The sequence below is a fragment of the Ahaetulla prasina genome, chromosome 11 (assembly GCF_028640845.1).
Source record: "Ahaetulla prasina isolate Xishuangbanna chromosome 11, ASM2864084v1, whole genome shotgun sequence".
Taxonomy (NCBI): domain Eukaryota; kingdom Metazoa; phylum Chordata; class Lepidosauria; order Squamata; family Colubridae; genus Ahaetulla; species Ahaetulla prasina.
The window spans coordinates 12,630,888-12,915,909 of NC_080549.1; the positions used below are offsets into that span (position 1 = coordinate 12,630,888).

The 285,022-nt window shown below is 45.4% G+C and overlaps 8 protein-coding genes and 1 long non-coding RNA gene across 20 annotated transcripts; 3 read left to right on the forward strand and 6 right to left on the reverse strand.

Annotated features, from left to right (window-relative positions):
• Positions 1-38,848: 38,848 nt before the first annotated feature.
• TNMD (tenomodulin) lies at positions 38,849-64,898 on the forward strand. The gene is made up of 7 exons (XM_058196847.1): positions 38,849-39,285; positions 40,268-40,396; positions 49,723-49,863; positions 52,609-52,710; positions 57,974-58,127; positions 60,394-60,563; positions 62,617-64,898. Exons 1-7 carry the CDS (start codon positions 39,238-39,240, stop codon positions 62,824-62,826), a joined length of 954 nt encoding a protein of 317 aa, XP_058052830.1. The 5' UTR covers positions 38,849-39,237; the 3' UTR covers positions 62,827-64,898.
• Positions 64,884-90,508, reverse strand: TSPAN6 (tetraspanin 6). Its single transcript, XM_058196845.1, has 8 exons — positions 90,199-90,508; positions 83,856-84,044; positions 81,183-81,257; positions 79,226-79,324; positions 77,239-77,394; positions 75,243-75,326; positions 72,255-72,357; positions 64,884-69,617 (listed from the first exon to the last, which is right to left on the reverse strand). Exons 1-7 carry the CDS (start codon positions 90,283-90,285, stop codon positions 72,289-72,291), a joined length of 759 nt encoding a protein of 252 aa, XP_058052828.1. The 5' UTR covers positions 90,286-90,508; the 3' UTR covers positions 64,884-69,617; positions 72,255-72,288.
• Positions 90,509-94,851: 4,343 nt separating this feature from the next.
• Positions 94,852-125,991, forward strand: SRPX2 (sushi repeat containing protein X-linked 2). 7 transcript variants are annotated; one of them, XM_058154553.1, is made up of 11 exons: positions 94,852-95,123; positions 97,334-97,474; positions 107,370-107,453; positions 110,390-110,581; positions 112,748-112,924; positions 116,416-116,542; positions 116,633-116,754; positions 119,418-119,597; positions 121,397-121,530; positions 121,694-121,815; positions 123,206-125,986. In XM_058154553.1, the coding sequence occupies exons 2-11, from the start codon at positions 97,405-97,407 to the stop codon at positions 123,384-123,386; spliced, it is 1,389 nt and encodes a 462-aa protein (XP_058010536.1). In that variant the 5' UTR covers positions 94,852-95,123; positions 97,334-97,404; the 3' UTR covers positions 123,387-125,986. The 7 variants fall into 7 exon arrangements, with proteins under 7 accessions (XP_058010536.1, XP_058010539.1, XP_058010540.1 ...); XM_058154556.1 differs by lacking the exon at positions 110,390-110,581 and having other exon boundaries at positions 123,206-125,987; XM_058197223.1 differs by lacking the exons at positions 94,852-95,123; positions 97,334-97,474 and adding an exon at positions 104,729-106,352 and having other exon boundaries at positions 110,390-110,503; positions 123,206-125,990.
• A 464-nt stretch (positions 125,992-126,455) lies between these two features.
• Positions 126,456-166,770, reverse strand: SYTL4 (synaptotagmin like 4). Of its 5 annotated transcripts, none has more exons than XM_058197113.1 (17): positions 165,439-165,484; positions 154,233-154,398; positions 153,631-153,846; positions 152,743-152,852; positions 150,243-150,357; positions 148,264-148,377; positions 146,009-146,114; positions 144,885-144,975; positions 144,268-144,371; positions 143,329-143,415; positions 141,255-141,433; positions 139,408-139,510; positions 137,639-137,800; positions 133,976-134,084; positions 132,032-132,131; positions 130,794-131,002; positions 126,458-128,200 (listed from the first exon to the last, which is right to left on the reverse strand). In XM_058197113.1, the coding sequence occupies exons 1-17, from the start codon at positions 165,467-165,469 to the stop codon at positions 128,058-128,060; spliced, it is 2,145 nt and encodes a 714-aa protein (XP_058053096.1). In that variant the 5' UTR covers positions 165,470-165,484; the 3' UTR covers positions 126,458-128,057. The 5 variants fall into 5 exon arrangements, with proteins under 5 accessions (XP_058053100.1, XP_058053096.1, XP_058053097.1 ...); XM_058197114.1 differs by lacking the exon at positions 165,439-165,484 and adding an exon at positions 163,603-163,699; XM_058197116.1 differs by lacking the exon at positions 165,439-165,484 and adding an exon at positions 159,126-159,269.
• A 3,245-nt stretch (positions 166,771-170,015) lies between these two features.
• TRMT12 (tRNA methyltransferase 12 homolog) lies at positions 170,016-181,082 on the reverse strand. Its single transcript, XM_058197118.1, has 7 exons — positions 180,920-181,082; positions 179,581-179,749; positions 177,715-177,913; positions 175,831-175,981; positions 174,027-174,136; positions 173,561-173,718; positions 170,016-172,887 (listed from the first exon to the last, which is right to left on the reverse strand). Exons 1-7 carry the CDS (start codon positions 180,991-180,993, stop codon positions 172,420-172,422), a joined length of 1,329 nt encoding a protein of 442 aa, XP_058053101.1. The 5' UTR covers positions 180,994-181,082; the 3' UTR covers positions 170,016-172,419.
• Positions 181,083-181,139: 57 nt separating this feature from the next.
• CSTF2 (cleavage stimulation factor subunit 2) lies at positions 181,140-208,611 on the forward strand. Of its 2 annotated transcripts, XM_058197078.1 has the most exons (16): positions 181,140-181,270; positions 182,744-182,822; positions 184,726-184,895; positions 185,026-185,162; positions 187,233-187,352; positions 187,671-187,850; positions 189,900-190,023; positions 192,176-192,220; positions 195,754-195,813; positions 198,070-198,211; positions 199,190-199,344; positions 201,070-201,090; positions 201,610-202,277; positions 204,399-204,527; positions 205,659-205,795; positions 208,398-208,611. In XM_058197078.1, the coding sequence occupies exons 1-15, from the start codon at positions 181,213-181,215 to the stop codon at positions 205,779-205,781; spliced, it is 2,211 nt and encodes a 736-aa protein (XP_058053061.1). In that variant the 5' UTR covers positions 181,140-181,212; the 3' UTR covers positions 205,782-205,795; positions 208,398-208,611. The 2 variants fall into 2 exon arrangements, with proteins under 2 accessions (XP_058053061.1, XP_058053060.1); XM_058197077.1 differs by lacking the exons at positions 195,754-195,813; positions 198,070-198,211; positions 199,190-199,344; positions 201,070-201,090 and having other exon boundaries at positions 208,398-208,607.
• Positions 208,612-209,171: 560 nt separating this feature from the next.
• Positions 209,172-235,406, reverse strand: NOX1 (NADPH oxidase 1). Its single transcript, XM_058196993.1, has 13 exons — positions 235,284-235,406; positions 229,150-229,245; positions 227,814-227,924; positions 226,296-226,380; positions 224,136-224,278; positions 223,016-223,197; positions 221,275-221,413; positions 220,594-220,686; positions 219,553-219,788; positions 218,484-218,646; positions 215,171-215,317; positions 213,068-213,192; positions 209,172-210,808 (listed from the first exon to the last, which is right to left on the reverse strand). The coding sequence occupies exons 1-13, from the start codon at positions 235,326-235,328 to the stop codon at positions 210,682-210,684; spliced, it is 1,692 nt and encodes a 563-aa protein (XP_058052976.1). The 5' UTR covers positions 235,329-235,406; the 3' UTR covers positions 209,172-210,681.
• Positions 235,407-246,725: 11,319 nt separating this feature from the next.
• On the reverse strand, positions 246,726-267,802 carry XKRX (XK related X-linked). Its single transcript, XM_058197167.1, has 3 exons — positions 267,416-267,802; positions 252,968-253,227; positions 246,726-248,944 (listed from the first exon to the last, which is right to left on the reverse strand). The coding sequence occupies exons 1-3, from the start codon at positions 267,793-267,795 to the stop codon at positions 248,199-248,201; spliced, it is 1,386 nt and encodes a 461-aa protein (XP_058053150.1). The 5' UTR covers positions 267,796-267,802; the 3' UTR covers positions 246,726-248,198.
• Positions 267,803-268,439: 637 nt separating this feature from the next.
• LOC131205103 (uncharacterized) lies at positions 268,440-275,677 on the reverse strand. The gene is made up of 3 exons (XR_009156715.1): positions 275,540-275,677; positions 275,294-275,451; positions 268,440-268,671 (listed from the first exon to the last, which is right to left on the reverse strand). It is a non-coding gene; the product is annotated as an uncharacterized LOC131205103 (long non-coding RNA).
• Between the last annotated feature and the right edge of the window lie 9,345 nt (positions 275,678-285,022).

A 285,022-nucleotide genomic window follows, 5' to 3' on the forward strand; every position in this document is an offset into this window, starting at 1 on the left:
TTCAAAGTGGAGACTCCTGATCCTGATCAGTCCCTTCTGGGTTTTTGTTTTTTTTTAATCCTTTCTTTCTATGATAGCTATGTTGCTCTTTGACTCAGCTTAGTTCAGGCGGCAGCTCAGAAGACTCCTGAAGATTAATTGTAGTTGGAGAAATTTATCTTTCTTGCTTCTTGCTCACCAAGGAGCTATCACAAGCTAGCATCGAAACTCATCAATATGTGTACAAAACTCATCCAACTTCTCCAGGATTGGCATCCACACCACCCCAGCAGCAATTGGACTGGAATCTGCTCCAAGCCCAAGATTAATTGTCTGCAAGGATTGGTTTTGGCTTCCCAGCAAACATACAAACCACATTGCTGAAAGATGCCAGGCCAACAACTTCCTCTGAGGGTTCAGGATAGCCTTGGTTTCCTGGCCAGGTACGACTTCCAAGCCTGGTTGCTCATCCTGCCACAACAGGTGTAGGCCTGGAGGAAGAAAATACTTGGCTGTTTGATCTGGTTCTTGGGATGGAGGCAATGGCAATCTGGCTGGGGGAGGGGGGGCTGCCTGTTCCTCGAGGGCTTTGAGAAGTAATCATTCTATAAGATGGGCTACAAATTTTGGTTATCCAATAGAATGAGAGAAAGGATGGAAACTGTAAACTAACAATGTCAACGAGGAGTAATCATTCTAGTCGGTGGGATTCAGCCGGTTCGCACCACTTCGGGAGAACCGGTTGTTAACTTTCTGTGCAGTTTGACAAACTGGTTGTTGGAAGAAATCATTAGGGCAGAGAACCGGTTGTTAAATGACTTGAATCCCACCACTGATTCTAGTATATCAAAATTAAAAGATCCAAGGGGAGAATTCACAAACTACGTCGTACCTCAAGAAAGAACAGTGGAAGCACAAAGAAGAGGGAGTCAAGCTATTCTCCAAAGCCCCTGAAGGCAGGACAAGAAGCAATGGGTGGAAACTAATCAAGGAGAGAAGCAACTTAGAAATTTCCTGACAGTGAGAACAATTAATCAGTGGAACAACTTGCCTCCAGAAGTTGTGAATGCTCTAATACTGGATGTTTTTAAGAAGATATTGGATAACCATTTGTCTGAAGTGGTGTAGGGGTTTCCTGCCTAAGCAGGGGGTTGGACTAGAAAACCTCCAAGGTCCTTTCCAATTCTGTTACTCTATTCTATTCTATTCTATTCTATTCTATTCTATTCTATTCTATTCTATTCTACTATACTCTACTCTACTCTTTCTGCAAAACTGCAGTCTGGAGAAGAGAGCACCAATTGCAATTAGAAATTTTATTCTTGGACTTTCTGGTCAAGTGATGCTGTTCAGGGCTGGTGCAAGAAATTAAAACGGATGCCCTCCAGATATGTTAAACTACAATTCCTCCAAATGCCAACAAGCTTAACCCATGCCTATATCAACTTTTCTTTCCCAGCAGTTGACTTCCTAATGCAAAAAATAACATTCTCTTAGGATTCCCCCCCTCCCGCCTCCTAATAGTGTGAATGAAACTCCATTAGCTTCCTTCCTAGTGTAGATGAAGGCAAGGTTAATGTTTTCTTTTGAACATTCTCCAGCAAATGACTTATCTGAGTGAGAGGTAATTCAGGCAAATTCATCTTTATGAACCTTACTAATAGACAGGAAATGCCATATATTCAGCTACAGACTGGCACAAAGCATTAAGATCTGAGTCTTCCTTTTGGATGCTGCTCTGAACAGCTGGACTCGCACATCAGCCAAGCAATGGCTTGCTAAAGAAACTACAGTTCATTGAGTTTGCACAAGACATTAAGCCATAAATGATGGACTGCGATTTATTGTAGCTGGGCCAAAAACAATAGGATATGCCTAAACCAAATAAATCAGATGTTGGCTTAGTGCAAAGCGTGAACTCAGCTGTCATTCAGACATAGTAGTCTGTTTAAGAGCTCAAAAACTTTGATATATGAATTTTTAAGGCCCATTGTTTTTAACCATGTCTTCTTCATAAAGGTAGAACAGGGATCTGCAACCTTAATGGGGAGAAACAGACTCAAGCTCAATCCCTCCAAGACGGAGTGGCTGTGGATGCCGGCACCCCGGTACAGTCAGCTGCATCCACAGCTGACTGTTGGGGGCGAGTTAGTGGTCCCAAAGGAGGTGGTTCGCAACTTGGGCGTCCTCCTGGATGGACGGCTGTCCTTTGATGAACATCTGGCGGCCGTCTCCAGGAGGGCCTTTTACCAAGTCCGCTTGGTCCGCCAGTTGCGTCCCTTCCTTGACCGGGATGCCTTATGCACAGTCACTCACGCTCTGGTTACGTCTCGGTTGGATTACTGCAATGCTCTCTACATGGGGCTGCCCTTGAGGTGCACCCGGAGGCTGCAGTTAGTCCAGAATGTGGCTGCGCGAGTAGTAATGGGAGCCGCTCGTGGCTCCCACGTAACACCACTGCTCCGTAGTCTGCACTGGCTTCCTGTGGTCTTTCGGGTGCGCTTCAAGATTTTGGTTACCACCTTTAAAGCGCTCCATGGCTTAGGACCCAGGTACTTACGAGACCGCCTGCTGTTACCCTATGCCTCCCACTGACCCGTACGCTCTCATAGAGAGGGTCTCCTCAGGGTGCCGTCCGCCAAACGTGTCGGCTGGCGGCCCCCAGGGGTAGGGCCTTCTCTGTGGGAGCATCGACGCCCTGGAATGAACTCCCCCCTGGCCTACGTCAAGTGCCTGATCTTCGGACCTTCCGTCGTGAGCTAAAAACATACTTATTTATTCAAGCGGGACTGGCATAATAGTTTGATTTTAAATTGGGGTTTTATTAATATTCTTAAATATTTTAAATTTAATTTTAATTATTTGCCGTTTTTGTAATTTTGCTATGTTTTAATTTGTTTTAATTGTACATATTTTGTATTTTATCTCCGGCTGTACACCGCCCTGAGTCCTTCGGGAGAAGGGCGGTATAAAAATTCAATTAATAATAATAATAATAATAATAATAATAATAATAATAATAATAATAATAATAATAATAATAATAATAATAATAATAATAATAATAATAATAATAATAAACACTCAAAGAGCCATTTGGACCCGATTCCCACAGAAAAGAAAACACCAGGAGCCACAAAAATCCTTTTCGTGCCTGACTTTTTCTTGAGCGGCCACAAAACTAGCATATGTAGATGAATTAAACGTCCTGTTTTCTTCTGAGACTTTTCTTTTCGTGGATTTATCCATGGTTGGCCTACCAGAGGTTGAAAAGCTCAATAAATTGCGTGCCAGCAGGTGTCACACATTGGCAGTTGTGATGCATATTTTGAGTGACAGGGAGCCGCAGCAGAGGGGCGAAAGCGGCTCCAGAGCTGCAGGTTGCTGACCCTTGAACTAGACAGTCTTGTATTCACATCTGAAAAGGCGCCGTTTCCATTTTTAGCGCTTAAGATTTTAGGCTAGAGAACTTGGAAAAAGTTCCAAGTCTACCTCAGCCATGAAAACTCACTAAATAAACTCTGGATCGGTCACTCTCTCTAGAAGACTACAGAGATGATACGGATGGAAATATTCAGTAGCCATTAGTAAAAAAAAAAAACCAGGAGATTTTAGCCCAAGAAAACAGGAAAGGGTGAGAAAGAAACGCAAGGCTGACTTGTCATGATTCTCTTTGGTAAAAAAAGGAGGGAAGATGAAAAGATTTCAAGATTCTGCTATTGCCGCCTTCATCGCTAAAGTAGACTTCTGGTGGTTTTTGCAATTTCTAGCTCCTGACCTGGCCTGCCTGAAAGGCTTAACACTCTTTCGTGCCAGCCCACCATGCAGGGGCGGTGTCAATGCCTTGAGATCGTGTCAGAAAGACAGGACTGAAATTCAACAACTAAAATAAGTCAATCATGCCTGTCAAGGCAATCAGGGAATAATCCCAGAAGAGAACACATCTGAGGGATCTGATCTCCCCTAAGCTACTTAGAGGGCATTGAGTAGGTTGAGGGTGGGATTGCTTAAGCGTAAAACCAATATCCTCAAGTGGGAAGTTGCTGGCAGATAACAACACGCTGTGCGAATGTGATGAGACATCAACTCCAGCCCGTTTGTTGCTCTGTCGATTACTACCAGTAGGACACACCAAAAAGGGATTTGTTTCTGGCCAACAATAAAAGCCAAAAAGGTGCCCCCCTCCCCATTTTTTGGCAATTTCAGGTTTGATCTGGACATGAAATAACCAAATACATCACTCCCACTTTAGAACCTCAACTCCATTTTCGTAAGCTCAGCTGAGAGCCCTGTGAATGTTTGATAGCTGGCACAATTCTAGCCCATGAGTTCCAGGAAGGCTATAATTTTACGTACTTTGCATTTCACACACATAAAGGTAAAGGTTTCCTACACATATGTATGCTAGTTGTTCCCGATTCTAAGGGGCGGTGCTCATCTCCATTTCAAAGCCGAAGAGCCAGCGCTGTCCGAAGACGTCTCCGTGGTCATGTGGCTGGCATGACTCAATGCCAAAGGAGCACGGAACGCCGTTCCCTTCCCACCAAAGATGGTCCCTATTTTCCTACTTGCATTTTTTACATGCTTTCAAACTGCTAGGTTGGCAGAAGCTGGGACAAGTAATGGGAGCTCATTCCGTCACGCAGCACTAGGGATTCGAACTGCCAAACTGCTGATCTTCTGATCGACAAGCTCAGTGTCTTAGCCACTGAGCTACCACGTCCCTTTTCACACACATATGCCTATCCAAAACATCTTGGAAAGTGTGTGAATAGAGGAAATGAGACTTGTTCCAGGCCACCTGTGCAGACTGAGCTTTAGCTTCTGTTAAAAGAGAGCTTGCGAGTCTCTTTCCTTTCCCTTATTTTTTGACGTGCCCTTTCTCTTCCACGATTTTTCCCCAGACAAGAGAAAGGAGGATGAGAGTCAGACTTTGATCTCCAGGAACTCAAGCTGAGATGGCTGCCCAGCTTTCACTAAATAAGCTTCCATTTGGCATCGATATGCATCTCGCAACACTCACAAATGCTAGAGGGGTTTTCGTCTTTGTTGAGGGCTTCATTTTTCTCCCCCAACCCAAGCAGGCTATTTGAACTCGCTTTGGGCTCATCTAGTCCGAAAGAAAGAAAGAGAGAGAGAGAGAGAGAAAGGAAAGAGAAAGAAGGAAGGGAGGGAGGGAGGAAGGAAGGAAGGAAGGAAGGAAGAAAAGAAAGAAAGAAAGAAAGAAAGAGGAAAGAGGAAGGAAGGAAGGAAGGAAGGAAGGAAGGAAGAAAAGAAAGAAAGAAAGAAAGAAAGAAAGAAAGAAAGAAAGAAAGAAAGAAAGAAAGAAAGAAAGAAAGAAAGAAAGAAAAAGAGAAAAAGCCATCAGTCTGCCTCCTTGTCTTCGCTGCCTTCAGAGCTGTTTGTTCTGACCTAGGCTTCCCAAGAGCATGAAGCAGACTCCTTGTCCCGACAAAAACTCCTTTTTATTAAGTTACTGTGAATTCCTCTCATTCACATCCAGCAAAGTCTGTCAAGGGAGAATTTACAGTCACAGACCTTCTCTGGCTTGGAGAGCGGCCAGGCTGATATCTTCAAAACTTGGCAAGGAGTCTCTGAAAGTCAAGAACTCCCTCCCTCCCTCCCTCCTTCCCTTCCCTTCCCTTCCCTATCCAAATATCCATCCATCTATCCATCCATTACCAGTTCAAGATTGACTCAGCCTTCCATCCTTCCAAGGTCAGTAAAATGAAGACTCAGATTGTTGAGGGCCAGATCTGACTCTGTAAATTGCTTAGAGAGGGCTGGAGAGCACTGCGAAGTGGTCTATAAGTCTAAGTGCTATTTTCCTTCCTTCCTTCTACAAGAATCAAAAAATATAGCCTATTGATCTATTAGAGTCAATAAGTCCTACGAATGATAGCAGGCTCCAGAAGAAAGAGATATGAATGAAGGTTTTCAGCTAGAATGGTTTCAAAATATACCAGAACTATTTGTAATCCTGCTGAGCCACTGCTAACTGTGAAAGGTGCTTTTGCAAAGAATGCGCTTGTATGGATACCTTTAAAACAGGAAGAATGAAACTGTTGGAAATGAGGAACGGAAAGTAATGTACACAGGTGTTTATGGAAAGTGACAGTTAGTGAAGTGGTGAAGCGTGTTGGTTAGAAGAAGAGAATCAAGGATATGGTTAGAGATCAGCTCGGAGCCCTTTGATTTATAGCAGTCCATGTAGGATCTGCTGTATATCATTTTACCCCATTGCAATGGCTTGTTCATACAAGTGTATTAATGCTATTACATCTTTTATATCTATTCATTTCTTATGTTCCAAATCATTAGAAACAATAAACCTCTGATCTTAAAGTAAGAAATATTGCTTGCGTTGTTGTCTTTGTTCTCTATTGGAATTTTCTTATGACACTTCTTTCTTCCTTCCTCCCTCCCTCCTTCCCTTCCCTATCCATCCATCTATCCAGCCATCCCAGCTCAAGGTTGACTCAGCCTTGCATCCTTCCAAGGTCAGTAAAATGAGGATCCAGATGGTTGCGGGCAATATGCTGACTCTGTAAAACTGCTTAGAGAGGGCTGTAAAGCACTGTGAAGCGGTCTAAGTGCTACAGCTACTTTCCTTCCTTCCTTCCTTCCTTCCTTCCTTCCTTCCTTCCTTCCTTCCTTCCTTCCTTCCTTCCTCTCTCCCTCTCTCCTTCCCTCCCTCCCTTCCCTTCCCTTCCCTATCCATCCATCTATCTATCCATCATCCATCCCAGCTCAAGGTTGACTCAGCCTTCCATCCTTCCAAGGTGGGTAAAACTGAGGACCCAGATTGTTGTGGGGCAATAGGGCTGACTTTGTAAACCGCTTACAGATGGCTGTAAAGCACTGTGAAGCGGTATATAAGTCTAAGTGCTATTGCTATTACTATTGCCCTTCCTTCCTTCCTTCTTCCCTCCCTCCCTCCCTCCCTCCCATTCCCCTTCTCTTCCCTATCCATCCATCCATCATCCATCCCAGCTCAAGATTGACTCAGCCTTCCGTCCTTCCGAGGTGGGTAAAATGAGGACCCAGATTGCTGGGGGCAAGAGGCTGACTCTGTAAACCGCTTAGAGAGGGCTGTAAAGCACTGTGAAGCGGTATATAAGTCTAAGTGCTATTGCTATTACTATTGCCCTTCCTCTCTCCCTCCCTCCCACTCTCCTTCCCTTCCCTATCCCTCTATCCATCATCCATCCCAGCTCAAGGATGACTCAGCCTTCCATCCTTCCGAGGTGGGTAAAATTGAGGAGCCAGATTGTTTGGGGGGCAATATGCTGAATCTGTAAACTGCTTAGAGAAGGTTGTAAAGCACTGTGAAGCGGTATATAAGTCTGAGTGCTATGGCTACAAGCCCCCACGACCAAAACAAGACAATAACTATGTTTAGCGTTTCAAATTGGGGGCTTCCCTGCCTTTCTCCTTTTCTCAAGGAGCACATGGGCTTTCAACTCAAAAAACTCCTTGGCTGACATAATAAAACCTGACCTATTATATGTTGAGTTAGTGATTTTCTGGTAGAAGTTAACAAGTCTACAAGAGGAGAGGAGAGCAACGAAAGTCATTTAAAGGAGAATTTCTTGGGTTTGCTATTTTTCCCCTCCCCTCTGGCTTTTACTTCTGCAGAATTGTCAGCACTGCTTCCTAGAACATTTATAGGTTTGACATTTGAATCCCACCTTCAGTAACTTTGTCATAGTTCCCAGTACTAAATAATTCAGAAATAAGATCTTTGTTTATGAGGAGGGCGAGAAAAAAAAAAAACAGGGAAGTACCATCTCTCAAATATTCCTGTCAGCCTGGGGGCCTAAACCTACAGTAGTGGCCAAAGTTGTGGAAACCTATTAGGAAAAGCGTATTTTCTAAAACTAGCTAAGAACACCACTGTTTTTCTGGAGCAGTACCATAAAATTATATATCAATGGAAATGTCAGTTTTGGAAGGCAATTTTCTTTTTGCTTCTTAACTGCCACATATTTTAGCTGGGGAAGTTGGGGGGGGTTGTTGTTGGAGCGGTAGAAAGTTAGTCATAACAACATTCCATATTCAAGGACTTTTGCCTGTGTCTGATGGAGACTGCCTGAAGATTGTATCCAATTGAATGTGAAGAGTTGATTGGACAATATGATGAACTTGTGGGTGTGGGGCAGGGCTGTGAACTGTCAACTGGATGTGGAAAACCTGGAAGCTTTCAGTTTCGGGTTTTCCCAGCTGTGCCAACAAGTCATCTCTAAAAAATTGGAACTTTGAGGAACCTCAAGCCTCAAAGCTTTATTTCGTTGGGGGGTGTTCCTTGGGACCCTCAAAGGAAAGATAATTTAATCAAGAATGCAATGCAATAACTTTTATGAAGGATTTGCTATTAGAATAGCAGTTAAAGTATGAAGAAGAAAACTGAAACCCATGGAAAAAATGAGATATACAAAAATTATCACCATGTCAGTTAATACTTCGTTGGGTAACCTTTAGCATGAATTACGGCCTTACAACGTCTTCCCATGGAGTGAACCAAATCTTTGAGTTCTGCAACTGTTATTATAATGTGAAACCAAGATTGAATGGTGGCTTCTATTAACTGGGTTTTATTGCTGGGCCGCTTCTGACTAACAAGTTTCTTTAGTTGGCTCCATAGATTTTCAATTGGGTTAAGGCAGGGGTGAAATCCAATTTTTTTTTACTACCGGTTCTGTGAGTGGGGTGTGGCTTGGTGGGTGTGGCAGGGGAAGGATACTGCAAAATCTCCATTCCCTTCCCACTCCTAGGGGAACGAGATTCAAAATCTCCATTCCCACCCCACTCTGGGGCCAGCCAGAGGTGGTATTTGCCAGTTCTCTGAACTACTCAAAATTTCTGCTACCGGTTCTCTGAACTGCTCAAAATTTCTGCTACCGGTTCTCTGAACTGCTCAAAATTTCTGCTACCGGTTCTCTGAACTGCTCAAACTTTCCACTACCGGTTCTCCAGAACCTGTCAGAATCTGCTGGATTTCACCCCTGGCTTAAGGTCTGGGCTTTTCCCAGGCCATCCCAGCAGTGGAATATGATTATCTTGAAACTCTCCAAAAAAAGTGGTGTTATTAGCCATTAAACCTCAAAAATACACTTTCCCCAAAAAGTTTCCACAATTTTTGCCACTACTGCATACCAAAGGCTTAAAGTTTTTGTTTATGTCCCTGTTCCTGTCGTGAAGGGAAGTTTCCCCAATAGCTCCATCAGTTCAGCCCTACTGAGAGACTTCCCATATCCCATCATCCTGATCGAGCCACAGCCCTGATTAATGGACAACCTCATGAATCAAGCTGCCCAGGGCCCATAGCTATGCATGGAGTGTGTCCCTCAAGGAACCAGCTAGATATGGAGTTCGGGACTTGGTACAACCTGGCTCTGTAAGAAAATTTGTAAGAAAAATCTGTAAGAAAAATGCAGAAAATGTTCTTTCTGCGCCAACTGAGAAAGCTCAAACTGCCCAAGGAGCTACTGATCCAGTTTCACAGAGGAATTATTGAGTCTATCCCTTGCACCTCTATAACTGTCTGGTTTAGTTCTGCAACCCAACAAGAAAGACACAGACTTCAGAGGATAATTAGAACTGCAGAAAAAATAATTGCTACCAACCTGCCTTCCATTGAGGACCTGTATACTGCACGAATCAAGAAGAGGGCTGTGAAAATATTTACAGACCCCTCACATCCTGGACATAAACTGTTTCAACTCCTACCCTCAAAACGACGCTATAGAGCACTGCACACCAGAACAACTAGACACAAGAACAGTTTTTTCCCGAAGGCCATCACTCTGCTAAACAAATAATTCCCTCAACAATGTCAAACTATTTACTAAATCTACTATTAATCTTCGCATCGTTTTCATCACCAATCTCTTTCCACTTATGACTGTATGACTGTAACTTTTTGTTGCTATCACTAAGGTTAAATTGCAACCTATGACCATCATTTGTGTTGTAAATGTTGTACCTTTGATGAAGGTATTTTTTTTCTTTTTTTCTTTCTTTTTCTTTTCTTTTATGTATACTAAGAGCATATGCACCAAAACAAATTCCTTGCGTGTCCAATCACACTTGGCCAATAAATTCTATTCAAAGTATTAAGAAAAGGCTGCGCTTTTCTGCACCGCTAATATTTCTCATATTGGAACTGTCCGTGGTGCTGACTTAACCTAACATGACAGGAGCCGCAATTCCAGCAAGGTGTGTTATAGCTGAAATGAAGGACATGTCCCCCATCTCTTTGGGTTTCAAGGTCTGTCAGCTCTAGGCTGCATTGTCAATGGCAATGGATTGTGAAAAGTAGAGTTCAAATCTTTCGGAGAACACAGGTTGTCTACTCCACAAGGTAGTCTTGCTGCATTGTTTAAACATCAGCTCCTGCCATCATCCATTATTCACACTGGGATTAGCAATTTCATGCCCGTGGGTGTGGGGTTGTGTTTTTTTTTAGATACCACTTGAGCTCTGTGCTTCACCTGATATATATATATGTAGGTCTTTGGTTATTCGGGTTTTCTCCCGCGTAAAATTGGAAGTGTCTTGGCGACATTTCAACGAAATCCCATTCATCATCATCAGGCTAGGTGCTTACAGCTTCCTATTTGTAGGAGAAATGTATGGTCGCTGCTGTTTCTTCCTTTTAACGCGGGAGAAAACCCGAATAACCAAAGACCTACATACAAACACCCGCGAAAACCTCAGAAAACAAATATATATATAGAGCACCAAAAAAAAACCATCCAATCAGAGCACAGCCAAGCTCCCACCCAATCAGTTCAAACCCCCACTAGCAGTTAAAAAGGAAGAAACAGCTGCAGTCACACCTTGCTCCCAGAGAGAGAGAGAGAAACAGACAGAGAGAAAGAGACAGAGACAGAGAGAGAAAGAGAGAGTCAGAGACAGAGACAGAGACAGAGAAAGAGAAAGAGAGAAAAGAATAACCAAAGATCTACATACAAACACCGAAAACCTCAGAAAACAAATATATATATATATATATATATATATATATATATATATATATATATATATATATACATAGAGAGAGAGAGAAACAGAGAGAGAGAGAAAGAGAGAAAGAAAGAGAGAGAGAGAAACAGACAGAGAGAGAGAAAGAGACAGAGAGAAAGAGAAAGAGACAGAGACAGAGACAGAGACAGAGACAGAGAAAGAAAGAGAGAGTCAGAGACAGAGAGAGAAAGAGAAAGAGAGAGAGAGAGAGAGAGAGAAAGAGAGAGAGAGAGAGACCTATTTTTCAAAGCACCTAAAGACAGGGCAAGAAGCAATGGAGAGAAATGAATCAAAGAGGGAGCAAACCTAGAATTAAGGAGAAATTTTCTGACAGTGAGAACAATTAACCAATGGAATGGCTTGCCTCTAGAAGTTATGGGCACTCACTCCATCACTGGAAATTTTTAAAAAGAGTTTGGACCTTTGTCTGGAATGGTATGGGATTTTCTGCCTGAGCAGGAAGTTGGACTAGATCAGGGGTCACCAACCTTTCGGACCTCAAGGACCACTAAATTTATAATTTTAAATCCTGTGGACCACTAACATGATCTGTGTAATGACCAGCTGGGTGGGCATGGCTAGGTGGTCATGTGACTGGGTGGGCATGGCCAACTCGAAGTCACTCACGTGGAGGGGCGCCTCACCAGCCTCTACTTGCCCCTCTCCTCCCAGCCACTCCTCACATCCCCAGGCTCCTTAGGGCCCCAACAGGAAGCAGTTGTTGGAGCTAAGCAGCCACCATGAGAAAGAGTTGGCAAAACAGCTCAGTTCAAATTGGATCTGACCCAGAAGAAGGCTCAGCAGAAGCACCTCACTCAGGACTATGAGCATAGTCTTTCCAAACAGAGGGAAGACCTCCGGGAGTGCAAGGCCAGGTAGCAGCGCCTGGAGGCTCAGCAGGCTGAGATGGTCAGCCAGTTCCAGGCCATGATGCAGTCCCACTGGAACAAGGCCCTCCAGCTCTTGGCCACCAGCAGCGCTTCCCTCCAGCCTTCACCCAAAACCCTGCACCAGGAGGCTGAAGCAGACCCCAAGTCATAATTTCCGCCCCCCTCCAACCCACAGAAAAAGAGCCCAAAGAGGAAGACTCTGCAAAAACACAACCGTTCACTGCACGTATCCAGCCCAGTAGTTTGAGGACCACTGATTCAGTGCAATATAAAAAAAATGCCAATAATTTTTCTGCGGACCACCAAAATTTTCTCGCAGACCACCAGTGGTCCACGGACCAGCAGTTGGTGACCACTGCTCTGGATAAAGATAAAACAGGGGAAAGTGACATGCTGCAAAGCAAAGCTTCAATCCTTAGCATCCCCTTTCTTTTCGAGACTTCCTAAGGGCCCCAGAGGCATTCTTAGAAAAAAAATAAAAATTTGGTAGGCATTGCAGTGCAGTGCATTGTTTTGAAGGGTCCTCATTAGACCAGGGGGGAAAAAGCAACGAGCGATGCTGGATGCTGGGAAAAGGCTCTACAAGGAGAAACCTCATTCCTTCCCCTTTTCAATAGGCTTCCTCGCCATGTAACCAGGGAGCCCTAGAGCAGGGGTCTCCAACCTTGGTTCCTTTAAGACTTGTGGACTTCAACTCCCAGAGTTCCTCAGCCAGCTGAGGGACTCTGGGAGTTGAAGTCCACAAATCTTAAAGGAACCAAGGTTGGAGACCCCTGCCCTAAAGAGAATATTTTTTATTTATTTTATTTATTTATTTATTTATTTTGTCAGACACAACGGTATATATAAGTATAAGCATGAAATAACCATACAAATTGGATACAATCAAGGGGAACATTAGGACTGGTGCTCTTATGCACGCCCCTTACAGACCTCTTAGGAATGGGATGAGGTCAATAGTAGACAGTTTTTGGTTAAAGCTTTGGGGATTTGGGGAAGAGACCACAGAGTCAGGTAGTGCGTTCCAGGCATTAACAACTCTGTTACTGAAGTCATATTTTCTACAATCAAGATTGGAGCGGTTCACTTTAAGTTTAAATCTATTGTGTGCTCGTGTATTGCTACGATTGAAGCTGAAGTAGTCTTCGACAGGAAGGACATTGGAGCAGATGATTTTATGAGTTATACTCAGGTCATGCCGAAGGCGGCAGAGTTCTAAATTTTCTAAACCCAGGATTTCAAGTCTGGTGACATGAGGTATTTTGTTGTGATCGGAGGAGTGGAGAACTCTCCTTGTAAAATATTTCTGGACACGCTCAATTATATTAATGTCCGAAATGAGATGTGGGTTCCAGACAGGTGAGCTGTATTTGAGAATTGGTCTAACAAATGTTTTGTATGCTCTGGTTAGTAGTGTAATCTTTCTGGAGAAGAAGCTATGCAAGATTAAGTTTACAACTCTTAAAGCCTTTTCTTTACCCATTAAGCAGGGAGATATGAGCAAGGCTTAAATAAGGAAAACACTCTTCTCTTTTTTTCTGTTCATAAAAGAAAACACCAAGGTATTTCCAGCACCACCACCGGTAGTCGATTTTCAAAGGCTCTGTCCATCTGAGGCAAGTTACGAGATTACAGCCCTCGAGTTACAAAGAAAATGCCCGTTTGGAAGAGCATTTTTTACTTTATTAAGAAAATAGACAAGAGTGCTGAACAGAGAAACACAGATGAGAAAACAAGGCTTTGGATTTTGAAAAGCAAAGGAAAACAAAGAACCGTAGGTAAAGTGCCCGCAAAAATGAGGCGGAACATTGGGGGAAAATAGTCCAGAAAGGTATCAGACAAAGGAAGGAGAAAGGGAGGGAAAGAGGAAGGGAGGGAGAGAAGGAGAGAGGGTGGGAGAGAGAGAGAGAGAGAGGGAGGGAGGGAGGGAGGGAGGAGGAGGGAGGAAGGAAGGAAGGAAAGAAGGGAAGGAAAGAAAGAAAGAAAGAAAGAAAGAAAGAAAGAAAGAAAGAAAGAAAGAAAGAAAGAAAGAAAGAAAGAAGGAAGGAAGGAAGGAAGGAAAAGAAAAGAGAAAGGGGAAGGGAGCATTTGGCTTACTCCCTTTACCCTTCTTCCTCCTTTCTTTCTTTCTACCTTTTTTCCTTTCTTTCTCTTTCTGTCTTTCTTTTTCTTTCCTTTCTTCCTTCCTTTCTCTTTCTTTCTGTCTTTCTTTCCTTTCTTTCTTTCCTTCTTTCTTTCTCTTTTTTTCTTTCTTTCTTTTGCTTTCTTTTTCCTCCTAGAAGAAGCCTACACCTGATTGATTCTTCATTGAATCCTACAAACCCTCTAGCCCGGAATAGGCCGTTTTCTCTTTTTTGTTCCTGGGGGAACCCTCAGTCTAACCTGTAGCAAGCTCTTCTTTCCTGCTGGTTCATTCCAAGATGAGAGGGGAGCTGCATTTAATCAGAAACTCTTTTGAGTTTTTCTTGCTAGATGTTATGGATTTTTTTTTTTTTGCTATCAGGTTATGAATGCTTAAATGTGCCTTCTGATGTAGCAGGGACCTCTAGAAACCTTCTTGGTTTGAGCTGGCCAGTCCCGCAATCTAAGAAGCCAGAAGGCAGAAAGCAATCTCGTATAGTAACAGAGGTAGAAGGGACCTTGGAGGTCATCTAGTCCAACCCCCTGCTCATGCAGGAGACCTGTGCTAGGGATTCGAACCGCCGAACCAGGGGTGAAATGCTACCGGATTGGACCAGATCGGGTGAACAGGCAGCGGAGATTGGGGCTGGTTCGCCGAACCGGGAGCAATGGCTGGCTGGCCACACCCCCAAACTGGTCCACAGCCCACAGGCCTGCCTTCCACGCTGCCTTCCCAGTGGTCCCTCACACCTGCTTGCCTTCCCCTCTGCCTCGGGTCCCACTGCCTGCATCCAGCCCATGACGGGGGATGTGCTGCTTCCAGGCCGGGCTGCCCGCCCGTCCTCCTGAAGCACTTTCTTCCTTCTCCCACAGCAGCCGCTGCTCAGACTAGATGTGTGTGTTTGTGTGTGTGTGTGTGTGTGTGAGAGAGAGAGAGAGAGAGAGGAGAGACAAGAAGAAAGAAAGAAAGAAAAAGAAAGAAAGAAAGAAAGAAAGAGAAAGTGACATGAATGACGTCATGTTGGCCATGCCCATCCAGTCACATGATCACCAAGCCACACCCACAAAACCGGTGGCAAAAAAGTTTAGATTTCCCCTGCGCCGAACTGCCGACCTTTCTGATCGACAAGCTCAGAGTCTTAGCCACTTAGCCACTGAGCCAGCAGATGGGCATTGTGGGATAGCCCACAGCCACCCTGCAGAAAGTTTTACAAGTGCCCCTACAAGATGCCTTCAGATTCTCATGGTCCTGAGACCAAGATAGGTTGCCAATCCCTACTGAATACCTGCCACCTGACTCACACTGTAAGATAGGCTTAACTCTGTTATGCAGATCAACTCGTCTTTCTAATGTTGACTCAGCCTTCCATCCCTCCGAGGTGGGTAAAATGAGGGCCCAGATTGTTGGCGGCCTTATGCTGACTCTGTAAACTGCTTAGAGAGGGCTGTAAAACACTGTAAAGCGGTATGTAAGTCTAAGTGCTATTGCAGGCTAACTCTGCCCATGGTCATGAGTTCGATCGTGACGGGCTCAAGGTTGACTCAGCCTCCCATCCTTCTAAAGTCAGTCAAATGAGAACCCAGATTGTGGGGAGCAATATGCTGACTCTGTAAACTGCTTAGAGAGGGCTGTAAAGCACTGTAAAGCGGTATATAAGTCTAAGTGCTATTGCTACCTTCCCGGCTTGCCTGCCTTCCTTCCTTCCTCCCTTCCTTCCTTCCTTCCCAGTGATTAGAATGCTGTATTACAGGGTAATTCTGCCCACCGCCAGCAGTTCAATCCTGACCAGCTAATGATTGACTCAGCCTTCCATCCTTCCGAGGCCAGTAAAATGAGGACCCAGATTGTTGGGGGCCAAGATGCTGACTCTGTAAACTGCTTAGAGAGGGCTGTAAAGCACTGTAAAGCGGTATATAAGTCTAAGTGCTATTGCTATCTTCCCGGCTTGCCTTCCTTCCTTCCTTCCTTCCTTCCTTCCTTCCTTCCTTCCTTCCTTCCTTCCTTCCCAGTGATTAGAATGCTGTATTACAGGGTAATTCTGCCCACCGCCAGCAGTTCAATCCTGACCAGCTAATGGTTGACTCAGCCTTCCATCCTTTCGAGGCCAGTAAAATGAGGACCCAGATTGTTGGGGGCCAAGATGCTGACTCTGTAAACCACTTGGAGAGGGCTGTAAAGCATTGTGAAGTGGTATATAAGTCTAACTGTCATTGCTACTAGGAGCCCTGGTGGCACACTGGTTAGAATGCAGTATTGCACGCAAACTCTGCCCACTGCCAGCAGTTCAATCCTGACTTGCTCAAGGTTGACTCAGCCTTCTCTCCTTCCAAGGTTGGTAAAATGAGGAACCAGATATGCTGACTCTGTAAACCGCTTAGAGAGCGCTTTAAAGCACTGTGAAGCGATATATAACGAAAGGAAACAATAGGACAGGAACGGTAGGCACGCTTATGCTCTTATGCACGCCCCTTACAGACCTCTTAGAAATGGGTTGAGGTCAATAGTAGATAGTCTTTGGTTAAAGCTTTGGGGATTTTGGGAAGAGACTACAGAGTCAGGTAATGCATTCCAGGCATTAATAACTCTGTTACTGAAGTCATATTTTTTGCAATCAAGATTGGAGCGGTTAACATTAAGCTTAAATCTATTGTGTGCTCATGTATTGTTGCAATTGAAGCTGAAGTAGTCTTCGACAGGAAAGACATTGCAATAGATGATTTTATGAGTTAAACTCAGATCTTGTCCAAGGTGGCGTAGTTCTAAATTTTCTAAGCCCAGGATTTCAAGTCTGGTGGCATAAGGTATTTTGTTGTATTCAGAGGAGTGGAGAACTCTTCTTGTAAAATATTCCTGGACACGTTCAATTGTATTGATGTCAGAAATGCGGTATGGGTTCCAGACAGGCGAGCTGTATTCAAGAATTGGTCTAGCAAATGTTTTATATGCTCTGCTTAGTAGTGTAGTGTTTTTGGAGAAGAAGCTACACAAGATTAGGTTTACAACTCTTAAAGCCTTTTTTGCGATGTAGTTGCAGTGGGCTTTTGCACTTAGATATAAGTGCTATTGCTAATGAACTATTCACGCCCCACATGCCGCCGGTTCCTAACCAGTGGTGGGATTCAGCCAGTTCGCACCACTTCGGGAGAACCGGTTGTTAACTTTCTGAGCAGTTTGGTGAACTGGTAGTTGGAAGAAATCATTAGGGCAGAGAACTGGTGGTTAAATTATTTGAACCCCACCACTGTTCCTAATGGATGCTGAAGATCTGTTTGCAGGTCAATTAACCTTCCCTGTTTCTGATGTGTTTGGCGCACAGAACATTTTCACCGAGATCACCCTCTAGAATTAATCTTTTGCCTTAAAAGTAAAGGCAACCCCTTCAGCCTTTGAAAAGCGTAGGAAATGAAAGCATACTCCTGGCCATTTGAAAAAGATCTTCTTAGACAGCAGCGACCCAGGAAGAAACCCAACACCTGAATTCCTGAAAAATGTTCAAAGCTCTCTGCAGCGGAGTTTCACTTTCAAAGATAACATGGGAAATCTTACAGCAAAGACAGGGGCCTCCCATACAAAGAATTTGGCTGGGTTTTTAAACCGAATGCAGGAGCCACCAAACTAAACAGCCCACACGCCGGTGATCAGCACCTTGAGATAATCCCACAATATTTGGTCAATAAAATGGAGCATGATTTCAGGGGGATGATTTCTGGCTTGCCTCCCCACCCCACCCCCATCCCAAAAAAGCTTGGGAGGCTTCCTATCTCTTCCCTATCCATTTTCTGCACCTCCATAATTGTCTGGTTTGGCTCTGCAACCCAACAAGACAAACACAGACTGATAACGGATAATTAGAACGGCAGAAAAAACAATGACTACCAACCTGCCTTCCATGGAGGACCTGTATACTGCACGAGTCAAAAAGTGGGCTGTGAAAATATCTACAGATCCCTCACATCCTGGACATAAACTGTTTCAACTCCTACCCTCAAAACGATGCTATAGAGCACTGAACACCAGAACTACTAGACACAAGAACAGTTTTTTTCCCGAATGCCGTTACTCTACTCAACAAATAATTCCCTCAACACTGTCAAACAATTCACTAAGGCTGCACTGCTATTAATCTTCTCATCGTTCCCATCACCCATCTCCTCCCACTTATGACTGCATGACTGTAACTTTGTTGTTTGTATCCTTACGATTTATATTGATATTGTTTCCTGATTGCTTATTTGTACCTTATGACTATCATTAAGTGTTGTACCTTAGAATTCTTTATGAACATATCTTTTCTTTTATTTACACTGAGAGCGTATGCACCAAGACAAATTCCTTGTGTGTCCAATTACACTTAGCCAATAACAAATTGTATTTCTATTTCTATTTCTATTCTATTCCATTCCATTCCATTCCGCTGTACACCTATTCTATTTTATTCTATTCTATTCTATTCTATTCTATTCTATTCTATTCTATTCTATTCTGTTCTAAAAGCTTGGAGATCCTTCAGCTACATTCTCATCCAGCTACAAATGGTGGTCCCAAGAGCCTTCCCACCCACCCCCATCCCAAAAAAGCTTGGGAGGCTTCCTATCTCTTCCCTATCCATTTTCTGCACCTCCATAATTGTCTGGTTTGGCTCTGCAACCCAACAAGACAAACACAGACTGATAACGGATAATTAGAACGGCAGAAAAAACAATGACTACCAACCTGCCTTCCATGGAGGACCTGTATACTGCACGAGTCAAAAAGTGGGCTGTGAAAATATCTACAGATCCCTCACATCCTGGACGTAAACTGTTTCAACTCCTACCCTCAAAACGATGCTATAGAGCACTGAACACCAGAACAACTAGACACAAGAACAGTTTTTTTCCCGAATGCCGTTACTCTACTCAACAAATAATTCCCTCAACACTGTCAAACAATTCACTAAGGCTGCACTGCTATTAATCTTCTCATCGTTCCCATCACCCATCTCCTCCCACTTATGACTGCATGACTGTAACTTTGTTGTTTGTATCCTTACGATTTATATTGATATTGTTTCCTGATTGCTTATTTGTACCTTATGACTATCATTAAGTGTTGTACCTTATGATTCTTGATGAACATATCTTTTCTTTTATTTACACTGAGAGCGTATGCACCAAGACAAATTCCTTGTGTGTCCAATTACACTTAGCCAATAACAAATTGTATTTCTATTTCTATTTCTATTCTATTCCATTCCATTCCATTCCACTGTACACTTATTCTATTCTATTCTATTCTATTCTATTCTATTCTATTCTATTCTATTCTATTCTATTCTATTCTACTCTAAAAGCTTGGAGATCCTTCAGCTACATTCTCATCCAGCTACAAATGGTGGTCCCAAGAGCTTTCCCACACCCCACAATTTCTCTGTTTCCAAGTCTTCCTTAGGAAAATGTTTTCACCAGAAAGACAAAGGTATGAAGAATCAACTCCTTCTCTTCCAATCTCAGCACGGAAGCTTTGGTCCCTCTTGAAGGGAAACCGTGAGGATTCCTACAATAAAGATTCTGAACATACAACATGCAAAGCAAATATTGCACATTTCACCTGCATGTTTAGTCAGCAATGCATACTGTTCCAGCCAGCTGAGTGATTGAGAGAATAACTCTAAAAGGAAACATATTGCTCATCGATTTAAGAAAGGAAATATCGGGGAAGGCTCTTGCACAAGACATATTTAACCTCTCACCGCATGTTATTGCCTGCCACTGGTGTGAACGCATCCCATCTGTGTATCTCTGAAAAAATGGAATCAGTTTTGTTCATCCTTTCTGCTCTAAAGGTGTTCCCATTACTGTGACAATTGGGGGAGCGGGAGGAGGAGGAGACAGGAGAAAGGAAGAGAAGGAGCAGAGAGGAGAAAGGAGGAAGAGGAGGTGAAGGAGAGGAGAGGGGGGAGCAAGAGCAAGAGAGAGAGGGAGAGGAGAGGGGGAGGAGGAAAAGGAGAGAAGAGAGGGGAGAGGGGGAGGGGGAGGGGAGAAAGGAGGAGGAGGAGGGGAGAAAGGAGGAGGAGGAGGAAGAAGAGGAGAAAGGAGAAAGGAGAAAGGAGAAAGGAGAAAGGAGGAGGAGAGGAGAGGAGAAAGCAGGAGGAGGAGGAAGAAGAGGAGAAAGGAGAGAGGACGAGGAGGAGAGAGGAAAGGGGGGAGTGGGAGAAGAGGAGAGAGGAGAGGGGGCAGCGAGAGGGAGAGGGAGAGGAGAGGAAAAACAGGTCCTTCAATATAGTACAGTAGTAACATCAGAAGAGACCCGCCATAAATGTAATTTTAATTAAATGTGAGCCTTAATTTAACAGCTCCTGTCCTAGGCATAGAAGTTAGCTGGGTGATTTGGGGCCAGCCATTCTCTCTTAGCCCTAAGAAGGCAGTAGAGGTGAACCACTTCTGAAAATGTTGCCCAGCCAACTGCAGGAATTTCTCCAGGCCATTGCCATTAGCCAAGGTTGACTCAACACATCCTAACAAACTGAAGTACCATTAACAGAGGTCTCACCTGTGGACTTAACCCACTTCTCCTTTGGTTGTGCTAAGAACCACAACTCCGTGGGAACGTTGCAGAAACTCTGAGGGCTATCTATCTCAGTAGCCCCAGATTACACATTCCAAAACTGTCATTCATCAACAGCTGGCTGTCGTGCTTTCTAATGGCAGAAAGCGAAGAGGAACTAAAGAGCCTCTTGATGCGGGTGAAGGAGGAGAGGGCAAAAGTTGGCTTGAAACTCAACATTAAGAAAACTAAGATCATGGCATCCAGCCCTCTCAATGCCTGGCAAATAGATAGGGAAGAAAATGGAGGTAGTGACAGATTTTATTTTCCTGGGCTCCAAGATCACTACAGATGGGAACTGCAGCCAAGAAATTAAAAGATACTTGCTCCTGGGGAGCAAATCTAGACAGCGTACTAAAAAGCAGAAACATCACCCTGCCAACAAAAGGGTGTATAGTCAAGGCTATGGTTTTCCCACTTGCAATGGATGGCTGTGAAAGTTGGGCCATATGGAAGGCTGAGCGCCAAAGAATGGAGGCCTTTGAACTCTGGTGCTGGAGAAGACTCCTGCGCGTCCCTTGGACTGCAAGACGATCCAACTGGTCAGTCCTAGAGGAGATCAACCCTGACTGCTTTTTAGAAGGCCAGATCCTGAAGATGAAACTGAAATACTTTGGCCACCTAATGAGAAGGAAGGACTCACTGGAGAAGAGCCTAATGCTGGGAAAGATTGGGGGCAAAAGAAGAAAGGGATGACAGAGAACGAGGTGGATGAATGGAGTCACTGAAGCAGTCGGTGTGAGCTTAAATGGACTCCGGGAGATGGTAGAGAACAGGAAGGCCTGGAGGAATGTTGTCTATGGAGCTGCAATGGGTCGGAAATGACTTCACAACTAACAACAACGATAGATAGATAGATAGATAGATAGATAGATAGATAGATAGATAGATAGATAGATAGATAGATAGATAGATAGATAGATAGATAGATAGATAGATAGATAGATAGATAGATTCAAGAGACTCCTGCGAGTGCCTTGAACTGCAAGGCGATCCAACCGGTCAGTCCTAGAGGAGATCAACCCTGACTGCTCTTTAGAAGGCCAGATCCTGAAGAAGAAACTCAAATACTTTGGCCACCTAATGAGAAGGAAAGACTCACTGGAGAAGAGCCGAATGCTGGGAAAGATTGAGGGCAAAAGAAGAAGGGGACAACAGAGTGGCTAAATGGAGTCACTGAAGCAGTAGGTGTGAGCTTCAATGGACTCCAGAGGATGGTAGATGACAGAAAGGCCTGGAAGAACATTGTCCATGTGGTTGCAATGGGTCGGACAAGACTTCGCAACTAACAATGACATTTTGCTTTCAAACGGGAGGCACAACGTCGGCCAAGACACATGTAGTATCGCTGGGGAAAGAGAGGGGGGAGGGAAATGCCTCTCCATACCCCCATCTCTTTCCTACCTATTATATTTCTTTAATCACATTGTTTGCAAACTGCCAATATATATAATATATAAAAATACACAGTGTGTGTTTTTGCCGGGTCAAATCCTTGACAATCTCCTCTTAAAAGCTATTTCCTATTCTGCTATTTATTAGAAAACACAGATGAGGAGCAATATTAGAGCGATTCAATAGATTTCTTCCGCCTGCTTGCAAGCAGCCCTTGTGAATTCCCCCCTTCCCTCTCCAACCCCACCCCCCTCCCAGCTTTTAAAGAGCCTCTTAACAGTTATTTTGGAAGCCCTGAATGAATTACAAAGCCTCGACATGCAGTAAACAGCCTGCCTGAATTTTGTTTTTTTTCCAAAATTGTTCCTTGATCCATCGGGCCTAATTACCCAGTTTATTGTACTCCATCTGTCTTTAAAGTTAATCCCTGGAAATCCAGCCTAACTACCTTCATTTAGAGGAATCCAACTTAATCTCATCATGACCCTGTTATGGATATTCATTTACAGCCCAAACCTCCGGTAGGCTTACTCAGAAGTAACTTCCCCGGTCTGATGCATGTTTACTTTGAGCAAATCCGCTTTTCAAAAATGGTTAGGAAGCAGCCGCTTTGTTGGCTGGAACTAATCCTGCGTTCTAGGAAGTGTGACTAGAATTGCAATCTCGGGCGACATGCTTATCCAGGTTAAGAATCGGTTGTAGTTCCGGGGTCTTACTTCCAAGGAAAAGTAATATGCTTGTCCTTTGAGAATTGTTATCAACGTTTATTCGTTTATCTGTGTTTTAATTTTTCACCTTTCTCACAGATCGCAAGATGGTACCTCCTCCTCCTCCTCCTCCTCCTCCTCCTCCTTCTTCTACTTCTTCTTCTTCTTCTTCTTCTACTTCTTTTTCTACTTCTACTTCTACTCCTCCTCCTCCTCCTCCTCCTTCTTCTACTTCTTCTTCTTCTTCTACTTCTACTTCTACTTCTCCTTCTCCTCCTTCTTCTTCTTCTTCTACTTCTTCTTCTACTTCTACTTTTTTTTTTTTTTTGTTTACATTTATACCCCGCCCTTCTCCGAAGACTCAGGGCGGCTTACAATGTATAGGGCAATAGTCTCATTCTATTTGTATATATTTACAAAGTCAACTTATTGCCCCCCCAACAATCTGGGTCCTCATTTTACCTACCTTATAAAGGATGGAAGGCTGAGTCAACCTTGGGCCGGGCTCGAACCTGCAGTAATTGCAGGCTTTGTGTTCTTAATAACAGGCCTTACCAGGCAGAGCTAAACCGGCCCTTCTACTTCTACTTCTCCTCCTCCACCTCCTCCTCCACCGCCTCCTCCTCCTCCTCCTCCTTCTTCTTCTACTTCTTCTTCTTCTTCTACTTCTTCTTCTACTACTTCTTCTTCTTCTACTTCTTCTCCTCCTCCTCCTCCTCCTTCTTCTACTTCTTCTTCTTCTTCTTCTACTTCTTCTTCTACTTCTACTTCTACTTCTACTTCTCCTCCTCCTCCTCCTCTTCTTCTTCTTCTCCTCCTCCTCCTTCTCCTCCTCCTCCTCTTCTCCTTCTCCTTCTCCTTCTCCTCTCCTTCTCCTTCTCCTCTTCTTCTTCTTCTACTTTTTTTTTTTTTTGTTTACATTTATACCCGCTTCTCCAAGACTCAGGGCGGCTTACAATGTATAGGGCAATAGTCTCATTCTATTTGTATATATTTACAAAGTCAACTTATTGCCCCCCCAACAATCTGGGTCCTCATTTTACCTACCTTATAAAGGATGGAAGGCTGAGTCAACCTTGGGCCGGGCTCGAACCTGCAGTAATTGCAGGCTTTGTGTTCTTAATAACAGGCCTTACCAGGCAGAGCTAAACCGGCCCTTCTACTTCTACTTCTCCTCCTCCACCTCCTCCTCCACCTCCTCCTCCTCCTCCTCCTCCTTCTTCTTCTACTTCTTCTTCTTCTTCTACTTCTTCTTCTTCTACTACTTCTTCTTCTACTTCTACTTCTACTTCTCCTCCTCCTCCTCCTTCTTCTTCTACTTCTTCTTCTTCTTCTTCTTCTTCTACTTCTACTTCTACTTCTCCTCCTCCTCCTCTTCTTCTTCTTCTTCTCCTCCTCCTTCTCCTCCTCCTCCTCTTCTCCTTCTCCTTCTCCTTCTCCTTCTCTCCTTCTCCTCCTTCTCCTTCTCTTCTTCTTCTTCTTCTTCTTCTTCTTCTTCCACATCCGTCATGGGACATCCACAATCACATTGGCGATCCTATTTTTATCAACAGCTACACAAAAAAAGTGCTGTTGAGTTTTGTCCCTAACCAGTCCCTTAGATTTTGAAGCCACAATGTTCTTCTTCTGCCTGGATCTCATTTGCCTTCAATCTTTGCTTGGAGGATTGGGTGAAATATGCCGTATTTTTCCGGGTGTCGCATCACATGTCCGAAATACGCTGACTTTTGCTTTTTTACGGCTTTGATTATTTCCCTTGGCTTTCCCAGGTGGCTTGTCACCTCCTCATTTCTGATTTTGTCAACCCAACTTATAGACGTAACATAACAGTCGCCTGTAAATCCCCATTTCAAATGCTTCTGGTCTCTCCAAGTGGCTTTCTGTCAGAGACCAACTCTCCATTCTGTAGAGCTCCATATCTATTGTTGACCTCACTCAATTTCCTTGCAACTTGTCTTCTGAACACCCTAAACTATTAGTTCTTCCAAATATCACCCAAGTCATTTCTCTTCCTGAGCAAAGCAACCACCACCCTAGAGTTGGGAGGCTAATCTACCCTTCCACTTTATTCTCTTTTAAACACATGTACATCCTAATCAATGGAGGCAAAAGATAACAGAGATTGTGTTCCTAGAGAAGCTTGGTTTTCATAGGGCCTCTCTAGCATTTTGTCAATACTGTATTTGGGAATCAAGAAGAGATAACACTTGTCCCGTGTGGGCTAACTTTAATTCCTTCCAAGATAGTTGTTGGAGCTAATTAACTGAGTTAGGAAAATTTCATAATACCAGCGGTGAAATCCAGCAGGTTCTGACAGGTTCTAGAGAACTGGTAGCAGAAATTTTGAGTAGTTCAGCGAACCAGCAAATACCACCTCTGGCTGGCCCCAGAGTGGGGTGGGAATGGAGATTTTGTAATATCCTTCCCCCTGGAGTGGGATGGGAATGCGGATTTTGCAATAGCCTTCCCCTGGAGTAGGGAGGGAATGGGGATTTTGCAGTATCCTTCCCCTGTCACGCCCACCAAGCCACGCCCACAGAACTGGTAGTAAAAAAATTGAATATCACCACTGCATGATACCCTAACTTCTCCTCCCATAATTAACTTAGCTAATCATGTGATGTTGACGCAGCCATCAAAGGGCTCAACCTCAACCAGAAAGAGATATTCCTTTTTTTCCCCCTCTCCAAATCATCAAAAATCCATTTCCTGCTTCTCCAGAGACTGTTTTTATGAAGGGGGAAATGGAAATAAAACTCAGCGTTTACTGTTCTGATCTTCCTTTCTTTCACAACCATATAATCAACTGAAACGCGTTGTTTTTTTATATACACTCTCTAATTTTTTTTATTAAAAGTTTAAAATAGAACATAAAAACTAATGCAAGCTAACGACAAAAATTTTAAAAAGAAAATAAGAAACAAAGTCAGAAGTGCAGAAAGTAAAGATAAAAAGAAATAGAAAGAACCTTTTTATATTCTTTGCAGCATTTATGAGTATGATTACAAAATTATCTCTCACTCTACCATTACGAAAAAGAAAAGCTCACTTTTTTCTATTATCCCTTTTTCTTCTAATCATCAAAACCACAAGTCATAAGTGCAATTTTTCTGTTTCATGCAAAAAAAAGAAAAAAATCTAGCTGTCCATCCATTAATCCTGAAAGACTCTGGTTTCAATCATATATTAGGTTTTAAAATCTTCTGAATTAGTGTTATTATTTGTATGCCAACTGAACAATTAACATGCATATCCTTCTGCTTTCAGATCTTCTCTTGATTTCTCCCTTTGAAAAAAATTGCAGTACATCACAAATACGTTAACCGTTTATGTTTAAGTTACGATAAAATACTTCTTGTGTACAAACTAGATTTGGATTTATTCTACAAATGGCCAGACTAACAAAATGATTTTCGGAAATCTACCTTCACTTTAGCTTTGTCATTTGTCATATAACGATCCATGCCATCCAAATTTTACATCATAATCAGTAGTGGGTTTCAAAAAAATTTACTACCAGTTCTTTGAGTGTGGCTTGCTGGGCGTGGCGTGGCTTGCTGGGCGTGGCTTGCTGGGCGTGGCATGGCAAGGATACTGTAAAATCTCCATTCCCACTCCACTCCAGCGGAAAGATACTGTAAAATCCCTATTTCCTCCCGATCAGCTGAGACTTGGGAGGCAGAGAATAGATGGAGGCGGGGCCAGTCAGAATTTTTACTACCGGTTCGCCGAACTACTCAAAATCTCCACTACCGGTTCTCCAGAACTGGTTAGAACCTGCTGAAACCCACCTCTGCATCATATCCTTCCAACTTCCAATAGCCAGAGTTGGTATCAACCAGTTCGGATCGGTTCAACTGAACTGGTAGCGGAAATCGCAGGTTGCCCCTCCTCGGCTCTATGCCACCTTATTTTTTCAGGCTGGGTGCATGCGCATTGTCGTGTCCCACTCCCACTCCGACAACTGGGTCTAGGAAGTCCGTATCAAGTGTGGCCATGAAGCCTCTGCAGCTTTGCCAAATTCCTTCCAGGTTTCTCAGGGCAGGCAGGAGTCCAAGTTGTGACTTCAGCAAACTAGATGAGACTTTGCTTGACTCAAAGTTGGAATGCCAAAAGCAGGTCCTTTATATAGGCTGTGGGGTGTGGCTCCATGACTCAGCATTTATCCAGGCCTGCCCCTCCCTTCCTTCTGCTCCCTCTCAGATCTCCGGAAGCGAGGATCTTCCCACTTTGAATTGTCTTCAGCTGGATCTGCTGTCTGGGAAAGGGAGGGGTCAGAAGGAGTAGGCCCGAGTAATTCCCATCCGTGGCTGACTTCCTCTGATGGCTGAGCCAAAGGAACACACGCCGTATGAGTGAGGTTTGTTTGTTCATTTCTGACATCCTGTCTGGGCATGGGGCCAGGGCCGGGGGCTGGAGGCATGACAGGCCGGTCATCTTCATTATCAGACTCCGAGTCTGATAGCAGACCCGGGAGGAGACGGGAGGGACCCAGCTGAGGAGAGGAGGGAGGACGAGGCACAACACGCGGAAGGCGTGCATGCCAGCAAAGCGCATGCATGGAAGATAGGCGCATGCGCAAATCGGGTGTGCGCGTGCAAAAAGTAACAAAGGCCAGTAGCTTTCTGTTTCTTAACCACTTGCTCTTGTTCACCCAAGCTGAACAGGTAGCAAAGTGCCTTTTCCAATCTGGTAGAATCAATCCTTCTCTTTTCTTTGCACTTTGTAATATCTTACAGATAACTCGAGGGGTTTTCTCCCACCGAACAAATTTAGAAATCTATCCCTCCGTCATTATTTTGAAGTTCCACCAGCCCAGCCCATCCTTCATCCCTGCAAAAGTGGTTTTTATTCTATTACGGTGAGGTTACAATCACTGCCGTTTCTTTTATTTTAAGTAAAAGAATGAAAGTAATATATCTATCTATATCTTGCACTCGTTCGGGTAAAATGCAACGGCTGTTCTAGGCATGGCACTAAAAGGCTCCAAGACCGTCCTGCCGATGGCCATCAACAGCCAGAATCACTTTTCGTAATTACGCTTCCATTCTCTTGTAAAGTGAACACATCATTAATACAGCCAGATAAATCATCTCTCCCTCCAAAAGAAAAATGGAAAGGAAACAGTTTTAACTCGTAAACCCTTCTCAAAGTGCAGTTTGCAATCCCTAAAAGCTTTGTTTCATAAAAAATCATGAAATGGCCAGAAGGACATAGCCAGAAGACGATGGAAATCAATCTCTTGGGTCTCCGTGCCTTCATTCTCACATTCGGGAGCAGGATAGAGTTACATAAAATAGAATAGAATAACAGAGTTGGAAGGGACCTTGGAGGTCTTCTAGTCCAACCCTCTGCTTAGGCAGGAAACCCTACACCACTTCAGACAAATAGTTATCCAACATCTTCTTAAAAACTTCCAGTGTTGGAGCATTCACAACTTCTGGAGGCAAGTTGTCCCACTGATTAATTGTTCTAAGTGTCAGAAAATTTCTCCTTAGTTCTAAGTTGCTTCTCTCCTTGATTAGTTTCCACCCATTGCTTCTTATCCTGCCCTCAGGTGCTTTGGAGAACAGCTTGGCTCCCTCTTCCTTGTGGCAGACCCTGAGATATTGGAAGACTGCTATCATGTCACCTCTAGTCCTTCTTTTCATTAAACTAGACATACCCAGTTCCTGCAACCATTCTTTATATATTTTAGCCTCCAGTCCCCTAGTCATCTTTGTTGCTCTTCTCTGCACTCTTTCTAGAGTCTCTACATCTTTTTTACATCGTGGTGACTAAAACAGAATGCAGTATTCCAAGTGTGGCTTTACTAAAGGCATTATAAAATGGTATTTTTATTTATTTATTTATTTTTTGAATTTATATCCCACCCTTCTCCGAAGACTCAGGTCGGCTTACATTGTGTAAGGCAATGTATTAACACTTCACATAATCTCTCCAACAGATACTGCTAGTCCTCACTTAAAGTGGCCACAGTTGGAACTAACAATTCAGTTGCTAACTCAGACTAGTTTGACTCCCTCTTCTTTGTGGCAGCCCCTGAGATATTGGAAGACTGCTATAAATGGAATACGGTCTTCTTGTTTGTGGCTTAGCTTTGTGGGATCCAGGCATTTTTGTGGTTTATTCACTGAACCATGGTCAAGCAATAGCAATGTCACCCCTAGTCTTTCTTTTCATTAAACTAAACATACCCAATTCCAGCAACTTTTCTTTATTAAAAGAATAGGATGAGAAGTTATATGACACAGAAAATAAGCCTATGGAAAAAATAAGGCCCAATGGTTTCGCCCCAGCACCCAGCGAAAGTCCACGCCTGTTTGCGTACAAGGCTCGCACACACGAACTGCCCTCCTTTGCACACCCAGCAATCACATCTAATCTCCTTAGCTCTGCACTGACCTATTGTTGATGCCAACTAGTCGTAATCGGTCCCTGCGGACTATTTATCTGCTAGTGCTGATCGCGCAGAAAGCAGCTTTTCCACGCCATTACAACAGGGCTCTAACGATCTCAGCCAGTTTCGAGACCGGGGGTGGGGGGAATATCTCCCACCCTTATTTCAGCAGAAGTCTGAAGAAGAGGCTGCCTATCCGTCTGCTTTCTGATACATGGCAAGAAGTGGGAGGAGGACTCCAGATTGGACCATATCAGTGGTGAAATCTGAACCGGTTTGCTACCGGTTCACTGGCCGCGCGCGCACGCCACACACCAAGCATGCAACGCGCACTCATGCTGTGCACACCAAACTCACGCTGTGCACGCGCAGGCACAATATGCACCAAAAGGACACTTGGGAAGGTAAGCAGAACAGCGAGGGGGGGGGAACAGCTGTGCCGCGCGATTTAGCTTCGCTAGAAAGCAGGATTTCCTGCTTTCTAGCAAAGCTAAACCCCCCACGGCACAGCTGATCATCCGAAATATCAGTTCGGAGGAACCGGTAGCTTTTTTTAACTACCAGTTTGCTTGAACCAGTAGCTTTTTAAACTGCCGGTTCAACCGAACTGGTAGCTAACGATCAGTTCGCCCAAACTGGTAGCTTTTTTTTTTTTACTACCAGTTTGCCCGAACCACTAGCTTTTTTTTTTTACAACTGGTTCGCTCGAACCAGACTGAACCAGTAGCATTTCACCCCTAGACCACATCCTGTATCCATCGTGCACGATCCTCAGATTACAATTGTTCGTTTAGCGACCGTTCAAAGTTACAATGGCACTGGGGAAGGGAAAGGGACTTATGACCAGTTTTCCCACTTATGACCATTGCAGCATTCCCCATGGTCAAATGATCAAAATTCTAGCGCCTGGAAACTGGCATGTAATTATGACAATTGTACTAACCCGGGATCATGAAATCACTAGTTGGTAACCTTTCCAGCCAAGTCAAGCTCCAACAAGCCAAGTCAGATTTGCTTAATAGCTCCAATTCATTTAAATTGCAGTGTTTCGTTTAACAAGTGGGGCAAAGAAGGTCGTAACGTGGGGCACCACTCACTTCCATTTAGCAATGGAAAATTTGGGGTTTCATTAAGTTGAGGGCTACCTGCATGTGCAGTTCCATCCAAATTCAATGCATTGGGTCAGCTTTATAGAACTGGAATAGCAATAGCAATAGACTTAGACTTATAGACCACTTCACAGTGGTTTATAGCCCTCTCTAAGAAGTTTAGAGAATCAGTGTATTGCCCACAACAATCTGGGTCCTCATTTTACCCACCTCGGAAGAATGGAAGGCTGAGTCAACCTTGAGTCGATCAGTACAGATGGAGAGGAAGGAAGGAAGGATTAGCAATCACACATAGACTTATATACCACTTCACAGTGCTTTTACAGCCCTCTCTAATCAGTTTATAGAGTCAGCCTACTGCCCCCAACAATCTGGGTCCTCATTTTAATGACTTTGGAAGGTTGGAAGGCTGAGTCAACCTTGAGCCTGGTGAGATTTGAACTGTCAAATTTCAGGCAGCTGGCAGTCAGCAGAAGTATCCTGAAGTCCTGCATTCTACCCACTATGCCACTGAGGCTCTGAGATGCTAGTTATGGTTGGTCTAAGAGCAAGGAGCCCTACTAGTTCTAATCCACCCTCAGTCATGCAAATTCACTGAGTGATTTTGGACGAGCTGTTTTCTCTTAGCTCAATCTACCCCACAGGGCTGTTGTGGGCAAAAATAGGTTTTGTTCTTTGCTCCGATATTCCTCCTTTAAGGAAGTGTTCTCATTCTCTAAGAGCTCGTCTTTTGGGAGGTGTGAAAAACATTCATAACTCACTCTGTAACTTTGAACAGTCACTAAGTGAACTTAGGGACTACCTGAAAAGGTAAAGATTTCCCCTGTCCAGTCATGTCCAGTCATGTCTGACTCTAGGGCCCAATGCTTGTCTCTATTTCCTACGTAGTCAAAGTAACCAGCATTGTCCAAAAAACATTTCCATGGTCATGTGACCAGCCTGACTATATGCCAGAAACCACACAGAATTCTGTTACCTTCCCACCGAAATGGTACCAATTTATCTACTCACACTTCCATCCTTTCCAACTGCTAGATGGGCGGGAACTGGAGCAAGTAACAGGAGCTTACCCCATTGCACAGCGCCCGGGTCTCAAACCTGGACTTTCAGTTTTCCAGCTGACAAACTCAACACCTTTAATCGCTGAGCCATCGCGCTGCCCCCATTAAATGTAGAACAATAATTAGGCCTACTACTACTGTGCTGTTGTTTTTTTATTAAAATGACAAACAAGGATTCAGTAGAGGGGAAAGGGAATAACACCTGCTCTTATTTATTTTTTTTCCTATTGCTGACTCTTTGCAGAGGTGAACCACACAGGAAAATATATGCCTTCATTTTGTTTTATGGCCACATTAAAGGATAACACCTCCTGGGAAAAGGCTGTCAGCTACTCAGAAAGGAGAGCACAACCATCCTGGAAAACGGGGAGTTTTAATTCCATTTTTTGCAGCTTAAGCAAAAGTTACCCTTTGCCGACAAGCAGCCAAGAGAAAATGCACGGTTGACAAGTCATCGTAAAGTCTGGATTTGACTTCTCGCAGCCTTGGGGAGATTTTTCTCTTAAGCGGTCAAAGCGCTCTTCAGAAATGGGTGGCCCGGGACACACACACAAACGTACACCCCGAGATCCTCCTCAGTCTCTGAGGATTCCCAATTTAAGGGGGCTTTTTAGTATAGATTAGGGACGCGGTGGCTCAGTGGCTAAGAGGCTGAACTTGTCAATCGAAAGGTCAGCAGTTGAGCGGTTCGAAACCCTAGTGCCGTGTAATGGGGTGAGCTCCCGTTACTTGCCCCAGCTTCTGTCTACCTAGCAGTTTGAAAGCACGTAAAAAAATGCAAGTAGGAAAATAGGGGCCACCTTTAGTGGGAAAGTAACAGCGTTCCGTGCACCTTTGGCGTTTAGTCATGCCGGCCACATGACCACGGAGACATCTTTGGACAGCGCTGGCTCTTCGGCTTTGAAACGGAGATGAGCACTGCCCCCTAGCATCAGGAACAACTAGCACATATGTAGGAGGAGAACTTTTACCTTTATAGTATAAATTTCGCAACCTTAGCTAACATCAACAAATGCTCTGCTTTGTTCCAACCAACACAACCTGACTGGCATGTACCATTCGAAAAAAGAAAAGAAAAGAAACCACGTATCTGAGAATGTTTAATGCAAGAAGCAGCATCTTAACCAAAATCGCCTTCAAAAATGAGCAGAGGTTCTTCTCTAGGCAAGAAAACAAAGTCCAAGGAGTGACCCATGAAACTCCATCTTGAAAACTAGAAGGTCGCTTCGGCCATTGTTCCTATAATGCACAGGGAGGGGGAAACAATGCTGGCTTAGGATTCTGGGAGTTGAAGTCCTCACAGATCATAAAGGGACCACCGTTCCCCACCTGTGTGGTATAGCAGAAATGGGGAAGGATGGCCCCCTTCATGACCTGTGGACTTCAAATCCCAGAATTCCTAAGCCGGTCTGGCTGACTCAGCATCTTTAACCGCTAAATTAATCCACTGGTCATTATATAAAAAATATGACTTACCTGTATCCAAAAATTCATGGGAATATAAAGTGGAAAAAGTTATAGAAAATGAGATGGTGAAGATTTTGTGGGACTTTCAAATACAGTCGGATCGTCACTTGGAACACAACACGCCAAATATCACAGTTGTCGAAAACCAAAACGTACAATTTGTTGGCATCGCGGTACCAGGAGCCGCCAGAGTCGAAGAAAAAGAACAGGAAAAAAATCATGAAATATCGCGACCTGGCCATCGAAACTACACGACTATGGATGAAACATGTAACAGAGATACCCATTGTCATCGGGGCACTTGGTACCATGTCCAAGAATTTTATAAGATACATCAAGAAATTGGAGCTTCCTGCAATAACACCAGCGGAACTGCAAAAAACTGGGCTACTCGGAATATCGTACATCTTAAGAAGGTACTTGGTTGATACCTAGGATCCTGGCAGCAACCCGTATGAACCATTAGCACCAGTCAATCGTATTTGTGATGCGTTTTTGAATGTTCAATTGACTGAGTTTCATGTTTAATGAATGCACAACATATGTACAATGAGATTGGTTGAGCACCCCTCCGCAACACAAAACAACTCACAGTGAAGACAGAAAATCCCTAACCCAATAAATCATATTAACAAACACCCAGTCCTATTACACCAGTGTTAACATGTTACACGTTGTGCCAGCCTTGCAAGTCCATCGCACTACATAGTTACGATGTTATTTCGCATTCAGAAGTCTAATATCCAACCTTTATGTCTTTAACCTTCTAGATATTCATAGTATTCTCCCAATTTTGCCTAGGTTTTAAATTTGAAGTTGCAGAGGTTAGCAATGATATCTGTGTTTCTAATCGTCCGCAAATAGTTCTTGCAAACTGTTGTTCTTTTTTTTTAAACCCGACTATGGCTTGTGCAAAGCAATTAAACTCACTGTTGTTGTTTTTTTCATCTGTAGCCCAAGGCTACGTTGGCAGGAGATTTTCAGAAGTCCCACATATCTGGAGAACGCCGCGTTAAGACGGGCTTTCTGAAGCCCTCTTAGAAATCCCACACGGCATAATCCTCTCGCTTCTATTGAAGATTATGGGCTGCCAACCAGCAGATTAGCAAATCTTATCCTGAAACCCTCTCAAGAATTACGGGGAAATTGTATACCGGTTCACCTCTGCCGAAGTTGGAAAGGTTATCTAGAAATTTCTTACTTGCTGTTCCACCACTGAACACAAGAGGGCGCCATCAACACATCAATAAGCTTGATTCTGTGCACAGAAAAAATAACAAGTTGGATGAATGATCTAACCACTAGGCAGGTTGTCAGTCACTATTACTCATAAGCCTTTTTCTAGTCTACTCTGAAGATAATAAAAAAAATCATTCCATAAAACAAACACTTATGGTTATGATCTCTTCGGTTCTGCAACCCAACAAGAAAAACACAGACTTCAGAGGATAATTAGAACTGCAGAAAAAATAATTGCTACCAACCTGCCTTCCATTGAGGACCTGTATACTGCACGAATCAAGAAGAGGGCCGTGAAAATATTTGCAGACCCCTCGCATCCTGGACATAAACTGTTTCAACTCCTACCCTCAAAACGACGCTATAGAGCACTGCACACCAGAACAACTAGACACAAGAACAGTTTTTTCCCGAAGGCCATCACTCTGCTAAACAAATAATTCCATCAACACTGTCAGACTATTTACTGAATCTGCACTATTAATCTTCTCATCGTTCCCATCACCCATCTCCTTCCACTTATGACTGTATGACTATAACTTGTTGCTGGCAATCCTTATGATTTATATTGATATATTGATCATCAATTGTGTTGTAAATGTTGTACCTTGATGAACGTATCTTTTCTTTTATGTACACTGAGAGCATATGCACCAAGACAAATTCCTTGTGTGTCCAATCACACTTGGCCAATTAAAAAAAAAAAAATTCTATTCAAAGCTTGCACGGGTAGTCCTCGATTTAGGACCACAACTGGGCCCCAAAGTTTCGGTTGCTAAATTCGACCCTTGCGAATTTTGCTCCATTTTACCGCCTTTCTTGCCACCGTTGTTAAGTGAATCGTTGCAGCTGTTGAACTAGTACAGATCATTCCCCGACTTACAACGGTTCACTTAGTGACCGTTCAAAATATACAACGGCACAGAAAAAAGTAAGTTGCGGCCTTTTTTCACACACTTACGACGGTGTGGCGGGTATCCCCATGGTCATTGATCCAAATTCAGATGCTCAGCAACTGATTCTTATATATGACGAATGCAGAGGCCCGAAGTCACGTGATCTCCTTTTGCGACCTTTTGACGAGCAAAGTCAATGGGGAAGCCGGATTCATTTAACAACGGTGTTACTCACGTAACCACTGCAGTGATTCACTTAACAACTGTGGAGAAAAAAGGTCATAAAATGAGGTAAAATTCATTGAACAACTGATATTTGGTGTCAGGGGTGAAATCTACTTATCTTCCCTACCGGTTTGGAAGTGTGCGCGCCAACCCTCTGCGCATGCACAAGCCCTTCTGCACATGCGCAGAGGGTAAAAAACAGGTTACTTCCTGGTTAAAAGCGGGGGGTGGGCGGAGCCTCAAGCCTCCATCGCTACCGGTTCTCCGAACCAGCGGCCGTCATCGCTACCGGCTCAGCTGAACCGGTCCAAACCAAGAGCATTTCGCCCATTAAGAAAGACTGGGCCATCCTATCTACAAGACAAAAGACCTTCAGCTCCAGATTAAGACATGGCCCTCCAAATAGGATTATCTAGTAGCAGAGCTCACTACATTACAAAATCACCAAATGAAAAGGAAGAGGAATGCTTGCAAACAGCAGACTGCTGTAGAAAATTATCACCCATCCCTCGTAGAAGAATGAAATATTTTGAGAAATATTAAAAAGGCAGAATATTATATTTCCCTGGATAAGAAATGGAGAAACGTGCGGGTTTTTTAAGAGGGAGAAAGCAGCCCCCACCTTTCTTTATAGCCCTCAGCAGATGTCAGCACTTAAGAGATAAAAGAGATAGACAGCTCTATTCATAGGTAAAGCAAATACCGTAGGCAGAAATCCATTCAAGGCAGGATATTTTTGAAATTCCCTGCAGCAAAACCTGAACAACCAGCCACAATAGAAATTGCCCAACGCCCCTTTGTTGCATCACACTCAGAAACTTCATCCAAACTTAGTTCAGACAAACACCTAGGATTTGTACTTTGCCTATAGAGCCAGCTATGTCCTCTACATGACCCCATAGGAGTCTGACAAAAACCAATAGAATATGTGTTCTTGCACAGGAACAGGAAGCTCAAGTTCAAAGCCCAAGAGAAGGTATAAAAAAAAACCAGTCTCACCTCCACGTGCTCAGCTGCACCAGGGAACCATGTGCTTGGTGGTCCTGTTCACCATTAAACCCTCTTTCCAAATCAGCCTCCATGTTTGCGGCGTCTTTCTCCCTGCTTGGAACTGAACCAGACGGATATTTCGTCCCACATGACGAAGGAGATGAGTGGAACCTCCTGAGGAGAACGTCTGTGGAGATCAGGCATCCAAATCACAGTTTTGTCTGAAAGGTGCTTTTTCAAAAGACAACTGTTTTTCCTTAAAAAGGTAAAGGTTCTCCTTGCACATACGAGCTAGTCGTTCCCGACTCTAGGGGGCGGTGCTCATCTCCGTTTCAAAGCCGAAGAACCAGTGCTGTCCGAGGACGTCTCCATAGTCATGTGGCCGGCATGACTCAACACCAAAGGCGCACGGAACGCTGTTACCTTCCAACCAAAGGTGGTCCCTATTTTTTCTACTTATATTTTTACGTGCTTTCGAAACTGCTAGGTTGGCAGAAGCTGGGACAAGTAACGGGAGCTCACCCCGTTACATGGCAGCACTAGGGATTCGAACCGCTGAGCTGCCGACCTTTCGATCGACAGGCTCAACGTCCTAGGCCCTGAGCCACCGCATCCCCGTTTTTCCTTAAGGAAGACATTTTGCTTCCAATTTTCAAGACCCTACTGAAAGCAGGCCTGCATGGAGAAGGTCTCTTGTAAATTCTCAACCATCCAATTCAGGATTATTCCAAAGCTGGGGGGGGGGGTTTCCCCCAAAAGGCAAAAGTGGACTTTCTCGGGGAGAGGGGGGTGTTTCCTTGAAAACATTTCGCTTCTCACCCAAGAAGCTTCTTCGGTTCTTCTTCAGCTTGTCGAAAAAGTTTCTTGGATAAGAAGCGAAATGTTTTCAAAGAAAAAAAAATCCGAGAAAGTCCAGTTGTTGCCTTTTGCGGGGGGAAAACAACAGCTTTGGGTCAGCACGGTGAACAACAAACAGGAAGAAATCAAAGAGAAAGAGGATACAGAATATTATAAGGTCTGGTGTAGATGGTATGAATGGTTGGAAAATAGGAAAGATACAGGGTAAAATGTAGACGAAATAAAGAATGATAGATAAATAAAAGTAGAATAGGATAGAATTAAAATATGTATAAATAGTAAGAAAGTAAGTAAGGACCGCTTTGAATTGCTGATAAGAAACAGTGATATGTTTATAAATGTTGTATGTTTTGTCTTTTGTTTTAATGTGTTCAAAATAAAAAAAACTTTTTAAAATAATTTTTTAAAAAAGGAAGCAGTAGATGAAGCTAGGCAAAATCACATCAGATACGGAGGTGGGTTTCAGCAGGTTCTGACCAGTTCTGGAGAACCGGTAGCAGAAATTTTGAGTAGTTTGGAGAACCAGTAGTAAAAATTCTGACTGGCCTTGCCCCCATCTATTCTCTGCCTCCTGAGTCCCAGTTGATCAGGAGGAAATGGGGATTTTGCAGTAACCTTCCCCTGGAGTGGGGAGGGAATGGAAATTTTACAGTATCCTTCCCTCGCCAAGCCAAGCCATGCCCACCAAACCATGCCACACCCATCAACCCATGCCATGCCATGCCACGGCCACCAAGCCACACCCACAGAACCGGTAGTAAAAAAAATTGAAACCCACCACTGATCCGATACCTGCACAATTAGCACAGGGGCCCCACAAGGCTGTGTGCTCTCTCCACTACTCTACTCTCTATACACCAATGACTGCATCTCAAAAGATCCCTCTGTTAAAATACTGAAGTTTGCAGATGATACAAGAGTAATCAGTCTCATTCAAGACAACGATGAATCTGCATACAAACGGGAGGTTGAAGAACTAGCCTTGTGGTGCGACTGGAAAAATCTTGAACTAAATACACTCACAACCGTAGAAATGGTGGTGGATTTTAGGAGAAACCCTCCCATACTACCACCCCTTACAATACTAGACAACACAGTATCAACAGTAGAGTCCCTCAAGTTTCTAGGTTCTATCATATCTCAAAACTTAAAATGGACACCTAACATCATCATCAAAAAAGCACAACAAAGAATGTTCTTTCTGCGCAAACTCAAAAAGCTCAAACTGCCCAAGGAGCTGCTGATCCAGTTCTACAGAGGAATTATTGAATCTGTCATCTGCACCTCCATAACTGTCTAGTTTGGCTCTGCAACCCAGCAAGAAAGACACAGACCAGAGGATAATTAGAACTGCAGAAAAAACCATGGATACCAACCTGCCTTCCGTTGAGGACCTGCACAAGTCAAAAAGAGGGCTGTGAAAACATCTACAGACCCCTCGCATCCTGGACATAAACTGTTTCAACTCCTACCCTCAAAACGACGCTATAGAGCACTGCACACCAGAACAACTAGACACAAGAACAGTTTTTCTCCGAATGCCATCACTCTGCTTAACAACTAATTCCCACAACACTCTCAAATAATTTACTAAGACTGTATTATTATTATTCTCTTCCTTACTAGTATCTCTTTCTTCCCACTAATTACTGTAACCATGTTGCTTGTATCTTTCAATTTATATTGTTTTTACTTGCTTCCTAGTACAGTTTGATAGCTTATTAGTAACCTTGGCTATCACAAAGTGTTGTATCTTTTTATACTCAGTGAATGTATTTTATTCTCTTTATGCACAGTGAGAGCATATGCACCGAAGACAAATTCCTTCTGTGTCCAATCACACTTGGCCAATAAAAGAATTCTGTTCTATTCCATTCCATTCGCCATCAAGAATCCAGCCAGACTAGAACGACGCTTAACAAAATAGCAGCTCGGAAGGGGGTGGAAAACCCAGAAGGAATTAGCATTGGAAATAAAAATGGCAGGCCTCTTTCCAGGAGGTCGGGCTTGCAAGGAGGATGAGTTTGGAGGAAAAACAGAACACCCTTGTCTCCTTCTGAAATGTATCCTCTCCTCTCACGTTTGAGGACTTGGCTGTGGCCACAGCCACACATTTAGCCCCGCCGGCTGGTGGGAGAGACCAAAAAAATAAAAGAAGCCCCCTCACCCACCCTCTGCTGAAGGAGGATTCGAAGGCATCCTAACTCCACCCTGGTCCCAGCGTCTCATCCATCCCACTTTCTGTGACAAAAAAGAAAAGAGTTGACACTCAAAAGGGGAAGCAGCATGGAGAAACAGCTCCCGGAGGGGTCCCAGGAATTCTGCAAGCATGAAGTAAGTCCGTTACTTGACTCTTCTTCTTTGGGGTGTGTGTGTGTGTGTGTGTGTGTGTGTGTGTGTGTGTGTGTGTGTGTGTGTGTGTGTGTGTGTGTGTGTGTGTGTGTGTCTTCAAAGTGTGATTGTTTGGTCTTTCTGCAAGCAGGTGGCCCATAAACTAAGGAGGCAATTGCTGGCAGTGAGAACAGTTCATCAGTGGGCCAGCTTGACTCCAGAGGCTGTGGGTGTCCCATCACTGGAGGTTTTCAAGGAGAGAAGGGACCTTGGAGGTCTTCTAGTCCAACCCCCTGCTCAGGCAGGAAACCCTATAGCAGCATTTCAAATAAATGGTTGTCCAATTTCTTCTTAAAAACTTCCAGTGTTGGAGCATTCACAACTTCTGGAGGCAAGTCGTTCCACTGGTTAATTGTTCTAACTATCAGGAAATTTCTCCTTAGTTCTAAGTTGCTTCTCTCCTTGATTAGTTTCCACCCATTGCTTCTTGTCCTGCCCTCAGTTGCTTTGGAGAATAGTTTGACTCCCTCTTCTTTAGGGCAGCCCCTGAGATATTGGAACACTGCTATCATGTCTCCCCTGGTCCTTCTTTTTATTAAACTAGTCATACCCAATTCCGTTCTTTATATATTTTAACTTTCAGTCCCCTAATTGTCTTTGTTGCTCTTCTCTGCACTCTTTCTACAGTCTCTACATCTTTTTTTTACATCATGGCGACCAAAACTGGATGCAATATTCCAAGTGTGGCCTTACCAAGGCATTATAAAGTGGTATTAACACTTCACGTGTTCTTGATTCTATCCTTCTGTTTAATGCAGCCTAGGACTGGACAGCCATTTGCCGGCAGTGGTAACGGGTCTCCTGCATGAGTAGGTGGGGTGGACTAGAAGACCTCAGAAGTCCCTCCCAGCCCTATGATTCTAAAATGCTATTGTGTGACCTGTCCAAAACTGGTCTTTCCTGAAGATCTTTCTGCTCCTTTCAGCCTCACACTGCCAAGAAGAAATTCTACAAGAGAGTCCAACTTTGGGCTGTGCTAACTTTCATTCTGCTCCTCTCCCTCACCTTGACCATCCTGGGTGTCTCCTATTTTTGGAAACCTGCTCCCCGAAAGGTAAGTTCTATTCTCAGGATTTATATGGAGGAGATATTTTAAAGGGAAGGAGGGGGAAAAGTGGATATTTCTATCCCACACTTGAAAAAGACAATGAGAAACTTGTCAAAGTGTTATGCTGTGCTGCCGTTTCTTTCGGCAGTGGGATCTTAGCTGTGGAAAAGGCAGTGATTTCTCTTCCTAGCACACTTAATTGTGAGAAGTTCCTTTCCATTTTGTTCCAATTAACTCCTGGAGAGTTAAAGAAGTCGCTTGCTTTGGGAAAGTGATTCATCTTTCGCCAATTTAAATTGGACTTTCATGAGTTTCTAGCTGAAAAGGCTGAGAACTTTGCCATATTTGATTCAGTAATTTTATGGAATAGTTATACCACCCCCCAAATATATATATATACATACATACATACATATATACATATATATATATGTAGGTCTTTGGTTATTCAGGTTTTCTCCCGCGTAAAATTGCTCCTAGAAGCACGAAGCTGTAAACACCAGCCTGAAGATGACGAATGAGACTTTGTCGAAACGTCACCAAGACACTTCCAATTTTACGCAGGAGAAAACCCGAATAACCAAAGACCTACATACAAATACCCGCGAAAACCTATATATGTACATATATAGGTTTTCGTGGGTATATATATTTATTTATATATGTATACATATATACATAAATATATATGTATATATCGACTTTGTTTCTCACCTCAACCCAGCATTGAGTGAAGAGATCCCTTCAGATGAAAATGTGATTAAGAAAATATTAGAATGTGCAGGAATGAATAGATTAACACTTGCAATTAAAAGAAAGGAAGAATCTGATTACTATAATATATGGGATTTATTTTATCAATGATTAGAGAATAAATATGAAAGCAACGTATAATAAAGTTAAATAAGTTAAGTAGAGAAATGTTACAGTAATAGACATCTTACCATGTTTCCCCGAAAATAAGACCCTGTCTTATATTTTTTTAAACCCTGAAATAAGCGTGTTTTTTTTTTTTACATTTATATCCCGCCCTTCTCCGAAGACTCAGGGCAGCTTACAGTGTATAAGGCAATAGTCTCATTCTATTTGTATATTTACAAAGTCAACTTATTGCCCCCCCCCAACAATCTGGGTCCTCATTTTACCTACCTTATAAAGGATGGAAGGCTGAGTCAACCTCGGGCCGGGCTTGAACCTGCAGTAATTGCAGGCTGCTGTGTTCTAATAACAGGCTTCTAACAGCCTGAGCTATTATGGCTTGGCCTTATCGCCATGCGCTCAAAAGCCCGATAGGAGTTATTATCAGGGGATGTCTTATTTGGGGGAAAACAGGGTATTAAGTATTAGTATTAAAATAAGAGTAGATATAAATAATGAATATGGTGATATGCTTTAACTGTTATGACACAAAAAATTTGTACCCACACGACACACTGTTTAATGAATGAAGAAATGTTTGTATTAAAAGAAAATAAAACTTTATACAAAAACAACAACAACCCAGCATTGTTGGGGATATGTTGGTTAAGGAGCTGGGTTTGCTTAGAAAGGCATGAGTTCTAATCCACCCTCAGCCCCAGAAACTTTCTGGGTGAACGGGAGTCAGTTACTCTCTGAGAAAATAGTTTTTTGCCTGGAAAACTGAACAATGAAATACTATCCGCCAAACTCTAAATGTAGAAACCATCGCAAATTTAGGCTAGAGTTCCAAATCTGTAGATCAAAATCATTAACTAGGAGTGCTTTCCAGATCGACCTGTATTCTGCCTCAGATTTCATTTTTAAATACAAGGTTCTTTTTTTGACATCAAATCTACTGCTATCCCATAACTTAATTAGCCATTTTTCCACAGAAGGTCTTTCCAACGTACACCCAAAATCTTATACAATCCTGCAGATTATTTCTGAAGTGATAAAAACAAAAAAGGCACAGACGGTTTAATAGATTTGGGAGAGAAAGTTCTTTGGGGACCCATTCTCAAGTCAGTTCTGCTACTTTCTGCAAAGGCAGCCCATCAGCCAAAAGCTGGCAGGCGGGCTATGCAGTCCTGCTTTCCCTGCCCAAGTCTAGCATCTGTTTCCAATAAGCTGCCTGCCGTTCAGGAGGCAGGACTGCAAAAACCATTTGCATTCCAGACGCCTGCAACCTCAGGGATACTACTGGAGAGGAGAGGCTGTGTTGGTAACTCAATGTACCCATGTGGGTGCCAGCTAATTAAAAAAGGGAAAAGAAAAGAAAAAAAAAAGATATTAGGATATAGAAAAAATTACATGTGTATAATCAATGGCCCGAGAGGGACGTAGTGACTCAGTGGCTAAGACGCTAGGCTTGTCGATCCAAAGCTCTTCAGTTCAGCGGTTCGAATCCCTAGCGCCGCATAACGGGGTGAGCTCCCGTTACTTGTCCCAGTTCGAAAGCACCTTAAAAAAATGCAAGTAGAAAAATAGGGACCACCTTTGGTGGGAAGGTAACAGCGTTCCGTGCGCCTTTGGCATTTAGTCATGCTGGCCACATGACCACGGAGATGTCTTCGGACAGCACTGGCTCTTTGGCTTTGAAACGGAGATGAGCACCGCCCCCTAGAGTCAGGAATGACTAGCACATATGTGTGAGGGGAAACTTTACCTTTTACCTTTAATCAATGGCCCGTTCCTCTTTTAGTCTGTAATCAGTACATTATCAATTATGAGCCACAGTGGCGCAGTGGTTAGAATGCAGTACTGCAGGCTACTTCTGCTGACTGACTGCCGGCTGCCTGAAGTTCGACAGTTTGAATCTCACCAGGCTCAAGGTTGGACTCAGCCTTCCATCCTTCCGAGGTCGATAAAATGAGGACCCAGATTGTTGGGGGCAATAAGCTGACTCTGTAAACAGCTTAGAGAGGGCTGAAAAGTATATACAGTATCAGTCTTCGGTATACAGTGGTACTTCGGTACTGGTCTTTAATTCGTTCCAGGAGGTGCGATGAGTACTAAAAATGATGAGTACCAAACAAACCCCCGTGACTTACTGCACAATGCTTTGTTTCACCAGGAAGGACTTCCTGTCTGCTCCCTATTTTACGATTATGATCATGATTTATCACTTGTTGCTTGTATGTACCCTGAGAGTTTATGCACCAGAGACAAATTCCTTGTGTGTCCAATCATGCTTGGCCAATAAAGAATTCTATTCTATTCTATTCTATTCTATTCTATTCTATTCTATTCTATTCTATTCTATTCTATTCTCTACTTTACTCTCTATTCTCTCTTCTTTCTTCTCTTCAATATTTTGTTCTCTATTCTACTCTCTATTTTCTCTTCTCTTCTCTTCTCTTCTCTTTTCTTCTCTTCTCTTCTCTATTCTATTCCATTCCATTCCATTCCTTCCTATGTCAGCAACCTTCCCAGCACAGCTTAGTTCCTGTCCATTCTCTGTGGCCTTCCTACCAGTGGTGGGATTCAAGTAATTTAACAACCGGTTCTCTGCCCTAATGATTTCTTCCAATAACCAGTTCACCAAACTGCTCAGAAAGTAACAACCGGTTCTCCCGAAGTGGTGCAAACTAGCTGAATCCCACCACTGCTTCCTACCATAGCATGTCAACTACAAACAATGAGTACCAGAGCAACATTTTCAAATCAAAATGCATTGAGTACCAAATCTGACGAGTTTTGAAGCAGCTGAGTACCAAGGTACCACTATACTGGGTTTATTGTCCTGCCTGGACCATCGTCCATTTCTCCAGATCTAGAAGGTTAACATATAAATCTCAAATAACTCTTGTAACTGCATGTACAAACTCCATGTTTTCTTCTTCCCAGAATCATTCATTCATACTCTACACAACATACCTCGTTCCAATTTCCCCCGTGTTGTCTTCTTTCACAAAAAAAGTTCAACATTCCATGCTGTTACCTTATGCCTCCCACCGACCCGTACGCTCACACAGAGAGGGTCTTCTCAGGGTGCCGTCCGCCAAGCAATGTCAGTTGGCGGCCCCCAGGGGAAGGGCCTTCTCTGTTGGAGCTCCTACCCTCTGGAACGAACTTCCCCCTGGTTTGCATCAATTACCAGACCTTCGGACCTTTCGCCGTGAATTGAAAACATACTTGTTTATTCAAGCGGGACTGGCTTAATTTTTAATATTCTAAATTTTTAAATTTTTTAAATTTTAATAATTTTAACTGGTGTATTTTATTTATGGGTCAAATTTGACGGTTTTAATTTTCGGCCATTTATAGAATATGTTATTTTAACTATGGTTTTAATTTGTATATTGTTCTGTTTTAATCTGGCTGTACACAGCCCTGAGTCCTTCAAATCAAAGATGGGAGATTCTTGGCTCTCCAGATATTGTCGAACACTAACTCCAATAACCAGCCAGCTGTCCAGGATAATGGGAGTTGTGGTGCAACATCTAGCAGGCCAGCTCCTGTCCCCTGCTTTAAATTATCCTAGTGGAGCACAGAGTCAGCATCAGGAAACTACTGTTTGCCCAGACATCTGTAACACCTTCCAAGAAAAACAAATTGCATGAAAGTCTGGTTTCAAATGTCATTTTAGCAAACAACAAAGAAAGGACAGCCGAGCAATTTGAAAAGGGAAAAAAAAAATCACTTTCATCCTTGTCCCAAAAAGTAAATACGGAGAGAAGGAGAGGAACTTCAATACTTTCATTCTGGAGAATGGTGGACTTAGCCCAAAATGCTGAAGCTAAGTGCAGGAGGAAGATATCCACCATTAATCCAGTTTATCTACCTTTCCTTCAGGCTTTTTCCATTTATTTTAATTGCCCTGTGACATCTGTAAGATGATAAGCATCAGTGGATCTGCACATGGAAGTACGGATTTCCATCGCTCCAAAATATAGACTTGGCTCACAAGTCGCAACAAAATGCTCTTGTCAGGGTTCCAAGCAGGGGTGAAATCTAAAAATTTTCCCTACCAGTTCTGTGGGCATGGCTTTATTGGTGGGCGTGGCTTGGTGGTCAGGTGACTGCATGGGCGTGGCCAATAATAATAAATAATAAAAATAATAAAGTATACAAAACTTGGGAGTGCACCGGTCTACCTTCTTTAAAAATAGAGGCACCGGTCTACTAATTGCCTTTTTTTGGGAGCGCATCGGTCTACCTTCTTTAAAAATAGAGGCACCGGTCTACTAGCCGCTTACAGCACTGATCGGCTGTAGTGCGGCCCTTTGAAGCGCCGCGGCAGTCATTTAAGGCCATTTGCAGCTATATCACCACCAAGAGCTTCAGGGACAGAGAAGAGGAACAGCGAGGCATGGGGGGGCAGGGATTTTTGCTACCGATTCTTTGAACTACCCGCCCCCATCGCTACCGGATCACACGATCCAGGCCGAATCGGGAGCATTTCACCCCTGGCTCCAAGTAATACACCCATAGCGAACAGAACTCTAAGGCAGGTAGGATCCTCAAAGAACAGTTTTATTGGACGTATCATATTGACACAGGCAGGTAAAAACCAACTCTGAATGTCCCTGCAGTTTTCACCTAATTAAAAGTTTTTCCCTTTCCCCAAAGAATCAGTCACATGGTCCAATCAAGGTATTGTCTGGTTGCCTGGTAACTTCACTCTTCCTCTCTCTGACCACCTGTGGAAATGACCTTGGTTCCCAGGAGAAAGTGTTTTGTTTTGGCTACAAAACCCCAGCTATCTCTATTTCCACCACTCTCCCATCCTTCAGCCTCAAAATGGCTTTGGTCAGGTCAGCTTCAGAGTTGACAGTGCCCCCCCCCTTAATTGAAAAGAAAATCCCGAAAGGAAAAGAAATCGTAGAGAGGTTAACTCAAGTTTCACTCTAACCTCCCCTTGGAGGCCCCTTAGGTTTCTGGGGGATGGGTACTTGTCATGGTACTGTTTAACCAACCAATCTGCCTTCACATCCCAGCTCTTGACTCAGGTAGCCTCGGAGGGTGGGTATACCCCTTCCATTGCACTAGGTACTGCAATCGGCCCCTATCAGAGGTGGGTTTCAGCAGGTACTGACCAGTTCTGGAGAACCAGTAGCGGAAATTTTGAGTAGTTCGGAGAACCGGCAAATACCACCTCTGACTGGCTCCGCTCCCATCTGGATGGAAACTAATCAAGAGAGAAGCAACCTGGAATCAAGGAGAAACTTCCTGAGAACCATTAACCCATGGAACAGCTCGCCACCAGAAGTTGTGGGTGCTTCATCACTGGAGGTTTTAAAGAAAAGACTGGACAGCCATCCGTCTGAAATGGTATAGATATCTCCTGCTTGAGCAATGGGTTGGGCTAGAAGACCTCCAAACTCTCTTCTGATTGATTGGAAGAGTCTACAGCAGACGTGTGTCCAACCTTTGTCATGCCAAGAACAGCATGTGTCCTCTGAATGACATGTTACGGTCTTCAGACATTCAAGCAGAGTCAGGAATAATATTGCACCCATGATAATAAATCTGTTTTCATTTTAATTTCCAATTAATTAGCATTGAATTGAGCTAATTAAATCTCATTAATATGACAACTCCCTCTGCCTTTCATCATCTTCCCTTTCTGATGCCTTAAACATTGCAATTTGGGAGGGGAGATATTTTTAGCGGTCCCTGGGGACTGGAGCCGTGTGATGAGGTCATAAAGAAAGTCCCTGCTCCTCAGGATAACAGCAAAACAACGCCGTGAATATTTCAACTTTATTGCCTCAGAACCAAATAGGGTTTGTACAAAACTGTTCTTCTCGCAGCTTATATATCAGAGCTTGGCCACAATTCTGCGTTAGCAGGACCCAAATTTATTTTTTTTTTCAAAAGAAGAAGAATGAAATCAAGTCAGCCATAAACATAACCAGTGGTGCAATTCAGCCAGTTCTCTCCGGATCGCACAAACCAGTAGCAATGACGGCAGGAGGCTCCGCCCACCCAACCTGACATAAAGCGCCACCTACTGCACACACGCAGAAGGCCATGCGCATGAGAGCGCGCTCACACTTGCAAACTGGTAGGCAAGGTCTTGGGTCGGTCTGAGGGCGGTCTTGGTGATATTGTTTGGGATGAGTTTGACCCTGTGGCTCCCGAGGACATGGACAGGTTGCTGGGTAGATTGAATGCCACCACGTGTTTACTGGACCCGTGCCCCTCCTGGCTGGTGCTGGCCACTCAGGAGGTGACACGAGGCTGGCTCCAGGGGATTACGAGCGCTTCTTTGGTGGAGGGAGTCTTTCCGGCCGCCTTGAAAGAGGCGGTGGTGAGGCCCCTCCTCAAGAAGCCTTCCCTGGACCCGGCTGTTTTAGGTAATTATCGTCCGGTCTCCAACCTTCGCGGCGAAGGTTGTAGAAATATGGTGGCATATCAGTTTCCCCTGCACCTGGAGGAAACTGTCTATCTAGACCCGTTCCAGTCCGGCTTCCGGCCCGGTTACAGCACTGAGACGGCTTTGGTCGCGTTGGTGGATGATCTCTGGAGGGCCAGGGATAGGGGTTGTTCCTCTGCCCTGGTCCTATTAGAGCTCTCAGCGACTTTCGATACCATCGACCATGGTATCCTGCTGCGCCGATTGGAGAGATTGGGAGTGGGAGGCACCGTTTATCGGTGGTTCTCCTCCTATCTCTCCGACCGGACGCAGACGGTGTTGGCGGGGGCAGAGGTCGGCCCGCGGGCGCCTCACTTGTGGGGTGCCGCGGGGTCGATTCTCTCGCCTTCTGTTCAACATCTACATGAAGCCGCTGGGTGAGATCATCAGTGGCTTGGTGTGAGGTACCAGCTGTACGCTGATGACACCCAGCTGTACTTTTCACACGGGCCACCCCAATGAAGCTATCGAAGTGCTGTCCCGGTGTCTGGAAGCCGTACGGGTCTGGATGGGGAGAAACAGGCTCAAGCTCAATCCCTCCAAGACGGAGTGGCTGTGGATGCCGGCATCCCGGTACAGTCAGCTGAGTCCACGGCTGACTGTTGGGAGCGAGTCATTGGCCCCGATGGAGGGGGGGCGCAACTTGGGCGTTCTCCTGGATGGACGGCTGTCTTTTGGAGGCCACCTGGCCGTCTCCAGGAGAGTTTCCCCCCAGGTTCCCCGGGTGCGCCAGCTGCCCCCCTTTCTAGACCGGGATGCCTTATGCACAGCCACTCACGCCCTTGTGACGTCTCGTCTGGATTACTGCAATGCTCTCTACATGGGGCTCCCCTTGAGGGGCATCCGGAGGCTTCAGTTAGTCCAGAATGCAGCTGCGCGGGTGATAGAGGGAGCCCCTCGTGGCTCCCACGTGACACCTATCCTGCGCAGGCTGCACTGGCTACCTGTGGCCTTCCGGGTGCGCTTCAAGGTGTTGGTGAACGTCTTCAAAGCGCTCCATGGCATAGGGCCGGGCTATCTACGGGACCGCCTGCTGCTACGAATACCTCTCACCGACCCGTGCGCTCTCACAGAGAGGGACTCCTCAGGGTGCCGTCGGTAGCGACAGTGTCGTCTGGCGGCGCCCAGGAAGGGCCTTCTCTGTGGGGGCTCCCGCCCTCTGGAACGAACTCCCCCCAGGACTCCGTCAACTTCCGGACCTCCGAACCTTTCGTCGCGAGCTTAAAACTCACCTATTCATCTGCGCTGGACTGGGTTAGTTTTTAAACTTATGGGTTTTTAATGGGTTTTATTCTAAATTTTAATCATGGCCAATTTAATAAGTTTTTTAATTATATTTTAATCGTATTTATATTGTATTATTTTGTATTTTTTATCAGGCTGTGAACCGCCCTGAGTCCTTCGGGAGAAGGGCGGTATAAAAATTTAAATAAATAAATAAATAATAAATAAATAAGGTAAGTGAATCTCACCACTGAATATAAAGGTAAAGGTAAAGGTTCCCTTCGTACATACGTGCTAGTCATTCCCGACTCTAGGGGGTGGTGCTTATCTCCGTTTCAAAGCCGAAGAGCCAGCGCTGTCCAAAGACGTCTCCGTGGTCATGTGGCCTGGCATGACTAAACACCAAAGGCGCACGGAACGCTGTTACCTCCCCACCAAAGGTGGTCCCTATTTTTTCTACTTGCATTTTTTACGTGCTTTCGAAATGCTAAGTTGGCAGAAGCTGGGACAAGTAACGGGAACTCACCCCGTTAGGCGGCACGAGGGATTCAAACCACACGGAACACTGTTCCCTTCCCACCAAAGGTTGTCCCTATTTTTCTACTTGCATTTTTTACGTGCTTTCGAACGGCCGAAGAGGTTGTAGAAAAAATGCTTTTAAAAGTAAAAAAAAAAGTTTGCCATGCCGACCCAGTCACATTACCCCCCCCTCACCAAGCCACGCCCACAGAACCAGTAGTAACAAATTTTACATTTCACCCCTGCTCTTCCCCAATCTGTTTTTCAGATTTATGAACTGGAGCACATGTTTGTCAGCAACATGGAAAAACAGAAAATATTACTGAAGATTGATCCCCTCACCTGGACAGAGACCTTTCAAAGCGGGAAGGGTCGTGAGGAAGTCCTTGAAATACACGATTTTAAGAACGTATGTATATCCCTTTCCAGGACAGAGTCAGATTAGCCTGGTTCACATCTTGGCTACGGTTCTGCCTGAATAATCTCCCCTTGTTTAAAGGCGAAAATGCGAGGTGTCGATTTCCTGCACAGAATAAAGCAAATTGGCCGGTTTTGTGCTGTGCGCTAAGCCAATAAACTATATTACGGCTTACTTCCGTCGGCGGAACCAGCAGGACCGAGGCAAACCTGGAATTTCTTGATTCATAGCGGAGTCTCTTAGCTAACCAGCAATGCCAGTTTGTTTGTTTTTTTTAAAAAAGGAAGTCAGCAGGGAGGGGAAAATATTCATTATAACACAAGGCATTCAAGCAAAGCTGAATATCTGAATACTGTAAAAGCTGAATATCTGAATACTGTGCTGAACACTGCAGCACAGTTCTGGGCTGCATAAACAGAGGGATAGAATCAAGATCACGTGAAGTGTTAGTGCCACTTTATAATGCCTTGGTAAGGCCACACTTGGAATATTGCATCCAGTCTTGGTCGCCACGATGTAAAAAAGATGTTGAGACTCTAGAAAGAGTGCAGAGAAGAGCAACAAAGATGATTAGGGGACTGGAGGCTAAAACATATGAAGAACGGTTGCAGGAACTGGGTATGTCTAGTTTAATAAAAAGAAGGACTAGGGGAGACATGATAGCAGTGTTCCAATATCTCAGGGGCTGCCACAAAGAAGAGGGAGTCGGGCTGTTCTCCAAAGCACCTGAGGGTAGAACAAGAAGCAATGGGTGGAAACTGATCAAAGAAAGAAGCAACTTAGAACTAAGGAGAAATTTCCTGACAGTTAGAACAATTAATAAGTGGAACGACTTGCCTGCAGAAGTTGTGAATGCTCCAACACTGGAAATTTTTAAGAAAATGTTGGATAACCATCTGACTGAGATGGTGTAGGGTTTCCTGCCTGGGCAGGGGGTTGGACTAGAAGGCCTCCAAGGTCCCTTCCAACTCTGATGTTATGTTATGTTATGTTATGTTATGTTATGTTACTTGCATTTTTTACGTGCTTTCGAAATGCTAAGTTGGGACAAGTAATGGGAACTCACCCCGTTAGGCAGCACTAGGGATTCAAACCACACGGAATACTGTTCCCTTCCCACCAAAGGTTGTCCCTATTTTTCTACTTGCATTTTTTATGTGCTTTCGAACGGCCGAAGAGGTTGTAGAAAAAATGCTTTTAAAAGTAAAAAAAAAAGTTTGCCATGCCGACCCAGTCACATTACCCCCCCTCACCAAGCCACGCCCACAGAACCAGTAGTAACAAATTTTACATTTCACCCCTGCTCTTCCCCAATCTGTTTTTCAGATTTATGAACTGGAGCACATGTTTGTCAGCAACATGGAAAAACAGAAAATATTACTGAAGATTGATCCCCTCACCTGGACAGAGACCTTTCAAAGCGGGAAGGGTCGTGAGGAAGTCCTTGAAATACACGATTTTAAGAACGTATGTATATCCCTTTCCAGGACAGAGTCAGATTAGCCTGGTTCACATCTTGGCTACGGTTCTGCCTGAATAATCTCCCCTTGTTTAAAGGCGAAAATGCGAGGTGTCGATTTCCTGCACAGAATAAAGCAAATTGGCCAGTTTTGTGCTGTGCGCTAAGCCAATAAACTACATTACGGCTTACTTCAGTCGGCGGAACCAGCAGGACCGAGACAAACCTGGAATTTCTTGATTCATAGCGGAGTCTCTTAGCTAACCAGCAATGCCAGTTTGTTTGTTTTTTAAAAAAAAGGAAGTCAGCAGGGAGGGGAAAATATTCATTATAACACAAGGCATTCAAGCAAAGCTGAATATCTGAATACTGTAAAAGCTGAATATCTGAATACTGTGCTGAACACTGCAGCACAGTTCTGGGCTGCATAAACAGAGGGTTAGAATCAAGATCACGTGAAGTGTTAGTGCCACTTTATAATGCCTTGGTAAGGCCACACTTGGAATATTGCATCCAGTCTTGGTCGCCACGATGTAAAAAAGATGTTGAGACTCTAGAAAGAGTGCAGAGAAGAGCAACAAAGATTATTAGGAGGAGGCTAAAACATATGAAGAACGGTTGCAGGAACTGGGTATGTCTAGTTTAATAAAAAGAAGGACTAGGGGAGAAATGATAGCAGTGTTCCAATATCTCAGGGGCTGCCACAAAGAAGAGGGAGTCGGGCTGTTCTCCAAAGCACCTGAGGGTAGAACAAGAAGCAATGGGTGGAAACTGATCAAAGAAAGAAGCAACTTAGAACTAAGGAGAAACTTCCTGACAGTTAGAACAATTAATAAGTGGAACGACTTGCCTGCAGAAGTTGTGAATGCTCCAACACTGGAAATTTTTAAGAAAATGTTGGATAACCATCTGACTGAGATGGTGTAGGGTTTCCTGCCTGAGCAGGGGGTTGGACTAGAAGGCCTCCAAGGTCCCTTCCAACTCTGTTGTTATATTATATTATATATTTTATATTATATATTAAAGCCCCCACGGTGAACCTTCTGAATCCGAGGTGTATTTTTATTTATTTTAAGTTCAGACAGCAAATCAGAGGCATAGAGAAATATTTATAGACTGCCGGAAAGGTTTACTCCGCTGTGCTCCACCTTTGCTGCAACCCGAAAATGGATATATATCCTGAATTAGAATAACTGTAGGCTTGCAGAGATATATACCTCTGTTGCGTCCGTTTCCTCTGCCACCTTTACCTGGTTGTATTTTTGCTTTTCTCGCAGGGAATAACTGGTCTCTTTTTCATGGGGGACCCCAAATGCTTTCTCCAAAATCAGATTAAAGGGATACCAGAAGCATCGCAGATGGAGACCGAGGCGCCAGAGGTATGCAGAAGGAAAGAATGCGCTGAATTAAATAAAGACGCTCTGGCCAGCGAGCAGATTTATAGCAGCTTGGAAAAGACAGAGGAGAGTAATCCCCCTCGGTTTTTAAAATCACTCACAGGGCCAGAGAGAGGCTGAGTAATCCACATATGCTAAAGCTAAACGGAGTCTTCCTTACAATAAGGAAGACGGGATCAACCATAAGGCCAAACGCAACCCAGCTGAGATGGGGGTAGCTAGGAAAGAATAAGTGAAATATCATTCATTGGTTTTCAATGTGTGTGTGTGTGTGTGTGTGTGTGTGTGTGTGTGTGTGTGTGTGTGTGTATTTCATTGTGTGTGTGTGTGTGTGTGTGTGTGTGTGTGTGTGTGTGTGTGTGTGTGTGTGTGTGTGTGTGTGTGTGTGTGTGTGTGTGTGTGTGTGTGTGTGTGTGTGTGTGTGTGTGTGTGTGTGTGTGTGTGTGTGTGTGTGTGTGTGTGTGTGTGTGTGCGTGTGTGTGTGTGTGAAGAGAAGAGCAACAAAGATGATTAGGGGACTGGAGGCTAAAACATATGAAGAACGGTTGCAGGAACTGGGTATGTCTAGTTTAATAAAAAGAAGGACTAGGGGAGACATGATAGCAGTCTTCCAATATCTCAGGGGCTGCCACAAAGAAGAGGGAGTCGGGCTGTTCTCCAAAGCACCTGAGGGTAGAACAAGAAGCAATGGGTGGAAACTGGCCAAAGAAAGAAGCAACTTAGAACTAAGGAGAAACTTCCTGACAGTTAGAACAATTAATAAGTGGAACGACTTGCCTGCAGAAGTTGTGAATAGAATAGAATAGAATAGAATAGAATAGAATAGAATAGAATAGAATAGAATAGAATAGAATAGAATAGAATTTTTATTGGCCAAGTGTGATTGGACACACAAGGAATTTGTCTTGGTGCATATGCTCTCAGTGTACATAAAAGAAAAGATACGTTCATCAAGGTACAACATTTACAACACAATTGATGGTCAATATATCAATATAAATCATAAGGATTGCCAGCAACAAGTTATAGTCATACAGTCATAAGTGGAAAGAGATTGGCGATGGGAACTATGAAACGATTAATAGTAGTGCAGATTCAGTAAATAGTCTGACAGTGTTGAGGGAATTATTTGTTTAGCAGAGTGATGGCCTTCGGGGGGAAAAAATGCTCCAACACTGGAAATTTTTAAGAAAATGTTGGATAACCATCTGACTGAGATGGTGTAGGGTTTCCTGCCTGGGCAGGGGGTTGGACTAGAAGGCCTCCAAGGTCCCTTCCAACTCTGTTGTTATATTATATTATATATTTTATATTATATATTAAAGCCCCCACGGTGAACCTTCTGAATCCGAGGTGTATTTTTATTTATTTTAAGTTCATACAGCAAATCAGAGGCATAGAGAAATATTTATAGACTGCCGGAAAGGTTTACTCCGCTGTGCTCCACCTTTGCTGCAACCCGAAAATGGATATATATCCTGAATTAGAATAACTGTAGGCTTGCAGAGATATATACCTCTGTTGCGTCCGTTTCCTCTGCCACCTTTACCTGGTTGTATTTTTGCTTTTCTCGCAGGGAATAACTGGTCTCTTTTTCATGGGGGACCCCAAATGCTTTCTCCAAAATCAGATTAAAGGGATACCAGAAGCATCGCAGATGGAGACCGAGGCGCCAGAGGTATGCAGAAGGAAAGAATGCGCTGAATTAAATAAAGACGCTCTGGCCAGCGAGCAGATTTATAGCAGCTTGGAAAAGACAGAGAGGAGAGTAATCCCCCTCGGTTTTTAAAATCACTCACAGGGCCAGAGAGAGGCTGAGTAATCCACATATGCTAAAGCTAAACGGAGTCTTCCTTACAACAAGGAAGATGGGATCAACCATAAGGCCAAACGCAACCCAGCTGAGATGGGGGTAGCTAGGAAAGAATAAGTGAAATATCATTCATCGGTTTTCAGTGTGTGTGTGTGTATGTGTGTGTGTGTGTGTGTGTGTGTGTGTGTGTCAGTGGTGAAATGTAAAATTTGTTACTACCGGTTCTGTGGGCGTGGCTTGGTGGGGGGGGGGGTAATGTGACTGGGTGGGCGTGGCCAACTTTTTTTTTTACTTTTAAAAGCATTTTTTCTACAACCGCTTTGGTCGAGGAGGTTGTAGAAAAAAATGCTTTTAAAAAGCTCCTCTGACGATCCCAGCTGAGTTGCCTGATCGTCACAGGCTTTTCTTTTCTTTTAAAAGAATTTTTTTTTTTTTTGCCTTTAAAAGGAAAAAAAAAAGCCTTTGACGATCGGGCAACTCAGCTGGGATCGTCAGAGGAGCTTTTTAAAATCATTTTTTTACAATCTCCTCGGTGGAAGAGGTTGTAGAAAAAATGCTTTTAAAAGGCTCTGGCGATCCCAGCTGAGCCGCGCAATCATCAGAGGCTTTCTTTTTTATTTTTAAAAGCATTTTTTCGGCCGAAGGAAGAAGCTTCTTGGATGTGAAGCGAAAGGTCTTCAAAGAAAAAACAGGAAGTACAGTTGCCTCTTAAAAAAAAACACCTTTGGGACAACCAGGACCAGGATGACTGAGAATCTCCTCAGACATCTGTGTTATCTGCATTGGATTCATTTAATTTCTGCAGTGAATTAACTTAAATGAAATTTATTTACTGGCCTGGCTTCAGGTTTTAGAGCGTGAATCCTTACGTGGCTTTCAAAAGGCAGATATTAAGCTGATCCAGATCAAGAACACAAGAATTATACAGCGTTATACAGTAGAGAAAAGAAAAGAGAACTTCCCCAGCCTTATGAAGCCAATATGAATTGTTTTGAAAAAATGGAAATGCTTCCACCCAGGTTACTCATCACCTGGGCTGAGTTACTGTTTAGGAAACTCGCCTTTGGTCCCTTGATACCATGTTTTCCCCAAAATAAGACCTCCCTGGATAATAAGCCCAATCAGGCTTTTGAGTGCATGCGCTAAAACAAGCCCTCCCCGAAAATACACCCTCCCTGAAAATATTTAACCGCACGCGCAGCCGATCCCCGCCACTTCCTCTGGTTAGGACTAGAGAGACAGAGCTGGAAATTAGGTCAGACGGCAAGAGGAGCCCCGTCTTGCTCCATGCGCCCCAAAATAATAAGACCAAGCCAAGCGCTTAGTTCAGGGTTCAAGAAATACAAGATAGGGTCTTATTTTCAGGGAAACACAGTAGGTTCATATCTATTTATTTATTTTTATTTTATTTATTTTTATTTGTCATAAAAATATATATAAGCATCACACAAAAGATTATATAGTATATAAATATATATATGAGGAAATATAAGGAGGTATAAGCATATATATATATATATTTATATATTTGTTTTCTGAGGTTTTCGCGGGTGTTTGTATGTAGATCTTTGGTTATTCGGGTTTTCTCCCGCGTAAAATTGCTCACAGAAGCACGAAGCTGAAGCCTGAAGATGACGAATGAGACTTCGTCGAAACGTCGCCAAGACACTTCCAATTTTACGCGGGAGAAAACCCGAATAACCAAAGATCCATATATATATATATATAAATAAAGAAAAAAGAAAAAAGAAAAACAATAGGACAGGAACGGAAGGCACGTTTGTGCTCTTATGCACGCCCCTTATGGTCCTCTTAGGAATGGGGTGAGGTCAATAGTAGAAAGTTTTTGGTTAAAGCTTTTGGGATTATGGGAAGAGACTATTCTCCCTTCCGTTCCTTTCCGAGCCTCCCTCAAGTCTGGTTCTTAGCATGGACAATATTGTTAGTCTGGGAGTTTTAATTTCTTCCCAGGACAAATGCTCTGAGACACACAAGATCCCTCAAAGATAACTCGGCTTCCCAAGGCTGGGAATTCTTTCCCGTTATTTTTTTTTTCATTCCAAAAGTAAACTCAGTCCTAGCTGTAATAGGTAGTGTCACACTGCAAATAAAACACGGAACTTTTCGGAAAGGGCAAACGCGCTAAAACATTTTTTCCTACAGTTTCTACTACCTACTAATAAGTACCCACGCTAGTTAAATGCAAACCTCTCTATACTTTCAAAAGTGTGCAAATATTTTCAGGATCTCGCTTTTTTTTTTTTTTTTAAAAAAGAGAGAGATCAATCCCCATTCCGAGTTCAAAGCGCCGCATTGTGCGAGCGAAACAGCCCTTTCCAAATGCGAAAGGGGTTGCTTCAATCATTTCAGAAGCGTTTTTTGAGGTGGAAAATGCTCTCTTTCCAATCTCAAAAAAAAAAAAAACCCGCTTCCACGGTGATCCAAACAGCCTATTTCACACTTAAACCAGTGTGTCGAATCTGCAAGGCCTTCAGTTCAAACTGTGTTTTTTTTTTCATATTTCTCGCGTTACATGGCAGACTAGCAAATTGAGGGGTCCGGGGGAGGGGGGGAAAGAATATTTTGGTAATCCCGCAAGACTCTGGCTGGCTCTGAGACACTCCATTCTCATGGCAGGAATTGCTGGGCCTTCTTGCCTGCCTGTTCTTGTTTCATTTTATTTTTCTGTTTTGGCGGCTAATGGATCAAGAAAACACGACTTCGTCTTTTGTGAGTGTGACATACTTCCATTTTTAGTGTTGTGGCCTGCCAGCGGCCAGCAGAGCTGGTAGCAGATTCGGACAGTGAGGAGGTTGAGGAGGAACATGGGTGAGTCCTGGAGTCTGGGGAAGGCTGGGGGAGACCGTATGACGGTTATCAGCTGCCTTTGGAGTCAGATATCAGTGAGGCGGACAAACAGCTGGAGCCTGTTCCCAGTGTGTGCATGTGCAGAGTCGCCAGATGAAGGGAACAGCTGAGGAACAAGGGTCAACTCAGGAGTAAAGCCACAGATGGACGATGAATGGCCCCTCCCATGGGTAATAAAAGAGGAACAAAAGGAGAGTGGAGTTTGCAGGAGACAATTCGTTCACTTAATTGGTTCACGACTCTCAGAGACTCCTTGCCACGTTTTGAAGGTATCGGCCTGGCCGCTCTCCAAGCCAGAGAAGGTCTGTGACTGTAAATTCTCCCTTGAAAGACTTTGCTGGATGTGAATGAGAAGAATTGACAGTAACTTAATAAAAAGGGGTTTTTGTTGGGACAAGGAGTCTGTTTCGTGGTTTGGGGAAGCCTAGGTCAGAACATTTAGTCCAGGAAAAAAGAATGGTAGCCCAGAAAATATATATAATAATAACCTGGAGAGGAAAGATCTGGATTGAAGTGCTGCACCAGCATAATACATAGGGCGTGAGAATATGTCCTCTCTTGCAGGCAGAGGAAATAGCAGTCACCTATTTTGAGCAATCGGTGCTCTGGGTTCCGGGAGAGAAACCCATTGAAAATAAAGATTTTCTGAAGGATTCCAAGATATTTGACCTCTGCAAAAACGTCACTGCGTATTGGGTCCATCCAACTCTGCTAAGAGGTAAGGTGGTCTTCTAGAAGAGAGAGGAGGGAGGAGAGACAGGAGGAGGAGGAAGACTATGGGGGTCCTTGGTGCTCTCTGAGCTTGCTTGTTTTCTTACAGATGTTTCATTACCCAACTAGGTAAAATAGAAACTAGAATAACAGACTTGGAAGGGAACTCAGAGGTCTTCTAGTCCAACTCCCTGCATAGGCAGGAAACCGTGCACCACTTCAAACAAATGGTTTTCCAATCTCCTCTTAAAAATGTCCAGTGTTGGAGCATTCACAACTTCTGGAGGCAAGTTGTTCCACTGATTAATTGTTCTATCAGGAAATTTCTACCTAGTTCTAGATTGCTTCTCTCCTTGTTCTTGTCCTGCCCTCAGGTGCTTTGGAGAATAGCTTGACTCCCTCTTCTTTGGGGCAGCCCCTGAGATATTGGAAGACTGCTATCATGTCACCCCTAGTCCTTCTTTTCATTAAACTAGACATACCCAATTCCAGTAACAGTGGCAGGTTTCAAAAAAAATCTTACTACCGGTTCTATGAGTGTGGCTTGGTGGGCGTGGCTTGGTGGGCGTGGCAGGGGAAGGATACTATAAAATCTCCATTCCCTCCCCATTCCAGGGGAAGGTTGCTGCAAAATCCCCATTTCCTCCAGATCAGCTGGGACTTGGGAGGCAGAGAATAGATGGGTGTCGGGCCAGTCAGAATTTTTACTACCGGTTCTCCGAACTACTCAAAATTTCCGCTACCGTTTCTCCAGTAAAAAACCCACCTCTTTCCAGCAATCTTATTTATATGTTTTAGCCTCCAGTTCCCTCGTCATCTTTGTTGCTCTTCTCTGCACTCTTTCTAGAGTCTCCAAATCTTTTTTACATCGTGGCACCTTTATAGTACTGATATTACCTAGTTTGGGCAATGAAACATCTGCAAGAAAACAACCAAATTCAGAAAGCGCCAAGGACCCCTCATTATTTTAATCCGATTTCCTAGGTTTGCCTAACACACTGTATCGTAAAGTGCTACCATGAATGAATTCATAACATATTACTTGCTGGGTAAATGGTGAGGTTCAAACACCACCTAATAGCCTGGAATGACCAAGTGTAAGGTAACTTACTGAAAGATTTGAAATTGACAAGGGCAGAGACAGACAGACATATCCAGCCAGCCTTGATGGTTCTCTGATGACTTCCGTAAATTGCTTGGAAAGTTTTTAAGCAGCAAAGCTGCCAGAAATATTTTAAATGCAGCGAGGCTTAGCATCATTAAGCCAACAATGCTTTCAATCATATTCTGAAGTGGCATTTGGAATCACTGAAGGGCTGGAGGAGCTTAGTCAAGCCAAAAATTAAATGCAGAACAGCAGAGGTGTTCTGGCTTAAGAAACTGACCAGCCTGCAAGCAGCAGCAGGTTGATTATTCTAGTCTAGTCTCCAAAGCACCTGAAGGCTTGGAAGGAATGAGTAGAAACTAATCGAGGAGAGAAGCAACCTAGAACTAAGATGAAAATTCCTGACAGTTAGAAAAATTAATCAATGTGACAACTTGCCTACAGAAGTTGTGAATGCTCCAACGAATGGAATGGAATGGAATGGAATAGAATAGAATAGAATGGAATGGAATGGGAATGGAATGGAATGGAATGAAATGGAATGGAATGGAATGGAATGGAATGGAATGGAATGGAATGGAATGGAATGGAATGGGAATAGAATAGAATTCGTTATTGGCCAAGTGTGATTGGACACACAAGGAATTTGTCTTTGGTTCATATGCTCTCAGTGTACATAAAAGAAAAGATACATTCGTCAAGAATCATAAGGTACAACACTTAATGATAGTCAAGCTGGTGCTCCCGAGGTAAGTCCTGACAGCCCTTCCCCCTCACTTTCCAAGTCACTTTCTGGCAGGAGGCCCGGCTCGGGGGGCACAGACACAACAGTCCAGTACAATCCATCTAAAGCAGGGGTAGGTTGCTACCAGTTCACGCGAACTGATAGCAGCGGCGGGAAGCTCTGCCCACCCATCCAGACATCATCAAAAATGCTCTGCTCATGTGCAAAAGGGCTGCACACTCGCAAAGCGAGCACGTGCACCCGCATGCTCCCACTAGTGAACCAGTAGCGCTGGGATTTGAATCCCACTACTGATCTAAAGGGCTTTGCATCCAGACAGACTGATATATTTCAGGGTTTCCTGCTTGGGCAGGGGGTTGAACTAGAAGACCTCCAAGGTCCTGTTCTAATTCTTTTATTCTGACTATGAACCTCCCTCCCCAGATTCCAACATTCTAGACTTTGAAAAAGGAAATGAGGATCCGATTCCCATGGATGAGCGAAACCAAGCGGATGTTCAGCAGGGACTCCGGTCCTTGAGCAAGGAAGAAAGCCAAGGCCCCAAACGCCATGCTCGGCAGCTGACCGAAGAAGACTTACCAGTGAACGACTACGTAAGTCTTCGGAATTGAAAAACCAGGCTGTTGTCACAAGGCAATTCTTGGGCCCAGCCTCCAAGCCAAGTGGAATTTTCAGCAATCTTTTCCGCAGAGGCCGGGAAGTCCTGTTCCTTCAATTAAGCAGCCCCCCGACAGCCCTCGGAAAATATGCTCAAAATTTCTTGCTTCGAAGCGTTGTGAATTCTGAAAGAATGCAGAGGACGGGAGAGGCCAGAGTAGTCAAAAGACGAGTGCTATGAATTTGCACCAGAAAGTGAGAGTCGGGGAAGGAATTTACGAAAGGAGGAGTAAGAGAATAGTTGCAATGGAGACGGGGTTATGTTGCATCCTGCCCTTGCCAGAAACTATTGACATAGAGGGGGAAAAGATGCAGGAAAGAGATGCAGCATTGTGGTGATGTACAGGGATGCAGTGACTCCGTGACTAAAACGCTGAGCTTGTCAATCGAAAGGTCGGCAGTTCAGCGGTTCGAATCCCTAGTGCCGTGTAATGGGGTGAGCTCCTGTTACTTGTCACAGCTTCTGCCAACCGAGCAGTTCGAAAGCACATAAAAAATGCAAGTAGAAAAATAGGGACCACTTTTGGTGGGAAAGTAACAGTGCTCTGTGCGCCTTTGGCGTTGAATCATGGCAGCCACATGACCATGGAGACGTCTTCAGACAACACTAGCTCTTCAGCTTTGAAACAGAGGTGAGCACCGCCCCATAGAGTCAGGAATGACTAGCACACATGTGCGAGGGGAACCTTTACCTTTACCTTTACAAGAGACACTACTCTGATAAGGAATACAGGAAGCTGCCCTAAAGATCCAATTATCTGTCCAGCAAGCTTAGTTTTTGTTGTTTTGACTAGCTTGTCTCTCTAGCAATAGCAATACCAATAGCACTTAGAATTATATCCGTTTCAGTGTTTTACAGCCCCCTCTAAGCAGTTTTACAGAGTCGGCATATTGCCCCAAACAATCTGGGTCCTCACTTTACCCACCTGGGAAGGATGGAAGGCTGAGTCAAACTTGAGCCTGGTGAGATTTGAACTGCCAAACTGCAGGTAGCCGGCAGTCAGCAGAAGTAGCCTGCACTCTAACCACTGCGCCTGCCTAGAGAACAGGATGCAGTCCCAATAACTGGGTTTACAACACAGCGATGAAATAATTGTGAAGTCCGCTTGGCTTCACCAATGAGCAACCAGTGAACGTAAGTCACCAAAGCAAGAATCAAAAAAGGAGCATCGTGTGAACTTTACCGCGATACCCTGATTAACAGTGTGTTTCTTTAGCCACAGTGCATTTGTTGACTGGCTTAGCCCCTTGTATAACTTCAACTGAAGACTCTCTTCACACTTGGTGGGAATCCATCAGCGTGTCGTGCAAGTCACAGGTTTCCAAGCTTGGTGACCCATATTGGCTACGGAATTCTGGGAGTTGAAGTCCACAAGCCTTAAAAGTTGCCAAGGTTGGAGAATCCCGTCCTTTGGGATGTGCCGATGGATTCCCACCAAGTGCAAATCCATCGCTGGCAGAGGAATTCTGGGAGCTGAAGTCCACAAGTCTTAAAAGTTGCCTGTCAGGCCTGGAAGCCATCTTTCTTGTTGCATCTTCCAACCTGCCACATTTATTACTGTGGGAAACTGGGAGGGGGGGATTGAATGGAGCAGGGGTTATATATAGTCATAATAACGTTCCTTTCTCAGAGTCAAGGACATCTTGCCCTGCGCCTGGAGGGGTGTGACTAGGAGGCATCTCCAGTTGGCACGATGTTTGGATTGGACCATGTGATGGACATGTGGGTGTTGGGCAGGGGCTTGAACTTTCCTTTGGGTGGGGAAAACCTGGAAGATTTCAGATTCGGGTTTTCCCAGATGTGCCAATACAACATCCCCTAATAAAATGTAACTTTGGGGAAACTCAAGGCAAGGTTGGAGAACCCTGCCATAGGAAATAATTGGGGTCCCGCTTCCAACTTTTCCTTAGGCAAGTCAACTTCTAACTTGCGATGAGACAATCGTTTCTAGCTCACTCATTGTTCCTCCTCTCCTCTGCCTTCCCTAGACCGAGCACGGCCTTGAGTTCCATTCCCTTTGGGACGAGAGGGGATACTGCTGCGCCCGCTGCCGTCGAGCCCACCGCTACTGTCGCAGAGTGTGTGAGCCGCTGCTAGGGTACTACCCGTACCCCTACTGCTATCAGGGAGGGCGGGTGATCTGCCGTACCATCATGCCCTGCAATTGGTGGATAGCGCGGATGTTAGGGCGGGTGTGAACATGCTCCGTCCAAAAGTAATAAAAAAAAATTATAAGCTTAGCGCAGCACCGGGATTCCGACCGTCTCCCTGTAAGACTTTTCTAGGCGTGTCCTTCTCTTAAAGGCCATTAGCACGATGTATGTGCACATTCCTGCTAGAGCACAGGTGCAATTATCTCCTGATCGTTGTCTCTGCCCCTTTCACCCCCCCACCCTCCCCAAACTGTATCCTTTATCGCAAGCCATTTCTTCGGATCCTGTTTTTTTTTCTTTCCTATGCTTTTGCACCCCCTCAGATATATATTATTCGGCGTAAAGTTTTCTGCAACATATTCAAGTGAACGGCTGTTGTTGTTTTTTCAAGCAGCAAAAAACAAAAAAATTATACGATGTAAAGGGGAGGTTTTGGAAAGCAAGCACATTAGCCCAATTGCAGTTTGGTTTGCAAACTGCAAATCCAGATTGGGGTTCCCTGTTAAAAAGGGAAATGAAAGGCCACTCGGGGGTCTGCGGATATTGCTGGAACATGACATTGCATTCCAAGTTGAAAGCAAGAAATCTCTTTACACCAGCATTCTCCTAAAAATCCGCCAGAGGGCATTTTTTACCTGGAAATAAACAGCATTAGCTCAATGTCAGAAAAGGCTAGGAGTACATTCGGCCGGCCATCTGTGCTTTTGCAGCCTCAACGGGAAATCCTTATTTTCTCAAACCCCCCCCCAAAAAAACGTGTAAACCCCCATCCCCGATATTTGCAAATTAATTTCAGCAACTTAGGGTGTATGTCCAAAAATATATTCAGGTAGTCCTCGTTTAGCGCCCTTAATTGGGACTGTCACTTCAGTCGGTAAGCAAAGGATGGCTAAGTAAAACTGTGCTTAAGAGCTTCCTTCAGCAATAAGGTTTCCACTTTCTGGCAAAAAATTGCCCCACAGGAAACATTTAACCACCACAGGATTTGCTTTGTGACCGTGGGGGTTCTCTTCACTGCTGCAAAAAAAGATAATAGAATCAGGTATAATTCATCTGGTGAGTTTCTTTATAATCATCATGACTTACGAACCAAAATTGCGGGTTCAGTTACGGTTGTAAGTTGAGGACTACCTATACAGTAGTGGCCAAAATTGTGGAAATCTTTTGGGAAAAAGTGAAGTTTTTAGGTTTGATGGCTAATAACACCACTTTTTGGGGGGAGTTTCAAGATACTCATATTTCACTGCTGGAATGGCCTGGGAATAGCCCAGACCTTAACCCAATTGAAAATCTATGGAGCCGACTAAAGAAATTGGTTAATCAGAAGCAGTAAAACCCAGTTAACAGAAGCCATCTTTCAATCTTGGTTTCATATGATAACAGTTGCAGAACTAAAAGACTTGGTTCACTCCATGGGAAGACGTTGTAAGGCTGAAATTCATGCTAAAAGTTATCCAACTAAGTATTAACTGACATGGGGATAAGTTTTGTATATCTTGTTTTTTCTATGGTGATAATTTTTGTATATCTCATTTTTTCTGTTTCACTTTTCTTCTTTATACTGTAGCTGCTATTCTAATAGCAAATCCTTCATAAAAGTTATTGCATTGCATTCTTCATTAAATTATGTTTCCATTGATATATAATTTTAGGGTACCATTCTCTCCCAAAAAGTGGTGTTATTAGTTAGTTTTAGAAAATTGTGGAAGGTTTCCACAATTTTGGCCACTACTGTATCTTAATTTGCAGGAAGATTAGATATAAGCATGTATATATTTCCAACATTAGCAAAAGAAACAATTCATCCCCAGACACATATCACACGTTAACGACCAGAGAAATCAAAATATTTGCTGAATTGCAAGATTGAGGGCAAAAGAAGAATGGGACCGACAGAGAACGAGGTGGCTCGATGGAGTCACTGAAGCAGTAGCCATGAGTTTAAATGGACTCCAGAGGATGGTAGAGGACAGGAAGGCCTGGAGGAATGTTGTCCATGGGGTCGCAATGGGTCGGACACGACTTCGTAACTAACAACAACAATTGTTCACAAGAAATCAAGACGACCAAGTGATGTATTTAAAGAGCTTTCAGAATAAAAAAAGTGTATAAAGGTTTATTATGGGTCAGGGAAGATTCTTCTATTGAATACAGAAAAAGAAACATATTCAAAGCATCACATAATACTGATGATGAAACCATACTCAAACAGATGCAGAGTGACAGCTAAGATCAAGGACTCTCTTACTCATCGAGTCTTAAAAATACACACACAGAGACACAAAGATCACAACAACTCAACTTCAAAGGCGTCGCTGAAATCGGAATTTGTTTTCAGAGTAGGAATTGTTCCCCAGACAAGGAGCGTGGGTCAAAGGAAACCTCCTTTCCCAAAAAAAATCCAGGGGTTTTCAGAATGCAAGGAACTAGCACCAAATAGCATTCAGGCAGAAGTGGGCAGAGGAAATTGGAAAGGAGGCCAAGAGGAGATTTTTTTTTTTCCAGACCACAATTTAAGATTCAAGCCAGGTGTTGTCTATTGATGTACCCTATTTATGTACAGAGATACATGAAACTTATGTGCAGCGGTACACTTTGGAACTAGACTGTTCCAAAACTTGTCCAATTGGGTACTTGATGCATTTTGACACAAAAACGTGTCTTGGTACTCGTGGGTTGGTTCTTGACCCGCCGCGATAAGAAGAGGGGGACAGCCACAGAGGGAGGGCAGGAAGTCAGCCAGGCTGGGAAGGTTCCTGACATAAGAAAAGGGGGAACAGCAGCCGAGAGCAGACAGGAAGTCCTTCCCGGCAAAAACAAAGCATCACTTAGTAAGTCACATGGTTTGTTTGGTAATCGCTTTTAGTACCCATGTTCATTCTTCCGGAACTAATTAATGAGTAGCGAGATAACACCGCACAATCGTCAGGAGTGTCTTTCAGAAGATAACACCGATAGCCCTCGACTTACGACCGCAATGGAGCCAAACGTTCTTGTTAAGCAAGACTTTCTATTATTGAGTTTTGACCCGTTTTACGACCTTTCTTGCCACAGTCGCTAAATGAATCACTGCCGCGGTTAAGTTAGGAACAGAGTTGTTGAATAAACCTGACTTAAACCTGCTTGACATGAACGTTTGCAAAAGGGGCTCATCGTAACCCCCGGGGACACTGCCATCGCCCTAAATAGGAGTCCATTTGAATTTTGATCATGTGACCATGGAACGGTCACTGAGTGTGAAAAACGGTCGTAAGCCGCTTTTTCAGTGCCGTTGTAACGTCAAACGGTTACTAAACAAAAGGTTATAAGTCAAGGACTCCCAGTACACATCACACCCAAGTCATAATATGTTTGTTTCGTTGAAGGTTTCGCATGATGGATGTACCCAATTGTAATGCTTTAGTGGTTAGGGACAAATCAAGACCATGATCGCGTGACAAACCATGGTCCAAAACTCCTGGGTAAATATCACATACATACACGGTTAACTGTCTGATAAAAGAGGTTTTGGAGGGCTCATCGCCTAGGTTGGGGTTCACATATCGCATTAAATAACAAGACAGCTGGGCTTGAGTTTTGCATAGTGTGCAAATTCCACTCCTTGTACAACTACCTCATTTCCCCCAAAATAAGACCCTGTCTCAGTGGTGAAATGTATTTTTTTTTTACTACCAGTTCTGTGGTTCTGTGGCTTGGTGGGGGGGGGGTGTAATGTGACTGGTTGGGCGTGGCCAACTTTTTTTATTTTTCCTTTTCAAAGCATTTTTTCTACAACCTCTTTGGCCGAAGAGATTGTAGAAAAAATGCTTTTAAAAGGCTCCTCTGATGATCCCAGCTGAGTTGCCTGATCGTCAGAGGCTTTTCTTTTCTTTTAAAAGCATTTTTTTTTTGCCTTTAAAAGAAAAAAAAAAGCCTCTGACGATCAGGCAACTCAGCTACGACGGCCGGAGGCTTTTAAACACATTATTTTACAACCTCTTCGGCCTAAGAGGTTGTAAAAAAAAATGCTTTTAAAGGGTTATGACGATCCCAGCTGTTCCGCACAATCATCAGAGGCTTTTTTTTTTTACTTTTAAAAGCATTTTTTCCGCCGAAGAAAAAATGCTTTTAAAAGTTTAAAAAAAAAACCTCTGATGGTCGCGCGGCTCAGCTGGGCATGGATTTTTGCTACTGGTTCTCCGAACCACCCGCCATCGCTACCGGATCAGGTGATCCAGTCTGAACCGGGAGCATTTCACCCCTGCCCTGCCTTATATTTTTTCCCACCAAAAAAATAAATAAATAAAAAAATACCAGGTCTTATTTTCGGGTGGGGGCATGTTTGTCATCCACTGACTCATCTCACTTGCATGCAATGCTCCCCGGCCTAACTTTTTGCTGTCAGAGGCATTCAGGAAAGCCTTGCCAGCTGCGGAAGAAATAGGCCAGCGAGACTGGTGTCCGGGTGTGCAAGGCCTGGCTGCAACTCTCCGAAGGTAAGTAGTAGGGCAGTTCCACCACTCCCCCATCCTCACCTTAGCTTAATTTTTACCCATGCACCCTGGAGTGGGTGGGTTCTTAATTAGGGCTTATTTTGGGGGTAGGGCATATATTGGGCACACGTGTAAAAATCAGGCTAAGACTTAACTTTCAAGGTAGGTCATATTTTCAGGGAAACAGGGTATATGGTTTATAGCTCAGCACGTAGTGTGAACCAGCCATTTACTTCCTATAGTAAATTTGTCTTGGCGTGGTATGGGAAGCCGATACAGCGAAGGGCTTAGTGTCCTATCTATTGCAGAAACTGATTCCCCCACTGAAACCTCAAAAGTAGGGAGATCAATTTACTGCTATTGCAAATCAGCATTTTATTTTGTTGTTGTTGTTTTGCATTTATATCCCGCCCTTCTCCGAAGACTCAGGGTGGCTTACACTATGTTAAGCAATAGTCTTCATCCATTTGTATATTATATACAAAGTCAACTTATTGCCCCCAACAATCTGGGTCCTCATTTTACCTACCTTATAAAGGATGGAAGGCTGAGTCAACGTTGGGCCTGGTGGGACTTGAACTTGCAATAATTGCAAGCAGCTGCGTTAATAACAGACTGTCTTTTTAATTAATCTATCCCGTTTGGTTAGAGGGGGTTGGGGCTACAATTCCATCCCACTGCATAGGAAACTAGCTTATACAAACACATAATTATCAGTCCGTCTGGATCCATGATGGCGAACCTATGGCACACAGAGCCTTCTCTGAAGGCACGCGAGCCGTCGCCCTAGCTCAGATCCACCATGCACGCATGCGCACCTCCCGCCGGCCAGCTGATTTTCGGGTCTCTGCCGCACATGTGCGGTGGCGGGAGGAGGTCAGGCATGAATGTGTGGGTGGGGGGAGCATGCAGGTGGGTGGGTCATACACGCATTGCATTATGAGTTAAAAGTTTTGGGTCTACTAGGCCCAAAACGGGGCGTGGGGGGGTACAGCATGCCCTCCCTGCCTATTTTTGCTCCCAGGAAACCCAAAAACCCAAAAGGGGATGTGGGGAGTTGCCTGCACATGTGTGGGAGGAGGAGGAGCGCAGGGGCGTCAGGCATGGGGAGGAGGGCACGGGGGGGGGGGTGTCACTCACGCATTGCATTATGGGTGCGGGCGTGCTCTTTCGGCATGCAACAACAAAAAGGTAAGCCATCACTTGTCTAGATTAACGTTACCAAAAGCTCTCAACAAACCATTTCTCACCACATTTGGAGATCCTGTGAATTGGACCAGTAGGCCTTCTACAACCCAAAACATCTGTTCCGCCAACAAGCCACAATCTCACTGGGGGGGGGGCTTACAGGTCCTTATTATTTTATCTTGTCCCTACCCATTACAGGCAAGGGTCCAGAAAGAAAGGAAGTTTATCTCTTTAGCAAAAGATAGGGTCCACTTTGGAGATGACTCCAAGGGAAGACGATTCAATAGAAGTGTCCTCTCAGAACGTTGTTGGCTTCTCATCAGAATTTGGGATTAAACCACAGAAGATACATTTGAGAACCTCGGAGGCCAATTCTAAAGGTCAGAAGGCAACTCCAGATCAAAATTCAGTACAAGCTACCAAAATCTTCATCGCCCTTTGTTCAAAGGTGGACAACTGGTTCTAGATGAGCTCCTCCAGCAAGGAAGTCTTGGGACGCTTCAAAAATTGGAACAGTTTTGGGTTTGGGTTTTTTTCCCCAAACTTGGCAGTGTGAAGATGCGCCGACATCACCTTCCAGAATTCTGGGAGTAAAAATCCACACATCTTCAAGTTGCCAAGTTTGCAAAAATCCCAAGCTGGAGCCTCCAGGCATGGATCCAACAGAAACAAAACACAACATTTTGAGTTCCAAGCTAAGAAGTTGTGGAGATCTGGATTGAAATCACTCGTATTTTTTTGAAGGTACTTTGGTTTTGGGTGGGGTTTGATAGTCCAGAATGAAAAGCATTATTCAAGAGGGGGGGAAAAAGGACATTTAACTAAAAGAGGCAACTGTCGGTTAAGTTAGACTACAAAAGTAAGAATAGGCTACTATAAATTTAAATAATACGTCCACTTAAATACGTAGATTAATGACACTGCAACTAATAGTATTATGAAAAGCTTCCCTTTTTTAAAAAAAAAATCTATTTTAAAACTACTGGCCCTCAGTAGTTTTAAATCACGAAGGTAAAGCTTCCTTGCCTTGTCCTTGGTACTTTCAAACATAATTCAGATAAAATCCGAAAGGCAGCTGTCAAATCAAACTGGTTTTCAAAAACTCAAGTCTGTCAGGGAAGTGGCTCCTAAAAAAAAAAAAAAATCTTCTGGTTTTTTTGTTTGTTTAAATAAACCCTGCAAATAAAGAACAGAAAAGAAGAGATTAAGAGACAGTTGTTTTTAAATGCCAAGAAATTACACATTAAGCCATAACGGGGGGGGCTTGCTACAAACACAATGATCACAACTGGTAAAAATTGTTTACACCTTATTGTTATTGTTGTGTGTCACGATTAGTGTGACGGGCACATCCGGCTAATGACCATCCCTATTATAATTTCCCAAATCTGCAATAACCATTTTTGGGAGAAAAAGCAGGACACAAAAGCGCATCTAACCATTGATTTGTGTAAAAATCGATGGTTAGCAGTCATCAGCTTCCCAGCAAATGGAAAAATCGCAAGACTACAAGTGATTTCAGAGGATATATGATACTAGACACCATATTTCTGAGCTGGGGTGGCACAGTGGTTAGAGTGCAGTACTGCAGGCTACTTCTGCTGACTGCCGGCTGCCAGGAGTTTGGCAGATCGAATCTCACCAGATTCAAAGTTGACTCAGCCTTCCAGCCTTCCCAGGTGGGTAAAATGAGGACCCAGATTGTTGGGGGCAAGAGGCTGACTCTGCAAACCGCTTAGAGAGGGCTGTAAAGCACTGTGAAGCGGTATATACATCTAAGTGCTATTGCTATCAGGAGCTCTGATGGCACAGTGGTTAGAATGCAGTATTGCAGGATAATTCTGCCCACCGCCAGCAGTTCGATCCTGATTGGCTCAAGGTTCCATCCTTCCGAGGTCGGTAAAATGAGGACCCAGATTGTTGGGGGCATTAGGATGACTCCGTAAACCGCTTAGAGAGGGCTGTAAAGCACTGTGAAGCGGTATATAAGTCTAAGTGCGATTGCTATTGCCCTCCCTCCCTCCCTTCCCTCCCAGTGGTTAGAATGCAGCATTGCAGGATAATTCTGCCCACTGCCAGTTCGATCCTGATCGGCTCAAGGTTGACTCAACCTTCCATCCTTCCGAGGTTGGTAAAATAAGGACCCAGATTGTTGGGGGCAATAGGCTAACTCCGTAAACCGCTTAGAGAGGGATGTAAAAGCACTATGAAGCGGTATACAAGTCTAAGTGCGATTGCCATTGCTAGAAGCTATTGAAACTCTGAACAGGGTGCGCAGGTGACAATCTGATAGTACAGGGTCTTAAAGACATACCCAAGAAATAATGGCATACGGGTTGCAGCTCCTTAAGATTTCTTTTATGTATAAGGAAAATCTTTCTAAGATCTCTGCAACAGTAGACTGGCCCACCAATGGAACTTGTAGGCTCTCCATCTTTCAAGGTTATTGAGAAGCTAGAAAGCCACTTCTCATAAATGTTTCCATTGGATTCACTGTATGCTACAAAGGTTGATGATCTCTGTGGTCCCCCTCCAATTCCGCAATTGTCCAATCCAATTATTCCATACGGTATGTATATAATTGATACCGTATTCAATCCTCCAGGGCACAGAGCCCATCAGCTCAAGCCTATGTTCACCCACCAAGATAAACTAACCACGTGGCTTGATGCAGGGCCCTTGCTGTCTCTGAGCTTGGTTGTTTTCTTGCAGATTACCAAACTAGGTGACATTATCAGTACTAGAAGGGAGTAAGGTTTGTGGGGAAGAGCAGGAGGAGCAGGAGCAGGTCTGTAGGGTCCTTTGTGCTCTCTGAGTTTGGTTTTCTTGTAGATGTTTCATTACTAAACTAGGTAAGATTATCAGTGCTCGAAAAGAGTAAGGTTTGGGAGGGGGAGGGGGAGCGGGAGGAGGAGGGGGAGAGGGAGGGGGAGGGGGAAGAGGAGGAAGAGGAGGAGGAGGAGGAGGAAGAGGAGGAGGAAAAGGACTGTAGGGTCCTTTGTGCTCTCTGAGTTTGGATGTTTTCTTGCAGATGTTTCATTACCTTATTAGGTAACATCATCAGTGCTAGAAGGGAGAGAAAGAGGGAGGAAGAGGAAGAGGAGGAGGAGGGAAGAGGAGGAGGAGGAGGAGGAGGAGGAGGAGGAGGAGGAGGAGGAGGAGGAGGAGGAGGAGGAGGAGGAGGAGGAAAAGGACTGTAGGGTCCTTTGTGCTCTCTGAGCTTGGTTGTTTTCTTGCAGACGTTTCATTACCAAGCTAGGTAACATTATCAGTACTAGAAGGGAGTAAGGTTTGATGGGAGGGAGGAGGAGGAGGGGGAGGAGGAGGGTTAGGAAGAGGACTGTAGGATCCTTTGTGCTCTCTGAGCTTGCTTCGTTTTCTTGCAGACTTCATCAGTGCTAATAAGGAGAAGGGTTTACTCTCACTGCATATATTAGCGGTTTGCCCCATCAAGTGGTCTGATGCGGTAGAGGGGCTTCTGACTTCAAAGGACAAACTGCCCTCCAAATCAGGGGTCTCCAACCTTGGCAACTTTAAGACTTGCGGACAAAGCAAAGCAAAGCTGGCTGAGGAACTCTGGGAGTTGAAGTCCACAAGTTTTAAAAGTTGCCAAGGTTGGAGACCCCCTGCTCCAAATCAAACTTGTAACCGGGAAGGTTTCGGAAACCGACAAGTGCTCTTTGCTTGCCAAAAACGATTCCATTCATTTAACCGGATTTGGGGCATTCCTTTGACTTCGAAACGGGAAGCCTCCTTCCAACCTGGGGCCATGCAAGACATGCAAGGGTTCTTTTATGGCGAAAATATTTCTACCTTGGAGTGTTGGGCGATCTCCCGTCTTCTAGTGTTACACCATCTCGTACTGGTTACTGGTAATGGACCGGGAGAGGCAGCAGGCCAAGAAAATGCCAATCAACTAAAAGAGAAAAGGAAAAGACAGCATTAACTGGATGGCATCGAAGCTAAATATCAGTACAGATAATCCTTGACTTCGTTTTAGTGGCCGTTCAAAGTTACAACAGCACTGGAACGAGTGACGGGTGTGTCGTGTCCCACTCCTCTGCTGACGGCCGGGTCAGGGAAATCTGAATCAGGCGTGCCTCTGCAGCTCTGCCAAAGTCCTAGCAAAGTCCTCAGGGCAGGCAGGAGACCAGAAAGTGACTTCAGCAAGATATGTTTAGACTCTGCCTGACTCAGAGACTGCCAGAAAGCAGATCCTTTATATAGGCCATGGGGTGTGGCTCCATGACTCAGCACTTATCCAGGCCTGCCCCTCCCTTCTTTCTGTTGCCTCCGCCTATCAAGTCTTCTGACGCGAGGGTCACTCCAGTCGGCAGCTGTTGGTAATAGACCTTCCTCAGGCTCACATGCTGTGGAGGAGGGGGAGGGGTCTAGTTGCTCCGTTTGCCTGGGCATGGAGCCAGAGCTGGGGGCTGGAGATACTCGCTCCTCTTCAGCCTGTCTGGGCATGGAGCCAGGGCTGGGGGCTGGAGGCGCTTCTTCTTCCTCAGCCTGTCTGGGCATGGAGCAAGGGCTGGGGCCGGGAGGCATGCTAGGACATTCTTCAGCATTCGGAAGCAGATAAGCAGACCCCGGCTATGGTGATGAGATCGGACGAGACACAACAGGGTGGATGTTTTTCATACTGATGGCCGTTGCAGCATCCCCAGGTCACGGGATCAAAATTCAGACGCTTGCCAACTGACTCGTATTTATGACGGTTGCAGAGTCCCGGGGTCAGGAGATCCCCTTTTTCTGACAAAGCAAAGTCAACGGGGAAGGTAGATTCACTGAACAACCTGTGTGACTAACTTAACAGCTGCAAGTCATTCACTTAACAACAGTGGCAAGAAAGGTCGTAAAATGGAGCAAAGGTCACTTAATGAATGTCCTGTTTAACAACAGAAATTACAGGCTCAAGGATTTCTGTACTTTCGTATCTTCTCGGGCGGTTCTTGTCATTTCAATGACATCAATAACACACTTACGCCAAAATATTGTCAAGTTACACGCATGGTCATGGATCACTGCACTTTCGCCGTGAATTGAAAACTTATTTGTTTATCCAAGTGGAACTGGCTTGATTTTTTTTTTTTTATTGAAAGAGTTTTAAAAAACAAAAACATTTTCCCCCTTTTCCCCCCTCCCTCCCAAAAAAAAAACCCCTTCCCCCCTCCCTCCCCCCCGGCTTCCCGGGTCAATCACAAGGTATTGTTATACATAAACCAAACATAGAATAAAATTTTCCCTTCCAATCGAAATAACCACATCCAAAGCTTTTCATCTCCCAAACCCCTCCCCATTACATAAAATAACTTTCTAATTATTGATTTTTAAATTTCCAAATTTTGAATTTTTAATAATTTTATATGGGGTATTTTAGTTTGGGTCAATTTGACGGTTTTAATTCGGCCATTATTGAATATGTATTTTAACTGATATTTTAATTTTGTATATTTAATTGTTTTAATCTTGGCTGTACACCGCCCTGAGTCCTTCGGGAGAAGGGCGGTATAAAAATTTAAATAATAAATAAATAAATAAATAAATAAACTGCACTGACCATTACATTAATTATACCAATTCCTCTTGAATGGACTTCTAGCCCCAACCGCGCCCCTTATTCCCCCTTTGCTCCATAACCAACAAAGGTTTTACTGCAAAATTGGTCCCAACAACTTCTAGATATCCTCTGTGAAACCAAATGTACATTAAGGTAAGTATCGCTTACCTGCAAAAAATCATTTGGAGGCTGGAAGGTTGTTGTGGCTCCAGCCCTCGAACCTGGCCCCATGCCCGAAAGTGACTCTGAGAGTGAGGGGGAAGGGCCGGTAAGGCTTACCTCAGGAGCCAGAACCAGGCCAGGACTGATAGGAGCCGTGTATCCACTGGCTGTAGGCCAGCTCGTTACTCCAAAGTGAGGACGGAGACAGAACAAAGGTATCAAATATAAGGGGTTCCTGGCAGGGGTGGGATTCAGACGGTTTGGACCGATTCGGGCAAACCGGATGCTAATTTTACATCCGGTTCGCCAAACCGGTAGTTGCTGGCCCCGTCCCGCCCCTCCCAGGAGTCTCCACCTGGCCCATTTTGGATGCCAGGTAAGTGCAGCACCTGTGCGGAGGGTCTGGGAGAGCGAAAAACGGGCCTCCCGGAAGATCGGAAGTCCGGAAATGGGCCAATTTTCAGCCTCTGGAGGACCTCCAGAGCCTGGGGGAGGCCATTTTCACTCTCCCATAGGCTTGAGGAAAGTCTCCAGAGTCTGGGGAGGGCAAAAAATGAGCCGCCTAGAATCTGAGAAGTCGGGAAATGGGCCTGTTTCTGGCCTCCGGAGGGCCTCCAGAGTCTAGGGAGGGCAAAAAAGGAGCCTCCTAGAAGTTTCAGAAGTCGGGAAACGGACCTGTTTCTGGTCTCCGGAGGGCCTCCAGAGTCTGGGGGAGGCTGTTTTCGCCCTCCTGGAAGATCGAAGAAAGCCTCCGGAACTTAGGGAAGGTGAAAATGCCCCCCTCCCCGCCGTGGTGCAGGAGGCCGAGTAGGCCACACCCACCATGGCCACGCCCACTCAGCAACCAGGCAGAGAAACGGTTGCTAAAATTTTTGAATCCCACCCCTGGTTCCTGGCCAGAAGCCAGATGTTGGCACTGCTCAAGAAGAAGAAACAAAACCTTAACTGAGCAGGTTGGCCAAAGGTCTCCATGCGACTTTGCTAGCATGGTAATCAAAGATCAAACGGAGACAAAAAAAAAACAGGCATTAGGACAGACGAAGGTCCACCTGCATGGGTTCTCAAGGAAGACTCACCTGGAAACAAGCAGTGCCGAAGGAGATGCCAGCCACAATGCCCATCTCAGAGTCCATGGTTTGTATCACCAGGCTAAAACAACCCTGCAGAGGGAAAACAAGAGCCACCAAAGGAGAGGCCTTATTCACAAGGAACCAAAAACACACCCAGCCCATTTCAACCTTGACTTGACTTTCACCTTAATCAAAGACCGTATGCCGAGTTCTTTTAATCAGATGTAAGACTTGCAAAGATCCTCCAGGTTGTGTCAATATTTGTGCAGCGCTCCTCTGTGCTGTCGCTTTTAGTGCAGTGGACTTTGGAAGGATTAGCAACCAAGACCTGCTCCCTTTTCAGCTCAACAGGAAGGAGGGAGAATAAAGGCCAGGACCTTCCCACAATCACAGCTGATTGTCGGAAATACCGATTTGGAGGAACCCTGTAGCTTTATTTTTAACTACCGGTTCACCCGAACCGGTAGTTTTTATCACTACCGGTTCGTCCGAACCAGTGTGAACCAGTAGCATTTCACCACTGATCATGGCTTCAAAATCTAAGAGACTGGTTTGGACAAAACTCAGCAGCACTTTTTCATGCGGCTGTTGATAAAAATAGAATCGTCAACATGATCGCCAATGACGGATAAGGCACAAGAAGAAGGACACTCAAAGTCAATGTGACTTGATGCAAACTAATTTCACAGGCACAGAAGCAATGAAACTGGTGAGGATGAAATTCAGGGAAGTTCCAGCTTCATGCCTTCTAGTCAAGACCATCATGCTCTGCCTTTAACAGTTTTGAAACCTCCCTAAAGACACATCCTGCCTCTCCGCCTCTTGGAAAAACGGATCTTCTGCTGTCACCCAAAAGCGCTTTTTCAAGAGGCAACTGGATTTTCTGTTTTTTCTTTGAAGCATTTCGCTTCTCATCCAAGAAGCTTCTTCACCTCCGACAATTTCCCACTATCCGGTCAGAGCTGAAGAAGCTTCTTGGATGAGAAGTGAAACGTCTTCAAAGAAAAACCAGAAAGTCCAGTTGCCTCTTGAAAAAGCACCTATGAGACAACCATGACTTGGATGACTGAGAATCTCCATAGACCTTCTTTCGGCCCAATGTGACCCTTGGACCAACAGACAATGTCTTACGACAAGGCACCAGGTAGGAGCCATCCATCACGGCTTATCAATAAACTTTGTCAAAACAAGCCATGTCTTCAAGCAAGGGTGGGCACCTTCATTGCAGCCCAGGAAAGAAGGTCAAAGTGGTAACATCACAGTATCAATGGAAAAGACAAGTTCTCCACCTTTTATCTTTCATTGAAAACTTGTTTAACTTTGTGTGTGTCTTCATCTAGTTATTTTCATTTTAATATCATCTCAGTTAGTTTTTTTTTTTTAAAAAAAGCAGCTTGCCAGGAAACCAAAATTTGGAAGAACTGGCCCGTGTTCCAGATTTCCAGATTCTAGAGCGGGTGTCGGCAACCCGCAACTCCTGAGCCGCAATGCAGTTCTTTCACCCCTCTGCCACGGCGCACTGTTGCGGAAAGGGATGAAAGAGCTGTCGCCCTGTCTCGGCGGTGGTGATGGGCAGAAGCAAAGCGTCCCTGTACTTGCCTTTGCACGGCAACAGGATTCCGCTTTTGTCGTGGTACATTTGCTGTTGCCGTCGGCAAAGAGGGCTGGGAGAGAATGGCAGGGGCGGAGCTTGCGGGGTGGGGGCCATCCCTCAAGCCTGGCCTTCCTCCTCCCTCATCAGCGGGGCCAAGAGAAAGAAGGGGGCGACGTGAAGTCCTCCCCTCCCCCCCCCCCCCGGCCAAGCACCAAACACAAAAGTAGGCGTGGCTGGGGGGGCGGTGTCATGTGATTGTGTGGGAGTGAGTAACGTCGAGTTGGCCACGCCCACCCAGGTTTTGTGGCTCCCGGTGTTTTCTTTTCTGTGGGAAACGGGTCCGAATGGCTCTTTTGAGTGTTTTAAGGTTGCAGAGAAACCCAGAAAGGTCAGCAGGCCTGTACTTACATGTTCATAAACTTTGCCTCCTGCTCTGGTGACGTTCTTCAAGTCATCGTCTGTACAGTTCTCCAACGGTTTGCAGCAACTGATGGGGATGCCTTTTTCTTTGAAGTAGTCGCTCGTTTTCCAGTCGGTGAAATTCTCTACACCACAGCAGTGCAACTGTGGGAAACCAAAGGGAGCACGAGATGACCATGGCAAGGCATTGCAAACGACACCACCCGAAAACAGGAAGCTCCAGTATCCAATAGACTATTGCAGGTCTTCCAAGAAGGGCTCTAACTTGGAAAGGTGTTTTTTTTTCCCCCTTACACTCTGGCTTGGAAGTGTTCCACGTTAACCTCACCCTTTGGGAATATTATTTGAAAACAATATAAGAGTGGAAACTAATCAAGGAGAGAAGCAACTTAGAACTAAGGAGAAATTTCCTGACAGTGAGAACAATTAATCAGGGGAACAACTTGCCTCTAGGAGTTGTAAATACTCCAACACTGGAAGTTTTTAAGTTTTTAAGAAGATATTAGATAATCATTTGTCTGAAGTGGTGTAGAGTTTCCTGCCTAGGCAGGGGGTTGGACTAGAAGACCTCCAAGGTCCCTTCCAACTCTGTTATTCCATTCCATTCCATCCCTATTCCTATTTCATTCTATTCTGAATAGCCCATTTCAGGGTCTGAAGTTAAACCATGGAATAACTTGCATGCCCTCAACATTCAATAATACAGTCCTCGACTTACGACCACAATTGAGCCCAGAATTTATGTTGCTAAGTTGAGATATTTGAGTTTTGCCCCATTTTACAACTTTTCTCGCCACAGGCTTTATGTGAATGCGAATGTGAATGTGAGTGCGCTCTCACAGGGAGGGACTCCTCAGGGTACCATCAGCCAAGCAATGTCGACTGGCGGCCCCCAGGGGGAGGGCCTTCTCTGTGGGGGCTCCCACCCTCTGGAACGAACCAGGACTTCGTCAATTTCCTGACCTTCGGACCTTCCGCCGCGAGCTGAAGACATATTTATTTATCCGCGCAGGACTGGCATAGAATTTTAGACATTTTTATTCGGTTTTAATCTTATTTAGTGGGTTTTATTGTTTTAGATATATTTTAATCTGGGTCATATTTAATAAGTTTTTTAATTACTGTTTTACCTTGTATTTATTCATTGTTGTTTTATCTGGCTGTGAACCGCCCTGAGTCCTTCGGGAGAAGGGCGGTATAAAAATCTAATTAAATAAATAAATTAAATAAATAAATAAATAAATGTGCGCACATACGGGGGGGGGGGCACGGCAGGGGCGCAGATGTGCATTGCATTATGGGTTATAAGTGAAAGCCTACTATTTATTTATTTATTTATTTATTTATTTATTTATTCATATTTTTATACCGCCCTATCTCCCTAGGGACTCAGGGCGGTGTACAGCCATCTAAAAACAACATAAATATACACAGTAAAACATAATCTAAAAAACTTATTAAATAGGCCGAATATTTAAAATAGACATAAATAATAAAACCCCAAGTTAAAACCAAATCTAAAATTTAAACAATTAAAATTTAAGAATCTAGTCCAGTCCTGCGCAAATAAATAGATGTGTCTTAAGCTCGCGGCGGAAGGTCCAAAGGTCAGGAAGTTGACGAAGTCCTGGGGGAAGCTCGTACTAAGCCCAAAACGGGATGCGGGGGGAACTCACGGATGCGCAGAGGGGCAAGACGCATGGGAGGGGAGGTCGCACGCATATTGCATTATGGGTACAGGCGCTTTCAGCACGCAACAAAAAATTTAGCCATCACTGCCATAGATAAAGGTCAGATTTCACCAGAGTTCATAATTTTGCATCTCCTACTTTTCAAGATTTATTTAGGGAGTTCGCCTGGACCCCACCTCAAGTTTTTTTCAGGGACAGAACAAGCAATAAGTTTATACATTCTAACAAACCGAAAGTATGTAAGTTCTAACAAACACAAAGAAAAACGCAAAGTTTCCACTCACTGTTTTCTGGATGTCATCGATTGCTTTGCTAGGGTCGTCTCTGGTCCCATTGTAACGCTTCACAGCGTTTTCATAGTTTTTCTTAAAACTATCCTTTATCTTTAAGGAAAGGGAGAAAGTTTCCATCAGGTAGAGGTGAGGCTGCCACCTGATCAAAAGACACCTTCAGCCATTTGAATGAGTTCAAAGCAGGGGTGAAATATAAAATTTTCAGAAAAAACTGTTCTGTGGGCGTGGCTTAATTGGTGGGCGTGGCTTGGTGGTCAGGTGACTGCATGGGGGTGGCCAATAATAATAAATAATAAAAATAATAACGTATACAAAACTTGGGAGCGTACCGGTCTACCTTCTTTAAAAATAGAGGCACCGGTCTACCAACTGCCTTTTTTTGGGAGGCACCGGTCTACCTTCTTTAAAAATAGAGGCACCGGTCTACTAGCCGCCTACAACGCTGATCAGCTGTAGTGCAGCCCTTTGAAGCACTGCGGCAGTCATTTAAGGCCGTTTGCAGCTATACCACCATTGAGAGCTTCAGGGACAGAGAAAAGGAACAGCAAGGCGTGGGGTGGGGGGCAGGGATTTTTGCTACCGGTTCTTTGAACTACCCGCCCCCATCACTACTGGATCACGCAATCCGGTCCGAACCGGGAGCATTTCACCCCTGGTTCAAAGTAACGGGAGATGCAAGGATTGAAAAGCCCTGATAACATATCAGAAGGGTAGCAGGGATGGGCTTCAAACACTTTAGCAAGGGGTTCTCTGCCCGGTTTCTGGGTAGGCCTAGTTGGCCTCCTGCACCATAGTGGGGATGAGGGGCATTTTTGCCCTCCCCGGGCTTTAGAGGCTTTCATCTAGCCTCCAGGAGGGCAAAAACAGCCTCCCCAGGCTCTGGAGGCCCTCTGGAAGCCAGAAATGGGCCTGATTCCCGTCTTCCCGAACTACGATAGCCCCGTTTTTTGCCCCACCCCCACCCCAAGCCTCCACACACTTGCATCCAAAATGGGCCACGTGTGGACTCGTGGCAGGGGCGGGGCAAGGGGGCAGGGGGATGGGGCAGGGCCAGCCAGGAGTGGGATTTGGGGAGTTCACCCGAACCCCTAGCAGCGAACCCCTGAATGGTAGATTCTTAGAAAAGACTTTGCAGAAACAGAAAAATACCCCTTTCAAGACACGGTTCAAATTCAAGCTGGTAATTTTCTGTCGGTTTCAACCTTCTGGTGTTAAATTGTGTATTTTTTTTTTAAAAAAAACTGAGAATCTGCACATATTTTTATACGGCAAAAATGCCAAAGCAGATGTTTCAAAATGCATTTTGGCACATTAAGCCGTCGATGATGTTAAAAAAACAAAAGAATTTAGAATTGGGAGGATTACCGTTACAATCCGTGTTTTGGTATGGACGCCAACAACTTCTGCACCCAACACCATCCTAAATTGGCTGTGCAGAAACGTCAGCCATAAGTCAGACAGGCTCGTTTGGAAAAACATTCCGAAGTTTTATAGAATTTGAGAGACCTTTTGAACAACTTAAGGGCAATTTTGCACATGCTCCTATCCTCAAAGACATTTACGATGAAATTATACACCACCTCATTCCAGGTAGACTCTAGATCAGAAGTCTTCAAACTTGGCAGCTTTAAGACTTGTGGATTTCAACTCAGCTATGCTGGCTGGAGAATTCTGGGAGTTGAAGTCTACAAGTCTTAAAGCTGCCAAGTTTGAGGACCTCTGATCTAGATACATGAATAGAATTTCTTAAATTTAAAAAATGGAGATCAAATTTGAATGAAATGACCTTCACTGGAAAGATATATTTTTTTCCAGGAATCTTTGCCGTTTGGCAAGCTCCAGTTTTCAAGGAAAACAAAAGAGGATCCTACTGCAAACTTCCTGAGGAAAAAAAATAACAGGAAATTCCATTTTTACCCCACTAAAACAACGAAGACACAGCACGCACCTCATGCCTGAAGACAAAACCCAGAATGGCAGCCACCAGCACCACAAGGAAGATGAGAGTTAAAAACATGGCATACTGTGGACAGGAAAAAAAAAGAATGAGGAACATCAAAACGACCCTCAATGTTGTTGTACAAGAATAAACAATTTAATCAATCAATCAGAATCCAGCTGAAAGGGAACCTGGAGGTCTTCGAGTCCAGCCCCCTGCTCAAGCAGGAGACCCTATAGCATTTCAGTCCAGTCTTTTCTTAAAAACTTCCAGTGATGAAGCAACCACAATTTCTGGAGGCCAGCTGTTCCACTGGCTAATTGTCCTCACTGTTAGGAAGTTTCTCCTTAATTCCAGGTTGCTCCTCTCCTTGATTAGTTTCCATCCATTGTTTCTTGTCTTGCTTTCAGATGCCTTAGAACAGGGGTCTCCAACCATGTCAACTTTAAGACTTGTGGACTTCAACTCCCAGAATTGAAAGCTGGCTGAGGTACTCTGGGAGTTGAAGTCTAAGACTTGTGGTCTTAAAGTTGACAAGGTTGGAGACCCCTGCCTTAGAAAATAAGTTGACCCCCTTCTTCTTTGTGGCAGCCCCTCAAATACTGGAATACTGCTATCATCTCCCCCACTAGTCCTCCTTTTCTCTAGACTAGTCAAACCCAAATCCTGCAACCGTTCTTCATACGATTTAGTCTCCAGGTCTTTGATCATCTTAGTTGCTCTTCTTTGCGCTTTTTCTATAAGTCCTTGACTTACGACCACAACGGGAACCCAGAACTTCTGTTACTAAGCAACACGGTCATTGAGTCACTCCCGATTTTACAACTTGTGTTGCTGCAGTGGTTAAGCCACAGTCACACAACCATTAAGTGATTGTTAAGCAAGTCACACTTCCGATAAGCCAGCGGTTCTCAACCTGTGGGTCGGGACCCCGTTAGGGGACGAATGACGATTTGCCAGGGGTCGCCTAAGACCATCAGAAATATGGGAAGTATACTTGCGAGTCGAAGAATCGCGCTCCAATGGTTGACTCCACAAGCCAGCTGCAGGCTCTTCAAATCGCCAGCCGAATTCGGCTTCAGGCGCGATGAATTAAAAAAGAGAGAAATCTTTGCTCTGATGTCTCCCTCTCAAGCCAGCTGCAATCACTCCCAATCGCTAGCCTAATCTGGCTTCAGGCGCGATAAACTTAATAGGGGAGGAGTCTCCGCTTTAATGCCTCCGTCCTCAAGGCAATCGCAAGCAGTTCAGATCGCTAGCCAATACAGCTTCAGGCGCGATAAATTCAAAAAAACAGTTTGCCGCTTTTTTTCCCCTTCTGCGGCTGCTGAGGTACGTTGAGATCCCTCAGGGGTCGCCACATCGTGGGGAATTGTATTAAAGGGGTCGCAGCACTATAAAGGTTGAGAACCACTGCGATAAGTGAATCCAGGTTCCCCCCCATTGTCTTTGCTTGACAGAAGCTGGCTGGGAAAGTTTCAAATGGCGATCACATGAGCTCAGGACAGTACAACTGTCACAAATACGTGCTAGTTGCCAAGCGGCCAAATTTTGATCAAGTGATTTGCAGGGACACTGCGATGGCCATTAGTGAGAGCCCTAGTTCACTAGTCGCTTTTTTTCAGTACTGTCAAAACTTCGGTTGTTAAAGGACGGTCGTCAGTCAAGGACTACCTGCACCCCAGCTATAACAAGAGGCTGTGCAGAAGGGGGGGGGACACCAGCCAAATCATAAAACATGGTCTAGTTGGGTTAAAATTCTGCCCGGTATTTAGATAAATATAGAATATAAATTTTCCATTGAAACTCAAAAGAACAGCAATAGCACTTAGACTTATATACCGCTTCACAGTGCTTTCCAGCCCTCTCTAAGCTGTTTACAGAGTCAGCCTCTTGCCCCCAACAACCTGGGTCCTCGTTTTACCGACCTCGGAAGGATGGAAGGCTGAGTCAACCTTTAGCCGCTGGGAATTGAACTGCTAGCATTGGGCAGAGTTAGCCTGCAATACTGCATTCTAATTAAAGGGAGGGAGGGAGGGAGGGAGGGAGGGAGGGAGGGAGGGAGGGAGGAAAGAAGGAAGGAAGGAAGGAAAGGCACTTAAGATTTATATACCGCTTCATTGTGCTTTACGGTGCACTGTTTACAGTGTTAGTATATTGCCTCCAACAATCTGGATCCTCATTTTAGGATCGACCTCAGAAGGATGGAAGGCTGAGTCAACTTTTAGCCGCTGGGAATTGAACTGCTAGCATTGGGCAGAGTTAGCCTGCAATACTGCATTCTAATCAAAGGGAGGGAGGGAGGGAGGGAGGGAGGGAGGGAGGGAGGGAGGGAGGGAGGAAGGAAGGAAGGAAGGAAGGGCACTTAAGATTTATATACCGCTTCATTGTGCTTTACGGTGCACTGTTTACAGTGTTAGCATATTGCCTCCAACAATCTGGATCCTCATTTTAGGATCGACCTCAGAAGGATGGAAGGCTGAGTCAACTTTGAAGCTGGTAAGATTCAAACTGCCGACAGCCGGCAGTCAGCAGAAGTAGCCTGCAGTACCACACTCTAACCACTGCGCCACCACGCCAACACTAACATGCTCGCATCTTACTTTTTACCTGGGCTGCAATTGCAAATCCCAACCAGTTACTTGCAGTTCAACCCAAAAAAAAAACATGGGAAACAATTACCAGTTTCAGCATCCACGTGCTTCCGCGACAGGTGGCAAAACAGCCAAAGGTGCCCAGCAGAGCGACCACCAACCCTGCCCCGATCAGGACGTAAGGAACATTGCTGGCTTTCTCATTCAGCAGGAAGAAGTAGACTTCCAGGCTCACCTTGCCCCAAATGCCAACGCCAAGGAGGACGATGCCAGTGAACTGGAAAGGTAGAGGAAAGAAATACGTGAGTCAAAAGGGCAGCATTTCAGGAGATCTTCCCCTGCAAATAAGCAAGGTGCTCGCCTTAACCAGAATTTCTCTGTGATTCTGCACTACCCTTGCATTGATGCAGATCATCTCTGCTTCGACCCAAGTTCAAAGCTGTCAACTACTGTCTGGTTTAGCTCTGCAACCTAACAAGACAGACACAGACTTCAGAGGATCATTAGAACTGAGGAAAAAACAATGGCTACCAACCTGCCTTCCGTTGAGGACCTGTATACTGCACGAGTCAAAAAGAGGGCTGTGAAAACATCTACAGAGCCCTCACATCCTGGACATAAATTGTTTCAACTTCTACCTTCAAAACGACGCTATAGAGCACTACACACCAGAACAACTAGACACAAGAACAGTTTTTCCCCTGAATGCCATCACTCGGCAGTTTGAATTGTCGGTGGATTTTTGTATCTTTGCTTTCATGGCATTAGTTTGTAGCGAGTATTAAACCTTCCGTTTCTTTCTTGATGGTTCCCATATTAAACCATACCCCCTGTAAAGTTGTCATCACTACTATTACTACTACTATTACTATTATTATTATTATTACTTTTCATCATCATCTTCTTAATCCCAGGAGTATATATATATTCATTCAGAATCACTGCTTGGGCCCCTCAGCATGCATGTAGAGACTTTTGAGGGAGGGAAGATACATCCTTCTTCACAGGGGAGGCAACCTGTAGCCTTGGATCAGATTTTACAGAGCCCACAAATAAATTGCTAGAACGGGCCCGTCTTATCTGCTTCCCAACGCTGAGGAATGTCCTAGCATGCCTCCCGGCCCAGCCCTGGCTCCATGCCCAGACAGGCCGAGGAAGAAGAAGTGCCTCCAGCCCCCAGCCCTGGCTCCATGCCCAGGCAAACGGAGCAACTAGACCCCTCCCCCTCCCCCACAGCATGTGAGCCTGAGGAAGGTCAATTTCCAACAGCTGCAGACTGGAGTGACCCTCGCTTCAGGAGAATTGATAGGCGGCGTCAACAGAAGGAAGGGAGGGGCAGGCCTGGATAATTGCTGAGTCATGGAGCCACACCCCATGACCTATATAAAGGATCTGCTTTCTGGCATTCTCTGAGTCAGGCAAAGTCTACCTTATCTTGCTGAAGTCACTTTCTGGTCTCCTGCCTGCCTTGAGAACTTTGCTAGGACTTTGGCAGAGCTGCAGAGGCACGCCTGATTCGGATTTTCGTGACCCGGCCGTCAGCGGAGGAGTGGGACACGATACCAGTTTAATATTTTTATTGAGTTCTAAAGTATTGTAAAATACAAAATACAAAAGTAAATAGAAAAGGAGGGGGGAGAGAAGTGAGGAAAGATAAGACAAAGAAAGAAAGAAAAAGAAGCACTGACTTTCTACTCTCTGTGGCAGTAAAATAAGGCATTAACATCGGATCACAACTTTTTGCTTTTTTCATAATAATATGAACAAGCCATTTCTATAAAGATCTATCAGTCTGATCTGTAAAACCCAGAATCAAACTTTCGTTCTTTTCCACCTCAAGCACGAAGTTCAGGAGCGGTTTCCATGTGGAAACAAAAGTACTTGTGTTCTTTTCTTGAATCAAAGTGGTCAGTTTTGCCATTTCAGCCAACTCCATCAAGGAAAACAAGATATTTTTCCGACAGGGCTGAGAAAGATGGGATAAAAAAATGGCATGTGTCCCTGCTTAAGATTCGTGGCTGGGTACCATTTATTTACCGTAATATTTGTTTATATCCTGTCTATCACTTTATAAATAACTCAAGGGCCTCTGTGGCTCAGACTGGTAAGACAGTCTGTTATTAACAGCAGCAGCTTGCAATTACTGCAGGTTCAAGCCCCACCAGGCCCAAGGTTGACTCAGCCTTCCATCCTTTATAAGGTAGGTAAAATGAGGACCCAGATTGTTGGGGGCAATAAGTTGACTTTGTATATAATATACAAATGGATGAAGACTATTGCTTGACATAGTGTAAGCCGCCCTGAGTCTTCGGAGAAGGGCAGGATATAAATGCAAATAATAAGGTGTCAAACCCCTTCCTCTGCCTATTTCCCCCACAACGACAATCTTGTGAGGTGAATTGGGCTGACAAAGAGGGGACTGGTCGAAGGTCACACATGGCTAAGACGGAACTACAACTCACTGTCTCCTGGTGATTGGCCTTAAGTCACTTAGCCAGCTTTAACGTATAAGGCAGGACTACAACTCACAGTCTTCTGGCATTTGTTCCAAAGTCACCCAATCAGCTTCCAAGGCTAACGTGGGACTAGAACTCACTGTCTCCTGGGGATTGGCCCTAAGTCATTTAGTTGGCTTTTTGTGTTTAAATTGGAACTGGAACTCTCAAATCTCCGGGTTTCTCGCCTAATGCCTTAACCACTAAACCAAACTAACTCTGAAAATCCATGATGGTTTTTCCTCCCAAAATTATGGACCCCATCATCTTGCTAAGGATTCAGAAAGAGGCAGGGGTGAAATCCAGCAGGTTCTGGAGAACAGGTAGCAGAAATTTTGAGCAGTTTGGAGAACCGGTAGAGGAAATTTTGAGTAGTTCGGAGAACCGGCAAATACCACCTCTGGTTGATCCCAAATTGGGGTGGGAATGGAGATATTGCACTATCCTTCTCCCAGGAGTGGGGAGGGAATGGGGATTTTGCAGTATCCTTCCCCTAGAGTGGGGTGGGAATGGAGATTTTGCAGTATCCTTCCCATGCCATGCCCACCAAGCCACACCACACCAAACCCACCAAGCCACCCTCACAGAACCGGTAGTAAAAAAAAAATTGGATTTCATCACTGGAAAGAGGTTGTACGTTTTTTTAAAAACTCTCTTAACTTTTTAAAAGTTTTTGGCCAACAACGCTCCCCATCCTATAGGAAGCGTGCAATTGAATTGCATAGTAGAGGATTCGATTAAACTAAGGATTTAACCACTCGATGAAGTTTTGTTTTGTCTTTCACTTCCCACTACTACACAGTGTTTTGTATCTTAGGATTTGTCTCATTGTACAACTAGCTTCCTCCAAGTCCTTCAAAAGCGAGCCCTTGTAGGAGATGGGGGCCCGGGCAGAAATTTTGGAAATTAGGCAGTGGAAGAGGGCAGAGGTGGGAGAAATACCTAGATTGAATAGTCAAGAAGCAGTTACAAATAGAGACAAAGATCCCAGAGAAGAATGTGGGAGGCAAATTTAAAAAAGCATAGCAACTAAAGTATCGAAGCGGACAAGAGAGGATGGATAGATGATTTATTTTTTTGTCGCTGTTCTGATTTGTTTTTGCTTTTCTCTCTCTCTCTCTCTCTCTTTTCTTTGCTTTTTTTTTAAGGCAGGTGGCATGACTAGAAGTTAGGTAGGATAGAAAGAAAATGTTTTTCAGTAAAAGGTGATATGATCAAAAGTTAGAATAAGGAATAGAAATAAGAGAAGGGGGAATGTTAGTGTAGACACTGTTATATAATAAAAGTAACAATAAGAGAAAACAAGGAATAATTGAATAATGACAGATTGCAACCTATTATAATTGTGTATCATTATTAGAAATACATAATAGAATAGAATTTTTTATTGGCCAAGTGTGATTGGACACACAAGGAATTTGTCTTCGGTGCATATGCTCTCAGTGTACATAAAAGAAAAGATCATCAAGAATCCTAAGGTACAACACTTAATGACAGTCATAGGATACAAATAAGCAACCAGGAACCAATCAATATCAATATAAATCGTAAGGATACAAGCAACAAAGTTACAGCCATACAGTCATAAGTGGAAGGAGATGGGTGATGGGAACGATGAGAAGATTAATAGTAGTGCAGATTTAGTAAATAGTTTGACAGTGTTGGGGAATTATTTGTTTAGCAGAGTGATGGCATTTGGGGAAAAACTGTTCTTGTGACTAGTTGTTCTGGTGTGCAGTACTCTATAGCATCGTTTTGAGGGTAGGAGTTGAAACAGTTTATGTCCAGGATGCAAGGGATCTGTAAATATTTTCACAGCCCTCTTTTTGACTCGTGCAGTATACAGGTCCTCAATGGAAGGCAGGTTGGTAGCCATTGTTTTTTCTGCAGTTCTAATTATCCTCTGAAGTCTGCGTCTGTCTTGTTGGGTTGCAGAATGCAATAACCATGACTAATTTTACTAGTTTTATTTGTGTTAGAATGTATGACACTCAAGTGCCACACTGTTCACACATTGATGGGATATGTTTGTAAAAAAAAAATTTTTTTAATTTTTTAAAAAAATTTTTAAAAAGCGAGCCCTTGGGGATTTCCCCCCTCCCCCCAATCCCGCTTCCCCGCCTGCCCCCATTTCCACTTCCCACGTACACAGATCTCCTTCCATTTCTCTTCTGTGAAAAGTGATAAAAACGAAAGCGCCTTGCGTTCAAAAGACCGACTCTACTACTCCCTGGAGGAAAAAAAAAACACACTCACCTGAATCCAAAGCCTGGAGCAGCAATGTTGAAAGGAAAGGACATGGTTACTGACTGCATTCCACACATTGCTATTCAGCCAAAAAAAAACCAACACCAACACCACCAGCAAAGCAAACTGGCAACTTTTGTGTGTGTGTTTTTAAATGAGAAAAGTAGAAAGACGCAAGACCTTGGGCCTGGCCTCTATCAGAGAGGCTGACTATTCCTAAGTATAGGCTCAGAGCTGAGCTTTTTCCTTGAAGGATGGGGTTCCACCTTCAAATAAGCGATGATGCTATTATTTGTTTAACTAAGCGTATGGAGGACTTTTGAGGGTTGGTGAAAACTTTCTGAATTATTATTTCATTGTGTTGAAATGTGGGGATGTTCTGCTGTTTTTTGGGGGTGTCTGTTTCATCAGGCTGTGTGTCACATCCACCAGAAATATCTTTATTGTTGATCTGAGGAAGAGGTGGGAAAAGAAACAGGCTAGGCATTTCTTTGAGAAGTGAGACAGCGTGAATTTCCCTTCTCTTCCCTGAATGTCTTTAGAGGCCCATTTAAAAGAGGGAGGAGATGTTTCTTCCTGCGGTGTGTAAGTCTCTCTCCTTGGGTGCAGTTTACAAAACTTTCTGCAACTTCCAAGGTTCCAACAACTCTGGATCAAGCTGGAGGGCGGAGGGAAAAAATAAAAGGCTGAACTTGGAACCCTGATTACTCCCAGATTATCTCATCCCTTGACAGAGAACTTTAAAAACACCACCTTCACCTGAGATCAACAACCTTTCCTCTATTTTTATTATTCTTTTCTGGTTAGAACAAATTCTCCAACTCCAAAGTTCGCAGGATAAAGGAAGGTCTGAAACTACAATTTCTCTTTGAGTGTTTCACACCCTCCTCGTTTTAAGCCATGACTTCCCACAACAAGCATTGGGTTCCCTTCACACAACCTCAAGCCCCTTTCGCCACAAGCTTGCAAGCGTGGCAAAGGAAAATGCAAAGCAGAGGGCAAGGGGAAGGAAGGACAAGCCTTCGTCCAAGCAATATTATTAGATGCAGAGTTCAGCTTGCAAACGCATGCAAGGAAAAAAACTGGTTCGCTGCATGATACTCCCATCATGAAGGGGCGTGCGTATAAGAGCACCAGCGTTTCACTGTATTCATTTTATGTATTCAATTCGTGCTTTTACTTACATGTATTATCTAATATGTACGACCAATAAATAAATAAATAAATAAATACAATAAAAATCACATGCAATGCCTAAGCAAATAAGCTAAACGTTGGCTGAGGGATTCTGGGAACTGAAGTCCCTGCATCTCCAAATTTCCAAGTTTGAGAAACTGCTGGGGTTAGAAAAACTACTGTGCATCCTCCTTTTTTTCTTTTCTTTTTTTTTTACTTTTGCACAAGGTGCTAAGCCAATGGCCAGGTTGCCTCCAGGCAATGGGTGGGGGGAGACCAAAAAGCCCCATCATGGGCTGTTGCTACCTACACATGATGGGGCATGTAGTCCTTCTCCCCCCCTCCCCTCTTCTCTTTGCAAAAGGCGCCCCCTCCCTTTGCAAAAGGGATTGGGGGAGGGAAGGAGAGAAAGGGAAAAGCCCCTCCCCCACTTCCATCTACTAGGGGGAGGGGGAGGGAGGGACCCCCTCCTCCGCCCGCCCCCATTGTTCCTTAGAGCCCCCCCTTCCTCACCCAGAAGATGAAGGTGTAGATGAGGAGGACGCTCTTCAGGCAGGTGATGACCGGCTTGGTTTGCAGCCTACGCGAAGGAGATGCCATTGCCCGAGTCCCGGGAGCCCGTCGCTCCGCTGCTCCGCCGCTCGTCCAAACCAAGCCAGACGACCGACTGTTCCAGTCAGGACGGAACGAGCCGAGCCTTCCCGGAAAACGCCGAAGCAGAGAGGCGTCTTCTCCCAGCCAATCGCAAATCCCGGCGGATCTGCCGAGCCTGTCCGGAATTTGCCGAAAGAGGGACCCTCGCGTAAGTTGTTAGCCGACGCCGATCCAACAATCCAATCCCCCACCTCCCACAAGGGCTTTGCCGGAAGATTCCGAACCCAATCGGAACCACCCGAGGCTTTCCGGGATATCCCGAAAAGGAAGCAAGGAGCCTCCTTCGGCTTTTTCCGACGTCTCGCTGGGTTGTTGTTGTTTTTTCTCCCCTCAACGTGGTTTAGGTCAGGGGTCTCCAACCTTGGTCCCTTTAAGACTTGTGGACTTCAACTCCCAGAGTCCCTCAGCCAGCAAAGCTGGCTGAGGAACTCTGGGAGTTGAAGTCCACAAGTCTTAAAGGGACCAAGGTTGGAGACCCCTGGTTTAAGTTTAGCAGCTGCACCGCAGGGGCTAATTTTGCAAAGAAAAGCTTTGTTTGCACCGTCAGATGGCGCCAGTCCACCAGCAGCCAGGGATTGGGAAAAGTTTTCGGGTTTTTTTTAAAAGATCAAAGTGGGCTCAGGGGACCCCCGAGGGAAACAAAATTTCCCACCCACCCCCCATTGGGTTTTTGCATCAATAGCTGCAAGAATTCTGGAGAGATTCTCAGTCATCCAGTTCATGGTTGTGCCAAAGGTGCTTTTATTTTCTTTTTCAGGAGGCAACCGGGAGAAAAAAAAGCAACTGGAAAAAAAAAAACCAACTGGAAAAAACAAAGCAACTGGGGGGGAAAAAACTGGGGAAAAAATCAGAACACCAAATACAAGCTGGGCGGATACGATTTTATTTATTTTATTTTATTTATTTTATTTTGTCACAACAATATATGTAGGTATCATACAAAAAGATTATATAGTAAATAAACACATATATGAGTAAATATAAGGAGGTATAAGCATATATATAGGAAGAAGAAAAGAAAAACAATAGGACAGGAACGGTAGGCACGTTTGTGCGCTTATGCACGCCCCTTATGGTCCTCTTAGGAATGGGGTGAGGTCAATAGTAGAAAGTTTTTGGTTAAAGCTTTTGGGATTATGAGAAGAGACCACAGCGTCAGGTAAAGTATTCCAAGCACCGATGATTCTGTTTACAGAAGTCATATTTTCTGCGATCTAGATTAAAGCGGTTAACATTAAGTTTAAATCCTTTGGTTGCCCTTGTATTATTGCAATTAAAGCTGAAGTAGTCTTTGACAGGAAGGACATTACAATAGATGATTCTATGAGTTAAGCTTAGGTAGACAACCCTCACTCTGTCAAGGACCTTGGAGTCCTCATCTCAAAGGATCTACATGCCAGAGCTCACTGTAACAGCATTGCCAAAAAGGCATTAGGGGTTGTTTAGATGCGTAGCTTCTTCTATTGTACTGCAAACTAGGGCATGCAAAACTTTTGCTAGATCAATTCTCGAATGCAGCTCGTCTCCCTGGAATCCACACTGTATATCGGACATTAATACAATTGAGTAAGACCAGAAATATTTCACAAGAAGAGTCCTCCACTCCTCTGCTCGCAACAGAATACCTTATGCCACCAGGCTTGAAATCATGGGATTAGACAATTTAAAACTATGTCGCCTTCGGTCCGATCTAAGCATAAGCACACAAAATTATCTACTACAACATCCGACCTGTCAATGACTACCTCAGCTTCAACCGCAATAATACATGAGCACACAATCGATACAAACGTAAGGTAAACCCGCTCCAAACTTGATTGCAGGAAATACAACTTCAGCAACAAGAGTGGTCAATGCCTGGAATGCACTACTTGACTCTGTGGTTTCATCCCCAAACCCCCAAAACTTTAACCTTAGACCAGGGATGTCCAAACATGGCCCCTTGAAGAGTGATGGACTTCAACTCCCAAAATTCCCCAGCCAGCAACTTGCTCATATTTATTTGTTATTTTTATTTATTTATTTATTTTGTTATATATATATAAATATAAGCATGAAATAACCACACAAATTGAATACAACCAAAGGGAACATTAGGACAGGAACGTTGGTGCTCTTATGCACACCCCTTACAGACCTCTTAGGAATGGGGTGAGGTCAATAGTAGATAGTCTTTGGGATTTTGGGAAGAGACCACAGAGTCTGGTAGTGCATTCCAGGCATTAACAACTCTGTTACTGAAGTCATATTTTCTACAATCAAGATTGGAGGGTTCACTTTAAGTTTAAATCTATTGTGTGCTCATGTATTGTTGTGGTTGAAGCTCATGATTTATAGCTCATGCTGGCTGGGGAATTCTGAGAGTTGAAGTCCACCACTCTTCAAGGGGCCAAGTTTGGACAACCCTGCCTTAGACTGTCTACTGTCGACCTCACCCCATTCCTAAGAGGTCTGTAAGGGGTGTGCATAAGCGCACCAACGTGCCTACCGTCCCTGTCCTACTGCCCCCATTTATTCGTATCCATTTCGTGTATTCATAATCATGTTTATACTTATATCTGTTATCTCATACATATTTGACAAATAAATAAATAAAATAAACTGGACATTTGGGGGGGGGGATTTCCCTGTTGAAGACGTTTCGCTTCTCATCCCAGAAGCTTCTTCAGCTCTGACTTCCGTTCCCCACTCTCCCGAAGAAGCTTCTGGGATGAGAAGCAAAACAACTTCAAAAGAAAAGAAAAAACAAACAAACAAGAAAGCACCTTTGGGACAGCTACAAAAATCCATCTTGGATGAAAGGTGGAATCCAGCATCTGCTGAATCAGGGCTGTTGAACATCTGCCTGCTCCGCAAAATCCAGTTCTTCCTTTAAAATGTTAAAAAGCCTCCTGGGTTGACCTGATTCCCCAGCATTTTTTGCAATTATTCATCTCCTGGCCCGTCTTGTTTATTTTATTCTTGACTAGATCATCTTACAGTAGTCTGGGCTACTTGCTTGTTTATTGTTTTTAGCTGGTTTTCCGGTTGTTGTTTTTTCTTGTGGTTTTGGACGAGGTCCAGAATAAGTTAGGCAGCCAATACTTTTAAATAAACAAGCGAGCGAGCAAATAAATAAAGATTTCCGCCCGGGCTTCCTCCCTTCCCTCTGCCTTCTTAGAGTTGGAGGCAATGGCTTCATTGCAGAATAACAGAGTTGGAAGGGACCTTAAGAGGTCTTCTAATCCAATCCACTGCCCAAACCATTCTGGAGAAATGGTTGTCCAGTTCCTTCTTTAAAAAGACTGGGTGAAACCAGGCTTAATAGTAGTAACTGTGAGAGGGATCTTGGAGTCTTAGTGGACAACCAATTAAATATGAGCCAACAGTGTGAGGCGGCAGCCAAAAAAGCCAATGCAATCATAAATTGCATTAACAGAGGGATACAGAGAAGATCAAGGGAGGTACTAAGACCACTCTATAAAGCCTTAGTAAGACCACACCTTGAATCCTGTATCCAGTTTTGGTCACCACACTATAAAAAAGATGTTGAGACTCCAGAAAGAGTGCAGAGAAGAGCAACCAGGATGATTAGGGGACTGGAGGCTGGAACATATGAAGAACAGTTGCAGGAACTGGGCATGGCTAGTCTAGAAGGCGAGATCCTGAAGATGAAACTGAAATACTTTGGCCACCTAATGAGAAGGAAGGACTCACTGGAGAAGAGCCTCATGCTGGGAAAGATTGAGGGCAAAAGAAGAAGGGGACAACAGACAATGAGGTGGCTGGATGGAGTCACTGAAGCAGTCGGCATGAGCTTAAATGGACTCCAGAGGATGGTAGAGGATAGGAAGGCCTGGAGGAACGTTGTCCATGGGGTCATGATGGGTTGGACACGACTTCGCAACTAACAACAACAACAGTCTAGTGAAGAGAAGGACCAGGGGAGACAGGATAGCAGTCTTCCAATATTTGAAGGGCTGCCACAGAGAGGAGGGGGTTAAGCTATTTTCCAAAGCCCCTGATGGCCAGACAAGGAATAATGGATGGAAACTGAAGAAGGAAAGATTCAACCTGGAAATAAGGAAGAACTTTCTGACAGTGAGAACAACCAACCAATGGAACAGAAGTTGCCTTTGGAAGTTGTGGGAGCTTCATCACTGGAGGCTTTCAAGAAGAGACTGGACTGCCATCTGTCAGAAATGGTGTAAGGTCTCCTGCGGGGGGGGGGGGTTGGACTAGATGACCTATAAGGTCCCTTTCAACTCTGTTAATCTGTGAAAAAGCCTCCAATGTTGGAGCACCCGTACAATCTGAAAGCTAAGAGTTTCTCTCAAACCGGGCTGAGCTCTCAAGCCTTCCCACGCCGTTCCCCTTGGAGAAACCAGGCTGGCACCGAAGCGAGAATTGCACTTAAAAGTTCAGAGAAGAAACATGCCCGCCTGGCTGGTCGCTTTGATCTCGCAACCTTCCCTTGGCACGTCAAGACATCTTCCAGGCTGCGCATCTGGAAAGATTCCCGACCGGCCCTTGCCTGCTGGAGCTGTTTGAGCTGAGTGAGCCTCTTAGGAAAGTGTGTCTTTCAGCCGCCACTTCTCTCTTTTTTTTTTTCCTCCTCCTAAAAGCAGACTCTGGCCAGCCTCAGCTGCCCCCACATCTGGGCAGCATTAGCCCAACCCCCTGACCTGTCAAAGAACAGCCTGCTCCTTTTGCAGTGAGTTTGCAGCGAGTTAAGACGGATTTCCTGGATGGCGTGAGAGAAAGGAACAGTGGAAGATCGCTGCACATCCAGCAGCAGGAGACCGGTAAGTGGGGGGGGGGGACTCACAAAAATAAACTTTTCCCTCCCCTGTACAAAGTTCTGAAGTTCTTAAACTTTTGTTTAAGAAACCCGTCAGTCATTCAGATATTATTTTCCAGAAGGGGTGGTGTGGTTAAAAATCAGAAGGCAGCATTTAAGCTATTGGGATATTGTGGATGGAAGCTTAACTAAAAAAGGGAAACCCAACCTAAAATTAAAAGAGAAATTTCCTGTCGGTGAGAACAATTAACCAGTGGACTGTTTGCCTCCGTAAGTTGTGGGTGCTTCATCGCTGGAGGTTTTTAAGAAGCGATTGGGCAACCATTTGTCTGAAATGGTATAGGTTCTCCTGCTTGAGCAGGGGGCTGGACTAGAAGACCTCCAAGGTCCCTTCCAACTCTGTTATTCTATATTCTGTAAGGCTCCCTGATCTGGTGATGCTGGTTAGAGAATTATGTGATATTTTTTAGTGCGAGTTTGATGGGTGTTAACCCATTTAGACATGTGGATGTGTAATAATGCTGAATGGGTTTATCATTTTGGATTAGATAATGCTGGCGTCTTTGTTTCTCCTTTTCCCCATCTTGGATTCTCTAAATGTCCGGTACAATCCATCTAAAGGGCTTTGTGTCCAGACAGAGTGATTTATTTATGTAATGGAACAAAAGGGTGTTCTTTCCAAGAGAGTTTCGCAATGCAGCTTAAAAAATATGAGCTTTGCGGTGGACAGTAAAATAGTCTGTTACTCACAGTAAGGCAATAAGAAGGAGCAACTTTTTAAAAAAACACACCAATGGAAGCAGAAAGTCAGTTATGTCTACTGAAGCGGATCAAATGCTTTGTCGGAAAACAAGTATGTTTAGAATTGTGTTCCCTGCCCTGGTCCTCACCAACTAACCCTTTCGCCGTGAGCTGAAAATGCACTTATTTATTCAAGCAGGACTGGCCTAAAATTTTATTGGCTTAAAATTTTATTGGGTTATTTATATTTTAATATTTTAATTCGTTTTAAATCTGGCCACTTTATAATATGTTTGTTTTAATCTCTTTTAATATTGATACTGTGATTTTTTACTTGGCTGTACACCGCCCTGAGTCCTTCGGGAGAAGGGCGGTATAAAAATTGAATAAAATAAATAAATAAATAAATAAATAACCCAGAATTTAGGCAAAGTTGGATCTACCTAACTTAAAAAGTGGATTTAATATTCCTATGGAGCAGCATTCCCTCTTTGGATAATAAAGTGAATCGTGACCTATTGTATTTAGCTTTTTTTTTCTCTTTTGAGCTTCTGCCAATTAATTTTTCTTGCAGCCTCTTTGTAGCCTTAGCCTAAGGTGGGGAAACATCATACCTTCTTGACACGCAGGTATTTTATTTAATGCAATTGCTTGCGTGCTGCCTCCTTAAGCATGGAGTAAGCATGTGCTTTAACTTGCAGTAGTGGTTTCCCCTTTGGGTGGATCGCTCTTAGGTCCTCAGTGGGTTTCCTACTTTCTCTGGAGGAGATCAGCTTGGTGCTAGGTGTAATCTTCCACTTATCCGGAGTCTCTCCCTCAAAACTTGTTGGGATTTGTTTTCAATACCCACCTGAAATTCAAAACTTGAAAAGGTAAAATACTAAAAACTTCGGGAAAGATTCTGGTTTTGCAAGGACTGGAGGCTAAAACATATAAAGAACGGTTGCTGGAATTTGGGTATGTCTAGTTTAATGAAAAGAAGGACAAGGGGTAATATGATAGCAGTGTTCCAGTATCTCAGGGGCTGCCCCAAAGAAGAGGGAGTCAAACTATTCTCCAAAGCACCTGAAGGCAGGACAAGAAGCAGTGGGTGGAAACTACTCAAGGAGAGAAGCAACTTAGAACTAAGGAGAAATTTCCTGACAGTTAGAATATATAATCAGTGGAACAACTTGCCTCCAGAAGCTGTGAATGCTCCAACACTGGAAGTTTTTAAGAAGATGTTGGATACCCATTTTTCTGAAGTGGTGTAAGGTTTCCTGCCTAAGCAGGGGGTTGGACTAGAAGACCTCCAAGGTCCCTTCCAACTCTCTCATTCTATATTCTAGCACGTCTCCTTCCCTTCTTCCGCAAGAAACATAGCCTCTGCTACATGAGTAAATGTGCAGACCAAATTTACATCTTTTACACAGCCATTCTCCTTGCCTCTCTCTTGTACTAACCTCAAGCCTTTTTTCCCCCCCTTGGTTTTAGATTGAATTACCAACCCACAAAGGCATGCTGGTATTTCTCTGCTGGCTGCAACCTTCCTCTTAAATGCAGAAATGTTTCAAGAGGCATCGCTCGTCTTCCTGCTTCTCTGGCCCACCTTGGTGGTCTCTACCTGGCATGAAGGTGAGTACTGACAAAGCACAGCTGCGGAGGGAGATGGTTGACTACAGCAGTCCAATGCAGTGGTGAAATTCAATTTTTTTTATTACTGGTTCTGTGGGTGTGGCTTGATGGGCGTGGTGTGGCTTGGTGGGTGTGGCAGGGAAAGGATACTGCAAAATCTCCATTCCCACTCCACTCTGGGGCCAGCCAGAGGTGGTATTTGCCGGTTCTCTGAACTACTCAAAATTTCCGCTACCGGTTCTCCGAACTGCTCAAAATTTCAACTATCGGTTTGCCAGAAACTGTCAGAACCTGCAGGATTTCACCCCTGGTCCAATGTCTAATCCACAATAACACCTTCAGATCAGTTCTGGTGCTGTTTCTGTTATATGGAGAGGCACCATCTTTAAGGCTGAGAAACTGTCTAACAGCGAGGACAATTAACCAGCGGAACGGCTTGCCTTCAGAAATCGTGGGTGCTCCATCACTGAACGTTTTCAAGAAGAGACTGGATAGCCATTTGTCTGGGTCTCCTGCTTGAGCAGGGGGTTGGACTAGAAGACCTCCAAGGTCCTTTCCAGCTCTGTTGTTCTGTCCTCTATAGCTGATCTTAGGATCAAATCACACATATACTCCCAGAGTTCCTCAGCCAGCAAAGCTACTAAGGTTGGAAACCCCTGGTCTACTGAATGGACAGTTATTTTAACATGATCATTGAATCAGTTAAGGGATAAGTAGACGCGGTGGCTCAAGGGCTAGGACGTTGAGCTTGTCGATCGAAAGGTCGGCAGCTCAGCGGTTCGAATCCCTAGTGCTACCGTGTAATGGGGTGAGCTCCCATTACTTGTCCCAGCTTCTGCCAACCTAGCAGTTTCGAAAGCACGTAAAAATGCAAGTAGAAAAAATAGGGACCACCTTGGTGGGAAAGTAAAAGCATTCCATGTGCCTTTGGCGTTGAGTCATGCCAGCCACATGACCAAGGAGACGTCTTCGGACAGCGCTGGCTCTTCGGCTTTGAAATGGAGATGAGCACCGCGCCCTAGAGTCGACAATGACTAGCACGTATGTGCGAGGGGAACCTTTACCTTTTAGATCATTGTAGCAGGAAGCCAAAATGTACCTGAACCTATTTTGCAAAATCCTTTCAACTCTGTTATTTTGTTAAGGCTGCAGATCCAGAGATCAAGGGTAAAGAAAGTAGATCACGAGTGACCCTTAATCTCAGTTCTGCAACTTCACCCCCCCACCCCACCCCCAAGTCTCTTGAAATAATGTCACTGATAATGGAACAGCAGTGCAATTTTTGTTGTTGTTGTTTGGGGCCTGGTGAAAACTTACTGCGACGTCATTTTAACAAAGCATAGTGAAAACAAATCCCAGCTTAGCAGGATGTGCCAATCCAGGCATATATAAATAAAGTGACCATATGGTAGTTTCTCCCTGCTGGATAATAGGGTGGATCAAGATTAATGGAAATGAATCAGTTGTCTGACTTTATAATGGGGCAGGGAGTATCTATATAAAAGCCAAATACCACTCACTCATCATGAAATCTCCAGAAGGGTAAAGCCTATAAACTTGAAATTTGGCACGTATGTTCCTCTTGGCTTCTAGGTGCTCGCTAAAAAAGGATTTTTCAAAATGAACATTAGATCATTATCATTTCATATACAGTGTTACATTCACACACTCTGATGCTAAGGAGTTAAACGTTCTACTCCCCCTCCCCACCTGAAATGAACTCTGTCCCAAATGCCAGCTGCCTTATATTAACACGCTCTGATGCTAAGGCATTAGACGTTCTACTCCCCCTCCCCACCTGAAATGAACTCTGTCCCAAATGCCACTTGCCTTATATTAACACGCTCTGATGCTAAGGCATTAGACGTTCTACTCCCACTCCCCACCTGAAAGGAACTCTGTCCCAACTGCCAGTTGCCTTACATTAACACGCTCTGATGCTAAGGCGTTAGACGTTCTATGCTCCTTCCCCACCTGAAAGGAACTCTGTCCCAACTGACAGTTGCCTTATATTAACACGCTCTGATACTACTACCCCTTTGCTAAACCAGGCATGGGCGTGGCCAGCGCATGACTCATCCGGCCTGGGAGCTGGGACATTCTACTCCCCCTCCCCCTCTGTTCCAATTGCTAGTTGCCTTATATTAACATGCCCCTGATGCTACGGAGTTATATCTTCTACATTAAGTTTCAAGCTTTAAGTGTCAATTTATCACACCCGATCACATTGTTTCGTAGTGAAACACGGGCATCCAGCTAGTATTGCTCTATGACCCACCTCTGCCTGGCCTGCAAAGGCCACACACTACCTAGAGAATACCTTGGATGCAGTGGTGGGTTGCTCCCGATTTTATCCGGTTCTATAGAAGCAGTAGTAAAACCGGCGGGAAGCTCCGCCCACCCACCCCAACGTCATCAAGGGGATTCTGTGCGTGCGAACCGGTAGTAAAGGAAAGTAGAACCCACCCTTGCTTGGATGGATTTCTGCCTCAAAAGTGGCAATCAAAAAAACTCGAGAAGTTAAGCAATGGAAGGATAGTTTTGAATAGGCATCATTTATTCTTTAGCCCCCAAACGGAACCTGGAATTCTACTCTGACAGGCTAAGAGAGACAGGCACACATAAGCCTACAGGACTGGGGGTATCTCTTGAAATGAGTAAATATAGTTCTTCCCACACCACGGCTTTTCTGTGGTCGCAGGAACAGATGCTATATTTTTGTAAAAGTTTCCATGTCTCGCTTCAGGCCAATGAGAGGGTTTTTGGCAAATGGTCAGTCTACAGCAGTTAGACACCACCAATTCAAGGCGTGGGAGGAAATCACTCATTTTTCCCCCTTCCTTAGCAAATTTTGCCCATGTGCCTTATTAAAAACCCATACATCACCACAGCTAACAAGCAAATATTTTCGGGAGTACCTTTCTTCCCTCATCGGTGGATTACAAGGTTTTGGAAACATTGCTGCCGATTTGCTTGGCTCCATGTGCATGAGAATTAAAAGATTGTGCCTCTTCTTTTAAGCCCCAGTTTTCTAGACTAAGAAGGGGTTTGCTGGGTCAACGCAGCTCCATCGTCCTCCGGTAGCCAAGCTGTGCTCTTCTGATTAACAGAGAGATGATTAAATGATGCTTAATCAATTCACCGAATAATCAGATTAAAGCTTCTGCCACTGTTGTAGAATTCAGCGGAAACTCGGCCAGGTCGGTGGGATAGCAAAAGCTTTTCATTGTCCCAATTGTCCAGAAATACTAAAATAGAACTTCTGAGTCACTATCCCAGTGAGTCACTTTTTCAAGAGGCAACTGGACTTTCTGATTTTTCTTCGAAGTCGTTTCGCTTCTCATCCAAGAAGCTTCTTCAGTTCTTCTTGGATGAGAAGCGAAACGTCTTTGAAGGAAAACAAAAGAAGTCCAGTTGCCTCTTGGAAACGCACCTTTGAAGCCAGTGGTGAAATTCAATTTTTTTTACTACTGGTTCTGAGGGCGTGGCTTGGTGGGCGTAGTGTGGGCGTGGCAGGGGAAGGATACTGCAAAATCTCCATTCCCACCCCACTCCAGGAGAAGGATACTGCAAAATCCCCATTCCTGGTGGAAGAATATTGCAAAATCTCCATTCCTACCCCACTCTGGGGACAGCCAGAGGTGGTATTTCCCGTTTCTCCAAACTACTCAAAATTTCCGCTACTGGTTCTCCAGAACCTGTCAGAATCTGCTAGATTTCACCCCTGTTTGGAACAACCATGACGTGGATGACGGAGAATCTTCATTAGACCTTCTGAGTCACTATTTTCACCAAAGAGCACACTTATTGCAAAAATGCCACCTGATCATTGCCAATACGCCTTTCAATCTAGTCTCAGATCTAGCTGTGTATTTGTCCCTTTCATTGACTAATTTTTTTTGGGGGGGGGAATGTTCTGTGTTTCTCAGTGACTCAGTCTATCCATGAGAACATAAGGGATGGTATCGCTGCACCATTAGCGGTAAATAAAATCTATATGGTGAGAGCAGAATTTGCCAGCACTATCTCTCTGTCTCCCTATCCTTTCCCTGTCATTTGGGGGGGGGTGACTTTTGTGTCCTCTTCTTACCTTAAGTTGTGTTACAAACAGCTTGTTGTAGCCCCCCGGCAGCCAGTGGAGCTGGCAGCAGAGTCGGAGAGTAAGGAGGTTGGGGAGGAACTTGGGCCAGTCCTGGGGCTGGGTAAAGCTCAGACAAGGCTCTGTGTCAAAGGAATAGAGGGCATTAGACAGAAGCAAGGTAGAAGAACAGGTGGAGCCTGTCCCCAGGGTGCACATGCGCAGAGCTACCAGAAGACAAGAACAACTTAGAAAGCAGGGTCGACTTGGGAGTAAAGCCACACCTTGGAGGTGATTGGTCCCTCCCATAGGAAATAAAAGAGGAGCAAACGAGAAGGGGGCTTTGGCAGGAAGCAATTCGTTCTTTCCCTGACTCTGAGAGACTCTGTGCCTAGTTTTGCCTTGTACTGCGGTTAGAAACAAATTATGTGGCAGCTTGCCAAACGAGATAAGGTGTGTTGAGAAATATTCCTTTGAAAAACAGTTTGGACAAGCCTTGCTGACTGTGAATGAACATAATTCACAGTTGTGTAAATAAAAGAGGTTTAGCCGGGGATCAATTCCTGCCTCCTGCTTGTTAAGGGAGCCTAGGTCAGAACACAGCTGATGGTCTACTGGAGTAGCAGGCTTACTCTGCTCATTCCAAGACTTTTGATGCTGTCCAACTCAGCCCCACACATAGCTTCCAAGACTAAGCTGGAGCCAGAGAGGAAAGACCAATTTCTGCATTCCACAGAGGAGACATTAAATTCTACAAACACCACAACTGTGTTTGTCAAGAAGGCTGACTCAACCCTTTCCATGCTGGTAAAGCAGGCATTAGACATTCCCTTGAGGCCAGTGGCCTGGAAATTTGGATACTCGAGGAATTTTAAGTGGGGAAACGAACTAGCCGTGCACTTTCTAAGATTTTTTTATTATTATTATTTGAATTTATATCCCACCCTTCTCCGAAGACTCAGGGCGGCTTACATTGTGTTAAGCAATAGTCTTCATCCATTTGTATATTATATACAAAGTCAACTTATTGCCCCCAACAATCTGGGTCCTCATTTTACCTACCTTATAAAGGATGGAAGGCTGAGACAACCTTGGGCCTGGTGGGGCTTGAACTTGCAGTAATTGCAAGCAGCTGTGTTAATAACAGACTGCTTTAGTCTGTTGAGCCACCAGAGGCCTTGGTGATCTTTGATCTGCGCAGTAGTGTCTAGAGTAGAACTTTCTCTTCGTCTCTCTCTGGTTCATCTGCTCCTCTCTCCCAGCCGTGAAGAACATCTTAGCCCAGAACAAGCTAGAAAAACAAAACGGTCCATTCCAGTCAGATTCCCCACAAACAATAAAATAATAATAAACCGGTTTCAGTAGCATGCTTTGTAGCCCTTGTGGAATGGCGCTGGGATGTTCACCCTAGGGTTTGTGGCATCCAGCCTACACTGAGCCTCAGCGTCCTTCTACTTAGGGCAGTGGTTCTCAACCTTTATAATGCTGTGACCCCTTTAATACAATTCCCCACGATGTGGCGACCCCAACCGTAAAATTGTTTTCATTTTGAATTTATCGCGCCTGAAGCCGTATTGGCTAGCGATCTGAACTGCTTGCGATTGCCTTGAGGACGGAGGCATTAAAGCGGAGACTCCTCCCCTATTAAGTTTATCGCGCCTGAAGCCAGATTAGGCTAGCGATTGGGAGTGATTGCAGCTGGCTTGAGAGGGAGACATCAGAGCAAAGATTTCTCTCTTTTTTAATTCATCGCGCCTGAAGCCGAATTTGGCTAGCAATTTGAAGAGCCTGCAGATAGCTTGTGGAGTCAACCATTGGAGCGCGATTCTTCGACTCGCAAGTATACTTCCCATATTTCCGATGGTTTTAGGCGACCTCTGGCAAATCATCATTCGACCCCCAACGGGGTCGCAACCCACAGGTTGAGAACCGCTGCCCTAGGGTTTGCGGCATCCAGCCTACACTGAGCCTCAGCATCCTTCCACTTAGGAGCACAATGAGACTCACAAAGCAAGCCAAAAACATCTGGCATTTGGCTTAACAAGATGCACGCAGTTTCAGGGTTAAAGCAAAAATAAAACGTGCCTCATTTCAATCGCGTGTAGCTAAAATTAGATGAACAGACACAGGAGCATTTGCAAGAGGGGAATCGTCATGACTCAGAAAATAGAACCGGCCATGGAGGAGACGAACTGTATCATGCGGAATGGGAAGTAACCAGGGGTGATATTCACTTACTTTCCCTACCGGTTTGCAAATGTGAGTGTGCACGTACAAGCAGGCACCAGGTCTCAAAAAAGGTGCCTAAATAGGATGGCATAGAGCCGGGGTGGGTGGGAAAACCCTCTCCTGCAGAAAAGACTCTGAGGCAAACATCTTTCAAAGTTCTTTTACTAGCATAGGTAAACTGGCACAGCTGGATGAACTCCGAATCTGGGGATCTGGGTTTTCCCTCAGTAAGACAAACTCCAAAATCCCCACCCCCTCACTCCCCTGCTGATCACATGCTCCAATTACCAACCATGCTGTTCTGTCTCCTTCCCCACTTTGGAGCAACAAGCTGGCCTTCAGCCAGTGGATTCACAGCTCTTATCAGTCCTGGCAGAGAAATCGCAGCTGCCTGCCAAAGTTCAAGACTCACGTAGCAAGACTTTCAGCTCTTTTTGAAACAGTTCAGCTAAACTTTTGCTTCCCGTGGAGTGAGAGCAGTCCCAAAGCTCCTTATATATCCTGTGGGGTGGGGCTCCTGCCCCACCCTTCCTTTTGATGATGCCGCCTCTCTAATCTTCTGAAGCGCGGGTCAAGCCAAGCTTGATTATTATTATCAGCTGGGTCTGAAGGCGTAGCCTGGGGAAGGGAGGAATCAGGGGATGACGGCCTCATTACGTCCTCTGACTTGCCTGGTTCTGGCTCCTGGAGCCGAGCCAAAGCAATCGGTGCTCCCGAGGTAAGCCTTACCGGCCTTTCCCCCTCACTTCCTGAGTCACTTTCGGGCATGGGGCCAGGTTCGGGGGCTGGAGTCACAACACGTGCCATCTCGAGACATTACTCCAACCACTCCTTCTCCAGATGCAGCCTTGGCCTGACCTTGACCGGCAGAAAGAATGTTATTATGTCTAATGGACCCTTGTACCAACCCCCCGCCCACCTTCTCCTACTTTCCCACACAGGAGAAAGTGGCAGCGTGTGGAAGCCTTCGGCCTAGTATGGCTTCCAAAGCTGACAGGCATCCTCCCTCTACAGAAGAAAACACATCCTGGAAAACAAAACAGACAAAATGCAAAACATGGGGTTAATGCCCAATCCACCGGCTGAATACCATCTCTGGAAGTAACCCAAAGGAAACGTGACCTCATTGGGTTTAAATGCCATCCACCAGGGCTTCCTCATTCACTCAGGATCCAAATCGGTTGTCTGCGATTTGCCACGGGAATTATTTTACTCCCTTGCGTTTCTGCTGACTCAATCATTCCCCTGTAGAACTGTATCAGCAGCTCTTTGGGCAGTTTGAGCTTCCTTCGTTGGCACAGAAAGAACATTCTCTGTTGTGCTTTTCTGATGACGTTTTTGATGTTAGGTGTCCCTTTTAGGTCTTGAGATATGATAGAACCTAGAAACCCTTATCCATAAACAAAAAGCTCTCCTCCTGTGGCTGGTTTTGCAGAACATTGCTAACCCCTTACGTGGTTTGTGGCTTTGCGCAGCGTGTGAATCCAGCCAATGGGATCAATCAACCATGGTTAACCAAACCACACCTTGGCACAGCGAGCAGTTCCAGGCATTGGAAGAAATCCACCTGGAGAGTCACGAGCCCACAATGTGAGCTCCATGAATAGATTTAAGTTCTGCCTCCGCTAACTGTTTCCAAAGTCACTCCTGTGGCTTCATAGATAAGAAGGCGCTTAATCTACAGTGGTTGCTGGGGGGGAAATGATATTTCTGCAGGACTTCTTTTCTGAGAAGATCTGCTCTAGCAATAGCTTCATGTTGAAACTAGCAATACATATAAATAGTTATCTTCACTCTCCGACATGAAGTTTATTCAATTGCCCTGAGCAGCGGAAAGCTTAATTTTACAAGGGTCACCTTCATTAGAGCACAAAATGATGAAACTCTAATCCTTTAGTAAAACCTTAGTAAAAGACTTTTGGTTTTGTATCAGTGGTGAAATCCGAACAGGAAGCCTTCATCTTGCTTGCAAATAATCATATTAAGGATTCTAACTAACAGCAAGAATGAGTTCTTACGCTGAAAGAGCACCTGTCATTTCAGATCCATCATGGCAGTGCTTGTTAGTGGGCCTCCACTCACCTGTTGCCCACCACGTCCCTCACCTTGTTGCCTCACTGCCGCATCACCAGCCCTCCCATTAAAGTGAATGGGAGGATCGATGTTCTGTCCTCCTTCGCCTCCATCCGAGTGATGGCTTAATTAGCTGGCACTATCAGCTCTGGTAGCAGAATAGCGAACATCTGCCAAGTTCTCTGATATCTCCCTCAACGCTGGTGAGTCACTTCAGCTCTCAGTTAATCAGTTGATTTGCCAGCTACGAAGAGACGCAGCAGTGCTCACTGCCTTTATATCCTGTGGGGTGTGGCTTCATGACTCAGCACTTCCTACGCCTGCCCCACCCCTGCTTCTGTTGTTCATTCCTGCCTATGAAACCAAGCCTGATTGCCACGCCTGGGTCTGCAGGCGTGGCCTGGGGAGGAAGAGTCAGGGGACGGAGGCCTCGTTATCTCTTCCACCTGGCCTGCTTCTGGCTCCTGGAGCTCAGCCAGGGGAGCCGGTGCTCCCGAGGTAAGTCCTGATGGCCGTTTCCCCTCACTTTCCAAGTCACTTTCTGGGAGGAGGCCCAGCTCATGGGGTGCAAACACAACAGTTGGTGAATCAACAGCGGGTCAGAGGAGGAGCCGCTGCGGGACAGAGATGCCAGTTGCTCCTTAAAAATTACGATTTAAATCGAGTTGTTTTAAATCAAGCCTTTTTATGGGTGAATCGTGAATTAAATTGGCTTGATTTAAATCAAACCCACCCTGCATTCTGGTGACACCAATCCAGGGGTGAAATGCTCCCGGTTCGGACCAGACTGGCCAATCCGGTAGCAATGGCGGCGGGTGGTTCGGAGAACTGGTAGCAAAAATCGCTGGCCCTCCCATGCCCAGCTGAGTCACGCAATCGTCAGAGCCTTTTTTTTTTTTTTTACTTTTAAAAGCATTTTTTAAAAGGCAAAAAAGCTAAAGCCTACTAGGCAAAAAATGGGGGTGGGTGTAAGCAAAAAATGGGGGGGGCGGTTTGTTGGAGAGAGAGGGAGGGAGGAAAAAGGAGAGGAAGGAAGGATTATAAACCTGGCACTAGATGCAGCTTCAGAGGATAATCCAGGGTTGGAAAGGACCTGGAGGTCACCTAGTACAGGAGTCTCCAACCTTGGTCCCTTTAAGACTTGTGGACTTCAACTCCCAGAGTCCTCAGCCAGCAAACCTGGCTGAGGAACTCTGGGAGTTGAAGTCCACACGTCTTAAAGGGACCAAGGTTGGAGATCTCTGATCTAGTCCAACCCTGCTCCAACAGGACATTGTTAGTGAGTTTCTGTCTTTTGATCCCCCAGTCACAAAGCCACACCCACCCAGTCACATGACCCCCACCAAACCACACCCACCAAGCCACGCCCATAGAACCGGTAGGAAAGAAATTTAGATTTCACCACTGCGCCGATCCCCAGCAGCACTTTAATCCTACATGGCTATCAGACATGGACAATTTTGAGGAAGATCTTGTGCTAGGTTTTATGCTTTCCCTTTCGTTTCTCCCCCCCAGGGTCTAGATATTCCGTGGAAGAAAGTCAAACTGACGACGTGTACCATACAGAAGCTTCCAGTGTCCCTGCTCCAGATTATCAAGGTACCCAACTGCCATTCTGAACTTTGTTGTTCCGACACCCCAGCAGTGTCAGATCTGGTCCTTCCACCTTGTTGGAGTGGACATTCATTTCTCAAGGTGGGTGTTGTGGCTTCCGCCCCCGAACCTGGCCCCATGCCCGAAAGTGCCTTGGAGCCGGGCCTGCTGCCAGAAAGTGATTTGAACAGTGAGGGAGAAGGGCCGTCAGGACTTACCTCAGAAGCACCGGCCTCCCTGGATCAGCTCCAGGAGCCGGAAGCAGGTCAAGTGAAAGAGATAATGAGGCCTCCTTCTCCTGACTCTTTCCCCCGCCCCAGGCCACGCCTGCAGACCCAGCTGACAGCAATCAGGCTTTGCTGAATCCTAGGTTTCGTAGGCAGGAGAGAAGGGAACAACAGAAGCAGGGGAGGGGCAGGACTAGGAAGTGCTGAGTCATGGAGCCACATCCCACAGGATATAAAAGGCAGCAAGAGCTGGTGTGTCTCTTTTTATCAGGCAAATCCATGGATTGACTAGAGCTGAAAGTTGTGACTCGCCAGCGTCTTGGCTGCTATCGAGGGCTCTTGGCAGACGCTGATTCTTTTGCTGCCAGAGCTGATAAGAGCCGGCTAATTAAGCCACCATTCGGACGGAGGCAAGGAGGACACAACAGTGGGGGTCATCAGGAGATAATTGCAAGAATTAAATTGCAGGTAGACTTGGCCATTTCAAGTTCTTTGCAACATTGCTCTAGGTCAGGGGTGTCAAACTCAAGGCCCATGGGCTGGATCCAGCCCATGGCGTGCTTAGATCTGGCCCGCGGGGCCGCTCTGGAAACAGTGAAGCACCAGCCCGTGGTGCCTCTGCAGCGAAAACAGGCTCCCAATCTCCGTTTTTTGGCTGGGACGGCCACCTGCAACCCTCTGCCAGCGAAACAGAGCTCGGGAGGGCTGCATGCTCCATTTTCGCTGGCAGAGGGTTGCAGGAGGCCATCCCAGCCTAAAACGGGGATCGGCAACCCATTTCGCTGGCAGAGTACTCGGGCCACCATAGTTTACAATCCTCAAGTTTACAATGTTGGGGTGACTTTCTCCTATATTGATGATATATATCCATGATGGCGAACCTATGGCATGTGTGCCAGAGGTGGCACACTGCACCGTCTCTGCGGGCACACAAGCCATTGCCCTAGTTCAGTTCCACTGTGCACGCACACGCACCTCCCGCTGGCCAGCTAGTCTTTGGGGGGGGAGTGCGCATATGCAGGGAGGGGGGGCCACATGCAGGGGCCACGTGTTCATGCATGGAGGCAGGGCGCATGCACAGGGGCACTGCGCGCATTGCATTTTGGGGGTTTGGGTGCTTTGGGCACTTGGTCCGGAAAAGGTTAGCCATCACTGATATAAGTTCTCACTTGGAATTTCCTTCTTGGAAGACCAGGATAGGACTGCTCCTTAGAACCCCCATAAGTAGACTTTTTTTTTTAATTTATTTATTTACATTTATATCCCGCCCTTCTCCGAAGACTCAGGGCGGCTTACAGTGTGTAAGGCAATAGTCTCATTCTATTTGTATATTTACAAAGTCAACTTATTGCCCCCCCAACAATCTGGGTCTTCATTTTACCTACCTTATAAAGGATGGAAGGTTGAGTCAACCTCGGGCCGGGCTTGAACCTGCAGTAATTGCAGGCTGCTGTGTTCTAATAACAGGCTTCTAACAGCCTGAGCTATTACGGCCCAGACTTCCTTCCTTCCCCTAGTTTAACCCTCCCTGGCCGACCATGGGATCCTGCGGGGACCATCAGTAGCTACAGTTTGTGGCTGTAAAACTCCAGCAGAAAAGTAGAACTGATCTTCAGAGGAGAATTAATAATCCAGACAAAAGTTGTTTACCGTGGTTCCCAAATTCAAAATGAAATGTCCAATTAGGGACAGATGGTTGGGGAAATGTTAAAACTATGGTCATTCTTTAGATCTTTGTCTTCGGACCAGGGACATTTTTAGAGAAGACTGAGAGAAATCTGTTAAGCAGGCAGGGAGCACCTTTTACTTATCACTACGTTACAACATGTCTCCACATATTGTGGTCAGGCATTTGCTCCTTGATTAGCTATAGTCTAGATTCGTAAAGGTAAAGGTTCCCCTCGCACATACGTGCTAGTCGTTCCTGACTCTAGGGGGCAGTGCTCATCTCCATTTCAAAGCAGAAGAGCCAGCATTGTCTGACGATGTCTCCGTGGTCATGTGCCCAGCATGACTAAACGCCAAAGGTGCACGGCACACTATTACCTTCCCACCAAAAGTGGTCCCTATTTTTCTACTTGCATTTTTTACCTACTTTCGAACTGCTAGGTTGGCAGAAGCTGGGACAAGGACCTGGAGCTCAGCCCGTTACGAGGCACTAGGGATTTGACCCGCTGAACTGCTGACCTTTCGATCGACAAGCTCAGCGTCTTAGCCACTGAGCCACTGCATCCCTTTTCATGATTCATAGACTGGGTCAAATCCATCATCTCCTCTTGCAGGAGTTTCTGGTCAGAATAGACAATAAACTGAATGGAGGACTGAGATAGTGCAAGGAAATAATGCTCATGACAATCCTTCCTCTCTTTTTCTAGGGTTATGATAGAACCATTATCTATTACTTGTATGTACAACACATCCTGCCTTTTCCAATTTTCGTTCCATCCATAAATTGCAATGAAACAAAGCTACACCATACAAATAATGAACCAGATGACAATGTGTTATAATATTAATTGGCAACATAGGACACAATGGACCTACACCGAGTAGGAAAGCATGATTTGGCCATCACTGTAAAGAAAACCTTGTTTTTCAGCTCCATCTTTTTGTCAAAGCTGGAGCAGAGTCACTGACAGTTCTACAGAAGCAAGTCATGCCTGAGATCATAAGAGATCTTCTATACGGTCCTTTCTTTCTCCCCTCTCCCCTTAGTTCCTCGGTGGTGTCATCCGCTAATCATTTACAATGGGGAGGCTACCTGCTATTCACCCCGTGGAGGAAATTACCGCAGCAGCCTGGGGACACGCTGTGCGCTCTCCTGCAACCGTGGGTATCGCCTGGTTGGCCCGAGGTCTGTGCAATGCTTATTGAACCGCCACTGGTCTGGGATTATCTATTGTAGACGTGAGTATTAGCTCAGGTTCCCCTCTGAAGTCAGTCCCCACCAACACCAAGATAATCCATTATCAGTTGGGTGGGTGCCATCAAGCCACCAAGAGACCAAGTTAAGCAGACAAGAGTTTGGCTTATGGATTATAATAAGACATAATTTGATGGAACTAGAAGACGTCCAAGATTCCTTCCAGCTCCTATCCTGTCCTGTCCTGTTTTGTTCTAATTAATTTTTTATTCTATATTCTATTCTGTTCTGTTGTTCTGTTCTGCTCTGTTGTTCTGTTCTGTTCTATTCTGTTCTATTCTCTTTTCTGTTCTGTTCTGTTGTTCTGTTCTATTCTATATCTATTCTGTTCTGTTGTTCTGTTCTGTTCTGTTGTTCTGTTCTATTCTATATTCTATTCTGTTCTGTTGTTCTGTTCTGTTCTGTTGTTCTGTTCTATTCTATTCTATTCTATTCTATTTTCTGTTCTGTTCTGTTGTTCTGTTCTATTCTATATTCTATTCTGTTCTGTTGTTCTGTTCTGTTCTGTTGTTCTGTTCTATTCTATCCTATGTTCTATTCTGCTCTGTTGTTCTGTTCTGTTCTGTTCTGTTCTATTCTATTTTCTGTTCTGTTTTCTATACTGTTCTGTTTTCTATTCTGTTATATTGTATTCTGTTATGCAGTGTTGTGTTGCGTTGCATTGCGTTGCGTTGCGTTGCGTTGCATTGCATTGCATTCCATTCCATTCCATTCCATTCTAGGGGAAATAGCCCAAATTCACACACTACCGATATCACTATGGATATCTAAAACCAAACCATAGCTTAGCACAATGTCTGAACAAGATCAACAGTTTCTTTAGAAAAATACTTGAACTAGTCCTTTTTCTAAATTTTCTGGGAATATGCTGGCCTAAATTTTCATTATCCCATTGACTCTTGGTCTTTTTGGAAAACTGGAATAGAACCAAAATCATGCCACCAGACTCTTAAAAGGATGGGATTTAAGCCCTATGCAACTGGATGAAAACCGCAGTCAGTAAATTTTGACTTTAACTTGGAGGAAATGTATCTAGTAATGGTCTCCCAACTATTTAGCTTTGGCTGCAAAGCAGAGGTGGGTATTCAGCAGGTTCTGACCAGTTCTGGAGAACCAGTAGCAGAAATTTTGAGTAGTTCAGAGAACTGGCAAATGCCACCTCTGACTGGTCCCGCCCCCATCTATTCTCTGCCTCCCGAGTCCCAGTTGATTGAGAGGAAATAGAGATTTGACAGTATCCTTCCCCTGCCCCGCTTGGTTGGTTTGCTTGGCCTAAAACTGTTTGTATGAAGAGGTTCATCATTAGGTTATTCCCATGAATGGTGGAGAACACGAGGGGTGCTATTCAGCAGATTCTGGAGAACCAGTCGTGGAAATTTTGAGTAGCTCGGAGAACCAGCAAATACCACCCCAGAGTGCCCCCAGAGTGGGGTGGGAATGGAGATTTTGCAAAATCCTTCTCCCAGGAGCTGAAAGGGAATGGGGATTTTGTAGTATCCTTCCCCTGGAGTGGGGTGGGAATGGAGATTTTGCAGTATCCTTCCCCTGCCACGCCTACCAAGCCACATCCACAGAACCAGTAGTAAAAAAAAATTGAATCCCACCACTGGTGCAAAGTATCCTGAAAAGGAGGGAACAGAAGATCAAGGCGATTAGCAACCCTGAAGCCTCCAAGGTGACTTCATCCAGGCTCACTTCAGGGTTGACAATAACGCTGACAGCGGTATTGCCACAAGAATGCTGGACTGCGATTAGGAGCAGCTTCAAGTTCATTGTAGGAGCTGACCAGTTTGAACCTGAAGGCAGAGTCAAATGCATCATCAGTCTGGAATCTCTATGTCGCCGTAAGAGACCTAAAGCCAGCCCTCCTTGAAGTTCGTTGACTTTTATCTGGCGCCTATTCACCTTGACTGCCTTGATCCTTGTGTATATTTGCACGAAATACACTTGTAGTATGTTTGAATTCTGTCCTGCTCCCTGATTTCTTTGCATCCGACATTCGTGCTGGCCCAGTTGTTCAGTCTTAATACAGTCTGCTTCACAGCCATTGGAGAGGAGAATACAAATTCCTTATAAAGCGGAAGATAAATCAGTAAGTAATGTTTAGATTCTCTCTCTCTCTCTCTCTCTCTCTCTCTCTGTTTGTGCAGAGATTCGATGTCACACATTGCCAGCACTTCAGCATGGGTCGTACCAGTGCTCCAATGGGGTGAAGGTTGATTCTCACTGTCACTACAGCTGCCAACTCGGGTATCATCTAGAAGGTGACCGCAGCCGTGTGTGCATGGAAGAAGGGCGCTGGAGCGGTAGCGTGCCAATTTGTGTAGGTAAATTCTCACCCTTCCACGGCTGTCCACCTTCCAGTCTGAGTCCAAAAGGAGAACTCCCACCCATGGTGTTCTGTCCCCCCTCGCCTCAGTCTGAGCGATGACTTAATTAGCCGGCACTATCAGCTCTGGCAGCAAACTAGCGAGCATCTGCCAAGTGCCTCTGTTATCTCTCTTGATGAGTCTACCAGGAACAAACAGTACTTCAGCTCTAGTTTAAGCAGTTAATTTGCTTGCTACGAAGAAGTATAGCAGCCCTTGCTGCTTTTATATCCTTTGGGGTGTGGCTCCATGACTCAGCACTTCCTAGGCCTGCCCCACCCCTGCTTCTCTTGTTCCCGCCTCTCCTGCCTCTGAAACCTAGGGTCCAGCCAGGCCTGATTGCCATCAGCTGGGTCTGGAGACATGGCCTGGGGGAGGAAAGAGTCAGGGGACAGAGGCCTTGTTATCTCTTCCACCTGGCCTGCCTCTGGCTCCTGGAGCTGAGCCAGGGAAGCCGGTGCTCCCGAGGTAAGTCCTGATAGCCGTTCCCCCTCACTTTCCAAGTCACTTTCTGGCAGGGGGCCCAGCTGGGGGGACCCAGACACAACACATGGCTTATAGATGTGATGGGCTGCTGCCAGTTGGAACAACCGGTTTGCCTGGAACCAAAAATGTGAGTGCGCACGGCATCAAAAAATCGGTGATTATATAGGACGTGATAGCACCAGAGAGGATGGGTGGGGCCAACCGCTGGTCAGAACTACCAGTTCACATGAACCGACCCGAACCAGCAGCAGTCCACCACTGAATTTGAAACTGTTGCTCCAAACTGGAGCCGAGCCTCTTTATATTTGTCCAAAGCCACCCATGTCTCCGAGATACTTTTCCAAAAGCCAGCTGGATTTTCTTCTTGTTGTTGTTTTTTCTTGAAAACATTTCGCTTCTCATCGCTTCTCATCCAGAGAGCTCCTTGGATGAGAAGCGAAATATTTTCAAGGAAAAAGCCACAAAAGTCCAGTTGTCAAGCACGGGAAAATCAGAAGTCCAGGCGGTTCAAACGAATATAAAGATGTATTGCAAGCTTATGCTCTCTATGAGAATCTGAACTACTAACGGTCAAAACAAACTGACGGTAGATAAGAGTCAATGGAATTCATGGTGGGATGGACTTAGATTTCCTGTGGCCACCAAGGGACTAGAGACGGATGACATATTTGACCCTATCTTGGGTTCAGGTTGATCATCTTGTACACCTTTTATATGTTTTTTGGAAAAGCACCTTTGGGACAACCATGACCTGGATGATTGAAAATCTCCATAGACACCTAAGCTATCTAGTACAGGAGTCTCCAACCTTGGTCCCTTTAAGACTTGTAGACTTTAACTCCCAGAGTCCCTCAGCCAGCAAAGCTGGCTGAGGAACTCTGGGAATTGAAGTCCACAAGTCTTAAAGGGACCAAGGTTGGAGACCCCTGATCTAGTATAAAAAAACCCAAAATTGTTGTGTCTTGTCCGATCTCACCACAGCCGGGGCCTTCTTATCTTCTGACCCTCGCGTCAGAAGACTTGATAGACGGAGGCAACAGAAGGAAGGGAGGGGCAGGCCTGGATAAGTGCTGAGTCATAGAGCCACATCCCATTGCCTATATAAAGGACCTGCTTTCTGGCATTCTGTGAGTCAAGCAAAGTCTAAACATATCTTGCTGAAGTCACTTTCTGGTCTCCTGCCTGCCTTGAGAACTTTGCTAGGACTTTGGCAGAGCTGCAGAGGCACGCCTGATTTGGATTTCCCTGACCCGGCCATCAGCGGAGGAGTGGGACACGACAAAAACGATGACTGACGGAGCATGACTATTTGGAGGGATGCTGAATATCTACCATGCCATCTCTCCAAATCCAGTAAAAAAGCTTTGAGTTGACCATGGTCATCCTTAAATCCACCAATCTCACAACAGAAAACACTGTATGAGGCAACTGGCGGATCTGCTCACTGAACCAACAGGCACAACATTCACATTGTCCTTCCTAGCAATATTTGTTCTTGTTTTCCTTTTTTTAAAAAACAACGTATCTTAAGTGTTTGTCATTGGGGAGAGCTGCAAAATCATCAAGGCACCATTCCTGTGTTCAGCGTACAGGTAATCCTCATTTAATAACCACAACTGGGACCAATGGTGTGGTCGCTGAGCAAAACATCCCAGGATAGATTGATAGATGTGATAGATTAATTGTGAAGAATCTTAACTGCCATTACGGGACCGCCTTCTGCTACTGAATACCTCCCACCGTCCCGTACGCTTACACAGAGAGGGGCTTCTCAGGGTGATTTTTAAATTTTATAATTTTATATTTTTAGAGAGTTTAATTTTAATAGGATATTGTTTTATATCTCAGCCCATATATAATAAGTTTTTTAATTGTTGTTTTAATTGTATATTGTTCTATTTTTATTATGGCTGTGAACCGCCCTGAGTCCTTCGGGAGAAGGGCGGTATAAAAATCTAATAAATAAATAAATAATAAATAAATAAAAAATGATGCAGGGGTGAAATGCTCCTGGTTCGGCCCGGTTCGGCCGATCCGGTAGTAATGGCAGTGGGTGGTTTGGAGAACTGGTAGCAAAAATCCCTTCCCCCCCATGCCCAGCTGAACCACGCAATCATCAGAGCCTTTTTTTTTACTTTTAAAAAGCATTTTTTAACAACTGAAGAGGGTTGTTAAAGGGTTAAAACAAGGCTCTGATGATCCCAGCTGAGGTGCCTGATGGACAGAGGCTTTTTTACTTTCAAAAGCATTTTTTTAAAAGGTAAAAAAGCTGAAGCCTGCTAGGCAAAAAATGGGGGATGTAAGCAAAAAATGGGGGGTGGCGGGTTTATGAGAGAGAGAGAGAGAGAGAGAGAGAGAGAGAGAGAGAGAGAGAGAGAGAGAAAGAAAGAAAGAAAGAAAGAAAGAAAGAAAGAAAGAAAAAGAAAGAGAGGAAGGAGAGAGAGAGAGAGAGAGAGAGAGAGAAAGAAAGAAAGAAAGAAAGAAAGAAAGAAAGAAAGAAAGAAAGAAAGAAAGAAAGAAAGAAAGAAAGAAGAAAAAGGATAGGAAGGAAGGACTACAAACCTGGCACTAGACACCGCTTCAGAGGATAATCCAGGGCTGGAAGGCACCTGGAGGTCATCTAGTCCAACCCTGCTCCAGCAGGACATTGTTAGTTTCTTTCTTTTGATCCCCCAATCACACAGCCACGCCCACCCAGTCACATGACCCGCTCCCCACCAAGCCACGCCCACCATGCCACGGCCACAGAACCGGTAGGAAAGAAAATTTAGATTTTACCACTGGATTGATGCCACGTCCCATTCAGTCACTGCGGGTCATTGAGAGGTGACCTCAGCTTGCCATTTAACTGCCAAACAGGCAGTCATTAAACGAGGTGTCTTTGTGTTGAAACAGCAGGGAAATAATTAGCAATCCTTTTGCCGCTCCTTTCCGTGAAATCCGTCTCCCATCTTCCCAAACAGACATAGAACCTCCTCAAATCCGGTGTCCGGATTCTCGAGAGCGAATCGCAGAGCCTGGCAAACTAACCGCCACTGTCTACTGGGATCCGCCCCGCGCAAAGGATTCTGCCGACGGCATCATCAAAAAGTGAGCTCAACGGGGACGTTGACGGGTTCAAGGAAGTCCACTCTGGTGATCTCCTATGCTAAAATGTCTCTCTTGTCGTTGGGAGTCCAGACTGAAACGCCGGGGCCCAGAACCAGGATCCGAGTTTTCAGAAGGAGAACATCTTATACGCTATGCTGTCTATGACAGGGCGCACAATCGGGCCACCTGCAAATTTTTGCTGAGGGTTCGAGGTAAGGAACTGTTCTGTCCCCCCTCGCCCCCTCTATCAGCTCTGGCAGCAAACTAGCGAGCGTCTGCCAAGTGTCTCTGTTATCTCCCTTGATGCTGATGAGTCACCCAGGAACAAACAGTACTTCAGCTCTAAGTTAAGCAATTGATTTGCCTGCTATGAAGAGGCACAGCAGCTCTTGCTGCTCTTATATCCTGTGGGGTGTGGCTCCATGACTCAGCACTTCCTAGGCCTATCCCACCCATTTCTGTTGTTCCCGCCTCTCCTGCCTACGAAACCTAGGGTCCAGCCAGGCCTGATTGCCATCAGCTGGGTCTGGAGGCATGGGGGGGGGGAGAGTCAGGGGACAGAGGCCTTGTTATCTCTTCCACCTGGCCTGCCTCTAGCTCCTGGAGCTGAGCCAGGGAAGCCGGTGCTCCCGAGGTAAATCCTGATGGCCGTTCCCCCTCAGTTTCCAAATCACTTTCTGGCAGGAGGCCCAGCTCGGGGGGGTGCACACACAACAGGAACAAGACAGCAATGGTTGCCCAAACCACCCTAAAAGAAGTATCCTGTGAGATTTGATAGGGCTTCCCCTTTTTCCTTCAGGTTGCTCTCATTACTTAACATCCTTGTGGTCAAAATTGTGTTTTTGTGAGGTCCCATAGTTGGATTCCGACACTGTGTTAAGCCATAGCATGGTAGAATGGCCTACTAGCATGGAATAGTGAAGTTACTGGACTAGGTAAAAGGTAACGGTTTCCCTCGCACGTATGTCCTAGTTGTTCCCAACTCTAGGGGGCAGTGCTCATCTCTGTTTCAAAGCCAAAAAGCCAGCACTGTCCAAAGACGTCTCTGTGGTCATGTGGCCAGCATGACTAAACGCCAAAGGCGCATGGAACACTGTTATCTTCGCACCAAAGGTGGTCCCTATTTTTCTACTTGCATTTTTTACATGCTTTTGAACTGCTAGGTTGTCAGAAGCTGGGACAAGGAACGGGAGCTCACTCTGTTACGCTGCACTAGGGATTCGAACTGCTGAACTGCCGACCTTTCAGTCGACAAGCTTAGCATCTTAAGTCACTGAGCATCCCTTTTCATGGTTCATAGTCTCCACATATTGTGGTCAGGCATTTGCTCCTTAATTAGCTATAGCCATGATTCATAAAGATAAAGGTAAAGGTTCCCCTGGCACATATGAGTTAGTTGTTCCCAACTCTAGTGGGTGGTGCTCATCTCCGTTTCAAAGCCGAAGAGCCAGCGCTGTCCGAAGACGTCTCCCTGGTCATGTGGCCGGCATGATTCAACACCAAAAACGCACGGAACGCTGTTCGTTTCCCATCAGAGGTGGTCCCTATTTTTCTGCTTGCATTTTTTACGTGCTTTCGAATTGCTAGGTTGGCAGAAGCTGGGACAAGGAACGGGAGCTCACCCTGTTATGCAGCACTAGGGATTCAAACCGCTGAATTGACAAGCTCAGCATCCTAGCCACCGAGCCACCGTGTCCCTACTACTGGACTAGGAGATCCAGCTAAAAGGTCTACCTCAACCGTGGAAGTTTAGTGGTGACCTTAAGCTCATCAAGAACTTAGCCAGTATCTCACAGGATTGTCATTATTGGGAGGCGGGGATGTAGGAATGGAAAAGAACGTTCTACCATTTTGAGCTTCTCCAGAAAAGAACGGGTGTCTGTCTACAGAATGAATACATTAATAAAATTGTTGGTTTGGGTTTTGGCCAATAGGGGAACCCAAGCTAACATTTGTCACTTGCTTCGCTCACAGTTTCCAAAAGTTACATATTTCAAGAAACAGGAGATGACTAGAGGGAGTTGCTTTTAACTATCTGGAAAGGCATTTCTATCTTCTCCAAGGCAGGGGTGAAATGCTCCCAGTTCAGACCGGATTTCCCGATCCGGTAGCGATGGCGGTGGGTAGTTCAGAGAACTGGTAGCAAAAATCTCTCCCCTACCCCATGCCCAGCTGAGCTGCGCGATCATCAGAGGTGGTTTTTTTTACTTTTAAAAGCATTTTTTCTTCGGCCAAAAAAATGCTTTTAAAAGTAAAAAAAAAAGCCTCTGAGGATCGTGTGGCTCAGCTGGGATCGTCAGAGGCTTTTAAATGCATTTTTTCTACAACCTCTTCGGCTGAAGAGGTTGTTAAAAAAATGCTTTTAAAAGGCTCCTCTGACGATCCCAGCTGAGTTGCCTGATCATCAGAGGCTTTTTTTTCCTTTTAAAGGCAAAAAAAGTGCTTTTAAAAGAAAAGAAAAGCCTCTGACGATCAGGCAACTCAGCTGGGGTCGTCAGAGGCTTTTAAAAGCATTTTTTCTACAACCTCTTCGGCCAAAGAGGTTGTTTAAAAATGTTTTTAAAAGGCTCTGACGATCCCAGCTGAGTTGCCTGATCTTCAGAGGCTTTTCTTTTAAAGGCAAAAAAAGTGCTTTTAAAAGAAAAGAAAAGCCTCTGACGATCAGGCAACTCAGCTGGGATCGTCAGAGGAGCCTTTTAAAAGCATTTTTTCTACAACCTCTTCGGTCAAAAATGCTTTTAAAAGAAAAAAAAAGTTGGCCACGCCCACCCAGTCACATTACCCCTCCCACCAAGCCACACCCACAGAACCGCTAGTAACAAATTTTACATTTCACCACTGCTCCAAGAGTTTCTTCTGACTTTCCTTTCTCCAGTGAGTCGCTGTCCTATCTTGAAGGCGCCCGAACATGGTTATCTCAGCTGCACTTCGGCAGGGAACAATTATGGTGCCGTCTGCGAATACCAGTGCGACGGAGGCTACGAGCTAGAGGGTGCCCGTTCACGGGTCTGCCAGTCCAGCCGCCAATGGACTGGTTCTCAGCCCAGGTGTACCCGTAAGTGAATCTGGGATTTGAGACGGGGGAGGGGGACCATGCCGAAGGACACAAAGGGCTCTTGGTGATTCATTTTTAAGACCACCTCCCCCCATATCCAGCTCAAATGCCACTTTCCTCTTTTAGTCTGATGCAGAAGTCCTGATAATCAGAAAAGCAATCAAGCCGAGCTGAAATCGGTGGCGCCAAAAGGGTCGAATTTCACCCATCTTGCCAATTCGTGCTTTTTTTTTTTTTTTGAAAAATTTAAAAATGGTTTGCTGCAGGGGTGAAATGCTCCCAGTTCGGACCGGATCGTCCGATCCAGTAGCAATGGCGGCGGGTGGTTCGGAGAAGTGGTAGCAAAAATCCCTGCCTTCCCCCCACCCACCCACCGCCCATGCCCACTCAATGCCCAGTCGCCCGCTTCCGCGCTTGCCGCTTCTTTTAAAAAATGTTTTTAAAAGGTAAAGAAAAGAGGCTCCGATGATCACAGCTGAGCTGCCTGATCGTCAGAGCCTTTTTTTTAACTTTTAAAAGCATTTTTTACAACCTATTCAACCGAATAGATTGTAAAAAAAATGCTTTTAAAAGTTAAAAAAAAATGATTGCACGCCACAGCTGATCTCCTCCCCCCCAGTAAGCTGTTCTACTTACCCCATGCCTCCTCTTGGCATGCACTGCACACGCGTGAACCTTGCATTTGGTGCGTGGTGCGCATTGCACATGCACACGCATGGTGCGCATGCACAGCCAGCGAATCGGTAGTAAACCGGTTCAGATTTTGCCACTGATTTCTTGGACAAGTCAACACTAAACAACACTAGCAAAGAACTGTGAGCTTTTGGTTTGCTTTCCTACAAAAGTTGTTGTTGTGCCTTGCCCGCCCGCCCTCCTCTCCTCAGCCGGGCCCCTCCCATCTCCTGCTATCTGAGCCAGAGTCTGATAATGAAGAAGAATGGCCTGGCATGCCTCCATCCCCCAGCCCTGGCACCATGCCCAGACAGAATGAGCAAACAAACCTCCCTCCTACAGCGTGTGAGCACGAAGCCAGCTATGTGCTAGAAGTGCCGGCAGCAGAGCAGGAGGACGGAAAGACACAGTGGACGGATCCCCGCTTCCGGAGAATGGAGAGGCGACGTCAGCAAAAGGAAGGGAGGGGCAGGCTTGGATAAGTGCTGAGTCATGGAGCCACACCCCATGGCCTATATAAAGGATCTGCTTTTTGGCATTCCTTGAGTCAAGCAAAGTCTCATCTGGTTGCTGAAGTCACACCTTGGATTCCTGCCTGCCCTGAGAACTCTGACAGGAATTTGGCAAAGCTGCAGAGGCTTCGTGGCCACACTTGATACAGACTTCCCAGACCCGGCCGTCAGAGGAGGTGTGGGACACGACAGCTGTCCTTTCTACACAGCAGAGTTACGTTGTAAAACATGCTTGGATGCCCGGATTAGAGCCATTCAGATAACTGAAATGGAACAGTGGAAGGGAAAATGAAAGGAACCAAGGAATTCCAAAGGTGCTTTCTTTCAAGAACCAACTGGACTTCATGGTTTTTCTTTGGAGACATTTCACTTCTCATCCAAGAAGCTTCTTCAGCTCTTTTTCTTTGAAGACGTTTTGCTTCTCATCCAAGAAGCTTCTTCAGCTCCAGAAGAAGCTTCTTAGATGGGAAGCAAAATGTGTTCAAAAGAAAAAAACCAGGAAAGTCCAGTTGCCTCTTAAAAAAAAAAGCACCTTTAGGACAAACATGACATGGATGACTGGGAATCTCCACGAACCAAAGAATCAATCTTTGCTTTGTCCTCTTTTCCCCAAAGCCATGCAAATCAACGTGGAGGTCAACTCTGTCACAGGCCTTTTGGATCAGTTTTATGAAAAGCGCCGGTTGCTGGTCGTCTCGGCTCCCGACTCCTCAGACCGCTACTATAAGATGCAGAATGCCATGTTGCAAGTAAGATTGACTGGGGGTGGGGAGTTGGACTACAAGACTTCCAAGGTCCCTTCCAGCCCTATTATTCTATGATCTCCACCACCCCAACAACCCACCCCGGTCCCTGCTGTCCTCCACAGCTATAAGATCCTTTGTAACTGTATTGTTTGTTTCTCCATTGCAGCAAGCAACTTGTGGGTTGGACATGCGTCACATGTCTGTGATTGAACTGGTGGGTTTACCGCCTCGTGATGTGGGGCGTATCCGCGAGCTCCAACTCTCCCAAAAGATAGTGGAAGAACTGAGGTGAGTGGAAACCCGAACTACGATAAACTACGTCCTGTGTACCCACAGGAACCAATTAGAAATCTCATGCGCCATCCTTCAAGTTATTGTCGTGTCCCACTCCTCCGCTGATGGCCGGGTCAGGGAAATCCGAATCAGGCGTGCCTCGGCAGCGCTGCCAAAGTCCTAGCAAAGTCTTCAGGGCAGGCAGGAGACCAGAAAGTGACTTCAGCAAGATATGTTTAGACTTTGCCTGACTCAGAGAATGCCAGAAAGCAGATCCTTTATATAGGCCATGGGGTGTGGCTCCATGACTCAGCACTTATCCAGGCCTGCCCCTCCCTTCCTTCTGTTGCCTCTGTCTATCAAGTCTTCTGACGCGAGGGTCACTCCAGTCTGCAGCTGTTGGCAATTGACCTCCTTCAGGCTCACATGCTGTGGAGGAGGGAGAGGGGTCTAATTGCTCCGTTTGCCTGGGCATGGAGCCAGAGCTGGGGGCTGGAGGTACTTCTTCCTCCTCAGCCTGTCTGGGCATGGAGCCAGGGCTGGGGCCGGGAGGCATACTAGGACATTCCTCCGTGTTCGGAAGCAGATAAGAAGATCCCGGCTGCGGTGAGATCGGACGAGACACAACAGTTATCAGGAACGGCGACCATAATCAAAGAACTTTTATAGTATGAACAGGAGCGAGTAGCTGTAGCTACAAGGTTAAACTGTAAGTTCTTGGTGGTCTCCGAGCTTGGTGGTTTTCTTGCAGATGTTTCATTGCCCAGCTAGGTAACATCTTCACATGTTCTTCAGATGTTCCCTAGTTGATTAATGAAATGTCTGCAGGAAAACCACCAAGCTCAGAGACCATGAAGGACTCCAATGCATATGGTGTAATCGACTTTCGGAATTCCCGGATATCGTGAGAAAAGTTGAAGTGAGAAGACCAGAACCGCACCTGGCTCTCCAAACGGGCACCGTCCTACTTTTGCTCTTGTCCTGCTCATTGCTTTAGACCAGGGGTCTCCAACCTTGTCAACGTTAAGCCTGGGAAGACTTCAACTCCCAGAATTCCCCAGCCAGCAAAGCTGGGAGTTGAAGTCCTCCAGGCTTAAAGCTGCCAAGGTTGGAGAAACCTGCTTTAGAGCAGTATTTCTCATCGTGGCAACTTGTAAGAGATGTGGATTTCAAGTCCCGGAATGCCCCAGCCAGCAATGTCTATGACGTCCACCTATTCTGTGCTGTCCGCACATCTTAAAAGTTGCCAAGAAATAATAAAAAAAAAAATAGGCTGACGCTGTAAACCACTCAGAGAAGGCTGTAAAGCGGTATATAAGTCTAAGTGTTATGGATATCTTCTCTAAAAGAGAAGCAAAAGAGCCGATGCCTAATCAATTTTTTTTTTGAAACCTTATTTCTGCAGGCAGCTGCTGCACCTCAGTCATTCTCGCTTCAACGTAGTGTTGATTGACAAAGACGGCGTAGACCGTGACCGCTACATCCAGCCGGTGACGCCCGATGAGCTGTTCGCCTTCGTGGATATGTACCTGCTGAGCCCCCAGGAACAGTTACAGCAAGCACAAAACAGGGACATGTGCGAGTGAGGAGGAACTGCCTGGTTGCCGTCGGCCACCGGCGTCAACCCAAGGGTCTCGTTTCACATTAGCCGAGGTGGTTAGTAGGGGTGAAACCCGAAAAGCAACAGTTGGATTTCAGTCAAGGTGGCGGCAGAAGAAGTTTGTTTTGCCGATCCTGTAAGCAGGAAAGCCGAGCGTTCTCATGGCCTGGTTAATATCTATCAATCTTGGAGGCACTATTCCAAAGGAGATGCTTCCACAAATGTACATTTTTTCCCCCATAAAGAGCACTTAAGACTCTTTTTGCCTGGATCAGAAATCTCTTCCCCTTATAAAGCAGGAAATTGATGGGCGGAAGTTGATGGGTTTGGTCTCCAGTTCCCATCAATCTCAACCCAGCATGACTAAGGATTTCCAGACTTGTGGTTTCACATCTAGAGCACTTCAGCGCAAGACCAGCTCTAGCAAAGATATCGTTGAGATGACTGGTGAAGAACAAGATCTTCTGAATTGTCCTTTCTGTTCTCTTCTTAGCTCGGCTCTTCTTTGGGGACATGCTCAAAAGATAGGGCTCACCAAAAATTACGTTAAGCTTAATTACAAACTCCCAGACTACCATGTTTTCACCTACCATCCTGGTCAAATAAAAGCCAACATTCCTGAGTTTTGGGTTCTCCAATCAGAGATGAACCAAGACTAAAATCCCAGGGCTTCCAGCTTCTTTCCGTCCTTCCAAGGTGGGTAAAATGAGGACCCAAATTGTTGGGGGCAATTTGCTGACTCTGTAAACCGCTTAGAAAGGGCTGTAAAGCACTGTGAAGCGGTATATAAGTGCTCTTGCTATTAAGAGCCCTGGTGGTGCAGTAGTTAAAATGCAGTATTGCAGGCAAACTGCCCTTGGTCTGGCATTTGATCCTAATGTGGCTCAAGATTAACTCAGCCTTCCATCCTTCCGAAGTGGGTAAAATGAGGACCCAGAGTGTTTGGGGGCAATATGCTGACAATGTAAACCATTTAAAGAGGGATGTAAAGCACTGTGAAGCGGTACATAAGTCTAAGGGCTATTGCTATTCTTAAAATAGTCAAGCACATTATTTTTAAAAAAGGTTTTGCAACTTGGATATGAGGTCAGAGAAAGAGACCTTCAAAGAGAAGAAGTGGAAAGCAGAGAAGCAAATCTATAGAAAAGGTAAAGGTTCCCCTCCCACATATGTGCTAGTCGTTCCTGACTCTAGGGGGCAGTGCTCATCTCTGTTTCAAAGCCGAAGAGCCGGCATGACTCAACGCCAAAGGCGCACGGAACGCTGTTACCTTACCACCAAAGGTGGTCCCTATTTTTTCTACTTGCATTTTTTACGTGCTTTCGAAACTGCTAGGTTGGCAGAAGCTGGGACAAGTAACGGGAGCTCACCCCATTACACGGCACTAGGGATTCAAACCGCTGAACTGCCGACCTTCCGATCGACAAGCTCAGTGCCTTAGCCACTGAGCCACCGCGTGCCAACTATATACAGGTGCCTATTTTGCTATGAGAACATCAAGGCTACAGACAGAAGAAACCCAATGCAAAAGGGAGGCTCCTTGTACCTTTCCAGCATGCTTCTTCCTAGCGGCACCAACAGCATAGCATGGACTCCCCAGAGATCAGACAGACCTCCTCCCCCTCCCCTGGTAATTTTTAGGAAGTTATGAAAAACGAGAGCTTTCGTAAAAGCACATTTCAATAACTTCACCTGTGCCTCTTCTTATTTATTTCTCATCGCTTGGGGGATTTGGCTTGTATGCAGGGGATTTCAAATTTTTTTATTACCGGTTCTGTGGGTGTGGCTTGGTGGGTGTGGCTTGGAGGACGTGGCAGGGGAAGGACACTGTAAAATCTCCATTCCCACCCCACTCCAGGGAAAGGATACTGTAAAATCTCCATTCCCTCCCCAATCCAGGGGAAAGTTACTGCAAAATCCCCATTTCCTGCCGATCAGCTGGGACTTGGGAGGCAGAGAATAGATGGGGGTGGGGCCAGTCAGAATTTTTACTACCGGTTCTGTCGGTGTGGCATGGCTTGGTGGGCGTGGCTTGGTGGGCATGGCAGGGGAAGGATACTGTAAACTCTCCATTCCCTCCCCACTCCAGGGGAAGGTTACTGCAAAATCCCCATTTCCTCCTGATCAACTGGGACTCAGGAGGCAGAGAATAGATGGCGGTTGGGGCCAGTCAGAATTTTTACTACCGGTTCTCCAAACTGCTCAAAATTTCCACTACCGGTTCTCCAGAACTGGTCAGAACCTGCTGAAACCCACCTCTGCTTGTAGGCTGTTTTAATTGGGTTGTCTTTATTACGACGGTGCAACTGCTGTGCATCGCAAGACGGAAGCAGGTTAAAAATCAAATAAAAGCCCATTCATTTGTAAGAATGCTAGCTTTTAAGCGGGCTGGGAGCCCCAGTGGTGCAGTGGCTCACGTGCAATATGGCAGCCAAACTTTGCCAACAGCCTGGAGTTCGATCCTGACCAACTCAAGGTTGACTCAGCCTTCCGTCCTTCCGAGGTTGGTAAAATGAGGACCCAGATTGTTTGGGACCAATATGCCGACTCTATAAACTGCTTAGAGAGGGCTGTAAAGCACTGTGAAGCGTATGTAAGTCCAAGTGCTATTGCTATTTAATTGAATTTAAGCACAAAAGGAACAACTGGGGCCCTTCTGCTCTTTTAGGTGACTCTGCCTCCTGAAGTCTTCAACATCTGCCACGCCGGCTGGGTTTGAAGATGTTGGAAGCGCTAACATGTGGCAACCAGAGGATGCCCCCCCTGGCATCCTTTAATCCTTGATTAAAAACAGTCTAGGTCAGAAGGCCACTTCAAAGAAAAAAAATATATTAAGAAGGGTGTGTATGTGTGTGTGTATGTATGTGTGTGTGTGTGTATTCCTACAAGCTTCCTTAAGGGAAATTAACCCTGAACTGGAACAGGGGTCTCCAACCTTGGCAGCTTTAAGACTTGTGGACTTCAACTCCCAGAATTCCTCAGCCAGCTTTGCTGGGAGTTGAAGTCCACAAGTCTTAAAGTTGCCAAGGTTGGAGACCCCTGCTTTGGAAGGACAGATCCTGAAGCTGAAGCCCAAATCCTTTGACCATCAAATGAGAAGAGAGGACTCCTTGGAAGGGACTCTGATCTTGGGAAAGATGGAAGGTAAAAGGAGAAGGGGACGACAGAGGAGATGGTTAGATATGGCAACTGATGCAATGGGCATGAATTTGGGCAAACTCTGGAAGACAGGAGGACGTGTATGTGTGTGCGTGTGTGAGAGAGAGAGAACAGTGGTGAAATCCTCCGCGGATCACTACCAGTTTGCTGCCTGTGCATGTGCAGTGCGCACCAAACACGTGCTCTGCGCGGAAAAAGACCACTAGGTAAGTAGAACAGCGAGTGGGTGGAACCGCTATGCCACGCGATTTAGCTTCGCTAGAAAGCAGGATTTCCTTCTTTCTAGCGAATATAAATCACGCGGCACAGCGGATTGTGGGAAATACCAGTTTGGATGAACCAGTATCTTTTTTTAAACTACCAGTTTGCACAAACTGTTAGCTTTTTTTTTTTTTTACTACGGGTTCAGCTAAACTGGTACTTTTTATCACTACCGGTTCACCCAAAGCAGAGCAAACTGATAGCATTTCACCAGAGAGAGAGAGAGAGAGAGAAAGAGAGCGGGAGAAGGAGAGATGTCGTGGGCTATGGGGTTGGAAAGAGTTGGGTATGGCTTAGCAACAGAATTCAAAAACAACAGCAGTAGCAGATAGTTGAAGGCTGATACTGAAGATCCAATAATTTCAAAGAGAAGAGCACAACCTTCCCTGGGGCTGCTTCCTAAAACCAGGATTAATTACCATTGGGATATATTTTTTCTCTATTCTTTTTTTACCCCTGTCTCCTTTTAAAACCATCTGTTTAATGCATTCTTTTCTTGTCTGGTATCCTCCTCCACCATTCCCCTTCCACCGATAATCCCAGATTTGGGCAACGTGCAAGAAAAACAGACCTCTTGCCATGTCTTCTTCTCCATATTCATGTAATTCTAGTCATCCTTCTACCTCCTTCTTTCCTCCACTTCGAGCACCGTAAGCTTTCCTCGTAAGTGGAAAAATACGTGGAATGAATGTGATTAGCTCCTTTCTGCTCTGCTTTCCAACTTATAGTAGATTTTGAAGTGCAACTTTCAGGTCCCTACGGTATCCGAGGTTTCAAGGCCGGCTGAATTCCTGCAGCTTCTGCAGGATAGATTTGAACTTTATTTCAATGACCCTTTCCTGCTGACGAAGAGAGCAGGCAGCAGTGACATTTAAAACCGGATATAAGAATACAGTTTACACCCAAAGGGCTTTAAAAAATAAAAAAAAAAAAGACCAAAGACAGCACAGAAAAGGGAGCAGGAATCAGAAGAAAAGAACAGGAGGGGGAAAAAAAATTTAAAAGGCACTTTGAGATGCCAAGAGGAGCTCGAGCACCAACAATATTGGAAAAAGTAAGAATCTCCAAAATAAAACGGCTGCCGAGAAAATATTCCCTTCTTTAGAAGGAGCCTGTCTGAACAGCCGTTGCAAAATTTACGCCTGTGCTAAAGAAGCTGGACAGTTTTGGGCCAGGTCTCCAGATTACCCGGCTCTTTTATTCCCCGCAGATTTTGATTGTCCAAGCGGGGACAAAATTACGGCTTCGTCTTGATCATGGTGGCCCGAAGAGGAAGGGTCCCTTCAGCCCAAGATCCTGGGTACTGGCGCATTTTCTGCCACAGGTTTATCTCCTCGCCCGTGGAATCCATCCAGTCGACTGCTTGGCCGTTACTCATTCCTGCAGAAAGCGAAAGGAAGGGTAAAGAGGAGACAAAGGATCCTGAACAGATAAAGGAGAAGGACTAGTAAAGGTAAAGGTTCCCCTCGCACATATGTGCTAGTCGTTCCCAACTCTAGGGGGCGGTGCTCATCTCCGTTTCAAAGCCGAAGAGCCAGGGCTGTCCGAAGACGTCTCCCTGGTCATGTGGCCGGCATGACTAAACGCCAAAGGTGAACGGAACACTGTTCCCTTCCCACCAAAGGTGGTCCCTATTTTTCTACTTGCATTTTTTTATGTGCTTTCGAACTGCTAGGTTGGCAGATGCTGGGACAAGGAACGGGAGCTTCTTCCATTACGCGGCACTAGGGATTCGAACCGCTGAACTGCCGACCTTTTGATCAACAAGCTCAGCGTCTTAGCCACTGAGCTATTGCGTCCCTACCTAGGACTAGGGAGGGCTATTATTTAAAAAAAGTACGTCTTTTTCAAAATACGAAGGGCTCTTATTTTTTTCAAATAAACGAGAAACAAAAAAGGACAAGGGTTGTCACGGTAGCTGTATTCCAGTATTTGAGGGGCTGCCACAAAGAAGGGGGTGGGGTCAGCTTATTTTCCAAAGCACCAGAAGGCAAGACCGGAAACAAGGGATGGAAACTAATCCAGGAGAGAAGCCATTTGGAATTAAGGAGAAACTTCCTAACAGTGAGGACAATTAAAGCAGTGGAACAGAAGTTGCCTTCAGAGGTTGTGGGTGCTCCACACTGGATGGAGAAGAGACTGGACAGCCATTTGACCCGAATGGCATAGGCTCTCCTGCCCGAGCAGGTGGTTGGACAAGAAGACCTGCAATGGTCCCTTCCAGCTCTATTCTGATTCATCTTCTTTCTTTTAACAATCCCATCATCCCCTGTGGGGTGGAGTAGGGGCCGTAATAGCTCAGGCTGGTAAGAAGCCTGTTATTAGAACACAGTAGCCTGCAATTACTGCAGGTTCAAGCCCGGCCCGAGGTTGACTCAGCCTTCCATCCTTTATAAGGTAGGTAAAATGAGGACCCAGATTGTTGGGGGGGCAATAAGTTGACTTTGTAAATATACAAATAGAATGAGACTATTGCCTTACACACTGTAACCCGCCCTGAGTCTTCGGAGAAGGGCGGGATATAAATGTAAATAAATTAATTAATTTTAAAAAACTGAATGGAGCTAGCAGAGCGTTTAATGGCCGGATGCTCTTCCGGTCGCCAATGCAGAGTTTTGTCCAGCGGATATATTCTCACTGTGCAGAGAGAGAAAAATATCTGCCTCTACCTTGGATCAAACTCACAGCCTCCCGATTGCGAGGCGACAGCTCCACCTCTAGGCCACCGCACCGTCTATTCTGATTGACTGATTGAGAGGAATCAGTACTTGTAGTGCAGGTATAGTACCATGGTTGCTAAGCGGATCTGGCTTCCCCATGGACTTTGCTTGTTGGGTCATTACATCATGACACACACACCCCATTGCAACCGTCGTAAATACATGCCAGTTGCCAAACACCTGAATTTCAATCACGTGATCTCGGAGAAGCTGCAACCATCGGGTGAAAAATAGTCACGTGTCACTTTTTTTAGTACCGTTGTAACTTTGAAACTAAACGAATGGTTGTAAATTGAGGACTATCTATACATACAGAGACTAACACCCAGGGGGTGAAACGTAAAATTTGTTACTACCGGTTCTGTGGGCGTGGCTTGGTGGTGGTGGGGGTAATGGGACCGGGTGGGCGTGGCCAACTTTTTTTTTTTTTTTACTTTTAAAAGCCTTTTTTCTACAACCTCTTCGGACGAAGAGGTTTTTTAAAAATGCTTTTAAAAGGCTCTGACGATCCCAGCTGAGTTGCCTGATCGTCAGAGGCTTTTGTTTACTTTTAAAAGTATTTTTTTTCTGTTTTTAAAAGAAAAAGAGCCTCTGACGATCAGGCAATTCAGCTGAGATCGTCAGAGGAGCCTTTTAAAAGCCTTTTTTTTACAACCTCTTCGGCCAAAGAGGTTGTAGAAAAAAATGCTTTTCAAAGCCTCTGACGATCTCAGCTGAGCCGAGCGATCATCAGAGGCTTTTTATTTACTTTTAAAAGCATTTTTTCGTCCAAAGAAAAAATGCTTTTAAAAGTAAAAAAAAAAACCTCTGATGATCGTACGGCTCAGCTGGGCATGGGGCGGGGGTGGGCAAGGATTTTTACTACCGGTTCTCCGAACCACCGGCCACCATCGCTACCGGATCAGGCGATCTGGTCCGAACCGGGAGCATTTCACCCCTGCCCTGATCGACTGCAAAGCATCAAAGAGGTCCAAGATAGCATATGGATGAAGGTACTGATCTGGCACCAAGGAGACCCGAGTTCCAGTCCACTCTTAGACTAGAAGAGGCCAACTCACAACGTTGTTGTTTGGAGAGGAAAAAAATGGGAGAAGAGAGCCTATCTACAGCCCAAAAAAAATGAAGTCAATACACCTAAAAGTCCATCCTAGGTCTGACAGAGCTCTCAAATTCAGCCCATTTCTTTTTAAAGTGCCCCATTCCAGGCGTCTCCAAGACTAGTAGAACTTCAACGGATCCTGTTCCTTTCTCACCATTGCCAACTCCGAGCCGGACGCCACCCAAGAACTCGTTGCTGGACAAAGGCTCTCGGTCCCACACTGTGAGTTCCAGACAGATGTGGCACAAGTGCTCTGCAAAGATGTTATTGTAGACCAGCGTGTGATTGTAGTGAGGGTTCAGACTCTTCTTCACCACCGGGGTCTTCTTCTTCGCGGTCCTGTTCTTCAGAGGGAGCAAATACCTGTGGACAGGAAGGAGTCGGTGCTCATTTGTGAAAGAGACTCTTACACTTGCCCAGGGGCCTGCGAACTTAAAACACTCAAAAGAGCCATTCGGACCAGTTTCCCACAGAAAAGAAAACACCGGGAGCCACAAAAGCTGTGTGGGTGTGGCCAACTCGACGTCACTCACTCCCACCCAGTCACGTGACACACATCCCAGCCATGCCTACCCAGGTTTTGTAGCTCCCGGTGTTTTCTGTGGGAAACAAGTATCTCTCTGTGTGTGTTTATCTCTCTTTATCTCTCTTTCTCTTTCTCTCTCTCTCTCTCTCTCTTTGTCTGTCTCTCTCTCTGTCTCTCTGTTTCTCTCTGTCTCTGTCTCTCTCTGTGTCTTTGTTTCTCTCTCTGTCTCTCTCTCTCTCTCTCTGTCTCTCTGTCTCTGTCTCTGTCTCTCTGTCTCTCTCTCCAGGCAAGGAGTGACTGGAAGGGGAGGGAGGGGGCGTGGCCAGCCAGTGGTGGGTTCAGCCGACAGGGAGCCACAGCAGAGGGATGAAAGAGCTGCATGCGGCTCTGGAGCTGCAGGTTGCCGACTCTCACACTTGCCAAAACTAGTTGACCCAGAACTGTGTTGGCAGAACAGAATGGATCTTCTTGAGAAGATCTTCTGCTCCAGCGACAACACACTGCTAGTCCTTAAGTCCCAGAAGAGAAACTTCTCAATGCTTAGGAAAAAGGATATTTTTCATAACCCGTACATCCGCCCCTTTACTAGCAAAAGCAAACAAAAAAGAAACTGTCTGCATAGTGTGTGTCTTTTTGTTAAAACAGGAATCAGATTTTGTTTTCCGTTCCAATATTCCAGAGTTTACACAGCCTGGAGCCAAGGACATTCATTCAAACATTTGACCATGTGCAGTGCCGACGGTGACAGTTATGTAACTTATATCCAGGCACCCATTACACACAAATCAATGTTGAGGACAACCGCTCCGATCTCTCGCTTCCTTTTCTATTCAGCACTCGGTTAAAAGCCTCTTTCCATTGCTCACCCCTTGACAAAGCTGTCCGACATCCCGCTGGATTTGGCTGCAGTCAAGTTCTTGGCTTCTTTGATCCAAACCTGAAGTTCACCGCCTTCTTCCTTTTTGCCTAACAAAAGACCTTGGTGAGAAAAGGGTCACAACCCCAAAATAAAACCATCCAAAAACAGTTCCCTTGACCCAGGTGAGCATTTACCGTATTTTTCAGACTATAAGATGCACTTTTTTGGTCTCTCAAAAGGGGGTGAAAATGTCTGTGCGTCTTATAGACCGAATATTGCCGAAGCCCCACCCACCCACCTGCTGGGGGGTTTTTTTGCCTCCGCAAAAAAAAAAAACCCAGCCTTTTTTGGGCCTTTTTTTTTGGCCTTTTTCAGGCCTTTTTTCAGCCCGTTTTCAGGATTTTTTTTCACCCCGTTTTTGAAGCTTTTTTGGCCCAGTTTTTTGGAAAAACTGGGCTGAAAAAAGCTTTAAAAACAGGCAAAAAAAAAAAAAGCCAAAAAAGGGGGCCGAAAAAAGCCTTGAAAATGGGCTAAAAAAAAGCCTCGAAAATGGGCTAAAAAAGCCTTGAAAATGGGTTGAAAAAAGCCTCAAAAACAGGCAGAAAAAAGGGTGGAAAAGGGTGGGGAAAAAAGCCCAAAAATGGTATGATCGGAGGCCAAAAACTTTTTCTTTCTTGTTTTCCTCTTCTAAATTTAGTTGTGTCTTATAGTCAGGTGCGTCTTATAGTCCGAAAAATACAATACACTCTTAACTGGACCGGGTTATTTACGGGACCGCCTGCTGCTACCGGCAGCCTCCCATCGACCAGTGCGCTCCCACAGGGAGGGTCTCCTCAGGGTGTCGTCGGCCAGACAATGTCGGCTGGCGACCCCCAGGGGGAGGGCCTTCTCTGTGGGGGCACCAACCCTCTGGAATGAGCTACCACCGGGTATCCGCTAACTCCCTGATCTCCGGACTTTTCGACGCGAGCTGAAAACATTTCTGTTCCATCGCGCAGGACTGGCCTAATGGTTTTTAATGATTTTTAAATGGGGTTTTTATTGGTTTTATATTGTCCAGCCAACTTTGAATTCTCGTTTTTAAATTGGGTTTTAATTTTTATATTAATTGTTTTATTCTGGCTGTAAACCGCCCCGAGTCCTTTGGGAGAAGGGCGGTATAGAAATTTAAATAATAAATAAATTAAATAAATAAACTAACCCCGTTATAAAATCTGAAACCTGAAAAAGCTGTCTTCCACCACCAAATAGGTCAAGCTTTCTCCCACTCAAGAGAGAAAGAAAAGCTTTGTTGTTTGAACATCTGGAGCTAATGAGAAACAAAGCCTCCGGGCACACGCACTAGATGGTGGTTTTTTTTTCCATTTTTTCGTTGTTTCATTTATTTATTTATTTATTTATTTAATCGCATTTTTATACCACCCTATCTCCCAAGGGACTCAGGGCCTAATTTTTACATTATTACAGCCTAATAAAACATACATATAAATACAAAATAAAACACCAATTTAAAAAACTTATTAAATAAGGCCGAATATTAAAACTACAATAAGATAATAAAACCCCGTTAAAACCAAATTTAAAATTTAAAATTCTAGTCCAGTCCCGCGCGGATAAATAGATGTGTCTTAAGCTCGCGGCGGAAGATTCGAAGGTCAGGAAGTTGGCGAAATCCTGGGGGAAGTTCGTTCCAGAGGGTGGGAGCCCCCACAGAAAAGGCCCTTCCCCTGGATGTCGCCAGCCGGCACTGCCTGGCTGACGGCACCCTGAGGTGTCCCTCCCTGTAAGAGCGCACGGGTCGGTGGGAGGCAATCGGTGGCAGCAGACGGTCCCGTAAGTAACCCGGCCCTATGCCATGGAGCGCTTTGAAGATAGTTACCAAAACCTTGAAGTGCACCTGAAAGGCCACAGATAGCCAGTGAAAAGCTGTTTAAACATTCTGAGCCCTCACCTTTCTTCCCATTTCCTGCACCGAGATGTTTAGCGGGTGGGATGAACTTCAAGGACACCACTATCTCGCCTTTGTGCTGAGAAGAAGAGGAAGAAGTTTCTCCAAGGTTCTAGAAGAGACAAAGGGCAATGCCACAGATTAATTGCAGCCAGAGCAATTCCTGAATGTGAAGTTATTGCAACCAATGTAACCCTGGCAGGATTTACTCCTGAAAGGAAAGCTACCTGTGAAAACGGGGCAGGGAGAATTATAAGTAATCCCTGACTTACAACAGTTTCATTTAGTGACCGTTCAAAGTCACTGGAAAAAAGAGTGACTTATGACCGTTTTTCACACTTTATGACCGTTGAAGCATCTTCATGGTCACGTAATCCAAATTCGGATGCTTGGCAACTGATTCATATTTACGACGGTTGAAGTGTCCCGGGGTCATGCAAGCCCCTTTTGCGACTTTCTGATAAGCAAAATCAACGGGAAAGCCAGATTCACTGAACAGCCATGCCACTAACTTAACAACGGGAGCAGTTCACTTAAAAACCGTGGCAAGAAAAGTCGCAAAATAGGGAGAAAACTCACTTAGCAAAGGTCTCACTTAACAACATAAACATTGGGCTCCGTTGCGGACGTAAGTCAAGGAGTACCGGTATTCAGAAGCAGAGGTAAATGGGAGAGGAGGTGGAGGGGACATTACAAGGAATTGCAAAGGAGTATAAATACTGAGTTTTAAAAAAAAAATGCGAGGAAGAAATGAGTCAGAATATAAATATTGAATTTAGAAACTGAAGGAAGGAATTATCCAGAATATATATGCAATGAATTTTGGTTCTGCAGGGCCAACACCATCGTTGGCAAGAATGACCTACGCAAATAGAAAATGTCTAAGACAGAACAAACCCCGATTCATAAAGCTCAGAGTGGCTTTGAAAATGGGGAAGAATTCAGCAACAATCATAGTAACAGAGCTTCAACCAATTTGGTGCTTGAGTTCAAAGTAGTAGTCTCGTACTGTATAGGGGAGTAATAGCTCATGGGGCTAATGTCTCAGTGAGGTTGGATACATAAACTCCATGCTCACGTTATCGTAAAATATAGTGCAGAGTGCATTAAAAGAGTGCAGAGAAGAGCAACAAAGATGATTAGGGGACTGGAGGCTAAAACATATGAAGAACGGTTGCTGGAACTGGGTATGTCTAGTTTAATAAAAAAAAAGGACTAGGGGAGACATGATAGCAGTGTTCCAATATCTCAGGAGTTGCCACAAAGAAGAGGGAGTCGGGCTGTTCTCCAAAGCACCTGAGGGTAGAACAAGAAGCAATGGGTGGAAACTAATCAAGGAGAGAAGCAACTTAGAACTAAGGAGAAATTTCCTGACAGTTAAAACAATTAATCAATGGAACAACTTGCCTCCAGAAGTTGTGAATGCTCCAATGCTGGAAGCTTTTAAGAAGATGTTGGATAACCGTTTGTCTGAAGCAGTGTAGGGTTTCCTGCCTAAGCTGGGGGTTGGACTAGAAGATCTCCAAGGTCCCTTCCAACCAGGGGTGAAATGCTCCCGGTTCGGACCGGATCGGCCGATCCCGTAACAATGGCGGTGGATGGTTCGGAGAACCGGTAGCAAAAATCCCTGGGACCCCTGCCGATGCCCACCCAATGCCCAGTCGCCCGCTTCCTCACTTGCCACTTTTAAAAAAAAATCCTTTTAAAAGGTAAAAAAAAAAAGAGGCTCTGACGATTACAGCTGAGCTGCCTGATCGTTAGAGCCTTTTTTTTTTTTACTTTTAAAAGCATTTTTTAAAAACCTATTGGCTGAATAGGTTGTAAAAAAAATACTTTTAAAAGGTTAAAAAAAGGCTGATGATTACAGCTCAGCTGCCTGATCATCAGAGCCTCTTTTTCTTTTACTTTTAATAGCATTTTTTACGCAACCTATTCAGCCGAATAGGTTGCAAAAAAAATGCTTTTAAAAGTTAAAAAAAAAAATATCGCGCACCACAGCTGATCAGCCCCCCGCCCGCTCACTGTTCTGCTTACCCCTTGCCTCCTTTTGGCGTGCACTGCGCGCACATGCACCTTGCATTTGGTGCATGGTGCACACACAGCATGCGCGCACAGCCAGCGAACCGGTAGTAAACCGGTTCAGTTTTCACCACTGCTTCCAATTCCGTTATTCTATCGTCATAGATGTGGACATGGCTTGTTAACTAAACCTCTGTGGCCTCTGTGGCTCAGACTGGTAAGACAGTCTATTATTAACAGCAGTTGCCTGCAATTACTGCAGGTTCAAGCCCCACCAGGCCCAAGGTTGACTCAGCCTTCCATCTTTTATAAGGCAGGTAAAATGAGGACCCAGATTGTTGGGGGCAATAAAAGTTGACTTTGTATATAATATACAAATGGATGAAGACTATTGCTTAACACTGTGTAAGCCGCCTTGAGTCTTCGGAGAAGGGCGGGATATAAATGCAAATTAAAAAAACAATAACCCATATTTTACTAAGCTATAAACTACCCATTACAGACAGGTGTAGCCAAGTTAGTACAGCAAATCAAGCCACAATCCAATACAGATTGCAATGACTGAACCCAGGCTGTTTGTTGGACAGAGGCCCACAGAAATAAACAAAGATTATATTGAATGCTTCTTGGTAGCACCAGAGGTCCAAGACAGTATTATTCCCCTGCTGTTATTTGCTACTTTTCAAACAAATATAACCCCTTTCCCCACGTGTGTTTGTATATTATATAGCTTAGGTTATAACTGTATCTCCCTGGACATTTTCATATAGCTCAGGCAAAGAGGGAAGAAAAGGGAAGGAAGAAAATAATTGACTTTAAAACACATTGGCGCAATTAGAAAGATTTTGAAGGCATCCAAAAAATCCGCCGTCTGGATTTAGCATCGTAGTTCAAAACTGTTGTAGCGTTGTCATCCTGTCTCCACAGTGACAAAACCGGTTTGGCTGCAAAAGGCTTATACCCAAATGTTCAGAAAAACAAGTCGAAACGTTATTCAAACCGGTCTTTCAAGTCCAATTATTCAAACGACTGGACAGAAGTTGGCACTTTCAGATGAACAGTAAGTAAAACTAAATACAGTAAATAAGGGCAGTAACTACAGTAAAAAGAGCTGCTTCACTTAACCAAAGCAGTTGTACTCCACCACCCTGGATGCGTCATCATCAAGAGGACTTGGCATGCTTTCTCAAAAATCCCACATGTGCCCCAAAATCACATCAGATACTTGTACAATTAGCACAGACCCCCCCCCCCAGGGATGTGTGCTTTCTCCACTTTTCTTCTCTTTATATAAAAATGACTGCATCTCAAACGATCCATCTGTTAAACTACTGAAGTAGTTTACCGGTAGTAAAAAAATATTTAAAAAGTAAAAAAAAAAAAAAGTTCAGACGATCTCGTGTCGCTCACCTGATCGTCGGAACTTTTTTTTTTTTTTTTACATTTTTTACTACCGGTTCGGCGAACCAATAGCCTTTTTTACTACTGGTTTGGACGAACCGGACCGAACCGGGAGCATTTCACCCCTGATCTAAAGAGAACTAGCGACTCTGAAAAATCCATTGTATAAATAATTTCCAGGAACACAACCAAGACCTACGTTATTTTGACAGCAAAGGATTGTTAACTGTGACCGATTCGACTGACCTTTCCATGTAGGGGAAGACATTCTTCCAACTGGCTGTCGAAGTTCCAGGCATCCATAGGGATATCCACCTCTCCCAAGAAGTGATTCCGTCCAAGGCGGTCATGGTGCCAAACAGAGAACTGTAAAGTTCTGGTCAACAGAAGAGACTTCTGGATCTCGTACTGCGAGAAGATGAAACAAAAAAAATTTCATTAGCAGCATCTCAAAAACGTGAGCCTCTTTTTGAAAGCTGGACAAAACACTTGACTTGGAAACCAGCGTGTCTTCATCCCAAGTCATTGACTAGCTAAAGGGGATGGGCTTTGTAAGTCCATGGGGTTCTGCACTCAGTTCATAGATTATATGAAGGGCCTCTGGTGGCTCTACAGACTAAGACAGTCTGTTATTAACAGTAGCTGCTTGCAATTACTGCAGGTTCAAGTCCCCCCAGGCCCAAGGTTGACTCAGCCTTCCATCCTTTATAAGGTAGGTAAAATGAGGACCCAGATTGTTGGGGGCAATAAGTTGACTTTGTATATAATATACAAATGGATGAAGACTATTGCTTAACACAGTATAAGCCGCCCTGACTCTTCGGAGAAGGGCGGGATATAAATGCAAATAAAATAAAATAAAATAAAATAAAATAAATAAATAAAATATAAAGCCAGAATTTGTTTAAGAATGGATTTGTTTGGCAAAATGTCATCATCTGGGATTGTGCATCACGCTGAGCAAGACATAAGGCACACTGGTGGTTTGTTAACTATGGATTCATGCAATATGTTAAATCAAAACCAAACAAGCCCCCATTGTGACTCCGGTCCCTGCTTTTCACCAATGGACATAAATACTGCTACAATCCCTATATCAGCACATACAGTGCTGGAAAAATCTTTCCCTTCCTTTACAACAGTGGTTCCCAATGTGGGGCCAATGAAGAAAGGAATGGAGGCTTGACGGTTAGCAATAATCCTTTATTAACAACAAACTAACGGCAAGTAAAAATAAGGCAATATTACTGAACAAACCAACTTCTCTCACAGCTGCTACTTATATAGCAGCAATCACCTATTGGCCAATGACAGCCGCTCATTTCTGAGCCAATAGGCAACGATTCTCTGGCCGCATACGCTGCACTCCTCCCCCCCGTGGATGGCACATGCGTAATCCTGCAAATAAGTTTGATTTTTAACGGGGGCAATTGGAACCTTGTTTAAAGCAAGTTAATGGCTTTTAGGCTTCCTCCTGTGAGTAGGCATTCACTTTTTGAATAGTAAGAATTATATGTCACTGGGGGGGGAGGGGATCAGGATTTTCGAGATGCTTAGGCGGGGCATGACCAAAAAAAAATAGATTGGGAACCACTGCTCTACAACCAGAAAGCCATAGGCTTGGTCCAGTTCCATGTAGTCCACACAGCTGGAGCAATACAAGGCACATGTTTGACAGTCCCATAATAGTACATTTTGTTAAACACAATTCTGCTACGACTAACCATAACCCTGTATTTCCCCACAAACTGACAATCCTTCCATCTTCTAAATCCCAAGACTTAGGAGTCCACCTGGTTCTTCATTAGCTAGATGCAAAATTGTAAAAGGGAGAGGAGAGGAGAGAAGGGGAGAGGGGAGAGGAGGGGAAAGGAAAGGAAAGGAAAGGAAAGGAAAGGAAAGGAAAGGAAAGGAAAGGAAAGGAAAGGAAAGGAAAGGAAAGGAAAGGAAAGGAAAGGAGGAGGAAGCGGGAGGAAAGGAAAGAGTCTAACACTCACACACACATACATACAAACCGTTAACAATTCATTGTAAAGGGGATTGACGGTGTTACGTTTGATGGTAGTTTTTCGCTTGCCTTGACGAGATTTGTCCGGCAAAAGGTATGTCTTCACATACCTGCAAGAGACCAGGAGAAAAAGATTCATAGCCAGTCTAACATCTCCCAGGAGTTTATTTATTTATTATTCATTAAACTTATATGCTGCCCATCTCACCGTCACACAACTCTGGGTAGCTTACGATCCGAATAAAACAATATTGCCAAAGATTAAAACAGTAAAACAATAACTGGAACATTAATTAAGTAAAATTAATGAAGAAATAGCTAAGACAGCAGGGGGAGAGAACGGAGTGGAGGTGGAATCGTGTCTTTAATCCAATAACCGTACCCAGAGTGACACATCCTCATTTGGAGCCCAGGAACAACTGGCAGACCCATGTTTTAAGGCTCATTTTGCAGCAACACTGCGGAACACAATGCCTCAGTTCACATAAGCCATGGTTCGATGAATACATCACAATCACTTACATTCATCCATCATAGATACATAGCATGGATAGAAATCATGGATTACGAACACAGCTGATTCTCACAGTACAAGAAGCACCTACTGTGATGAACCAGGGCACGGCACAGAGATAACACAAACAGCTAAGCAGTTCAAACCGCCCCTTTATTGCTCCAAATTTCCACAAAAGCTCCCACGTTTCTGGCATGTCCCAGAACAAAGTGATGACAAACACCCCCACACACCTCAAGCAGCCTTTGGCTGCAAATAGTCCAGCCCAGCACTGTGTACCACCAAGGCAAATAGTCCAGCCCAGCACTGTGTACCCAGCAGGGCAAATCAAGGAAGCAAATGATCCAGTTACTGTATTTTTCAGAGTATAAGACTTACTTCCCCGTGCCCCCCCATCTCCATAAAAGTGGGTGAAAATTTTGGTGCATCTTACAGACCGAATGCGGGCCTGTCTTTGGCCTCCCGAACCCTCCGTAGCGCTCCGCAGGTCCCATTTTCAGGCTCTCGAACCCTCTGTGCATCAGGTTTTGGCCCTCCCGGGCTCCCAGAAGCACTCTGCAGGCCAAAAACAGCCCCGTTTTTAGCAAAACTGGGATATGAAGAGCACTGCAGTGTGCTTTTGGAGCCCGGGAAGGGCAGAAACACGACGTGTGGAGGCCAAAACCTTTTTTTGTTTTCTTCCTGTAAATACAGTCCAGAGCGTCTTATAGTCTGAAAAATATGGTAATTAGTCCAGAAAGCCAGAAAGAATGCAAGAAGTCTTGGGAAGTTCAAATGTCAACACACGACACTTCAGGAACTCAGCATTTGTTCCCAACAAATGCCCCTCTTCACAGTGTCTCCTTAAATCTCATTCCCCAGCTGTGCCTTGTGAAGATGGGCGGGGCACTCTTCTCCCAAGTAGCCTGCTCAGTCTGCACTGTTCTCGCCTTCTCTCCACTCTCCGTACTCTCGGATCAGGAGGGGCTGGTCCTTGCTAATCGCCTGAGCTCTATCTCTCATGTTCATCCTGCCCCTGTTCCTCCCTGTCTACAAAGCTGTCCTAATCCTGAAAGGCCCTGGCCTTCCCCATTTTCATCCGAAGCCAGCAAAGCCATCTCCTCAATCTCTGTTGGCTCAGGTCCCAGCTCATCTTCCCCCCGCAGATTCATGCTGACGGGGGCCTGAAACCTACAATCCAGAGTAGCCCATTGTCCAAACTTGGCTGAAGGCCGGGCCTAAAAGCCAGTTCTGGAGAAGACAACAATTACACCTGGTCTCGTAGCTTCTTTGAAAGGTAAACGATGCCCATCCCAGCAACCCCTGGCCCCATCACATTGCAGCCCCTTTGCCCAACCTACGGGTTGGACCGCTTCTTGGCTTCGTCAGCGTATGCCAAGTGGCGGCACTCCTTCACGTGGATAAAAAAGGCCTGCGTTTTTTCTTCGTAGCTCAAGGAGAAAGCGATCTCCCCAGTGACGCTGATGTTGCCAAAGTCACCTGCCCCGCTGTAAATGCTGACCATGCTTCCCAGGGTGCTCTAAGAAAATCAGGAGAGAGAGAGAGAGAGAGAGAGAGAGAAATGGGAAGAAGCAAAAGTTTATAATTATAGTTAACACTCCCTGCAGAATTTTCGATCCGCAGCCTCATTGATTAGCTGCTTGACTCCGCCCTTCTTCCCATCTCTGCCATTTTAAATCCACCCCTTTCTTAGAACAAAAAAAAAAAAAAGCCAATTCCCAAAGTGATAGCCGAAGTGTTGTGTCTCGCCCGCTTTCACCGCAGCCAGGGCCTTCTTATCTGCTTCCGAACGCTGAGGAATGTCCTAGTATGCCTCCCGGCCCCAGTCCTGGCTCCATGCCCAGACAGGCTGAGGAGGAAGAAGTACCTCCAGCCCCCAGCTCTGGCTCCATGCCCAGGCAAACGGAGCAACTAGACCCCTCCCCCTCCCCCACAGCATGTGAGCCTGAGGGAGGTCAATTACCAACAGCTGCAGACTGGAGTGACCCTCGCTTCATTGATAGGCGGTGGCGACAGAAGGAAGGGAGGGGCAGGCCTGGATAAGTGCTGAGTCATGGAGCCACACCCCATGGCCTATATAAAGGATCTGCTTTCTGGCATTCTCTGAGTCAGGCAAAGTCTAACATATCTTGCTGAAGTCACTTTCTGGTCTCCTGCCTGCCTTGAGAACTTTGCTAGGACTTTGGCAGAGCTGCAGAGGACTTTGCTAGGACTTTGGCAGAGCTGCAGAGGCACGCCTGATTCGGATTTCCCTGACCCGGTCGTCAGCGGAGGAGTGGGACACGACACGAAGAGGCAATCTGGGCCCACCAAAAATTGCAGGATTGAAACTCTCATCGACCCCGATGGTCAGAGAATAAGACGGGAATTGGAATCTAACCTATAGATCAAGGGTGTCAAACTCAAGGCCCGGGGCCCGGATCCGGCATGCAGGGTGCTTAGATCTGGCCCGCGGGGCCGCCCTAGAAACAACCAAAGACTGCCCCATGATGGCTCTGCCAGCAAAAACAGAGCTTGGGAGGGCAGCGTGTGGCCCTCACAGGCTCCGTTTACAGCTGCGACGGCATCTTGCCACCCCCTGCCAGGGAAAACGGAGCCCGGGGGGGCACACACAGCTCCCGCTGAGCTCCGTTTTCCCTGGCAGAGGCCTGCAGGAGGCTGTTGCAGTTGAAAATGGAGCTCTGGAGACCGTTTCTGCTGGTAGAGCACTTGGGCATCCCTGGCCTGCTCTCAAGTTGCCACAGGCAAGGGGGATGGGAAACCGTTGAAGCAGCACAGCAACCAAAGACAGGAGCGCACTCCAGACATATCCCTCTTAAGGTTGTCTCCCACAGTTACCTACAGCGGCCGGAGGGGAGTGATCTCTACAACCCGCGAAATTGCTCCGTTGGCAAATGTGATTGATGACACACTCTAGGGGGAAGTGGGGGAAACAGGGTCATGATTGGGGCGTAAATTACATGGGCTCAGAGTTGGCTTCGCCTGGAATGTGCCGACACGAAGCTCCTAATAAATAACTGGATTTTTTAAAAAACTTGGCTCAAGGCTCATGATTTAATTAGGGCATCTGTTGGAACCCTGACACCCCTGACATGAGTAATGTCAAACTGGCCACGCTCACCCTGGCCATGCCCACCCCACCCCCGAGGTCAAGCACAACCCTGATGTGGCCCTCAATGAAATCGACTTTGACACTCCTGATATAGATCAGAGTTTCCCAGACTTGGCAACTTGGTGCTGCATCTTAACATTGCCAAGGCTGGGAAACCATAGGTTAAAGTGTCATTAGTAGCTCACTCCTGCCCTAGTTCACCCAACGTGGGTTTCCTCCACTGAACTAGGCACGAAATCAGGAGCACGAATTTGCTCTCTTCTCTAGGGTCCATGACGCAAATGATTAGTAGAGAAACTCACCAAAGATGAACCACTGCGTATGCTATTTCGCCCTGCCCTTCTCCGATGAATTTCAACTAAGCTATCTATGTCTTCCTCCTCTTCCTCCTAGGAAAAGATGTAGATGCACATAGGTATCTCTGCAATAGCTGGAAGAACTCCGAGCATGCTCTGACTTTCCTCCCAATAGCAAACTTGTGGGCCCGGCAAAGATCCAAGGCGACTGTCTTCACAAGGTATTATGTGGCTTGCATCTCACACCAAACCAGGGTTCTCAAACAAGAAAAGCTGCCTTGAAACCTTGTTAGGTCTTGATATGGCTTCCTTAATTTTGTCATTCAGTCATTTAAGCTTCACAGCACAGCATGAGGTATGGCTAAGTCCTGATGCCTTAATCCAGGGGTCTGCAAACTTGGCTCTTTTAAGACTTGTGGACTTCAACTCCCAGAGTTTCTCAGCCAGCAAAGCTGGCGGAGGAACTCTGAGAGTTGAAGTCCACAAGTCTTAAAAGAACCAAGTTTGCAGACCCCTGCCTTAGTCAGTCATGGGAAAATTTTAAAAAAGCTAATAGTTGAGTAAACACAATATCTGCTGAGTTCTTTCATGGGATTAAGCCACAGTTTGTTCTAATTATAAATGGTTAGGCTCTAAATCAGACTTCCTTCATTTCCTTTCACAGGTACGGATTTCAATTCCCAGAATTCCCTGACAAGAATTCCTTGATCAACGTGGCCCTTGTTTAGAATTCTAGAACTTAAAACTCCACACAACTGGAGAAAACAAGTTCTAAGATCCTTTCCACACATTCTGGTTTCAAATTTGCTGGTTTCAGCAAGAATGACTAGATGGTTTAAGCCTACAAACCAAATGGAGGCTTCCTACAACATGTGAATGTAGCCCAGGACTAAGGGCACATTTTCCTCAGGAATGTCCTCACATGTTTTCTCTTTCCAAACTCACCGCTTCGACATTGAGACCTGGGACTGACTTGCTTCTGTCTCCCAGAACTCCACTTTCACCGACCGCATCTTCTGGCCGGAGATCAATCACAGACTTCGTGTATTCTGTAGAAAATAAGCTAAGATGTCAGAGAAACCACTCATTTTAGCTTCACGGAGCTAGGAAGGTCATATGCCAGGCCTCAAAACCAGCTCTCTTATTTATAGTGATGGTATTCCACCCTTTCTATTTATTCACCCTATTTATTCACCCTATGTGAGTCTGCTAGTGAGTACGCGCTTCACGCGCGCATCGGCATGCCCGTGCGCTAAAAAAGGAACATTTTGAAGCTTTCCGAGTCTGCAAAGGTAAGTAGAACAGCGAAGGGGGGTGGAATCCGCTGTGCCACGTGATTTAGATTAGCTAGAAAGCAGGAAATCAGATGATTCTCGCTAATATAAATCGTGCATCACAGCTGATCGTTGCCCAGCTGATCGTCGGAAATACCGATTCGCCCGAACCAGTAGCATTTTTATTACCTGTTTGCCCGAACCGGTCCAAACCGGTAGCATTTTACCCCTGGTTGGCAGTCTAAAAGCCCAACTCTTTGACCTACCCAACAGTCCTTTCTATCTTACCTGACGGCCTCTGAATTCTCCTTGGATTTTTTTTGAACAAGACTTCATTTTCATCTGCTGAAATTGCACTCTGAGTCCCCCAAAGGGCTTCCTAGAAAACAAACCAACCCGTGTCAGGCTCAAATCAACAGGAAGACTCGCTGAGTTCAATAGGCAGAAGAGTCTATCAATGCCACCTATACACAAGAATCCGACTGACGGTCAAAGCTAAATTGGTGCTAGTTAATAGAATTTGTGGCTGGGAGGGGGCTGGACTGAGGTCTCTTGTAGGAACCCAATGACTCCAAACTTATGACATGTTTAACCCCATCTTTCACTTAAGCTGCTCTTCTCCTACAACTTTTTTTTAATAATTTTTTTATTTTATTTTAATACAAAAAATCCATCTTCCATTAAACAGTGTGTCGCCTGGGTATAAATATTTTGTGCAATAAAAGTTAAGGTTTACAGCCATATTCATTATTTTATCTAGTCTTAACTTAATACCAATACATAATTTATCTAATACTATGATAATCCTCTTCTTAAGATCCTCACTCATCTACGTTTATTTCTAATTTTCATATTTATCCTCTAACCATCGATAAAATAGCTCCCATATAATATAGTATTCAGTTTGTTCTTTCTCTTTAATTGCCAGTGTTAACCTATTCATTTCTGCCCATTCTAAAATTTTCCTAATTGCATTCTCCTCTGTAGGAATCTCTGCACTTTTCCAATTTTGTGCAAATACAATTCTAGTTGCAGTTATTACATGGATAATCAAATATACATTTTCTTTGCTATAAATTTCTGGAAGTCTTAAACTTGATGTGATAGGAGAAGGAGCTGGGTCATTACCATCGTAAATCGCAAGCTGAAATGCAAAACAAATCTACTGCCCAGAGACACGTTCAACTTTTAACAAGTGTAGCTGCTGTCTATTGAGTCCCAGCTACTGCCTCTAATTGCTCTTACTGTACTCAAAAGCATGTCCCAAGCAACGTATTCCAATGTTCGGAAATAGCATCTTAGAAGATGCTATATCTGAAAAGAAGAAGGGATTTCTGACTTCCCAAAAACACATCCACACACTCTCTCTCTCTCCACGAAAGACCACCAGAATTGCTCATCTGTAAACCTACGCTATCTGAATCAGAGTGAGGAGTTTCCTTAAAGCCAGCAGGAAGGGTTAAGCTGGAGACCTTGGGCCCCGGTGGGCTGAGTGTGTTCGTCTTCCCTTGGCGAGGGCTGCAAAAATAAGGAGGAAAAAAACAAAGATCAGAGGATGAAATCTCTTAGAGCCAACCAAGAGATCCATCTGATTCCACTTCTTAGGGAGACCAGATGTTTGTTTGTTTTTAATTTGCATTTATATCCCGCCCTTCTCCGAAGACTCAGGGCGGCTTACACTATGTCAAGCAATAGTCTTCATCCATTTGTATATTATATACAAAGTCAACTTATTGCCCCCAACAATCTGGGTCCTCATTTTACCTACCTTATAAAGGATGGAAGGCTGAGTCAACCTTGGGCCTGGTGGGACTTGAACCTGCAGTAATTGCAAGCAGCTGCTGTTAATAATAGACTGTCTTAGCAGTCTGAGCCACAGAGGCCCGTTTCCAAGCAGAACATCAGGTTACTGCCCTCATTCGATCTTGGACATGAAGGATCTACTTTTGGTTTCTTGCCACGATTTGTCTCCTGCTTCCCCAACATAATATGATCCCAAGCAGTGGTGGGATCCAAATAATTTAACAACTGGTTCTCTGCCCTAATGACCAACTGGGTAGGCATGGCTCAGTGGTCATGTGACCGTGTGGGCATGACCAACTCAACGTCACTCACGTTGATGGGCGCTTCGCTTTAGCTGTTACAGTGTAATAAGGGTTAACCAGAGAGACAGTTTCTGTAAGCAGGGCAATAAAGATTAGGCTAGAAAGAACACCAGAATGTTTCCTTCCTGCCTTCCTTACAGGATTAGCCCTGTAAGGTTGAAAAAAATAAAAGGAGATTTCTTCCAACAACTGGTTAGAAAGTTAACAACCGGTTCTCCCGAATAGGTGCGAACTGGCTGAATCCCACCACTGATCCCAAGATATTCATTAGAAACAACGCCAGACATGAAGATGCAAGATCAAAAAGCTAACAACACAACAGGAAAGCAACAGAACTTTAAAAAGGAACTACTTGAGGACATACAGAGAAGAAAAGCACTAGCTCTTCCTTTTCAGCTAACAAAGCTGACAAAGAGGTCTAGATTTGCTTAAATTTGCATAACTGAAGCATCATGTAATTGAGCGTGATGCATTAACCTAGCCACATATGGCTATGATTTGCAGAACATACTAATCAATGTTCCATTTGTGGCTGATCTCATGCAGAGTGTGGTAAATTCACCCTTCGTGTTCAATTTACTAAATCATGGCTTCCAAACTCATTGGATGGGATCGGGTAATATTTTAAAGTCTTCAGACATGATTTGCAGGTTCCAAGATGCTAAGCCACAAGCAAATCCTACAATGGTTTAATGCAGTGTGGGAATCCAATTGCAGTGCAATTATGTTCACACAAAGCTATCAATTTACTGAACAAAGCACAAAGCCACGGGTTTACCTCAGTGGTGAAATTCATTTTTTTTTTTACTACCAGTTCTGTGGGCATGGCTTGGTGGGCATGGCAGGAGAAGGATACTGCAAAATCTCCATTCCCACCCCACTCCAGGGGAAGGATACTGCAAAATCCCCATTCCCACCCCACTCTGGGGCCAGCCAGAGGTGGTATTTGCCAGTTCTCTGAACTACTCAAAATTTCCGCTACCGGTTCTCCAGAACCTGTCAGAACCTGCTGGATTTCACCCCCTGGTTTACCAAATATCTTAAATGACAAACCAAGATTGCAAATCACATTAAGGTGAAAACAGATTGCTAAGCCACCAGTAATCGCACTACTCTATCTTAGTGGTTGGTATGAACACAGTCTATCTCTGTCAGGAGACAATTATGAATATAATGTCTTTCGGTCTCTCCCACGCCCCTGCTAATCAAATCTTCTTTGTACCCCTCAAAAAGTACCTTATACTTTTCGGAGTATAAGATGCGCTTTCCCCCCCCATTAGAGGGTGGAAATGTCACTGCGTCTTATACACCTAATACAGCCATTTTTGGCCTCCTGAAACCCCGCCCCACGTGTCTCGTTTTTGTAAAAAACCGGCCCATTTTTTGCAAGAACGGGACACGCAGAGGATTTGGGAGGCCTGCAGAGTGTTCCTGGGGGCCGGGGAGGGCAAAAACTATTCTTTTTCTTGTTCTTCTTCGAAATCTGGATGCATCTTATACTCCGGTGCGTCTTACAGACCGAAAAATACGGTAATTGACAAGATCTCGGAGATCTTTCTGACCTAGATCGAGTAGACGTGGGAACAGAGGCTGGGCGCGAGCCATCCAAACTCATATTCTCGGTAGATTCTGTGTCACTTTTTGGATCCCGTAGCTCAGAGGAATCAGAGATCAAGCTGGAAGAGAACAACCTAATTAGATTAGCAGCAAAAAGAATCCAAATCTTCATGACCCAAGTTCACAAACTCTGTGCAACTTTATCAGTCAGGGAGCAAGAGAACCCATGCTGCTGAGCTATCCCTCCCGGATCTCTTCCTATTAGCTGGGGCAGCTGGAAGCTGTCCTTTAACCACATCTGGAGAGAACTGGGCTTGAGCTGGCCGATTTGTAAATGCCTTGATTTTGTTCCAACATCACCGGTTTGATAAAGTACAAGAGTAATAAGATCTACTTGTGATCTTCACCATTATCCCTAGGGGGCTGGACTAGAAGACCTCCAAGGTCCATTCCAACTCCATTATTTTAGAGAATTATTTCTACAGCATCGTCCCAAAGGTGCTTTTTCAGGAGGCAACTGGACTGTCTTGTTTTTTCTTTTGAAGACGTTTCGCTTCTCATCCGCACTACTCAGGTGACCCTGAGGACACAGATAAACCTCCAAGTGCTTCAGTGACCCTCTAAAAGGATGCAAATGACCATCTATCCTTCCATTCCCCACTATCCTGTCAGGGCTGAAGAAGCTTCTCGGATGAGAAGCGAAACATCTTCAAAAGAAAAAACAAGAAAGTCCAGTTGCCTCCTGAAAAAGCACATGTTCTGTCCCCCCTCACCTCCGTCTGAGCGATGGCTTAATTAGCCGGCACTATCAGCTCTGGCAGCAAACTAGCAAGCGTCTGCCAAGTGTCTCTGTTATCTCCCTTGATGCCGATGAGTCAACAAACAGTACTTCAGCTCTAGTCAAGCAGTTAATTTGCCTGCTATGAAGAGGCGTAGCAGCCCTCGCTGGTTTTATATCCTGTGGGGTGTGGCTCCATGACTCAGCACTTCCTAGGCCTGCCCCACCCTGCTTCTGTTGTTCCTGCCTCTCCTGCCTACGAAACCTAGGGTCCAGCTAGGCCTGATTGCCATCAGCTGGGTCTGGAGGCGTGGCCTGGGGGGGGAAAGAGTCAGGGGACAGAGGCCTCGTTATCTCTTCCACCTGGCTGCCTCTGGCTCCTGGAGCTGAACCAGGGAAGCTGGTGCTCCTGAGGTAAGTCCTGATGGCCCTTCCCCCTCACTTTCCAAGTCACTTTCTGGCAGGGGGCCCAGCTCGGAGGGCGCAGACACAACAGCACCTTTGGGACAACCGTGACCTGGATGAATGAGAATCTCTATAGGCATTTCTACAGCATGATTTTTCAGCAACCTCTTATTATGCGATCCATTCCTTTTCTATTCATTAACCAGAATGGGTTGATAGACCCGTTGAATTCCAAACGTTTTGTGGTGGTTCCCCAAATCCATCCCATGTAACTCGTTATATTCATTAAATCTTCCCTGACAATTTGAGGTGTGGGTTGTCTGGGAAACTGTCCATCAGAAAAGCACGATTCAAATTCCAACAATTAACCCTGGTTCCAGGGGTGAAATCTACTTACCTTCCCTACCGGTTCAGAAGTGCGGGTGTGCGTCATGTGCGATTTTGGACCCCCTGTGCATGCGCAAAGCCTCCTGCGCATGCACAGAGGGTCAAAAACAGGTTACTTCCTGGTTAAAACCAGGAAGTAACGACATCTAGGCAGGTAGGCGGAGCCTCATGCTGTTGCTGCTACCGGTCGCCAAATCACCTGCCGCTACCAGTTCGCCCGAACTGGTGGGAACCGGTAGCATTTCACCTCTTCCTGGTTCTGAAGATACTAAATCTGCTTCCTGCAGCCACAGCTTAGTTCTCCACGAATAACCAGCAGATGAGCTGACGGTGGCACAAACCCGCTGAACTCTTTATTTCATGCATTTGGAGCCTGGATGCAAAAAAACCAACGAGGCAGGGAGGAAGAATCACCTGTGTTCCTTGCGTTGATGCTGGGGACTTTTGGGGGGCACTTCAGAGCCACTTTTGGGGTCTTTGCGTTGAGCTTTCTGAAGAAGCACTTGGCTTGTTGTCTCTCTTTTGCTAGCTAAATGACCAGAGGAAAAGAGGTGTCAAAATACAGCACAGAGGATCCAACGCTCTCAGCCTCCCCGCAATTTGAACACAACTGCGTTGTGGAAATAAGGAAGCTAATACCAGTTCCCCCATTTTCACAGCCTCTGCCTTTGGCAACCTTGTAAGGATACACACCTACAGCCCCGCTTACATCATGCTAGGCTACGGTTTGTTTCATTATAGGTTACTGAATGAATTATACTTGTCTTCCCGTTTCTGGAAACCCGGTCAAAGCAAAACAAAGCAAAGCAAAGCAAAATAAATATTCCCTTGAGGAGTCAACCGAAAGCAGTCACACTGGGCAACTGCTTTACTCCATACATTGTTTAGACCTTTGAACTTGCAAGTTTTAAACTGCTGTTTCCTCCCCAGGATGGGGGTAAAAATGTTCAGTAGGGAGGAGCGTAAGGATGGAATGGGACAACTTGCTGCTGTCAACTCAGCATGTCCAACTTGCCATGGCCAACGCATCACAGGACAACTCTCTATGGGAAAATTCAACAATTCAATTTAAGTCTTTAAAACAATTAAACGTTTGTTTTATTTTTTGTCATTCTGATTTCATTTTGTTCCTCCTATTGTACCCTTGCTTTAATGATTCTATCCCACCATTTCTTTGATATTAATGGAAGTCTTGTCCCATGGCAAATTGGCCATGGCAAGTGGTCCCGCACTGAGTTGGCCACGCCAAGTTGTCCTAGACCCATGATGGCGAACCTACAAGCTCAGCTCAACTGATGTTCAGATCTTCTGGGCCCACCAGAAGTAGGGAAACAGGCTGTTTCTTGCCTCCGGAGGGCCTGCGGGGTGAGTGGGGAAGGCCCGTTTTTCTCTCTCACTTGGCTCTAGGGCCTCTCTAGGAGTCTGAGGAGGATGAAAATGGCCATCCCCCCACCCCCACCCAGAGGTCCTCGGGAGGCCGAAAACGGCCCGTTTGATAACTTCCGGTGGAACCGGAAGTCCCGTTTTTTGCTGTCCCCAGCCTCCAGGGCCTCTCTAGGAGTCTGGGGAAGGTGAAAACAGCCTTCCTCACCCCACCCCCGGAGGTTCTCCGGAGGCCGAAAATGGCCCATTTGACAGCTTCCAGTCCCACCGGAAGTTGGGTGTGCTCCTGGATGGTCGGTTGTCCTTTGAAGATCATTTGGCGACTGTCTCCAGGAGAGCTTTTTATCAGGTTCGCCTGATCCGCCAGTTGCGTCCCTTCCTGGACCGGGATGCCTTATGCACGGTCACTCATGCTCTCGTAACTTCTCGCCTGGACTACTGCAATGCTCTCTACATGGGGCTCCCCTTGAACAGCCCCCGGAGACTTCAGCTAGTCTAGAATGCGGCTGCGCGGGTTATTGAGGGAGCGGTTCGGAGCTCCCACGTAACACCTATTCTGCGCAGACTGCACTGGCTACCTGTTGTTTTCTGGGTGCGCTTCAAGGTATTGGTTACCACCTTTAAAGCGCTCCATGGCTTAGGACCGGGCTACTTACGGGACCGTCTACTGCCGGCCTCTATCTCCCATCGTCCGGTGTGTTCCCACAGAGAGGGACTCCTCAGGGTGCCGTCAGCCAAACAGTGCCGACTGGCGGCCCCCAGGGGGAGGGCCTTCTCTGTGGGGGCTCCGACCCTGTGGAACGAACTTCCCCTCGGGCTTCGACAACTACCTGACCTTAGGACCTTTCGCCTCGAACTTAAAACCTATTTATTTCGTATGGCTGGACTAGCTTGATTTTACTTTTAAATTTTAATTGAATTTGATGGGTTTTTAAATTTTTGTAATTTTATGGGGTGTATTGTTATTTTAAATTTTTGGGCAAATTTAAATCAGTTTTTTAAGGGTTGTTTTAACTATTGTGTATGTTTGTATTTTATCTTGCACGCGCAACCTCCCCCACCCTCCCTCCTGGCACTCGATAGCAAAGAAGTTAGCCATTATTGTCCTAGACCTACATAAGGAGGCCATCGCTGACATGAGCAAGGAAGAAGAGATGGGCAGATTCTAACGGGATCCAAATGATAATGGCCAGATAAGAAACAGGACTAATATCTAGACCAGCGTTTCTCAAACTCGGTCGTCTTAAGACGCCTGGATTCCGGCTGGGAAATTTGAGGAGCTGAAGCCCCCGTACCTTAAAAGTTGCCAAGAGTTGAGAAACCCTGGTCTAGACAGTAAATGCTGCAACACCAGATTGCATGCAGATGGCATCCAGTTGACAGCATCCTGATCTCTCTTTGGAAAATATCTCAGGGCACCGAAGGAATTGGCAGGGAGAAATTAGAACTACTTAGCCTTGAAAAATACTGAACGTTTGTTCTAATTAAAAACCAGAGACAGAAGTTGCCTTTGCCGATAAAGATGCCCCACCCTGTGGTTTGCGCCGAAGAGACATACGAACGATGTCACTGCCCAGACGAGGAGCAAAGCGATGCATTCTCTGGTCATAGAACCAGTCTCCAGTGGCTTTCTTCAGCTCCCTGCAGATGGGAAAGCAGGGAAGAGAACGGCAATCACTTCTGAGAACATGAATCTCCACCCCCATCCCAAAGTCCCTTTGGGTAACTCGAAGTACGAACGAGCATTAGGTGAAATGAACCATGCTGGCTGGGGAATTCTGGGAGTTGAAGTCCACACATCTTAACGTTGACCATGGTTGGATACTCCCAGTTGTGTACAGAATACCAAGGTATATACAACCTGTTGTGGCCTATTGGCCGCCGGGTTCCCCCCCCCCCCAGCAGCCGAATCAGTAGAGAAGGAGGCATGGGTCAGCATCAAAGCAACCTGAGGGGGAAGAGGGAATGGAGCTGTCAGAGAGAGAGACAGAGGCGGAGCCCGGGCCGACCGTCAGCCCTCAAATGGAGAGTCAACAGCCCCCACGTCTGGAGGCGGCTGATAAGGAAGAGAAGGAAGAGCTGGGTCCAGTGCCTGATGCGCGGATGGGCAAAAGGCAGAGGAGAGGAGAGCAGTGGAAATCCATGGGCCGGTCCTTAGGACGGAAGAGCCACTGCTGCTAGCGAAGCCTCACGCTGGGGATGAAAGGCAGGGGGCGGAGATGACTAGATGTAGCAGACAACTATTCATCTTTCGGCCGAACGGACTTGTTCGCCTGTGAGAGAAATTTTTTGCAAGGGCTGCTGGCGCTCCTAATAAAGTAAGTATTGATTTAACTACAGACGCTTTGTCCGTGTTTGGGGAGCCGGGTCAGAACACGACCCCAGTCGTGCAACGTGCAGAGCAGGGGAGCGGACTTACGCCTCCTTGGCACAAACTTTGCAGCGCCAACAGCTGTCGGCATCGTAGGAGCGGCAGTCGCGACAAACCAGGTGATTGCAATCCCGGCAGGTATTGGCTTTGGGGTTGACCCGGCCCAGGCTCTGCTGGCAACGAGCGCAGGTCCGCTCGCTGTACCGCTGGCTGCCCCTCTTGGCCCCTTTCCTCCGGATCTCCAGCAACTCATTCTTCAGACGCCTGTTGGGAGGAAGGGCAGAAAGAGAGAAGAGGTTGACCTTCTCTGGAGACCAGAGGTGGCTCCTCATATGGCTCATCTGATTTGAGACCCAAATGTCGGTTGATTCAGCTTGGGTAGAAGGAAAAGCCTCAGAGCATTGCATGGGGCTTGGAAGAAGATGACAATCAGGTCTTGGACTGGACCACTTGGCGCACCGAAGAGTCAAGCTCTTCTGAAGAACGAAAGTAGGGTAGATCTTCTACAGGGGAGGTCCTTACCCTCAAGAACCTTCTGCTTCTCACTTAGTGTCCTAAACTGAGAATGGCAACACACTCAGGGGTCCCTTTTCCCCGCTTACCAGCCTCAAGAGCCTTGGGCAATGATCCCGTGTTGGCCAACTCCTCACCTAATTCTTCTCTCTTCCACTTTCCGCAGTTCTTCATCTCGCTGGAGCACCCGAATGATGAAGTCCCTCTCCGCCTCCGAGAGAAAAGACAGGTCTATCGCCTCCATCGCCATCACTGGAAACCTACTCCTTTCTCTTGCCTTCAGGGCAACTTGACCTCCCAAATCTAGAAAATATATAAATCAAAAAATACATGGGTAAAAAGCACAGCTAAAAATAAGTGACGGTCCTTGTGATAAATCACTGCATCGCAAGTCACTCCTAGTCAGCCTGCCTTCCCAGGTAGAGCAGAACAGATGAGCAAATACTACTTTACCCACCCCACTCCTGGGAGAAGGATACTGCAAAATCCCCATTCCCTCCCCACTCCAGGGGAAGGATACTGCAAAATCCCCATTCCCTCCCCACTCCTGGGAGAAGGAATGGGCTACATCAGTGGTGGGTTTCAAAAAATTTTTACTACCGGTTCTGTGGGTGTGGCTTGGTGGGCGCGGCATGGCTTGGTGGGCGTGGCTTGGTGGACATGGCAGGGGAAGGATCAGTGGTGGGATTCAAGTAATTTAACAACCGGTTCTCTGCCCTAATGATTTCTTCCAACAACCAGTGTGCCAAGCTGCTCAGACACTTAACAACCGGTTCTCCCGAAGTGGTGCGAACTGGCTGAATCCCACCACTGGGAAGGATACTGTAAAATCTCCATTTCCACCCCACTCCAGGGAGAGGATACTGCAAAATCCCCATTCCCACCCCACTCCTGGGAGAAGGATATTGCAAAATCTCCATTCCCTCCCCACTCCTGGGAGAAGGATACTGCAAAATCCCCATTCCCTCCCCACTCCAGGGGGGAAGGATACTGCAAAATCCCCATTCCCACCCCACTCCAGGGAAAGGATACTGCAAAATCCCCATTCCCTCCCCACTCCTGGGAGAAGGATATTGCAAAATCTCCATTCCCTCCCCACTCCTGGGAGAAGGATACTGCAAAATCCCCATTCCCTCCCCACTCCTGGGAGAAGGATACTGCAAAATCCCCATTCCCTCCCCACTCCTGGGAGAAGGATACTGCAAAATCCCCATTCCCTCCCCACTCCTGGGGGAAGGATACTGCAAAATCTCCATTCCCTCCCCACTCCTGGGAGAAGGATATTGCAAAATCTCCATTCCCTCCCCACTCCTGGGGGAAGGATATTGCAAAATCTCCATTCCAACCCCACTCCAGGGGAAGGATACTGCAAAATCCCCATTCCCTCCCCACTCCTGGGGGAAGGATACTGCAAAATCCCCATTCCCTTCCCACTCCTGGCAGAAGGATATTGCAAAATCTCCATTCCCTCCCCACTCCTGGGGGAAGGATACTACAAAATCCCCATTCCCTCCCCACTCCTGGGAGAAGGATACTGCAAAATCCCCATTCCAACCCCACTCCTGGGAGAAGGATACTGCAAAATCTCCATTCCCTCCCCACTCCTGGGAGAAGGATACTGCAAAATCTCCATTCCCTCCCCACTCCTGGGAGAAGGATACTGCAAAATCTCCATTCCCACCCCACTCCTGGGAGAAGGATACTGCAAAATCTCCATTCCCTCCCCACTCCAGGGGAAGGATACTGCAAAATCCCCATTCCCACCCCACTCCTGGGAGAAGGATACTGCAAAATCTCCATTCCCTCCCCACTCCTGGGAGAAGGATACTGCAAAATCCCCATTCCCACCCCACTCCTGGGAGAAGGATACTGCAAAATCTCCATTCCCTCCCCACTCCAGGGGAAGGATACTGCAAAATCCCCATTCCCACCCCACTCCAGGGGAAGGATACTGCAAAATCCCCATTCCCTCCCCACTCCTGGGAGAAGGATACTGCAAAATCTCCATTCCCTCCCCACTCCTGGGAGAAGGATACTGCAAAATCTCCATTCCCTCCCCACTCCTGGGAGAAGGATACTGCAAAATCTCCATTCCCTCCCCACTCCTGGGAGAAGGATACTGCAAAATCCCCATTCCCACCCCACTCCTGGGAGAAGGATACTGCAAAATCTCCATTCCCTCCCCACTCCTGGGAGAAGGATACTGCAAAATCTCCATTCCCTCCCCACTCCTGGGAGAAGGATACTGCAAAATCTCCATTCCCTCCCCACTCCTGGGAGAAGGATACTGCAAAATCCCCATTCCCACCCCACTCCTGGGAGAAAGATATTGCAAAATCTCCATTCCCTCCCCACTCCTGGGAGAAGGATACTGCAAAATCCCCATTCCCTCCCCACTCCTGGGGCCAGCCAGAGTTGGCATTTGCCGGTTCTCCGAACTGCTCAAAATTTCCGCTACCGGTTTTTCCGGAACCTGTCAGAACCTGCTGGATTTCACCCCTGCAACTTACAATACTTGGTTTAGTGACAGTTCAAAGTCACAACAGCACTGAAAAAAAGCGGCTTATGACAGTTTTTCATCACTTAAGGGCCGTTGCTGTGTGGTCATGCAATCAACATTCAGACACTTGGCAACTGACTCATACTTATGACAGTTGTGGGGGTCCCAGGTGATCAACTTTTCTGAACTTCTGACAAGCAAAATCAAGATTCGCTTACCTGCCGTGTTACCAACTTAACAGCCGCAGGGATTCACTTAACAACTGCGGTGAGAAAGGCCATAAAATGGGGGCAAAACACGCTTAATAGCTGTCGCGCTTAGCAACGTAAATTGTGGGCTCCGTTGTGGACGTAAATCGAGGATTACCTGTACATAGGCTCAGGGTGGATTTGATTTCAATCAAGTCGATTTCAATCATGATTTAAATCACTAGTAAAAAGGCTTGATTCAAATCAACTCGATTTGATTCGCAATTTTTAAAGAGCAGCTGTCTTCTCCTCTGTGAAATTGTGTGAATGCGTCAACGCAGCTCGCAAACCTTGGATTCACTGAATGAGTTTCCCCAAAAGGAGCTGCTGATCCAATTCTACAGAGGAATTATTGAGTCTGTCATTTGCACCTCTATAACTGTCTGGTTCGGTTCTGCAACCCAACAAGAAAAACACAGACTTCAGAGGATAATTAGAACTGCAGAAAAAATAATTGCTACCAACCTGCCTTCCATTGAGGACCTGTATACTGCACGAATCAAGAAGAGGGCCGTGAAAATATTTGCAGATCCCTCGCATCCTGGACATAAACTGTTTCAACTCCTACCCTCAAAACGACGCTATAGAGCACTGCACACCAGAACAACTAGACACAAGAACAGTTTTTTCCCGAAGGCCATCACTCTGCTAAACAAATAATTCCCTCAAGACTGTCAGACTATTTACTGAATCTGCACTACTATTAATCGTTTCATAGTTCCCATCACCAATCTCTTTCCACTTATGACTGTATGACTATAACTTGTTGCTGGCAATCCTTATGATTTATATTGATATATTGATCATCAATTGTGTTGTAAATGTTGTACCTTGATGAACGTATCTTTTCTTTTATGTACACTGAGAGCATATGCACCAAGACAAATTCCTTGTGTGTCCAATCACACTTGGCCAATAAAATTCTATTCTATTCTATTCTAAAATGTAACTATTGCAGAATATACTGCCTCATGTTACATAACTAAGCTCCATTTCATGCTGAATAAACTAAATTATTTGTTTTATTTTTATTTATTTATTTTTGTCACAACAATATACACAAGCATCACACAAAATGATTATATAGTATATAAACATATATATGAGGAAATATAATGAAGTATAAGCATATATATATAAGAAGAAGAAAAAAACAATAGGACAGGAACGGTAAGCATGTTTGTGCTCTTATGCACGCCCCTTTTTGGTCCTCTTAGGAATGGGGTGAGGTCAATATTAGAAAGTTTTTGCTTAAAGCTTTTGGGATTATGAGAAGAGACCACAGAGTCAGGTAATGTGTTCCAAGCACTGATGATTCTGTTACAGAAGTCATATTTTCTGCAATCTAGATTAAAGCGGTTAACATTAAGTTTAAATCTATTGGTTGCTCTTGTATTATTGCGATTGAAACTGAAGTAGTCTTTAACAGGAAGGATATTGCAATAGATGATTCTATGAGTTAAACTTAGATCTTGTCGAAGGCGGCGGAGTTCTAAGTTTTCTAAACCTAGGATTTCAAGTCTGGTGGGATAAGGTATTTTGTTGTTTTCAGAGGAGAACTCTTCTTGTATTATTAATGTATCTTAAATAGAAAACTATCTTTAGATAGATTTTTTTACTTCAAAAGCATTTTATTAAAATACATTTGATAAAAATAAAAAAAAAATCCGATTTAAGTTTTAAAAATCCAATTTTTTGAGTTTTTTTCTTTTAATCATTGCTTTTTATCCACCCTGCATAGCAGTGGTGGGTTGCTACCGGTTCACCCCGGATCAGGTGAACCGGGAGCAGCAGCAGGAGGCTCCGCCCACCTGCCCAGATGCTTCTGTGCATGCACAGAAGCGTCTCATGCCTGAGTAAGTACTCCCCACGCCAGAGGCGGGCTTCAGCAAGTTCTGACCACTTCTGGAGAACCGGTAGCGGAAATTTTGAGTAGTTCAGAGAACCGGTACTAAAAATTCTGACTGGCCCCGCCCCCATTTATTCTCTGCCTCCCGCAGAGAATAAATCGGGAGGAAAATGAGGATTTTGCAGTATCCTTCCCCTGGAGTGAGATGGGAATGGAAATTTTACAATATCCTTCCTCTGCCACGCCCACCAAGCCGTGCCATGGCCACCAAGCCACGCCCACAGAACCGGCAGTAAAAACATTTGAAACCCACCACTGGCCCACGCCCACGAGCAAACCGGGATCTGCAACCCACTACCGCTGCATAGACCACATGCCAGCCAGCCATGCGCCAATTCTTTTCCACCCTTTCTCTAAGGAGACATCTACATACTTTTCTATGGCTGCCACTCCTGCTGTCTCTCTCGTGGGGCATTTTGAGGGATTTCAGGCTGTGTCCTCCGCCTATTTCAATAAATCTTTTTCTTCCCTTTTCTTCCCCCACCCCTCGCCCCGTCTTTTCATTCTCCAAAGCCACTTTTCAGTTACATCACCACCATTGTGACTTTAGATTGCTGTGAGCCAATAGGATCCCAAGTGCGGGAACAAGGAAGAGAAACTTCCTTCCGACGAGATTCAAATGTAACACAGATTGTATTATTTGCTGGGGAGAAAAAATAATAACAGAAGTCCAAGGGACATAGACGACGAAGTTTTAAAACTGGAGAATCCTGTTCTGCCAGATAACAGTTAAAGAGTATAAATAGCTATTTTAAAGAAAGAAGAAGAAGAACTGGGAGGCTTGGAATTCGAAACTAGTAAAAAAAATCCATGCCCTTGACGGATTTATAGTACATGACATTCGATAAAAGGGCATGGGAGAGATTGGAGCATTAGCAATCGAAGCAATAATAACTATTCATGCAGTAATATATAGAAGAGAGGTCCAGAGGAGTGACCAAGTCAAAAGTACGTTCTTTCCCAGCCCCTATGAACTTGGCTCTTATAAATCCCTGAGCCAAAAACAAACAAACCCCGTCAGCAAAAGTCTTCAGCATTCAGTCGACCACATTGTGCGGCTCCCCATATAATGTGTGAACCAGTGGTGAAAACAACCAGTTTACTACCGGTTCGTTGGCTGCACATGTGCAGTGCGCACCAAATGCGAGGTGCGCACGCACAGTGCATACCAAAAGGAGGCATGCGGTAAGTAGAACAGCACATGGGGGGGGGTGATCAGCTGTGGCGCGCAATCTTTTTTTTTACTTTTAAAAGGGTTTTTTTTTACAAGCTATTCGGCCGAAAAGGTTGGGGAAAAAAATCTTTTTAAAAGAAAAAAAAAGATTGTGACAATCAGGCAGCTCAGCCATGATCGTCAGAGGCCTTTTTTTAACCTTTTAAAAGCATTTTTTTACAACCTATTTGGCTGAATAGGTTAAAAAAATGCTTTTAAAAGTAAAAAAAAGGCTCTGATAATCACACGGCTCAGCTGTGATCGTCAAGCCTTTTTTCCTACTTTTAAAAGCATTTTTTACAACCTATTCAGCTGAACAGGTTTTTAAAAAATGCTTTTAAAAGTAAAAAACAAAAGGCTCCGACGATCGCGCAGCTCAGCTGTGATTGTCAAAGTCTTTTTTTTTTTTACATTTTAAAAGCATTTTTTAAAAGAAACGGCAAGCGCGCGACTGGGTAATTGGGTGGGCATTAGCGGAGGGGGGGGCGCAGAGATTTTTGCTACCAGTTCTCCGAACCACCTGCTGCCATCGCTACCGGATCGCGTGATCCGGTCCGAACCAGGAGCATTTTACTCCTGGTGTGAACCCAGCTATGGCAGACCTGAAAGGAGGAGGAGGAGGAAGAGGAGGAGGAGGAGGAGGAGAACTATGGGCTCCTTGGTGCTCTTTGAGCTTGTAGACATTTCATTACCCAGCTAGGTAACATCAGCAATGCTAGAAGGAAATGTGGTTTGTGGAGGAGGGAGGAGAAGGAGGAGGATTGTGGATCTTGGTTGTTTTCTTGCAGACGTTTTGTTATCCAAACTAGGTAACATCATCAGTGCAAGTCTAGTGTTAGCGTTAGTTAGTGTCTAGTTTGGGGTTATAAAATATCCGCAAGGAAAACAAGCAATCTCTGACAGCACCAAGATCCCCTCTCAAACTTTGTGATGCCGTCAATGTCTTCCAAGCATTCCTTACTCAACTTAACCGACCAACCTTGTGTTTTCTGACAATCAGATGCCAAGAAAATGCCCAAAGAAAAAATAAATCCAGTTTATCCACATCCTTTTTTTTCCTTTTCTTTTTTTGTCTTCAACCCAACATTCCATTTCAACTGCCAAGCTGCCTGACTTCAATAAGCCAGCTTCGGGCACAACTCAGAATGAGAATTATGGGCTGTGTGCCCTCATGGCTGGCAGAGAAGCCAAATGCCCAGACCTGTTGGAGCAGTTTCCAAAGAGATAACAACCAGCCCAAATACGAATCAGGGACCCTGCCCACCTCAACCCCAAATTGCTAAGAGGTGGGAAAAGGGGCACTAAAAGGGGCCGGTTTAGCTCACGCTGGTAAAGCCTGTTATTAAGAACACAGTAGCCTGCAATTACTGCAGGTTCGAGCCCGGCCCAAGATTGACCCAGATTGTTGGGGGGGCAATAAGTTGACTTTGTAAAAATATACAAATAGAATGAGACTATTGCCTTATACACTGTAAGCCGCCCTGAGTCTTCGGAGAAGGGCGGGGTATAAATGTAAAAAAAAAAAAAAAAAAGAGGTTTAAGAGAATATTTTTTTGCTTCTAGCCAAGTCAAAGTTTCTCAGCCTTCTCCAGTTACATTTTCACAGAATTGTGTGTAACACCATAACTGGGGCCGGGTGGGGGAGGCCAGAGGTTTAGCATTTGGATCAGGGGTGAAATGTTCCGGTTCGGACCGGATCACCCGATCCGGTAACGATGGCAGCAGGTGGTTCGGAGAATTGGTAGCAAAAATCCCTGCCCACCCCCCATGCCCAGCTGAGCCGCACGATCATTAGAGGTTGTTTTTTTTTTTTACTTTTAAAAGCATTTTTTTCTTCGGCCGAAAAAATGCTTTTAAAAGTTTTTTAAAAAGCCTCTGATGATCACGCGGCTCAGCTGGGATGGTCAGAGCCTTTTAAAAGCATTTTTTCTACAACCTCTTCGGCCTTGCCTGATCGTCAGAGGCTTTTTTTTCTCTTAAAGGCAAAAAAAAAATGTGTTTAAAAGAAAACAAAAGCCTCTGACGATCAGGTAACTCAACTGGGATCATCGGAGCCTTTTAAAAGCATTTTTTACAACCCCTCCAGCCAAAGAGGTTGTAGAAAAAATGCTTTTAAAAGTTAAAAAAAAAAGTTAGCCACGCCCACCCAGTCACATTACCCCACCACCACCAGGCCACGCCCACAGAACCGGTAGTAACAAATTTTACATTTCACCACTGGTTATCCCCCATTTTCACCAATAGCACATAAGCCTCCCTGCTAAGGAAGTTGAGTCACATTGACAATATCGAGCCAGGTCGACAACGAACATCACCAGTTCGAGTGGGACGAGACCAAAGTCATTGGCCACGCCAAAACTTGTCATGCCCACAAATTCATCGAAGCCTGGCACTCTACAAATGGATCCATTAATAAACCCATTGACTTAGAACTTGGCATATGAACGTATAAGAAACCGGACCATCCAATCAAATGACAAAACCGAGCCTCTCCCTGCCAGTTGAATTTCGCGCCACGTGAACAATCAAGTCATGTGACCCACTGACCATCGCCACACTTGAGCCCTATATCAACGGAAGAAAAACGGAACAAGGCACCTTACCCCCAAACCCCACTGAAGAGGTTATCTAGTTTGGTAATGAAACATCCGGAAGCTAAACAGCAAGATTGGAGGACAAACCCTTCCCAAAAACCTTCCTGATAAGTCAGTGGTTAACTTTTTAACAGTTTAACTTTTTCTCATCGATAGCAATAGCAACACATTTCTAAATGGGATCAAAGGTGGGTTTCAGCAGGTTCTGACCAGTTCTGGAGAACTGGTAGCGGAAAGTTTGAGTAGTTTGGAGAACCGGTAATAAAAATTCTGACTGGCCCCGTCCCATTTATTCTCTGCCTCCCAAGTCGCAGCTGATGGGGAGGAAATGGAGATTTTGCAGTATCCTTCTCCTTGCCACGCCCACTAAGCCACACCTACCAAGCCACACCACGCCCACCAAGCCACACCCACAGAACCGGTAGTAAAAAAAATTTGAAACCCACCGCTGAATGGGATGTACTAATATCAACATGCTTCCAAATGGGATCCAGATCCCAAGACAAGAAAGATCGAAGCAAGAAAGGGATATGACAGCCATCAATCACATCCTTCCATACTCTATATAACAGGAACGTCCACACTGTATTACTCTATATAACAGGAACGTGCTTAGAATAGAATAGAATAGAATTTTTTATTGGCTAAGTGTGATTGGACACACAAGGAATTTGCCTTGGTGCATATGCTCTCAGTGTGCATAAAAGAAAAGATACCTTCATCAAGGTACAACACTTACAACACTTAATGATAGACATTGGGTACAAATTTAACACTTAATGATAGTCATAAGGTACAAATAAGCAATCAGGAAACAATCACTATCAATATAAACCATAAAGATACCAGCAACAAAGTTACAGTCATACCGTCATAAGTGGAAGTAGATGGGTGATTCTTAGATACCCAGAATCTGACAATTGAAACACACACACAGAATGCGAACAAGACATGTGGAGTGAAATAATAATACTAAAATTGGCAATAAAGCCCCATCGCGGTTTTTGCAATAAACTGGCAGGCCCCGTGGCATTTTTTCCTACGTGCAAAAGATTGGCAAAATCTGAGCATTTTCTACCCATCTTTGCCCATCAAACGTCTTCACACCAAGTCGTAAGTTCTGCCTTGAGCCTCAGGTTTGAACCGAATACAAAAAGAGACACGAAAATATACAGCCGACGGTTCAAGAAGCTCTTTTTCCGAACTTGGCTTCCTCTCAATCTCCAGCCCAGAGTAAGACGTACAGTACAGTGTTTATCTTTGACCGGCACACATTTCCCAGTTCAGCTGTCACGGGCTTTGTCAGGAAAGGAGGAACAGTAGTTAAGAAAATGCTCTGTTCTGGCTTCCCGAAAGACAAACAGTGCTCGAGAGTCCAGGAAAATGCCTCCACCTCTTTTTTCTCCGCTCTCTAAAAGGGCCAGTACAACACAACGGCAACACACACACACACACACACTCAGCTCCAAGGATTGGAAAGAACATGAAGAGATTTACTCTATATGTACCTTGATGAAGGTATCTTTTCTTTTATGTACACTGAGAGCATATGCACCAAGACAAATTCCTTGTGTGTCCAATCACACTTGGCCAATAAAAATTCTATTCTATTCTATTCTATTCTATTCTATATCAGTGATGTCGTCACGTGCCGAAAGCATGTGCACACATGCCGGCAATGTGTGCGCGATGCACGGCCCACCCCCCAGCACATGCACGTGTGACCCTCACGCACTCCCCCCATGCATGCGCACGCGACACACACACACACACCCTATTTTGGGCCTAGCAGGCCTTCCTGCAGCATCCTGGGACCAAAAACGGGCGGCTTTCAAAAGAAAAGAAAAAGCCTCTGATGATCGCGAGACTCAGCCGGGATCATCAGAGGCTTTTAAAAGCATTTTTTTTTACAACCTCCTCAGCCGAAGAGGCTGTAGAAAAAAATGCTTTTAAAAGTTAAAAAAAAAAAGTTGGCCATGCCCACCCAGTCACATTACCCCCACACACACACCAAGCCATGTCCACAGAACCAGCAGTAACAAATTTTACATTTCACCCCTGACTGAAAGCATAAACACGGCACCTCCGTCGAATTTCGTGATTCCCAGCATCAAACAAGGACGGTGTTAAATCAAGCAAATTTGCTAACATTTGACACAAGTCCTTCCATCAGTTCTTGAGAAGATAGTAAGAAAAGGCACCACACCAAATAGCGTTCTCAACCGAACGAACCATCCCAAATGCTAAGTTGTGGTTTCTCTAACATTTGGTTAATTAAACAAACAAACCAGAATTGCTGGTTTGGATAATAAACATTATCCTCAAGCCACTCTGAATACAAGAGCTAGGAGTCGACACACTGTATTAACCTGCATACAAACAAACCAATACATAGTTAACTAAACTGTTCCGGCGCTCAAGCTTACTGGGTTTAAAGTGCTGTCCTAGAAACCAGGAGATTGTGAGTTCTAATCTTGCCTAAGCATGAAAGCCGACCGGATAACTTTGGGGCTGTCCCTCTCTCCCAGCCCAGCCCACCTCACAGGGTTGTTGTTGTCAGGAAAATAGGAGAGGGATTGAATATTGTGTGTATTCACAACCTTGAGTTATTTATAAAAAATAATAATAAAGGTGGGATGAAAATTAATACATTAAGTCTCACTTGCAGAATGTTAACCTGCAGCTCCTGAGCATGCACAAAGTCCCCTCAATTCAGAAAGAGCATAAATACCTGCTTGAGGTCATCCGATACAATTTCTCCGCCCCCACTCCCAACCACACATTTCCAAAAGTACAGATGACCTGACACTGTTTTCCCAAGACATGCTCCATGTGCCACATAAATCATACTCTCTAAATAAATTGCGCTAAGCCCTTACCCAGTTCGGTTGGCATGGCAAATGTCACCATTATGCTTCACTAATCACGATTTGTGGCTCAAGGGATCTCAGTCACAAACTCCAAAGCAGTGTCAGAGGTAAGGCTGAAATTAAATTTCCACCTGCTGTATGTGTACGTGTCTATCGTTAATGGTACAATTTGTGATTGTAATGAATAGAGTTACAATCAAGTTTCCAACACAAAACCTTGTCTATATTCTAAACCCACCTTAAATTCTAAACCCATCTCTAAATTCTAAACCCTTGTCTAAATTCTAAACCCATTTCTAAATTCTAAACCCTTGTCTATATTCTAAACCCATCTCTAAATTCTAAACCCTTGTCTAAATTTTAAATCCATTTCTAAATTCTAAACCCATCTCTAAATTCCAAACCCTTGTCTAAGTTTTAAACCCATTTCTAAATTCTAAACCCATCTCTAAATTCCAAAGCCTTGTCTAAATTTTAAACCCATTTCTAAATTCTAAATCCATTTCTAAATTCTAATCCCATCTCTAAATTCTAAACCCATTTCTAAATTCCAAACCCTTGTCTAAATTTTAAACCCATTTCTAAATTTTAAACCCATCTCTAAATTCTAAACCCATCTCTAAATTCTAAACCCTTGTCTAAATTCCAGTCCAGGAACCAGGATATACACAAAAATATTTGGAGGGGGGGGAGGAAGAGGATTTGTAAATGTATATAAATGCTGAAACCGATTTCCTGCAACGACTTTCATGGAAGAAATACTCAGGTTCTTGGGAAGTTGGTGAAGAAGAACCCCGGGCACAATCTGTACCTCTGAGTTTACGCAGAGTGCCACACATACACCCTCCCCCCAAAACCTGCTAAACCCCCGGCCAGAATTCACCCAAGGAAACTTAAAACCAGCCACATCTTGGCTTGTTGCTAAGTTAAATTTGCAGAGCGCTCCTTCCATCCAGCCCATCTCGGAACCGGTCCAAAAAGCCAAATTGGAAAGAAAGCCTCCCCCATCCCACCCGGTGGCTGCGGAAGCTTCGTTTCCATAGCCCCTCCTGCACAAGCTCTCCGGGCAAAGCCAGATCCTGGGCAGAGAAAGCAGGAGCGAAAAGCTGGTCCGAGGAAGAGGAGGAGGAAGGAGGAGAAAGTGGGAAAAAGCGCTTCGGAAAAGTCGCGCCGAGCGCGCCAGGAGTTGGGGAGGTTTTTGGGGGGGGGATACCTGGAAGCCGCCGCGCCCGGGGAACTCGCCGGCTCCCTCGCGAGGATCTCTCCGCGCGAGTCCAAGACAAGCAGGAGCAGCAGCCCCGAAAAACACGCCTTGACCCGAGGCGGAGTCCCCGGCTTAAAGGCGACGCGCTCCGCTCGGGAAAGGAAGGCGGTGGCGCCGGCGGCCTCGGTCGCGTCGTGGTCTCCCGTTACGCGGGGCATCCTTTGGAGTGGCTCCGTTCCTCTTCTCTCGTTTTCTTCTTCTTTCCTTTTCTCCTTCTCCTCCTCTTCTTCTTTCTCTTCACTTTCTCCTCCTCCTCTCTTTCTTTTTTCTTCCTCTGCTTTTCCTCTTGCTCTTCTCTCTTCTTCTCCTCTTCCTTTCTTTCCTTCTCCTCTTCTTTACTTTTCCTCTTCTCCTTCTTTCTTCTTCTCCATCTGCGCCTTCTCTTCTCTTCTTCATCCTCTCCTTCTCTTCTTTTTCTCTTCTCCTCACCCGTCTCCTCATTCTCTCCTTTTCTTCCTTCTCTTTCCTTTTGTCCTTTCTTCTCCATCTGCTCCTCCTCTTCTTCTTCCTTCCTCTTGTTCTTCTCTTCCCATCTCTTCTTCTCCTCCTCCATCTCCTCCTCTCCTTCCTTCTCTTCTCCTTTACTTTTCCTCTTGTCCTTCTTTCTTCTCCATCTTCTTCTTCTTCCTCTCCTTCTCTTCTTTTCTCTCCTCCTCCATCTCTTCCTCCTCTCCTTTTCCTCGTCCTTCTTTCTTCTTCTCCATCTGCTCCCTCTCTTCTTCCTCCTTTTCCTTGTTCTTCTCTTCCTCATCTCTCCTCCTCCTCCTCCTCTCCTTCTTTTCCACTTCCTCTTCTTCTTCTCCATCTGCTCCTCCTCTCTTCTCCTCCTCCTTCTTCTTTCCTCTTCACCATTCCTCCTCTTCTCCTTTGCCCTTCTATTGTGTGATCATCTAAAAAAGATTTTTTTAATATAGTGATGCATCACCGGTACATGACACCAGAGAATTTATCTAGAAAGTATAAACGTGTGAGGAATAAGGCTGAGCTATCTCTGCAATTGGCTAATTCTACATGCCTTTTAAAACGAGAGGTGCAGATGTTGACCCAGAGGGAAGCTCAAGAGAAGGTATCTTCATGTTCCTCTCACAGGTTTCTCACAGGTACCAAGTTGGTAAAGATGGGGTGGGATTGTCACTGTATGCAAATAAAGCCCAGGACCTTTTAAAAAAAAGGTCTAAAACTCTATTAAAATGTCAGTCTACACACCATGTTCTGTTTTGTACTGGTCCACAGTAAGACAGGAATGAAGGATCTGATGATGGAACGTATGTCCGGATGAGGCCCTGGGGATCAGAGGAAGGGTCACATGTGGAGATAAGACCCAGGTATGGATGGAATGGACGTGAGAGTGAGGAATATGAATTCTGATAAAACATTTTCTCTGATCTTCATTTCTTTGCCTTACAACAAACAGATAAGAGCTTTGCTCTTTCCTGTCTTCTCTCACTGCAGGAGGAGGCGGGGGGGGAGTCGCGGGGAGTGGTGCTTCCTCAGACAAAACTGTTTGTTCTTTTGTTTTGCTCTGCAATAGGAAAGGGGGGGGGGCTGCACATTCGTAGAGAGACAGAAGTTAGCACCTTCCCTGTTAGAAAACCACTAGCCAGGATATTAGGAACAAGAATAGCTCGCTTATTAAAAAAAAAAACCCCAAAACCACATAGCTGGCAAGGAAGCCCATGACCTGGGGTGAACAACAGGTGACACGATTTTAGTTATTAGCGTAAGAAGCGTAGGACTTTTAGGGGATTGTAAGCCAATAAGGGCCTCTGGTGGCTCAGACTGTTAAGACAGCCTGTTATTAACACAGCTGCTTGCAATTACTGCAGGTTCAAGTCCCACCAGGCCCAAGATTGACTCAGCCTTCCATCCTTTATAAGGTACGTAAAATGAGGACCCAGATTGTTGGGGGCAATAAGTTGACTTTGTATATAATATACAAATGGATGAAGACTATTGCTTAACACAGTGTAAGCCGCCCTGAGTCTTCGGAGAAGGGCGGGATATAAATGCAAATTTAAAAAAAAAATAACTAAGCAATAGTGAAGGGGTTTATGGGACCACCCTTCGAATTTAAGAATTGTTGTATGACCTTGCTCAAGGCCAGGGGTGAAATGCTCCCGGTTCGGACCGGATGGGTCGATCCAGTAGTGATGGTGGTAGATGGTTCTGAGAACCGGTAGCAAAAATCCCTGTGTCCCCCCCCCCCGCCCATGCCCACCCAATCGCCCAGTCACCCGCTTGCCGCTTCTTTCCAGCTTGCTCGCTTTTCCCACCCAAATGGTAGGAATAGGTCGTAAAAAATGCTTTTAAAAGGTTAAAAAAAAGGCTCCGACAATCACAGCTGAGCCGCGCGATCGTCAGAGCCTTTTTTTAAACCTTTTAAAAGCATTTTTTTACTACCAATTAGGGCGAATAGGTAGTAAAAAAAATGCTTTAAAAGGTTAAAGGCCCCGACAATCACAGCTGAGCCGCGCGATCGTCAGAGCCTTTTTTTAAACCTTTTAAAAGCATTTTTTTACTACCAATTAGGGCGAATAGGTAGTAAAAAAAATGCTTTAAAAGGTTAAAAAAAAGAGGCTCTGGCAATCACGCGCCTCAGCTATGATTGTCGGAGCCTTTTTTAAAACCTTTTAAAAGCATTTTTTATTTCTTATTCGCCCAAATAGGTAGCAAAAAATGCTTTTAAAATAAAGTAAACAAAAGAGGCTCCGAAGATTGCGCACCACAGCTGATCATCCCCCCCCTCCACGCACTGTTCTACTTACCTTTCTTCCCATGCCTCCGTTTGGCGCGCACTGCATATGTGTGCACGTACACCAGCATCTGTTGCATGGGGCGCATGCGCAGCCACCGAACCAGTAGTAAACCAGTTCAGATTTCACCACTGCTCAAGGCCCTTAGTTAGTTTTTCTGAACCAGGGTCCTTATATCTTGGTACCAAAATAAAAGTGTAATTTTGTATCCCGCCTTGTGTCCGGTGGTTTTGACACGAAGCAAGAGCCCAGGTTTGGGGACAACAGGAAGCAGGGCTGACCTGCTCCAAAATGCAAAGCTAAGACCGTCACCAAAAGCAGGAATAACCATCATGTTTATAGTTTCTCCAGCAATGCCCACCACACTCACTACGAGATAAAATAGCTGGAATAATTGGGTTTGCAAATGGCTTGAAAGCACGGGTAGTTTTATTCTCCTCTTGCATATCTTTGGTCCTGTATATAATTTAGGTTTTACCTTCTGTAGACTTTTAATAAAAACCCGGGGGGAGGGGGGAGGAAATGAGAGAAAAAGAGGGGAAGTGCAAGGAATATGAAAAAAAAAAGAGTAACTTTTAACTTTCTTCATTAGAGTTACAAATACAAATTACATTGATATTTCGCTCAAAAATCCAATAACGCAAAGGACTTCTATCATAATAATGCCTTTTTTGCATATCGGTGACTGAAGACTTTTAATCTAACCACACTCTAGTTCAAACCTGGTATGGAAAGGTGATAAAGATGGTAACCTACAGAACAAACATATGACTCACTTCTTTTCCCTGGGTATTAGTTCTGAGTTCTGATAAAAAAAAAATATGCAACAACCACAACCCTTTAAACATAGACATCGCCCTAACTATGTGTTCACAGCTTCTATTGTTATCTCAGAAGATAAAAATTAGATTAAGGCTGCCCCAACGGCCATGCAAACCCATCTCCTTCCACTTATGACTGTATGACTGTAACTTTGCTGCTTGTATCCTTACGATTTATATTGATATTGTTTCCTGATTGCTTATTGGTCTTTCGGGTGTCTTTCGGGTGCGCTTTAAGATTTTGGTTACCACCTTTAAAGCGCTCCATGGCTTAGGGCCCGGGTACTTACGGGACCGCCTGCTGTTACCTCATGCCTCCCACCGACCCGTGCGCTCACACAGAGGGCCTTCTCAGGGTGCCGTCCGTCAAACAATGTTGGCGGCCGGCCCCCAAGGGTAGGGCCTTCTCTGTTGGAACTCCTACGGTCTGGAACGAACTTCCCCCTGGTTTACGTCAAGTGCCTGATCTTCGGACTTTTCGCCGTGAGCTGAAAACGCACCTATTTATTCAAGCGGGACTGGCCTAAAAGTTTTATTAAATTTTAATTGGGGTAATTTATATTTTAAGGTTTGTTAAATTGCTTTTAAATTCCGGCCACCTTGTAATATGTTTTGTTTTAATCTTGTTTTAATGTGTATATTGTGGATTTTTTATATGGCTGTACACCGCCCTGAGTCCTTCGGGAGAAGGGCGGTATAAAAATCGAATAAAATAAATAAAATAAATAAATATTCGTACCCTGTGAGTATCATTAAGTGTTGTACCTTGATTCTAGATGAACGTATCTTTTCTTTTATGTACACTGAGAGCATATGCACCAGAAGAGGGTTTCAGCAGGTTCTGACCGGTTCTGGAGAACCGGTGGCGGAAATTTTAAGAACTGGTTCTGACTGTCCCTGCCCCCATCTATTCTCTGCCTCCCGAGTTCCAGCTGATCAGGAGGAAATGGGTATTTTGCAGTAACCTTCCCCTGGAGCGGGGTGGGAATGGAGATTTTACAGTATCCTTCCCCTGCCACGCCCACCAAGCCACGCCCACCAAGCCATGCCATGCCACGTCCACCAAGCCACACCCACAGATGGTAGTTTAAAAAATTTGAAACCCACACTGATATGCACCAAGACAAATTCCTTCTGTGTCCAATCACACTTGGCCAATAAAAAAATTCTATTCTATTCTATTCTATTCTATTGTCTTCCTCATTCACAAAATGACAGAAGGAATTAGAATCAAACTATTAATTATTGCATGAACTAGTCCTCCTTTTGTTCACTGGAAAACCACGTTTGGCTGGCTTCTCATTTATTTACCAAATTTATATGCTGCTCATCTCGTGGTGCGAGGCCAATTAAACATGATTATGGACTTGTTTTTAATCTAACCGTTGTGTGAATCCAGTCATGGGAGCTGACACCATGGTCTGCGGCTTAATTTAATGCACGAACCCAGTTATTTTGGATTATTCAACCAATAATGGCAATAACAAATGCTTTTGTGCAAATGGCTGGATTTCGCTTATGTGGTTTGTAATCTTTCCCACAATTCCTATGTCCTTTTTGCAGACATCGTAGGAAAGAACCATGTTAAATCTACGGTCACCAAAAGTTATTCGATATGATGTAGAATCTCCAGCAAATAGCATAGCTCAGGAAGAAAGCTGGAAGGATTGATGGTGGAACACTGGTTGGGAGTGTAGTACTGCAGGCTAACTGCAATTTGGCAGTTCAAATCTCACCAGGCTCAAGGTTGACTCAGCCTTCCATCCTTCCGAAGTGGGTAAAATGAGGACCCGGATTGTTGGGGGCAAGAGGCTGACTCTGTAAACCGCTTAGAGAGGGCTGTAGAGCACTGTAAAGCGGTATATAAGTCTAAGTGCTATTGCTGCTTACTTTGTAGAACCCAGCAGGCATCAACTAGCTGTCCAAATCATTTTTATCGCCTTCTTATGTTCAGTCCCGCCGGGGTTCAAGGTTTCATTAAAGTTCTGACTGCATTCACAACCCCCCCCCCCAAAAAAATTATGTAACACCACCAGCCACCAACTTCAGGATTCAAAAAGTGGGAAGCAGCTTGTGAAGATCCAGAATGTGATACCCATACTCTGCTTCTTCCAAGATTCCCCTGAGTCGGAGAGAAGACGTTCTCCGTGTGCTACTCAAGCGGCCGGCAATCTAGATCCAAGACTAGATGGTCTACATGAGGGGCGTACGATTTTACACGTTCAAGATGCAAGATTCGGGTTTTCCAAGGTTGCCTGTTCAGGTCCCGAAGCAACGTCTGGATCCGTGTCGCCGTGGCTTCTGCCCAGCCCTGCCATTCTTGTTTGGCTGAAGCCGTGAATGGTTGTGCAACCTTCTGGAGAACATCGTGGTCCTTCAGAGTTACTCGATCTTCTTGGCCACAGGATATCGCTCGGGCGGGACCCTGGTCACGTGACTGATTCTGCTCCGGTGGCTGGGACAACTCGCGTGCCTTTCCTGGGAAAGCCTCCACGTTTTGGTGTATGTGAAGGACCCCTCCGACATCCTTTCTTAAGACCTGGCAAGCGACTGGCCACCCTTCCTCCGAGGTCGGGATCAATCCCAGGTTTACTCTGTCCGCCACACCCCGTAGTTCCACCTCCAGCCAAGGAGAGAGAGAGAGAGAGCAGAGGAAACACGTTCTCAAATCAACGCATCGATTTGTCTTCCTAGCTCAGTTTCTACTCAGAACAGCAGCAGCTCTTTAACGTTTCAAACAGGCAAAGTTTCGAGCCCAGCTCCGGCTCGACATGTGACACTACAGGGATACGGATCATGGGAGCAGCCCCTAATCAAAGACCCAAAGGGATGACATATCAAGGACTTGTTTGAAGGCTGCAGGGATCCGCGTTTGGCAAGCGTGAGAAAGGAATCTGCACACTGGTGGCCGGTATAGAGGGAGATGAGGGCTCGGCATTAGGAAGAGCTGCTTTAGTTCTGGGATTTAGCAGATGATGTGGCAGCTGAGACTGTCAGACGAGGAGGGAGAGAGCGGCCGGGCGTCCAATCAACGGAGCAGTTCAGCCATGGGGCGGGGCATGAACAACGCGGGATGTTTAAAAGGGGCTGAGAGGCAGAAGGTCTCAGTGCAGACTTTATACAGAGAGACCTCGACTTTTACTGAGACCCGGTTTGTAGCAGACCCAATAAACGAAATCACTACCGGAAAGAAAACCAAGTTGGCTTGTTTCTTCTCACGGCATCTGACACAACTGTGGCTGAGCTAGCCGAGACAAAGTTTCAGGGGCCATTTTGAGGCCTTTACTACTCACCTTCCTATTATCCCCCTGGTGAACGTGGCAGCGATCCTGAACGCCATTCAGTTGCAGGTTCCTCCGTAGAGCTTCCACGGCGTGGGGGTTCCACTCACAAGCGTGGACAAAGGCGGCACCAGCGTGAACTAAGTAAGGCAGAGTGAAGTAGCCAATCCCTGAAGAGAAGACAGGCAAAATGAGCTCAGTGTCCATGCCGTTACATTATACATTATACATTACCTTATAATTTTTTTTAAAAAAAGTAGAAAAATATGGACCACTTTTGCTGGGAAGGAAATAGTGTTCCGTGCGCCTTTGGCGTTGAGTCATGCCGGCCACGTGACCACGGAGATGTCTTCGGACAGCGCTGGCTCTTCGGCTTTGAAACGAAGATGAGTACCGCCCCCTAGAGTCAGGAACGACTAGAGCATATGTGCGAGGGGAACTTTATCTTTTTATATATTTTTAAAAAGGCAGTATTTACCAGCATAAAGATCCACCACTACTTCTCCTGTGCATAACATGGAGGCTATCCGTAGCTTCTCAGTAATGTTTCCTGGAGACAGCATGCACTGGGTCACGTCGAAGCTGTATCTGTGGAGAACAATACAGATGCAGGAGACTAGCTATCCACCCTAAATTTCCCAAGAGGTATAAAGGTAAAGGTTCCCCTCGCACATACGTGCTAGTCATTCCTGACTCTAGGGGGCGGTGCTCATCTCCGTTTCAAAGCCGAAGAGCCAGCACTGCCCGAAGACGTCTCCATGGTCATGTGGCCGACATGACTCAACGCCAAAGGCGCACAGAACGCTGTTCTCTTCCCACCAAAGGTGGTCCCTATTTTCCTACTTGCATTTTTTATGTGCTTTCGAACTGCTAGGTTGGCAGAAACTGGGACAAGTAACGGGAGCTCATCCCCTTACATGGCACAAGGAATTCGAACCGCTGAACTGCTGAGCTTTCGATCAACAAGCTCAGCGTCTTAGCCACTGAGCCACCCCATCCAAGAGGTATACTTATAGCCTAACGCTAACAAGGGCTCATGGCCCTGATGAAAGCCAAAAAATTTGCAGCCTAGACTAACCAAGCAGACGTTCATCTTGGTTTGTTTTGGAAACGTATCAACTTATCAGAGATCTTTCTATCCTGTCCAGCAACAGAATTCCCAAAGCGACTAGCAACGATCAGATAACTTCATATCCAGAGTAAAACATGCATAAAGTATGGTGAATGAAAATTACTGTACATGAATAGGAAAAACAATGTGGCACTTTTAACAGGCCTTATCAGCTTTAAGAGCTCCGGCACAGGAAATCTAGCTAGTTCCCACAGTCAAAATAATCACGAAAGTTTTTTTCATCTAACTTTTTTTTTTTAATTGAAAAGTTTTACAAAACTTTTCCCTCCTTTCCCCCCTCCCTCGTCCCTTCACAAACCTCCCTCACCCCTCACCCCCCCCCCCCGACTTCCCGGAACAAACACAAGGTATAGTTAAAAATAAAACAAACATATGCTAAAAAAATTTCCTCCTAACTCAATCATACTCCTACAACTCTCATCAATTCCTAACTTCCCCCAAAACAATCAGAAATAATACATCCTAATCATTCAAAGGCAGTCTGATAACTCTTAGTCTGATATCTACTTTGAATATATTCAATCCATTTTTTCCATTCATTTAAGTATCTTTCTTGCGTATTGTCTTTCAAAAAGGCTGAGATTTTTGCCATCTCAGCCAAATTGGCAACTTTCAATATCCATTCTTCTATTGTGGGTACTTCTTTTTTCTTCCAATACTATCCTATCAGTAATCTTGCCGCTGTTATTAGATTTAAGATCAATTTGGTCTCAATTACTGTACAGTCCGTAATAATTCCCAGCAGAAAAAAATTGCGGCAGGGACTTTATCTTCTTTTTCAGAACATTTTGTAAAATCCACCAAATTTTTATCCAGAAATTTTTTCATCTAACTTTCGAGCACAATCTGCTTTCCTGTAATTTAAGGCCATTATTCTGTGTCCTGCACAAGGGAACACCACCAACTTTCTCGATTAAACTTGAATGTCTAGGACAGTGATGGTCCTTTGACACCGAGTGCCAAAAAGGGAGCGTGTGAATGAGTGCATGCAGCACCAAGTGCCCAAAATGGAGCGCTGCGTGCGCACGCACAAACACTCGTCAGGAGGAGGAGCTACCCGGGGGCATGCGCGCACCAGATAAGGTACTTCCAGTTTCAATGAAGTGTAAATGAAGAAAAGACACGTAAAGAAGAACCTTTTCTCCCTTACCTGATTCCATTGTCCACCTGTTCAACCCAACCATCCTCGCCCAGCAACAGGGTCACAGCAGGAGAGCGAAACAAATCTGGCTGCACTCGGCCCCGTTTGGCTAAACGCCGGGCCCCCAAAGCATCAGCAACCGCCTGCCAAAGTCCTTGGCCTAGAACGGAGAGCAAAGGCCATTATTTCTCACGACAGTGTTGTTCAGTTACACCAGGGGTCAGCAACCGGTGGCTCTGGAGCCGCATGTGGCTCTTTCATCCCCCTGCTGCGGCTCCCTGTCGCCGGTCGGCTCCAGAGTTGATAGGGCTTTCGGTTAGGATAGGTAGAGGAAAAAGGACGCCGCGCTAGGAGGAGACTCTATGGTGGGAGAACTGGACTTCCAGTTGGCTTCAGAATTGAACTGGGGGGGGGGGCTTTCGGTTAGAACATTTGTGGCTCTTTGAGTGTTTAAGGTTGCCGACCCCGAGTTTCACAAAACCAACCAGGACATGTTTAAGAATCAACATGTGGTTATTTTATGTACGTTTCTAAAAGGAACCATATCATCAGATGAGTAAAGAGCAATCTAATCTTCAGATGGCAGTTCTTATATTTTATTGTGGTCTCACATTCAAGTACTAACTCTGTTTATCTTTCGGGAGATCAATGCAGATCGACTTCTATCACCTATCTGGACATTATCTGCTTTGTTCTCATGTACTGTCTGCGCTGAATACATATTCAGCTATAATGTGCTTTGTTGCATATTGGTTTAATGTGCGGTAGGAATTTTAGCCCACGGTGGTTTATTCAACAAACTATGGTTAAATAAACAATGGCTTAGGGCAATTATGAAGCCCAATAATTGTAATCCAGCCCAAGTATGTATAATTGCAATTATTGCACCTTCTTCTCCTGTTGCCCCATGTTTTCGTCTCTTCCTCCTCTTTCTTTTATTATGTAAACCCCATGTAATAAAGATCCAGCATGCCAGATCTTCGTGAAACCCTGAGCACCAAGTCACTGCTATGTAACTAACGAATATTAACCTTAACAAGGAAAGGAAATTAACATTTATGATGGGAGAGAAAAAAAAACACCTGCCACTGTTCGGACCCGAATTAATAGAATTGCATTCTAGCTATTTTAAACTTGCATTTCCCCACAATTTCTTTCTGCAAAGACACTTATCATAGATAAGGAATAAAAGTTTGGTTTTTCTGAACAGGGATCCCCCACTGTAAAATTACCGTATTTTTCGGAGTGTAAGATGCACTTTTTCCCCCTAAAAGAGGCTGAAAATTTGGATGCGTCTTATACTCCAAAGGCAGCTTTTTCGAAGCTTTTTTCCAGCCCTAATAAGGTGCTAGCAAGTGAAGTGATCTTCCGCCCTTCGCCTGCTTTTCTCATTGTTTCTCTCTCCCACAATCAGCTGTGCTTTAGAAGCTTTTTTCCAGCCCTAACGAGGCGCTAGCAAGTGAAGTGATCGTCAGCCCTTCACCTGCTTTTCTCATTGCTTCTCTCTCCCAGGATCAGCTGTGCTTTAGAAGCTTTTTTTCAGCCCTAACGAGGCGCCAGCGAGTGAAGTAATCGTCCACCGTTTGCCTGCTTTTCTCATTGCTTCTCTCTCCCACAATCAGCTGTGCTTTAGAAGCTGTTTTTTGAATCCCCAACCAGGGGATAAAAATCTTGTGCACGCACTCAAAACCAGCAAACTAATGTGCTGAAGATGACCAGACTAAGGACGCTAGCCAGATGAATAGCTGGTAGGCAAATTCCCCCCCCCCCTATTTTCCTCCCCAAAAACTAAGCTGCGTCTCATGCGCCAAAAAATACGGGATATTTGCGATTTATTTGTTTGTGCGATTGACTGATTTCTATAGCCGCCCAACTCAGTAAATGACTCTTTACCCAATTCTCTCCACTGCTTTGCTCTAAAGCAATCCTCGCTTAGAAGAACAAGGTCCCCATGCCTTTGCCAGGACCGGGGCAGATCTTTCTCCAGCTCTTCTGACCACGCAGCACCGTGGATTGACATGAGGTGTTGTAGCTCGCTGTGCAGTTTCTGAACGGGTGAACGTACCATAACTGCTTTCGAAGGAATAGGATTCTAAGAAAGAAAAACAAACAGTCAGTTCCTTCGGTGATACACAGAGCTTGCTTCTGTTTCAAATCCTTTCTAAAGGGAGTCGTAGGTGCCCTTCTTGGTTACCTTGGTTATCTTAGCTATACATCTGAGCTGTATATGGAATGGAATGGAATGGAATGGAATGGAATGCAATGCAATGCAATGCAATGACAGAGTTGGAAGGGACCTGTAGGTTATCAAATCCCAACCCCCTGCTCAAGCAGGAGACCCTACACCATTTCTGACAGATGTCAGTCCAGTCTCTTCTTGAAAGCTTCCAGTAATGACGTGCCCACAACTTCTGAACCTGCTCATTACGGTCATATGTCATAACATTTGTAAAATACGACCAACCCAATTATACGACCTTTTTTGTGGCAGTTTTAAGCAAACCAATGGTTCACTGTGCGGTTTTGCCAAAACTATTATAAACACAGTCATGTGACCACATGGTGCTGCAAGTGACCATACATGTGACTATCGGCAAATACCCTGAAGTTGAGTCACGTAACTGTGGAGGAGGCCAAACCTTTGGAACATCAAGGCCATATCCTAAATCTCTTTTTTTCTGGTGAGCCATATATTCGGTTGTTAAGTGATTGATCGTATGTCGAGGACTATCTAACAGACTTGGAAGGGACCTTATAGGTTATCTCGTCCAATCCCCCGCCCAAGCAGGAGACCGTACATCATTTTTGACAGATGGCAATCCAGTCTCTTGTTGAAAGTCTCCAGTGATGAAGCTCCTACAACTTCTGAAGGCAACTTCTGTTCCATTGGTTGATTGTTCTTACTGTCAGAAAATGTCTCCTTATTTCTAGGTTGAATCTCTCCTTGATCAGTTTCCATCCATTATTCCTTGTCTGGCCTTTGGGTGTTTTGAAAAATAGCTTGACTCCCTCCTCTCTCTTCCCCATCAAATATTGGAAGACTGCTATCCTGTTTCCCCTGGTCCTTCTCTTCACTAGACTAGCCATGCCCAGTTCCTGCAACCGTTCTTCATGTGTTTTAGCCTATTGGATGCTTATGACAGAAAGGTTCAAAAGGCAGAACACTGTGAATGTGTTAAAGGGGCCTCTGTGGCTCAGACTGCTAATGCAATCTGTTATAACAGCAGCTGCCTGCAATTACTGCAGGTTCTAGTCCCACCAGGCCCAAGGTTGACTCAGCCTTCCATCCTTTATAAGGTAGGTAAAATGAGGACCCAGATTGTTGGGGGCAATAAGTTGACTTTGTATATAAATATACAAATAGAATGAAGACTATTGCTAACATAGTGTAAGCCGCCCTGAGTCTTCGGAGAAGGGCGGGATATAAATGCAAAATAAAAAAAAAATCAAAATCCCAGTGGTTCCCAAAGCATTACCTTATACAAAACCAGCCCTTCTGTGATATCAGAACAGCGCTAGTCCCAATCCAAACCCACAGCTCAACCAGTGTCTGAATTTTGATCACATGACCATGGGGATGCTGCTAGTCATACGTGTGAAAAACAGTCATTAGTCACTTTTTAAAAGTGCTGTTCTACCTTTGAACAGTACTTAAATGAACTGTTTTAACTCAGGAACTACTTGAATTTATTTCCAGCTCCAGAGATAAGTCTAGAGTTAGGTAAAAAAACCTGACTTCTTCACAAGAGCTTGACTTACATGGATCCATGTCAGAGCGCAGGCCTTTCCATGTGGTATGCTCTCCTTGAGTTGTTGAAGGTGCTGCGCTGTGAAGCTTTGGCCAAGTATAGGCAACGCTGTGGTCCCATCAGGAAGTTTTTGCACTCGATAAAGGGAGTTCAAAATCCCTTCTCTCCTCAAGAGTTTCCTGTAATGGCAAACCATTTGTGAGGATCCCCACAGAATGTATTGCTACAGAGAAGGTCCAAAAGAGAACGCAAGAAAGACTGGTGGTTTGTTTTTGTTTTTTTTAATTTCTGGGCAATACCACATGAAGTCAACAACATAGAGAAAATGGATCTGGCTTCACCAACATTCACCAAGTGGCCAGCCAGAGAAATCATCAAGACTTTACAAGGAAACTGTTCATGGCATAGCCACAAAACAGGAAAGCTGGGATGGATGGATGGATGGATGGATGGATGGATGGATGGACGGACTGGGTGGGTGGGTGACTATATAGAGATAAGAGAGAGAGATGATGATAGATAGATAGATAGATAGATAGATAGATAGATAGATAGATAGATAGATAGATAGATAGATAGATAGATAGATGGCAGAGAAAAGATGATAGATAGGTAGGTACCGATAGGTAGGTAGGGAGAGATGACGATAGATAGATGGATAGATAGATAGAAGATGGTAGGTGGGTAGGCAGGCAGGCAGGCAGATGACAGACAGAGATAAGATGATAAGTAAGTAGGTAGGGAGGTATCAATAGTGAGGGAGGGAGAGATGATGACAATAGATAGATAGACAGACAGACAGACACAGATAGACAGATGACAGAGATAAGATGGTAGGTAGGTAGGTAGGTCCCGATAGGTAGGTAGGGAGAGATGAGGAAGGATAGATAGATCAATAGATAGATTTGGTAGGTGGGTAGGCAGGCAGGCAGGCAGATGACAGAGATAAGATGATAGGTAAGGAGGGAGGGAGGTACCAATAGTGAGGGAGGGAGAGATGAGGATAGATAGATAGATAGATAGATAGATAGATAGATAGATAGATAGATAGATAGATAGATAGACAGACAGATCATAGAGTCACCCTATGGAGACCCCGTAAACCCCGACAGATGACAGAGAGAGATAAGATGGTAGGCAGGCAGGCAGATATAGGAGAGAGAGAGAAGAGAGAGAGAGATGGTAGACAAACGATAAGGAGGGAGACAGACAGATAATAGATGAGAGAGAGAGAGAACGGGGGGGGGGGCACAGACTGAAATGAAGCGGGTTTAGGGAAATTAGACCTTCCTGCATAGAAACCCCTCGCATCCCAACGCGCCGTATTCCTAGAAATCGTCCCTCCACACCTGAAAAGCTGCGTAAACTGAGCCTCGGTAACCAGAGCCGCCGTGCCGCCACAGGACGAAGCACCGGCCTCCATCTTCGTCGATCGATCGCTCACGGAGGAGCGGCGGAATCAGTCGCGGGGACGGAACTCAAGTTTCGGCGCCGGCGCTTTCCGGGAGGGAAGGAGAAAAGGGTGGGACCCCATTTGAAAAAACCACCAACAACAACAGGAAGCTAAAGGCGGCGCCGTTTCGGCGACGGACCGGAAGTCGACGGCTTGGGTTGGAAACCGCGGTGGTCGGAGGCGAGGAAGATGGCGGGCTTGTCGGTGCGGGACCCCGCGGTGGATCGGTCTCTGCGCTCCGTGTTCGGTGAGGTGCTGCGACCCGTCAGCCTCCCTCTCGCCTCAGGGAAGCCTCTCGACGCCGCCTTGGCCCGCCCGAGGCTGGACAAAGGGGGACTACAAACCCCATCACCGCCCGTCCCCCTCCCTCCAGCCGGACTATCTGGTTGAGGGATATTTGGGGGGGGGGGATGTAGTCCCCTCCGTGGGCTCTTGGGACTCTCTGGCTGATTTTGTGTGGGTGGTGGTGGTGGTGCGTGGCTTCCTGGAGGTGCTTAAACTCCAGTGCCCATCATCCCCAGCCACCAGCACTTGCGCACGTTTCCACTTTTTGGAAATGCATGCAGCTTTCACGTCTCTCCTTAAAGTTGTGCTCTTGCGTGTATATTTTTAAACCAGCATTTGTGTGTATCACCAATGATAAGCAACAGGCGGAAGATCATTAGAATATTTTATTTTATTGGCCAAGTGTGATTGGACACACAAGGAATTTGTCTTTGGTGCAGAGGCTCTCAGTGTACATAAAAGAAAAGATACATTTGTCAAGAATCATGAGGTACAACACTTAGTGGTAGTCAAATATTAGAATAGAATAGAATAGAACAGAACAGAACAGGAAAAGAATTGGATTGAATTGAATCCTTTATTGGCCAAGTGTGATTGGACACACAAGGAATTTGTCTTTGGTGCATATGCTCTCAGTGTACATAAAAGAAAAGATACCTTCATCAAGAATCATAAGGTACAACACTTAATGATAGTCATAGGGAACAAATAAGCAATCGGGAACCAATCAATATCAATATAAATCATAAGGATATAAGCAACAAAGTTACAGTCATGCAGTCATAAGTGGAAGGAGATGGGAACGATGAGAAGATTAATAGTAGCGCAGACTTAGTGAATAGTTTGACAGTGTTGAGGAAATTATTTGTTTAGAAAAGTGATGGTGTTTTGGAAAAAACTGTTCTTGTGTCTAATTGTTCTGGTGTGCAGTGCTCTATAGTGTCGTTTTGAGGGTGGGAGTTAAAACAGTTTATGTCCAAGATGTGAGGGGCTCTGTAGATATTTTCACAGCCCTCTTTTTGACTCTTGAATATACAGTCCTCAATGGAAGGCAGGTTGGTAGCCATTGTTTTTTTCTGCAGTTCTAATTATCCTCTGAAGTCTGTGTCTGTCTTGTTGAACCAAACAGAACCAAACCAGACAGTTATAGAGGTGCAGATGACAGACTCAATAATTCCTCTGTAGAACTGGATCAGCAGCTCCTTGGGCAGTTTGAGCTTCCTGAGTTGGCGAATGAATGAATGAATGAATGAATGAATGAATAGTATTAACTGCGACAAATGACTAATGTGATAAGATTGCAGACTTTATGGGAATTGTATCGGTAAAAGGCATCAGGTTAGAAAGACTGCCTTAATATCTGCCTGAAAAGGTACCTGCCTAATTGCGGATATGCCACAGAGACTGATGACCTGCTCCTGTTTTTCTCCTGTAGTGGGCAACATTCCTTATGAAGCCACAGAGGAACAGCTAAAAGACATCTTCTCAGAGGTTGGACCTGTGGTCAGTTTCCGGTGAGAAGCTTCCCTTTCGGAATTCCCTGAAACACGGTTCATTCTGGAGGATTTTAAAAAAAACTGTAGAGAAAGGGGGCAGAAGATGAGGGATTTCGGATGAATAATAGAGTGCATGCGCTGGACCACAGTTTCCATTCTTGAAATCTTGGTTAAAAGTCATTTGACCAATGAGATTACAGGCTCCTGTCGGAGAACCTAGATAACTTCCCCAACCTGGCATCCTTCAAATATATCTGATGGGTCAGGCTGATGCTTCCCATTAGAGAAAGGCTACTCTGGAGAACCACTGCAAAAGGTACGATATGTTAAGAGATGGGAATGCTGGACCCTCCAGATAACAGGTAGTCTTCGGCTTACAACAGTGATGCAATGGCACTGAATAAAGTGACTTATAACCATTTTTCACCGTGGCAGCCGCCCCATGGCCGTGTAATCAGAATCCAGCTACTCAGCAACTGGCTCATATTTATGATGGTTGCAGGGTCCCAGGATCAATGTTTGCCGTTTTTCTGACAAGCAAAGTCAATGGGAAAGCCAGATTCATTTAACCAACCGAGTTACTAATTTTAACAATTCCAGTGATTCACATGACAGCTGCGGCAAGAAACGTTGCAAAATGGGGCAAAACTCACATTTGCAAACGCCTCGCTTAAACAATAAAAAATTTGGGGCTCAATTGTGGTGGTAAGTCGAGGTCTACCTGTAATGCTGAATTGCTGTTTCCAGTGTCCTCCTTCGCCATTGGCTATCCCTCCATGGCAACATCTGGAGAGACCCTACTTAGACGTGCAGTCCAACATATGTAAAATAGTTTCCTTTGTAGGATGGGGTCATCAATCAGTTTTAATTCTGATGTTCTCATTACCAGCACACCTCTCCCTCCCTCCCCTCTCTCTCTTCCCATCCCACCCTCTCTTTCCCTCCCTCCCTCTCCCTCTCTCTCCCTCTCCCTCTCTCTCTCTCTGTTTTCCTCCCTCCTCCCTCTCTTCTTTCCCTCTCCCCTTCCCTCCACCCCTCTCTTTCCTTCCCCTCCTTCTCTCTCTCTCTTCCTCCCTTCCCTCTCTTCCCTCCTTCTCTCTTCTCCTCCGTCTCCTCTCCCTCCCTCCTCCTCTCTTTCCTCCCTTCCTCTCTCCCTCTCCTCTCTCCCTTTCCTTCCTCTCTCTGTTTTCCTCCTCCTCACTCTCTTTCTTTCCTCTCCCTTCTCTCCCCTCTGTTTTCCTTCCCTCTCTTCCCACCCTCCCTCTCTCTCTCTCCCTCTTCCTCCCTTCCCCTCCTCCATCTTTCCTCTCTCTTCCTTCCCCACCTTCCTCTTTCTCTTTCCTCCCTTCTCTCTCTCTCTCCCTCTCCTCCTCCCTCTCTCCTCTCTCTCCTCTCCTCCTCCCCTCTCTATTCCCCTCCCCTCTCTCTTCCTCTCCCTCCCTCCTCCCTCTCTCCTCTCTCTCCCTCTCCTCTCTCTCTTCCCCTCCCTCTCCTCTCTCTCCCTCTCTCTCCTCTTCCTCCCTTCCTCTCTCTCCTCTCCCTCTCCCTTTCCTTCCTCTCTCTTCCCTCTCCTCCTCCCTCTCTTCTTTCCCTCTCCCTTCTCTCCCCTCTGTTTTCCTTCCCTCTCTTCCCACTCCTCCCTCTCTCTCTCTCCTCTTCCTCCCTTCCCCTCCTCCATCTTTCCCTCTCTCTTTCCTTCCCCCACCTTCCCTCTTTCTCTTTCTCTTTCCCTCTCCCCCTCCCTCTCTCTTTCTCCCCTCTACTACTCCCTTCCCTCTCTTCCTCTCCTCCTCCCCTCTCTATTCCCCTCCCCTCTCTCTTCCTCTCCCTCCCTCCTCCTCCCCCCCTCTTTCGCTGAAACATCCCACCCAGTTGTCTTCTTTGGCATAACTGTCTTGGTTTTCTCTGCTCTGCCAACCAGATTGGTATATGACAGAGAGACGGGTAAACCGAAAGGCTATGGCTTCTGTGAGTATCAAGACCAAGAAACCGCACTCAGTGCCATGCGGAATCTCAACGGGCGAGAATTTAGTGGAAGAGCCCTGCGAGTGGACAACGCAGCCAGTGAGAAGAACAAGGAGGAACTCAAGAGTGAGTCTGAAGGCCCATCAAAAGATTGGAGAGGGGAGAGTGTGACACACCAGCTGAGATTCTGTGCTTGTTTACAGCACGTGTGATCTACGATCTCTGGCCCTAAGGTTTTCCTCTATTTCTCTGCTAGGCCTGGGCACTGGTGCTCCCATCATCGAGTCACCCTACGGAGACCCTGTAAACCCCGAAGATGCTCCTGAGTCCATCAGCAGAGCGGTGGCCAGCCTGCCTCCTGAACAGATGTTTGAACTGATGAAGCAAATGAAGGTTGGTGGGCCAGCAACCCGGAGGACTGTCTTGTTAGTTGCAGGAGATCCTCTCCTAGAAGTCAGGTGCACCTTTGGTTGCAAGTCAGAAAACACATGTCTCTTCTTCTGCCTGTCCATTTAATAGAAGCATTTCTTCTCTCTTTTTTTCTTTTTTTCTTTTTTTTTTGTTTACATTTATACCCCGCCCTTCTCCGAAGACTCAGGGCGGCTTACAATGTATAGGGCAATAGTCTCATTCTATTTGTATATATTTACAAAGTCAACTTATTGCCCCCCCAACAATCTGGGTCCTCATTTTACCTACCTTATAAAGGATGGAAGGCTGAGTCAACCTTGGGCCGGGCTCGAACCTGCAGTAATTGCAGGCTTTGTGTTCTTCTTTTTGCAAAGGGAAGGAAATTGAATTGTATTCTTTATTGGCCAAGTGTGATTGGACACACGAGGAATTTGTCTTTGATGCATATGCTCTCAGCGTACATAAAAGAAAAGATACGTTCGTCAAGAATCATAAGATACAACACTTAAGGATAGTCATAGGGTACAAATAAGCAGTCAAATCATGCTAGGAAACAATATAAATCGTAAGGATACAAACAACAAAGTTACAGTCATAGAATAGAATAGAATTTTTTATTGGCCAAGTGTGAGTGGACGCACAAGGAATTTGTCTTGGTGCATACGCTCTCAGTGTACATAAAAGAAAAGATACATTCATCAAGAATCCTAAGGTACAACACTTAATGATAGTCATAGGGTACAAATAAGCAATCAGGAAACAATATCAATATAAATCGTAAGGATACAAGCAACAGAGTTACAGTCATGCAGTCATAAATGGAAGGAGATTGGTGGTGGGAACATGAGGAAATTAATAGTAGTGCAGACTTAGTGAATAGTTTGACAGTGTTGAGGGAATTATTTGTTTAGCAGAGTGATAGCATTCAGGAAAAAACTGTTCTTGTGTCTAGTTGTTACACCCTTGAATTAGCAGGTGATAAGTTGGAGAATTCTCTTTCTACAGATGTAGAGTAGTTAGCTGGAAGTGCAGGGGAGCATGTTGGATGCAGAAGAAAAGCACATGGGAATTGGAAGAAGGACAGAGTCCATCGGGGCAGAAGCAGAGGTCATAACCCGAACGGGTCCTTGTAGGAACCAAAGACTGTTTCATACCAGATCAGATTATTCTCAGCCCATTAATATCAATAGGCTTCCACCTTTCTAGGTAAAAAGTCTCTTCCCGAGTGATCTTTTTTCAGTTAGGAATCACGTCAGACTTTTTGAAGCAGCTTTCCCCAACCTGGCGCCCTTGAGATGGGGAGGCCTGAGAAGGAGGGGTAGATGGCAGCAGAGATCTCATTGGGGATATTGCTGAGCGCATGTCCCATCTGTCACAAAACGATGGTCCGGTCTCCTTCAGAGAATACGGTGTGCAAAAAATGAAGTGCTGGAGATATAAATAGAAATATTTATTCGGCTCTATAAACAGATGGCTTTTTCACATCTACCTGCAGCTACAAGAGACAGAAATAGCCTTTGCACCAAATCTGACCATTTGTTTTCTCCTGCCTGAGTCACGAAACTTTGAACTGAGGAGAAAAGCTTCAGAAATTGAAAGATGACACGTCAGCCGTTCTTCATGTTCTAGATTCTCCTTGTCAACCCTGAAGCGAACCTGGCAGAGCCCATCTTTGAGGCTTCAGGGTTGCCACAAGGCCGAAGAAGAGACAGGGAGAAGGGAAAATAGATAACGGGGGGTTTGTAGTCAAAACAGAAAGTTTTACTGTGGGAACCAAGAACATTCCAACAGATGGCTGGGGAGAGGAAGAGCAGAGTAACCAAGCGACCGGGCAGCACCTTGATTGGACAATGTGACTTGGGGAAGGGGGGGGGGAATTTCACGTTTTAATTAGGCAAAAACCGCGGGAACGTTCAGAGTCGGTTTTCACTGGTTGTGCCAATTCGATGCATCTGATCAATTGAGTTCTGAGGAATCTTACCTGCCTCGCACTTCTGCTTTTAGTGGGTGCATTCCTTGGAACACTGACACGCCTCTTTTCTGTTTTTCCAGTTGTGTGTCCAGAACAGCCCTCAGGAGGCGCGGAGTATGCTTTTGCAAAACCCTCAACTTGCCTACGCCTTGCTGCAGGCCCAAGTGGTGATGCGTATTGTTGACCCAGAAATTGCGCTGGTACGTTTGCAGCCTTTTCGCGGCCTTGGGATAAGAGGCAGAGCCACGTGCCTTGCACGTAGATACCTTTTGTTGTTGTTAGTTGCGAAGTCACAACCCTATGGACAACATTCTTCCAGGCCTTTCTATCCTCTACCATCCTCTGGAGTCCATTGAAGCTCACGTCGACTGCTTCAGTGATTCCATCCAGCCACCTCATTCTCTATTGTCCCCTTATTCTTTTGCCCTCAGTCATTCTCAGCATTAGGCTCTTCTCCAGTGAATATGCCTTTTACCTTGTTAAATGCGTATTTTGTTTTCCTCTCTTCTGTCCTCCAGAAAATTCTTCATCGCCAAACCAGCGTCCCATCTCTGATTCCTGGAAATCCACAGCCAGGGCCAGGGCAGGGTCCCGGTCCTGGACCGGGAGCTGGTCCCGGGCCAGGACCTGGGCCAGGACCTGGGCCAAATGCTCAGATGAACCAGCCGAACGTCCCTTCTTCTCAGCCACAACCAATGGTAAGCAGCTCTTGTCCGAGTTGAACCGTTTCCCTTCAGAAGTTGTGAGCCTTCAGAAGTTGCGGGTGCTCCAACACTGCAAGTTTTTAAGAAGAGATTGGACAACCATTTGTCTGCAGCGGTATAGGGCAGTGATGGCGAACCTATGGCACGCAGAGCCGGAAGGGGCACGCAGAGCCATCTCTCACGGCACGCCAGCTGTCACCTATTACTCTTCCGGGTTCTGTCGTGCACATCTGCACCGGCCAGCTGGTCTTCGCGCACGTTGGAGTGGCGGGAACTGGAAGACCAGCTCCCTGGTGCGCAAGCGTACGCCAGGAAGCTGAGCTGGTTTCCCCCATGTTCATGCACACCGGCTAGCTGGTCTTTGTGCACGCATGCGCACCAGAAATCGGAAGACCGGGTGACCGGCGCGCATGCATGTGCCGGAAACCAAAAGCTCAGCTTCCCAGCACGCACATGCGGGACTGCTTTTCAGTTTCCGCCACTCCTCCGCGTGTGCGTGGACGCTCCCGTTTCGGCACTCGGTGCCAAAAATGGTTTGCCAACACTGGTATAGGGTTTCCTGCCAGAGCAAAGGGTTGGGCTAGAAAAACCTCCAAGGTGCCTTCCAACTCTGTTCTTGTGTTCTGTTATTCTATTACGTTCCTTCAGTCTGTTTTCCATATCTCTTCGGGTTGAAAGAGCATTTATTAGTTTGGGGGGCATACTGTGATTTGCAGACGTTCGTCGGCCATATATCGCTTTCCACTTTTAGCTACTGCTAAAATTATTTCTAAAGGAATAAAACGATGCGGTAACAACCACCCGATCAAGTCAGTAATTATAAAGCTACTAGCCCACTAATGGTAAGCAAATTAAAATAGATGGGAAGGTGGCAAAATCAATTAGCACGTTAGTAGCCTAATCAGTGAACCAACTAGATGCCTTGCAAATCTGGCTGGAATTCAGTTCCTAAATTCAAGATCCTGCAAGATTCTTTCTCTGTCTTTGCTGCAAAAAGCTAAAGCTTCCAAGAATTAAGGTACCCTGTTTTCCCCAAAATAAGACATCCCCTGATAATAAGCCCAATCGAGCTTTTGAGCGGATGGCAATAAGGCCAAGCGCTTATTTCAGGGTTCAAAAAAATATAAGTGTCTTATTTTCGGGGAAATACGGTGTTTCCCCGAAAATAAGACCCTGTCCTATATTTTTTTTTTGAACCCTGAAATAAATGCTTGGCCTTATTGCCATCCACTCAAAAGCCCGATTGGGCTTATTATCAGGGGATGTCTTATTTTGGGGGAAACAGGGTATAGGAAATTCCAGGGAATGGATATCAAGTCATTGCTGGGCATAGGATGCCTGGAATTGGCCCCAGCTAGGGAAGGCTGATAATTATTATGTTATTTTAACTTGTTGATCTTTTCTTTGTGAAAATATCAGTGTGAGTTTGGTGCCCTGAACTAGTCATTTCTCAAGTGTCTAATTAGATGAAATTAGGTCAAGCTATATCTAGAGAATTGTTCTATATCAGGGTGTCAAACTGGATTTCTTAGAGGGCTGGATGAGCATTGTAGTTCTCTGCGGGCTAGCGGGGTAAGCTGGGGGTAGTGGGGAGGAGATGGGACGGATGCCTCTTGCAGCACTCTGCTGGCCATAAACAGGCCATGTGGAAGCCCCACGAGGCGCGTTTTTGGCCGGCAGAGTGCTGCTGGAGGCCGTGGAGGTTGAAAATATTTTGATATTTCCAGGCTGGCCCCACGGACCAGATTTAAGCACCCCGCGGCTCAGATCCGACCCACGGGCCTTGAGTTTAACATCCCTGTTCTATATGGTTATCCTATTAGACAGAAAGAATTGGGTAGCCTACTCTGCACAAAAATATCTCATAAATGCTGAAAGCTAGCGTGTCACAAAACTGGCATCATTTCCCTAACCAGGGATTTCGTTAAATTTTGACGGGTGCAGTGGCTAGTCTCGCATCTGGTGCGTCCAGTTTCAAGTTAGCCAGCTTTGTAGAACTCTGAAATCCTCATTCTGCTTTTTTTTTTTCTTTTGTCTGAGCAGGGTGGGATGCATGTCAATGGAGCCGCTCCCCTAATGCAGCCCCCCATGCAAGGAGGAGTACCTGCCCCAGGACAAATGCCAGCTTCAGTGCCCGGACCTGGCCCTGGGCCCATGGCTCCAGGAGGTGAGTGGGTCAACAGGTTCGTCTTCCCCAGCCTATTTCGCAGCTCGGGGACAGAAACACACATGATAGCAATAGCACTTAGACTTATATACCGCTTTACAGCCCTCTCTCTAAGTGGTTTACAGAGTCAGCCTATTGTCCCCCAGCAATCTGGGTCCTCATTTTACCCACCTGGGAAGGATGGAAGGCTGAATCAACCTTGAGCCTGGTGAGATTTGAACTGCCAAATTGCAGGCAGCCAGCAGGCAGCAGAAGTAACCTGCAGTACTGCATTCTAACCACTGCGCCACCACGGCTCATGAAATAAGCAAGAGAAACTTGGCCGAACTTAGTTTACTCCCGCACACTCGGGAGTGAGCTCTTTTTTTTTATTTATTTATTTACATTTATATCCCGCCCTTCTCCGAAGACTCAGGGCGGCTTACAGTGTGTAAGGCAATAGTCTCATTCTATTTGTATATTTACAAAGTCAACTTATTGCCCCCCCAACAATCTGGGTCCTCATTTTACCTACCTTATAAAGGATGGAAGGCTGAGTCAACCTTGGGCCTGGTGGGATTCGAACCTGCAGTAATTGCAGGCTGCTGTGTTTTAATAACAAGCTATCTTACAGCCTGAGCCACCACGGCCCCTTTTTTGTCACACCCCTCTTGAATTCCTACTCAGTCATGCTTAAATTTGCATTGAATTGCCCCATTAAATATTTCAAGCTGCAATCCTATATACAATTAGGAAGCAAGTCCACTGAAATTTCCTGGGTGTTCCCTTAGGTAAACTTTCATAGTTTAAACTAGATAATTTAGACAAGAAGATGGATAATGTATACGCAAAGCAATGGATTTATAGGTTAGATGGCAGTTAATTTTTTTATATATCATTCCGTAATGACTTTTCGGTAAAAACTGCCCGATTATTTTTTTTTTTCCACTCCCAAATTGCAAATAAATACAAATTTCCCAAGCAACAGCAGTGTGTAATAACAGCCATGGATTTGAGTCCCTTCCCCTGAGGCAGAGCAAAGCAAAGTGAATGTCAACAGTTAAACATTAGGTTTTGCTCAGCCTGTGGCCTTCCGGGTGCGCTTCAAGGTTTTGGTAACCATCTTCAAAGCGCTCCATGGCTTAGGGCCGGGCTACTTACGGGACCGCCTGCTGCCACCGATTGCCTCCCACCGACCCGTGCGCTCTCACAGGGAGGGACTCCTCAGGGTGCCGTCAGCCAGGCAGTGCCGACTGGCGACACCCAGGGGAAGGGCCTTCTCTGTGGGGGCTCCCACCCTCTGGAATGAACTTCCCTCAGGACTCCGCCAACTTCCTGACCTTCGAACCTTCCGCCGCGAGCTTAAAACACATCTATTTATCTGTGCAGGACTGGACTAGAATTTTAATTTTAAATTTAATTTTAATGGGGTTTTTATCATTTTAATTGTAATTTTAAATTTTGGCCTATTTAAATAAGTTTTTTAATTTAGTGTTTTATCTTGTATTATATTTGCATTTTTATCGGGCTGTAAACCGCCCTGAGTCCTTCGGGAGATAGGGCGGTATAAAAATTTGATTAAATAAATAAATAAATAAATAAAAAAGCCTTGATTTCTTCAATCATGGTTAGCCAGAGGCATCCTAATTTTGAAAAAACATTCCCTCTATAATCACAGCGATAGGAAAGTCAGACCTGCGTGTAGATCTGTTTGGGCTGCTTTGAACGGTTCTTTTTCAAAATACCTACGTGACGTGAGACATCACTTCCTTCAACTTGAAAAAGGCTCTGGAAATTCTGATTTGGAAGGTTAACTTGGCCAATTTGCTTCACAAGCATTTCTGTTTTCACTGATTCATCTACCTCATGGATCGGCAACCTTAAACACTCAATGAGCCACAAAAGCCCTAACTGGAAGACCCCCCCCCCCCCGTTCAATTCTGGAGCCAAACGGAAATCTGGTTTCACATACACACACACAAACCACATAGAGTCTCCTCCTAGCACGGTGTCCTTTTTCCTCTACCTATTCTAAATGAAAGCCCTATCAGTTGTGGAGCTGACTGGCGACAGGGAGCCGCAATAGAGGGATGAAAGAGCCACATGCGGCTCCAGAGCCGCAGGTTGCTGACCCCTGACCTGCCTGATCGTTTCTGTGAATGTTCTCCCGCAGGTAGCATGCCAGGGAGCGGCCCGATGATCTTGGAACGCGGACAAGGTAAATGCACCCTTCAGTCTTGCTCGGAGCTTGTTATCGGCTTGGGACAGTGACCGATTTGGATTGAGAAGGGTCTCTATAGCGGGGGTTTCCCTACACGAAAGGGGTGCAATAAATTTGCAGCCCCATAATCCTTTTTAATGCAGCCCTGAAGCTCCCTCTGCTTCCATGTTAGCGGCTCACGGCTTCAGGATATCGTGAAGTTGGAAGAGCGTTAAAACAGGCAGCGTAAAACCCTATAAATCAGGGGTCTCCAACCTTGGCAACTTTAAAAGACTTGTGGACTTCTGGGAGTTAAAGTCCACAAGTCTTAAAGCTGCCAAGGTTGGAGACCCCTGCTATAAATAGACAGTGTAGCTTCTTTTTAAAGCTTAAAGTGTAGTTTCTTTTTAAAGAAACAAACCCACCGTGGGAAAACCAGAATCCCCTGGCCCCACCCATTTGCATGAGGCAGCTCCACCCACTTTGCATCCACACACAAACACACACACACACACACACACAGAGTACCCTCCTAGAAATGTACTGTGCGTCTCCCGGCTGTCCAAACAATTGCCCCCCCCCTCCCCCCCCCCGCAGCATTTCCCTTTCCCGACTTCACTCGCCGGGCACTTGCCGAGCTCTCGCAGGTTTCCTGTAACTCTGTCCCCTTCGTTTCTCTTTGCGCTTAGTGGACAGTGAGAGCGATGCTTTGCCCAGTCATGCGCCATCAGGTACTTTTGCATGCAGAAAACAGGGAAACTGCCACTTTTGGTTGAAACTCTTCCAAGGGAACCAAACCCCCCCCCCCTTTCTTTCGGGTCGTGCTTTGAACCAAGCTGCGCTTGCTTTCTTTCGTTTCGCCAGCAGAGGGCGCCGCTTGCCCACTTTTTGAGATGCTTCACTTTGGTTTTCTGGGATTACATTTTCTTTGCGACAAAGGAAACGGGGCTTTGCTTTGTTCTGGTGACGGAGGCCAAAGAGGTGTGTGACTGGGAACGTCCCTGCATGTTATTCCACTGGTTGCGCTGAAATGTTACGTTAACTTCTGCCCCCCCCCATCACCACCAGCTTTTTCCCCAAAGTCCTTAAGAGCTGCCCTCGTTGGCAAAAATCCCATTTTAGCCCCAAGCTCTGATCACTTCCAGGCTGCCAAATGTCCAAGAGGAAGCTCTTTATCAACTGACCGCGATGTAAAATATCTATCGGAAAGGTGGTGTTTTTTTTCCAATATATTTTTATCTTCTTCGTTTTCTTTCCAGTCCTATCCCTGGGACAAATTGCGTTATTCTCTTGAATTCATCTGGTTTACCTTAAATGACTGGGTGGAAAAGAGAAGCTGTCCTCACTTCTGGGTTGTTGTTGTTTTTTAGGGGGGGAGGGTTTGGTCGGAAGTAATACCTGCGGGAAGTGGCGCTTCCTCTTTTAAGAAACCATGCAAACGGTTTTCAGCCACAACTGAGTAGGTCTTCCTGCTCTTTCTGACATCTCCTCCTTCCCCCGCAATGCTGTTTTATGTTTTGAGAGGCATTTCTGAGGTTTCCCTAAAATTAAAACGGCCAAGTACTTAACATTTGAAAGTACTTCGCTCTTCGAGAAATGGAGACTGATGAGTTCACGTACCCCCCCCCCCCACCTCCAGCCCGCTTAGTCTGGCCGTGAAATTTGGCATGACGTGATTTGGGTTTTCCTTACTAGTTTACTAACATGCCACTTTGGTGAGACGGGCAGCCATAAAAAAAAAATCATCAAAGCAATCCATAAAAATAAATTCTGCCCTAAATTTGGGTCTCCTCCCCTCTCCCCCCCAGTCATTGGTTGGGTTTACATATTGCATGATGTATAACCTGGTTTGTTTAGCATTGGGTTAGCGGGCTCCAAATGGAATTACCATATTTTTCGGTGTATAAGACGCACATTTGCCCCCCCCCCCCCCCAAAAAGTGGGTGGAAATGTCTGTGCGTCTTATAGAGCGAATGATGCCGAAGCCCCGCCTACCCGCTGGCCCCCACCCTTCGGCCTCTGCCTCCCAGCAATTTACCTCCTTGTAGCAAACAGCCTGATCACCTTCAGCACAGCCTGATTTTGCACGAGCAGCTGATTGGCGGTTGGAGTGGCCTTCCGGAATATCACCTATCAGCTGTTCCAAGTTGCAGGGATCGCCATCGCCACCCACCGGCGCCTCCGCCTATTGCTGCCGCCACGTGACCCATTTTTGGCCTCCATGTACCCCATTTTTGGCCTCCATGTGCCCCATTTTTGGCGCGTTCCAGGCTACGGGGATAGGTGGCAGCACCGCTTCGAATGGGCCAAAAATGGGACACGCAGAGGCTGAAAATGGAGCGTGCGGAGGCAGCGATAGGTGGCAGCGCCGATGGCCAGTTGTGATCCCCGCAGCCTGGAACAGCCGATAGGCAGTATTCTGGGTGGCCGATTCAACCGCCAATCAGCTTGCAGAATTTGCAAACAGGCAAATTCCTGGGAGGCAGAGGCAGATTTTTTTTTTATCTTGTTTTACTCCCTAAAAGCTCGGTACGTCTTATAGTCAGGAGCGTCTTATAGTCCGAAAAATATGGTAGTCTTCGTGGTTCATGATCCCTTGTTTGTGGCTCAATGATTAAATAGCAAAAAACCTGGGCAAACCAATGACTTGCTAGAATGGGTGAAGGTTGTGATCAGCCACGCCAAGCCGCATTGAATTTTCCACCTATATCACTCCAGATCAGCTTACAAATCATTAAAAACCTGGACAATAAGACAAGGAGTGCCTTGAAATGGTTCTTCCATTGCAAAATGGCATTTGAAGCCAGCGATAAAATAATTCTCTGGAGATTAGAAGCCATCAGCGACAAAGGTCCCCCGATGCTGTGCGAAAGAAGCTAATTCCTTGCCTCTTAAAAACTGAGAGGCATCCAGACAAGGGTAGACCTGAATCTCTGACAGGCTTGCATGTGTGTAGGCCGTTGTTGAGATCCCACTTTAGAGGTCAGACCGTCATTTTTAATTGTGCCAGAGATGGAATTGATCGCTCCTATTAGTCTCAAAAGTACCAGCAAGCCCTAAAGTTCCCCTTGCATACAAGAAAGAAATCCATTAGGACCTGCCTAGCATTTCCCATCAAGCAGCTTTTTCTATCCCTCCATGCAACCCTGCTTCCTTTAGACTCTACCTGGCAGTCGCCTAATACTTCCTATTAGACCAGGGCTCTCCAAACCTGGCAACTTTTAAGACTGGTGGACTTCAACTCCCAGAATTCCCCAGCCGGCATAGCTCTCTGGAGAGAAGGAAGCCTTTGAAGGCAGCCTCTTACACAACGGTCTAACGCAGGAGTCTCCGAGAGTATAGCTGGCCGAGGAATTCTTGGAGTTGAAGTCCACATGTCTTCAAGCTGCCAAGTTTGGAGACCCCTGTGTCGGGGGCTGCTTTCAAAGGCTCGCTTCTCTCCTGAGACATACCAGAAGACATGTTCTAGCCGGGCGTGTGCATGTATGTGGCGGGTGCCTCTCCTGTTGATGTGACGGCTCTTTCTCCCTCTCTTCCTGCTACCCGGCCAGGGAACCTGCAGCTCTCTCCCGTGGGACCTGCCAGGCCTGCCTCTATTGAGCGTGTCCAAGGTACCAGCAGCTGCCATTGGCCTCACCCTTCCTTGTGGCACCCTGCAAAGGACGGGCAAGACTTGTGCGCACCAAAATGTGTATCTCCTATTAGGTAGGCAACTTTTAAGATGTGTGGACTTCAACTCCCAGCATTCCCTACACTGTACGAGTTAAAAGTCTGCACGTCTTAAAATTGCCAGCAAATGAAGCAGCAGGTGTGGCTTTTAGGTTGTTGTGGCCAGCCAGTAGAGCTGGCAGCAGATTCAGACAATGAGGAGGTTGGGGAGGAACGTGGGCCAGTCCTGGAGTCTGGGGAAGGCTCCGATGAGGGCTCTGCGTCGGAGGCAGAGATGGGGCCAGGGCTGTATACCAGTTACGAAGTCAGACATCAGCGAGGCAGATGAACAGCTGGATCCTGTTCCCAGTGTGCGCATGCACAGAGTTGCCAGACGAAGGGAAGAGCTAAAGAACAAGGGTCGACTTGGGAGTAAGGCCACAGGTGGACAATGAATGACCCCTCGCAGAGGGAATAAAAGAGCTAAAGAACAAGGGTCGACTTGGGAGTAAGGCCACAGGTGGACGATGAATGACCCCTCGCAGAGGGAATAAAAGAGCTAAAGAACAAGGGTCGACTTGGGAGTAAGGCCACAGGTGGATAATGAAGGGCCCCTCCCAGAGGGAATAAAAGAGGAGCGAAAGGGGAGTGGAGTTTGCAGGAGACAATTAGTTGGCTTAATTGGTTTGTGACTCCTTGCCAAGTTTTGAAGATATCGGCCTGGCAGTTTTCCAAGCCGGATAAGGTCTGTGACCATAAATTCTCCCTTGAAAGACTTTTCTGGCTGTGAATGAGAAGAATTCATAGTAACATAATAAAAATGGGTTTTTGTCGGGACAAAAATGGGTTTTTGTTCATGCCCTTGGGAAGCCTAGGTCAGAACATAGCTCTGGAATGAAACAGATGGGAGAATGACATCTGTAACTCTAGCTATGGGGCAGGAGAAAGTCTCCACCTAGTGCTAGTCAAAAGAGGGATCGCGTCTGATGAATATTTTGTGCTGATGAATCATTAGGGTGCCAAAAACCTTTGAAACCCTCCTGAGTATTCCTAACCCAATTCGTTCATCTTTCTTTCTTCTTCAACCGTGCTTTCTCCCTCTCCCCTTCGAGTTGGTGTCACCCCATCCCTGTTTAACAATTAGATTATTGTTTCTCAACCTTGGGCAAGTTTTAAGATGTGTGGACTTCCAACTCCCAGCATTCCCTACACCGTACGAGTTAAAAAGCCCGCACGTCTTAAAATTGCCAAGTTTTAAAGAAACACCGGTTTAGATTTATAAACGCCTCGGGGTCAACTTTGGGCTCCTTTTTGTCGATTAGGTTATAGTTCCCCAGCACCTCAGCTGTATTATAGAAAAAAATGTAATGCTGGAGTACAGAACCCCTATGTACTTGAACGACTTGTTGGACGAATGGGTTCTTTTTAAGGATGAAGAAGCATATACAGGTGTATGTGTCATTTAAAATGCATAGGAGCAGCAGCTCAATCCATTTTAAGTGTGCAGACGAATACATTATAATAGGTGCCAGGGGGAGCTAATTAAAAACTTTATCCTTATGCTGTTCAGAACAGATGCGACTATCAAAACAAGCTGGATCTTCTATGTAAAGCTTGTTTTTCTCAGGTCTATTTAACCTTGATAAGGGAGAATATAGAGGGACGCGGCAGCTCAGTGGCTAAGACTCTGAGCTTGTCGGTTGAAAGGTCGGCAGTTCAGCGGTTCGAATCCCTAGCGCCAAGTAACAGGGTGAGCTCCCGTGACTTGTCCCAGCTTCTGCCAACCTAGCAGTTCGAAAGCAGGTACAAAATGCAAGTAGAAAAAATAGGGACTACCTTTGGCGGGAAGGGAACAGTGTTCCGTGCGCCTTTGGCGTTGAGTCATGCCGGCCACATGACCACGGAGACGTCTTCGGACAGCGCTGGCTCTTTGGCTTTGAAACGGAGATGAGCACCACCCCCTACAGTCGGGAACGACTAGCACGTATGTGCGAGGGGAATCTTTACCTTTACCTTTTAAGGGAGAATATGTGTGAGCGCTGTAGTCTGTATGGAGGCAATTCATAAGCTCTGCAGGGCTTCACCCCAGTGTAGGCTTCCTTTTATGTAAAGTGGGTATGGGATGGAGAAGCACTTCAGTTCCAAACATGCCGAACCGTAGGATGATAAGCAGTTTTCTCTTCCTGACCTTCAAAGCCCTCTCTTTGCCTCCTTGACAGTACCTATGCCGGACCCACGAGCCCCTATGCACCGGGGGCCAATGCCAGCTAGTGGGCCACCACCCCGAGGCCTTCTGGGAGATGCCCCCAATGACCCACGGGGAGGCACGTTGCTCTCGGTTACTGGAGACGTGGAGCCCAGGTAGGCAGGTGGGAACAGAGACGCCTCTTCTAAGGGGCCAGAAAACAGGCTGGTTTTAGCAATGGGAGAATTAGAGGTCGCAAGCAAAGGGATACAATCAAGATCACATGAGGCACTAATACCACCCTATAAAGCCTTAGTAAGTCCACACCTAAAGTACTGTATCCAGTTTTGGTCACCACCCTATAAAAAAGATGTTGAGACTCTAGAAAGAGTGCAGGGAAGAGCAACCGGGATGATTAAGGGACTGGAGACTAAAACAAATGAAGAACGGTTGCAGGAACTGGACATGGCTATTCTAGTGAAGAGAAGGACCAGGGGAGACTGGATAGCAGTCTTCCAATATTTGAGGGGCTGCCCCAGAGAGGAGGGGGGGTCAAGCTATTTTCCAAAGCACCCGAAGGCCAGACAAGGATTAATGGATGGAAACTGACCAAGGAGAGATTCAACCTAGAAATAAGGAGAAATGTCCTGACAGTGAGAGCAATCAACCAAAGGAACAGCTTGCCTCCAGAAGTTGTGGGAGCTTCATCACTTGAGACTTTTAAGAAGAGATTGGACTGCCATTTGTCAGAAATGATGTAGGGTCTCCTGCTTGAGCAGGGGGTTGGACTAGATGACCTATAAGGTTCCTTCCAACTCTGTTAATCTGTCTTTGTTTCCATTCCCCCACCTCTCCTCTTTGCCTGTAGAGATCAAATGGGAGTTGATTCCAATTCTTTCCCTCCCTTGTCCTGATGCAACGTTCTTGCAGAGGGCAATCTCTTCTTTAGGCCTCCCCACCCGACTTCCAAGCTGGCCCTCGACTGATTGCGCTTGCACTGAGCCCAGATTGTGTTCTTAACTCTGTTCTAATCAGGCTTGTGTTCACCCATCGCAACTGAGCTCCTTTTATTTACGAGGTGGGGAAGCTTCTCGGGGACCTTTTTTAACCTGCCGTCTGATGTCTCCTTTCTTCCCTCCTCGCCTGTTCTGCAGAGGTTACCTCGGGCCACCCCACCAGGGACCACCAATGCACCACATGCCCACCCACGACAGCCGTGGGCTGCCTCCCCATGAAATGAGAGGCGGACCAATGGGAGAGCCACGTCCCCTGATGGGAGAACCGCGAGGGCCCTTGATGGATGGCCGAGGTAAAAGGGAGGCAGGCGACAACGAAGGTTTTGACCTAGGTGGAACCGTTCAGTAGGAGATCAGAAGAAGGATGAGTTCAGGCATCCAGGCCACGTAGGGATGGTTCTCGAAGTCTGTGGCCTGACAGACCCTTGCAGAAGTCTCGTTCCAAGCTGCCTAATCAGTAGTGACAGATGCTAGGAGTTGTTGCTCGGCAACATCTGGTCCATAGATCCCATCACGCTGCTCTAGCAGATGTAAGAATATATAAAGCGGTTCTCCTACCACTCACCTGTACCATAGTAAGCCGTAACAAACGTGTTGGGCTTTTTCAGAACAAAACTCACACCTGGTTTGATGGTTTCATTCCCCCTTCTTCCAAACGCAAACAGGCTGCAAGCGTTTTTTGCGACCCCCAGCCTGGCTGTTGTGCTGGAGGGGGGGGGGGCTTGGCTGGCCTTGGTGGGTAGCTCCTAGTTTTCACCTTTTTGCCCAGACAGTAGAACCTGCATAAGACATACCTTCCTTTCTTGATGTAGGTGGAAGAGACCCGAGGCCTTCTGGGAGATGCCCCCAATGACCCACGGGGAGGCACGTTGCTCTCGGTTACTGGAGACGTGGAGCCCAGGTAGGCAGGTGGGAACAGAGACGCCTCTTCTAAGGGGCCAGAAAACAGGCTGGTTTTAGCAATGGGAGAATTAGAGGTCGCAAGCAAAGGGATACAATCAAGATCACATGAGGCACTAATACCACCCTATAAAGCCTTAGTAAGTCCACACCTAAAGTACTGTATCCAGTTTTGGTCACCACCCTATAAAAAAGATGTTGAGACTCTAGAAAGAGTGCAGGGAAGAGCAACCGGGATGATTAAGGGACTGGAGACTAAAACAAATGAAGAACGGTTGCAGGAACTGGACATGGCTATTCTAGTGAAGAGAAGGACCAGGGGAGACTGGATAGCAGTCTTCCAATATTTGAGGGGCTGCCCCAGAGAGGAGGGGGGGTCAAGCTATTTTCCAAAGCACCCGAAGGCCAGACAAGGATTAATGGATGGAAACTGACCAAGGAGAGATTCAACCTAGAAATAAGGAGAAATGTCCTGACAGTGAGAGCAATCAACCAAAGGAACAGCTTGCCTCCAGAAGTTGTGGGAGCTTCATCACTTGAGACTTTTAAGAAGAGATTGGACTGCCATTTGTCAGAAATGATGTAGGGTCTCCTGCTTGAGCAGGGGGTTGGACTAGATGACCTATAAGGTTCCTTCCAACTCTGTTAATCTGTCTTTGTTTCCATTCCCCCCCCCCACCTCTCCTCTTTGCCTGTAGAGATCAAATGGGAGTTGATTCCAATTCTTTCCCTCCCTTGTCCTGATGCAACGTTCTTGCAGAGGGCAATCTCTTCTTTAGGCCTCCCCACCCGACTTCCAAGCTGGCCCTCGACTGATTGCGCTTGCACTGAGCCCAGATTGTGTTCTTAACTCTGTTCTAATCAGGCTTGTGTTCACCCATCGCAACTGAGCTCCTTTTATTTACGAGGTGGGGAAGCTTCTCGGGGACCTTTTTTAACCTGCCGTCTGATGTCTCCTTTCTTCCCTCCTCGCCTGTTCTGCAGAGGTTACCTCGGGCCACCCCACCAGGGACCACCAATGCACCACATGCCCACCCACGACAGCCGTGGGCTGCCTCCCCATGAAATGAGAGGCGGACCAATGGGAGAGCCACGTCCCCTGATGGGAGAACCGCGAGGGCCCTTGATGGATGGCCGAGGTAAAAGGGAGGCAGGCGACAACGAAGGTTTTGACCTAGGTGGAACCGTTCAGTAGGAGATCAGAAGAAGGATGAGTTCAGGCATCCAGGCCACGTAGGGATGGTTCTCGAAGTCTGTGGCCTGACAGACCCTTGCAGAAGTCTCGTTCCAAGCTGCCTAATCAGTAGTGACAGATGCTAGGAGTTGTTGCTCGGCAACATCTGGTCCATAGATCCCATCACGCTGCTCTAGCAGATGTAAGAATATATAAAGCGGTTCTCCTACCACTCACCTGTACCATAGTAAGCCGTAACAAACGTGTTGGGCTTTTTCAGAACAAAACTCACACCTGGTTTGATGGTTTCATTCCCCCTTCTTCCAAACGCAAACAGGCTGCAAGCGTTTTTTGCGACCCCCAGCCTGGCTGTTGTGCTGGAGGGGGGGGGGGCTTGGCTGGCCTTGGTGGGTAGCTCCTAGTTTTCACCTTTTTGCCCAGACAGTAGAACCTGCATAAGACATACCTTCCTTTCTTGATGTAGGTGGAAGAGACCCGAGGGGCCTAGAGTCCAGAGTGATGGATGGCCGGGGCATGGAACCCAGGGTGATGGACGGCCGGGGCATGGAGCCCAGAGGCATGGAGCCTAGAGGAATGGAGCCCAGAGGAATGGAGCCCAGAGGAATGGATGCGAGGGGCATGGAGCCCAGAGGAATGGAGCCCAGAGGAATGGATGCGAGGGGCATGGAGCCCAGAGGAATGGAACCCAGAGGCATGGATGCAAGAGGCATAGAACCTCGTGGGATGGAACCCCCTAGGGGCATGGAACCCCCTAGGGGCATGGAACCCCCCAGAGGCATGGAGCCCCCCAGAGGCATGGAGCCTCCCAGGGGTATGGAGCCCCCTAGAGGCATGGAGCCCCCTAGGGGCATGGAGCCCCCTAGAGGCATGGAGCCCCCTAGAGGCATGGAGCCAAGGGGCATGGAGCCCCCTAGAGGCTTAGAGCCCAGAGGCCCTGGAATGGAGCCCAGAGGCCCTGGAATGGAGCCCAGAGGCCCTGGAATGGAGCCCAGAGGCCCAGGAATGGAGCCCAGAGGCCCAGGAATGGAGCCTAGGGGTCCCGGTCCGAATCCCAGGGGTCCAATGACCAGTGCAATTCAAGGTCCGGGACCTCTGAATATGGGAGCAGCCGGCCCACAAGGCCCTCGGCAGGTAGGTGGAAACTGCACCTGAGACAAATACTTGATACTTGCACAATGTCTCTCCTCCACCCCACCCCACCCCACTTACCCCGGTCTTTTAATTGAGCATTCTGTTTAAAGCAGGCAGGAGGGTTGCATGCCAACTGCATTGGAGCTGGTGGGAAATGGCCTGCAGCCCCCCCCCCCCCCTAGGATGAATTCAGCCTGCAGGGGTGACCAAACACCAGCTATCATTCAGCCGATAGCGGGGCAAGAGGTTTCCCTCCAATCGCCCTGGGTTTGTTTTCATTAAATAGCGGTCACCCAGTCAGCTACCTCATGACCCGAAACACCAACTCCAGTGTGTTTGCCAATGAAAATAATTGGTCATCTGGAACGGGGGGGGGAGGGGCTCCAACCTTGGCAACTTTAAGCCTGGTGGACTCCAACTCCCAGAATTCCCCAGCCACCAAAGCTTCTGACAGATGGCAGTCCAGTTTCTTCTTGAAAGCTTCCAATGATGAAGCTCCCACAACTTCTGAAGGCAACTTCTGTTCCATCGGTTGAGGGTTCTCATTGTCAGAAAATTTCTCCTGATTTCCAGGTTTTTTTTTTTAATTTGCATTTATATCCCGCCCTTCTCCGAAGACTCAGGGCGGCTTACACTATGTCAAGCAATAGTCTTCATCCATTTGTATATTATATACAAAGTCAACTTATTGCCCCCAACAATCTGGGTCCTCATTTTACCTACCTTATAAAAGATGGAAGGCTGAGTCAACCTTGGGCCTGGTGGGACTTGAACCTGCAGTAATTGCAAGCAGCTGCTGTTAATAACAGAGTGCATTAGTCTGTTGAGCCACCAGAGACCAATCTCTCCTTGGTCAGTTTCCATCCATTATTCCTTGTCTGGCCTTCGGGTGCTTTGGAAAATAGCTTGACCCCCGTCCTCTCTGTGGCAGCCCCTCAAATATTGGAAGACTACTATCCTGTCTCCTCTGGTCCTTCTCTTCACTAGACTAGCCAGGCCCAATTCCTGCAACCGTTCATCGTATGTTTTAGTCTCCAGTCCCCTCATCATCTTGGTTGCTCTTCTCTGCGCTCTTTCTAGAGTCACAAGATCTTTTTATAGTGTGGGGACCAAACCTGGATGCCGTAATCTAGGTGTGGTCTTGCTAAGCCTTGACAGAGTGGTATTAGCACCTCTTTTGATCTTCATTGTATCCCATCTTTTACTGCTGTATGCCTGGACCCAACAATAAGAGGCTGTTGGTGGTAGGAGACTTTGTCTGTCCTCTTCTGATGCCAGGTTTCCCGAGATACCCGCCACTTCCGGACAAAACAAGTGGCTCTTTCCAAAACGGAAAGAGGCTGCCAGGTCTTCCCCACTCCACCCCACCCCACCCCACTCTTCCCGCAATCATAGTTGGGTTAGATCGTGAACCACGTTGGGCAAACGGCGCCTGATGTGCTTTTAAGTGGTTGCTCGATGGCCGGAATGAGTTTTTAAATCTTTTTTAAAAATGCATTTGGCTTGCCAGCGATGCGGTTTGCTGCTGAATTTTAGCTCCAGGCTGAAGAAATGGAGCTGGATCTGTTTGCGCCCCCCCCCCAAGGAGGCCCACCCTTGTTCTGAAAAGACCAGCATTGTTAAAAAAAAAATTTGCTTCTTTAGCCAAAACTTAAGAAGCGTTGACTTGGGCATTGTCCAAGTCAAAATGCAGCTGCCTTAGAGAGATCATTTCATCCGTGTGTTGAAATTGAGCCTTTATAAAGAGCTGTTCGTAGAAATAACACGGCTGGCCCCACAGCTCTCCTAACCTGATAATCGACAAAGCTTTTTGTGGTCCTTAAAAGAGTCATTCCCCACCCACCAAGACTAGAAAATCCATCCGTTGGTAGAAAGGACGACGGGCAAAAGCTTTGTTTTGAAATCTGTGGTGCGAAATTAAAATTTGCTGAGGCGAGAGGTCAAGTCTTCCCATTATCCGCTTGTCGATGGATTTGCAGCGCACCTCCATTATCTCCTCCCCACCCACCCCGGCCCCCTCCCCCTTGTTTCTTGTTCAGAGATAATTACTCTTTTCTCAGACTGTCAGTTCCACTTTGGCTCGGCAGGGCAGTAAATCTGAAATACCTTCTGTCTCCTCAGGTTCCTAGTATGCCAGGGACGGCAATGCAGCAGGCTGGAGCCATGGCAGGCGGAGCGGTACAGGCCGCAGCCCAGCCTGGAGGCTTCAGCCCCGGGCAAAACCAAGTCACACCCCAGGATCATGAAAAGGTAAAGGGAGAAAAAAATATGTATCCTAAAAAGCCCGACCTTGATTTCTTTTTTAATCAAATTTACGTTTAATAAAGTAAACCTTCAGAGTTGGTTTAATGTCAGGGTTCCAAGAAATACACCCATAGCACGCTGAACTCCAGAGCAGGTAGATTCTTCAAATATTAGCCATACAAAATAAATGCAGCAAGACAAGGAGCAAGGCTATCAATGTTGTTTTCCGGCAAAGAGCCCAAATGCTGTTGCTGGTCTTTTAAGCCTTATGGGAGGGGCCAGTCATCTCTTGGCCCTACTCCCGAGTCGTCCTCTTTGCTTGAGCTGCTCTTGCCTTCTGGCAGTTCTTCTCATGCGTGCATTAGGAACAGGCTCCTCCTGTTCCTCTGCCTCACTACTATCAGTCTCCGGAGGCTCTGGAGTCCGCAGATCATTCCCCGATGGCCCTGGCCCCACAGCTGCCTCCGACGCAGAGCCCTCATCCGGGCCTTCCCCACCCTCCAGGACTGGCCCATGTTCTTCTTCAGCCTCATCGCTGTCCGACTCCATTGCCAGCTCCGCAGGCTGCTGGCAGACCACAACATCTCCTTTCACTTAGAGAGATTTGATGCCCGGTTCTTAATGTGCTTTAGAAATGCCAATTAACCCGAGCTATGATTTATTTTCTTTTTTTTTTACACTGTCCATTAACGATCCACATCAAGTATTAATGGGGCCTGTTGGTATTTTCTTCTATAAGGCCTTGGCCTGCAGCAGAGGAGGTAGTCAGCTAGATTTCGCAACAGCTGTTAAACCTATATACCTCTTCACAGTGCTTTCCAGCCCCCTCTAAGCAGTTTACAGAGTCAGCCTATTGCCCCCCAACAATCTGGCTCCTCATTTTACCGAACCTCGGAAGGATGGAAGGCCGAGTCAACCTTGAGCCGCTCAGAATCGAACTCCTGGCAGCGAGCAGTGAGTTAGTCCTGCGGTCCTGCACTCTAACCACTGCACCGCCATGGCTCTTTATGGAAGACCTATCCTCCTAATTCCAAATGAAGATCATAAGTCTGCACCGGAAATGCAGACTCCGTCAAGGCTTCCCCTGTCTGGTTTGTCATTTTTTTTCCTCCCCCTCTTTTTTCCACTTCTCCACAGGCAGCCCTCATTATGCAAGTTCTCCAGCTGACGGCCGACCAGATCGCCATGCTGCCTCCCGAACAGAGGCAGAGCATTCTCATTTTGAAGGAGCAGATACAGAAATCTACTGGCGCCCCATGAGCCACGTTCCTTGGGTAACGATGGGGTTTAAGCAGGGGAGGTGGAGGAGCAGCAGGGAAACACCACCGTTTTTCTGTAAAACTGCACAAAATCTTTGGCAATCAGGCAAATTCCCTTCGCAAGCGCTCTTCGAGCTTGAGAAAAACCCTTCCTCCTCTAGTTTGGTTTTTAATTCCTATTCCCGCTTTTTAGCCTACGCAGGAGCAATTTTTTTAATAATTTTTTTTTTAATTGAAAAAGTTCTAAAACAACAATTAAATTTTTCCCCTCCCCTCCCCCCACCTTCCCCCCTCCCTCCAAAACCCCCCTCCCCCCGACTTCCCGGAGCAAACACAAGGTATAGTTCAATAAACAAACAGTCATACATTAAATTTTTAAAATCTAACACAATTATAATCCTTCTCTCTCACATAACCTGACTTCTTCCATTAAAATCAAAAACAACGTCCTTCATTCAAAGGCAATCTGAAATTTCTTAATCTGATATCTATTTTGAATATAATCAATCCAATTCTTCCATTCATTTAGATATTTTTCTTGAGTACTGTCTTTCAAGAAGGCTGAGATTTTAGCCATCTCAGCCAAATTGGAAACTTTCAATATCCATTCTTCTATTGTGGGTAATTCTTTTTTCTTCCAATATTGTCCAATCAACAGTCTTGCTGCTGTTATTAAGTTCAAAATCAATTTAGTCTCAATCACTGTACAGTCTGTTGTTATTCCCAAAAGGAAAAATTGTGGTAGGAACTTTATCTTCTTCTTCAGAACATTCTGCATAATCCACCAAATTCTTATCCAGAAAGACTTAATTTTCTTACAAGTCCACCATACATGAAAATATGTAGCATCATCACAATTACATCTCCAACATTTTGCTTGCATATCTGGATACATACATGATAATTTCTTAGGATCTAAATGCCATCTATAAAACATCTTATAAAAATGTTCCCTTAAATTCAAGCGCAGAATTTAATATATTTTTTTTATTTGAATTTATATCCCACCCTTCTCCGAAGACTCAGGGCGGCTTACATTGTGTAAGGCAATAGTCTTCATCCATTTGTATATTATATACAAAGTCAACTTGTATTGCCCTCCCACCCAACAATCTGGGTCCTCATTTTACCTACCTTATAAAGGATGGAAGGCTGAGTCAACCTTGAGCCTGGTGAGACTCGAGCCTGCAGTAATTGTAATTGCAGGCAGCTGTGTGTTAATAACAGACTGCATTAGCAGCTGTGTGTTAATAACAGACTGCATTAGCCTGTTGAGCCACTTCCCAGCCCCAATAGAGGTTGAAATGCAGGGGAATTTTTTTATTTAAGCTGCCCTGTGTTGAAATGAGCCTCCATAAATAAACCTTGCACGTCCCATTTCATTTCCCACTCCTAGTTACGTCAGTGAAATATCAACGCCACTTCGGGGACGACATTCTGACGACACGCTGTTCTCGTGTACATTTCAGGTTTCTATAAATCTGGGCTATGTGATGTTATATTTATTATAAATGCTAAATATCTATGGAGATTCTCGGTCGTCCAGGTCATGGTGCTTTTTTCAAGAGGCAGCTGGACGTTCTGGGTTTTTTTTTCTTTAAAGACGTTTTGCTTCAGAGCTGAGGAAGCTTCTTGGATGAGAAGCAAAACACCTTTAAAAGAAAAAAACCCAAGAAAGTCCAGTTGCCTCTTGAAAAAGCACTTTTGGGGTCAACCTAATCTACTTCACAATATTGCTGTGATGGAGAAAGCAGTGAGGTCCATTATCATTCTAACTCCCGGAAAGAAAACCGGAACAAAATTAAGTGTGCAAACGGAGGACGGGGCACAGGGTGATGTCAGTGTCCTCCAAATCTTACAATCCCCATGAATTAGGGATGTTTTATTCTACCCTACAGATTGCAGCCTAGAAGAGAGGCAACAATGCTTTACAACAGAGGGCTCCAAATCTTGGCAACTTTAAGACTCATGGACTTCAACTCCCAGAATTCTACTAGCTGGGGAATTCTGGGAATTGAAATCCACGCGTTGCCACGGTTGGGAGATTTCTGCTTTACAGGGGTTTTTTTCTAGCAGTGTTATCAATAATACTGAAGGAATATAAATCTTTCCATTCCCCTCTGTCCTGTCAGAGCTGAAGAAGCTTCTTGGATGAGAAGCGAAATGTCTTCAAAGGAAAACCAGAAAGTCCAGTTGCCTCTTGGAAAAGCACCTTTTGGGACATTAATTATGAATGATTACAAAGTGATGCTGTTCCTTAGTAATCTCTTGAAAAGTTATGGACAACCAATAGTGTTGATAAAATGGAAAACTACTGTAGAGGCCTGGTGTGTTTTGAACCCTTTTTTTTGAAGGAAACATTCTGGAAAGAAAATGAAATCTCTCTCTCTATAATGTGTTGCGTTACATTGTTTTATGTTAATTATATTATAATATTAGTACACACGCGTACTTAATATCATTCTACCTGATTGCAGATTTAATTTTCATTGCTTGTCTTATTCCCACCTTTTTGCTTTCAGGTTGAAATGTCCTTTTTATTTTCTGCAGGGGAGAAAACGGGGGTATTACCCCCCCACACTTTTTTTTTTTAACACTGTTCTCTTTATTCTTACAGACTTAGAAATCCTTTGAATGAAATTTAGCCCTGGCTGAAAAATGACACTGAAGGCAGCTCACAGACTCTTCCCCCATCTGATCCAAATCAGACAGGAGAAGGGACTTTCTTGTTCCCATCCCCTCATTGTTTCCATTCTTGTCTCTCAAATAAAACCATGTTCCATAGTTGAACACATTTGCCTGTGTGTTAAGCCGGACCTTCCATGTTTCAGTAGTATTTTTACAAATGTACCCAGTTCTCCTTAAGCAACATGCCAGAAATTGGATTCAGGTTGCTGGGTTGCTTGAGAAAAAGAGCATAATTGTGGGAAAAAAGCATGATAGCCAAAGGACTTAGACTTATATACTGCTTCACAGTGCTTTACAGCCCTCTCTAAGCGGTTTACAGGGTCAGCATCTTGCCGTCAGGATTGAACTGCTGGCAATGAGCAGAGTCAGCCTGCAATACTGCATTCTAAGCAGAAGGAAGGAAGGAAGGAAGGAAGGAAGGAAGGAAGGAAGGAAGGAAGGAAGGAAGGAAGGAAGGAAGGAAGGAAGGAAGGAAGGAAGGAAGGGCGAGAGCAGTAGTGCTTAGACTTATATACAACTTCACAGTGCTTTACAGCTCTCTCTAAGTGGTTTACAGAGTCAGCATCTTGCCACCAAGATCGAACTGCTGGCAGTGAGCAGAGTCAGCCTGCAATACTGCATTCTAAGCGGAAGGAAGGAAAGGGAGGGAGGGAGGGAGGGAGATAACAGTAGCACTTAAATACCACTTCACAGTGCTTTTACAGCCCTCTCTAAGCGGTTTACAGAGTCAGCCTATTGCCCCCAATAATCTGAGTCCTCATTTTACCCATCTCGGAAGGGTGGAAGATTGATTCAACCTTGAGCCCATCAGGATTGAACTGCTGGCATTCAACAGAATTAGTCTGCAATATTGAATTCTAACAGAAGGAAAGAAGGAAAGGCAATAGCAATAGCACTTAGACTTATATACCACTTCACAGTGCTTTTACAGCCCTCTCTAAGCGGTTTACAGAGTCAGCCTATTGCCCCCAACAAGCTGGGTCCTCATTTTACCCACCTTGGAAGGATGGAAGGCTGAGTCAACCTTGAGCCAGCCAGGATTGAACTGCTGCCGGTGGACAGAGTTAACTATAGCAATAGCTATTGGAGGGAAGGAGCCGGTGAGATTTGAACTGCCAAACTGCTGCTGGCAACAGGCAGTCAGCCTGCAATACTGGACTCTTAACCACTGCACCACCACGGCTCTTGATGGAAGAGAGCTGCTGAAATCTAGGTGTTCAAAATAGCCCAAGGCTATTCTGCGGCGCAGTTTCATTGCCCTGATTTAACGAAGAAATCAGAATTGGCTGTTCATACCAACTAGCAGCAGTTAAACCACCAGTAAGCAAATCAGATGATAGCTCAGCTGCTGTAGCATTCTAACACAGGAAACGGGCACATTACAGAGAAACCATTTTCCTGACTCTGCGCCATTCAAAAGCCTGCTCAGAATACATTGCAACCCCTTAACATTTAACATTAGCATCGGAATAATTCCTGATCTGATTGCTGTTTATGCACCTGTCATGTCGCACCCTTGCAATTTCCCGCCACAAGAGGAATCCATTCACACAAAGTGATTGCTCAAATATGGTCTGCAGGCTGCAGCCCTTGCAAAAAATAAAATAAAATAAAATAAGGGCAACATCTGGGAAATGTTGACTCTGGCTGAATAGAAGATTTGAGTTGATTATAGCTTTGAAGATGTGACATCAGCATAGATTTTAGTATACAGCGGTCAAAATAAGAGATGGGCGTTTGCCGGAGGAAGCAAGAATCAAAGGTTTGAATGTGCCATTCTTTTTACTTGCAGCTTTGGGAAGGACAGCATTTCCCAGGCTCAGTTATTTGAACATTTTTTTTTGTCCCTAAATTGTCTGTCATCAATACAAAAAAGTTTGCGCTTTTTTGCCAGAAAGCAATTTAAAAAAAACTTGTACGTTGATCCTGAACTCACAATTCACTAAAAGATTGGCTTTTATCAATATAGTCAGATGGCAGTGCAGTGTGCCAATTTAGTAGTGCTAATAGGCTCCCAGCATTGTTTTTTTTTAAGTTTACATTTTGTCTATTTAAACTTTAAAAAAAAATAGAAAAAAATTATCCTGGCAATATGCAAAATTGAAAGAAGTGTCCGTTGCTTGTTAAAAGTTGCAAACTCTGGTCTGATAGTCATCATTTCGTTTTAGCGAGGCGTTTAATGGTTTTCCCCTTCTGACTTGGGTCCTGGTATTTCAAAAGTTCTCCTTGTTGAAATAAAACTGGACATTTCTGGGATCCAGACTAGAGTGCTGACTGCAGTACTTTCTCAGAGTTTTTGCCAGCTGCTCTGGTCCACACAAGAACACACCCACAACAGACCTAGGATAAGGATAAAAATAACAAATCAGTTGGAATAAACATTTTTGGAAACTGCTGGGCTCTGGAAGCAACTGTTGTGGCCCACCAGCGGTCAGCAGAGCTAGCAGCAGATTCGGACAGTGAGGAGGTTGGGGAGGAACGTGAGCCAGCCCTGGAGTCTGGCGAAGGCTCCAACAAGGGCTCTGAGTCGTAGCCATCTGGTAGTTCTTTGCTGCCTCCGGAGTCTCCGGAGTCAGACATCAGCGAGGCAGAAGAACAGCGGGAGCCTGTTCCCAGTGTGCGCATGCACAGAGCTGCCAGGAGACAGGAACAATTAAGGAAACGGGGTCGACTTGGGAGTAAGGCTTGGAGATGATTGGCCCCTCCCATAAGGCATAAAAGAAGCAAACGGGATGTGAGCTTTTACAGGAAGCAATTGGTTCATCTGGCCGATTCAAGATTTAAAAATTCTGTTTGTGACTCTGTGCCAAGTTTGGCCTTGCCCTCCGTCTAGACATTAGCTCTTTGGCAGCGTTCCACGTGAGATATGTGGGGTGTTGATAACCTTCCTCTGAAAGACTGTAAATGAAAGTAATTTACAGCCGTAGGAATTAAAAGAGCTTTGCTGGGATTAAGTTTGTGCTGTTTAATTTCTAAGGAAGCCTAAATCAGAACAGCAGCATAAAGTGGGATTTGCATATCTTGGCAGGTTTGACATAATTATTTTATTAAGGGACAGGAAGAGATGGCACCCTGTGGTTAGCTGGAGAGATTAAAACATTGGCTGGTGAACTCAACCAGGGGTCTCCAACCTTGGCAACTTTAAGCCTGGAGGACTTCAACTCCCAGAATTCCCCAGCCAGCTTTGCTGGCTGGGGCTTTCTGGGAATTGAAGCCCATCAGGCTTAAAGTTGCCAAGGTTGGAGATCCCTGAACTAAACCATGTGGGTGGGTTTGTCTTTAGGTGATGGGCAAATTGAGTGAATGGTTTCTTTAAGTCAATGAAGGATTTTTTTCTGTTTACAGATTAACAGCTATGGCTTGGTGTAATGTGCAGACATCAACAATAAGTTGGTTTATGACTTCCCGGCTTGTTGGTAGCCTACTTTTGTGTCCATCTAACATACAAGACCACAGATAAGACAAAGGAGAGACTAGGAATTAAACTAGACTAGAAAAACAAGCCACAATTTTTCAGACAGGACTGGCTTTAGCTTGTTCAAGAAAGCATAGATAATACAATTACCTATAAAAACTACAGATGGCAATTATTATATACTGTACATTCCTTCTTTATCATAAAGGAGAGAACATGTCTTCTAAAATGGGGTTAGCTTATGGGGCAAATGTATCCGGAACGGAAACCGCATTCTTTAAAGTAAATTTGTAGGCCATGCAAATGTAAATAAAAGATTAACTAGATAAATGTTTGATCCATTACGAACAGGTTTGATATAGAGCTGTCCAGGGTACTGATTCCCTGTCCACAATGTTCGAGAGAAGAGACCTTAGCTCAGTGTGGAATGGGACTGTTCGTCTCGTACCCTTGGCCACCCCTCCGCCAGAGTTCCTTGGGTGATTCTCCATGAACTATTCTCCGCTGTCACGCCTCCACCGATTCGCAATGGGCCACGGCCACTCTGTCCCACACGCTTCGGTGCGGCCCATTCCACCCTCTCTAGCCGATTTGTTTCTCTGGGATGAAATCCACGCTTTAGGGCACCTCTTGATCCATACTCCAAAGCGGGGGGAGAGAGAGAGGGAGGAAGGCATTTTGGCAAATTCATTTACATCTTTCTCCTTTCGCTGGATTTCTATTAACTCTAAAGAATTCCTTCCTTCCGCCCCCTCTAGCTGATTTGTTGGGGGCTAACTGTCCCAGTCATCGAAAAAGCCTCCTGCGTATGGGCCACGCCAAAGCATGGACGGAGTGGCCGTGGCCCATTGCCCAGGGTGAATCAGTGGAGGCGTGTCAGCCAAGGAGAATAGTCAGCACAGAATCTCCCGAGGGAGGAACACCGGCAGAGAAGCAGCAGCAGCCAAGACAAACAGTCCTAGACCCGCTCAGTGATAAGAGCATCTGGGCGTTCAATCCCAGATATTGGAAGTGCATTTCCACTTTTCAAAATTCAGCTAGCAAATAATGGGGCAGTTTTGTTTCTTCCAGAAATCCTGGGAAAGTGTGTGTGGGGTGGGGGGGAATTGTTACTGTTTGGAAGAATTGCTACTAGGTTAGATGAGAAGAAAAGAGCTTAACTTGGTTGAAAGGCTATGTCTTACCTGGGATGTGCAGCCGCCACTGCTGAAAATTCATTATTCCACATGGGTCTCCCAAAAGAGGTTTTTTGCCTCAGGCCTGTCACCATGTCGGTGGACTTCTGAAAATAGAGAGCCGCATGGCCAACCTAGTTCCCCAACAAAGAAAGAAAAATTGGTCAAAGTCAAAATTCCACAGCAACTCCCAACATTCTCCTCAACTGTTGTGTTAAAACTGCGCCCGCCCCCCCGAGCCGGGCCCCCTGACAGAAAGTGACATGGAAAGTGAGGGGGAAGGGCCATCAGGACTTCGGCTTCCCTGGCTCAGCTCCAGGAGCCAGAGGCAGGCCAGGTGGAGGAGATAATGAGGCCTCTATCCCCTGACTCTTTCCCTCCCCAGGCCACGCCTCCAGACCCGGATGATGGCAATCAGGCCTGGCTGGACCCTAGGTTTCGTAGGCAGGAGAGGTGGGAACAACAGAAGCAGGGGTGGGGCAGGCCTAGGAAGTGCTGAGTCATGAAACCACACCCCACAGGATATAAAAGCAGCAGGGCTGCTACAGTATACCACTTCATGGCAAGCAAATCAACTGCTTAACTAGAGCTGAAGTACTGTTTGTTCCTGGTTGACTCATCGGCATCAAGAGAGATAACAGAGACACTTGGCAGACACTCACTAGTTTGCTGCCAGAGCTGATAGTTGCTGGCTAATTAAGTCATCGCTCGGACTGAGGCGAGGGGGACAGAACACACATTTTCCAGTTCTTCGAATGGCTCAGGGTGTTCTCCACTATTCATGGGAATAACCTAATGATGAACCTCTTCATACAAACGCATTTAGGCCAAGCAAACCAACCAAGCAGGAGGTTTTACCCACACATAAACTCTTTTAATTTGTTTCCTTGCAGTTTGCTAAATGAATAACCAGTTCTCTGTGTTCAGTAAGCTACAAATCCTGGTTTGTAAAATAAAAGAAAAGTCAATGGAGGAAAAACCATGGCGAATAAGGTTGAAAAATCAGACACGGCTTGCTTAACAACTACCATGCTTAGCAATGAAAATGCTGGCCTCTGTGGCTGTAAGTCAAGGATTACAGTCTTTTATTAATATACCACCCCTTCCTGAAGGTTATTTCCAAGAAATCTTGAAAGCTCCTTCAAATGTGAACCCAGAGACTGTTGGAGGATAGGCCTTCTCAGTAGTAAAGCCCCATGTGTGAAGTCCCTTTCTCAGAAATCTTGGCTTGATTCCTTTTAGAAGTCAAATATGTGCCTTTTCACCTCCAACTTTTTATTTTATCTTTTAAGATGGTTTTATAAGACTTTGAGCTGTGAAAGCAACCCCTGACCTATTTGGTAAAGCAACTGAACAAATTGTTGTGGTCCGCCAGCAGCCCGCAGACCTGGCAACAGAGTCAGACAGTGAGGAGGTTGGGGAGGACAATGGGCCAGTCCTGGAGTCAGGAGAAGGCCCAGACAAGGATTCTGCATCGGAGGCAGAGATGGGGTCAGGGCCATCTGGGAGCGATGCATGGACTCCGGAGACTCCAGAGGTGGACAGTAGAGAGGCAGAGGAACAGGAGGAGCCTGTTCCTAGTGCACGCATGCGAAGAGCTGCCAGAAGGCAGGAGCAGCTGAAGAAAAAAGGACAACTTGGGAGTAAGGCCAGAAGACGATTGGCCCCTCCCCTAAGGCTTAAAAGAGCAGCAACAAGCCATTAGATTCTTCGCAGGAAAGCAACATTGATTTCCGTGCTTCTTGTCAGCATCTCTTGAACTTTGTGGGGGTTTTGCCAAGAAAAGCCTTTGGCACGTTGCCAAAGACATCAAAGGTTGCTGATAAGGCTGATGGACTGGTTCTGAAGAATTTTGTTTTGGACGAAGCTGAGAATGAATTAATTCTCAGCTGTTTTAATAAAATAAGTCTGTTGAGGACTGAATTGTGTTTAGTAATCGCTACTTGGGCCTCGGTCACAACACAAACTAACTTTGAACAATGCATTTTGTTCTGAGTTTCCGGCTCGGATAGAAGACTGTGAAACGACTTTCTTGAAAGTGCCAAGCGATAAGTCAATAAGCTTACTGACCAGAATAAGACAGTTGGCACATAGATTAGCCCTCCAACTCACCATGCTTCTGTTCCAGCCTGTGAGGTAGAGATGATAGCTCAGGAAATCTGCTCTGCCAGATCCCTCCATCTCTTGCTCCAAGGAGGAAAGGAGGTGCTTGAACCAGGCAAATGATCCCGTTTCTCGGCAAACCCAGTAGAAGTAAATCTTGCAGCCCACGCGAGAAAGAAAAAAAGAAGAAGAAGATGGAAACGGCAACGTGCTTTAAAACGCCAGTTTGCACCCTCCGAATCAGAACGCTAAGATCTTTTCTTTTTTTCAACAACAAAGTTGAAAGATGTTGCGATCAGAGAGAAGTACAACTTTTGGGTGACACAACACGAGCACACAATAGATACAAACTCAAGGTAAACCGCTCCAAACTCGATTGCAGAAAATATGTCTCAGCAACAGAGTGGTCAATGCTTGGAATGCACTACCCGACTCTGTGGTTTCATCGCAAAACCCCCAAAACTTTAAGCTTAAACTGTCTACTGTTGACCTCACCCAATTCCTAAGAGGTCTCTAAGGAGTGTGCATAAGAGCACCAGGTTGCCAACCGTCCCTGTCCTACTGTTTTCTCTATTTATATCTATTTTATTTATCCAATCCATGTTTATACTTATTACCTAATACGTTCTTGATAAATAAACAAACAAACAAACACGTTTGCCTTGCTTACTGCATCGATTTCCCATTTTTATGTGGACCATCAAACCCCAAACCAACTCAGTTTTTCACAGCACACAAAACCTCAAAGAAACTCAGGGAATACTCCTCAACTTTGGCATGTAGAAAGTGCATAACCCAATAAGTGTTTAACTGAAATACAGAAGCAGGTTGGGTGAACCAATGCTACCAAATTGTAAAAGTTTGGATGGAAGGCAATGTTGGCTGAGTAATAGAGAAGATGTTTGCAGGGAGTCGTTTAGTCTTTATTTCATTAATGTCATTTGCTTTTCTATTTGCCCCAAAGGTGCTTTTTCAAGAGACAACTGAACGTTCTTGTTTTTCTTTGAAGATGTTTCGCTTCTCATCCAAGAAGCTTCTTCAGCTTCTTCAGCTCTGAGCTGAAGAAGCTTCTTGGATGAGAAGTGAAACATCTTCAAAGAAAAACAAGAAACTCCAGTGGCCACTTGGGGAAAAAAAAAACCTTTGGGACAACTGTGACCTGGGTGACTGAGAATCAGTCATAGACATTTAGCTATGCTTTTCTTTTCTTTTTGTTGTGTCTGTGCCCCCCGAGCCGGGGCCCCTGCCAGAAAGTGACTCGGAAAGTGTGGGGGAAGGGCCATCAGGACTTACCTCGGGAGCACCGGCTTCCCTGGCTCAACTCCAGGAGCCAGAGGCAGGCCAGGTGGAGGAGATAACGAGGCCTCCATCCCCTGACTCTTTCCCCCCCAGGCCATGCCTCCAGACCCAGCTGATGGCAATCAGGCCTGGCTGGACCCTAGGTTTCATAAGCAGGAGAGGCGGGAACAACAGAAGCAGGGGTGGGGCAGGCCTAGGAAGTGCTGAGTCATGGAACCACACCCCACAGGATATAAAAGCAGCAAGGGCTGCTATACCACTTCGTGGCAAGCAAATCAACTGCTTAACTAGAGCTGAAGTACTGTTTGTTCCTGGTTGACTCATCGGCATCAAGAGAGATAACAGAGACACTTGGCAGACGCTCGCTAGTTTGCTGCCAGAAGCTGATAGTTGCCAGCTAATTAAGTCATCGCTCGGACTGAGGCGAGGGGGACAGAACACTTTTTTTTTAGTAAGCATCCTTTTATTTGCTGACACCATTACAAAAACTGATTACATTAGCAACCCAAAAAAGAGAGAGTAGAGAGGAGGAGTGTTTACTTCAGGTAGAAGTTACGAACTGCTACTCCCAAACTGTTTCTAAGTAAAACAGCATAGGCTGTCAGTATTAAAATATTATTGTTGCTGCTGCTGCTACCACTATGTCAAGGGTGCCTGCGTTTCTCTGTGTATGTGAATGAGTTTTACTGAGCGTAGTAAAGATAAAAGGTTACACATTTACTGTAGCTCCAGGAATGTAAAGCCCTAATTATCCAAACCGGTTTATTTAAATTTATTTATTATAAAACTAAACTCTGGAGGTGTCTGCAGAGTCGTCGCCTTCATCATCTTGTTTAATGGCATAGAGCCGGGTTATTTACGGGACCGCCTGCTGCTACCGAGTACCTCTCACCGACCCGTCCGCTCTCACAGAGAGGGACTCCTCAGGGTGCCGTCGGCTAGGCAGTGCCGTCTGGCGACACCCAGGGGAAGGGCCTTCTCTGTGGGGGCTCCCACCCTCTGGGCCTTCTCTGTGGGGGCTCCCACCCACTCCCTCCAGGACTTCGTCAACTTCCGGACCTCCGAACCTTTCGTCGCAAGCTCAAAACACACCTATTTATTTGCGCGGGGCTGGGTTAGTTTTTAAATTTATTGGTTTTAATGGGGTTTTTAGTATTTATATTGTTTTTACTAATCTGGCTATTGAATAAGTTTTTTATGTCTGATTTTAAATTGTATTTATATGTTTGTTTTTAATTGCCTGTGAACCACCCTGAGTCCTTAGGGAGATAGGGCGGTATATAAATCTGAAAAATCAATCAATCAATCAATCAATCAATCAATAAGCGGTGGCTTAGTGGGTAAGACGCTGAGCTTGTCGATCGAAAGGTCGGCAGTTCAGCAATTTGAATCCTTAGTGCTGCCGTGTAACGGGGTGAGCTCTTGTTACTTGTCCCAGCTTCTGCCAACCTAGCAGTTCGAAAGCATGTAAAAAATGCAAGTAGAAAAATAGGGACCACCATTGGTGGGAAGGTAACAGCGTTCCATGCACCTTTGGTGTTGAGTCATGCTGGCCACATGACCATGGACAGCGCTGGCTCTTCGGCTTTGAAATGGAGATGAGCACCACCCCCTAGAGTCGGGAACGACTAGCACGTATGTCCTTTACCTTTACTTTACTTTACCTTTACCTAATAGCTGATACTGTTCTTTTCCTTATGCTTTTCTATTTAATTTTTTTTATCGTTTTCTAAGCCTTTCAGAGTCACACTAGTAGTGCAATAGGTAACATATACATTTAATAAATAAGTCAATAAATGTGGTAGATTCCACATTCAATCTCCAGGCAAGTAAGGCTGGGAAAATTTATTGATCTTGGAGAACTTTTGGCAGTGGACAATCCTGGTCTAGAAGAGCCCAATGTCCAACTCTGTTTTTATCTTTCTGGAGAAACGAGATAACGCTGATTCTGGTTTAAGCCTGCAAGGCATTATAAACTAGAGACTACTTGTAAACAGGTTGTGGAGAAGCCAACTGAGTTTACCTTTCTGGTTTGAAGTTCCTGGACACCGTGCTGGAACTTGTACCAGATGGATTTCAGTACCGAAGCAAAGGGAGTCACCCCAATTCCAGCTCCCACCAGCATGGCCACCTCATACTGGAAGACATCTTCACTGGCTGTGCCAAAAGGACCGTCCACCATTATCCTGAAAAGACGAGCAAACAGCGTTTTGATTTTTCTGCTCTCATAGCTGAGTGGTGCGGAGGTCTAGAGGTGGAGCTCTCATCTCACCATCAGGAGGTTGTGAGTTCAATCCTAGGTAGAGGCAGATATTTCTCACTCTGGGCACGATGAGAATACGTCTACTGAATATAACTCCGCATTGGCAACAGGAAGGGCATCTGGCCAGTAAACACACAGCTCCATTCAGCTGCCCAGACTCCACCCCGTTAGGGATTATGGGGTCAATTAAAAGAAGATGATAGATTATAAAAAGCCAAGCTGATGCCATCCGTGCCATTAAACAAGCAGATGAGCTTAGTTCCACAAACTGGACTTGGACCCTGGGACTTTTCGGATATATTTAAATGCTTTGGGCCAAACAAAACAAAATATGAACTGTGAAAAGTTTGTACGTTTTCAAAGCTTATCCAAATGGGACTTATTCAAGAAATTAAAGTGAGGCTAACTGTTGTGTCTCGTCCGATCTCACCACAGCCGGGGCCTTCTTATCTGCTTCCGAACACAGAGGAATGTCCTAGTATGCCTCCCGGCCCCAGCCCTGGCTCCATGCCCAGACAGGCTGAAGAGGAGGAAATACCTCCAGCCCCCAGCTCTGGCTCCATGCCCAGGCAAACGGAGCAACTAGACCCCTCCCCCTCCTCCACAGCATGTGAGCCTGAGGGAGGTCAATTGCCAACAGCTGCCGACTGGAGTGACCCTCGTGTCAGAAGACTTGATAGGCAGAGGCAACAGAAGGAAGGACTTTGCTAGGACTTTGGCAGAGCTGCAGAGGCATGCCTGATTCGGATTTCCCTGACCCGGCTGTCAGCGGAGGAGTGGGACACAACACTAACCAACCACAGCTACTCATGTCGCCCTCTCTGCTCACCTGGGCATCGATGTGTTTGGCTGCTGCAAGGTGTCAATCAAGGTCTCGGTCCAATCACCTGCCCCCCGAATGTGGACCGAGAAGAAGTTTTCCTCTGGGGCAGAGGTGAGAGTGAACGGATGCCACTCTAGATAGGAGATGGTGGGGCAGTTGAGGAACACATACTGTCCGATTTCCATGCTGAAACCTGCCTTGCACATCTGAATTTCCAGGACTCTTGAGGGATGCATGATGACCTGAAGACAAGATTTCCAATGTGAGCAAACCCAGTGGGGATACGCTGAATCCCACTCGCCACGTGTAGTATCCTCTCCCCACACTGAGGAGACTTGCAAGGAAGACAGATCGAGCCTTTCCTGACTCTTCTCTTGTTGTGGCCCGCAGGTGGAGCTGGCAGCAGATTCGGCCAGTGAGGTGGTTGGGGAGGAACTCTCTCTCTCTCTCTCTCTCTCTCTCTGTATCTCTGTCTCCCTTTCCCTCCCTCTCTCTGACTCTGACTTTGTCTGTCTCTGTCTCTCTTTCTCTCTGTCTCTGTCTCTGTCTCTGTCTCTCTCTCTCTCTCTCTCTGTGTGTGTATCTCTGTCTCCCTTTCCCTCCCTCTCTCTGACTCTGACTTTGTCTGTCTCTGTCTCTCTTTCTCTCTGTCTCTGTCTCTCTCTCTCTCTCTCTCTCTCTCTCTGTGTGTGTATCTCTGTCTCCCTTTCCCTCCCTCTCTCTGATTCTGACTCTGACTCTGTCTGTCTCTGTCTCTGTCTCTGTCTCTGTCTCTCTCTCTCTCTCTCTGTATCTCTGTCTCCCTTTCCCTCCCTCTCTCTGACTCTGTCTGTCTCTCTCTGTGTGTGTGTGTGTGTGTGTGTGTGTGTGTGTGTGTGTATCTCTGTCTCCCTTTCCCTCTCTCTCTCTGTCTGTGTCTTTCTGTCTCTGTCTGTCTCTCTCTGTTTGTCTCTGTCTCTGTCTCTCTCTCTCTGTCTCTCCCTCTCTCCCTCAACTGTATTTAGGTGAGAGCTGCTGAGTAGATTTGGAGAAAGACCCAACACCTACCTTTGTAATAACCACCTTCTGGCAGGAACGCCAAATCCTCAGGGCTCGCTCAAATGCATAGAAAATAATAGGTGCCAGCACCCACTTCCAGGACTTGAAAAGAAAGAACCAAGCAAAGTACAATAAGAAGGACCATCCTGCAGAAAAGCTGGACTTTCTCCTGCTCTTTTTTGATCTCCAGAATTAGTGTACTTCCTTATGCTGAATTCATACATTATGTTAAACCACAGCTTTCTTTTTACCATCATTGTCTGGGTTTTCCCCAATATACCAAGCCATAAACCGTAACTTTATAACTCATCAAGCCCCAATCAAGTGATAGCTACATTTAATGTAACAGGAAGTTCAGCTTTTGGGATGGGGCTGGGTGGACGACATTTTGGTTAACGTCGAGTGGTGTAACATCAAGTGTCTGGGCAGAGGGTTGGACTAGAAGACCTCCAAGGTCCCTTCCAACTCATTATTATTATTATTAGTAGTAGTAGTAGTAGTAGTAGTAGTAGTAGTAGTAGTAGTAGTAGTACACATTGGGTTGATGCCAAGCTTAGGCAACTGACTCAACCAATCCAAAGCAAAATTCTCACCGGGTCTTCTTTAATGGGATAGGACCCCTCATTGCTGGGAATCTACCTCCTCATTACCTTCCATCACAGCACAGACTATCACCAATGATGTTCTCACCTCAGCCGGAATACTTCCAAACTCAGGCACTTCACAAGAGTGACGGCTGCTGTTTCGGCCCCACTGGGTAGGGTGATGCGCACACCGCTTGGGGTTATTCTTCGTCAGACTTTCAGCCGTTTGCCCACGAACAAGACCTCTGTGGAGACAAAAGGGCACCCTCTGAATTGTTGCTTTTCCCAGGAGCAAATTCCCAAAGGATTCAGTGGCTAAGTAGTGGGGGAAAGTGGCTTGCTATGACAATGCCTCGTCCTCACCCTCACCCTGTAGGAGAAGAGAAGGCAGAGCTGGAGGGCGGAGTTAAAGGAGTCATCAGCCTAGAACAGGGGTGTCAAACTCACAGCCCGTGGGCGGGATGCATCCCGTGCTGGCCCCGCCCTCACCTCAGCGAAGAGGAAAAAAGTCCCGATATGTCACATGACAATGCAGTGCCGACACAAGTTTGACACTCCTGGCCTAGAATCTGTCATGTCCCACTCCTCCTCTGACGGCCGGGTCAGGGAAATCCGAATCAGGCTTGCCTCTGCAGCTCTGCCAAAGTCCTAGCAAAGTCCTCAAGTCAGGCAGACCAGAAAGTGACTTCAGCAAGATATGTTCGACTTTGCCTGACTCAGAGACTGCCAGAAAGCAGATCCTTTATATAGGCCATGGGGTGTGGCTCCATGACTCAGCACTTATCCAGGCCTGCCCCTCCCTTCCTTCTGACACCGCCGCCTATCAATTCTTCTGAAGCGAGGGTCACTCCAGTCGGCAGCTGTTGGTAATAAACCTCTCTCAGGCTCACATGCTGTGGGGGAGGGGGAGGGGTCTAGTTGCTCCATTTGCCTGGGCATGGAGCCAGGGCTGGGAGGTGCTCCCTCCTCCGCAACCTGTCTGGGCATGGAGCCAGGGCTGGGGCCGGGAGGTGCCCCCTCCTCCTCAGCCTGTCTGGGCATGGAGCCAGGGCTGGGGCCGGGAGGCATACTAGGACATTCTTCAGCGTTCGGAAGCAGATAAGAAGACCCCGGCTGCAGTGAGAGCGGGCAAGACACAACAGAATCACTACTTTCCCACAAACAGTCGAAGTCCAACCCTTCTTGAATTCCACAGACCCTTTCTCTTTCTTCTTCTTTTAGAATAGAATAGAATAGAATTTTTTTATTGGCCAAGTATGATTGGACACACAAGGAATTTGTCTTGGTGCAGATGCTCTCAGTGTACATAAAAGAAAAGATACCTTCATCAAGGTACAACATTTACAACACAAATGATGGTCAATATATCAATGTAAATCATAAGGATTACCAGCTACAAAGTTACAGTCATAAGTGGAAAGAGATTGTTGATGGGAACTATGAGAATAGTTAATAGTAGTGTAGATTTAGTAAATAATTTGACAGTGTTGAGGGAATTATTTGTTTAGCAGAGTGATGGCCTTCAGGAAAAAACTGTTCTTGTGTCTAGTTGTTCTGGTGTGCAGTGCTCTATAGCGTTGTTTTGAGGGTAGGAGTTGAAACAGTTTATGTCCAGGATGTGAAGTATCTGTAAATATTTTTTGGTTCTATTTCAATTTTTGTTAATTCTTTTATTAAAGTGGTTAAATCAATCAAAATTGGGTGTGGGCATGCGTATGTGTATGTATGTATGTATTTGTGTGTATAAATAATTAACCCATCATGTGTGTGTGTGTGAGTGTGTGTGTGTGTGTGTGTGTGTGTAGAATTAGCCCATCCTGCCATCTGTTAAAGCATTGGTGTCTTACGCGATCCCGTGGATGACGAGGCCAGCAAAATAGATGACAAAGAGATGGTGGGTGTACCAGAAGACTTCGAAATAGCTCCTGCGGATTTGTTCCATGGAAGAAGTGATCATGAGAATAAGTGCCAAAGTGATGATTACACCCGTCAGGCCTGGAATGGTGGTGAACGCTACATATAAAGGAATCTGCAAGAGCAAGGAAGGTGAAGTCACACAAAGACATAGTAGATCATGTCCCTGGGGTGTATTCGAACAACCTAGGATCCTCCCAACCTGGAGAATTTGAATCCCATAACATTTAGGAAACCTGGCCCGTATAACAAAATTGTAACGGAGTAAAATGACCGTCAAAAATCAAACATCCTTAAAAAATACCATCGCTGAAAGAGATGGTGTCCAGTTTTTTAAACATACCCAAGGCATACCAAAAATACCTACCAAACCAAAAATTTAAAACAAGGTTTCAAAATGGCATCTTCTTTTTTAAAAAAATGCTGTTCAATGCACATATTTAAGACATTGATCCTTTAAAGTAAAAGCCAATTAGAATATCGACCCAATGTAACTAGTGGTGAAATCCAATTTTTTTTACTACCAGTCCTGTGGGTGTGGCTTGGTGGGCATGGTGTGGCTTGATGGCGTGGCAGGGGAAGGATACTGCAAAATCTCCATTCCCACCCCACTCTAGGGGAAGGATATTACAAAATCTCCATTCTCTCCCCACTCTGGGGGCCAGCCAGAGATGGTATTTGCTGGTTCTCTGAACGACTCAAAATTTCCGCTACCAGTTCTTCGAACTGCTCAAAATTTCCGCTACCGGTTCTTCGAACTGCTCAAAATTTCCGCTACCGGTTCTCCAGAACCTGTCAGAACCTGCTGGATTTCACCCCTGAGTGTACCTCAGCAAAAGACATGAGGAAAAAACAGACTGCAAAGAAAGCATCGGTGTCAAGCAAATCTCATATTTTGTATCCAGGTTAAAAAAAGCACAGACAATCCTCCTAAATTCCATGAACCAACGTTACAGATAAAATCAGATTGTTCCTGTTACTCTCCGATTTAGCCAACGGCTCTCAAGTAATTTTATTTTCAGAAATAAATTATTGATTCGGTGACGCACTTACTGTCGAGTTGGAGTGGATAGGATTCAACCACAAACCATCCGTCTTGTGAAGGTGGGACAGGATGAAAGGCAAGCTCTCATCTGTTTTCTGCTGAGCATCGATGTACCACTCAACGTTGCACAAATGAGCAATGACGTGAATCGCTTGAAAAGAGCACAAGGCAAACCATTTATTGAATTGTGTGTGTGGGTGGGGGGGAAACCCCAACCCAGACAGTGGATTGAGTCCAAAACCTCTTAATACCCCATACATCTTAATTATAATGTAGAATAATTTGAACTAAAGACTTGAAAGGGCATTAGTTGAAAAGGTTCAAATCCAAATGTTAGTTCCGAAAAGGAAATGACAATAAGTCACACTGGGTTTTGAGGAGTGGTGGGATTCAGCTGGTTCGCATCTATTCGGGACAACCGGTTGTTAACTTTCTAAGCAGTTCGGAGAACGGGTTGTTGGAAGAAATCTTATTTTGTGTATTTTCACTTTACAGGGCTAATCCTGTAAGGAAGGCAGGAAGGAAACATTCTGGTGGTGTTTCTAGCCTAATCTTTATTGCCCTGCTTACAGAAACTGCCTCCCTGGTTAACCCTTATTACATTGTAACAGGTAAGGCGAAGCGCCCATCAACGTGAGTGATGTTGAGTTGGCCACACCCACACGGTCACATGACCACCGAGCAATGCCTACCCAGCTGGTCATTAGGGCAGAGAACTGGTTATTAAATTATTTGAATCCTACTACTGGTTTTGAGCACAAGAAGCACTCAGAATGTAAAAAAAAGTTTTCAAATTTGATTTTTAAGAAGACCTTTTTTTAAGGGCCAAGATGGGACTCGGTCAACACAGTAAGCTGTAACGTGGTTTCCTTTTTGTTTTTTGGTATCTTGTGTGAACTTTGAACCCAGACATTGTGCACTAGTTTGCAAATCAGGGTTGATAGTTCAGTGTCTCAGATGTGCCCAACCAATTGTGATGTTTTCAATTAACCACAATTAAGCAATTGTGTGCAGAATTAGGGGTTCTGCGTGTGATGTGAATGCAGAACATACCATTGCCTGCAAATGTGTAGTTATGGAGAAAGTCACATTATTTATTATTATTATTATTCAAATTTCTATACCGCCCTATCTCCCGAAGGACTCAGGGCGGTTTACAGCCTTATAAAACATAAAGTATAAAATAAATACATGTTAAAACAACATTTAAAAAACTTATTCCATTAGGCCAAATTTAAAACTATAGTTAAAAAATACAAAACCCCGTTTAAAATTAATTTTAAAATTAAACCCTAGGCCAGCCCTGCACAAATAAATAGATGTGTCTTAAGCTCGCGGCGGAAGGTTCGAAGGTCAGGAAGTTGACGTAATCCTGGGGGGAGCTCGTTCCAGAGGGTGGGGGCCCCCACAGAGAAGGCCCTTCCCCTGGGTGTCGCCAGTCGGCACTGCCTGGCGGACGGCACCCTAAGGAGTCCCTCCCTGTGAGAGCGTACGGGTCGGTGGGAGGTAGTCGGTGGCAGCAGGCGGTCCCGTAAACATTGACACAGCCTCCATCCCCATCCCCATCACACAGGGGTGGGCTTCAAAAATTTTAGCAAGGGGTTCTCTGCCCAGTTGCTAGGTGGATGTGGCCACGATGGGCATGGCCTGCACCATGGTGGGGGGGCATTTTTGCCCTTCCTGGGCTCCGGAGGCTTTCCTCGAGACTCCTGGAGGGCGAAAAAGGCCTCCCCAAGCTCTGGAGGCCTTCTGGAGTCCAGAAATGGGCCAGTTTCTGACCTTCTCGAACTTTCAGTAGGCCCGTTTTTCGCCCTCTCCGAGCCTCCGTGTGCACCCTGCATTTACCTGCATCCAAAACGGGCCACATGGGGACTCCTGGGAGGGGCAGGATAGGCGGGGCCATCCAAGAGTGGGATTTAGGAGTTCTCCAAACTGCACAGAATCTTAGCTAGAGGTTCTCCCGAACCCCTGCAAACCCCCAGCAGCCCACTCCTGCCATGACACCAAAACAATGGAAGGTGCATCATCATGTCACCACAAAGGCTTGTTTTATGCACTTGTGCTGCAAATTTAAGGGAAGCCTTTGCATCAGAGCCAGCAACGTAATATTGCAAAACATTCCTTTTCCACGGCATTCTTTTTAGACTTTCCCAGATGTTTCCATCTACCTGTATGAAGAGCAATCATGTAAGCCACCAGTTTATGGAAGGCCAGGTTATGATCCAGCTGCCGTCTCATGGTGCGCCTGCAACACTGAATTGATAAAGCAAAAGTCAGGAACAGCCGAACTCTTCAATTGTAGGAGAATAAAACATGAGGATAGGCCTCATGTTTGGATCAGGGCCAAGCCCATCTAGCCAGCGTTCCTGGACATAAGTTGGACTTCAAGACACCCCTCTCTTTGTTGCTCTGTTTTGAGGCACATATTGTGTCAAAGAATCGAGGCCTTTGAACTCGGGTGCTGGAGAAGACTCCTGCGAGTCCCTTGGACTGCAAGGCGAACAAACAAGTCAGTCCTAGAGGAGATCAACCCTGACTGCTCTTTAGAAGGCCAGATCCTGAAGATAAAACTGAAGTACTTTGGCCACCTAATGAGAAGGAAGGACTCCCTGGAGAAGAGCCTAATGCTGGGAAAGATTGAGGGCAAAAGAAGAAGGGGATGACAGAGAATGGGGTGGCTGGATGGAGTCACTGAAGCAGTAGGCATGAGTTTAAATGGACTCCAGAGGATGGTAGAGGCCAGGAAGGCCTGGAAGAACGTTGTCCATGGGGTCGTGATGGATCGGACATGACTTTGCAACTAACAACAACAAATTGCGTTGGAAAGCTATTCTAGCTCCCAATAGGAAGGAGAGGGGAAAATGAAATCGAAGGACTTCATACAGCCCCTGGATCCCAGGTTGCTTCCTGGTAACAACCACCTCTAAGTGAGTTTTATCCCAGGAACTAGGCTCTCTGTGGCCCTTCAAATTTTGCTAAACTGTAGTTCCCAAGACAGCTATAGAATAGAGACCAAGTAACCATCTGGAGAGCTATCCATGGTCAACATTCTAGCCGGGGGGGTGGGGGGGCTTCAAAAATTTTAGCAAGGGGTTCTCTGCCCGGTTGCTGGGTGGGAGGGGCCATGGTGGCCGTGGCCTAGTCAGCCTCCTGCACCACGGCAGTGGGGGGCATTTTTGCCCTCCCTGGGCTCTGGAGGCTTTCCTCGAGCCTCCAGGAGGGCAAAAACAGCCTCCCCAGGCTCTGGAGGCCGGAAACAGGCCCATTTCCCATCTTCTCAAACTTCCGGTATCCCCCTTTTTCGTCCTCCCTGAGCTCCCACGTGCGCCCTGCACTTACCTGCATCCAAAATGGGCCACGTGAGGACTCCTGGCAGGGGAGGGTCAGGGTGGGCAGGGCCAGCCAGGAGTGGGATTTGGGGGTTCTCTGAACTGCACAGAATCTTAGCTAGAGGTTCTCCTGAACCCCTGCGAACCCCCAGCAGCCCACCCCTGGTTCTAGCCATATTTCCTTATCATTTAATCTGGAAATGGAGTCGTTCCACCTTTCTGAAACATGATTCAGAGATAAACGATACCCCCTTGTAATCTTCCACAAGGTATCTTTTAGCCACCGGCTGGATTCCCAGTGCCCACCCAACAGCCAGGACTAAGTACACCATACCACGAGCTCAGCCTCTTGCTCACCCGACAGGTGCCTCTTACGAAGGAGAGGAGATTCCGGCAAACGGGCAACAGGATCAACAGACTATTGAAGTTCAGACACTTGGCCGAAGCCCGAGCCCAAGCCAGCGCAGACTAGAAAGGCAAAGGAGAAGACCATTTGGGCATCATTTTATATACCATATATAAACTTCTTACATTTTACATAGGTACATTTTATATACCATACACCGTATTTTTCACAGTATAAGATGCACCTTAGTTTTTGGGGAGGAAAATAAGAAAAAAGCTGATTGGCAGATGGATCGGCCTCCCGGAATACCCCCAATCAGCTGTTCCCAGAGGTGAATTTTAGCAACAGGTTCCTTGGTTGTGAGCTCTGTGCCTTGCTTTTTTTTTTTTTTTTTGCTTTTTTTCCCCTGCCTCTGAAACTTCTGAAACTCTGTTTCAGAAAAAAAAACTTTTTCTGAAAGGAGCTTCAGAAAAAAAGCCTCTGAAGCTCTGTTTGGAGGCTTATTTTCTGAAGCTTCGTTTCTGATGCTTTTTTCAGCCTCTGAAACCTGAAAACTCACTCAACAACTGTCTAGCTTAGCAATGGAAATTTTGGACTCAATTGTGGTCTTAAATCAGGGGTGAAATCCAGCAGGTTGTGACAGGTTCTGGAGAACCGGTAGCGGAAATTTTGAGTAGTTCAGAGAACCCACAAATACCACCTCTGGCTGGCCCAAGAGTGTGGTGGGAATGGAGATTTTGCAGTATCCTTCCCCTGGAGTGGGGTGGGAATGGAGATTTTGCAGTATCTTTCCCCTGGAGTGGGGTGGGAATGGAGATTTTGCAATATCTTTTGCAATATCCGGACTTTTCGATGCGAGCTGAAAACATGGCTGTTTCATCAAGCAGGACTGGCCTGATAGTTTAATTGGGAGTTTTAGATGGGTTTTATAGTGTCAGCCAAATTTAAATATTTTATTTTATCTTATTTTAATGTTTGTAGAAATTGTTTTAATATGGCTGTAAACCGCTCTGAGTCCTTCAGGAGAAGGTTGGTATAGAAATATAATAAATAAATAAATAAATAAATAAATAAAATAAATAAATATCCTTCCCCTGCCACACAACCAAGCCACACCCACCAAGCCACACCGCACCTGCCAAGCCACACCCAAAGAACCAGTAGTAAAAAAATTTGGATTTCACCACTGTCTTAAATCGAGGACTACCTGTATACATTTGACGCAAATCTAGGTACAATTTAATCCTATTTAGAAGTATAATTTTTTTCCCCCTCCAGTTAGGTTAAAAAAATTCAAGTCTACAGCAGGGAGATCGAAAGCTTATGAGATGCCAAATTGATGCTCACCCCAAGAATCTGTCTGGTGTAATAGTACTGTTCACTTCTATCAAATATCAGGAAATACGTCACAAACAGGTATATATTCAATGCTATCCAAGCAGCCTAAGAAAGAAAGGAGAAAAATCATTTCATGCGTTCAGTTTTACAATCTCAGCCATTCATTGACAAGGAAGACAATTACATTCAGGAATATTTTGAAATGAGATAATCTATATATTAAGCATTATTATATTTACTGAATCTGCACTACTATTAATCTTCTCATCGTTCCCATCACCCATCTCTTTCCACTTATGACTGTATGACTATAACTTGTTGCTGGCAATCCTTATGATTTATATTGATATATTGACCATCAATTGTGTTGTAAATGTTGTACCTTGATGAGAGCATATGCACCAAGACAAATTCCTTGTGTGTCCAATCACACTTGGCCAATAAAAAATTCTATTCTATTCTATTCTATTCTATTTGAGGGGGGGGGGAAACATCAGTATACATGACAACACACCAACCATGAATAGTTTTCTTGCCTCAATTCAGATAAGTCACAATTGAGCTAAACACATTTTTAGCATTGTCTATGAAATAGACCTAAGGGTTCAGGTCACATTTCATGCAAGAGATCTACAGATATTAAGCATTCTTTTAGGGTAACAGATGGTCAACATTTTTTTTTTTGCCCATTGTTGTATGGCAACATATGGCAGTTTTGCGTGCATTTTTGAATTGCATTTATTCATTTTTGAATGCAATAAAAGCATAGAAATTAAAGGAAAAATAAGGACGTGGGAAGAAGGGAGGGAGGGAGGGAGGAAGGAAGGAAGGAAGGGTGGGTCTTAATGAGAAGGGAGGGAGGAAGGAAGGAAGGAAGGAAGGAAGGAAGGAAGGAAGGAAGGAAGGAAGGAAGGAAGGAAGGAAGGAAGGAAGAGTCTTAATGAGAAGGGAGGGAGGGAGGGAGGGAGGAAGGAAATGTCAATGAGAAGGGAGAGAGGGAAGGAGAGAAAGAATGGAGGGAGGGAGGGAGGGAGGAAGGAAGGAAGGGTCTTAATGAGAAGGGAGGGAGGGAGGAAGGATTTCCACCTTTCTTTTTATTAAGCGGTTGTCATTTTACTCTTTCCCCTCTTTGATCCTTTTTAGTTCCCAAATACAAGTCAGTCTTTCTTTTAACAAACAGTCCCTATAAAGTTTTCCAGTCTTTCAAAATAACATTTATGGGGGGGGGGGGTTTCTCTGATCACTGTGTGCATTTATCGGTTTTCATGTTTTTAATGCTGTAAACTCCTAGAACTTGTGTTTTTTTTTAATCTGTCAGTAATAAAATAAAATCCTCTGGCTGCTGACAAAGCACAGATAACACTTAATCAGAACGGAGAGACCAGAAAGACAAAATTCGGCAAGGTTTTTTTTTTCTTTCTGCATCTTCTTTCCCTATATTGGATCACCCGAGGAGGAAGCCATTTTGCTTTCTGGCAAAACCTTCTTTTCATTATTAGCATTAAGTGCTTAGCTGCTCACAAGAACGAATGCAAATTTCCGTAAAATCATTAATGGAATGGTCCTGAATCTCTCTAGGCAGACTTTAAAACCCTTCCATTTCCTCATCCCAGCCCATGTAGTCTAACGTGAACACAAGTTCAGAATTTTAAAAGAAGAGGAAATGTGTTTTTTAAAAATCAGTTGGATGACAACCATCTGCCAGATAGATTCCTGCAGTGCAAAGTATGAGGAAATGAGTGAAAAATATGTTGCTACTAAAAAGGAAAGAATAAGACTAACTATAGTTCACTCTAATCGGTATCTTTTCTTTTATGTATACTGAGAGCACATGCACCAAAGACAAATTCCAATCACACTTGGCCAATAAAGAATTCTATCCTATCCTATCCTATCCTATCCTATCCTATCCTATCCTATCCTAATAATAAATCACACACACAAATAAGAATAAATGTCACAGTTGCAGCAATACTGTGGCTGTATTTGCCACAGGAGGGAGGGAGGGAGAGAGAGAGAGAAAAGGAGAAGGAGGAGGAGAGGAAGGAAGGGAGGGAGGGAGGAAGGAAGGAAAAGAAAGAAAGAAAGAAAGAGAGAGAGAGAGAGAGAGAGAGAGAGAGAGAGAGAGAAGGAATTCCTTATTGGCCAAGTGTGATTGGACATACAAGGAATTTATCTCCAGCGCATAAGCTATCAGTGTACATACAAGCAACAAATGATAAATCATGATCGTAATCACCATAAAAATACATTCATCATAAGTCATAAGATAAAACACTTTGTGATGGTCATAGAGTACTAAATGAGCAATCAACATAAATCGTACTAGGATACTAAATAAAACAATTAATATATAGATCGTAAGATACAAGCAACAAAGATTCAGAAATAGGTAATAGGAAAGATGAGAAGGATAATAGTACTACAGCTCTACTAGGTAGTTTGACGGTGTTGTGGGAATTAGTTGTTTAGCAGAGCGATGGCGTTGGTGTGTGTGTGCGAGAGAGAGTGTGTGAAAACTTTCCTTGTGTCTAGTTGTTCTGATGTGCAATGCCTTATAGCAACATCTTAAGGAAAGAAGTTGGAACAGCTTATGTCCAGGAGTGAGGGGGGTCTGTAGATATGTAGATATTTCTTTGAATGATGGGCTGTTGTTTACAAGACCCAGAGCTATATTATTAACTCTGTACCTGAGAACTAGAGTAAAATAGAGGCACCAACTTTGAAATTCGATAGGTCAAATAAACACATCCCGTGAGCAGTGGTGGGATTCAAGTAATTTAACAACCGGTTCTCTGCCCTAATAATTTCTTCCAACAACCAGTTTGCCAAACTGCTCAGAAAGTTTTTTATTTATTTATTTACATTTATATCCCGCCCTTCTCCGAAGACTCAGGGCGGCTTACATTGTGTAAGGCAATAGTCTCATTCTATTTGTATATTTATATACAAAGTCAACTTATTGCCCCCCCCAACAATCTGGGTCCTCATTTTACCTACCTTATAAAGGATGGAAGGCTGAGTCAACCTTGGGCCTGGTGGGACTCGAGCCTGCAGTAATTGCAAGCAGCTGTGTTTAATAACAGGCTGTCTTACAGCCTGAGCCACACCACGGCCTGGTTCAACCGGTTCTCCCGAAGTGGTGCGAACTGGCTGAATCCCACCACTGCCCGTGAGGCGAAACTAAGCACCTTTATTGCTATGTCTATGGAGAGTCTCAATGCAGTGAGCCATGTGCAGATCTGTACATTGGGGAAACAAAACAATCACGTCATAAACCCATGGCACAGCATAGGAGAACAAACACATCAGGACTAGATCCAGCAGTCCATCTGCATTTAACCCGCTTGTCCATTCTCCCTATACATCTGTATTGCCTAGGTAGTAGTTTGCCTCTCACTATATCCCAAAGGTGCTTTTTCAGGAGACAACTGGACTTTTTTTTTCTTTCGAAGACATTTCTCTTCTCATCCAAGAAGCTTCTTCAGCTCTGGCAGGATAGTGGGGAATGGAAGGATTTATCTTCCTTGCAGACAGCTGGTCATTTGCATCTTTTTAGAGGGTCATTGAAGCACTTGGAGGTTTATCTGTGTCCTCAGGGTCAGCTGAGTAGTGCAAATGATTCCTGTAGTCTGCAATTTTTTTCCTCTGGAAATCCATTCCTACTCCCACACCATTCCAAGGGTGTTCATCCCAAATTGTGTAGCTAAAAGTCTGTGGAGATTCTCAATCATCCAGGTCATAGTTGTCTCAAAGGTGTTTTTTTCAGGAGACAACTGGAAAAGCACCTTTGACAACTGGAAAAGCACCAAGGACAACCATGACTGAGAATCTCTATAGGCCTCTCATTATATTTCATGACTTGAAACGTCGGCTCCAGTTTGTACCATATCCTTTACGGTTGACTAATTCTCTCATTCTCTTCATGAAAATAAGTAGGTCATTGATTCCATTATTGGTTTTATTTACACCATGCTTGGAAGGTACTTAGAACTTTGTTATTTCATCACACCCACATTTCAACAAAAGAGTTAGGAAGCAGAAGCTTAACTGGGTGACACAAAGAGGCTTCAGCGCAGTTAACAGATTAACTGAGTTGGAAGGGACCTTGTAGGTCATCTAGTCCAACCCCCCCAACAAGCAGGAGATCTTATACCATTTCTGACAGATGGCAGTCCAGTCTCTTCTTGAAAGCTTCCTGTGATGAAGCTTCCCACAACTTCGGAAGGCAACGTCTGTTCCACTGGTTAATGGCTCTCACTGTCAGAAAATGTCTCCTTATTTCTAGGTTGAATCTCTCCTTGGTCAGTTTCCATCCATTATTCCTTGTCTGGCCTTCGGGTGCTTTAGAAAATAGCTTGACGCCCTCCTCTCTGTGGCAGACCCTCAAATATTGGAGTACTGTTATCATGTCTCCCCTGGTCCTTCTCTTCACTATACTAACCAGGCCCAGTTCCTGCAACCATTCATCATATGTTCCAGCCTCCAGTTCCCTAATCATCCTGGTTGTTCTTCTCTGCACTCTTTCTAGAGTCTCAACATCTTTTTTATAGGGTGGTGACCAAAACTGGATGCAGTATTCTAGGTGTGGTCTTACTAAGGCTTTATAGAATACCTCACTTGATCTTGATTGTATCCAGGGGTGGGTTGCTACCGGTTCACCCCAGATCAGGCAAACCGGTAGCAGCAGCAGCGAGAGGCTCTGCCCACCTGCCCAGACGTCTCTGTGCATGCGTGGAAATAGAAACCCACTACTGATTGTATCCTTCTGTTAATGCAATTTAGGATTGCACAATAGACCTTGTCAACCTTGAGTGCCAACCATCACAATATGATTTCCTGGCACTTTCCAAACAGAAATAAAAGAAATGGATGGATGGATGGATAGATAGATAGATAGATAGATAGATAGATAGATAGATAGATAGATAGATAGATAGATAGATAGATAGATAGATTAACAGAATTGGAAGGGAGCATGGAGGTCTTCTAGTCCAACCCCCTGCTTAGGCAAGAAACCCTACACCACTTCAGACAAATAAGTATCCAACATTGGAGCATTCGCAACTTCTGCAGGCAAGTTGTTCCACTGATTAATTGTTCTCACTGTCAGGAAATTTCGCCTTAGTTCTAAGTTGCTTCTCTCCTTGATTAGTTTCCACTCATTACTTTAGATAGATAGATAGATAGATAGATAGATAGATAGATAGATAGATAGATAGATAGATAGATAGATAGATAGATAGATAGATAAACAGAAGATAGAAGATAGAAGATAGAAGATAGATAGATAGATAGATAGATAGATAGATAGATAGATAGATAGATAGATAGATAGATAGATAGATAGATAGATAGATAGATAGATAGATAGATAGATAGATAGATAGATAAATAAATAAATAGATAAACAGAAGTTAGAAGATAGATAGATAGATAGATAGATAGATAGATAGATAGATAGATAGATAGATAGATAGATAGATAGATAAACAGAAGTTAGAAGATAGTAGATAGATAGATAGATAGATAGATAGATAGATAGATAGATAGATAGATAGATAGATAGATAGATAGATAGATAGATAGATAGACAGTAGAAGGTAGAGAGAGAGAGAAAGAGAGAGAGAGATGACAGATAGAAGATAGAAGATAGATAGATGATAGAGATTGATATAGAGATATGAACATGACATATAGTCTTAGTATTCTTTAAATGCACTAAGAAAAGTTTCCCAACCTAAAAAAAACCCCCACCCTTAAAACGTTTAAGCCAAATTGGCCAGCACATGATGACATCATAGATACAGACCTACCTATGTATCTGTATCTAGAGATCTATAGATACAGAGAATAACAAAACAAAATTAAAAGAAATAAAAACCTCTTCACCATCAAAGGTTGTTCACCCTTTGCAGCTTGAGTAGAACTCAAGTAGAACTTTAGAACTTCTGACAACTGCTACTCCATCCCATGTTTACCAAACCGGTGAAACTGGTACCATTTTTTTATAACTAAGGTTGAACCAGGGGCCTTTTGCAGATAATTTATTTGCCATACATTAAATGGAGCCCCTTGAAGTAAGCATTGGCCCTGCCCTTCATTTTTCCATCCAGTCCCAAATATAATAAAGCAGAACTTACGATCACCAGCAGTGAAAACCAGTGGTTGACGGCCCAGTTCCCCATCCTGGACTCTCATAGACCAGTTGCTTTTGGCCAATTCTTGTCTGGCTCTGAAGTGGGATCACGTTGCTTTGATCCCGCTCGTCCTTCCTGCTTCTTAGTTACACCTTAACTGGTTTTCTATCTTTATTGATTTAGTCTTAGGAGGAAACGTAGCATCTTAAGTCCAGCCCAACCTAGGAGGCTGGCTTGGGTTTTTCCCTGCAGGGTTCAGAAAAGGAAATAATGTCTTTTGTCCCTTGCAAATGTAGAGTGGATGGTCACTAAGATGGCTATCCTGACCCATTTCATAATTCTATTAAAACTTGCTTCAGTGAGAAGTCAAAAGATTATGGGAAACCACCCTTTTTTTTTTAATTTGCATTTATATCCCGCCCTTCTCCGAAGACTCAGGGCGGCTTATACTATGTTAAGCAATAGTCTTCATCCATTTGTATATTATATACAAAGTCAACTTATTGCCCCCAACAATCTGGGTCCTCATTTTACCTACCTTATAAAGGATGGAAGGCTGAGTCAACCTTGGGCCTGGTGGGACTTGAACTTGCAATAATTGCAAGCAGCTGTGTTAATAACAGACTGTCTTAGTAGTCTGAGCCACCAGAGGCCCTTGATGCTCCACTGCACATAACAACTATATTTTTAGCTGTTTCGTTCTCTCTTTCCCTCTCTCTTTCCTGTTTCGTTCTCTCTTTCCTACATACGTATACTTTCAGTCATGCCTGGGTGGTCTCGAGGAGGGTTCTGCCGAAGTTCATGTCTCACACCTGTGACGACAGGCCAGCCCATCACACCATATAAACTTGTCATGTATACAAATGCTTGTGTGTATAAAAGAGGAAGTACAAAACTGTGGGAACACGCTGGAACGAACTCTTGCTCGATAAACATGTGTGAACACGCATTTGCTCGCACACTGACAAACATCTCGAGTCTCGTGTGCAATTATTGAAATCCAACATGCAAACTTATAATAATAATTTTTTAAAAATCCCACCCCATTTTGAAAAAAAAAACACACATTGATTAGAATAGCACAAGCACGGTCTAAAGTTATTGGTGATTAAATGTCATCTGCCTTCTGTGTTTGCAGAATAAGGACATATATTTCTGTAAGAGTGTGTGTCTGGCATTTTCATCCCCTGTTTTTTATCTCTTGCAAATACATATATAAAAATAACCTCGATTTAAGACAGTGGTGAAATCAAATTTGTTTTACTACCGTTTCTGTGGGCGTGGCTTGGTGGGCGTGGTGTGACTTGGTTGGCGTGGCTTGGTGGCGTGGCAGGGGAAGGATACTGCAAAATCTCCATTCCCACCCCACTCCAGGGGAAGGATACTGCAAAATCCCCATTCCCTCCCCACTCCTGGGGGAAGGATATTGTAAAATCCACATTCCCTCCCCACTCCTGGGGGAAGGATATTGTAAAATCCACATTCCCTCCCCACTCCTGGGGCCAGCCAGAAGTGGTATTTGCCGGTTCTCCGAACTACGCAAAATTTTCGCTATCGGTTCTCCAGAACCTGTCAGAACCTGCTGGATTTCATTCCTAGTTTCAGTTTAGGTTTAACCCATTTCATATCTTAAGTATCGAGGTAATCAAGAATTGCTTTCTATTTCAGCTATTCTCGACTGGATGTCTTCCGGGTACTTGGGTCAAGTTTCCAAAATATTCAGCAACAGCTGTTTTGGCTAGCCAAGTCTGGGAACTGATCAATATACCTGCAGGATATCCAGTTAAGGGATATTGTGCCATTTCCTTCCCACTTCCTTCTATCAATTGTATCTGCCTCTGTACCTTTTCACCAGCCATTCTACTCTCTTCTCGGAAGCTTCTAAATCTTTACATGGCCACGTCATCGGATCACCTTCAACTTCAGGGGTGTCAAACTCAAGGCCCTCAAGGGGCTAAGATCTGGCCTGGAAACAGTGAAGGACCAGTCTGCGGTGCCTTTGCCAGTGAAAACGGAGCTTGGGAGGGCTGCGCACAGCCCTCACGGGCTCCATTTTCACTGGCAGAGGGTTGCAAGAGGTTGTTGCAGTTGGAAATGGAGCTCGGGAGCCCATTTTCTCTGGCAGAGTGCTTGGGCCACCACAGGTGCCTCCAACATGAGTGACATCAAGTATTGCGTTTCAAATCCTGGTGCTATCGGTTCGTTATTGGGAACGTGCAGGTGCGTTTGCATGCTTTGTGAGACTGTGGCGGTTCTGCGCATGTGCAGAGCATTTTTTATGACATCTGGGCGGGTGGGCGGAGCCTCGCGCCAGCACCGCTGCTACCAGTTCGCACAAACCGGGGCGAAACGGTAGCAACCTACCAGTGGGCCACACCAATCCTGGCCACACCCCCTCCACTACCCCCGAGGTCAAACACAACCCTGATGCAGCCCTCAATGAAATTGAGTTTAACACCCCTGTTCTAGTTCTTCTTCTCCAAAAAAAAGTCCTGCCTCTGATCTTAGTCCTGTTGTAGGAGTCCTAAATCCTAAGGAGTGCTGTACATCAATCATTCATGTTAGAAATTGGATATGGCTTAAATATGAGCTCAAGGATCTCTCCTACAGTATATTCTATCCTGCACCTTTTTTTGAAAAATTATTCATCAAACGAAAGTATATTATGGAGAATGTAAAGAAGAGTCGTGGTCCTTTTCTTGCTTCTATTCTTCTTCATATCCTGGAGATCTTCCCAGCTAATATCAGTTGTGGGGTCTGTGGTACAACTTGGCCCAATGGGCATTCAAACCAGAGCTCCTCGGAACAAGTGGACATTTGTTAATATACTGTATGTCGCTATTTCTATACAATAATACTGAACATCCTTTTTCATTGCAAAATGGCTAGTGGTATGGTGGTCATCTAAAGGTCTGAAGAATGCAACACATCTTCATTTGTGTATGTCAGACAGGAAGGGATTGCGAGTAGAGTAGAGTAGAATAATAGAATTAGAAATAGAATAGAGTAGAGTAGAATAGAATAGAATAGAATAGAATAGAATAGAATAGAATAGAATAGAATAGAATAGAATAGAATAGAATAGAATAGAATAGAATTAGGAGTAAAGTACAGTAGAGAGGGACATGGTGGCTCAATGGCTAAGTCCCTAGTGCCATGTAATGGGGTGAGCTCCCATTACTTGTCCCAGCTTCTGCCAACCTAGCAGTTCAAAAGCACGTAAAAAATGCAAGTAGAAAAATAGGAACCACCTTTGGTGGGAAGGAAACAGTGTTCCATACACCTTTGGCGTTGAGTCATGCCAGCCACATGACCACAGAGACATCTTCGGACAGCGCTGGCTCTTCAGCTTTGAAACAGAGATGAGCACTGCCCCTAGAGTCAGGAACGACTAGCACATATGTGCGAGGGGAACCTTTACCTAGAGTAGAGTAGAACAGAACAGAACAGAACCTTGAAGATCTTCCATTCCAACCCCCTGCTCAAGCAGGAGACCCTAAACCATTCCAGACCAGTGGCTCTCCAGTCTCCAGGCTCTCCATCACTTAAAGCCTCCAGTGATGAAGCTTCTACAATTTTTGGAGGCAAAGCTGTTTCACTGGTTAATTGTCCTCACTGTTAGGAAGTTTCTCCTTAATTCCATCCAACTCCTTGATTGGTTCCATCCATTGTTTCTTGCCTTGTTCTGCCTTCAGATGGTTTTGTAGAATAGGTTGATCCCAGTGGTGGGTTTCTACCGGCTCGCCCCAGTTCGGGCGAATCGGTAGCAGTGGCGGGAGGCTCCGCCCACTCGCCTGGACATCACCATGGACGCTCTGTGCATGCGCAGAAGGTTGGTGACACGCTCCGCCCACCCATCTGGACATCACCATGGATGCTCTGTGCATGTGCAGAAGGTTGGTGACAGGCTCCGCCCACCCATCTGGACGTCACCATGGATGCTCTGTGCACGCGCAGGTTGGTGACAGGCTCCGCCCACTCATCTGGACGTCACCATGGACACTCTGTGCATGCGCAGAAGGTTGGTGACAGGCTCCGCCCACCCATCTGGACGTCACCATGGACACTCTGTGCATGCGCAGAAGGTTGGTGACAGGCTCCGCCCACCTATCTGGACGTCACCATAGATGCTCTGTGCATGTGCAGAAGGTTCTGCGCATGAGCAGAAGCGCCGCGAGCGAGCAAAGCGTGCCCTCGCAGTTCCAAACCAGTAGCTAAGGTAAGTGAAAACCACTATTGGTTGACTCCCCCCCCCTCTTCTTTGTGACAGCCCCTCAAATACTATCATGTCTCCCCTACTTTTCTCTAGCCATACCCAAATCCTGTCAACATCCATCCAAGTGAATGTAACTTAGCTCTTTCCTCTGAGATCATAGTATTTGGCTGATCGTACGTGACTGGAAAAACAAAAACCTTAAGCAAGGTGACTTTTGTTTGTTTATATGACTTGGAGTCAATGGTCACACCTGAAAACTGTCCGGACAGGTCCCTGCAGTTCTCGGGACAAGTTGCTTCAGGCCATTGCCTCCTTCCTAGGGTAGAAAGAACATGACTGGCCCCAAATCACCCAGTTGGTTTTATGCCTGAGCGGGATTTCATTTCACCTCCCCATTTCCTGGTTTCTAGTCTTGAACCTTCACACCATCTCAAACTGGCTCTCTAAGCGGTGGTTAGGTGTTTTTAATAGGTGGATAAAAGACAACCAGGAAATGACAGAGAACACAAGACGAAAGGTTACAAAAAGTATTCTGAAAAAAACTATTTAAATAGTGTAGCTTTATTGCTACGTAGGATATACAACACCCCAGCTACCTGTTTCATTGCAGTGTTGAGGCACACTTAGGAGCAGTGGTGGGATTCAGCCAGTTCGCACCACTTCGGGAGAACCGGTTGTTAACTTTCTGAGCAGTTTGGCAAACTGGCTCTTGGAAGAAATCATTAGGGCAGAGAACCGGTTGTTAAATTACTTGAATCCCACCACTGCTTAGGAGAATCCACAATGATGATGTCATTATCAGGAAGCCCACCTCAATATAGAATGCGTGAGCTCAATCTAAGTAACTTCGTGCCAGTTTTAGTGCTGCATTCACAAGTGAGGGGAAGAGCTTTTTGGAATATGACATACCCTCTTGCAATATTTTGGGACTGTAGCTCTCAAAAATTCTCAGCCAACCTGGTTTTTAGATGGCCATAGGTATGTAATTCCTAACCATTTGAAGAACATCAGCTTGAAAAAGATGGGTGCTGTGCAGTGGTGGATTGCCCCAGGGGTGAAATGTAAAATGTAAAATTTGTTACTACCGGTTCTGTGGCTTGGGGAGGGTTAATGTGCAAAATCTCCATTCCCTCCCCACTCTGGGGCCAGCCGGAGGTGGTATTTGCCAGTTTTCTGAACTACCCAAAATTTCCGCTACTGGTTCTCCGAACTATTCAAAATTTCCACTACTGGTTCTCCAAAACCTGTCAGAACCTGCTGAATAGCACCCCTGCTTTGATCCAAGTTCGCCACAGAAATATCGGCTTCCCTTTCAAACTCGACTTCATTTACTACTTTTTTTTTTTTTAAAAAAGGAAGGGTGGAAGAAACAATTTCTATCGAAGTGCAGGAGAATAAATGGAAAAATGCAGAAGGCATTTGAATCTTTTGCATTAGCTGGGGTATTTCATCTTCAAGACTTAAGAGGGGGGACATTTAGGTGTTTCCATTCCTTGCCCAGAAGAAAAAAACGGAAAAGTGTTTGCACTCCAAGTGCAGGTAGTCCTCGACTTACAACAGTTCATTTAGTGACTGTTCGAAGTTACAACGGCACTGAAAAAAGTGACTTACGACCGTTTTTCATACTTATGACCGTTGCAGCATCCCCACAGTCACATGATTTACATTCGGATTTTCAACCGCTAACTCACATTTATGACGGCTGCAGTCAGTGGTGGGATTCAAATAATTTAACTACTGGTTCTACGCCCTAATGATCAGCTGGGTAGGTGTGGTTCGGTGGTCATGTGACCATGTGGGCGTGGCCAACTCAACTTCACTCACATCGATGGGCGCCTTCCCTTAGCTGTTACAATGTAATAAGGGTTAACCAAGAGGCAGTTTCTGTAAGCAGGGCAATAAAGATTAGGCTAGAAACACCATCAAAATGTTTCCTTCCTGTCTTCCTTACAGGATTAGTCCTGTAAAGTGAGAAAAAAACAAAATAAGATTTCTTCCAACAACCAATTCTCCAAACTGCTTAGAAAGTTAACAACCGGTTCTCCCGAATTGGTGCGAACCGGCTGAATCCCACCACTGGTCGCAGTGTCCCGGAGTCACGCAATCCCCTTTTGTGACCTTCTCACAAGCAAACTCAATGGGGAGACCAAGTTCCCTTAAAAACCATGTTACTCATTTAAGAACTGCGGCGATTCACTTAATAAATGTGGCACGAAAAATCGTAAAATGAGGCAAAAACTCACTTAAGAAATTTTTCAGTTAGCAACATAAATTTGGGGCTCAGTTGTGGTTGTAAGTCGAGAACTACCTATATGTACAGTTGATATCCAGGACAGATTTACTTCGGCGGCTAAATCAAAGCTTCAAAATTTATCTGTCTTTGAGCTGAAACATATTCCGATCCAACCAATCAAAGGGTTTTTTCCTCCAAAATGTATTTGCATTTCACATTTTATTAAAGGTTTATTTCGGTACAGTAGTCGATTTTTTCATAGTATTTCGAGAGTTGATAAGTAATCGTAGTTCATGATTTACAAAAAAATGAAAAATGCATGCAATAGTATTGTTTGCAATATCTGACTCTTATTATAGACAGTGTGGAATAATATTCGGCACCCGATAGCATCCGGAAATCAGAATGACAGCATTTAATAAAGCAACACATAACATCGCAACATCAAACTCACACCTGCCCAACATGCTATCGATTTCAAATGCAAGTTTCAATTTCGAATTGAAGGTATCCAGGGGTGGGCTGCTGGGGGTTCGGGAGAACCTCTAGCTAAGATCCTGTGCAGTTCGGAGAACCCCCAAATCCCACTCCTGGCTGGCCCTGCCCACCCCACCCCTCCCTCCCCTCCCAGGAGTCCCCACGCAGCCTATTTTGGATGCAGGTAAGTGCAGGGCATGCGTGGAAGCTCGGGGAGGACGAAAAACGGGCCTACCAGAAGTTCAGGAAGGCCCCGTTTCCAGCCTCCAGAGGGCCTGCGGAGTCTGGGGAGGCCATTTTCGCCCTCCCGGAGGCTCAAGAAAAGCCTCCGGAGCCCGGGGAGGGCAAAAAGCCCCCCCTCGTGGTGCAGAAGGCCAACTAGGCCACACTCACCCAACAACTGGGCAGAAAACCCTTTACTAAAATTTTTGAAGCCCACCCGTGAATCTTTTTCTGTTCTGCTTCACAGTTGACTTTCCTTAATATCACATCGTATTACCAATTCTGCCACCCAGTGGTAGGTTTTGTCCGTCGCTAAGCTTCTTTTCAAGGATATAATCGGATACTAACCAAAGCCACCCTGAGCTGAGTTTCTATATTTAAAAACATGATCTAAGCAATTTAAAATACTTTTTGTCAACAGGTGGGCATAACCACCTGTCTATATCTTTTTCTGTTCCAGCAGTTGCATGGCAAGACCTTATGTTCCATCAAGCTAAAAACAAAAACAAAAAAAACCAAGTTTTCCTATGTTCTTTTATAAACGGAGAGAAATATAGCATGAGATGATAGTACACGATTGCATGGAGTGGTGTCTATGCTACAAAGAACATGGAATTCTCACATGCATTTAGCTGGACAAGTATTTTATTTCAAGAGTAAGTTTTTCATGGCCCCTGATTATAATTAATCTTCCTTGGCTAGTTTAATAAGAGCCTTTTAATGAAGGTGTTTTGTTTTTTTTTTTGCAGAGGGAAATATGTGTGTAAACATTAAGGTTTCCAACCACTTCAAATTCAATACCTTTTTGTATAAATGCTACCTTATGCCTAAATAAGTCTCTTTAACTCTACCTGAATATAAAAAACAGAAAGTTCATGCATATAAAAACAGATGCTTTAATTAGGAATAGTAAATTTGTGGTCTCTTCTGAACAAGGTTTTGGCTAGACCAGAACAATCGGATTTAAATCCTAAATCTGGCTGCAAATTCGAAGTGTGGTAATTTTGTATACTTGGAGGGTGGATGGTTGAGAAACGCTGGATCAGTGGTAATTATATAGGGCAGGGGTCTCCAACCTTGGCAACTTTAAGACTTGTGGACTTCAAGTCCCAGAATTCCTCAGCCAGCTTTTGCTGGCTGAGGGATTCTGGGAGTTGAAGTCCACAAGTCTTAAAGTTGCCAAGGTTGGAGACCCCTGATATAGGGAACTCTTTCCCCAAACAAAGCTAGTTTTCTATATGCGGGGAAGAGTTTTGTTTTTCCCCTCCATCAATAACAGAAACCACAATCCATCATATAATTTTCAAACCTCCCATCTAGGGTGGAAAAACACACACACACTTTATTTTGCAATTTGAATAGCTTCCTTTTTTTTTTTTTGAAAAGAAATAGATTTTTTTTAAAAATGCATACTTTATTTGCAGAGCCCTCACATTCCTCCAAACATCTCTTCTACCCAAAGAAAAGGCAGCAAAAAAAAAGAAGAAGAAGAAGGGGGGGGAATCTGTCATTTCAAAGAGGTAGTTCAGGATGATTTTTTTTAATTGCTGCACTTGTCTATTTCCTAAATTCCTAAATGCAGGCTGCTTCATTTAAGGGGAAAAAGGAGAAGGGAAGAGAGGAGAGGGGAGGGGAGGGGAGGGGAAGGGAGGGGAGAGGAAAGGAAGGGCAAGAGAAGCAGAAAGAGGAGAAGGAGAAAAGAGGAAGAGCAGGAGAGGAGAGGAGAGGAAGGGCAGGAGAAGCAGAAGGAGAAAAGAGGAAGGGCAGGACAGAGAGGAGAGGAGAGGAAAGGAGAGGAGAGGAGAGGAGAGGAGAGGAGAGGAGAGGAGAGGAGAGGAGGAGGAGAGGAGAGGAGGAGAGGAGAAGGAGAAGGAGAAGGTGAAGGAGAAAAGAGGAAGGGCAGGACAGAGAGGAGAGGAGAGGAGAGGAGAAGGAGAAGGAGAAGGAGAAGGAGAAGGAGAAGAAGGAGAAGGAGAAGGAGAAAAGAGGAAGGGCAGGACAGAGAGGAGAGGAGACGAGGGGAGGGGAGGGGAGAGGAGAGGAGAGGAAGGGTAGGAGAAGCAGAAGGAGAAGGAGAAAAGATGAAGGGCAGGAAAGAGAGGAGAGGAGAGGCAGGAGAAGCAGAAGGAGAAGAAGAAAAAAGAAGGGCAGGAGAGAAGAGGAGGGGAGAGGAGAGGAGAGGAGTAAAAGAAAACCACCAGTCATGAAAAATCACAAATGGGAAGTTCCTGGCCACAATGGCCGCCCTGCAGGAAATTATGAATTAAAAAGAAAGGGAAAACCAGAGAAAATAAATTGTGCCTCTCTCTTAAGATGGCCTGGTCCCAAAACCCGATCTGGACGCCTGGTTTAATCCCAGAGAACAGCAGTCGAAAAGGCAGTGGTAGAATCTCTCTCCTTGAGGTAGGTGATCATTCCTTGCTGGCTCAGCTGTCGGTTGGGGTTCAGCTGTCCTCAGAAAGCCAACCGGAGAGGGTGAAACTGAACCCAAGGAATTGGCTCGGCTAGGTATCTGCTACGTCGGCTTTATGCTGCATTGCCGAAAGACAGACTCCTGTTCACGATGAAGTGGAGGAAGGCAAGAGCGTCTGAATGTTCCCCTGAAGTCGGGTTTGTTTCAGGCTAGAGGCCTCGATCCCAGGAACAGACGAATGCCTTGGTTGCAGGCCATACGCACGCAGGCAGTGAGGATTCAACGGACGTACGGATTCAAACCAGGCTATTTAAAAGGCCAATCCAGAACGGACTATTTTGTTTCTAAAGATGCTGCTTCTTTTTTCTTTTTTTTCCTTCCTTCCTATTCGCAGTTGAGTACGGGCAAAAAAGTAAGAAGATGGACAGGGTCTAAATCAGGGGTCTCCAACCTTGGCAACTTTTAAGCCTGGAGGACTTTGACTTCAATTCTGGGAGTTGGTCCACCAGGGTTAAAGTTGCCCAGGTTGGAGACCCTTGGTCTAAATGATATCAATGAGAATCTCCTTGTCAATCAAAGGTGGCCTTCTCTAACTTTTACATATTAGCGGTTGATGATAAATGTCACAAAGCATAATATCTAGAACAGGGGTCTCCAACCTTGGTCCCTTTAAGACTTGTGGACTTCAACTCCCAGAGTTCCTCAGCCAGCTTTGCTGGCTGAGGACTCTGGGAGTTGAAGTCCACAAGTCTTAAAGGACCAAGGTTGAGACTCCTGATCTAGAAGGTTGGAAAAGGCTGACTTGAAAAGCACTATACAAGTGAGAACACCCTAAGTGCTCCGGAGAAGTCAACTTGACGTAGCACCAAAGGACAGTGGAATTATACTGTGTTGCCCCTACTCTTGGGTTTAGCATCAATTTTGTATCTTCCTCTGGTTATTATGGGATTCAGGGCTTTGGACCTGTTTTTTTTTCCCAACGCCAACCAACATTAGGCGGTCATAGGCTGATAGCCATACAGCAATGCATTATGGGTAGTAGTTATGAGGGCAGTTGCTATCATCCAATTAGAGTGCTGCTTTTATTGTCTGTTGCCTCACCTTCATCCTCCTCCTCTTCTTTTTTCCTTCCTTCCTATTCGCAGTTGAGTACGGGCAAAAAAGTAAGAAGATGGACAGGGTCTAAATCAGGGGTCTCCAACCTTGGCAACTTTTAAGCCTGGAGGACTTTGACTTCAATTCTGGGAGTTGGTCCACCAGGGTTAAAGTTGCCCAGGTTGGAGACCCTTGGTCTAAATGATATCAATGAGAATCTCCTTGTCAATCAAAGGTGGCCTTCTCTAACTTTTACATATTAGCGGTTGATGATAAATGTCACAAAGCATAATATCTAGAACAGGGGTCTCCAACCTTGGTCCCTTTAAGACTTGTGGACTTCAACTCCCAGAGTTCCTCAGCCAGCTTTGCTGGCTGAGGGACTCTGGGAGTTGAAGTCCACAAGTCTTAAAGGGACCAAGGTTGGAGACTCCTGATCTAGAAGGTTGGAAAAGGCTGACTTGAAAAGCACTATACAAGTGAGAACACCCTAAGTGCTCCGGAGAAGTCAACTTGACGTAGCACCAAAGGACAGTGGAATTATACTGTGTTGCCCCTACTCTTGGGTTTAGCATCAATTTTGTATCTTCCTCTGGTTATTATGGGATTCAGGGCTTTGGACCTGTTTTTTTTTCCCAACGCCAACCAACATTAGGCGGTCATAGGCTGATAGCCATACAGCAATGCATTATGGGTAGTAGTTATGAGGGCAGTTGCTATCATCCAATTAGAGTGCTGCTTTTATTGTCTGTTGCCTCACCTTCATCCTCCTCCTCTTCTTTTTTTCCCCCTGAATTATTACTGCTGAAGATCACAGATCAAACTTTCCACACCAGGGTACCAAAACCCCACCTAAGAGTGGTCCTTTAACTCAGTCTGGCCTATCGGTTAGCTCTGGGGGTCTCCCAAACTTGGCAACTTTTTAAGACTTGTGGACTTCAGCTCCCAGAATTCCTCAGCCGGCCATGCTGCTGAGGAATTTTGGGAGTTGAAGTCCCCAGGTCTTAACGTTGCCAAGTTTGGACAACCCTATGTTAGCTCAATAGAGGAGAGGTACAAGGAGAAATCAGTTCCTACAAGGAAATGGTTGGAGATCAAGTATGTAACTCGACCCGTCAACACGTATTCTTCACGAGCATTTGGATTGAAGGCTCACCTACTGGGTGAGCTTGTATTCAGAAACATCTTTGAACTACATACAGTGGAAAGTGTTTTGGGAGGCCAAGAAGCTTGGCTAAATTGGATTGGTAGACCTGAGCACTTCAACGTAATGGGTTCTTTGAGGATATCTTTGCGTGGGGTCCAGCCAAGTGTTTGGGAAATGCTTACCTCCCCAGGTGACAGCCCAAACTGTGATGAGCTGATCACCACCTAGAACCAGAACTTGGATGTGGAATGGTCCAGTTTCCCATTACAAGCTCAACACCTTCAACCTCAGCCCTTTCTCCCTTGAAGAACGCCACTAATGTAGTCATCGGTCACTAGCGTGGTCCTTCCAGGACAGTTGGGAAGGCCAAACTGCTGTGGCACCCCTGAAGATCTGGAGGCAAGAAATCCAAAGCTCATCCTCCATCCATGGGGCTCCTTAGGAGACTCGTCATCCTGAGCTTTCAGCCTAAGCACGGATCCCCTGACCATAAATGGGACTGTAGGAACCCAAACAAATTCTGAGACCAAGTTGCTGTGAACGGCAACGTCTTTTCCAGCACTTCAAATGACAAAAAATAAAGTCTTCACAAGTTTTCAAATAAATAAACGGAACGGCTGGGGAAGTCACTCTGAAGTTTTACCCGACTGTGCAGGTTCCCACAGATGTGAGACCGTCTCCATTGGCCACTCTTTTGCACTTCTTCTCACAATCGTTCTGAGCCAGCTGGGTGTCCTTCAGTTCCATTTCTGGAAATGAGCACAGCCCAAGGCAGTTCTGGTGCCAAACTTCTGGCACCTAGAAGAGCAAGACCATCCTTCACTGATGGCTTGCCCCATCAACTAGAGGTCCTCTTTCATACTATGTGACAAGTCTTCTACTGCTGTCCCTGATGCTGATTGCCCTAGTCCTGCACCAACAACACTAAAGGCTACAGCCCACCATCGTAAGTCCAGCCGATGCTCCAGCAGCTATCACCACTACGATCGCTTGCATCCCTGCTTATAAATTATAGCATAGCACCATGAAATTAAGGCTTATCCCGGTGGGGTAAACAGGTACCGCTCCTGAAACCTGAAATCAGGTGGGGTTCATCATCAGCAGGGTGTTAATTGTCATACTACGCTGTGCCTCACACCGGGTTCACGAGGTGGTTCCAAATCGACCGAGACGCCAACGTCTTCCTTTTGGCAACAGACGCAATGCAAGAAGTCCGTGACGTTGTGGGTGAAGAGGCGGCGGCAGGGATGCAAGTACTGCATGAAAGAAAGCATGAAGACAATGGCCAGACAGTAGGCTACAAGGAGCTGCAGCACAAGCATGGGAGTGCAGACGTACTCGTAGAAGTCCGTCTTGAAGAAGTACCAAACCACGAGCAGCAGGCTGTTCTCCAGTCCACGGAACACATAGAATAAAGCTAAGCAGCCCCAGTTTTGGGACCTGACAATCAAGTCTCGCCTGGACAACCTGAGCTGGACAGCCGACCAACAGAAGACATTGATGCCACCGTAGAGCACAGTGATGCAGATCAGAACAGTCAAAGTTCCCACCCGGCTGAAGTTTTTCTCCACGTTCTCGGGCAGTTTGGCCCCGCTTCTCCAAAACTCAACCCACGGTAAGAAGAAGAAGACCAAGAAGTTGGCCGCCCCAACGGCCAAGCCGTAATATTTGAAGACGGTCCCAAAGAGGACCAAGATGGTGATGCGGGTCGAGATCTCTAAGCCCCTCCACAAGATGATGCAGATGAAGGCCAGTGGGTGGAGGCGGATCTTGTAGTCATCGTACTTGATCTGGATGGCCAGGGTGTTGCAGACCAAAGCGCCGTACGTGACGGAGAGTAAGCACATGCTCATCAGGACAGCTAGGAGGGAAGCAAAAATGAAAGGTGAGCGAGGAAGAGCAAACCATGAACAACTTGTAAAAATTAGAGGTGCTGGGAATGAATTCATTTATTTATTTTGTCAAACATGTACTAGATAACAGGTATAAGTATAAACAATGACATGTACAAAGAAAATGAGTACAGGTACATAGGGACAGTACAACAGGGATGGTAGGCAGGCTGGTGCACTTATGCACGCCCCCTTTATTATTAGTTATTATTTTTATTATAACTTTATTGTCATTGTACGTATATACACAGTATACACCCACCACAAATTCCCCACCCCTGAACCACCCAAAACTCCACACAACAGACCAAGTAATGCTGTCCAACAGCTCACTGATGGCGGCCGTTTAGTTCATTGTTGAGTGCAATTGTAGCTCTGAGATAAAAACTATTCAGAAAGACGTGTGTTCCGAGTTTTCATTGTTCTGTATCTTCTGCCAGAAGGCAACAGTCCAAAAAGATTATACGCAGGATGGGAAGAGTTATGGACCTCTTAGGAATGGGGTGAGGTCCACGGTAGACAGTTCTGAGGTTGAAGCTGTGAGGGTTTGAGGCTGTAACAACAGTCGGGCAGAGCATTCCAGGCGTTGACCACTCTGTTGCTGAAGTCGTATTTTCTGCAATCGAGTTTGGAGCGGTTTACCTTAAGTTTGTACCGATTGTTTGCCCGTGTATTATTGCGGTTGAAGCTGAAGAAGACATTGACAGATAAGATGTTGTAACAGACAATTTTGTGTACTATGCTTAGGTCAGACCGTAGGCGGCACAGTTCTAGGTTGTCCAAGCCCCAAATTTCAAGTCTGGTGGCATAAGGGATTCTATTGCGAGCAGAGGAGTGGAGGACTCTTCTCGTGAAATACCTCTGGACCCGTTCAATTGTATTAATGTCTGATATACAGTGTGGATTCCAGGCAGAATCACTGCAGTTGTTAAATTACTACAGGTAGTGATCAAGTTTTTTTTTCCTTTTGAGCCCAAAATTGATGTTGCTAAAAAAAGTGGTGTTATTAACTAGTTTTCTGAGAAAAGAATATTTTCTAAAATATAGTACAGGAGTATATAGTAGTACCATATAATTTTACAAATACTATTCCCCCAAAAAGTGGTGTCATTAGCTAGTTTTAGAAAATACACTTTTCTAACACCACTTTTTTTTTCAGTAGTACCATAAAATGATATATCAATGGAAAGATAATTTAATCAAGAATGTAATGCAATAACTTTTATGAAGGATTTGCTATTAGAATAGCAGTTACAGTATAAAAGTGAAAAGAAAAGTGAAACGGGTAGAAAAAATGAGATCTACAAAACTTATCACCATGTCAGTTAATACTTTGTTGGGTAACCTTTAGCATAAATGACGGCCTTACAACGTCTTCCCATGGAGTGAACCATGTCTTTGAGTTCTGCAGCTGTTATCATGTGAAACCAAGATTGAAGGATTGCTTCTATTAACTGGGTTTTACTGCTGGGTCGCTTTTGACTAACAAGTTTTTTTAATCGGCTCCATAGATTTTCAATTGGGTTAAGGTCTGGGCTATTCCCAGGCCATTCCAGCAGTGGAATAGGATTATCTTGAAATTTCAGAAAAAAGTGGCATTATTAGCCATCAAACCTCAAAAATACACTTTTCCCAAAAGGTTTCCACAATTTTGGCCACCAGTTTATACTGAAAGTTCACAAGGAGTTAGAGGAGAGACCATGTGCTGAGCTAAGCTAAAAGAAACCAGTGAGACTGGTTAGTCAAGCAGAAGAATGCCCTAGGAAAATCCAAAATACCCTTTCACCTTAATCTACACCGAGTTTTGTAACGAGCGGATTCCATAGACCATTTTCTGCATGAAGATGGAATTTTGTGGATTTTTTTTGGGGGGGGGGGCAAGTTCATTTCTTTTTCTACCTAAAATTTCAAGAAAGCACCCATCCATTCATTCAGGGGGAGGAAAGGAAGATAAAATTCCTGGAAGGGGATTAAACTGGACCTCATACACATCTGGAAAAGATCAGGAGGAGGTGGGCCGTTCAAAGCACTGACTCACACTGGATCGGTTGGATGGGCGTGTTACCTGCCTGCATGTCTCCAAGGTGACATCCCTCTCGGAAAGCAGATGGCAAATGCCTTCGTGCTCGGCAATTAAAATACCTGCAGTCGATTTTATAAATACTAATTATTGGAACCACACCTCTGGGAATTGCGCAGACGCTTCTATTAAACCAGGAATACAGAAAGCCACACCCATTGAATTTATACACCTAGCCCATTTTCCAGGGCCTCGATTGTCCAGAATTCGCCAACCAGGCGTTTATCTGAGCCTTTTAGGCAATCGTTTATTTTTCCAGCCATGGGGCGTTGCAGCTTTTCTAACCTTTAAAAACCACGGGCTCTGCCTTCTCGTCTTAAAATGGTTTGTAGAATCCTCTGGAAGAGTCTAGATGGATCCCTTGAGATCTTGGCAACCGAGCCGAGTCTTTGGCTGAAAGTCTCTTTTCCAAGTCTTTAAAAGCTCACTGGCAAACAATGATAAAGGAACCTTTTTCTTTCTTTCTTTTTTTGCAAAAGGAATGACGCAGACGCTCGGTTTAATTGGTAAATTGTTACAACCAGGATGGCGCTATTTGCGGGGCCACACTTTGGGTTTTTGGAAACCGTTGAGGTGGAAACGGCAAGGCCGTATCAGGGGGCTGAGTTACAGCAGGAAATTGGGGGTCATTTTTGTATTAAGGCGGACGCGGTGGCTCAGTGGCTAAGACACTGAGCTTGTCGCTCGAAAGGTCGGCAGTTCAGCGGTTCGAATCCCTAGTGCCGCGTAACGGGGTGAGCTCCCGTTACCTGTCCCAGCTTCTGCCGACCTAGCAGTTCGAAAGCAGGCAAAAAATGCCAGTAGAAAAATAGGGACCACCTTTGGTGGGAAGGCAACACGTTTCGTGTACCTTTGGCGTTGAGTCATGCTGGCCACATGCCCACGGAGACGTCTTCGGACAGCGCTGGCTCTTCGGCTTTGAAACGGAAATGAGCAGTGCCCCCTAGAGTCAGGAACGACTAGCACATATGTGCGAGGGGAACCTTTACCTTTACCTTTGCATTAAGAATAGAATTTTAGCGAATATTATCACAGCCAGGACGATACAACAGCCATACTGGATTGGCAGATGGGAGACCCTCAGAGGGCTGTGTGAATCCAAGAAGTTGAACGTTTCCCCTCTCTGCAATAGGCCAAACAATTTGCACACACACATTATTGTGGTGTTGCTGGACAACAATTCCATATCATCTCGGAGTTCAGATGTGCTGGCAGAGAGGCCTAGAATTTGGCTTCTTCTCAGATCTGATAGGTTAACCTGACTAGGCAGCTCAGTGGCTAAGACACTGAGCTTGTCAATCAGAAAGGTCGGCAGTTCAGCAGTTCGAATCCCTAGTACAGGTCTCCCCCTGCGTGAGCAGGGGGTTGGACTAGATGGCTTCCAAGGTCCCTTCCAACTCTGTTACTGTTAAAATTAAATCCTTGCAATAGCGGCGAATAAGAAGGTGGCTGCCCTCCTTGATGATCTGAATATCTCTTAGTCCAATAAAGTACACCTGGCTGTTTATTTTAATTTATTTATTGATTGGATCTATATGTGCCAGGCAGTGGTGGAATTCAATTTTTTTTACTACCGGTTCTGTGGCCGTGGCTTGGTAGGCGTGGTGTGGCTTGGTGGGTGTGGCAGGGAAAGGATACTGCAAAATCCCCATTCCCACCCCACTCCAGGGGAAGGATACTGCAAAGTCCCCATTCCCACCCTACTCTGGGGCCAGCCAGAGGTGGTATTTGCCAGTTTTCCGAACTACTCAAAATTTCTGCTACCGGTTCTCCAGAACCTGCTGAATAGCAGTCCTGGTGCCAGTCCAATCCAGCTTAAAATTCCTTTCTTCCCAGCTTAAAAATCCCCTACCCACGATCCTCCTTTATCTTCCTTTCCCCGCCCCATCCTTTGGCCCTGTTCTGGCCTTACCTCTGCTGGGGGGCACGTACTGCTCTACTACAGTGACATAAAGCTGTAGGGTGAGCTGTGGAGTGGAGCCCAGGAAGGCCTGAATGACCGCCATGCGCTTGAAAGCATTACGGTGAGTGACCAACCGGCGCACCAGATGGCCCACTTCCTGCTCGATCTCGATCTCGCAGTCGCTGTGAATATGCTTCTTCCGGGTAATGCTGACGTAAGGCTCCTCCTCCCGGCCTTGGCGGTAGAACATCACTATGGACTCCAAACATCTGCAGAAGAGAGAGAGAGAGAAAGAGGTGAGGAAATATTCAGTGGCGCGGTGGTTAGAGTGCAGTACTGCAGGCTGTTTCTGCTGCCTGCCGGCTGCCTGCAATTTGACAATTCAAATCTCAACAGGCTCAAGGTTGACTCAGCCTTCCGAGGTGGGTAAAATGAGGGCTCAGATTGTTGGGGGCAATAGGTTGACTCTGTAAAACCGCTTAAAGAGGGCTGTGAAGCACTGTAAAGCAGTATAAAAGTCTAAGTGCTATGGCTGTTTTCCTTCCTTCCTTCCCTCCTCCCTTCCCCTTCCCTCCCCTCCCTTCCCATCCATCCATCCCAGCTCAGGGTTGACTCAGCCTTCCATTGCACATTGGCAAAAAAAATATATATATCAAAACATAAAATACAAATTAGATGGACATGACCTTATAGATGACCCTAACTCTGTCAAGGTCCTTGGAGTACTCATTTCTAAAGATCTAAGTGTAACAACATTGCCAAAAAGGCATTAAGAGTTGTTAACCTAATCTTGCGTAGCTTCTTCTCTGGTAATATTGTACTACTAACTAGAGCATACAAAAAACATTTGCTAGAACAATTCTCAAAAACAGCTCAACTGTCTGGAATCCGCACTGCATATCGGACATTAATACAATTGAGGAAGTCCAGAGATATTTCACAAGAAGAGTCCTCCACTCCTCTGTTTGCAATAGAATACCTTATGCCACCAGATTCCAAATTTTGGGCTTAGACAACTTAGAACTACGCTGACTTCAGTCTGACCTAAGCATAGTACATAAAATTATCTGCCACAATGTCCTACCTGTCAATGATTACTTCAGCTTCAACCACAACAATACACGAGCAAGCAATAGATACAAACTCAAGGTAAACTGCTCCAAACTCGACTGCACAAAATACGACTTCAGCAACAGAGGGGTCAATGCCTGGAATGCACTATCTGACTCTGTGGTTTCTTCCCCAAACCCCCAAAACTTTAAACTTAAGACTGTCTACTGCTGACCCACCCATTCCTAAATGGCATGCATAAGCGCACCAGCGGGCCTACCGTCCCTGTCCTAATGTCCCTTTTTAATCTTACTCTTTTCGTGTATTCAAATTATGTCTATACTTTTACCGTTATCTTATATGCATGGCAAAATAAAATAAAACAAAACAATAAAATAAAATAAAATAAATATAAAGTAACGTAAAGTAAAAAGTAACTTCCCCCGGGTTTACGCCAAATACCTGACCTTCGGACATTCCGTCGCGAACTGAAGACACATCTTTTTATTCGCGCAGGGCTGGCTTAAATTGATTTTAACAAATTTTTAAATTCTTAGTAATTAATTTTAAATGGGGTTTTTTAGCTTATTATATATTTTACTTCTCAGGCCAATTTTAAAATAAGTTTTTTAACTGCATTTTAAATTTGTATACTGTACCGTCTGTTTTATTCTTGCCTGTACACCGCCCTGAGTCCTTCGGGAAAAGGGCGGTATAGAAATCAAATAAATAAATAAATAAAGTAAAATAAAATAAAATAAAGTAACGTAAAGTAAAAAGTAACTTCCCCCGGGGTTTACGCCAAATACCTGACCTTCGGACATTCCGTCGCGAACTGAAGACACATCTTTTTATTCGCGCGGGGCTGGCTTAAATTGATTTTAACAAATTTTTAAATTCTTAGTAATTAATTTTAAATGGGGTTTTTTAGCTTATTATATATTTTACTTCTCAGGCCAATTTTAAAATAAGTTTTTTAACTGCATTTTAAATTTGTATATTGTACCGTCTGTTTTATTCTTGCCTGTACACCGCCCTGAGTCCTTCGGGAAAAGGGCGGTATAGAAATCAAATAAATAAATAAATAAAGTAAAATAAAATAATAACATAAAAGTAAAATAAAATAAAATAATCATAAAAGTAAAGTAAAGTAAAGTAAAGGTAAAGTGAAGCAAAGCAAAGCATTAAAATAAAATAAAATAAAATAAAATAAAATAAAATAAAATAAAATAAAATAAAATAAAATGCTGTTGTGTGGTCTCATAAAAAATGAGACCACACAACAGCGGCAACTAGCACCATTTAACACCTCATTCCAAAACTGAAAACAAACCACGGGAGCTGTTCTCCTGCCATAGTGATGACGCAAGCAAGGAAGCAGAAAGACTCTATTCAAGATAAGCACACACTGCTCTCTACTGTATTTGTGGCTTATTGTAACAGGGCACCGGAAGTCTAGCCCTATCCTAGAATCCTCCCTTGGTTTTTATTTCCTCCTGCAGAAGCAGACCGAAGCGGATTCCCTGGACCTTAAACATCCCACTTTCTACAGCAGCTTGGCTCAAGATTTTCCCACAGTCCCAAAGAGACCCGCCCACAATCAGTTCCCCGGGGCGAAGCATGAGACTGCAGAGCGCACGCCTCCCATCAGCAGCCTGAGACATGAGAGGCAAGACTGTGTTTTTCCCCTGACTGACTCACACGGGCCTTGAAATTCCTGGGGCAGATTTTGCAAACCTCATAAATATTTTCCAGTGAGCTGTGTGACAGTTAGAAAGGCAGAGCGCAGAGTTGGCCAACGTCCAAATGAAACCGTGACGCCATGTCTTGGGAGCTGACTCAAAGGCACGTCCATGGCACATTCCAGCAGGAAAACTCTGGGTACCTTAAGGAGCTGCGAACCGATGGTGAAATCCAAATTTCGCCACTGGTTCGCTGGTGGGTGTGGCTTGGCGGGTGTGGTGTGGTGTGGTGTGGCTTGGTGGGCGTGGCTTGGTGGGCATGGCAGGGGAAGGATACTGCAAAATCTCCATTCCCACCCCACTCCGGGGAAAGGATACCACAAAAACTCCATTCCCTCCCTACTCTAGGGGAAGGATACTGCAAAATCTCCATTCCCTCCCCACTCTAGGGGAAGGATGCTCCATTCACTCCCCACTCCAGGAGAAGGATACTGCAAAATCTCCATTCCCTACCCACTCTAGGGGAAGGATACTCCAAAATCTCCATTCCCACCCCACTCCAGGGGAAGGATACCACAAAAACTCCATTCCCTCCCCACTCTAGGGGAAGGATACTGCAAAATCTCCATTCCCTCACCACTCTAGGGGGGAAATACTCCATTCCCTCCCCATTCCAGGAGAAGGATACTGCAAAATCTTCATTCCCTCCCCACTCCTGGGGGAAGGATATTGCAAAATCTCTATTCCCTCCCCACTCCAGGGGAGGGATACTGCAAAATCTCCATTCCCACCCCACTCCTGGGGGAAGAATATTGCAAAACTTCCATTCCCACCCCACTCTGGGGCCAGCCAGAGGTGGCATTTGCTGGTTCTCCAAGCTACTCAAAATTTCTGCTGCCGGTTCTCCAGAACCTGTCAGAACCTGCTGGATTTCACCCCTGCTGCGAACGTATTAAGCTTTCTGCTTCGGTGGGCCACGTATAACTTCATTCTGATGCATCTGAAGAAGCATCAGGCAGTAATAAATTGGTTTGTCTTTTGAGAAGCCATGAGACAAGTTGTTGTTTTGGATAGAAAAAGCTAACACAATTACCCACTCAGGAAAAAAATATTTCTTGAAAGATTCATGTTAAATCTACCTCAAAAAATAAATGCCGTGCAATCTTAAAAACGAGGTTCCTAAGCCATGGTGTCTTAACTGCAGTAAGTCGCAATAGGCTAGCCTTGCACAGTGTGCTATGTTTGATTGGCATGCCAGACCATAAATCGTGGTTTGGCATCGACATGAATGGGCTCACAGAGAAGATGAGTGTTTTTCATATGGCTTAAAACATTGAACTGCTTTTAAGGTTACTATTTTTTTGGGTACAGAGAATGAAGATGTGTAAGTTCCTCTTTCTGTGCTAAGATTGCTCCGTTTCCTTCCTCTTCCTCCTTGGTTTTTCCTCCAGCGGAAGAGGTTGTAGAAAAAATGCTTTTAAAAGATTCTGACAATCCTAGCTGAGCCACGCGATCATCAGAGGCTTCTTTTTTTACTTTTAAAAGCATTTTTCGGCCGAAGAAAAAATGCTTTTAAAAGTAAAAAAAAAAACATACCTCTGATAATCGTGCAGCTCAGCTAGGCATGGGGTGGGGGGGCAAGGATTTTTGCTACTGGTTCTCTGAACCACCCGCCGCCATCGCTACCAGATCGGGCGATCTGGTTCGAACCAGGAGCATTTCACCCCTGGGTTCTCCAAACTGCACAGCATCTTAGCTAGAGGTTCTCCCAAACCCCTGCAAACTCCCAGCGGCCCACCCTTGGATGGCTCCCTACAACCCTTTTTCCCTCAAAATCTACTTTCCAGAAAAGGCGATATTTTTAATTTCTAAACAGAAAAAGCAGAAGCGTCTCAAATCTTTCCAAAAACTCTACCACAGAATTCTAGATGCGTGAGGACCAGCTGTAAGACTCATACTTTATGAAAGAGCTTAGCCTATTTCCAGGGCGAGCATTGGCACCAACATTATTTCTTTTCGGTTGTTTCACCTTCAACCAGGGGTGAAATCCAGCAGGTTCTGACAGGTTCTGGAGGACCGGTAGCAGAAATTTTGAGCAGTTCGCAGAACCGGCAAATAGCACCTCTGGCTGGTTCCAGAATGGGGTGAGAATGGGGATTTTGCAGTATCCTTCCCCCCAGAAGTGGGGAGGGAATGGGGATTTTGCAATATCCTTCCCCTGGAGTGGGGAGGGAATGGGGATTTTGCAATATCCTTCCCCCAGGAGTGGGGAGGGAATGGGGATTTTGCAGTATCCTTCCCCCAGGAGTGGGGAGGGAATGGGGATTTTGCAGTATCCTTCCCCCAGGAGTGGGGAGGGAATGGGGATTTTGCAGTATCCTTCCCCCCAGAAGTGGGGAGGGAATGGGGATTTTGCAATATCCTTCCCCCAGGAGTGGGGAGGGAATGGAGATTTTGCAGTACCCTTCCCCTGCCATGCCCAACAAGCCACGCCCACAGAACCAGTAGTAAAACAATTTGGATTTCACCACTGCCTTCAACGCAACCCAAGCAGAGCCGCTAGTAGCCTGAACTACCTTTGAAGGCCTTCACAAAAACCTTCTCATCGGCTTGGAAGGAAAAGGGAGGTGTGGCATGCAAACAAGCCAGCTGTAGAAAAGGGTTTTTTGTTGACCTCCCGATGCTGAAAATAGAACCTTAGACAAGCTGGCTCTGTTCTCGTTGACGAAGGAAGGCCGGCGGAGCTAAAACCGAACGGTAGAAGAACAGGGTGCAGAAGAGGGCTAAAGAAAGAACAAGGGAGGGGGCGGATAGCTGGACCTCAAGTCTCGTCTCCTGGCTCCAATCGGAGGGATGCTGGTTTTGTTGGCTGACACATCGGATGCTACGAGCAAGCAAATGGTGAGGGAGTAGGAAGAGCTTTATTTTTCTGAAGGAGCCTGCAGAAGAAGGGGATAAAAGCAGCCATCCTATGCAGGAGACTAAGATATTTTGGTACCCTACCAAAGCTGTCGCCACGATGTAAAAAAGATGTGAAGACTCTGGAAAGAGTGCAGAGAAGAGCAACAAAGATGATTAGGGGACTGGAGGCTAAAACATATGAAGAACGGTTGCAGGAACTCGGTATGCCTAATTTAATGAAAAGAAGGACTAGGGGAGACATGATAGCAGTGTTCCAATATCTCAGGGGCTGCACAAAGAAGAGGGAGTCAAGCTATTATTCCAAAGCACCTGAGGGTAGAACAAGAAGCAATGGGTGGAAAGTAATCAAGGAGAGAAGCAACTTAGAACTAAGGAGAAAATTCCTGACAGTGAGAACAATTGATCAGTGGAACAACTTGCCTCCAGAAGTTGTGAATGCTCTAACACTGGAAGTTTTTAAGAAGAGATTGGATAACTATTTGTCTGAAGTGGTTTAGGGCAGTGATAGCTAAGCTTTTTTTCCTCATGCAATAGTGCGCACACGCATGCAATAGCACACGCACGTATGCAATAGCGCACGCATGCGTGCCCACACCCATAATACAATGCCCCCTACGCACGCTCTGACCCCCAGCACGTGCATGCACAATCCCCACATGCTGCCCCGTACCCCCTGCGCAGGCGCGTGTGACGCCTCGCGCTCCCTCACCCGTTACACCCCGTTTGGGCCTAGCAGGCCTCCCTGAAGCTTCTGGGAGGCTGGAAACGGCATGTTTCTGGACTTCCGGTAGGCCCATTTTTCGCCCTCCGGAGGGTCGAGAGGCTTTCCTGGAACCTCCAGGAGGGCAAAAACGGCCTCCCCTGGCCCTCCGGAGGCCGGAAACAGCCTGTTTCTGGGCTTCCGGTAGGCCCATTTTTCACCCTCCGGAGGGTCCAGAGGCTTTCCTGGAGCTTCCAGGAGGGCAAAAACGGCCTCCCCTGGCCCTCCGGAGGCTGGAAACAGCCTGTTTCTGGGCTTCCGGTAGGCCCGTTTTTCACCCTCCCAGAGTCTCCGTGTGAGCCCTGTACTTGGCATCCAAAACAGGCCACATGGAGACTCCTGGGAGGGGAGGGGTGGCATGGGCATACGTGCATGTCTCCCGCATGCACAGCAGAGACCCGAAAATCAGCTGGCCAGCAGGAAGTGCGCATGCATGCACGGTGGACCTTATTTAGGGTGGCAGCTAGCGTGCCCGCGAAACAGCTCCCTATGCCACCTGTGGCACGCGTGCCATAGGTTCACCATCATGGGTATCGGATTTCCTGGCCAAGCAGGGGGTTGGACTAGAAGACCTCCAAGGTCCCTTCCAACTCTGTTATTCTATTGTATTCTAAATACAGATCATCAGCCGGCAATGATTCATTTAGCAACTGTTTTGTTGTTAGAACCACAGTGAAAAAGTGATTTGCAACCAGTCCTTGCCCTTACAACTCTTTCAGCAGCCTCGCTATAGTTTCATGATCAAAGTTCGGGCGCTTGGTAAACAGCATGGATTTATGATGGATGTAGCATCCCAATGTTATACAAGTGCCATTTGCGACCTTTTCCAACATGCAAAGTCAATAGGGGAACTTGGCTTTGCTTAATGATTTACTAAACAATTGCAGTGATTATTTTAATAACCGTGGCCAAAAAAAACCCCCAAAAACCCGGTTGTAAAATCAGGTACACCTCACTTAACAACCGATTTGCTCAGCAATGAAAATTCTGGCCCCCCAACGGTGGTTCTAAGTCAAAGACTTACAGAATCCTCTATCCAAAATTTAACTTACTGGCTGTTAGCGGATTGACACATTCAGCACATAGTTAACCACAGTAAGTGTAAACCTAGTTTATACAATTATAGAATTGAGGCCAAACTTCCTAATAGTGAGGACAATGAACAGAAATCGTGGGCGCTGCATCACTGGAGGTTTTTAAGAAGAGTCTAGACTCTAGACAGTCACTTATCTGAAATATTATAGGTTCTCCTGCCTGAGCAGGGGGCTAAACTAGAAGACCTCCGAGGTCCCTTCCAGCTCATTCATTCTATTCTATTCAAGTAACCCATTTTTCTAGGTTGATAAGAACTGCTGGACTCTACGCTCAGCACCAAGGCTGGGATGTTTAGTTCATTTCATAGAAACACACCTCATATCCTTCCATGGTGCTCTCAATCTGTTCTGAACTTCAATTTTTGTGCTGACTAGGGATTAACCGACGTGGTGGCACAGTGGCTAGGACGCTTCCCACACAGTGGCTAGGATGCTATCGGCAGTTCAGCGGTTTAAATCCCTAGTGCCGCGTAATGGGCAAGCTCCAGTTACTTGTCCCAGCTTCTGTCAACCTAGCAGTTCGAAAGCACGTAAAAAGTAGAAAAATAGGGACCACCTTTGGTGGGAAGGTAACAGTGTTCCGTGCCCCTTTGGCATTTAGTCATGCTGGCCACATGACCACGGAGACATCTTCGGACAGCGCTGGCTCTTTGGCTTTGAAAGGGAGATGAGCACCGCCCCCTAGAGTTGGGAACGACTAGCACATATGTGCGAGGGGAACCTTTACCTTTACCTAGGGATCATGGGAGCTGAACTCCAACCCAGCTAGAAGGTATCCAATTGGGGCAATTCACAGAATTCAGCCCTCCCGTTTCCAGCACTGAAACGTCTCTGCAAACTAGGATAGAAAAACAGAGAGATCTAATTATTTTAGGCTGGGAGGTCTTTGGGTCAAGGGCTGCAAGCTACATTTCTCAAACAAGCAAGGCCAGAGCAGGCAAGTTTGAGAAGCTAGAACAAAACCTTGGACTCCGTTCAAGTTTAAAAAAAAAAAATACAGCAACTCTCATTATTCCCCATAATTTTAACCACCCCCTTTCCTCGTCTCATGTGAAACCATTTTTTTAACACCGACGTTGGAAGCTGGGAGGGATGCATGCAAAGTTTTTCAGGAAACTCCTCCATTTAAGGGAATTTTTTTCTTCACATGGGAGTCCTATAATGGACATATCTGTGCTGTTTTTCTTGGCAATAATAAGGAAACGGTTTTGCTTTGCCTTTCGCGGATTTGATTTGTTGTGATTTCATTTCAAACTGCCCAGTCTAGCTTGCAGCTCCTGGAATTTCCTATCCCGGCTAAACCTGATGCAATTGGCTGCGGGGCTGTTGTCTACCGAGATTTCTGTGATTGGGAAAGAGTTTGCTTAGCGATAAATAGTTGAAATGTTTTGGTCTAATAATGGCTCAAGGCTAGCAGCTAGCCTTGAGCTTTGTAAAAAAACTAAATTCTTCCTTTTACCTGTCTCGAACCTACCAGGTGGAGAAGTTCCTTCTTGCATACATCTTGAATCTGCAACCCATCAAATACAGTGGCCTAAATTGCATCTTCCAGAATTAGAACAGAAAGCCAAAATACTTCTCTTTGCCCCACCCATTAGTTCCCTATAGGTCATACCCCAAGACAATCAGATCTGTCCACTTTCTATTCAGCGGATCTCTGTTGTTGTTATTGCTGTTAGTTGCAAAGTCGTATCCGACCCATCACGACCCCATGGACAACATTCCTCCAGGCCTTCCTGTCCTCTACCATCCCCCAGAGTCCATTGAAGCTCACGCTGACTGCTTCGGTGACTCCATCCAGCCACCTCGTTCGCTGCCATCCTCTTCTTCTTTTGCCCTCAATCGTTCTCAGCATCAGGCTCTTCTCCAGTCCTTCCTTCTCATTAGGTGGCCAAAATATTTGAGTTTCATCTTCAGGATCTGGCCTTCTAAGGAGTAGTCAGGGTTCATCATCTCTAGGACAGACCGGTTGGATTGCCTTGCAGTCCAAGGGACTTGCAAGAGTCTTCTTCAGCACCAGAGTTCAAAGGCCTCAATCAGTGGTGGGATTCAAGCAATTTAACAACCGGTTCTCTGCCCTAATGATTTCTTCTAACAACCAGTTTGCCAAACTGCTCAGAAAGTTAACAACCGGTTCTTCCAAAGTGGTGCGAACTGGCTGAATCCCACCACTGGCCTCAATTCTTTGGTGCTCAGCCTTCCTTATGGTCCAACTTTCACAGCCATCCATTGCAAGCTGATCTCTGTATCATGTTTCAAATGGCCATCTAGCACAAGATCAGCGTAGATGGCCTCACAAGAAAGTTGCCTCTTAGCACGTATCAAGGAACAGATTGGAGTGCAAAACTACAACTCCTAACAGCTCAGCAATGCTGCAACCAAATCTGGAGATCCTCAACTTCCAACCTCAATTTAAAAAAAAAAAGGCAATTTAGAGATGACAGTGGTCCAAGAAGCAAGTTGGAGAAGGTTGAAGTTGAAGCAAGTGTGCGAAAGAAACACAGAATAACCCCGCCTTGACTTTGTTTACTATAAGTAGAGACAGAAAGAAGCTCGGGCAGAATTTCCAGATTCTCTTTTTATGCCCTGCTGTATTATTACTGTATTATTATTCCTGGAATCCCTACGGCACCTGACCTGATCTGGTTTGAAGCAGGGGTGAAATCCAGCAGGTAGTGGAAATTTTGAGCAGTTTGGAGAACCGGCAAATACCGCCTCTGGCTGGTCCCAGAGTGGGGTGGGAATGGGGATGTTGCAGTATCCTTCCCCCAGGAGTGGGGTGGGAATGGGGATGTTGCAGTATCCTTCCCCCAGAAGTGGGGAGGGAATGGGGATGTTGCCGTATCCTTCCCCTGGAGTCGGGTGGGAATAGAAATTTTGCAGTATCCTTCCACTGCCACGCCCACCAAGCCACACCACGCCCACCAAGCCACGCCCAAAGAACCGGTAGTAAAAAAAAATTGGATTTCACCACCAATTTGAAGGGTTGACACCATGAAATAAACTGAAGGAGTCCAGCCTGCTTTTCGCTTCAGTTAAAGGGCCTTTCCTGGTCCAATATGTTTACCTTATTTTTATCTTAATGTGCAATGAGAGTGTTAGCAAACTGATGAAGCCCGATAACATACGTGCTCTAAATAAATAGGCCCTTATTTTTAAAAGCTGGCTACATCCTTCTAGGTCCTGTTTCAAGTGATCTGGAAAGGACAAAGTGCCCTGGTTGGTCGTCTTCTGGTTTAAAGATTAACATGATGTCAGGCACTTTCAAGGAAATGTGGACGGGGACTTCATGATCTAAGTGGGTGTTTTTCATCCAACTGGCTACTGGTTTCTGGAGTCACCAATAATAAGAATAGCAATAGCACCTAGATTTATGTATATGTCACTCGTAGTGTTTTAGAGGGATGTGGTGGTTCAGTGGCTAAGACGCTGAGCTTGTCGATCGAAAGGTCGGCAGTTCAGCGGTTCGAATCCCTAGTGCATTGTAACGGGGTGAGCTCCCGTTACTTGTCCCAGCTTCTGCCAACCTAGTAGTTCGAAAGCACGTAAAAAATGCAAGTAGAAAAATAGGGACCACCTTTGGTGGGAAGGTAACAGCGTTCCGTGCGCCTTTGGTGTTGAGTCATGCTGGCCACATGACCACGGAGACGTCTTTGGACAGTGCTGGCTTTTCGGCTTTGAAACGGAGATGAACACTGCCCCCTAGAGTCAGGAACGACTAGCACGTATGTGCGAGGGAAACCTTTACCTTCACCATAGTGTTTTACAGCATCTCTGGGCAGTTATGTCAGCATATTGCCCCCAAAACAATCTGGGTTTTACCTCAGAAGGATGGAAGGTTGAGTCAACCTTGAGCCGGTCAGGATCGAACTCCAGGATGTGGGCAGAGTTTGCCTGCAGTTCTGTATCCTAACCACTGCACCACCACAAGGAGATTTAACTGGGTTCCTTGGGAGCCGAGCGGGGTTAAACGTGGTGTGGAAACTGGACCACAGGAAGAAGAAAGGAGAAGTGTGGGGAAGAGTTCATTGAGAGTGGCGGAAGCCCGAATTCTCTCAAAATAACATCTCAAGCATCATGATGTCACCAAGGCAATGTTGCAATTTTTTTGTCAACTTAGATTTCAAGTTCAACCTGTTAATACCGTCGGAAGAAAAATAGAGTCAACAAGCAACCTCTCACCCTGATTTTTTTTTTAAAAAAAAGCAAAGAAATTTGACAGGGGGAATATTTCACATCACCCAGAAGAGAGGAAATTAGAAACACCCACCTGAAGAGAAACAGCCCCCCTAAAAAAAATAATTTGGTGAACAGGTAGAACTTAATAATCTCACACCTCCAACAGAGTTTTTTAACACTTTCATTTCGTTTTGGTTTAGTATCCATTTTCTTGTGAACTACTTTGTAACTAACATATAGAACAGGGGTCTCCAACCTTGGTCCCTTTAAGACTTGTGGACTTCAACTCCCAGAGTTCCTCAGCCAGCTTTGCTGGCTGAGGGACTCTGGGAGTTGAAGTCCACAAGTCTTAAAGGGACCAAGGTTGGAGACCCCCGATATAGAAGACGGGTCAATAATTTGCAAATATATTTAGCAATTTAAATTTTTAAGAATGGCCTGTTTTGCATGGGGAACTAATGCCATAATAATGTATTAATCAGTATTCAACTAGGGAGGATAAATGTTTATAAATGTTGTCCTTTTTTTAATGCACTTTTTTCTTTTTTTAAAATGTTTTGATGGGTTTTGTGGGGTTTGTCTCTTTTTATTTGGATTTTGGGGGAGTTTTTTATTATTATTATTATTATTATTAGCATTAGCATTAGCATTAGCATTAGCATTTTAACTTTGTCTTGAATAAAATAAAAATACATGCAAAAAATAATCTTACACCTCCAGCACAATGCCCTACTTTTTAATTCCTAGATTAAGATAGGGTCTCCTGCTTGAGCAGTGGGTTGGACTAGAAGACCTCCAAGGTCCCTTCCAACTCTGTTATTCTGTTTCTTGGAGCTCTCATCTTCCACACACGGCCATCACCCTCGACGCTAGTTAGCTCAGCAAAGACATTCTACGCCTTCCTAACTTCAGACATGCAGCCTCTTCGGCCCTCGCAGCTCCCAAGGGCATTTGCGCATGCTAAGCATTTTGAGAAGATCACATTTCCTCCTGTTGAAGCTCAACCTTCCATTCGGATCAACATTCCTCCATGGAGAACATTGGCTTCCGAACTGGACCTGCCTCTTGGCTTCTAGCACGTGCAGAGCACCAAAAAAAAAATCAAAAAATCAAGGACAAATAGCCAGAACCACACTTAGCAAAATGAGCATGGCGTAATTTTAATAGAGGTTTTATAGTTTTATTACTGTTTTAAGTACTATTGTTTTTAGTTTTATTTCGGCCTATTGAATTAGATTTTTAACAGGTTTTTAATTTTGTGCTATGCGTATAATTGTGTTTTTAATTGGCTGTAAACTGCCAATTAAGTCCTTCGGGAGAAGGGCGGTATAGAAATTAATTAATTAATTAATTAAATAATTAATTAAATAAATAAATAAATAAATAAATAAATGGCGAGTGAGAGCGGGGAGTGAGGAAGACACAACAGCTAATCTGGGAACTGATTTTTAAAGTTCCCAGATACTTTTTATGACTGCATCTCTCAACGCTGGCACCTTTAAAACGACGAGAGTTCCAACGGAAGAGAGTATTTGTAGCTCAGGTTTGAACTCTGGGGTCCTTGGTGCTCTCTGAGCTTGTTTTCTTGCAGACGTTTTATTACCGAACTACGTAACATCATCAGGGCTAGTAGGGAGTGGGGGGCTTGCTCTCATTTTATATTCTATAATGGCATTTTATATTTTAATTGTGTCATTTTTTTTATATACATTAGGGGCATCAAATGGGAGGATTCCCTATGAGAATATTAACTCAGTAGGAATAAAACACCTGCATGAAAACGATCAGGCTCAGACAGCAACATGGACCCCAACTATCTGGAGTTCAACTCAACTCCCACGGCTGGCTGGGAAATTGAAAGCCAGGCGTCTTGGTTTTGAGAAGGGTGAGGTTTAGGAACTCAGATTGAAGGATGACTTTAGTCCTCTTCACATTCAAATCAACATTTTCCAAACTGAGCTGCCGTTTTCACCCCGCCCATTGCTCATCTTAAGAAGCACAAAGCAAAACATGTAGATCATTCAATTTTGGCTTGCCCTGGTTGGAATGCAGATGGGGTCCTTGATTTAGCATCCAGCTAGTCACTTACGACAGATAAAACCCCGATTTCAATATTCGGAGCCATGTGTGATTCTGACCCATTATGGTTTATCCCACAAACCATGTTTAAATGAACTATACAGGAGTGTAATAACGCAAGAGCCCCACCTTGCAATCATGTCTGGCAGCTGCAATGCCTAAACATCTGGGCCAACCCATAAAAGTTTATTTTGACAGCTACAAACCCTCCTTACCAAAAGACAACCTAACCACCAATCATCACTTCTCTAATTTCTCACAATCTGCAAGCTTTCCAAGGTATTTGGAGACAACGTGAAGCCAAATGTGGATTCTGGGCATGGTAGTTCTTGCACAGCTGGGGGGAAGACAACCGTAATTAAACCCACTGGTGGATTCTGGGCTTGGTAGTTCCTGCACAGTTGGGAGAACACACACTGTCTTGAACCTGTTTCTGGATTCTGGGCATGGTAGTTCCTGCACAGCTGGGGGAAGACAACCCTAATTAAACCCACTTGTGGATTCTGGGTATAGTAGTCCCTGCACAGCTGGGGGAAGACAAGCCTCCTTGAACCCCGCTGTGGATTCTGGGCATGGTAGTCCCTGCACAGCTGGAGGATGACAAGCCCCTTTGAATCCCTCTTGAGGTTCTGCTGCTGGAACCAAGTTAAGAAGCCAAGTTTTGGGATGGGGAGGGCTGCCCCTAACTCACCTGATGAGGGGTCCCAGGAGCACCAGGTGCATGAAAAGGATGAAGGGCTTGTCGCTGGTCAAGTCCCGGTTGACGAAGATGAGGGTGAGCTGGACCATGACGGAGGAGAGGAGCATCAAGAGAAGAGTCAGGACCATCCAGAACTGGTCGTTGGAGCGGCTGTAGGAGACGGTCATCACGCAAGCCGAGGCCAGCTCCCCGCAATACAGGAGGGTGGTGAAGATGATGCCCAGCGGCGGGCTGGTCCTGGTCACCGCCTGCGAGGCCACCCTGCGCAAAACCTTGCGGGGACGGTTTGGGGGGGTCCTTCCCCCAAAGAGGTGATGATCGGAGCATTCTTCCACCGAAGAGTCCGCCACCGCGATTCTCCCACGGCCCATTCCTCTCGTAGAGGAAAGACCCCCCCCCAAAAAAACCACACCCCCAAAGGAGCCTCTGGGGCTGGAACTGGGAGACCCACCTTCTCCTCCCCCTCTTCTGGACCCACCTGCCTTGCCAATGCAACAAACCCCCCTCCACTTCAGCCACTTTTCAAATGGGAATCCAGGCAGCTGCTTGGGAAACCGCCAGCCGGGCCAACGAAGCGCCCCGACAAAGCGGAGGCGCCGGCAAACTCGGGCTTTCCAAAGGCGCCCATTTCACAGAAGGAAGGAAGAGCAAGACTGAGTCCGCGGCTACAGCCCGAGCCGGCCGGGGGGGGAAAGGCGGCGCCCGGCGCAAGCTGCTCAACCAGGCTGGAAGCCGGACGAGCCCGCCCCCCCCCCCGGGGTCGGTTCCACCCAGCTTGGGTGGGGAATCCACGGAAGCCGGTTTCTCGCAAGCCCGCACGTGGGGAAACCCACCCACCCGTCGGCGTCTTCAGGACAGAGACCCGGTGCCCGCGGGCTCCTCCTTGCCGGACCTCGCGGGGTGGGATGTCCGCAGCTGCTGCTGCTGCTGCTGCTGCTGCTGCTGCTTGCAAGCGGAGCCTGGACGGCCACGCACTCCTCCGTCCGTCCTCCCTCCCGCCCGCCCCGTTCTGTGGATCCGGAGCCGGAGAAACAGGTGTGTCTGCTCGGGCTCCGAGAGGCGGCTCCGGGTCCTAGCGCACGCCCTGCTTCGGAGCTCCAGCGCCTCCCTTGCTTCCAGTCGCGGGGAGTCCCTCGGGCCGCTGCCCCGGGAGCCGGTGGATCAAGGGTCGGGGTTTGGCAAACGAGGCGGAGGTTTCCCCCGTTGGGCTTCGGGCTGCTTGGCGACACTGATAGGACGTGAGTCGGCTAAAAAAAAAAAAAGGGAGGGAGGGAGAGAGAGAACCCAGATAAACGAGTAATTAGAATAGAATAGAATAGAATAGAATAGAATTTTATTGGCCAAGTGTGATTGGACACACAAGGAATTTGTCTTGGTGCATATGCTCTCAGTGTACATAAAAGAAAAGATACCTTCATCAAGGTATGATGAATGAGACTAAATTAGAATGAGACTAAAAAGACATCCCCCCCATCTCTGCTCCAGATTAAAAATCCCTCTGCTGTTAATTAGCAAGAGCACTTAGACTTATATAAATGCTACCCAGCCCTCTCTAAACCAGGGGTCTCTAACCTTGACAACTTTAAGACTTGTGGACTTCAACTCCCAGAATTCCTCAGCCAGCTTTGCTGGCTGAGGTATTCTGGGAGTTGAAGTCCACAAGTCTTAAAGTTGCCAAGGTTGGAGACCCCTGCTCTAAACGGTGGGCAGTCAGCATGTGCCCCCCACACACACCAGTGATGGGTTTTTTAAAAAATTACTACAGGTTCTGTGGGTGTGGCTTGGTGGGCGTGGCTTGGTGGGCATGGCAGGGGAAGGATACTGTAAAATCTCCATTCCCACCCTACTCCAGGGGAAGGTTACTGCAAAATCCCCATTTCCTCCCGATCAGCTGGGACTCTGGAGGCAGAGAATAGATGGGGGTTGGGACCAGTCAGAATTTTTACTACCGCTTCTCCGAACTACTAAAAATTTCCGCTACCGGTTCTCCAGAACTGGTCAGAACCTGCTGAAACCCATGTCTGCCCCCCACCCACCCACCTCCCAACCATCTGGGTCAATATTAGCATCCTTGGACAGAGGTTATCCTCCAGGCTAAATCCGTAGATCGGGGAGTGAGGGTGGGTGATGCTTGGGGCTTGCATTAAAAATCCCGACGTTTTGAAGGCTTTGCTTATGTTGTCCTGGCATGCATTGGATACAGCAGCAACTCTGAGCCAGTAGCATGAAAATGCACAAGTAAACAAGGGCATAACAGAAGAGATCGGCAACCGATTTGTCGACAAACATCACATTTATCCCCGGGGGGGGGGGGGCAGTTAACCTTTAGGTATTCTCTGGAGTCCAAATTCTTTTTTTTTTTAATTTCTTTTTGTCACAACAGGATACACAAACATTGTCTTAAATAAAACAACATATCTTGAAGAAAAAATATATATATATATAAGTAAAAAAAATATGCATCAACTATATTAATTTGATATAATGAAGGGAACAATAAGACAGGAACAGTAGGCACTATTGTGCTCTTATGCACGCCCCTTATAGTCCTCTTAGGAATGGCGTGAGGTCAATAGTAGACAGTTTTTGGTTGAAGATTTTGGGATTTTGAGTAGAGACTATGGAGTCAGGTAATGAGTTCCAAGCATTAACAACTCTGTTACAGAAGTCATATTTTCTGCAATCAAGTTTGAAGCGGTTGACATTTAGTTTGAATCTATTTTTTGCTCTTGTAATATTGCGATTGAAGCTGAAGTAGTCTTTTATAGGAAGGATATTGCAATAGATGATGTATAGATCTATCATCGCCCTCTATCTTCTGTTAATTCCCAGAAGTGTAAGAGTTCCACCCAAGCCATTGGCACCTTCCCGATATTTCCTATCTTTGAATCTCGGATACACTTCTCGCTAATCGTGCGACAAATCGCACAAATCGAAGAGAGACAGCAAAAGCACGAGACGGGGGGGGGATTGAAAAGCGGAGGGTTAGAGTTGCCATATTTTCCGCCGTCCGTCCGTAAGGATGTGCCAGTTTGTTTGTTTATTCTCCACCAGCCAAAGACAGTTCAACAGAAGCAGCCTGGCTCTCGTCATAGGGCAGCAAATCCCACTTCTTTATGACAGGCTGTGGTGATTAAACCGCCTAATCAAAATCTTTCTATCTCCTCCCAGCCTGGTTTTCCGGAGTGAATCAACCTGTTCCAGAAAATCCAATAAAGGAGCTTGAGGGCAGGCTGTCACGTTTGGACCAAAGTCCAGATTGTGAGGAGTTTGAAGGGCTTTTTCTAATGCGGCCTACGGTTGCGTGCAAATGAAGCCATATTAAATAGGTCATCCCTAAAGTTGCATCTGCTTATAACGTTGTGCTAAGGTGACATTCCGCTGCTTCAATCGTATACCTCATTTATTTGGCCAAGTGTGGTTGGACGCACAAGGAATTTGTCTCAGAAGCACTCCGTGCACTTGCAAAACAATAGAAAATTATACTAAAAATACTAACACCAACAATAATGGGATTTCAGAATTCAGGCAGACAGGCACTGCCACTTAACACCCTGGACTTAACAGTTGTCGATAAGAAAGACAAAAAAAGTCTGGATAATGGACGAGGCAGTGCCTGGAGACAGCAGAAGAGAAGAGAAAGAACTGGAGAATAGAATAGAATAGAATAGAATAGAATAGAATAGAATAGAATAGAATAGAATAGAATTTTATTGGCCAAGTGTGATTGGACACACAAGGAATTTGTCTTGGTGCATATGCTCTCAGTGTACATAAAAGAAAAGATACCTTCATCAAGGTACAACACTTACAACACTTAGATAACAGAATATAAATACCTATAACACAGGTGGGTTTTAGCAGGTTCTGACCACTTCTGGAGAACTGGTAGCAGAAATTTTGAGTAATTCGGAGAACCGGTAGTAAAAGTTCTGACTGGCCTCGCCCCCATCTATTCTCTGCCTCTCAGATCCCAGCTGATTGGGAGGAAATGGGGATTTTGCAGTATCCTTCCCCTGGAGTGGGGTGGGAATGCAGATTTTACAATAGCTTTTCCCCGGCCACACCCACCCACCCACGCCCACCCAGCCATGTCACACCCACCAAGCCACAACCAGAGAACGGTAGTAAAAAAATTTGAAACCCGTCACTGCCTACAAATAGAAATAGAACAACTATGGCAAAGTAGTGCCAATAGTAATGGGCGCTTTGGATGCAACCCCAAAACAACTGGAGCACCACTTGAACACCATAAGCATTGACAAATTTGCCATCAGTCAATTGCAGAAGGTGGCTTCACTGGGTACAGCTGCCATCCTGCGCTGATATCCGTAACACGGTCAAACATCCACATCTGCCTATCTAGTGGTGGGTTGCTATAGGTTCGCCTCGGATTGGACAAACTAGCAGCGGCAGCAGTGGGACGCCCCGTCCACCCGCCCGGACACTTCTGCGCATGTACAGAAGAGTTGCGCGTGTGTGTGAGTGTGCGCGCATCCACAAGTGAAGTGGTAGCAACGGGTTTTGAAACACACTCCTACGCCTATCCCAGATCCTTGGTAAGGACTCGATAGGTAGACAAAAATGCCAAACCCAGTCTGAACATCTGGCTGTGCAAATTATAATAACAACAAGAGCAACAGCCAATAAAGGGGTGAATTAAAAAATAATAAAAGGGATAAATGACACTGCAGCCACACCCTGTGAGTTAATATACATACATATTAGACAAAAATCTTTGTCACTGTATTGTGTCAGCTGTGAGCAGAGTAGAGGCACAAGGGAAGAAACTATCCCGCTGTTTAGTTGACTTATAGCACCTTCTTGCACCATCCCAAGAAGAGGAGTTAAAATAGAATAGAATAGAATAGAATAGAATAGAATAGAATAGAATAGAATAGAATAGAATATTTTATTGGCCAAGTGTGATTGGACACACAAGGAATTTGTCTTGGTGCAGATGCTCTCAGTGTACATAAAAGAAAAGATACCTTCATCAAGGTACAACATTTACAACACAAATGATGGTCAATATATCAATATAAATCATAAGGATTGCCAGCAACAAAGTTACAGTCGTTTAGCCATAAATGGAAAGAGATGGGTGATGGGAACGATGAGAAGATTAATAGTTAAAAACAAATAGTTAAAAACAAATCATTTTAAAATATACAAAGGTAGCTCCTGTCTGAAAAACACAGGTGAAGAACAAGATTAGCCCGGAATGCTGACACAGACAAGAGGTGTGTGTCTTTGTGCATGCGTGTATGTGTGTGTCCGTAACACACGCATGTGCGCATGTAGGACACATACACACGGGCTCCGTTTTTGCTGGCAGAGGGCTAGCAAAAGAAACTAAAAGCAAAACAAAGGGAGAAATGTTTCCCCTTTTGCATTGGCGCATGCAAGAAGGGACAGGAAAGGAGGAAGAAGGGAAAAAGGAAAGACAAAGAGAAAGAAAGAAAGAAAGAAAGAAAGAGAAAGAAGAAAGAAAGAAAGAGGAAGAAGAAAGAAAGAGAAAGAAGAAAGAAAGAAAGAAAGAAAGAAAGAAAGAAAGAAAAAGGAAGAAGAAGAAGAAAGAAAGAAAGAAAGAGGAAGAAGAAGAAAGAAGAAGAAGAAGAAAGAAAGAAAGAAGAAGAAAGAGAAGAAGAAGAAGAAGAAGAAAGAAAGAAAGAAAGAAAGAAAGAAAGAAAGAAAGAAAGAAAGGAAGGAAGGAAGGAAGAGAGCAAGGAAGGATAAAGAAAGAAAGAGGAGAAGGAAGAAGAAAGGAGAATGAAGAGGGAAGAAAAAAAAAGGGAAGGAAGGAAAGGGAGGAAGGAAGGAAGGAAGGAAGGAAGGAAGGAAGGAAGGAAGGAAGGAAGGAAGGAAGGAAGGAAGGATATAATGAGAGTGAGAGAGGGTCTGAGGGAAGTCCTGCCTTAGTACTTGGCCACCACAGGTCCCCCCAACCCCGACACAAGTGACATAGAGCTGGGCACGCCCACATTGGCCATGCCCACCCTGCCCATACCTACATACACACCCCGAGGTCAAACACAACCCTGAATGAAATCGAGTTTGACACCCCTGGTATAGAGCAAGGCTGAGCAACTAGCAAGTTTCCCCATTGCAAACCAGCCTCCTGGATTGACATCCGGACATTTGGGGCATTGCACATTTGAACACGGAAAGGTGTGCCCTGAGCATAACACGTGGGTGTTACTCCGTCTTTGGTGCCTGGTTGGAGTTTCGCTAGGACCATGAAGAAAGCTGTGCTCTGGGAGAAAAAAATGTTGCCCGTGAAACATGCGGAGAGACACGTCACCAATTCTCCATTCCAAATATAGCCATGAACTGAGTCGAAAGACAGCTGGGTGCCCTGGAGCCCAATGAGCACTGGGGGAGTTTTGCAATCGGTTTCAAGCCTGCCTGCAACAGTTGGACTATGTAAATAAGCAAAGAAATAAATAAGTAGAGCCACTTCGGTTTAGTGGTTGAGGCATTAGGCTAGAAACCAGGAGACTGTGAATTCTTGTCCTGCCTTAGCTCTAAAAGCCGGCCGGATTACTTTGGATCAGTCACTCGGAAACGATGAGTTCAAGTCCTGCTTTAGGTGTGAAAACTACCGGGCTGGTTTTGGGCCAATCACCAGGAGACTGTGAGTTCTAATCCTGCCTTAGGCATGAAAGCTGGCTGGTTGACTTTGGCACAATCACTAGGTGACGGTGAGTTCCAGTCCTATCTTAGGCATGAAAGCTACCTGGCTGACTTTGGGCCAATCACCAGGAGACTATGAGTTCCAGTCCTACCTTAGGCATGAAAGCTGGCTGGGTGACAAATGGAGTTGCTGCTTATTAAAACAATTCAAAAGAGATCATAATCATGGAGGAAAAATGGAAAGGAGACCAAAAGCAAGGGAGGGGAGGGGAAACCATAATTAAAGTTTGCCTTTCTCAAACCTCTTTTGATTGTTGTTTGATCCCTTGAGTGCTATAATAGCTGGCTGGGGAATTCTGAATGTTGAAATACAGCTGTCTTAAAGTTCTGAAGGTTGAGAAGTAATGATTTTAGAGACTTTGGGTGGTTTCCTTGACTTCTGTTCCTTGACTTCTGTCCCGTGGTAGCTCAGGCTGTTAGAAGCCTGTTATTAGAACACAGCAGCCTGCAATTACTGCAGGTTCAAGCCCGGCCCAAGGTTGACTCAGCCTTCCATCCTTTATAAGGTAGGTAAAATGAGGACCCAGATTGTTGGGGGGGCAATAAGTTGACTTTGTAAATATACAAATAGAATGAGACTATTGCCTTATACACTGTAAACCGCCCTGAGTCTTCGGAGAAGGGCGGGATATAAATGTAAATAATAAAAAAAATTTGTAATTTTAAAGGTAAATTAAAGGGGGGGGGAGTTCATCGAATTCGTATCAGGAATGCAGATTTATCTAAGGCACGTTTCAATTAATAGCTTCCCCAGATCTTAAACTTCACCTGAAATGTGCCCTCTCCAACTTTTGCAATGCAGCTCACATGTCGTATTTCCCTGCGTTTGGTCTCTTCCACATTTCCCTCCTTACAATCTCTTTTGAACTTTTTTCTAAGCAGCAACCCCTTTAGATCTGCAAAACAGGCCTTTTGGGTGTCGGGCCAAGAAAATTTGGCTGGTTACTGTTGATCAAAATGTTCAGGGAAGCCAGGCTGCTGCGTTTTCAAAATAGCTACCCCATGACTGGGCGGACAGGATGGGCGGGGGGGTGGGGGGGAGGGTCAAAAATGAAACCTCTTCCTTGGGAGGAGAGAAAGATGGCTTCAAAGCATTGTAATAGCTTCGCAGAACAGATCCCGGCCAATCTGGCGACTGGGGCATTGCGTCTCCTCTCCCTCAGTTGCACTCACCCTGTGCTGACGGAAACCAAGATATCCCGGATTATCGAAAAGGCCAAGCTAACGATTAACTCAACCAGAAGATCCTGCCTGCAGATTTCTCCTTTCAACTAACTGCTTTTTCTTCTTCTTCTTCTTCTTCTTCTTCTTCGGCAACAGGCAGTGTTTCCCTGTTGGGTTTGCAAGGAAAAGAAAATCAGCAATTCCTCTTCAATTGCACGCATTTGGATAAAAGCGTAATCGTGAGTTGCAGCTCACCTCACCCGATGCAAAAGGGAAGCAGGATTTTAACCGGGATGAAGCAGATGGGAACGCTTAGGCTCGTGATGGCGAACCTATAGCATGCGTGTCAGAGGTGGCACGCAAAGTCCTCTCCGTGGGCACGAGCACCGTCACCAGCTGCTCTTCTGGTTTCCAGCACTGGCCAGCTGATCTTTGCGGGTGCTGGAGCACCGGAAAATGGCCCGAAAAACAGCCTGAAAGCCGGCCAGAAAACGGCACTAAAAAGAGCACAAAAAACAGCTTGAAAATGGCCAAAAAACAGGCATGCGCAAGCCAGTCAGCTGGTCTTTGGGTTTCCAGTGCACGTGCGCATGCACAGAAAGTAAAAAACACATTACTTCTTGGTTAAAACCAGGAAGTAATGACACCCGGGTGGGTAGGCGGAGCTTTGCTCCACCATCGCTACTGGATCGCCAAACTACCAGCCACGATCGCTACCGGATTGTGCAATCCGGCCCGATCCGGTAGCATTTCACCCCTGGTTTGGGCACTCAGTGTCAAAAAAGTTTGCCATCGCTGGCTTAGGCCTTGAATAACATGAATTCTTCTGGGGGGGGGAAAAATATTCCCAGATGCTTCCTAGATTTTTTTTTTTTTAACTCTGCCTGCCTGCTGTGTCTTTGGAGCTTAAATGCAATTCGTTTCCTCAACTGAAGCAGACAGTTATCTTAAACGGCCAGATCTGAGCGGTTTGAAGAGTGGAAGACAGGCAGCTGAGACCAACAACATTTTCAAAGAGATAACACTTCATCTGTGGAACATCTATTTCTTATGCTGCTGTTTTTCAGTAGTTTTTGTTTTTTTAAATTTGAAGTTCTGACATGTGGTGCCCTCTGAGCTTGGTTGTTTACCCGCAGATGTTTCATTAACAAACTAGGTAACACCCTGAGTGCTCATTAATAGTATTAGGTAATGCAATGTCAGATAAATGAAATATCTGCAAGAAAACAACCAGCACAGAAAACACCCAGGACTTCATAGTCGAACCCTGAGCTACAGATCAGCAGTGAAATCCATTTACCTGTTATTGGTTCGGGAACAGGACTGTGTGTGTCTCTTCTGTGCATGTGCAGAGCCTTCTGTGCATGCAGAGAGGGTCAAAAATGGGATGTAATGACGTCCCATCGGGTGGGTGGAGCATCCCACTGCCGGCGCTTACCAGTTCGTGCGAACCGGATAGATCCGGAAGGATTTCACCACCGCTGCAGATATTTCCTTCTATTTAACATGTGCATTTTTAGAAGGTTCTTTTGAGTCAGTTTTGGACTCCTAGTAATTGCCTGGAAGAATCCCTGCAGTTTTCTTGGCAAATCTTTCAGGAGTGGTTTGCCACTGCTTTCTTGCTAGGGCTGAAAGGGAAGGGCTGGCCCAACCGGCTTTGTGCTTAGGGTGGGACCAGAATTCAGAGTCTCCTGTTTTCTAGACAGATACCTTAACCACTACATTAACTGGCTCTCTAATAAATCTACACATTCAGGAAGTTGCACATTTCCTGTCAAGTGCAATAAATCAGGATAGAGTTCAAAGGTTTATTTCTACAGGTTTATTTCATGCAACTATGCACAAGAATCCGAACTACTATGAGCCACAATGGCGCAGTGGTTAGAATGCAGTACTGCAGGCCTTCCTTCCTTCCTTCCTTCCTTCCTTCCTTCCTTCCTTCCTTCCTTCCCTCCTTCCTCCCTCCCTCCCTCCCTCCCTCCCTTCCCCTTCTGAAATCCTTATTTAAATTAAGATTGATCCTTCCTTCCTTCCTTCCTTCCTTCCTTCCTTCCCTCCCTCCCTCTCTCCCAGTGGTTAGAGTGCAGTATTGCAGGCTAATTCTGCCCACCGCCAGCATTTCGATCCTGACTGGCTCAAGGTTGATTCAGCCTTCTGTCCTTCCAAGGTGGGTAACATGAAGAGCCAGATTGTTGGGGGCAGCAGGCTGATTCTGTAAACTGCTTAGAGAGGGCTATTTCCATTGCTATTGCCTTTCCTTCCTTCCTTCCTTCCTTCCTTCCTTCCTTCCTTCCTTCCCTCCCTCCCTCCCTCCCTCCCTCCCTCCCTCCTTCCTTCCTTCCTTCCTCCCTCCCTTCCCCTTCTGAAATCCTTATTTAAATTAAGATTGATCCTTCCTCCCTTCCTCCCTTCCTTCCTTCCTTCCTTCCCTCCCTCCCTCCCTCCCTCCCTCTCTCCCAGTGGTTAGAGTGCAGTATTGCAGGCTAATTCTGCCCACTGCCAGCATTTCGATCCTGACTGGCTCAAGGTTGACTCAGCCTTCCATCCTTCCAAGGTGGGTAACATGAGGAGCCAGATTGTTGGGGGCAGCAGGCTGATTCTGTAAGCTGCTTAGAGAGGGCTATTTCCATTGCTATTGCCTTTCCTTCCTTCCTTCCTTCCTTCCTTCCTTCCTTCCTTCCTTCCTTCCTTCCTCCTTCCTTCCTTCCTTCCTTCCTTCCTTCCTTCCTCCCTTCCCCTTCTGAAATCCTTATTTAAATTAAGATTGATCCTTCCTTCCTTCCTTCCTTCCTTCCTTCCTTCCTTCCTTCCTTCCTTCCTTCCCTCCCTCCCTCCCTCTCTCCCAGTGGTTAGAGTGCAGTATTGCAGGCTAATTCTGCCCACTGCCAGCATTTCGATCCTGACTGGCTCAAGGTTGACTCAGCCTTCCATCCTTCCAAGGTGGGTAACATGAGGAGCCAGATTGTTGGGGGCGACTGGCTGACTCTGTAAACTGCTTAGAGAGGGCTGGAAAGCACTGTGAAGAGGTATATAAGTCTAAGTGCTAGTGCTACTAACAGTTAAGGTGAATTGGCACCAGATAATAGTCGACAGACTTCAAAGGGGGCCTGGATTTAGGTCTCTTCTTGCAGCGGTCCCCAAACTTTGTGGCTTGGCAGCCCGACTGGTGGGGCAAGAGAGGGGAACTGGGCCGCAGAAGTGAGCGGTGGGCTAGCACACACACGTGCAGCTCCGAGATGGTATTCAGCAGGTTCTGACCAGTTCTGGAGAACCGGTAGCAGAAATTTTGAGTAGCTCAGAGAACCGGTAAATACCACCTCTGACTGGCCCCGCCCCCATCTATTCTCTGCCTCCCAAGTCCCAACTGATCGGGAGGAAATGGGGATTTTGCAGTATCCTTTCCCTGCCATGCCCACTAAGCCACGCCCACTAAGCTACACCACGCCCACTAAGCCACGCCACACCCACCAAGCCACGCCCACAGAACCAGTAGTAAAAAAATTTGAATCCAACCGCTGGTGCAGCTCCATTTGCGTGAGTGGTGGGCCAACACGCACGTGTGCAAGTGCCCGCCAGCCCACTACTCGTGAAAATTGAGCTGTGCATGTGCCCGCATGGGTGCTCTGGACTTGCGTGGCCCAATTCCGAATAGGCCACGACCCGGTAGAGGGAGACCGGGGGTGGGAGATCAGAGGTGGGTTTCAGCAGGTTCTGACCAGTTCTGGAGAACCGGTACCGGATATTTTGAGTAGTTCGGAGAACCTGTAGTAAAAATTCTGACTAGCCCCGCCCCCATCTATTCTCTGCCTCCCATGTCCCAGCTGATTGGAAGGAAATGGGGATTTTGCAGTAACCTTCCCCTGCCACGCCCACCAAGCCATGCCACGCCCACCAAGCCACACCCACCGAACCCGTAGTAAAAAAAAAAAATTGAAACCCACCACTGTGGGATACCCCTGTCTTACGGGACCTAAATGATGATGCAAGTAGTCGTAGAAAAAGCAAGTAGCTTTTGCTCCTGTTTTCCCGGCGGTGGGCAGAATGAGGTCTGAGGGCCTTCTTTTAAAAGCTAGGTTAAATTCAGATTAGAGCATATGCTTCACTTCTCGTGTGTTTCCTTGCCTCAAAATGGCAGAAAGCAGCACGCCCGCTAATGGCAACCGTAACTGTAATGGCAACCGTAATGGCAACCTTGATGAACGTATCTTTTCTTTTATGTACACTGAGAGCGTATGCACCAAGACAAATTCCTTGTGTGTCCAATCACACTTGGCCAATAAAATTCTATTCTATTCTATTCTATTCTATTCTAACTCCTGGAAACCTCTATGGAGAAACTCAAGAAAGAAGAGATTGCCACCCCAATCGGTAAAGTAAGCGGGAAACTTTAACCTCAGCTCTTCCTCTTAGTTCTATGATAAATCTGTGAAATTCCAGCTCCCCCCGCCCTCACCACACTTTGATTCTTGGGAAGGGATGTACCTTTCAAGTGATCTGGTAGAAGTCTTCTCTTTCATTTTTGAACTTCCTGAGAATCTGAGACAGGAGCTGGTGATGGGCACTTTTGCCACCATCCACTTCTCTTCTTTCCCGTCGGAAGTGAGGAGGAAAACCGCAAACTGACGTTTTGAGGAAGGATTGTGGCATGCCGGTTGCAAGGGATTCCTTCAGAATCCTCCCTGCCTTTCCCCAAATGGTGTGGTGTGTTTTTTTCCCCTCCTTCTCAAAGAGAATCTGTAGAATTTCTCATCTGGCCTTGGGAACAGGCAGCTTCTATTGTCAAGCAGTGGAATAAATTCTACTGCAAAGAGTCTCTCCAGGCAACAGTTTCTATGGAAACCCGGAACTTGTCCTGCATCGCCAAAAAAGCAGGAGAAAAGACCGAAGAGAAAGTCTCCAAAGGCCTCGAACCGAATCTGTCGCTGAAGGAATTCAAAATACGTTTGACAATGGATCGCAGGATCCCAGAGGCTTTAGAGAGCCTGTGATGAAAGGACCTAGCAGGACCATGTCAAAGCCCAGCAACCATCCTTCTCAAGATAGTCCATGCCTTGCTATTCTTTTTGGTATCTCTTTGTGTATGTTGCGCCTATTACAATAACCAGGTGTGGGCTGCTGGGGGTTTGGGAGAACCTCTAGCTAAGATCCTGTGCAGTTTGGAGAACGCCCCAAATCCCACCCCTGGCTGGCCCCGCCCACCCCACCCTCCCAAGAGTCCCCACGTGGCCCGTTTTGGATGCAGGTTAAGTGCAGGGCGTGCCCAGATGCTCAGGGAGGGCGAAAAACGGGCCTACCAGAAGTTCGGAAAGGCTGGAAACGGGCCCATTTCCCGCCTCCAGAGGGCCTCCGGAGCCTGGGGAGGCTGTTTTCGCCTTCCTAGATGCTCAAGGAAGGCCTCCGGAGCCCAGGGAGGGCAAAAACAACCCCCTGCCATGGTTCAGGAGGCCTACTAGGCCACGCCCACCATGATCACGCCCACCCAGCAACCGGGCGGAGAACCCCTTGCTAAAATTTTTGAAGCCCACCCCTGATAATAACACTTCACTGATCTCCAAGTTAATTTTGTTCAGCAGCTGCGAATCCCATTTTATTCCAGTATGAAACTTTTTTTTTAAAAAAAAAAATCCTGATTAAGAATCTCCCTCTCCCTCTATAATATAGCCCTTTCTATATTAAAGGAGAGAGAGAGGGGGAGGGAGGGAGGGAGAGAGGGAGGGAGGGGGAGAGAGATTCTTAATCAGGATTTGATTGGAGTTGAATCATTGTAAGCTATTAAGAGGGAGGAGTGAGAGGAGGCTGCATTACCACTTGCATCCTTCTAATTTTTAAAAATTTTATATACTGTTTTCCTATTTTAACATTGTATGGTACACCAGCCAGAGTCACCAGTTCAAAAATGTCAAAAAATAAATAAATAAATAAACAAAACAACAGAACCTGTCAGTGGAGCCATCAGCTTGGCTTACAAAAATCCAGATGTCCACTAGATGGCTATAGCCCAGCTATACAGAGAACTGGATTGAATTTTACAACTGGGGATTTGGGTCTAAAGTTGCTGGATTCGGCTTGCATTTTAAATTGGAAACGAGAGTGCCGGCATTTGTGGGATTTTCCCCAAAGGTTATTGCTCCTGGAGCAGGGGTGAAATCCAGCAGGTTCTGACAGGTTCTGGAGAACCAGTAGCGGAAATTTTGAGTACTTTGGAGAACTGGTAAATACCACCTCTGGCTGGCCCCAGAGTGGGGTGGGAATGGGGATTTCGCAGTATCCTTCCCCTGTCACGCCCACCAAGCCATGCCCACCAAGCTCCAGCTGATCGGGAGGAAATGGGAATTTTGCAGTAACCTCCAGGAGTGGGGAGGGAATGGAGATTTTGCAGTATCCTTCCACTGCCACGCTCACCAAGCCACGCCCACAGAACCAGTAGTAAAAAAAATCGGATTTCACCACTGCTTTTTAGCAATTTTATCTTCTGGCTGGTGGCTCTCCAAAGGCCGATTTGGAGATATTATCATCTCTATTACAAAAGACAGAGCACCTCATTCTCTTCTTTTTCTTCCGGCTTACGAGCCTCCTCATTTGTCAATAAAAACAGCACTAATGACAGTTCTGTCGTGTGCTCCAAGTGGCCTTACAAGGAAGCCAATCAATATTTTCTTGGAGGGGATTACAACCAGATACTTTTGGAAAGCCGAACTGTGCTAACATCCTAGCACGTTCCTCTGGAAGAAAGTCAGCTGCTGAGCCTGATGCAAACCCAGCCTGTAGGCTTAAATAAGGGTTGCAAGCAGGAAGAGGCCCCGGGTTTTCCTAATCATCTTAAGAGCATCTGAAATTTATGGACAGACTTGAGCTCAGCCAAGTGGAATAAAGTCCATGTAGGGCTTTGATGCCTGATGGAAGGAAAGGCAGCTCGGTCTGTGGCATGAAAACAAGATCCTTTGCAATTCTCACATTCCTTTCACCAGTGGCTCATAGCTCTCTGGTTTGGGAATTAAAGGCAGCCCCTTGCCTGTCATTCCTTAAGCTGTTAAACTTTTAAATAAGGTGACCAATCGTCCTCCTTTAGGGAGGACAGTCCTTCGTTTGTAAGTTCTGTCCTCTCTTGAAAAGTGCCCTCCTACATGTCCTCCTTTTCGATATTTGAAGACTAATCTGTAAATCTCCATATTCGATCGATGCCGATCCGATCCGTTGCGTGTGATGGGACATATTTGTATTTGACATGACGATTCGTCAAGGCTCGGTATAGTGCGGCGAGACGCGATTATGAGATGCATGCGCTCCGCACAGGAGAATCATGTTGAGAGAGTGTGCTGTGCGCAAGTGGCTTTGTTTACTTCTTACACACCCACGCATTAGTCTCACTTCTTTCTCAGTGAATATTCAATCATACACAGGTGAGCACAATAATTCACGTTTTATTAATTCATTATCTTTAATAATTTACAAATATGTATAATTTTATTTACAAATTTATTTATTCAATGGAAAAGTAATTTAAATAATAATTAATAGGCATGTCAGCATAATTACAATATAAAATGTTACTGTTACAAATGTTTTTTATTATGCGTTTATCATTTTATAGTGTATTCTGTATTATTGTTGCAATGAATAAAATGTTTCTTTTCTTTACGACATTTTTTTCCTTCAATTTATTTTGTGTCCTCCTTCTCATTGTAAAAAAGTTGGTCCCCTTATTTTAAAAGAAACAAGATAAATCAGATTCCAGCTTGGTTTTTTTATGTTTCTGAACAAAATGCTGGTGGTTTCCCCGATATTTTTTATTTTCTTTGAATAATTCTGAAATAGAATTCATGGAGCTGCCAAGATGCCTTGAGCCAACCCTGACTAGAACTCCGTTTAATTTATTTCCACCTGGATTTTTTGACTTAATATCGATTTCGACTAACAGAGTTGGAAGGGACCTTGTAGGTCATCTAGTCCAACCCTCCCTGCTCAAGCAGGAGACCCTCCAGCATTTCGGACAGATGGCAATCCAATCTCTTCTTGAAAGCTTCCAGGAATGAAGCTCCCACAACTTCCGAAGGCAACTTCTGTTCCACGGGTTGATTGTTCTCACTGTCAGAAAATTTCTCCTTATTTCCAAGTTGAATCTCTCCTTGTTCAGTTTCCATCCATTATTCCTTGTCTGGCCTTCGGGTGCTTTGGAAAATAGCTTGACCCGCTCCTCTCTGTGGCAGCCCCTCAAATATTGGAACACTGTGGACAGATAACCTAATCAAAGTCTAGGGTGGGCTTGGAAGCACGGATAATGTCTTCTCTTCTCTTAGGCAGAAATCCTTTTCCCATATTTTTTGTTTTTATAGCATCTTTGTCGTTTGTCATAACAAACGTTTGCAACTCCTCCTGTTCCCCCAACTTCACCTTAAAGCAAGAGAAGTCGCTTCCGTGCAGGCACTTTTCCTAATCAGGCGTTCTTGTTCGGATCACAAGAACACTTCACAACCTCCACAAGAAATGCCGCAAACTTATGTCCAGCCACATGCTACTTCGACTTATGATGGTAACAACTTATGACTGTAGTCCTAGACTCCATTGGGGTTGTAAATTAAGGACTGCCCGTATAGGGTTTTGTAACTGGGTGTGGGGGGATGTGTAAGCAAGAAATTCACACAGGCATAATCAGTGGTGAAATCCAAATTTTTTTACTACTGGTTCTGTGGGCGTGGCTTGGTGGGTGTAGTGTGGCTTGGTAGGCATGGCAGGGGAAGGATACTGCAAAATCTCCATTCCCTCCCCACTCTGGGACCAGCCAGAGGTGGCATTTGCCAGTTCTCCGAACTGCTCAAAATTTCCACTACCAATTCTCTGAACTGCTCAAAATTTCCACTACCGGTTCTCCAGAACCTGTCAGAACCTGCTGGATTTCACCCCTGGGCATAATGCATATGTTGTATAAAACAAAGGATGTTTCCATTCCATCCAAGGGATATTCTAACAGGAAATTCCTACGAGATGGGGTTTATTATGAATTAATCTAGTTCTTCCACTGGTTATTTTGAATTCAGATAATTTCTGTCCTTTTTATTCCAGTCATCAGAAGGTTAGGATATTTATCTTTTTAGAAAGACAAGGCAAGGATTCGTTGTTCTGACCCAGCCTTTGCAAGCCGTGAGAAACTGCTTGCTCACGAGTAAAACAAACCCCTTTTTATTTTTAAGTCAGGGCACGAACAGTCTTTATTCACATTGGATAAACGAAACCAAAAGTAAGTAGTTGCAAATGGAAAACTTGTCCCCTTCTAAAGCAGGGCAAAGAGCAATCTCTGTTCACATGAGAACGCAAGATAAAAAAGTCCTTTCAATGATTAAGCCATGCGGAAACATTTCTTCTTCACACCGGCTGAGGCAAATTCACTCCCTATTATTTCCCAGCGGGGAGATTCCGTTGGCACCTCAAATACAAACCAATTAATCCTGACAAACCTGGTTCTGGCCTGGGAATCTGACAGGAGTGATGTACACTGGAAAACAAACAGTTGTCTGTGACAACTGGCCACTCCCAAACCCCTGCTATTTATTTCCCAGCAAGGGAGGGGCTGGCTAGCGTCTATATCTGCTTTTCCCTGAGAGCTGGCTTATTGCTTTCCTTTGCTCTCCTCTCCTCTCTACACATACGCACATCTGGGGTAGGCCCCATCTGTTTCTCTCCCTCACTCAGCTCAGGCTCCCCAAGATAGCTGTTTCTCCACCAGAGGTGGGATTCACTTAC

Bases quoted from the DNA above. Each gene is read 5' to 3' on its own strand.
- TNMD (XM_058196847.1), top strand. From the start codon at position 39,238: ATGGAGAAACAGCTCCCGGAGGGGTCCCAGGAATTCTGCAAGCATGAA. The intron at 49,864-52,608 runs GTATGTATATCC...CTTTTCTCGCAG, and splicing joins AAATACACGATTTTAAGAAC to GGAATAACTGGTCTCTTTTT. The intron at 60,564-62,616 runs GTAAGTCTTCGG...TGCCTTCCCTAG, and splicing joins ACTTACCAGTGAACGACTAC to ACCGAGCACGGCCTTGAGTT.
- TSPAN6 (XM_058196845.1), bottom strand. From the start codon at position 90,285: ATGGCATCTCCTTCGCGTAGGCTGCAAACCAAGCCGGTCATCACCTGC. The intron at 84,045-90,198 runs GTGAGGAAGGGG...CTACCTTTCCAG, and splicing joins TCTACACCTTCATCTTCTGG to TTCACTGGCATCGTCCTCCT. The intron at 72,358-75,242 runs GTGAGTCTTCCT...TTTCTCTTTTAG, and splicing joins TCGGCACTGCTTGTTTCCAG to TTGATTGGCATTTTCTTGGC.
- SRPX2 (XM_058197222.1), top strand. From the start codon at position 106,154: ATGACTCAGCACTTCCTACGCCTGCCCCACCCCTGCTTCTGTTGTTCA. The intron at 107,454-110,389 runs GTACCCAACTGC...CTCTCCCCTTAG, and splicing joins CCCTGCTCCAGATTATCAAG to TTCCTCGGTGGTGTCATCCG. The intron at 116,543-116,632 runs GTGAGCTCAACG...TTGGGAGTCCAG, and splicing joins GCCGACGGCATCATCAAAAA to ACTGAAACGCCGGGGCCCAG.
- SYTL4 (XM_058197113.1), bottom strand. From the start codon at position 165,469: ATGGTGACATTTGCCATGCCAACCGAACTGG. The intron at 146,115-148,263 runs GTCAGAAAGATC...TTATTTTTGCAG, and splicing joins CCCACGTCTACTCGATCTAG to CCCTCGCCAAGGGAAGACGA. The intron at 128,201-130,793 runs GTGAGAAAGGAA...CGCTTTCTGCAG, and splicing joins CCGGCTCGGAGTTGGCAATG to GAATGAGTAACGGCCAAGCA.
- TRMT12 (XM_058197118.1), bottom strand. From the start codon at position 180,993: ATGGAGGCCGGTGCTTCGTCCTGTGGCGGCACGGCGGCTCTGGTTACC. The intron at 179,750-180,919 runs GTGTGGAGGGAC...TTGCCATTACAG, and splicing joins CAGTTTACGCAGCTTTTCAG to GAAACTCTTGAGGAGAGAAG. The intron at 172,888-173,560 runs GTGAGTAGTAAA...CCTTGGCTGGAG, and splicing joins ACCAGGGGGATAATAGGAAG to GTGGAACTACGGGGTGTGGC.
- CSTF2 (XM_058197078.1), top strand. From the start codon at position 181,213: ATGGCGGGCTTGTCGGTGCGGGACCCCGCGGTGGATCGGTCTCTGCGC. The intron at 185,163-187,232 runs GTTGGTGGGCCA...CTGTTTTTCCAG, and splicing joins AACTGATGAAGCAAATGAAG to TTGTGTGTCCAGAACAGCCC. The intron at 199,345-201,069 runs GTAAAAGGGAGG...GAGAACCGCGAG, and splicing joins GCCCTTGATGGATGGCCGAG to GGCCCTTGATGGATGGCCGA.
- NOX1 (XM_058196993.1), bottom strand. From the start codon at position 235,328: ATGGGGAACTGGGCCGTCAACCACTGGTTTTCACTGCTGGTGATC. The intron at 229,246-235,283 runs GTAAGTTCTGCT...TTTCTTTCTTAG, and splicing joins GGTTTTCACTGCTGGTGATC to GCTGCTTGGATAGCATTGAA. The intron at 223,198-224,135 runs GTAAGTGCGTCA...TTGCTCTTGCAG, and splicing joins CTATCCACTCCAACTCGACA to ATTCCTTTATATGTAGCGTT.
- XKRX (XM_058197167.1), bottom strand. From the start codon at position 267,795: ATGGGCCGTGGGAGAATCGCGGTGGCGGACTCTTCGGTGGAAGAATGC. The intron at 253,228-267,415 runs GTGAGTTAGGGG...TCTCTTCTGCAG, and splicing joins CTCCTGGGACCCCTCATCAG to ATGTTTGGAGTCCATAGTGA. The intron at 248,945-252,967 runs GTAAGGCCAGAA...CTTCCCTCCTAG, and splicing joins GTACGTGCCCCCCAGCAGAG to CTGTCCTGATGAGCATGTGC.